The sequence below is a fragment of the Apodemus sylvaticus genome, chromosome 7, assembly GCF_947179515.1.
Source record: "Apodemus sylvaticus chromosome 7, mApoSyl1.1, whole genome shotgun sequence".
Taxonomy (NCBI): Eukaryota; Metazoa; Chordata; class Mammalia; order Rodentia; family Muridae; genus Apodemus; species Apodemus sylvaticus.
Window position 1 is genome coordinate 60,955,591 of NC_067478.1, and position 266,027 is coordinate 61,221,617.

Genomic DNA, 266,027 nt, shown 5'->3' on the forward strand with positions numbered 1-266,027 from the left:
AGAAAATCTAAATGAGTGTAACCACAGCAACAATTTTAGGAAACATCCTAAGAACCCCTTAAAATGTAGCCAAGAATATTAAAGAGTAATTCCATTTCTAAACACTCCACACACACACACACACACAAACACACTTCTATGAAGTTTTCGAGTGGAGAAAGCAGTAAGATAATGAGACACAGTGCATCCGACCTAAGGGCCATGTCATAGGTGAAGACACTGAAGAAAGGATAATGACTCCTAAGAAATGGTGATCTTTAGACGAGATCAAATAAAACTACAAAGTAAAAGTGGGAATGTCTAATGTTTCTGGTTCTACAAGGCTTTTAGGGGTTGTTCTTGACACAGGGTCTGACTCTGTAGCTCAGGCTAATCTCAAATTCACCAACACCACTCTCTGCCTCTGTTTCTCTGTTGTGCTCAAACTGCCTTTATCCCAGCACCTTCCTATTCAGTCACTCCGTTACTAGGAAGCCCAACAGTTTGGTTAATCAGCAGAGCATGTTCTGTGGCGGATTGACTCTATTCCATAACCTATGACAACAGCAACATGGGGAACCTTTTACTTCCTTAAAATTCTTTTCTGTTGCTAAGAAAATATTTACCGGAATGAGAACATAGCACCATTGTGTAGACTGCTTATCTATCATACACAAGGTCCTGGGTTCAAGCCCCAGCATTTCAAAAAATCTGGCATAGTGGTACAAGTCTCTATTACTAGCACCAGGAGGTGGAAGCAAGGAATCAGAAGTTTAAAGTTATTCTTACCTACATGGTGAATTTAGGGTCAGTCTGAGAAACATGAGTCCTACATAGTGGGGGCAGAGAGATTCTGCTAGCAACTGCATAGATAATCACAAATTATAGGAATCTGAATAGTCACGAAATTAACCATTTGATGTAGAAACTATAAAATGATAGACTCCTGTCCATTGCTTTACCCACAGAAGTTAAATCTTAAAACAAAGCATCCCATCACTATTTCTAAAACAACACATCATCAATCAATGGCCCTGAGACCCAAATCAAGATGTTTAGTGATGATAAAAAAAAAAAAAAAATACGACAGACTGGCTGTTCGGAGGCTGCCATGTCAATCAACACACCCATAAAAAACCCAGGCAAGGAAAAAATCAATATTTCCAAATAGGAAAAAAAAAACTTCCAATACTAAATCTGCAGAGAATTCCACTCGCCTTTTCTAAATTCTTCCTCGAAAGAGTTTTTCAAATTATCATGCTAAATTCAGAATCCAAGTTTAAATGCCAGCTTATGCTCTCTTAGGAAAATTTATTTTCATAGTAGTATTAGTTATATACATATATATTTCACAAGCTTAGCCCTTGCTATTTTAGTTGCTCACATATGATTTCGGCTTTTTTAAGGAGTGTGAGGAAGAACAGCAGTTGTATTTAGCTAACCCAACATTCAATAATAAATCAAAGCCAATCAAATATGCGCCAGTGAAACTTTTGCTTATAACGACGGTGCTGTGTGTGCATGATGCCAGACTAGCCTCACACTGTAAATGACAGGAAAGCCAAGTCCACTGTCAGCTTGAGACAGCAAGTGAGTGTCATCCCTGACCGGGGCACTCAGCACAGCACTGCCCTCCTTAGAGAAGGACGCATAGACAGATCAGCACCAGCACCCAGCTTTCTGTTAAAGCTGGAGCTCAGGACCATGAGGGAAGGAAGGGATACCCAAGAAGTATGAAGTCCTGAGCTGAAGGTGCCAGCTGTGATAATGGCCCAGTGATTATACAGACAGGATTTTGAAGCATGTTGACCTAAGATAGGGTTGATTTTTGAGATCACAGAGGAGGGAGGGAGCTTGAAAGGAAAGAAGCCCCAGAAATCTGTGTAACAATTCCTTCAATTCCTCCAAAGAACACTAATTTATATATCTTGGGCCTTTCGTGCAGCCAAGCCTGTCTCAGAAACAGGATCAAAATGAAGATTACAAGAATCAGCTGGTGGAAAGGGGGGAATGAGAACAGTTTGGAGACCCTGCAGAACACTCCCAGTCATTCCACTGAAATTCTAGCCCAGAACAACTAATGGTTCTCTAAGCAAAGTGTACTAATAAGGATCACAAGTATTAAACCATAAATGCACTGCTGAATGTCTTTAGAGAGAGACAGTGAAATCCAATCATCCAATATCCATTACACAATATAAATAATTAGACACACAAAGAGGCAAGAAGAAACCACTGATAAAGAAAGAGAAAAAAAAATCAGATCAAAGGAGACCAGAGAAGTTAAAATTAGCAGTGTTCAAAAACAGCTACAACAGTTGTAAGATGCTCTTTCAAAAGATAGACATAATAAATACACATATGAGAATCTTAATAAGCGAGTGAAAAATGGGTTTCTTTTCAATCCTAGTCATGATAGAACTGAAAATTCTAATAACTGAAAAGACAAATTTTACCAAGTAATGTTACAAATGCACTAGACACTGCAAAAGAAAATGTGCTTGAAGCCAAATGTACATGTAAATTAATGTGCAAACCTCCAGGAGCAAAGACAAAAAGAAACCACATACCGTGCATGACCACCAGATGGGCAAAAATAAAGATAAAGCAATTATCACAAGGATCAGAAGAAAACACATGACCAGGGAGAAGCAGGAAAAATGACTGGCAACTTCTCATCAGAGAGCTACCAGCCAGAAGACAACAGAATGCTGTCTTTAAAATGCTGAAACTGACTCTCTCCTTCTTTCTGTCTTTCTCTGCCTCTGTACCCCCTTCACTCCCTTCCCCATGCCCTAAATAAACTCTGTTCTATACCAAAAAATAAATAGATAAAATAAAATAAAAAGCTGAAACCATCCTTCAACAGAGGGTTAAACTGAAACACTTCCTCCAACAAGGCCACACCTACACCAACAAGGCCATGCCTCCTAATAGTGTCACTCCTATGAGCTTATGGGAGCCAATTGCATTCAAAGTACCATACTACATCAATTAGCAGTTGAGAAAATTCCTCACAAACACATCCATAGGCCAGTCTCATAGAGGCAATCCTTTAAAGAGATTCCCTCTTCCCAGGCCAGTCAAGTCAAACATTAACACTAACTATGTCACACAGAGATGCATTGACGTATGCAGACACACCACACATACATGAGGAAAAAAGACAAAAATGTTGCACCAAGTAAGACCTAATCTTAGATGGGTTTATTGACAACAAAGCTCTCAAAACAAAGAGTAAAGGTAAAAAGAGACATGTTGTGATGATAAACCTGTTAACGGAAGTTTAAGGGAAAGACCTAATGGTCCCAATTACTCAGAGATTCAACAGAACTTCAAGATTCATGAGGCGTGAGCTGAAGAGGAGAGAGATGACCCAAAAGTCAATAAGATGGAATCAACAGAACAAGTAGATAAAAGCCAGTAAGACCAGAATCTGCGAAGGTCATGGAAGTTAATCTAATTGATATTTCCAGAAGGCTGTTCCCACTCAGGAGCAGAGTGTACTTTCCTGGGGGATCAATCTACACAGAGCTCAATGAATCAACCATAGACTAATCTAGGAAACAGGGCTCTGAGAATACTGGAATCAGAGGAGAGCCACCAGCCACCACGGGCCTACATAGAGGAGAATAAGCAGTCAGATAGAAAAGCCCAAAATATTCAGACCTCGAGCACTTTTAAAAGCCAAAGAAGAAATCCTCAAGAAAGTCAGGAAATACTCAGAACTGAATGATAACAAAGTCACATCAGGTGAAAATGTGTGGGATCCAGAGGCGCCAGCATCGGCTCCGGGGGCTGAGTTTATAGCTTCAACTGCTTCTGTCTGCTGAGGGAAACACCATAAAGGCAATGATGTGAATTTCCTCCCTAAGAAGCTGAAGTAAGAAGAGAAAGGTGAATCCAATGTAAGCAAAGCATTGAATAAAGAGAACCAAAGTCTGTAAAGCAGAAAATAGGAAAGATGAACAAATGTAAGCAAATAGTTCTTTGGTTTAAAATGCCACAACCTCCCTGGCTACAGTCATCAAAACTACAAGAAGAGCAGCCATTGATGATGTGGGTTTGTGTTCTAGCTACCCAGGAGGCTGAGGCTTAAAAAGGACACCATCAAAAGGACAAATCGGCAACCAACAAATTGGGAAAAGATCTGTACAGAGTTAAACAGAATTCTCACCTGAAGAACTTTGGATGGCAGAGGAACATCTTAAAAAATGCTCAACTTCATTAGTCATCAGGGAAATGCAAATCAAAACAACCCTGAGATTTCACCTTACACCAGTCTGAATGGCTAAGATTAAAAACCCAGGAGACAGCAGGTGTTGGCGAGGATGTGGAGAAAGAAGAACACTCCTCCACTGCTGGTGGGATTGCAAATTGGTACAACCACTCTGGAAATCAGTCTGGCGGTTCCTCAGAAAACTGGGCACCTCACTTCCGAAAGATCCTGCTATACCACTCCTGGGCATATACCCAGAGGATTCCCCACTATGTAATAAGGATACATGCTCCACTATGTTCATAGCAGCCCTATTTATAATAGCCAGAATCTGGAAAGAACCCAGGTATCCCTCAACAGAAGAAGGGATGCAAAAAATGTGGTATATCTACACAATGGAGTACTATTCAGCCATTAGAAACAATGAATTCATGAAATTCTTAGACAAATGGATGGAGCTGGAGAACATCATACTAAGTGAGGTAACCCAGACTCAAAAGATCAATCATGGTATGCACTCACTAATAAGTGGATATTAGCCTGGAAAACTGAAATACCCAAAACATAATCCACACATCAAATGAGGTACAAGAAGAACGGAGGAGTGGCCCCTGGTTCTGGAAAGACTCAGTGTAGCAGTATAAGACAAAACCAGAACAGGGAAGTGGGAAGGGGTGGGTGGGAGAATAGGGGGAGGGAAAGGGGCTTATGTGACTTTCGGGGAGTGGGGGACCAGAAAAGGTGAAATCATTTGAAATGTAGATAAAAAAATATATCGAATGTAATAAAAAAAAAAAAAAGAAAACAACTTTTCAACAACAATAAACATATGCGTCACAAAACTTAAAAAAAAAAAAGAATTACAAGTTCAAGGTCAGCCTGGACAGTTCTCTTGTTTTGTTTTCTGATGTGGTAAAAACACCATGAGCAAAAGCAAATTGGAGAGGAAAGGGTTTGTTATAAAAGCTTATAGTTCATTGTGAAGGGAAGTCATGACAGCAACTCAAGGCAGGAACTAACACAGAAGCCATAGAAGAACAGCACTTAGTGGATTGCTTCCCATGGCTTCTTCAGCCTGGTATCTTATAGCACCCAAGGCCACCTGCCCAGGGATAGCACCAACTACAGTGAGCTAGGCCTTCTACATCCACCCTTAATCAAGACAATGCCCTAAACACTTGCTGACAAGGCACTTTTGGGTGAGCATTTTCTCAATTAAGATTTCCTCTTCCCAGGTATGTCTAGGTTTGTATTGAGTTGACAGGGATTTAGTGAGACGGTGTCTCAAAATAAAAAAGAAAGTGGATATAGATAGGGATATAGCTCAGTGGAGAAGCCCTTAGCTAGCATACACAAAGACCTAGGTTCAATACCCAACACTGCAAAAAAAACTAAAATATGTAGATAAATAAATCATAAAGTATATATGCACTAGCCTATCTATACTAAAAAGGCTTCACTAGAGATAACATCACAAAGTATCACAGAAAATATTACAAAAAAACTATACCAATAAAAAGGTAATAATTTAAATAAGATGCATAAATTTGTCGAAAGATGTCATTATCATAGCTAACACAAGAAGATAGAGACAAACTTGAACATCCACCCCTGGCAGAAGAAATTAAATTAATAATCAGAATTGTTTATCAGGGAAAATTTTAGTGCCAGATGACTTTTCGGGTTAATTTTGTCAAAAATCAAAAGAATACCAATCATATGCAAATCATTTCCACAAATAGAAGTCTCACAGTTTTCAAATTATTCAATGAGTTTACAGGATCTTACTGTCCAAATGTATGAGTTTTATAGGAAAATCACAGCCAAATATTTCTTGTAAAGAAAATAAATTCTTTAAAAATTTTTTTGAAGTATTCAAATATAGGAGCTAGAGATATGGATCAGAGGTTAAGATTCCTACTCTTGCGAAGGACAGGAGTTTGATTCTCAGTACTCACATCAGGTAGCTCACAGTTGCCCAGGAATGCAGATCCAGTGCCCTCTTCTGGCCTCCATGGGCCCTGCACTTACATGTGCACAGAAACACACAGACACACACACACATAAAATAATAATGAAAATAGTTGAAAGGAGAATCAAAGCCAGAATTACATGAGAAGATTAATATTTCATGACAAGAAGAGTTGCCTTCATATAAGGAATACAATGACACTTTGACATATTAAAAGAAAAGCACAATAAAATGACCTTATTTTTCATAATTATTCCCAGTAATTCTGTTATACAATGCAGGATTTCACAGATTTCCCTGCAAAGACATCCTTTTCTTAGATTTGTTCCTAAGTATCTCACTGCATCTGCTGTTGTTGAAACTGATACTGGTTTTAAATGTTTTCATTTTCTAATGGGGATTACTATTTAAAAACACAGCACCACATATTGACCTGACAACTTTCATTGCGACACAATTCATGTATTAAGTCTAATATTTGGCTTTGGGATCATAAGGCCTTCAGTGAAGATAACTGTCTACTGGAAGAAAGGATTTCATGACGTCATTTCCAGTTTTATACCTTTTAGCTTTTCTTTATCTTTTGTTCTAGAAATAAGCAATGGCGCTTGGCTGGAAGATCCCAAACTTACTGTTACAGATGAGGCTGAAACATAATTCGCCAGTTTCTGGCAAACAAAATGACATGGGAAAAGGCTAAAATGTGTTTCGTGTGGTTTACTATCTTTAACAGCAGTTTGACAATTTTTCAAAGAAAGCAAAGATTTCTCTCCCCGTCTTTAACCAATGGCTTGGGTTTATGTTTGCAATTATTTCTGATCCACAAATATGTATTTCAAAAAAATTTTAAACATTGTTTTACAGATTCCGGAGGCTTCAGTTTGGATTTTTATCCATTTCCCCCATTTTCTTCTCTCTACCTCTCTCTCTGTCTTCCCCAGCATAGGGCATCTCCTGGGCTAGCCTCAGTGTCACTGGCCCTTTCTCCTGCCATGTTTATTCTGCTACTGAGTCCATCCTGGAATTTTTTTTTCTTTTTACATCTTTCATTTCTTTGCTATGAATACTTTCAGGAAATCTCATTTCCTGAAGCACGGCTTCAGTAGCTGCTTAACTCTCTAACAGTTCCAGCCTCTGTCAGTTCTAACTGTCAATTATCCTTTTCCTCAAATGCTAGGCCTTCCCTGGGTCTTTTCCTGCTGAGTGTGTTTAGACTATATCTTGTCTTGTTCTCTTGGAAGTCCTACAAAGAAAAATGATACTTGCCTGCTCACTTTAGTGACCCAGCAGCTAGACTAGGCTCTGGCCTTGCAAGATTAAATTTATTTTCTGTCCACTGTCATGTGTCCAGACTTCAGTGTTGACTGTTCTGTTTGGTTCCTTACTTCTGCATGCCAGAATTCTGAGGCTAGGACCCCATCTATCTATCTACCCTGCAGCTAAGGTTTCAAAGCACTTGACATTGTGATGTTTAGGATTAGGTCTGTACCTGTGCACTTTGGAGGTGAACTTAAAAATTCATACTCAACTTTGAGGATTGCTCCTTTAATCTCCTCAATACTTTCAAACACTCTGGAGTTTCTCTTCTCAGCACTATTGCCAAAAACTGGGGACTTTCACTACGAATGCTTACCCCAAACATTGGGCCTATTAAATGGTGGGAAAAGAAGAAAGAAAAGGGTATCCAGTGGGATTCAACCCTCACAGGAAAATAGATCTCCTCCGAATGAACATTGCCAGCCTCAGACTTCTACAGCCCTGCCGCTCTTTGCCACTCTTGGTGCATCTTCCAGGAAGAGGCATGGGGGAAGGATGGAGATTTCCCCCTTTCTGGATTATATAGGCCATTTTCTGCTATGAGGACAACAAGTCATCTCTAAGTTAGACAGAGGTTTCAGCCAGTACAAGGATCTGATAGTCAAATCCCCAGAACCCACATAAAAAAGCCAGGCTGTGGCACTACTTGCAATCCCATCACTATGGAGGTAAAGACAGGAGGATCTCTGAGCTTCATCAGCCAGCCAGTCCAGCCTAATAAATTAACAAATCCCAGGTCATGGAGAGACTGTGTTTCAAAAAATCCACTGGATGCTTTGAGGCTGTATTGAGTTCCAACTATGTGACGCATAGGAAAAGAAACAAAGGCTCTTCCTCCCTGCAGTTGGAAGGAGATGAGAGCCTCCTCCTACCTTATTTCCAGCTCCCATGGACTCGGTCTAGCATTCCTCTTTGAGTTTACCAGAAGAGACAAGGCAGAGTGTGTTGACCCATATCCCAGAGTGCGAGCAGTTGAAACTCGATTTTTTTTTAATTCTCTTTATCAAACCGTTGAAAATCATGCTGAATGTGGAAACACACTGTATATCAAACTTCAATAAAAAGGAAACTATGAGAGTATGCATTAGAGCCACTGACAGGTTATTTTATTGTATTCTTTAAAAGATTTATTAATTTTATTTATGTGTGTGCACATGTGCATCTGTCTGGAGGTATGTGGACATGAGTGCAGTGCCTGTGAAGACCAGAAGGGGGCAAACTATACCCCAGAACTGGAGGAAGAGGAGTTTGTGTGCTATCTGATGTGGGTGTAGGGATCCAAACTCAGATCCTCTGGAAGAGTGGTACAGGCTCTTAACCACTGAGCCAATTCCTTTGCCCAAATTTTTATGCAGCTTTCAGGATAAAGTTCCTCCTACCTTTTATTTTAATGCAGGAACTCTCTGAGGGAGCAGGTAAGCTGTGTGAAACCTTAAAATCTGCAACTACTGACCTTTATTAATATTGCCAAACCTGAATGTTTTGTTTTGTTTTTAAATAAAACTAAAGCAGATGCTGAGCTTAGTGAAGGTTGCCGCCATCACCAGGGACCAGCAGGTTCAAACACCTGCATTCCTCAGACACTTCCCAGTCTGTGCTAGTTAAATATGCATAGTTACATTTTGAGCTGATAAAATATTTTTCTATTAAAGTATCTACCAATTTATCTATTAAGCCTGTTGATCCCTTCTGTGGTTTTGATGGCAGGGGGAGTACTTGTAAAGGGGGTGGCAATCAGGAAGCCAGGATCCTGGAAGGGGACACATTCTGTTGGAGTTGAGACTATTGACCTCCTACCAACCGTCCCCTCAACCCTATTCCATGAACACGAACACACACACACACACACACACACACACACACACACACACATGCACGCACACACACACAGGTCTACATTTTCATAAACATAGTAGGTTTTATCTGTCCCTGACCATCTTTAAAAAACACACTATCTGAACTGAACTCACATAGTTCTCTCAAGTTGAACTAAATCAGTCATTCCTTTCAGCCAGGGCCTTAGCTCAACAAACATGAAACTCGGGGGACTTGGGGTTCAGGGCAACAACAATGTTGTAAACAAACTGCCTGCAAGCCTAGGTGACGAGGTCCAGGAAAGATTAATCATGTGCTTCCCACTGCAAGTCCTGAGGTAGGAACCCTTCAATGGGGAGAAGACATATTAGGAGGGAAATGACAGTCAAGCCACATTACCAAAAAATGACACAAGACGCGGGTTTTGTACTTGACACAGACGAAGGTCACAGAATTAGATCTCCTTCATGCATCTCCATTCAGGTTGCTTCCTGTTCTTGTCTAAGTGCTGGGCCTTGTGCTCTGGAGGTGCTCTCCTGTGGATTTAGACTTGAAATATGCCCTGTAGCTCTCAGAAGGACAGGGTCAAATACCTGGGAGGTAAACGCAGGCTCTTTCTTCACGTGTCACACAGCCACGTCCCTCTGCAGGAAAATAAACTGGTTGGCTATCACTCTGTCCACCGGTGTGAAGTATGGATGCAGAGGAAGCATTTATCTTCTCACCGACCTCTATCCAGGGCAGAGCCGTTCTTCACATCAAAGTCACCTACTTACTTGCACACACTTCTTTGGAAAGCCAGCCTAATAGGGATGATATGTGCTCAGTCTGAAAGTGATCTTGGAGGATGCTCCAGTTAGCATTTCCTGGAGGCTCATGGACAAGAACACAGAAACCCTAACAGCATAAATGGAGTTTGCTCACAAGAAATCAAAGCTGACTATAGACCCCTTTATATGACACCTGTCAAACTGAAGTTTGGTATTAGCCAGGCTGACAGATCATAAATGCTGTTCATTTGGAGTGGAATTAAATTATGCACTGCATTCCCATTGTTCTCTGTTGAAGCAGCCTGTGGGTTAGATACTAATCAATCTGAAAGAACTTTGCACAAATGTACCAGTTGTGTCCCATAGCTTGTGGGTCACTGACCAAAAGACAATTTGCATCAAAGATCTCTGTGAGCCTGGACCAAGGGAATGGTTTGAAGACTGCTTGGCTGAACAGCATTGTTAAGTAGCAGAGATGGGGGGGGGGGGGGTAGGGGGAGAAGCTAAAAGCCTTGGAGTGGAAGAGATACCAAGGCTTTGAAATTCTCAAGGCTCTCTCACAACCCATTTTCAGAGAGTTCCTTCTTACCATGTGTTTCTGTCTAGTGGACATTTCTATTTGTTCAACAAGCATTTGGTTCAACTGTGTAAATGCGATGGGTCTAAGGGAACAGGAAAGACACAAGACCTCATTTAGCAAATGCTGCACATTTGAAATGCTGAAAGAGCTGTGTTCAAGGCAAGCATGGGGCATTCCTTGTATGTATGACTACACAGAAATATTACTCCCACATGGAGAGTGAAGGAAAGCCTACCACATTTAACCTGGGAGGATATTTACTTCATCAGGGGCAGCTTACCAGTGGCTACACCACTGAGGGCTTTGTTTTTAGTGTTTTCTAGTTCTATCCACTTGCCTACAACATTCATGATGTCCTTGTTTTTAATAGCTGAATAGTATTCCACTGTGTAAATGAACTGCATTTTCTTTCTCCATTCTTTTTTTGAGGGACATCTAGGTTGTTTCCAGTTTCCTGCTATTACAAATAAAACTATGAACATAGTGGAGCACATGTCCTTGTGGTATGGTGGAGCATTTTTTGGTATATGCTCAAGAGCAGTAGAGCTGGGTCTCCATGTAGAGTTATTTCCAGTTTTCTGAGAAAATGCCAGATTGATTTTCAGAGTGGTTGTATGAGTTTGCAATCCCACCAACAACGAAGGAGTATTCCCCTTTCTCCACATCCTCACCAGCATGTGCTGTCACTTGAGTTTTTGATCTTAGCCATTATGATTGGTGTAAGATGGAATCTCAGGGACATTTTGACTTGCATTTCCCTGATGACTTAGAATGTTGAGCATTTCCTTAAGTGTTTCTCCATCATTCAAGTTCCCTCTACTGAGAATTCTTTATTTAGCTCTGTACCCCATTTTTTAAATCCAGTTATTTGGTTTGTTGGAGTTTAACTTCTTGAGTTCTTTATAGATTTTGGATATTAGCCCTCTGTCAGATGTGGAGTTAAGATATTTTCCCAATCTATCAGCTGCTGTTGAGGTAACCCAAACTCAAAGGGACATGAATGGTATGTAGTTATTGATGAGTGGATATTAGCCATGAGGTACACAATACCCATGATACACTCCACAGACCCAAAGAAGTTAAACAAGAAGAAAGGCCCAAGCAAGGATGCTTGAATCACACTTAGAAGGGGAAACAAATTAGTCACTGGCAGAGGGAGGAAGAGAACTGGGTGGAACATGGGAAGGGAAGTAGAATGAAGAGATAGGATCAGGTGTGGGAAGAAATAGGAGAGAGGACTAGAGGGCCAGAATAATGAGTGGAAATCTGCAGCAGCTGGGGGAGAGGAGGGGAGAATCTCTAGGAAGTCCAGAGACCTGGGAGAAGGAAGGCTCCCAGGACTTGATGTGGATGACCTTAACCAAGATGCCAAACAGGGGGGACCTGGAAACTAAAAAGGCCACATCCTGTAGCCAGGCAGGACCTCCAGTGGAGGAATAAAGATACCAATCCACCCACAAAACTTTCCACCAAAATGTGTCCTGTTCAAAAAAAATGCAGGGATGGAGCAGATATTGAAGGAAAGGCTAACCAATTACTGGCCCGACTCTAAACCCATCCCATTTGGCAAACACCAATCCCTGACATTATTAATGATCCTCTGCTATGCCTGCAGACAGTAGCATAGCATAACTGTCCTCTGAAAGGTTATACCCAACCACTATGACTGAAACAGATGCAGATAACCCCAGCTAGACTTTGGATTCATGAAAAAGTTGAGGGAAGGATTGAAGGCCTTGAAGGAATAGGAAACCTGAAGACCAACAGAGTCAACTAACCTGGACCCTTGGGAATTTTCAGAGACTGAGCCACCAAGCAAAGAGCATACCCTGACACACAAGTGGCAAATATGCAGCTCAGTCCCCACATGGGTCCCCCAACAGCTGAAGGGAAGGCTCTCCCTAAAGCTGTAGCCTGACTGCAGTATCCAGTCCCCAGCAGGGCAGCCTTATCTGGCCTCAGTGGGAGAGGATGTGTCTAATCTGGCAAAGAGTTGAAGTGCCAGGGTAAGGGGTATACACAGGGGGCCTCACCCTCTCAGTGAAGGGGGAATGAGGAAAGGGACTCTGTGAGGGAGGGACCAGGAGGGGGCGAAGCATTTGGGATGTTAATTAATCAATTGATTAATTAATTTTTAAAAGTCCTTTTTTGTGTTATTTATGAATATATTTTCTTCAAGACTAGTTTGTCTCTTTCATTGTGCTAACAATAATTTCAAAATGAGGAATATTTAGTTTGATGAAGTCAAATTTATCAAAATGTTCCTTTGTAGTTAACCCCTTTTGTTCTCCTTCATCTGTGGAATGGAGTTAATAATACATGTGTATGTGTTAACAAAGGTACATGCAGGTAGAGTGTAACATGCAGAAAAAAGAACAAGAACGGCTGATAGGGGAGGGAGAAGAGCAGAAATGAGAACAGACAGAAGTTACGAAAGAGGCTGCAAGGCTAGTTATCTTTCTAGTTCCAATTCTATCATAGACATGTTCGGTGGTCTATGAAAATATATCTGATAGTGAATGTTTTCGAATCCAGTATGAAGCTCCACAGCTTCAGAATTTGTACAGAACTACACCAACTGTACAGAAGTTAATTGAGATGTATGAGATTCAGGTCTTGTTAATTTTGGTGTATGACCTTTTTACTTGTAATAATTTTGTAACTCACAACTATTAACAAATAATTAATGATTTCTTAAATCCCATCTTCAAAAAAAGTCATTTCCTTATTTCCAAAAGATTCCAACCATCTGTCCTATATTCTCTTCAAGAGATTATAGAGATTCAGGCTTCATAGTTTAGGTCTAGGCTCATTTATTCATCCACGCATGTCAACTGTTCTTGGGAAGGTAGTGTTGGGGGCAAGAATGATATTTTCTTCCTTTGAATCTATGTGCACAAGTAGGGAAATGCAGTAACCATCAAATGGGAGCTTGGAGCTCGGAGCATTGTGCTGAGACTTGGAACCAAAGCTTTGTAGAATTTAAACCCACTGGATTTGGTCAGACCCCAGTTAAAATACATCTTGCTGTCCAAGAGAGGGGCTAAGGATGCCAATGGATGGAAAGGCCAGAACTGTTTTGAGGCCAGCACGGTCAACTGAATTCTCAGCACTCAACACAGGTTTTAAGCATGAAAATCCTACTACCCACCTTGGGTGTGGGTGAAGTAAAAGGAAGCAAAGAAACAATTTGAAGGCAAAAACAACTATGATTTCCTGAATTATGGCAGTGGCAGAGTTGTCCCTAAATAATGCATTTTGCAACCAAATATAATTTTCACAGATTCAAACGTGGGGGACGCGGGATTTAAGCAATTTTAAGCCTCCACAAGAAGAGAAATTGCTAATCTCAGTCTAGAAAGCTTTCCTACAAACAAATCTTATGTCATCTGCCGGCCTCTAGTATTCACTATAAATATTTTGACTTGAGCTCTTGTTCTTTCTGATAGGCTAGAGCACAGGCATAAAGGTGTCGCAGGCCTTTCCAACTAAGAACAGCTAATGAACATGAGTGTGGATGTCCCCAGGTCTCTTACCTAGCTCGCATTGTTCAGAATCTGTGTTCCCTTGCTTCCCAGATTTGGTGAGAGAGAAAGTGTATATGTAGCCAAAGTTTGTTTTCCCAACATTTGCTCAGCAAGATAACGAGTGAACGAGTGCTCAGAACGAGCAGGGTAAACTCAGATTAAGCTGTTTAGCTACAGGCACTGTAGTGGGTAAAATTGGAAGAGGTCAATACAACACTGGCAAGAACTAAAGGAAGACCCTATGAGGGGTCTGCCCACCCCTGCCCATCCCTGCCCATCCCTGCCCTCCCCCTGTCCTACCCCACCACCCCTACCCTTCTTCCTGTGCTAACTGCCTCCAATCCTTGAATGTGGACTTTGGAGGTGGGGCTCCCAAACTTCTCCTAATCTTGGCTTGCAGAGCATTCAAGCAGTAAGTGACCACAGCAAGCAAACTGGGCAAATGACAAATCAGTAGCATGTATATTCTCTGGCTGGCTTTCTCCAAATAGGAACAATTCTAATTGGTACTGCATTTAGAATAATGTTCTATATCCCAGAATCCTCCTTGACAACCCTGTGCAGCTTGTAAACACTGTCATAGAAATATTTTAAGTGTATAAGATAAAATACATGAAACAAAACAAGCCAATCATATTAAAATGTAACTTACAAGTAATCATATATACATTTAGTTTTTATATTGGGATATATATATTTATATGCCTTATAATATAGCAATATATGGCCTAGAACAAGTTATATGTTTGCACAAGAGTCATGATCCCAGGGACCTGCTTCTTGAAGCTAGGCTCCACCTACCAAGTTTTCCAGAATCTTCCAAAATAGTGTCACTAGCTATGGACCAAATCTTTAATAAATAAGCCTTTGAGACGACAACTTCACATTGAAGTCATAATAGTCATTAGCCTGAACAAGAGGGCTAAACTCTGGACAGTTGGAACCAGTTGGATATTCAACTGACTTTTCTTTCCTTTTAATGATTGCAATTTGTTAAGTTCATGTTAAATGAGCTGACATTTCCACAATTCACCTCACAAGTTTCAAACACTCTCTCGGGAGCCATAAAAACCTTTTGAGGTGGTCCTAGTTAAATTCCTAACTGTACCAAGCTTGTACTGCAGCCCATATCTCTATCCTAAAAATCAATGTGCTCTCCCCTGCCCCCACACGTTTTCCATATAATTTATGTCAGAAAAAAAAAGTCTATGTGGGAATCCATAATTCAACTTCAGGGCCATCGAGGAAGAGATAAAATTGGCAAGACATTTGAAGAGTTTCCAGGTGTTTTCTGATTTATCATTTCAAAGAAATTGACAGAGAATTTGGTATCTCACCTCCATCTTGGAGGCAACTCTGCAGACAGATGAGTGTTTATGAAGATGTCCCCATGTCTCCTTCTGTGTCAGCAGCTAAGGCGAGAAGAGTTTGAATTTTTCAGCTGCATCTACAGTGGTAGTAACTTCAAGGCATGGCTAAAAATACCTTCAAGGTCAGAGACTCTTGGGTAAAATTCTTTCTTCAGAAAGTTTCAAGAGTGGGTTTTCTTTTGCTTGAGAAGTGACAGTCCCCTTTTCCCTGTTAGTGATGGTTCCTGGTCTTCCTCCAAAAGAACCTTTACTGGGTGTAGGAAGGCTTCTCTATCTTGACTCCAGTTCTTGGAAAAGCTGTTTTAATACCCTATAATTCAGAACCCTATTTTATATGTGTTTGCATGTGCATGTGTATGTGCCTGATGTATGTACAGATGTATATGTGTGTGCATCTCCACATGTATGTATGTATAGCATTATAGCATATATGTGCAGATATATACATGTTTATGCATATGTATACACCTGCCTTTGACTTTTAGTAGAAAAAGGGACTCTCGCTGGCCTGAAGCTCACAGAGTAGTCTAAGCTGATTAGCTAGTGAATGCCATGGTCTTCCCAACTCCATCTCTCCCAGTCTGTGATTGCAGGCACACACCATCACACCTCGAATCACATGGCTTTTAGGGAACAAGTCAGGTCCCATGATTGCCTTAAATATGGCAAACAGTTTACTGAATGAACCATCTCTCCAGCCCCAGAGATTTGCTTTTAATGAAGCTGAAACCTCTGTGGATGTTGACCAAGCATCTTCCAGGATTTTGGAAGAAGCTATGATGTCAATGCACATCTGTGCCAAAAGGAATGAGTGACATGGATACAAGGAGCTCCCATTTTCATTCTACTCCAAAGTAGATGCCTCATGGAGCATTTTAGAATGCCACCTGCAGGATCTTAAGCTTTTATTTCTAGGCAAAGTTTTGTTTGGGGAAAAAATGTTCCTACCATTTCCAAATACTGAAGGGCTTTGTAGTGTCCAAAAGGGACTCTCAAAATAAGAATTCTCTAAAGGCACCAGCGTGCACATAGGGAGCAAAAGCAGGGAACTGGCTATCATGAGAAGCATCTGCTTTCCTCCTCCGTATACTGAGCATGCCAACTCTTCATGACAGATTTCAGAAGGGTTTTCTTAAAAGTCAGCTATAGCAGATCAGTGCCCACAATCAAGCAAGAGTGCTGCTATCAGCTTCTTCCCTCTGTTCCAGTCCACAAACTAGCCCAGGCTGGGCTAAGACATATGGCTTCTACCACTATCTCTCCAGTAGCATGGTGCTTCCTTATTTGGCAAATGCAAACTTGGAAGTGTGCTATACAAAGCTAAGAATTTTCATGGAGCCATCTAGTTCTTCAAACTTTAGCAAACTCTGAGAACTGGCAACCAATTTTCACAAGTTTATCAACAAAGAATTGAAGACAAAGAGTACTTGAAAGTAATAGAAACGGGGTTGGAGAGATGGCTTCATGATTAAGACTGTGGACTGCTCTTCCAGAGGACCAGAGATCAGTCCTCAGCACACATGCTGGGTAACTCACAACTTGGCTGTAACTCCAGCTCCAAAGAATCTGATGCCCTCTTCTAGCCTCTGAAGATGCCTGCACACACACTCAGCTGACTACTAATAGATAACCATAGATACAAACAAAAGTAAAATAAATCTAAAACAATAGTAAATTGATTTTTAATGTAATACAAGTTCTTATAAAAGAACAAATAATTCTGGCTATATTGGTGTCATTTCCTCAAACAGGTAAACTGCATGCTACTTCTAGCAACATCTCTTAAAAACTGATGTGGTACCACAGTAGTGATGCATATGTATTGCCTCCATTTACAAACAGTGGGATGTGTTGCCAAATGTTGTATGGTGTCAGGTCATGTCAAGCCATGGGTATGCTTGCACCACTATGAATTGATGACTAAGCTAAGTATCACTTTGATATTTCTGAAAATGGAAATGTATTATTTCTCTCATACAAACTAGTAGACTCTGAAATCTGTCTTTAAAAAAACAAGATTAAGAACAAGCTAACTCATAAAAGGAGAAAAGGCATGGGCTTCTACTTGGTCTTGTGGGATGTAGATGTTGCCTGGTGAGAACCAATAGAGTATAAAAGAAAGACGGAAAACTAGAAAAGAAGTAATGGGACAAACTTCTCAGAATAGACACAAAATGTGAAGCTATTGCATCCATCTAAAGGGCCACCTGAAACATCCACAGTGGAGACAGTTATCTACCAGGTAGACAAGATGTCCAATTCTGTGGGTAGCAAGGCAGCCCCTTTCTTTAGTCACCTGGTACCTGTTCAACTGGTGTTATGCCTGCTCATGTACAAAGTGATTACATCTTCAGAGATAAATGATGAATACCTTGGTAACAATGTAGCAATATTCTCAATAGAAGGTATGTAGTTCATGGTTATCCTAATCTAACACTTGTGAAGGCTGATCTCAATATTGAACAGTTCACAATATTGAGTGGCACCAGTTGATTAAATTATACCTCTTTTCTGGTAGAATGGGTTTGTCCCATCATTTTGGGTCTAGACATATAAGATAGACATGTGTTTGTCATACCGATCTGAGTTGCTTGGACTAAGGATGCTATTTACAGATTTACCAAATATCTTATTCAATGTGGGGTCAAAGGTCATGTTGTCCCAAACCAGAGAACACATTTTACAACAGGAAAATGAGACATTGGGTACTGCTGAGAAACCCACTGGTCTTACCACACTCAGAAGTGTCTGGCTCTGTGTAGTTGTGATGCGGCCTCCTAACGGCTTAGTTTCAAGTCATCCAACAAAAACACCTGTGAGCTTAGGTCATCCCCAACAGGACTCAGAATCTACTTTAAATAGCAGACCCCAAGTGACTTCATCTTTCTCACAGTTAGGATTTCAAGAAACTAGTAAGAAATCTAAGGAACTACTAGAAAACAAATATCCTATCATTTCCCACAACTTACTTAAATAATTACTGCTTCTCATCCCCACAGCCTAGATTCAGTGGGTTTGGAAGTCATAGTTCCAGTGTGCCAATGAGTTGGAGGCTGAGACTGCTTACTCACCATTCTGACCTTACATAATTGAACTAAAAGGAATTGAAAAGGGTTCATGAGCATGGATGCCATATCCAGGAAGAATATGGATCACCAATGTCTTAGAAAAAATGAACTGGATTAGAAACCCAAATGTGATTGCTCTCTCTGTCTCCCCCCCACTCTGTGTGTGTGTGTCTGTGTGTGTGTGTGTCTGTGTCTGTGTGTGTGTGTGTGTGTGTGTGTGTGTGTGTGTGTGAGAGAGAGAGAGAGAGAGAGAGAGAGAGAGAGAGAGAGAGAGAGAGAGAGATGAAGGGACACAAGCTCTTGTGTGGATTTCAGTAGAAGCCAGATGTCTTCCTCAGTTGCTCAGTGTCTTATTTTTTGAGACAGGGTCTCTCATTGACTCTTGAGCTTGCCAATTTGACATAGGCAAAACGTGAAGACTCAGTGTGAATTGTGCTCCTAAGGATGATTGGCATCAAGAGGCTTGGGACTGCTTCCTGGAGTTATACTTGCTGCTTAGGGAACTGTACCTAAGTTTGATTCTGAGTCAGCTCTTCCTATACTTTCTAGAAGTCTGTAAGGAATCCTTCCTTAAAGCCCTTCTTGAAACATTTGAGACCAGAAGTATTCTGAGATTACAGGTTTCTTTTTGGATTTGGGATCTTTGTGAATATAAAATGAGATGTCTTATGGAAAGACCCAAGTCCAAACAGAAAGTGCACGTTTCATGCACACCTCATACATGTTAAAGGTACTTTTGTTAACTCATATAGGTTAAAGGTACTTTTGTTCAATGTTTTCAGTGTATCTGTCTTGGCTGTGACCATTACAGAACATCAAGGGTGAATTTTTCCAATTGTAGAATCACATTCAGAACTCAATCATTACAGATTTGGGAATATTTTGAGTTTCCTATTTTTGGGTTAGGTTTGTACAACCTGTGCATGACCAGCTGGGTTTGACTTCCCACAAGGTGGCCTTTTATGCATGACTGACCTTTTGGGTTTGGATTCTGGTAACTCATCTCTTTGGAATGTAGAGTGCTGACAGATCTCCCCTCGGCATTCTTTTGACAATGTTATCTCTACTATTTCAACTGGTGGCTTTGCTACATAAACACACACACACACACACACACCATCGACTCACCCTCACATGAGGATATCATCTATTTCTTTATGAAGCCTTGACTGACATGGAAATTGTCTAAGAGCATTGAATAGCAAATTGACACTTAGCAATTCACCACAGGACAGTGCAATGGACAGAGAAAAGCATTGATTTCACCAACCTCCCAGGACTTAGAGGCCTGAAAGAAAACACCACAGGTTCTAGAACCCATGAGTTCATGGGAGCACATGGCATGAATGCACAATTCCAAAGAAACTTGAATTTATTATCCTTACATATGCCATCTTCCTATGAATGGCAGAAAACAGAATCCAAATATGTCAAATCTGGTCCCTGGGAATATGTTACTTTTCCTTTCGGCGAACATTGCTTTACTGGAAACAAACCCACAGACTGAGTCTTATTCTGTAAGATGAAATACAATGCTAATCTCATTGGAAAGCACAGCATCCCTCTCAGGTTTGCAGAAACAACTATCAGACACCTACACAATGCACAAATGGCCACAGTCCACTCCACTCTACATCCCAGAAACCATTTTCCTCTTTTCTTCTTTCCTCCACTGAGCAGTGAAGCAGGCCCCTGGGAGTGCACTTGGCAGGATATGTGGACACTGGCTAAAGAGTGTGCTTGCTTTGTTTAGAAAAATCTGTGAAAAACTGTAGGCATGAAGAAGGCACGCATGGCAAGAGCAGGGACCTCTGATTCCAAGCCTTTCCTCTGAGTGGTAGCTTCTATGGCCCTGATTTTCCTGGCAGGCTGTTGACCGTCTCTGCTACCAGTTTGCTTCATGCTAAGCTAGCCTTTTCAAAGACTCTGGATTGATGGTTTTCAGTCATATTATTCTTCCCCCTGCCAAGACTTTCTGAATGTTTTATTGTCACCAGTATCTTTGGAGGCATGTGGATTGGTTAAGAGCTAATGCTATACATAGCTGGTCTGGGGAGATGGCTTAGCAGATAAAGCATTTGTCACACAAGCATAAGGAGTGGAGTTTGGATCCACAGGTCCACGTAAATGCCAGGCAGGGTATAGCCTCCCTGTAATCTCATCACTCAGTACATGGAGATGAGAAACTGGCTCCCATAGCAAGCTGCACAACTAGACCCGATGAATGGGTGAGCTTTGGGTTCAAGTGAGAGACCAAAGATCAATATATAAATGGAGAGTGATCAACAAAGACACTAGCCATCAACCTCTGACCCTCTGACGTGCACATACAAGTGCACACACACTCATACACACATACATGTATATATATATATACACACACATACATACACAAAGATACAGACACACACACACACACACACATACATACATACAGGTTTTGCTCACTGACTAATCTCCCTTGATAAAATAATGTTGGCATTTCTAAATAAATAGATGACCATCTGCATGCTATTACCTTAGGCAAATCTGTAGAACCCGGCCCCTCTTTATCAGACACATCACTAATTAGCAAACACATTATTTTTGAAATACTGGGGCACAGGATCTGCATGGATTCCACAGACACTGAAACCAAATCTATGTTCTCCAAAGTGTCTTCAGTCTCCTTTGTGGCACATTAACAGCCTGTCGCTCAACTGTCCAAGGACTTGATTTAATTATGCTGTGAGTCTCTCTTATCATTGAAAGTCTCCACACATGCCAAGTCCTCCACAATCATGGCTTTCTCTTCCTCTCAGCTGCCATGGGCTCATCCTTCCACAGGCTTTAGTGGCTAATAGACATTTGTATTAATTTCCATTTCTCCAGGTACTTAATAAACATTCTCTCGGGCACTCATCCTGGAAATGGAATCCATTTAGCTCAACCAAAAAGCTTAATTCCTTGCCCTTCCTACTTCCAAAATGTATCTTTCAATTGCCTCCAAACATCATAGCCTTTGAGGGAACATTTCCCAAACATCACAGACTCTGGCCTGGACCTAAGTGGTTTACGCTTATATAACTTCTTTTGGATGCCATCCTTTGATGTGCCTAATAAAAGTCATGTATGTGCATATTCTATGAAGAAACTCCTATTTTTTATCCAGAAAGAGTTAAGGAGTCTATATTATTCAGTCTATAGAAGAATGTGTAAGCTGTACAGAGAATTCCATGCAAGAGTCTGAGAAAATGCTTACATTGTGCTATTTACAAGCAAAACTATCCATGTAGTGTTGTCACAACCAAGGTAAAAAATGTATCTATACAATCTTCACTGACTGCCTGAGCAGAAAGGCAGCACCAGGTTCTGAGATATCCTGAGTTTAAGATCTCTGGGGGTGCAAACAGCCAGAGGTCTGACTGCACCCAGGACCTGGGCAGATAGAAGGTTTATCTGTGTGCCAGCCTGTCGTGGGGCCTGTGTCCTACGTGGGGATTAGCACAGGGAATGACTCCAAGCCGCCACCTTTGCTGCCTCCTGGAGCAGAAAGGCAGCACCAGGTACTGAGATATCCTGAGTTTAAGATTTCTGGGGGCGCAAACTGCCAGGGGTCTGCCTGCACCCAGGACCTGGGTAGATAGGCAGTTCCTCTGTGGGCCAGCTGGTCGTGGGTCCTGTGCCCTACAGAGTGCTCAGCATTTGGAGGGACTCCCCACCACTATCTTCGCTCCATGACAGAGCAGCTGGGGAACACCAGGTTCACTGAGACAACCCAAGTATAACACTGCTTGGGGCAAGACACAGCAAGGCTCCAATGGCACACTAGAAGAAGGCAGCACATCAGCAATCTATGCCATGGGAAACCCAGTCATCCAGTGTCACGGAAATAGCCTTACAGGCTCACAGGAGGTTGAAGCACCAGCCAGTGACAACAAGAACAACTAACACCAGTGAGAACTAGATGACTAAAGGCAAACATAGGAACATTACTAACAGAAACCAAGGCAATATGGCAGCATCTGAACCCAATTCTCCATTAACAGCAAGTCCTGGATACCTCAACACACCAGAAAAACAAGATTTGGATTTAAAATCACTGGTCATGATGCTGTTAGAGGAACACATGAAGGACATAAATAAATCTCTTAAAGAAATTCAGGAGAAAAATGATCAAAAGTTAAAAGCCTTACAAGGGAAACACAAAAATCATTGAAAGAAATTCAGGAGAATATTGCTTAAAAAATAGAAGCCAATAAGTAGGAAATGCATGAATCACTTAAAGAAATACAGAAGAACTTTGGTCAATAGGCAGAAGTCATGAAAGAGAAAACATGAAAATCTCTTAAAGATTTGCAGGAAAACAAAAACAAGCAAGTGAAGGAGCTGAGCAGAACCTTCCAGGATCTAAAAACAGAAGTAGAAACAACTAAGAAATCACAAAGGGAGACAACTTTGGAGATAGAAAACCTTGGGAAGAAATCAGGGGCCATAGATGCAAATATCAACAACAGAATACGAGAGATAGAAGAAAGAATCTCTGATGCCAAAGATACCATAGAAACCATTGACTCAACAAAGAAAATGCAATCATGGTATGCACTCACTAATAAGCAGATATTAACCTAGAAAACTGGAATACCAAAAAAATAATCTACACATCAAATGAGGTACAAGAAGAACAGAGGAGTGGCCCCTTATTCTGGAAAGACTCAGTGAAGCAGTATAGGGCAAAACCAGAACAGGGAAGTGGGAAGGGTTGGGTGGGAAAACGGGGAGGGAAGGGGGCTTATGTGACTTTCGGGGAGTGGGGTGGCCTGAAAAGTAGAAATCATTTGAAATGTAAATAAAAAATATATCAGAAAAAAAGAGAAAAAAAGAAAAAAATAAAAATAAAATAAAATAAAATAAAAATTTAATTGAAAAATTAAAAAAGAGAAATTGAAAGAAGAAAAATGAGGGGAACTTACATAACTATATTTTAATTAAAAATGTAAGTGCCATAAGGAAAATACTTTAAGAGTGATTGTGTGTCTATGGATCCCATTGGATAGTATGGGCATTTAATAATTCCTCTAGTCTATGAACATGAGATATCTTCCCATTTATTGGTGTTTTCTTCAGCTCACTTTATCAACATTTCACACCTTTAAAAGAGAAATCCACAAACACATTTGAATTCTGAACATCTACGTGCCAAACATGGCTGCATCCAATTCCATATGACCTATGATTAGATGTAAAACTACAGAACACCCCCAAAATAGTGGTAGTGGGTTATATCAAATTCCCACTCTCACCATTAAACAAGTCATCCAGACAAAACCTAAACAGAGAAGCACTGCAGTGAAATGACATCGACAGAACATTCCACCCAAACATGAAAGAATACATATCTTCTCAGCAGACCAAAGAACTTCCTCCCAAACTAATCACATATTAGGACACAAAGCAAGACTCAACACATATAGAAAATTTAAAATCTCAGTCTGTATTCTATCTAACCACAGTAGAATAAAGCTAGATATCCACAGCTACAGGGCTAGAGAAAATATACCAGTGATTCTCAACCTTCCTAACACTGCAACCCTTTAATACAGTTCCTGTTGTGGTGACCCCCAACCATGAAATTTCTTTGTTGCTACTTAATAACTGTAATTTTCTACTGTCACAAATTGTAATATAAGTATTATATTACAATATATGTGGGATGTGTGATCTGTGAGCCCCCCCTCCCAAGGGCTTGTGATCCACAGGTTAAGAGCAGCTGAAGTACACAAATCCATAGACATTAAATAACATACTCGTGATAAATGGGTCACTGAAGAAATCAAAAGGGAAATAAGTGTTCCAAGATTTAAATGAAAATTAAAATATAACATACCAAAATCCTATGGATGGAATGAAGGCAGTCTTAAGTGGAAAGTTTACAGCAGCAAATACCATAACTTACATTTGATGCTTAACTTCTTGAAGTTTTGCCCACTCAGAATGTTTTTTAGATTGGCTCCTATGCTCTTTCTTTCTTTTTTTTTTTATGACATTTCTTTTCATTTAGCCAAGCCTCTGAAAAGCTAGTTTCAGGCCTACTGCTAGCTACCAAGTGCTCTGATTTGAAGAAGAGAGCTGAGATTAATACATTATTTTCTGTTATGCAATTTCTGAACCTTATACAATACTTCATATACAGTAGGGGCACTAAGAATGACACAAATATTTTATATATTTCATAAAGATAGAGGGAAAGATTTTGAATACTCTTACTATAAAGAAAAGACAAATATTCAGGGAGACAGATGCATTTAACCTAATTTAAGCAGTATTCAATGTAAACATACAACACAAATAAATAAATAAATAACTCAAATGGATAAATACTCCTTTGAAAGTTAAAAACAGCCCCTTAACAAGGATTTAGAGTTTTTCTAATTTATGCTATATTTTATAGGATATTCTGGTCTTGAGGTATGTGTTACCAGAGTCTACCTGCTGGAAGGTAACTTGTTTCATCCTATATTTTATAGGATATTCTGGTCTTGAGGTATATATTCTTTTTAGTCTAGTGTTACAAGAGTCTTCCTGCTGGAAGGTAACAGTAAGCTGCTACTGTAGACGACTTACATATAGGAAGGTAACTACCTACTGTTGGAAGCCAGAAGTGTTGACATCATAAACCTAATTGTGACCAGCTAAAGGTTCTCAGTTTTGATTTCAATAGGACAAGATCAGGATGACTGTGCCCCTGACTCTTCTCCCAATGCAAGTCCTTCCACGGGAAAAGGGAGGGGACCTGAGACCTGGATTCACCTCTTTTCCCTTCAAATGCATAGAACTTCAAATCTCTGCCCATATGGCTCCTCTCAGACTTCCACACGACAAGGCCCATGCCATAAGGGTGTGGATCCCTAAGACCAAGGCTGACTAAGATGACCCAGAGTGAGATGGAGCTTGGGTTTGCAGAATGGAGCATTCGGACTCATATACTGAAGGCTCCTTACAGTGTAATTGAGAGGCAGTAGAAAGGGAAGGCAATGTTCTGGCTCTCTCCATATTACCAGTGTTAAGTGTTGTAGTTTTTTTTTTTTTAAATGTGTTTTCTTTTTTTTTTTTTATTTACATTTCAAATGATTTCCCCTTTTATGGTCCCCCACTCCCCGAAAGTCACATAAGCCCCCTTCCCTCCCCGTTTTCCCACCCAACCCTTCCCACTTCCCTGTTCTGGTTTTGCCCTATACTGCTTCACTGAGTCTTTCCAGAATAAGGGGCCACTCCTCTGTTCTTCTTGTACTTCATTTGATGTGTAGATTATTTTTTTTGGTATTCCAGTTTTCTAGGTTAATATCTGCTTATTAGTGAGTGCATACCATGATTGATCTTTTGAGACTGGGTTACCTCACTTAGTATGATGTTCTCCAGCTCCATCCATTTGCCTAGGAATTTCATGAATTCATTGTTTCTAATGGCTGAATAGTACTCCATTGTGTATATATACCACATTTTTTGCATCCACTCTTCTGTTGGGGGATACCTGGGTTCTTTCCAGCTTCTGGCAATTATAAATAGGGCTGCTATGAACATAGTGGAACATGTATCCTTATTACATGCTGGGGAATCTTCTGGGTATATGCCCAGGAATGGTATAGCAGGATCTTCTGGAGGAAACGCCAGACTGATTTCCAGAGTGGTTGTACCAATTTGCAACCCCACCAGCAGTGGAGGAGTGTTCCTCTTTCTCCACATCCTCGCCAACATCTGCTGTCTCCTGAATTTTTAATCTTAGCCATTCTGACTGTTGTAAGGTGAAATCTCAGGGTTGTTTTGATTTACATTTCCCTAATGACTAATGAAGTTGAGCATTTTTTAAGATGTTTCTCCACCATCTGAAGTTCTTCAGGTGAAAATTCTTTAACTCTGTACTCCATTTTTTAATAGGGTTGTTTGGTTTTCTGGAGTCTAACTTCTTGAGTTCTTTAGATATATTGGATATTAGCCCTCTATCTGATGTAGGGTTGGTGAAGATCTTTTCCCAATTTGTTGGTTGCCGATTTGCCCTTTTGATGGTGTCCTTTGCCTTACAGAAACTTTGTAATTTTATGAGGTCCCACTTGTCAATTCTTGATCTTAGAGCATAAGCAATTGGTGTTCTGTTCAGGAACTTTCCCCCTGTACCGATGTCCACAAGGGTCTTTCAATCTCAAATTTCTCCTTCATCTCTTGGGTCATATTGCCTTTACCCTCCCTGACTCAGGAAGTCAAGGACTTCTGGAAGGATCTCATTATATTTAGCAACAGAAGACATAGTCCTGGTAGCTATCATTTCACAAATACTTTAAAAGATCTATTTGTATTTTGTGAACCACTTCTTTCACATGGGTAGCATTCCACTGTTTGAACATACTGGAGTTTGTTCGTTCATGTAGTGACTGAGAGATATCTATCTTGCTCCCTTGGTTTGGATGGTTATAAATTAGGCAACCAGACACACTTCTCAGGTCAACATAATTTTTGTTCATGCTAAGACTACATTTTTAAACTCTAAAATTCTGTTGAAGAACTAACTGTAACATCAGGTTCTAGTTGTTTCACCAGCATCTGAGTTTCACTCTTGAATTCCAGCCATACTGAAGCCTGTAGTTTCTGTTTGCATTATAACAATAATGTCATTGAGGGTCTTTCCATTTACACATTTGCTTTCTGTGTATTTCACTTCTTATGATGGATTCAAGTGGCTCTTCTTCTTCTTCTTCTTCTTCTTCTTCTTCTTCTTCTTCTTCCTCCTCCTCCTCCTCCTCCTCCTCCTCCCCCTTTCTTATTCTTAGATTTAGTTATATTTTATTATCTTTATATAGGGGTTGGCTCCTGTGCTCATTCAATCTGAAATGACTGATCAACTGCTTTATAAAGTGATGACTTTGGGGATAATTTCCCCATCATTGTCCTGTGTTGATATAGCATCCTGCAGACTTTACTGTCTTTGCCAACATCAGTTTCACTCCAGACCTCTCCCTAATTCAATTGTTTCCACTGTGTTCATATGACTCACTCCACATCATTAACTGGATTGGTAAGCAACCCAAAAGCCTAATCAGTATTTCCTTCCAAAACAAACCTCTTTTTTGTAGGAAAGATGCTGCTCTGAATAGAATGTGAGATTTGGGTTACAATCAAGGAGCAGAGAACTTTATCGAATTAGTCGTTTATCTTACTGCTTTCATTTCACAGTCCATTAATCTTCATCTGAATTGTCTCCCAATTCCTTCATAAATAAGATTTTTTAAAAGGTGTTATTCAGGCAGGTCCAGATTAGGCACCTGTGACTTGTTTTATTGCTGTGTTCTAGAGATCTCAGTAAATTGCATTCCAAGTGGAATATTCCAGTCAACTTTCCTTTATGTGGGATCCTCAACTCACCACTGGCCATGTGCACTATCTACATGAAGGGTAGATGCAGAATCAAAATGGCATTTGTCCTTCCTTGTATCTGTATGACCTGTGACAAAGACATCAGGATGTCTCCTAGGACCTGGGGTGGGATCTGAGGTGAATGAGTCTTTTTTATTATTATTATTCGATATATTCTTTATTTACATTTCAAGTGATTTTCCCTTTCCTGGATCCCGCATCCCCAAAAGTCCCATAAGCCTTCTTCCCTCCCCCTGTTCCCCAATCCACCCCTTCCCAGATCCCTGTCCTGGTATTCCCCAAAAGGCTCAGTGCAGCAGTGATTGAGTCTTAAGTATTGATTTGTTTTGCTTTGAAGTCTTTTCCAACCCAAGAACAAAAGTGGAGGAACTGACTTAATCCCTTTGTATAGACAGATCCTACATCTGTGTAGCTTAGTCTTCTTGTGGGATTCCTAAAAGTGGGAGCAGGGGCTGTCCCTGACTCTCATAGGCTTTTGGGACCCTTTTCCTCATACTGGTTGCCTTAATATTAGAAGAGGCACCTAATATTACTGTAACTTGCTTTGCCATGTTTGGTTGATATCCGTTGGAGGCCTGTCCTCTGAAGAGAAAAAGAGGAGGAGTGGATGAGGATGGGGACTGGGAGGGCAGAGGAAGGAGAAACTGCAGTAAGGATGTATATACTATTAATAATAATAACATACATTAAATATATAAATAATATAAATATATAATAAAGTTATATAAATGTTTATATTTTAAATTTAGATTTAGAAAGAGAAACTCCACTCCATGTTCAGAGGTGACTCAGGAAAGGGTAACAGTCAGGACATCCAGACCAGAGCCTTGTGTGCACTTCCAATGCATGTGAGTGACACCCTGTGCAGACACTAGCCAGCCTCCAAGGCTAAAGTAAGGGTGGCCCCTGAACTCCCCTTTGTCTGCCCACTAATCTCAAAGGAGTAGGAAGTATAAAGGCAGCTGTAGAGAGAAGAAAGCACATCAAAAATGTCTTCAACCTAAATACTGCGATTTCAAGTCACTTTTCAGTGCTAAGAAAGAAAAAACTAAATAAAACAGTAGCCAAGCCTCTGAAGGCGGTGTTTACTCTTGCAGGAAAGAGGATGCGTCGGAGGGCTTCTGACAGGGCTGTCACAGTGCTCGGCAATTTAACTATTAATAATAGTAACAAAACACACACACACACACATAAATAAGGCTTTGAATTAATCTAGCATCTTTCATCTCCACGTATCAAAGAGCAACCCAATAACCACACATCTGTGAAACACGGAAGTGACATAGGTTGTCATCCATCAGAGGCAGATGAAAGAGCAGAAGAGCTATGAAGTCCTCCCTCTACCAAGCAGCCAGGATGAGTGGGGCCCTCAACAAGGGCCCCTTCTCCCCAGGGCGGTGGGAGTCCTTCCATTAAGGGCCACAGTATAGTAAGTCAGGAGGGAAGTCCTGAGTTACTCTCTCTAGAATTCTGGCAATCAAGCACATCTGGGAAAAGAGCATTGTATCTATCCAGGCCGGTGAATCAGAGTTCAGGGGAGGGAGGAAGAAGTGGGGCTTTTTCAGGAGTTTCTATTCGCTTGGCATTATGGGAGCCATGTTTCTGCTCAGTGGTTACCATGTGTCCCTAACCAGAGTGCTTATGTCTGTCTTTCAATTTCATAATCATCTCAGATTTTATGAGGGTTTTTTTTAACTTTCCTCCCTCCCCCAGTTCTCCAGATGCCCACTTCTAGCAGCCTGGTTAGACATATTCTTGCATCTCTCAATCTATCTTCCATGTCTGCTAACTTGTCTTTTCTCCTTTTCTTTGCTTTGTGCAAGCCTTAGGGTGAAGTCACCAGTGTTATATCCCAAAATTTATTGCTGCGTTTTAGATATTCCTAGTCCAGAGTTGATCTTGTCTCTGAAACAAGTTTTTATCCCAAATTATTTTTTCCATGTGTGGAAGCCAATTAGTTCACTTTCATTTGCATCTGCTCCTGATTTCTCTGGGACTGGTTTTGTTTTGGAATTTCTTGCCCTTTTGTGTATTATTCCTTCTTCCATATCTTTGTAAAACTCAGACATGCTCATTTTAAAGTTATCTTCATATTGTTCTATGTGGTGGTTTGAACAGGAAATGACCACCACCACAGGCTCACAGGATTAGAACATGTGGCCTTGTTGGGGTAGGTGTGACCTTGTTGGAGGAAGAGTGTCCCTGGAAGTAGACTTTGAAGTTTCAGGAACTGAAGCCAAGCCTTCTGTCTCTCTCTCTCTTTCTGCTGCCTGCAGATCCAGATATAAAACTGTCTGTTGCTTCTATAGCACCATGTCTGCCTGTGTGCTGCCATGCTTCCCATCACGCTGACAATGGACTAAACTTCTGAACTATAAGCCAACCATTGTTAAATGCTTTCCTTTATAAGAGTCTCTGTAGTCATGGTGTCTGTTCAAAGCAATAGAAACCCTAACTAAGACACTTTGGTATTCACATTTCAATGGGAGTAAATGCTACTGTGTGTAGCTCACTGGTTGTTCCCTGTAGTTGTGAGTCTCCACTCCTGGCCCTTGTGCTTTGGAAGTTTCTTTGGGAAATTTGAATTCACAAAGAGTATTTTCGGGCTCCCCATGTACCTTCTTTTCCACAGTCCTCTCTTTCAAGTTGCTTAGTTTCTTCCCTTAGAATCCATAGCCCAGGGTAGGGGCTGTCTTGTTCTGGGGGTCATGAGGTCATCATAGATTTAGTCATTGAATCAGCAGGAGCCAGTTGAGGCACTAGAGATGTGGCTTTAAATATTCCTTCCTTCCACACAAACATTCCTCTCTACAACACAAAGCAACAGTGGAAACCACCTCCAGGGCCAGCAAGATGGCTCAGTAAGCAAAAGGCATGCACACTACTTCCCAGAAATCATAAAGAAGCCCATGATCCATGATCCCACTGACTGTAAAGGGCAGGGCAGCTACTTTGCAGTGGTATCAATGACTGCAGACTCACAGCTGAGAAAGAGGAACATGGAAAGCTTCTGGGACAACCACTATCCACCCAACCCAACAGTTTAGAGAAAAGGTATGGAAGAGAACTCTTTAAAATCATGATAAGGATGTTGAAGTGTAGCTCTTCACAATTGATGGCTTCTGACAGGGGTGGATGAGGAAGTACTCAGTTTTCTTTAAGGGGCTTGCCACTAGAAGTTTGCTTCAGTGAGTATATGGGTAACACAACGTGGACTTTTCTCTTCCTCCTCCTCTTCCTCCTCCTCCTCCTCTTCTTCCTCTTTCTCTTATTCCTCCTCCTCTTCTTCCTCCTCTCTCTTGTTTTTACTCTTCCTTCCCTTTTCCCTTCCCCTCTCCTACATCTCCTCCTCCACTTTCTTCAAGAAATCACATGGGGGAATAGATCTGGAAGGACTGGAAAGTGAGTTGATCATGGATTATGGAATTCCCAAATAATCAATAAAAATTTTATGTAATAAAATAAATGTAAAAATGTGAAAAAGAAAGATTGAAAACTGCATTAACCTTAACCAAGCTTGTGCCCTCAATAGCAAACTATGTGGCCAAATATACCCTGGCACTAATCCCACAAAACCACTTCATTGTAAATTACTGATGCTGCCAAGCATGTTCCTGGTTTAGAGAAGAAGCTATGTTTCTTCTCCAAATATCAAGGCCTTGGGGAATGCCTTGGATCAGCCTAGGCTTCACCACGGCCATGTTACAGCTGATCATACTATTCTGGGAGCTTCTTCAACTCTGGGAAGCAGAGCCTAGTGATGAAGGTCGGTCACTGGGGACATAAGAGAACCTTGTGGGTAACATGTCCCTGATTCCTTCCTGTCTCCTCTCTCTGGTTCCCATCTAACATGGAGTAAAGAAGATCTCCCATGCCTCTTGTTCCTATCTTCATGGTGTTCTGCCCAAGCTGATGCAACCAAAGAGCCATGGACTGACACCTCTGGAACTGTGCTACTGAGTACATCTTTCTTCCCTTGTATTGTTCTCTCTGGAAGTTTAATTACAGCAAGTGAGAAAACACTGAAACTAATAGAAAAGAAACTGGGGAAGAGCATTGAGGACATGGGCACAGGGGAAATTTTCCTCAACAGAACACCAATAGCTTATGCTCTAAGATCAAGAATCAACAAATGGGACTTCATAAAATTACAAAGTTTCTGTAAGGCAAAGGACACTGTCAATTGAACAAAATGGCAACCAACAAATTGGGAGAAGATCTTCACCAACCTTACATCTAACAGAGGGCTAATATCCAATATATACAAAGAACTCAAGAAGTTAGACTCCAGAGAGCCAAATAACCCTATTAAAAAATGGGGTACAGAGCTAAACAAAGAATTTTCACCTGAAGAATTTCAAATCACTGAGAAGTCCCTTAAGAAATGTTCAACATCATTAGTCATTAGGGAAATGCAAATCAAAACAACCCTGAGATTTCACCTCACACCAGTCATAATGGCCAGGATAAAAAACTCAGCAGTCAGGAAATGTAGGAGAGGATGTGGAGAAAGAGGAACACTCTTCCACTGCTGGTGGGATTGCAAGCTGGTACAACCAGTCTGGAAATCAGTCTGGCAGTTCCTCAGAAAACTGGGCATGACACTTCCAGAGGACCCTGTTATACCACCCCTGGGCATATACCCAGAGGATTCTCTGGCATACAATAAGGACACATGCTCCACTATGTTCAAGGCAGCCTTATTTATAATAGCAAAAAGCTGGAAAGAACCCAGATGTCCCTCAATGGAGGAATGGATACAGAAAATGTGTTATATTTACACAATGGAATATTACTCAGCAATTAAAACCAATGAATCCATGAAATTCTTAGGCAAATGGTTGGAACTGAAAAATATCATCCTAAGTGAGGTAACCCAATCACAAAAGAACACACATGGAAGCAGTCACTGATAAGTGGATATTAGCCCAGAAGCTCTAAATACCCAAGATACAATACACCGTCCAATATAGCAATAAACCTACATAGCTTAGTGCCACTATCCAACATCAGCACCAGCAGTTCCCAATTGAGACTAGTCTGCCTGAAACTGCCTACCTTCACATCCCTATACCCTGCAGAAGAAAGCATCCCCTCCCTCCAGGTACCCAGTGCTTCCTCTTACCTTCATCCTTCCCCTCCACCATCACTGTAGCTCTCATATTTTCAGTCATCTAACACTTCCCACATACAAGACTCCTTTGCAACTATGTCTGGCCTTCTGTAGAGTCAGCACAATGTTCATTCTTGGTTAAGCAGCATCAATCTCAATGTCTCCCAATCATCAAGCCAACCACAGTGTCCCCCTCAGATTCTGAGCAAGAATAGAGAACTGTTTGCCTCATCTCTCCCTGGGTTTCAACCTGTGACTTCAGTTGACATTTTTATGACCATCCTTTCCTGAGAGCATCTTCCACACCCAGGGACTTTCCATGTGGCCAAGAGACATGACACCCTCTTCTCTCTTCCAGCCTTCATCCTAGTTTCACTTCTGGCCCCTATCAAACATTTAAGTCATTAACTGGCAAGTAGCAATTGGTAACAGATTTTAAAAAATAAGAATAAGAAGGAGGAGAAGGAGGAGGAGAAGAGGAAGAGGAAGAGGAAGAGGAAGAGGAAGAGGAAGAAGAAGAAGAAGAAGAAGAAGAAGAAGAAGAAGAAGAAGAAGAAGAAGAAGAAGAAGAAGAAGAACAACAACAACAACAACAACAACAACAACAACAACAACAAGCAGAAGCAGCAGCAGCAGCAACGGGGACAGCATGCAATGTGCACTTCTTTCCAAGGAAGTGATCAGAAGGTTGTGTGCTTATCAGAGATGTTTTGACAGAGGCATCAGCATCCAGAGTCGGTCAATGAGTTGATGGGGCTCAGCTGAGGCATTTTGTAGAAACCTATGATGCTACAATAATAAAAATATCCATCATGACTTACAGTGGCACAACATAAGGTAAGCAGTGAGTCTCTAGGTCCATAGTTTGTGTGTCTACCTATGAACACACGCTCACCTCATAAATGCCCCTCTAATACCCAGGCACAATACCTAGTACATATGCTTTCTGATCACACCATTGAGCCTCAGCTTGGCAAAGCAAGACACTGATCTATATCTCTTGCTAGACCTAAGCCTCTTCCTTATCAATGAAAATGCAAATGTTTTAGTGTGGGGAATTGCTTCTGGGCGTGTACCTCAGTTGGTAGAGTGTTTGCCTATTATTTTACCCAGGAAGTAAAAGCCCTGGGTTCAATTCCCAGCAATGCATAAGCCAGACATGGAGGCATACATCTATAATCCCAGTGCTGGGGATGTAGAAGAAATAGATCAGAAGTTCAAGGACATCCTCAGTTATGTAATGGGTTAGAGTGTATTCTTTGATACATGAAACTCTGTGTCTGAATACATGAAAAACAAGCAAAAAAGGTAGTCTAGTCTGAATCTTCATTGTCCCCAAAGGTCTTGTGTTGAATTGAAGGCTTGCTTCCCAGCCTGTGGTGCTTGAGAAATGCAATAAGACTTTTAAAAGGCAGGGTATCACAAAAAGTTTGGCCCTTGGGAGCATGCCTAGAGACTCGTTTCCTAGACTCTGGATCCCGTCAATTTGACAGTTGAGATGAACCATCATACCAGAAGAGACAGAAAGTTGCTTACACCTGCTCACTTGCCCCACTGCAGCCTTCTTCAGGGCTGCAGCTGTAGCTGACCATTGTTCTTCCCAGCCTGGCTTCCTCTCACCCTCACCATCTCTATGGGCAGAAACTATTCACTGATCCCTGGGACAGAGTGGTTAGAGTAGCAGAGGAGGGACCAAGAAAACCAAGAAACCAGGTTGGTCCTCCCTGCAGAGGTCAACCCCTTGCCCCATCGAGAGGGATGGAGGTCAAGTCAGTCAGATGCCAGGCATCTGGGTCTAGAGTACTACAGCTAGGACAAAAAGATCAGTCTTCCTCCCCCCAGAGATAAATGAGTCTCGGGCTGCAGGGCTTGGAAAATGCGACCATCCTCCTTGTTATCAATGTAAAAACTGAGCCAAGCTATTTGTGATCTAAATCAAAATAGAACTGTGTCTGGCAAACTCATTTTTCTCAGGTCCCAGCAGCTCCCCAAGATACATTGTCTACTGATGGGGCGGGGGGAAGACAGACAATGGCAACTGCCAGGAGCCATTGATCACTTGTTTCATGTGCAGAATGAACCCTTAATCACTGTCGCTTCCGCAAAAAAGGGGGGGAAATTGAGATGGATTCTCAAGTGCCAACGGCAGAGAACTTGGTAATTGCAGCTCTTTCCTTAAAACTTTGGAGCATGATAAGTTCACTGCAAATGTTCGTCTCTGCACGGCCCGTGTGCACCTCTGCTGGACTCTTCTCTAAGGAATGAGGTAAACTGTTCTGAAAGTCAGCGGAGGGTCTTCCCTCCTGAGATGGGGCAAAGGAAGCTTCTCTTATCATCTGCGACCTAGAATGGGGCATCTGAGCCTGGCATTGGATGACCTGTCACTTGAACCCTGTCCCTCTCCCTGCCACACACACCACATATCCATTGCCTTCCTTTTCTTATTTGTGAATTGCATAGATCATCTCCTCGTTCACCCGATCGATGCCTGTTCACTCTGCCCCACATCTTGAACTAGTTCTGCCATGGACAATGACATTTATTTATTCTTCCATTTAGTTTGTATACAACCATTGATGATTTAATCTGTGTTTGATGGACACTGAAGAGATGTAGCTTCCACCTACTTGAGGTTCTTGTCCTCAATGAAAGGTAATATTGCCCCCCCCATGGTTTTCAAGGAGCACATAAATTTTAGGGTTTTCATATCTAAAGCATAACCATACCATATATAAACAAATATGCAGCATATTTGCAAATTTCCTCAATATCTCTCAAAGGGATAGAGAAGAAAATGATGTCACTCAGAAAGACCCAGAGAGGAGGAATCACAAAAGAAGGGCCACTTGTCTATGATTGTTTAGTGCTGTGCCTTCCCTCTCCTACTTGCTGTGTGCTCTCAGCAAATATCTGTTCCCTTTGGCCCCCATGTGACCCTCATATAGCTAACCAGCAACAGGAGTCTTGAAGCTCCCATCCTTATTCTATCTCCAAAACTGTTTTATAGAGTGCTTTCAGGACCATATTGTAGTCTGTTCATAGCCTTTGAGTGGTTGAGGATACAGTATAGTCAGTAAAATACTTGCAGGATAAGCATGAGGACCTGAGTTCAAATCTAGAAATCACGAAACAAGCCAGGAGCACTGCCACATACCTGTAATCCCAGTGCTTGAAATATGGGAATAAATAGATCATTGGGGCTTAGTAGCCAGCCAGCCTCATAAAACTGCAAGCTTCAGAACCTCATGAGAGACTCCATCTCAAAATCTAGGTAGATGGTTCCTAAGAAACAGTAATTAAGGTTGAACTCTGGCCATCACATGCACTAGTATACATGTGCTTGGGAACCCACCAAACACACAGGTACACACACCTATACATATACACACAAATAAAAATAAAACAAACAAATAAAATAAAGCTTTAGATGGTAACAAATAGTCAGCATGTGAATGAGTGTGTAACAATATACATATGACTTTGTTCTTGAGTAGTTAGAAGTACCAACATTTGCTGAGACCCTCTGGGATCTGAGCATCATGGTGGCCTGTCACTTGGCCTACCACCGTGTATTCATACCAGCCCTAAAAACAGTGAGATACAGACAAAAACTATTTCCGGAGAAACAGGCATTAAGTGGCATTCTAGGCAATGGTGTGCCTGCTTCTCACCAAAGCCTATCACATTTTCAAGAATTTTTCAACCTATTAAGTCACATGAAATTGGTCATGCTGGGAATATTTCTACTATGAAAGCTGGCAAACATCACAAATCAGAGTTTTCGACCTTCCTCCCCCAAGAAGGTGTCTGCCAAGATGCCACTGGCTCTGTGACTGGCAAGTAGCAGCCAGCACAGGCTTTCCCATTGTGTCATGTTGCCTCCTACCAGCTGCCAGGAGTCAGAGAGAGATATCTACCCATGCATTGGAAGGCTCCCTCCCACATCTCTACAAATGCTCCCTTTTTTATAGCACAGTAGACTTCATGGTCCTTGAGTTAATTTGTATGGGGAGAGGCACAAAGGGGACACTTGAAAGCCACCCTCGGGAACACTTGGGGTCACAGAGGTAGAGACAGAGAAGAGGACTCATGAACCTGCCTCATTATTAACAGCTAAAGGTCTTCTGGGGAGTCTGACTGAAGCTTTACAAAGGATGCTGCAGACTCATCTTCCCCTTTCCCTATCAAGTACATTTCCTTACTGCCATGTTCATGCTCTGTCTCCAGATACGTACAGCCGATGCCCTTAGACAATTACCAGCATCCCTGTGTGTTGAAAGACACAATGCCTACCTGACCCAGATACAGCCTATGCCAAATCTAGGGAATCACACTAAAGTACACACACACACACACACACACACACACACACACACACACACACATACACACGGATCATCACAGACTAAGTTACCCTGGAAGAGCAAAGAACTCTCCTAAGTCTGTGACCCCCGTGTATGTCCCCAAATATTCCAGTTAGATTGTAAGTATGTGGAATTGCTTCTTCTGTGTGCTCTAAATGCCAAACCTCTTACTAGATGAAGTAGTTTAGGTCTGATACCTTTAGAATACAGATTTTTTTTTCAGGGTAGCATCCATGATAGCTGGCTTTAGACCATTCCATTCACAGTCAGCCACTTGCTGGGCACATACCTTTTAGGGTCCAGTCTTTAGTTTCCGACTGCTCAACAAACCAAGCAAGAAAGATGAAGAAAGCCCCAGGTCGACCATTTTTTCCCTTGCATTAAGTTCTGTGATAGGCTTCCTGATGTGAGCTCAAGGTTCAGCTGAGAAGCTGTCTGAAGAGACAAATGACAGAGATGTCAAGCCTGGTGTGTTGTGTTAGCCTGGGCCCGTGGACTGTGTCAGTATTTATCATAGGGTAAAGAAGGAGTTCAGTTTCTAGAAACAAGCATTATGAAGAGAATTAATATTGTAAACATAGAGAGAAAGATGCACAGGGTAGGAAAACTGTCTTTGTCGGAGACTAAGAGTCATTAAGTAAGATATGTTTTGGGCAAATGTGGACAAAATAGTTATAATGTTCAAGGGAGGTTTTGCTCCTTCTGGCTGCTTTGCTTACAGTCTCTATCTACAATCTCTCCTGAAATCACCTTAGGAAGTGAAGAACTAAAACTCCTCCCCTACAGTGTCCAAACAACCTAGATCTGTTTTCTTCAACAAGAAAAAATTCCCAAGACCAGCTGTCAGTGTAAAAAGCAGGGATCACCACCCAGTTACACCAAGAAACTAAGTCTGTGGCTCTAAGACTTTTCATATCAATATAGTCACAAGCCTGGGTCAAAAACAAAGTGTGTTGGCCCAACAACCCAAGGAGTTTCTTTAACCTTTGGTCTCAGTGTTCACACTAACCCTTTAACATCTCTCCCCATTAAGTGCATAAGTCAAGCACTTGTGTACACAGAAAGAGAAAGTCTGGGATGCAGAGTGTGGGGTGCAGAGTGTGGGGTGCAGAGTGTGGGGTGCAGAGTGTGGGGTGCAGAGTGTGGGGTGCAGAGTGCAGGGTGCAGAGTGTGGGTTGCAGAGTGCGGGGTGCAGAGTGTGGGGTGCAGAGTGCGGGGTGCAGAGAAAGTTCCACAGCCTGAAGGTATGGGTCCAACTTCTATACAGGGCCTTCATTACCCTGTGTGTGGCTTCCTTCCATCCTTCCTTCTCAGCCACCCACCTCGCACACCCCTGAAGCCAGGGGCATTTCTTTTCCAGTGACACTAGATGTGCTACAGAAAGGCAGGTCAAAGGATGCCTTTGTTGTTGTTTATCAACTTGACAGGCTCCAGAATCACCTAGGAGACACATCCCTGGCACGCCTGAGGGAGTTCTAGACTAGGCTGGATGAGGTGAGAAGATTCAGCCTCACTGGGTAGACTGAGCCACTTCATTGCCTGGGTTGCTAGACCGGATGAAAAAAAAAATGGAGAAAGCAAGCAGAGTACGGGGTCCACCTCTCTCTGCTGCCTGACTGTAGATACAACGTAACCAGCTCTTTCACTCCTGCCATAATTATCTAAACCCTGAGACTATGAGCTAAAGTAAACACTTTCTTCCTTAGGTGGCTTCTGTAGGAAATTCTGCCACAGCAGAAAGAGTAATGAATGTAGTGAAGTGGCTTCTGAACCTATAGACCTGTGCCTCTCAACCTTCCTCATGCTGTGACCTGTAATATAGTTCCTCATGTTCTCGTGACCTCAAACTATAAAACTGTTTTGTTGCTACTTCTTAACTGTAATTTTTGCTATTGTTATGAATGGTAATGTGTATATCTGATATGCAGGGTGTCTGGGGGCTATGACCCGCAAGTTAAGAAGCACTGCTATAGATGGTTTAAAAGCCCATAGCCACCAGTAAGCCTTGGATCAGAGATATAGACTAGTTCTTCGGACTGTCTATGTTGAGTGCTTTTTTCTTGGGTGAAATAGAAGCAACCCCCTGCCCTCACTGTTGTGGGACGCAGGGCAGCAGCCGTGACATTCCAGCGTGGCTGTGAGTGGGCTGGAGCCCAGTGCAAGATCCCCGGCCCCCACCCCCGGCCCCACTTCTACCTTCTTTCAACGTTTGTTTGAAGCATCAGTCTGTGAGTCCAGCAGCCTGTGTGACTCACATGCTGTCCTACCCTCCCACAGCTCCTTCTCATAAGGGGCTGGGCCCCAGCAGGAAGATCACAGCCAGCAGCTCTGTACAAAGACAGCAAGAGAGTTATAGCCAAGATGACATGAGGCAAACAGCTGGAGATGGTGTAGCCAGCCATCGCTTGGGGCCTAATTACCAGCAGTCAAAGCCCTGATGACATCTGAGGTCCCTATCAACCCCGAATGGCCTCAGATGCCATGCTAGCTAGAGTTTTCTATCTAGGTAGCAAATTAAACAAGGTGTGAGGTATTACAGTGGCCTCCGGAGGCCATCCCTAGCCCCAGCCCACTAAATCTCTGGCTCCTAAAGAAACTGCAGGTGTAAACCTGCAGCAGAAATGCCATGTCAGACAGGAAAGAGAGCACAGCAGCATCCCACAGAGCACCCAATCACACCTGCCGCTGTCACAGGTGACAAGAGAGAGTCCTGCTCACTCGGTATCCTACAGCTTAAACCCCGCAGAACTGGCGTCTGACCCCAAGGCCGGCCTGTTACTAGGCCCTGTTCCTTTCCCCCACTGCTCTTTGTCCTGACTGCAAAACAAGTATTCAGATTCTGCTGGCAGTGGAGGTCAAAGCCATGTAATACATCCCAGCAGCTCGTGTAAGCTTTGTGGTTACAGAGACCCTTATCCTTCATCCTCCACCTTCAGAAGCCCCACCATCAGCAACTTCCTAGCAAGAAATGTTCAACCAGAATGTTTAAGCCAGAATTTTCAATGGAATGATATTTCGGTGGCAATTTGAGAAGTAATTAGATTTGCGCCAGATGCCTAGGAATCCCAAGATGAGGTAGGTGCCATTATAAAGGAAGGAGAAAAGGTGTTGGGGGAGGAAGAGACATGTTCCTCAGTGGTACAGCCATTGGTACATTGTCCATGCCCTTGTAAATGACTCCTTACCCACAGTCCTGTAAGCAACCTTAATTAGACTCATTGGTGCAACAACAACAAAAAGATTCCAAAGTAGAGGGGCCACAGGGGAGAGAGAGGGGGTCCACACAGTGCATGTAGGAGGGAACTGGCGGGGGGGGGGGGGGCGGACAAATAGGATCAAAATATGTTATATAAAGATGTCGTTGTGTACTGGGCTGAGGCTAGAGATGGCCCCTGAAGGCTACTGTAAGACCTCACACCTTGTGTCGTTTGCTACCTAGATAGGAAACTCCAGCCAGCATGGCACCAGAGGGCATTTGGGGTTGGTAGGGACCTCATAAAATTATTATTGTGTATGACTGATATATGCTAATAAAAATGCTTTTCTAAAAAGGAAGAGTAGGAAAGGTATACCAGGAAGCTGATTATCTGAAAACCAGAAAGAGGGGTTCTCACTGAGCACCAACTGCACCAATCTCAGAATTGCAGGCTCCAAAATCCAAAAAAATAAATGCCTGCGCCACAGGTCATCTGTTCCTAAGGCACACAAGTCAGCATGGAGTGGTGTTCGGGCCTCCCCTGAGGAGCTGTACCTGCCCTTCCTCACTCAGTCCTGCTCATCCAGTAAATACCAGTTGGTACCAGGCACTGGGGAGATGATCAAAACAAGATGTTCCTCTCCTATAAAAAATAAATTCATAACTTAGGGGCGGCTTAGTGGATGAAGTACCCACTGCACAAGCATGAGGACCTGACCGGAATTCAGATCCCCAGCACCCACATAAAAAGCCAGGCATGCTGAAACACGCTGTGACTGTGATGCTGGGGGTCAGGGAGTCAAACATGCTTGTAATGCTGGGGATCGGCATGGGAACACATGCTTGTGACTGTGATGCTGGGGGCTGGGGGAGGCAGATCCTGGGAATTCTCTGGCTAGCTAGCCCAGCTGAAAAGGTAAACTCCAGTTTCAGGTAGAGAGTCTGTCTCAACAATAAGATGGAGAACAAGAGAGGAAGATGCTAGAAGTTGACCTCTGACGTCACAACACACACACACACATACATGCATACCTACACTCTTACATACACACAGTGGCACACACATGTACACATATGCACACACATGCTGGATCTCTTACATACACATACATACAGTAGCACACACAAGCTTACACAATGACACTCATATACACATATATACACATGCATGCACACTGGTACACAACATACATATATACACAAACATATACACAGATACATGTACACTGTCACACACAAGTACACTCACGTAGATACAGTCGCTTGCACTCTGGTGGACACACATAGGCATATGCATACACCAAACACAATGTAAAACCAAATTACACCAAAAAGCCTATACTTCAGTATAAGGAGCTGATCTATGAACAAGTGGATACCTATCGTATAATGTTTTCAAGGAGAGAGGGCAACCCAGGAGATCTTGTAGGACGCCAGTGTGGAGAGGCAGGCTGCTTCCAGAAGTTTCCAAGGAAGGATGCCTGAGTTGAACTTTGAAGTGAACACTGACAATTGGACAGTACATTCTAACAACAGAATGGCCTGGGATTGAAAGACAAAGTCCTGATGAGTGATTGAGTCTATCTTTTCACTCTGGTGATGTACAGTTTAAAGGAATAGGCCCTTCTTAACTGGCCACTAAACAAATGGATGACCCTTACAGGAAACCCCAAAGAGTTCTACCTAGCTGGGACATAAAGAGTGAGGGCAGCAGACATGACCAGAGCCAAGGTGGGGTGAAGGGGGACAAGCCCAACAACAAACAACCTTATGACACTCATTTGAAAAAAAAAAAAGCGAAACTTAAGCATGGTTGTGGAATTTCATATTCACTGCCTTCAGACTTCTGTGCCCTGTCCCTTTAAATTGCAAGGACAACGTATGTGTGAATTCAGCCTCCGTCGAATTCTGAACGAGACTTATGACCCAAACAGGCTAAGTAGGACAGGCACTGAAACATGCTGGAAGGTTATAAGCCAGTAAGGCCAGGGTAACATGTAGTGGCGTGGATCCTGTTGGCAGACGAGAACAGGGCCCTTGGCTATCTTTCTCTTGGATGAGACCCTAGGATATGTCAGTACGCTTGCTCCATGGACGCCTTCCAGAGACAAAGGACAGCTGGGAGTCAGTCGTCATCAGTCGGGGTGCACTGCCAGGGCAGGAGGCGGGAGGAGAGCTTGTCAGTTGTTGGTATAGAACGAAAGCAGCCTCAGAGCTGAGCATTACACGTCACCAATGAAACAGAGGAGATGGGAAGTGGTGCATGATGGGAGCATTTGGTGGTGTCCTGCCTGGATACGGCCCGTGTGAGGGGGATGCTGGGTGGCAGTGGTACCGGTGAACTGGTCCTTAGGGACAAGATCTGAGCTGGAGCTGGAGATACAAAAATTAGCATACAAAAGTGTTGGAACTCAACACAGGCAATAAGAAGGGTGAGTCACACAATAAAGGGAGACTCGTTACGCATGAGGAATTCTTGACCACTTAGCACCTCTCTCTTCTGGTAGACCAGGGCTTCTTCAAAGACAGGAACTATAGTTTATACTTATCAGAATCGCCCCCATAGTACAATCTGCATAGAATGATGAGGTGTTTATTCATGATTCATTCACTGGATATTTAGTATCTAGTGTATGGCCTTTGGACTAAATCAGTAATATATAAACAAATAAATTTTTAAAAAAGAAAAGACTTGGATCTCGTGGTCCCTTCCTATGGTGGCTAATATTGTCTCAGAGATCAGGGAAGTACCTTCCTACCTGTGTCTGTGAGGTGTTTCCAGAAAGGACTGAAGAGGGCTGACCCATCCTCAGGATGGGAGTCACTATCCCACAGGCTGGAGGCCCAGGAGGAACAAAGAAGGAAAAGGGGGCTGGGGAGAGGTAGATAGCCCAGGCATCCACAGTTGGTATCTGTCTCTGTCTCTCTGTCTCTCTGTCTCTCTCACCCTCCCTCCCTCCCTAGCTGCCTCGAGCAGCAGTAGGAATTCCCTAGAAGCCACAGCCACAGGTAAGGCTGCACTTACCCAGGCCTGGCTGACATCTGAGCACAGGATATACCCACAACAAGACAGGGCACAGGACACATTTGACATGACAAGAGTAAAGGCTCACGGGAGACTCAATTACCTCCCCTAGCGTCCCCAGCCTGGCATTTCTCCATGTCAAGCTGGCCACTCCCAATGCCTCTTCCTCAGACTCTGAGATCACCCATGCTTGTCCCTTCAACAATCCCCAGGGAAGAGCAGGCCAGACTCAAAATCCAGAAGAGGACATGGACCATTGCAGAATCATACCCAGCTGCCCCATCACCCTGACACACTCCACTCTGCCATGATTTGTTCCCCCTTGAGAGAAACTTTCTGCAAGGACCTTCAGGCATGTGGAGACCTACCAGGATAATAATCAAGAGAATTTCTTCTCACACTGACAAGATTTAAAAAAAAAAAAAATCTCAAATAATCCCTGTGGATTAGCTTTCATATGTAAAATATAAAAATAAATAAAAGAAATAGCTAGGTGACGAAGTGTGTGTGTGTGTGTGTGTGTGTGTGTGTGTGTGTGTGTGTGTGTAACACATATATGTATGTACATGCTAGTGGAGGCTAAAGATCAGCATCATCCTTCGTCATTCTCCACCTTAGTTCCTGAGACAGGATCTCACACTGAGCCTAGAGCTCGCTAATTCAGCTAGCCTGGGGAGCCCCGTCGCTGCTCCCCAGCACCAGGTTGACAGCTCTTCAGAATCATGCCTGGCTTTTTTCCATAGGTGCTGAGGACCTGGCCTTGGGTCCTGATGCCTGTGAGCAAACACTTTACCACGTTAGCCATATCCCCAGCTCCCGGAGTTTGCTCCTCACTGGGACGCCTCACTGAGCAATAAGGCAGTGGGGACAGGAGAAGATGCTGCCTAGCGTCAGCAGATGGAGACAATTGCATTAGGCCGGCATCAATCTTTAATGCTCATGTGTAAATTAGCCAGGGAAATTGGTTATTCACAAATCAAAGATCTGAGGCGGTCTAAGACAGGAGCGGTGAAAACGAAGGAGGGGGTGGTGGAGAAGGCTGAATTCAGGAGCCGGATAGAAAGACACCGGCTTCAGGTTCACAGAACCTGGGATAAAAATACCACAGAATAATCACACACACCAGCCACAGGGTAGTTACACATCTTCCACACATCCTTGACGTCATTCACACCCACAAGCCAGGATGAGAGAGATCAGAATCACCCCCCAGAGGCGGCACTGCCCACTCTGCAGCTCCACCAGCTGTTATTTGGGCAACTTAACCCTTCTGGGAAGATAATGGTTGTGCCAAGCTGCTAAGGGCTCCTCTGTGGATTGGATGAGTTTATCCCGGGGACTTCCTTAAATCGTGTTTGGCTCGGGGTCGGCACTCAACAACAAACATCAGCTGTTGTCTTTTTTTAAAAAAAGATTTAATGTTTTTAATTTAGGTGTATTTGTGTGTGCCTGTGGGAGTTTATAGGCGCCACATGTGGGCATAAAGGCAAGAATAGAGGTCAGAATTCCTGGAAATATAGTTACAGATGGTTGTGAGCCACTAGGTGAGTGCTAGGAACTGAACCTGGGTCCTCTACAAGAGCAGCAGTGATCTTAGTCACTGAGCCATCTCTCCAGTCCCATTGGTAATTTTTCTATTACATCCATTGATTGATTCACTGATTGACTGAGGTGTGTGTGTGTGTGTGTGTGTGTGTACATACAACTGTGAGAATCAGTTCTTTCCTTGTACCATGTGGGGTCCTGGGACTGAACTCAGGTTATCAGGCTTGGTGACAAGTGTCCCTGCCAGCTGAGCCCTCTCTTCAGCCCCTGCTATTATTTTCTATAAATAAGTACAAGACAGAGGAGAAAACACTCAGCTAAGGCCACCATCAACAAAATGGCAAAGCTTAGACCAGCGTGACATCATGGAACCCAGATAGAGGAATCATTCCAGGACACAGTGACAGGTGCAACCGTCCAGGGGCCACACTGTATGATCTGATCACTCCGGCAGGTGGAGCACAGGAGAGAAGCCACAGGACCTCAGCCTAACAGTCAAGAGGAGCTTCCCCAGAGATTTCTAACATAGGAAGCACTAGTTTTGGGCTCGGAGGCATCTCCTACTACCCCCCATCCACTATCCAGGAGACCCCAGGGTGCTGTGAAGCACTCTTCCATACACTTCCCTAGCCAATAGCCTGCCTTGCTGAAGGGAAGGCAGTATTGTCAGAGAAGAAAGCTTTTTTCCAAGACCAGGTGTTGTCACACCAAGCTGTGCTTCAGGGAGCATCTAGGCACCGGGGTCTAGGAGGCAGATGCTGGCATAATCTTAATTACAGGAAAGACTTTCTCAGAAATGGAAGTGTGTGACCTAAACAATGCCGTGAGCATGTCCTCCTGACCTGTGAAGGAAGTCACCGGGTAGAATATTTTGGGTAAGGGTAAGACATACCTCTTCTTATCACATCACCCCCATCTGTGGCTTAACAAGGTAGTATTTGGGAGGAATGGAGAGGGAAAAGGCATGCGCGCGCACAAACACACATACACACACACACACACACACTCACACAACTTGGGATCCTCGCCTGCATGGGAGACCAGGGTGAACTTTCTTCCCGACTGTGTTTTACATTTCAGATGAAGCACATTCTATTTCAGGTGCCACTGAAAATGCAGGAAAAGTACCAGAGACTCGAGTCCCAGGAATTCAACTGGCCTCAGTTCAGAGACAGTGAGTGGTCTCAGACCATCTTTTCTGCATATTCATAATTTCTCAATGTGAAGAGGTCCTTGCTACCCAACGGAAAAGAAAAGAAGGCAGAAAGAGGAAAAAAATAGAAAATTTCCTTGGGACATATCATCTCAAACAAAACCGGGAAGACAGCCACAGCAGCCCCCAGAGACCCTTGTCTGCCCCCGCGGCCTGTCCCCCAGTGCTTGACTCTGCTCTTTCTGACAGGCACTTCTTTGCCCAGGTCTGAATGGGGCGGACTGCAGATAGGTTTCACTACACTCACCAATCCAGGCTGCCTCCTGAGAAGGGAGTATTTAGCTCAGCACTAGGATGACTTAGGCAAGAATGGGCAGCAGATGTGCTGAGATTTATTAAGAGGAATAAAGGGCACAGAATCTTGAGCAGTGCCTCCTGAAGGAGCTGTGTCACCTGCTGGCCCCTGATCTGCTCCTGTGGGCCATGAGTTGCCATTGGCATGCTCCTGTGGAAACAGGAAGTAATCATAATGCTTTATGTTAATGCCATATTCAATTTATTTTGATAAATATATATGCTTTGGGAACAGCACCCCTTATTAGAATAGAGAACATTTGCATCACCATAGAATGTTCTAGCGTGTTCTCTTCCATGACCTTCCTGGAGGTGACTAGATAGCTCCCTGATATCTAGGTCAAGGAAGTATTGCCTGGTCTCGAGCTAATACCAGTAGGACAAGAGAGTAGATCTCTGGTTTCTTTTGCACTATGTCATCTTTCAATATGCCATAGGGTATATCCACAGCTCACTGATACTCTAGCCCAAATATCTGTCTCCCCCATACACACACACACACACACAGAATCCCTGACTAAAATCTGATCCCCAATAAAAAGATATTTGGGCATGGGCCTCTAAGGTAATTAGGTCATGGTGGCAGCTCTGCCATGAAAGGGATTAGTAGTACCTTCAACATACACATACATGCACATACATGCACATACATGCATATACACACATAAACACACATACATGTGCATAAACACAATCATACAGACACAAATATACACACATATACATGTACCCACATATAAATACATACATACACAAACACACATGAAAACAAATACACACATAAACATACTGGCATACACACATACAAGCACATATACATATCATCATCATACCTTCTACATGAGGACCCAGCAAGAGAAAGTAGCTGGCTATTCAGCAAAAGGCAAGCCCTCATTAGACACCAAATGATTTCTACCTATAGGCCTCATAGCCTACAGAATATAATTGTCTCTCCCTGGACAGAGAGCTCATGATTAGCAGTCAAATGAAAGATGCCCAGCTCAGTAATCCCACTGCTCACAGAAGCATCTACCTGTCAGTCCCTGAAGAAGCAATGCCTTTGGCTTCCCATGGACCAACTGGCCCACCATGTAGGTTTTGGGGTTCACAGGAATCTGACCTGAAAGATCCTAACTTCCAGGAAGTACTTGAGTTAACACTTGCGTTAACTTCCTGTCCCTGTTGTCATCTTTCCTCCGAGAGGTCCCTTCTAGTCTCCACACTGTGCATGGTTTTGACCAGTTAGCTTCAAGCATGATGGGCAGAGCTGCCTGCTCCACGGTGAGCAGTTTCATCAGCACTAATGTGAAGGAGGCAGTGGCCCAAGGTTTCTCAAGGCCTCAGAGTCTCTGCTAAATTATCCTTCCTCTCAAATTGCCTCCACACTTCAGGAATAAGCATAATCATAGTTCATTGGTGGAATACACACTTCCAAAGCAATTTTAAAATAATCGCACTGTATGCTAAACCTTGGGAAGGAGACAAAAAGAAAAGCCTGCAGCCAAGTCATTCTAGCCTGAGCAGCGACGACAGGATTTCATAATTAGGAAACGCAGTGTCATTTCTGAACGCTAAGACACCTTTGAAACACCTTACCGAACGGTAGGCTGAATATCTGATACCGGATTGATTTCAGATTTCAAGTCAACTGCAGCAAAATAATGAGCTGCCTCCATCCTGAGCTACCGAGCTTCGATATGGGGGTAGGAGGGTGGTGCTGCAGTGGGAGGGAGGAGGAGGAAAAAGGCATGGGAGGGACTAGCACAGAGGCCTCTGCAAATGAGGGGCTGCAGGCTGCAGGACCCTACCACATCCTGCATGAAGTCATTTGCCCCAGGGGATTGTTCTGGAACTCAGCTATTATTTGAAGTGCTCCGCAGAGCTGAGGCTCAGAGTGAAGGGGATGTCAGCCTGGACCCAAAGTAACTGCAGGGGTTTTTTTTGGCACAGGTAGAACAAGACACATAGTGTGACTTCATGTTCTGAGAAGTGTGGTAGCCTCCGCTGCCAACCCCTTCGACATCATCACTAAGCAGCAGCTAGCATGCACTAGTCCCTGAGCTCCCATATACAAAATAGAGCTCCTTAGACCTAGACAAGGGCAAGGAGCCCTTCTTTTTGACAGTTCCTGCTAAGCCAGCATCCCTCCACAGCATCCCTCCAAAGTATCCTCAAGACCTGGACCTCCAACCTTTGTGGCTGGAACAGATGTTGCTTTGCAAAGCCCCCCAAACATGAGGGCTGAATGTGGCTGGAATGTCAGGTGGGTATGGTGGCTCACCTGTAATCTCAGTCCCAGTAGGCAGAGACAGGGGACCCTCATACCAAGCTGACAAGCAAAACAAGCCATTTCAGAGAGCTCTGAGTTTTCCTGAGGGACCTGCCTAAATAAGGGGGAAGAGTATTGAGATTGTTCATAATACAAACCCTGACCTCCTCATGCAGGCACACATGTGTGTCCACACACCAGCAAACATGCACACACATAGACATGCACATTTGAAAAGGGAAAAGAAAATACTCTTTCCCATCATTCCAAGTTCCGTTAATGTCATGGTCAAATTCCTAAGGACTGTAGCCCGAGACGTGTGGGAAGTCTGCTCACCAAGCCCCCAATTACCAGGCACCTCACTCTGTGAGTCCTTGGGAAGACCCCTGGGCACAGCCCCAAAGACAGATGGGTATTGTCCTGCAAGCCATGCCCCATCCCCTCTGGAAGGATGGGATAACCAAAATATATTCAGCATCCCACTCCCTAGAGCTCACCACAGTGTCAAATCTCCAGTTACTCAAGGTTGCTGCTGGCCACCTTTCCCATTTTATCTCCCTCACCAAGACTCCTTCCACTGTTTTATGGAATTTCCAATCAAAATACACTTACCCAAGCCCTGGATCAGAGTTGGTGCCTCGAGAACGCACTAAGGGATGCTCCACTTATGTCCTCTCCCCCAAGAGTAGTCCTCATGCCTTCTCTCGTGCCCAATGTGATGATGCCAGACCTGTGCTTACCCTAGCCAGGTTAGTGCAGGGTCAGCCTTGCAAAGGTCTCTCCTGATACAAAAGCCTGAGGCAAGAGCCAGTGCTGTCAGCCCCTCTAACCGATATATTTCAATGCCATCATTCCTCTTGATCGGAGCACAACATTCACTTCGTAGTGTGGCCACACTTTCTTCTCCACCAGATCACCTCTCAGATTAGAATCCCCTTCTTAATATGAAGTGTCCGGGCCTTCAGATTTCATCTGGGAATGCTCATCATTTCTGAGTCTCCTACAGACTAAATGTTCATACTCTCTGTGTTTTCACACAAACAATGTGAGTGTTAAACAGGATGGGCTCTAAGGCCCACTGTAGCCTTAGACAGCTCAGCTCTGCCGTGATTCATTAAACATACCCAGTGGGTACAGGTTCATGAGCCACCACAAGCCTGTTATCAAGTCCATAGTTTCTCTATTAGACCTTCAAGGATGTCAGATGAGGTTCCACAGATGTCCCCATGGAAAGTCAAAATTCGCCATCTAAAAGGCTGAATGGAATTCATTTAAACTCTGGGCCTTGCCCAGTCTCCACTGCCCTTCCATGAAATCACCTCACTCAAGCTCCATCTAGAGGGAAATGCTTCTCCCATGCTTTGGTTCCGAAGCTCTAACGTGTGTATGTTGGAGGCAGGGCATCAAAGCCAAGGCCTTGTACATCCTGGGCAAGTTCTCTACCACTGAGCCACACCCCAGCCTCAAACTTGCAGAACTGAACATCAGGATGTCTCTGACAGCCTCCTTTCTGGTTCTAGCCTAAGAACTACAACCAAAGCGCTGTAAACAGATCAGAACAGCCATAAAAATGTAAGGGGCACTGAAGTTTGAATTTTGATGTGCCACCAAGTATAGTTTCTTTTTACAGGAGGCCAGCCTCCTTCCACTCTGGACTCTTACTCCTGAGGCTACTCGCAAGCACCAAGGGCCAGCTGCCCAAGATTTTCCCCATGTTAGGAACAAAAGTTCCCTATCTTGGGAATTCTTTTGGCTTTATGCAAACCATGACAGTCATTTGGAAGCTCTCTTTGGACAGCTGCTTGGTGTCTGGTTTTTGCTAAGCATGGTGGGGGTTGGGGGTAACAGAAGAACACAATGCAGACTTGAAGCATCGGGTCTTGAATATAAGGACAGGTAGCTGCAAATAGCCCACCATGCAAGATGTATTCACAGGGCAATGCTACAAGCCCCCCATTCAGGAAGAAACTTCAGAAGCTGCCCATACTCTGGGAGGCTCTCCAGCTGCAACCTCAAGCCCGGCCCTCCCTCCCCTCTCCCCCTCCTCAGCATGAGCATCAGGGGCTGGCTCGCATATCTCTGGCACCTGGAAGCTCTTTGTGGGCTGAGGCAGCCTCTGGCCAACTTGAAAAAAGGACAAAGTTCAGAAAGCTAAAACTACCAGATCAGTGACCAGACTGTTCTCTGCCAGCAACAAACAGAACCTCTCAGAGAGGACCACCATCTCAGAGGACACTGCCGTGGCTAATTGGGTCCAAGGGTTCTAGAAATTCTGCTGGCCTGGCCATGCCCTACCTCCCCCTTGGAAGCACAGCTTACTTCTTCTACCACTTCCTGAGATCGAAATCAGCTGGTTTTGGTGGAGAGGAGTCAAGGTATCATATAACTCAGGCTAGCCTCGAACTCTAATGAAGATGACCTTAGAATCCTAATCTTGCTGCTTCTACCTTCCAAATACTAGGATTCCAGGTGTGCACCACCTAGCCCTGTGTATGTGGTGCTAGAACTCAAACTCAGAGCTTCCTGCATGATACGACAGCACCCTACCAACTACGCCACATGCCCACCCTGGTCTAGCCTTCTCCAGTCCACACCTGCCCCTTGGAGTCTCGGCTCTGCAGACACACTCCTCACCTCCTTTCCTGTGTATTCATGCTGTGCCTCTGACTCGGGAGTGAGTCTCTACCCTGTCATCACTCTGGTCACCCATAGCAACCTTCAGCCTCAGCCATACAGGCTTCCTCTCCCACATGTCAATCAAGACTAAATCTCGTGAGAAAGGCGAATGTTGCATCATGGGTATTTTTTTTTAAGTCTCACAAGTGATACCCATGTTCATCAGCTCAGAACAAGCTCTTGGTCTGAGATGTTTTCCTCCTTGCTGTGGAAGTATAGTACTACCAGGGAAGGGAATAGCCCTGCCCCTTTGTTCCTCTGTCAGCTGGATGAGCACCTTATACACCATGTCTTCTCATTTATGAAATAGGGTTGATTACAGCATTTACATGACTGAGAAGAATTAATAGAGACAAAAAACATCCCCTATCATAAGACCAGCAAGCACCATGTTTCCTCCTAGTCGTTTACTATTTAGTATAAAACAGTGTGCAATGGTTGCCTGGCAGGTGGATTTTAACATGGAGGAAGAAGGTACAGTCTGCACGCTTTAGGGAAGGAGCATCCAAGCCACGGGAAAGGAAGGAAGGACAAGGCTCAGTTTTGCTGATGTCATAGGTCTGACCCAGAGGATGCTGGAAATGAATTGTGCATCACCTGTTGGATCACCTTTGGCTCTCTGGCTCCCTTGTTCTTGAAGACAATGGTGCACCTACGCCCTCTTTAACCAGAGTTAAACAAGGCCTTTCCTAAGAAGCATTATCAGCTGGTCTCCGTGGGCCGGGGCTCCTCATTCTTAATTCGTGAGGTCACTGGCATGGACAAACAGAGGAAACCAGAACTTGGCCTGGAGGGACCTGGAGGCACCAGGCCAGTTCTGAGCTCAGTTTAATTTTACCAGCCACAAATCTTTCTCAATGTCATCCAACGTGCTATGAGCACTGACAAATATTAAACAATAGCGAAACAAATCATGTTCTTCACCCTGCAGGGACTCCTCTGAGTACCCGCCAGAGCCTCCTAGATGATCTGGGAAGAAAACCTTGCCAGTCTCCTTGTCCTTGGCCTCCGGGAAGCCCACCCAGGAGTGGAAAGGTTGTGGGCTGCAATGAATATGAACCCACATTCTCTGGGCTCCACCGGCCTGCAGAAGCAGAACTCAGGGAGGAAGCAGCAGATGTGGAAGTAGCCCTGAGCTCCCACCACACAGGGCTCATCCCTTTGCTCACAGACTGTCCAAGCACACCCCAGCCCAGTGACCCAGCCTGCCTTGCACTATTCTGACTGAGCTTTCCCACCATTCAGGATTCATCTCATATGTCTAGTATGATCTGTTGCTGGTGCCGACCTGGAGAAGTGCGTCAAGAAACCCTGAGGGAGGGCAAAAAGATGGGTCAGTGGTTAAAGCAGTCGTCATCCAAGTGTGAGGCTGGAACTCAGATCCTCAGAGCCCACATAAATGTCAGGTGGGCGCGGAAGCCTGCTTGTAATTCCAGCCTTGGAGGGTGGAGACAGAGGAGCCCTACAGCATGCTGGCTACTGAGACTTGACAAATCAGTGAGCTCTGGGATTGATTGAGAGCCCTGCTTCAATGAATTAGGTGGAAGAGCTGTTGAGGATGATTGCTGACATATGTCCACACATATACAAACTTATTTTTTACATGCAAACATTTATATATCCACCCATTGGTAGAGTATCTGCTTAACAGACACAGGTCCTGGGTTCCATGTCCAACACCACAAATGTAAAAAGGAAAGTAGCATATAATTCCTTGCTAGGCACAGCAGCACACACTCATAATCCCAGCTACTTGGCACACTGAGGCAGGAGGATTACTGGAGTTCAGTAGTTCCGGGCCAGCATAGGCAACACTGTGAGACTCTAACAAAACACGACAGAAAGCAAACACTGAGTAACTTCCTTGGGTAAAAGCAAGCTCTCTGGAGGCCCATGCAGAGGTGACCTTCCAACCAGGCCATGCTGTGCCCAGCAAGGTTCAGTGTACACAGTTTTGCTACATTACTATTTTAAATACAAACAGTAAAAGCATTTAAAAGGAAGGACAGAGAACTTTGTTACAGGAGCACAGTGTCACTGTGGGGAGAAGATGTGAACAGCAGGAGCACAGGTACACATCCCGACCCAGGCTCCCAGCATGCCCTGCACACAGGTGAGGACTGCAGGCCTGGAAGGACCGCCATTTCAGCACTAGTTAAGTGTCACCTGCCCTCTGCTTCTCCGGGAGGCTCAAAGCTCCGTGGGTTAAATGGCCTTCCTCAACTATACTTTATCCACTCAGCTCAGCTCTCAGAATGTAGGACGTACCCAATAAAAGCTTGTTGATGAGGATGAGGATTGGTTGGACATTTGTGAGGATGCTGGGTATTGTACAACCTAGAGACCCAGAAAATCTGGTTTTTAGATGCAGGAATGAAGCCTCATCTCTGGTCAGTTTCCCCCACTTTCCTGTAAGCTCCTTAAAGATTCAGCCACATTCAGCTACTGCTGCCTTGCCCAGATGCTTTAGGTGTGTAGAAGCAGGAGGTCTCTAGCTGACAGTGCCTGGAGAGAGCTGTCCCTATCAGGAGCTCCCACAGAGAACACAGAGAATGGTCCACAGACATCACAGACCTGCCCAAGGATATGGTACAGAAGACAGGGATTTCCACCGTTCTGACTCTGCTCCAGTACCCAGAAATTTCTTTATTCAAAACTTACAAGCTCTGTAAAAACATTCTGTGGCTTAAGAGACAGGGATTTCATGCAAGGTATATCTGCCCTGACAGGGTGCTTGTCTGTTCAGCTCCACAGCCACCTCATGGAGATTAAGGAACCTGGGGGTAGGGTAAAGGGAAGAGAGTCCGGGAAAGTCAGGGATGCTGTGCAGAGCCTACTGTGGGATGACCAAGGAAGACATCAGCAGAGCTAGGACTCCACTGCCTCTATATCAGCCAGCCCAACCCCTCAAAGTGATTATCCTATCTGTGAAGAGGCTAGATGTGCCTAAACACAGCCAACTTCTCATCTGAGAGAAAGGGATTGAAGGCAGAGTTCCCTGGGGACTCGAGCAGGCACCATAGAGCAGACTAGGTCCCGTGGACAACCTGTCTTCACCATGGATGTACACTGGACACCCCGGCTGAAGCGACTGCCACTGACAGAATTCAGCCCGGGAGCCAACCATCATTGTCTTCACACCTTGCAGATTATGAGATCAAGGAAGACCCTGAGAAGTGGACTCACCCACGGAGGGCACCTGTCTCTGGGCATCAGGGGTAGAGCTGTCGAGTGCTCTCAGCAGATCCTCATGGAGGCTCCCTTTGTGTGTGAGGTTAATCTTCTCAATCTGACTGGATCTTGAATCAGCTAAGAGACACACTTCTAGACAGGTCCGTGAGGTCATTTCCAGGAAAGGATGGGCTGAGAGGAGACGACTCTTCCCTATAGGACATAGCAATTTCCAGTGGCAGCCTGGATAGAGAGGTTCAAGGAAAAGGCAGTATTCCTTACCTGCCTGCCTTCACGGCTAAATAGTGGGTGTGTCCATCATCCGTGGAGGAGGAGAAGGAGAGTAATGATGACTGTGGTAGTGATGGGAGTGTTATCCTTTGCTGACATCAGAACCCAATTTCCTTGTCCGTCTAACGTGGTCTAAAGACTAGCACCTCCCCAGGAATCCAGCCAGCCTATAGCATGAGATTGGAACTGCCTAGGTACCCAGCCTCAGGCACGAAAGGACCAGAGGGTTTCAACATCTTTTGTATGCAAAGGCCATTATTGGACCATTTACATGTTTATGTAAGGCAATCTAGTTAAACTCCTTTGCAGAGATAATCATTCAATCAGTTCTGTTCCTCTAGCGAGCATCAATACAGTGTGTATCTCCACCACAGTCTGCCTACAGGTCATGGTCCACCAGGCTGCAGAGATACTATCAATCCCTGGTGGGTCTTGGTTCCCAGTCCTAGAGGGCTTCTGCTGGGTGGGTGTCTTTTCTTGCTGCTGAGAGCTTGGGAGATCCAGCCTGGGGGATCTGCCAAAACACACAACTCCTCTACACACACCTTTACCAACCCAGTAAGGAGAAGCCAGTATGAAGCGGTTCCAAGAAGGCCTGACCAATGCTAATGCCAAGAGACAGGACCCGGGCAGGGCGCTCCTTCCTCCAAGCACAAGCATGCGCCCTGACCCGTGTCTTCATCACTAGACCCCAGACAGGACACAGGAGTCCAAGAACATTCCCACACAAGAGTTTAGGATGCTCATGCCTTAGCATCTGACAGAGGTGGGAAAGACTGTGTGTGCCTCGGTCGCTCATATTCCTCAGTGTTTCCAGGGGGGTGAAGACACACGTCGCCAGAAATGACACACACACAGCCCCAGTCAGGTGACCTTTCTGAGCCAGAGGCTATGCCACTTCTACCTTTGTCCGACATTCATGTGTCCAGAGCAAGGGATTCTCCTCAGGCTCAGCATCGTGGGGCCATGATGGCACATCTTCCTAGCCCCCTGGACAGGGAGGACTGTGTCTAGGTCACTGTCATTCCCAGTAGCACCTGGCCAATAGTGTACCACAGGGATTTGTAAGAACAGGCCCATCCAAGGCTTCCCTTATTTGACCAACGAATGACATTCGTAGTTGTTCATTTCCTGCTTCTCCCTGGAGGCACCGCGACAAGCCTTGACATTTCACTTCATCCTCACAGGATGTGTTGCTAGAGGCCGGACTACCATCCACATATACCCAATGAGGAAGGAAGCAAGGGCTTTACTTCACAGATGCAAAGGCCTAGGCGGATTCCTCCCAGACATGGTCACGTGGCCATCAGCTCCTCTCATTATACCTGGTCTCTGCCCATCTCTCTCCAAATGTGTGAGGCTTCAGTGTCTATGCTTAGTGAAGCACGGAGCAGACATTCAATAGTAGGTGTATCTGCCGCTTCCTCCTCCTCCTCCTCCTCCTCCTCCTCCTCCTCCTCCTTCTCTTCCTTCTCTCTCTCTCTCTCTCTCTCTCTCTCTCTCTCTCCTCTGTGTGTCTATGAGTGTATATGTGAATGCATGTGTACATGTGCACATGTGTAGCTATACATGCACACTCCACAAGGGCCAATCTACTCTCAAAAAGTCTTAAGAGAAAAGCCATTTGAGACAGCTATAGTAGCACATGCTTGATACTTTGGGGTCAGCCTGGTCTACAAAGCAAGTTTAAGGCCAGCCTTAGTACAAGAGTAAGACCCTGTTTCAAAAGAAGAAGAGAACCGGAGAGAATGTTCTCCTGCTGTTCCATGAGGGCCTGAATTCAGCACACAGCACCCACAGTTGTCAGGTGGCTCACAACCATCTGCAACTCCAGCTTCAGGGTAGCCAACACGTTCTCAGACCTGCAAGGGTACCCGCACTCACATACACATACCCCCAACATGCACACACACACACACACACACACACACACACACACACACACACACTTTAAAATAAGTATTTTACAAAGAAAAGAAAGGAGGAAAGAAAAAAGTCAGCTAAGATGGGAAGAGATAGTAGTTTTATAGTTGACAGGACAGAGCCTGCCCGGCATGCACTTATGGGCTGTGTGGTACATTTGATTTTAACCCCTCAACGATCCTCAGCACCGCCCCTGCTACTTCAGGATCCAGCATCCCTTTGCACGCCCCCCCACCTCCTCACACTAAAACTAAGTTCAGCGCCAAGTCTCTCTGCTCCCTTTGAACAGAGCTGAAGGTCCTCCCTGTCCCGAGACCAAATGTCAGCCAGAAACTTAAGTTGCTGCGCCATCATGTGGCTAACAAAAGGACTGCACGCTTGGTACAGGGCTAAAGAGGGGAGACAATGAGACATGGGCAACTCCTAAAAGGCTCCATTCTAGGTGTTAACTGGGCTAGGAACCCCCCGGATTTATACATGGAACAGACATTCAGAGGTGCCTGGCCCTTGATTTCTGGGTTCTTTGTTCTGTAAAACTGTCTGAATAGAAGCCATCCTCAAGTATGCCCGGCACATCCCTCCTCGAAGGGCACTCTCAACCCTCCCAAACCAGCGCTGTTCCAGTTTATGAAGAGCACCAGGAGGAAGGGGTGGGGCCTCCTGAGAGCCCCGCCTTGCAGCTTGAAGATCATAGGGTCAGGTTTTCTCTGAAGTCAGACCCAAGTTCCTACTGCAGTAAAGGACTGTGGGAAACAGTCATGAGCCACGCCTCTTGGTCAGATGACCCGAGATCAAGTCTCAAGCTTCAGCACTCCCTTACCCTGGGTCTCCTCACCCTCTCTGTGACATGGGAGGGGCCACTTCATAATCCCCGCCTGTGCTTTAAAGGCACCAGAAGCACAGGGCCTCACCTGTGCAGAAGCACAGCAGGGTCTTTAGGGTCAGCTTGAACTTGAACCGGACAGGGCACGTGTTGTGCCTATCAAATGTTTCAGTGACAGATGTGATTCACTGGGGCAGTCGTTCAAAGTCGGGGCCCTCAAACCCAGAGCAGGAGAAAACAAAAGGGGCATGCCTGAGTTTAGGGGAGCAGGACACCTCACAACCACCTTCGGGCTGGAGTAGGAGAGCCTGGTAGAGCCAGTGGCCAGCCGGATACAGTTCAACGCCAGGGTCCAGGGGCCATCAGCTCTGAGCTGATCAAAGCTCTACCTTCAAGTAGATATGTTATTTCAACCATAAAGATGTATGTTCTGGGCAACGTTGACATTTCCCCTTCAGGAAATGACCCAAAGCCCTAGCGCCCATCATAATTCATCCCCAAAGCACCTTTTCGAAAGGGAAAGAGACGATTATGGGAAGGCTGGTTCCAAAGGCTGGAAGTGGGTGGAGGACTGCTAGGGGTAGAAAAGTACAAACAGGAATGGGGCTGGGAGGGGGCGGAGACCAGAGGATGCAAAGGAGATCCAATCAAAACTGAGTATGTGTGAAGATGCCATAGGAGGCATGTTACTGTGTATCCTACGTTTACAAATAAAAACAAAAACCAGCGTTCTGAACTCAGATCCCTGCAAAGTATGGATGCCACAGTTCAGTTTTTTTTTTTTCAGGAAATCTTGAAAGGAAATCCTGAGAAAACCTGCACCCCCAGGCTGCCACCCAAATCCCCCTGAGATGCCAGGACCTGTCCCATAGGTCTGGGTATCAGAGCTTCCTCAGAGAGCACGTACAGTTGGTGGCGTGTGCCCTCTAGTGGAGAATCAGGGAAAGACAGTCCGGAGTGGGCAAAGAGAAACACCAAACAGGCCCTGTGGGGTTTCCTTCCAGGTTTCTTCTTCCCCTCCTCTACCCCCACCCCGCACTCCCCCTCCGCACCTCACCCCCGGGCTGCAGGGCCCCTGCACAAGGCTGCTTCCACGTTGCAGGCTCAAGGGCCTTGGACAATCCCGGCCAGGAAATGACCTTGGATGCGTAACAAATTGCAGAAACCTTGGAAATTTTTCTGAGCAGCAGCTCTTTCCAACCTCCAAGAAAAACAATACAGTTTGGTGCTTGGGAAGCCTTTCTCCCTTGATGTGTTCCACACGTGGTTCTCCTAGATCCTGGAATTTCCGAGGCTGGGCAGCAAAGTCAGGCAGAGCTTTTCCCAAAAGGGTGTCTGAGAACCAAAACAAACAGTGTCTTTTTAAAAGTGTCTGACTTCATTTGCAGAGAGCTAGGTCCTTTTAAAACATAAAATCCCTTTTTATTAGTCCCCCTTTTTAAAAAAATCCATTCTGCAATCCATGCAGTGGATTCCAGAAATCCCTCAAGAAGATGTGTGCGATCAGGACGGGGCCTAAACTTGCACATAGAAGGCGCAGGTTAAGACAGGATTATTAGCGCCTAAGAGATCGGTAAGGATCTGAGTTGGACTCAGCACCCATTAAAAGGCCAGCAGCATCAGTCGCTCGCCTGTAATCCCAGCTGTGGCAGAAGGCTCTCTCCGTCTAGCTGGTCAGTCAGTGTAGCGCAACCCATGAGCTCTGGGTTCACTAAGAGGCCCTGTCTCTAAAAAACTGAGAGCAGAGACGAAAGGAAGACACAACCACTTTGACCCCTGGACTCCACATGCACCATGCCTGGGCGCACGCGCGGGCACACACACAAATACACGGGAGGGGGTGGAATATTTTTAGGTGGCATGTGAGGGTTCTTATAAATTTGTTTTTTAACATGCCTGTTGCAAGTGACTGATCCGGCCTTTTGAATACTGACACAGCATAGTAACTGTAATTACAATATTTAAATATAGGCCTTTAACATGAATGCTGGTTCCAGTGTTAACAAATACAAAGAGTACTAGCACTTAGTTACTGGCACTTAGTTATTAGCACTTAGTTACTAGCACCTGCTTACTAGCTCCCCTCTACTTGGTTCATATGAACATTAAAGCCTGCAATAGACACTGTATACGCATAGTCTCATTTAACTTTAAGGACAAATCAGGCATTATTATTATTATTAGTGGGCAGAAATAGATGTTGGGTATCTTCTCCTGTTGCATCCACCTTATTTTTGAGAAAGGACCTCTCAGTGGATCTGCAGTTCCCCTGTTCTCTCCAATCAGCTGGCCAGTGAGCCCTCAGGGTCTACTTGTCTCTGCCCCTCCAGATGCCTCACCTGACAACTTCCACAAGGACTAGGGATTTGAACATGGGTCCTCGTGCTTCTGGGGCAAGCACTTTACCCACTAAGCCAGTCCCCACAACCCTACATTGTGGGATCTGGAAGATCAAACTCAAATTGTGAATAAAATAGTGGCAAGCATTCCCAAGAAGACACAACACAGTTCTACCAAAAAGCACAATGTTTGAAAAATACAAATAGATAAATAGATGGTTTGTAAGAAGCCAAAAAAGAAAAAAAAAAGATGGCGTGGGGACAGGCAGGTGGTGGTAGCTGGAGAGACGGCTCAGGGGTTAAGAGCACTAACTACTCTGCAGAGGACTCGGGTTCAGTTGTCAGCACCCACAAGGCAGCTCACAACTATCTGCCGCTGTAGTCCCAGGGAATCCAGTACCTTCTTCTGGCCTCTGCACATACCAGGTGCACAAGTGGTACACAGACAGACATGCAGACACAACACTCATACACATGAGATAAATAACTCTTCATAAGAAACAGACTGCATTCAGCAATGCATTTTCACTCACCAAAACACAGTAAATAATGTAAAAAAAATAACTTCAAATGATTAATTAATCCCATACTGCACCTAAGACTAAATGCCTTCGGTGCCAGGGCTTGGTGCTGGGTCGAAGAGAGAATTTAGTTAGCATTTATAAACTGTCAGTGAGGATAATTTTCAAGAAACACACGATTATTTTAACTCAAGAAGCCAACTCAGCATTTATAAATGGCAACTGAGTCCATCAGCACACCTGTCCATTTCTCTTTCTGCGTTAATAAGACTGTGCCTCATAGTTTAACTGTAAAGTGTGCAATTCAAGTGTGTGGATTCATAATTATGCACATATCAATAGGGTATACATGAGACTGCAGGAAGTCTAACTGAAGAGAAAGCTGTCCCTCAGCTTCCAAGAACAATCAGAATTACATTTAAGCACCCTGCCTGTGATCACCTCCTTATACCAGCTGTCCCAGGTGAACAGTGACCAGGCACTTCTGGCTGCAGATTTGATCACTAAAAAGATTTACCAGAAGTGCTGCTTAGTTCTATATCAACTTGACACAGCTTGAGTCGTTGGAGAGGAAGGAGCCTCCACTGAGCAAGCCCTGGGGAACAAGCCAGCAAGCCTCCTCCATGGCCTGTGCATCAGCGCCTGCCTCCAGGTCCCTGACCTGTCTGAGCTCCTGTCCTGACTTCCTTCAGTGATGAACAGTGATGTGGAAACATAAGCCAGGTTAACCCTTCCCTCACCGGGTTGGTTTGGTCATGGTATTTCATCACAGCAATGCTGACCCTAACGAGGACACCAAAAAACACATCTCTAAGATCAACGTAACTTGGACTTTCTAGCCATGGATCAGATGAGTGGATGCCTAGAAGGGTGATGAGACTCTTCCCAGCCTGCTTTGGTTCTCAGCAAGGCTGTGTAGACCGTGAGATGAGAGGTAAGGACAGGCCTGAGAGCCCCTAACCAGATCTGTCTGCACAGAGTAGGCTCCACAGGTCACCCACCCGATGGGATAACAGTGACCCTTCGCTAACCCCAGTGACAAGCCAACTGTCACATCCTTCACACCAGACTAGTAACATCACTCTGCCCACCCGCAGCCCACCACAGCCCAGGCTGTGTCAGTGGTCAACTCTGAGTCCTTCCCCTTCAGTGCCCAAGGCAAGGAAAGGAAGCACATCAGAAATGGGTCTGGGGGTGCTTTAATGTGGGGTTAAGATGAGTGGCATCCCATTAAGAATAAAGGAGAGGCAGACAGAAAGAAAAATTTTATTACTGACGGGTTCTAGGGGCCCCACATGTGCAAGTTGGAGAAAAGGAAGAAAAACCTAGGGAACCCCAATAGGTTAAAAGTGTCCCCCTGATAATAATTTCTGGTGGCCTTTAAGCAAGCGGATAGGGACAAGTTCTGAGAAACCTCACTGTGGTCAAGAAGAGGTTATCTGTAGAGCCTGTGGGGCTGCATGTGGCTGGCTGTAGAAACACACAATGGGAAAACAGTATATGGTGGGCCTCGGGATGGTATCCATGAAGGAGCGGGTCTGGAGTGGGACTGAGCTAGAGATGGTGTCCAGGGTGAGACAGCCTCGTTCAGAGCATGAAACTATAAGAACTTTCTGGTATAATTCAGAAGCTGACTTGACCCTGCTTAGCTTCCAAGAGCAGATAATATGGGAAGTATTTGGGTACTATGACTGCAGATGAGACTGTGAAAAATTCTCCATAGAGGAACAGAAGGGATAATCACAAGAGGGACCAAGCTCAGGAGGGGGACAGTTGTCTCAGCTTGTCACTCCTGCTCTGCCTCTTAGCTCCATGAAGACAACCACTCCCCGGGACATCATAAGGTACCTACCTCTCTATAGAGAGATGTTTCACACACGCCTCTGCAGAAGGATACAGTCAAGGTGAGCTCCCCAAGAACAAAAGCATGGGGTCTCATTTTCCTCCAGTTTATCTTTGTTTTCACAAAGATATTGAGGGAAGAGAAAATATTTCTAGAAGGAACCAGCCTCCTCCCCTCCCCCTGAACATGCTGTCTTAATTAATTGGACCAGCCCTTAGTCATGGTGACTTCAGCTCTTTGGTCCTACCTTAGAACAGGGATGTTTCCAATCAAACCCTTTCATTAGAGGCTAAATAGGGCAGGCTGTCTTGTGTGGATGCTAAATGACAGAGTTCAGAGAGGGCAGAATCCAAACTAGATTCCTGTCAGAACTCCATCCAGAAGAAAAGAATGTTCTTGCCCAGAAAACTTCATCAGCACCAATTGCCAGCGTGAGTCAGCCGGGCTTCTGCTCCATCAATGAAATGTACAACTTAGGGAGAGCTAATTAATAGTATCAAGTACCACTTCAATTACCTCTCAAGCATTCTCAATTACCTGAGAAGGAGCAATTGACAATCATTTGGTGTATGAGATATGAATCAACTTTATCTAATTCATTAAGGCGCCTCCCCACCCCCTGATCCCTGGCCAACCAAGCCTGGACAGCCTAGCTCAAGTGACTGAAAGAACCAACTTGTCTCAGAGCTCCCCCTCCCGGGGTACAGGGATACCTCAGTCAGTAAGGAAGCTGGAAGGGCTGAGTTAGACCCCGGGATATAAAAGCTAGTGCTGCCAGGAGGGAGAGACAGGAAGTTTTTGGAGCTCGCTGGCAAGACAATACTGGTTTATCGGCAAGCTTCAGGTTTAGTGAGACCCTGTCTCAAAACATAATGTGAAGAGTGACTGAGGAAAACACCCAACGCCAACCTCTGGCCTTGATCTCTGACCTTGATATGCACACCTATGCACACACTGCACACGTGTACACACACATTCAGGGTGGCATTGCCATAGACTGACTTTCTGTATTTTAAGCTACTTTACAAAAGAAAATGCCTGGATTGTGGCCTCCCCCTCCTTGGTTACCTCTTGGGCAGCTCCTCATCCCCCCACCCCTCCCCTATGGCTCCCAGGGGACTTAGCTCACTCTTCTCTGACACAAGAGACCTCATCTCTGAAGCCCTCTGTCTCTCAGAGCCTGCCCGAGGTCCCCTCTCAACCGCCAAAGCAGCTATCAGATGTCAAGTATTAAACCCTGACATTTCGTTGGGGGACTTTGAGTTGTCAGAAGTTACTAATGTCAAAGAAATCTCAAAAATGTCAACAATTTCTTGGGCAAATCGGTTTCTTCCAAAGCGGAGGGGGGGGGGGGAGAGGGGGGGAGGGAGGGAGAGAAAAGCCACGGTTTTGTCTTATTCCCTGAGTGGGACAGTCAGGCTGAATAAGGTCCTCCTGAGTTACCTTGTACTCCCTCCCCTCCCGCCAGTGCCTGACACCCTTCCTCCCACACTAAGTCAGGGAAAGTCTTAGTAGACGGATGGTGGATGCCTTCAAACTGCTCGTTTACAGAGCATCACTGAGTCTCCGGCTCCACCGAGTTCCATGCCCTGACGTGACGTATTCTCTTGGCCCTGACGTGGCTTCCTGCTGGCTCACAGCTTCCACACTGTACTCTTTGCTTCTCCCTTACTGTTCTTGCTGAACTGACACGGCTCCTCCCTCTCTGCCTGTCTCAGAGTTTCTATTGCTGTGTTGAAACGCCATGACCAAAAGCAACAGCTCACTTCATACTTTGATTTAACAGTTCATCACGGAAAGCCGAGCAGGGACCTGGAGGCAGGAGCTGATGCAGAGGCCATGGAGGGCGCTGCTTACTGGCTTGCTCCCCATGACTTGCTCAACCTTCTCTGTTATAGAACCCAGGACCACCAGCCCAGGACAGCACCACCCAGGATGAGCCTGGCTCTTAATCACTAATTAAGAAACTGCCTACAGCCTGATTTCATGGAGGCATTTTCTTACTTTGGGTTCCCCCCTTTCAAATGGTTCTAGCTAGTGTCAAATTGACATAAAACTAGCCAGAACCCTGCGCTACCTCAGAGGCTGCCCTGTCAGTCCTTCCCTAGCCTATAGACACAGGCAGGGTGAAGCCTACGGCTTAGTTCCAGCCTGGGGTTCTCCCCTTCACCTCCCAGGCAGACTCTCTCAAGGGCCCGCTGTTTCCTCTTCACCCTCAGTAACCTTCTTTTCCACATCAGCTTTCTGTCTCCAACACTGATCTGGAGGAGGAGAGTAGCCGAGCTCCTTTCTGGTCCATCCGTGAGGAAGGAGGGCGTGGTTCCAAAGGTCTCTTCTTGCCTTTTGACTGTTCCTGCCCAACTTGACCACAAAGAAAAAGTTCATTTATCCCTTGCCCTGTCTCTCCAACCTTCCTCTGTCCCTCTCCTTCCATTTAAATATTATATCTTTCATGAACGTAAAATATGATATGTAATGTCAAAAAACACACTCACCCTCTTAGGATAGTGGTTCGCAACCTTCGTAATGCTGTGACCCTTGAATACAGTTCCTTATGTTGCAGGATGACCCCACAACCATAAAATCATTTTTGTTGTTATTCCACAACTGTAATTTTGCTACTATTATGAATCATAATGTAAATAGCTATGTTTTCCCAATAGTTTTAGGAAATCCCAGTGGAAGGGGTGGAGACCCACAGGTTAAGAACCACCGCTCTAGCAACAGACGTGAACATTTTGCCATTTTTGTTAACTACCTTGCTCTTTTGATTTGATGAACAAATCTTTGCAGATATAACCAAAACCCATCCCCTCCCTGCTCTGTTCCCTCCCTCTTTCCTTTCTCAGAAATAATCACTTCCCTAAAGTAGGCATAGATGATTTTCATGCACGCCTCACGGACTGTGTGCCTTACATTTGCATGAACTATATTTAAACATGAACTATATTGGCAACTAAGACTTCTCTCTAAAAAAATTTTTAGATTGTCTGTTTCTGCAAAATCTGCTCTTATCCTTTAAGTCCTCTCCAAACTATCTCTTATACCTAATATAATGTAAATAACATGTAAATGTGCAACTTGAATGCAACTGTTTTAGAAACAATAGGAGTTGGCAAGATCCATAGATAGAAACCCTGAACCCTGGACTAGAGAGATGGCTCTGTGGCTCACAGTGCCGAACAAGCATGAGGACCTGAGTCTGGGTTCTAGTGCTCATGTAAAAAAACTGGGTATAACTCACATACCTCTAAGCCGAGCAGTTGGGGGTGGCTAGATAAGACAGGATGACAGCTAGGGTGCAATGGGGAGCCAGGCTAGCCCCAGAGTCATCATCTCGAGGTTTCATGAGAGACTGTGGCAGCTTGAGTAGGAACTGCGTCCCGTGCCCCTGTGGATTTGAGCACTTGGTGCCTACTTACAGGCACTGTTTAGAGAAGTAATGGAACCTTTAGGAGGTGGAGCCTTGCCAGAGGAAATAGGCCCGGAGAATTTATAGCCTCACCCCATTTAGAGTACGCTTCCTGTGTAAATGGACGTATGATCTCTCAGCCTCCCTCCCTGACCTCCCATGGCCACACCTCCCATATCATTAAGGACTCTGAAATACCAAGTCAAAATAAACTCTGTTTTCTTAAGTTGCCTTTGGTCATGATGTTTTTATCACAACAGAAAAGGAACTAATACAGAGACCCCGTCTAAAAGAAATAAGTTGGACAGTGATAGAGAAGAACACACAGTTCTCCTCTGGCTTCTATGTATACATGTCTGCTCACAGTGCGCACACACACACACACACACACACACAGAGAGAGAGAGAGAGAGAGAGAGAGAACCCTGGCTATGGGCAGTTGATATACAGAGGTGGCCCAAAGTCTATGCATTGCATGGGAAGATGGATCTATAGAGTCTGTTGTTTATAATAAACACTCTATTTTAGTTCTCTTGTGCATCTTTTTAGTCCACTACTGGTAGACAACTGTAAACACACTGTTGTCAATATCTGGAGTGTTGCAGCAAGCGTTATGATACTTACCATCACTCCCCTTGCCTGTATGCATTTCTGCATGCGTGCCTAGAGGGAACTGCTATCTGTGTGTGCCTGGCAGAGGTGACACTGGGAATCCCTCTTTGAGCAGTTTTACTTCCCAGCAGCCACTCCATCCATCCCATGACACATGACACTCAACCATCCACTTTAGCCAGACAGACACACGTGCGGTGGCAGGCATCTGGTTGCATCAAGTGGCTTGTCCTGGAATTGTTTTCAGATTTCTTCCTTATGAGTTGTCTGCCCACAGCCTTCGCTCATTTTCCTGGTGAGTTGTTTTCTTCATATTGAGTTAAGGGAATTCTTAATGTATTACAAACCACAGCTTTCTTTGCCAGTCATGTTGGTTGTCCATGGTTTGACAATGTTACACATGTCTATAACTTTCTGACTATCCTCACCTCCACCCTCTCTTATGTCTTCCCCATGCCTCTCAACCCGTTCCCATCATCCTTACCTGACCCTTTCAGGATCTATAACTTTTGATTTGGTTTTGTGACACATATTTAGCCTTTCATCTCTTAATAAGACATGTCGGGTATTCTTACCACTTGGTTATATTTTTTAAAGATTTATATTTATTATTATTTAGGTATATTTGTATGTCTGTATGTCTATATGTGTGAATGAAAGGCCGGAAGAGAGCATCAGATCCCAAGAAGCTGGAGTTGTGGGCACTTCATGAGTTACCTAATACAGTTGCTGAGAACTCAGCGAGGGTCCTTTTTAAGCCAGGTGAGTGCTCTTAACCACTGAGCCACCTTTCCAGCCCTGCCTTTTAGTTATTGTGAAGGAAGACATGGACACTGACAAACACAGTGTCATTTCTGAGGATAAATGAGAATATGCAAAGCACTTGGCCAAGTGCCTGACACATTTGCTTACTCTTCTTTTCACAAACTGTGTGCCTGCTTGTGGTCTCTGTTGGTTCCTCTTGTTTTGACCTCTTTGTTCCTCTCCATTTGCCCTACTTGCCTATTCCTAACGTGGATTTGGTAATTCCTGGCCTTTTGTTCTTTTAGGCACAGCCTGCCTAGAACACTTGGCTTTGAGAATCACAACCTTCTAGTGTGATGCTTCCAAGAACACCTCAGAGTTTAGAATTTAAGAAAATATAACTTTGCTTCTAGACTTCATCATTTTCTTGCCGTTTTGATTAGCTTATACAGCTTTGCTATACTCTATTACCAAATTATTCCCATTATATTTTATATTTCATATCTACTCTTGGTTTTATTACTCTTCTCCTGAAGGTCATTGTTTAGTCATCCCTCCCTCTCGTGTGTGTGTGTGTGTGTGTGTGTGTGTGTTTACATGCTTTGTGCCTACATGTACCCACAGAGGCCAGAAGCTGATACTTGATGTCTTCTCCCATCATTCTCCATGTTGTGTTTTGAACCAGGGTTTCTCCCTGAGCCTAGAGATCACTGGTTGGCTAAACTACCCAACTAATGAGCCCTGGGGTCCTCCTGTCTGTCTGTCAGTACTGAGACCACAGACTTCTAGCTGGCTTCTTATATGGGTTCTGGAGATCCTGGACTGAGGTCCTCGCTTTTTGAGCACTGATTACCTCCCCATTCCCTAGCAGTTTCTTAAGAAATTATCTGAGACTGAAAAACTTCCTCCTGAATGTTAATTTAACTGATTAAACACAGATAAACGATCAATATTCTCTTTGTCACGTCCCACTTTGTAATGTCTCCCAGGTGTGACTGTTAAGGATTCTGCTGTCAATCCTAATTATTGATCCTTTTTTTAGTAATCTTTCTGTTCTTTCTAACTGGCTTCTGAGGTTTTCTTTGTGTTTACAAATGTGTCTCATGCACCTTAAGACTGCAACACATGTGAACATGTGTTCAGCTCAAGTGGGATGTTAAGTCATTGACCAGATGATGGTTTTAGTGGCACGTGAGAACCCTATGCTACTCTATGAAAAGACCCTGTGATTAAGAAACCCAGAGAACATGAGGTTTTCTTATGGGCAGAGAACAGCTATAAGGTGAAGCCACGGCAGCCATGTCTTTCCATCTCATCATGAGAGAATTAGGTCAGATGAATGCATTCGAATGTACACATAAAGAGAGCAAAAACATTTAAGCCTTCATCCATACCCATTATAATCCGCTTTGTCTATGCTGCTTTCTCAAGCTTAAAATGTCTAGCCCTAGGCTACTGCTGTGCTTACAAAGAGGTAGCGCCACGCTCCAGAAATGTGCTGGGGTTGGCTGCTCAAAGTTAGTCACTTCTTGGTAAGTGAATCGCTCCTACCAGCTGGCTTCTTCATCAGGAAAGTGAAAGCACCTTACTGTGGCGTGCCAGATGACGGCTGTCAAGTTTGAAAGCTACGGCTTTCTGAGCAGCCGTGATCCTCACAGGTACTGAAGCTGAGGGTGTGCCTCTGCAGGAGGAGCGGGCTCCATCACACAGCCATGGCTGGCTCCAGGTTTAGCCATTCCTGTGTCAGTTACGCTAGGTGTCTTCATTATCTGCCTCTGAGGCCAGACCATTCCCACTTGAAAAGGCTAGCAACTGTTTCTCATGCCTTCTCTTCTTTTTCAGCTAAAGGCTGTGTGCTTTTTTTAAAAAGGGCTCGCTGGTAGTTTAGAGTATACGCCTAATGTCTGTGGGGCAGTTGTGAGGAAGAAGGAAGAAAGGCTTCCTTTAGAAACACACCTCACACTTTTAAAATAACCTAAAATTGGTCATTTTACCCACATTCAAACTCAAAAGTTAACAGAAAGGCACATTTAGTCCAAAAGTCTTATTTTTAAATGAAGAAATAAGCTAAAAGAATGAAAGATTTTTTTCTCAGGTTCTTTTTGTATATAACTGTACAAGTTTACAAACGTACAGTTTAGTTAAAAGTTATTACAAGGCTAACTCATGCTCTAGAGATAGCTCAGGAGTTACAAAGCATTTGCTGCTGCTGTAAGGGACCTGGGTTTGGTTCCCATCACCCACACCAAGCAGCTCACAACTGCCTGTAACTAGATTCCAGGAGATCTGATGCTCTGCCCTTTCTAGCATCTGCACATACATGGGACCCACAACATCATGAAGCCACACACATATAAAAGTCTAACAGAAAAAGATAATGTAGTAAATCTGTGTGTATAGGGAATATTTTTGGTTGTGAGCCTAACCCTTAGCAACTAAGCCATCTCTCCAGGCTGGATATAGAAAGTAAATTATGATTATAGCGACATTTTATTTTAAGTAAGTAATTTCTTTTAAGGCTGAGATACTTTTTACTGTTAGGAGAGTAATAGGAAATTTTAAATTGTCTGAGGCCCACTCCACCTCAGTTGGTTCCGATGGCATTGATGGAGATCCATGCGCCCATATCCTAAGAGGGCGAATGGGGTAGATCAGGTACATAAGATGACTTGATGTCATTCTGATTATGGATGGTTTAGGTAGAAGATGATGAAAACTTGGACGCATCCACTTATGGTTGAATGGATGGCAGCGCCCAAGGCTAACCTTCAGTTCTATTTAAGAGTATTTCGTACTCAAGCTTCCACACAGAGACAACCTCATTGTGTCTGAGGCTAAGTGCAATGGATGAAAAGCCACAAGAAGATAAGCCTGTGCTGAATACAAGGACTGCCCATGATTAGTTATTACTATAATTCAACATTTAGCTGGAGCATCTCAAAGAGAAAGCAGATTTATCTTGGTTCAGTGGATATAATCCATCCTGCTGAGGGAAGTCATGGCATCTGGCCTGGCTCCATGCATCATGGTAAGAGCACGAGGTGGGAGGCCCTCCCATACTGGAGAACAAGAAAGCAGAAAGCCTGGTCAGGCACTAGAGGTGGATAGAACCTTTAAGGCCTGACTCCCGTGACTCACTTCTGCTAGCTGAGCCACAGAATCCAAAGGTCCCACAACCTCCCCAAACAGTACCACCAGCTAGGGACAGAGTATTCAAACACAGACTCAAGCTATAACAGGTCCCCAAGTAGATGATTTTCTTCAAAAACCATTAAATCAAAATCATTTGACATATAAACATTGCTGGCAATTCTAAGAGAGTTGATTTCTAACTCCATGTTCATTGACTGAGCAGTAATTTCAGGTGACACAGGAAGTACAGTCTTATCCACTCAGCTAAGTAACACATAATCCACCTTTACAGCCTTTACACAGCAGCATTCTCAAGTGGCCCCCACCCACCCTACACTGCACTGACACATGCAAGAGGCTGCCTTTGCTCTTTTGAGGTCAGCTCGGTCAGCTCGGAGCAAGTGTCTCCTGGGTCTCTAAACTTTACCTACAGGAACCTTTGATATGAGCAAGCTGTAGTTTCCTGCTGCCAGTGACTACAGACACAATTCTAAATGTTCTATAGGCATCACTGCTATTCCAGAACCTCCCAGGAGTATGATTTCCTAAGGAAAAAAAAATCTGCTATTCATAATAGATTACTCAAATGACTGGAGTTCATTATTGGAAAAGCTAAGAACTCAGATATTAATTCACTAATTCATACCCCCCTTATTACTTTTTGAAAGTGAGAACTACTGTGAATTGAGTGAAGTAGGGAAGATTTGATCAGAAGTGTCAAAGTAGGCTAAGCTCCTCATAGAATTTCATGGGGAAGGGAGCCATGCCCTCTTCAACTATAGTTGCTTAATTTAAACCATCAATAACTGCATGCTTAACTAAGCTGCAGCACCCTCTGGTGAGGCTACTAAACCTTTACAGCCCCCATTCACATCACATCTTTCAGTGCCTGCTCATTCATTACTGCACCACTCTATGTCATGCCCTGCATCTAAAATACCATCTCTTCCTGGGCATGTTCCCAGCCACAGTGAGAAAGCACCTATCCTGGGTCTGGATATTGTTTCTGATAGCAGAACTATCTAATGGCTTGTGGTAGAACCTGGAGTGTTTCATTCTTAGTTCTAAAGAGCATTAGAGAGGTCAAGTTTTTTCATCCTCCCTATTATACCTCAAAGGCTACATATATTATTAACTATCACAGTAACATTAGAGTGCACGTTAAAATTCTCCAGGATCTGGGAAATAGGTTAAGTCAAGGACTGGCTGGCTTAGACTCTTGAGTATTTTCTATGGGAAATGCCTATGCAACTGTTAGACTTAAAACACAAAGAGAAGAAGTAAATAACATGGAACGGGGATAACAGCACATGGTTTAAAGGGAATACAGGACATCAATTCAGGCCATGTTGATTACACACTGACACTTAGTAACCCTCTCTAGCAAGGACAGAGGGTGGGGAGTGAGACAGAGTCATGAAGGATGCTGCTGGGCCTGATTTCAATTCCTCCCTCGCTGCAGCATCTCAGGTGCCTCATTGGGAGCCCACGTCTGCTCCGCCTGACAAGTCTTAATAACTAGAACGTTAGCTTCAAGGCTTTGCTCTCCTGTCCCACAGCTATCTAACTCTCCACTGTAGAGCGAAGCTAGCTGTAACCAATGAATGGGCATCACGGCGTGCCTATTAAACTTTACTTAGAAGAATCCGTTACCTAGAGTCTTCTTTGGCAACCACTGGCCAATAAAGATAATTTGCTAGCATGGGAGGAGATACTCACAGAAATGCAACGAAGCATGAAAAGGAAGCCTGAAAAGATGGCCGAGGGAGATGCTGGTGTCAGAAGGTACTCTCCACAAAAACTGCAAAACCCAAAGTCAAGGTTCACAATCTAATTTTGATTAAAAAAAAAAAAAATCACGGGATTCAAGCCACATTTAGAAAGTCAGAAGCAGCCTAGTCCGTCTCAGGAGAGGTCACCTGATCTTTCTTTGGGTTTATGAGAATTACTGCTGAGGAATTAAGTCCTCTCTGAATAGGCTCATTATTGTCTTAGTGAATGATACTGACCTAAGGGACCAGGATGTTCTATTTTCTCACCACCTGATTGTTTTCTTACTAGAAGTCAATTATTTAACCCCCCCCCCCCCACCTTCCAGCAGCTAATATTTAATACACAAGAAGGAAAGAACTACTTCATTCTTGGCTTGTGTTTCTTCCGGATGTCACGAATCCTTGTGCTCAAGGGGTAATTTGAGTGTACAACTGAGGGGTACTTTGTTCTACTAGACATCGATCTCAACAGCAAACTGCCCTGCCAGTGGAACTGTAAGACATGGTAGTGACATGGTCGGAATAGAAAAGAATCCTATTGCCTTTCACTGACAATCCTATTGTCTGTGTTGTTGTTGTTGTTGTTGTTGTCTTGGTTTTTGTCTAAATTTTGAGTTTAATAATCCAATGTTATTAATTAAATAATTAAAATATTAATAACCTGAAGTTAATAATTTTGAGTGTGTGTGGTTCATATTGTTAACCACATGAGCTCTGAAATCACCTGGGAGACAAACATCTGGATATGTCATGAAGAAGTTTCTAAATTGGAATGAGGTGAGATAACCCACGCTATCTTTGAGTGACACCATTCAATGAGCCGGAGTCTCCAACTTAATAAAAGGAGCAAGCAAGGTGATTATCAGCGCCCACCCCTGCTTCCTGACTACACATGCAGCATAATCAGCTGCCTGACACCCCCCCTCCTCCTTCCCTGCCAGAACAGACCGTACCCTCTAACTGTGAGCCAGATTAAGCCTTTATTCCTTATTAGCTTTTGTCAAGTATTTGGTCACAGCAATGAGAAAGGGTGACTGACACAGAACAGAACCCTCTACAACCTCTTCTGGGGCTCCTGGGCTGGATGTACTTCAGAATGCAGAATTCAGACTGGAGAGGCAACAAGGTTCCTATCCCATGGGGCCATACCCCAGAATCATCAAGAGTTCAGTTCTAGGCAAACATCTTCACAGGAAGAAAGAACACAAAGAACCTGAGGTCAGGTCAGGTCAGATTTTGCTGCCAGGTGACTTTGTTTTAAACCCTTGAACAGTCTTTTGGCTTTCAGGGCTTTTTGTATTGAGAAAGGGACTATACAGGTACGGTATATGAAGACAAAACATGGTGCAAGTTCTTTCTGAAGGTTCTTTCAGCCCCAAATGACCCATGATGAGGATTATTTAAGTGGCTCTGGTCTTTCCATGAAGGAGGTTTTGAAAATGAAGTCAGGAAGAAATTTAAATTCAGAGGCACAGTCACCATTAGGGGCGAGCTATATCCCTCTGTTCTGGTAGGCTCCACTCTCTTCCCAAGAGGAAGAGACTGTCCTGATTTCTTTCTGTTGCTGTATTAAAACATATGGACCATAAACCACTTAGGGGAAGAAAGAGTTGACATTTCTAGATTACAGTCCCATCATTGAGGCAAGTCAAGCAGGAACTTGAAGGAAGTCCTGCTTGCTACTTTACACAGTGTAACATCTAACCAAGGAACTTACTTCACAGTCATGGAAGTAGACGCCTCCGAGCCCTTGCTTTCTTTTTCTCCGCCCAGAATCAGACCTAGCAAGAAGCTAATGATCCTAACCTCCAGGGCCTCTCACTAGAAGGCCTTTCCCTCAGGGCCTTGGTAGGGTCCTCGGCGATGTCTTCTGAGATTAGGAAGTGTTTTGCAAACTCACTAAAGCAAGAAAATGAAACTTCATTTGAGTAAGGCAAGTGTCTACCTCAGTTGAAATGACTCCACCACACATCCTCTCTGAGCTGGCTGCTTCAGAGTTCTCGCTAGCCAAGATTTTCCCAAGGCAAGCCTTCTAGTTTTCTTTAACTTCCATCCAAACTGTTCTATCTCTCTACCATTAGTGTTTGCTGGGGGTCCTCAACCCTTCATCTACAGTTCCAAAATCTAAAATAAGATGTGTACAGTTCTTTTTTTTTTTTCTTTTCAACATTCCTTTAGCAGAAAAAAAAAATGATTTGCTCTGGGCTTGTTGTACGGGAAAACTTGACCCCAGCTGATATGAGATGTTGCATCTCCCCCTCTTCATATTTTACTACATAGGTAATTATGTCTCTGATTGAGGGATATTTCCAAGACCTGAAGGAGTTTTTAAGTAATAAATACCAAGAGACGGGATGTACTAACAGTGAGAGAGAACAAAAGATTATCTACTGACTGCTTTAATACGCTCTCCAGAAATAAGAAATGGCCAAGATCTTCCTTTGGAGACCCAGAGGATCCTCACTCCACCATAACAGATAACTTAAGACTAGAATTGTGTTCGGAGACAAAGATTGTTACAAGCTCTTTCTAGTAAAATCAAAATCGTTACAGTTCCTGATCCCCACTCCACAGTTCTCACAAACAACAGCAATTGGGGTGTCTGTTTTAAATGTGGGCTTCAGTTGGGAAACAATGAAGTATCAGAATAGACATTGACTCAGTGGGGTACAAAATGATCTCTGTGTGAAGACTAGAGTAGAGAGGAGGAAACTTGCTTGGCATCAGCTCCTCTGTCCACTCTCCTCCCAGAGACCATTCAGTACTTAGAACACTGAGCATGCAGTAGAGAGCCTGGCTTAGCAGTGTTGGGCACTTGTGGGGAGAACCACTCTCTTCCCAGAGTAAACACACATGGCCTAGAACCCCTCTTAGCAGTAGCCACAGGAATCATGGCCACAGCATTCAACCAGAAGGCCTCCTTCCTCGAGGACACAGGACTATGAAATGAGCTACCTTCTGTTTTTTAAGATTGTTTGTGGGGACAGTAAGTTGGCTCAGGAGGAAAGACTGACAAACTAGGTTCAATCCTGGGGATCAGCACCGCAGGAGAGAACCATGAAGCTACTCCTACAATTACCCTCTGACCAAGTCCCAGCCTTGACACTCCCAGCCTTGACATGCCCCAGCCAAACAACTAAATGCCATAATTTTTTTAAAAAAAGAATCTTTGTCTCCAGGATGAAGATGGTTCTTGTAGCTTAGCAGTAACTGCAATGCCTGACTGGAACTGATATCTGGAGCCTGTTTTAAGTCAGATCATTGCTTTTTAGTTCTGGCTGTGCCTTAGAAACAAACCTGGAGCTTTGTTAAGAAACAAAACAATAAAACAAAACACCAGATGTCCAGAGATCTCCCCAGATCAGTGAACTTAAAGTCCCAAAATACCACAAAAATAATAGTATTGTCTCATACATAATTTAAATTAGAACACCACTATCCCAGGAATTTCAGGTAAGAAGTCTATCCCCAATTAGATTTTCTTAGAAAGCCCAAGGGTATTCTTCCACTGTTTTGTTCACTTTGGGTTGATGTATCTGCCTTGCTACAGGCCCCAGGTGAGCCTCCTTTTCCCACCTGATAACTTAGTGCGGGAGGCTTTTCAGAATGGTACTGTGAGTGCCGGGGAGGAGAGGTGGGAGCCAGGAATCGAAAGACTAAAGGGGTTGCAAGAGATTGGGAGAAACATTCTGGATCTTCAAAACCATTGAAGAGAGTGCATGGCCAAGACTGCCACAGTGAAATCTGCACTCCCAGGACGCCTGCCTTAGCATCTGTGTCACTCTCCTCAGTGACAGAGAACTCAGGACAGGTAGGAGCTCAGTGCAATGTTGTGCTGCAGCTGGGCCACACAACTCCAGTGTGGGGGCGGGGCTCAGAGCCTTGGACAGGCTCTCCCTCACCAGCGCCGCGTAAGACTCTTTGCGATGTTTCACCTGGCTTCTGACCATCATGAGAGCAGATGGGGACAGGGGAATGTTGAAATGAAGAAGAGAATGTGACTTCAGTATTTAGAACAAAAACAGAGATCTCACACATACAAACAACGTAACAATGTTTTATTTCTCTCAGAAAGTTATAAGCAGTTCACTGCCCCTGAATGCATTTGTAAAAAAGAGCACACACCTACTTACACACTCCTGTATCAGAACATTGTATCAAAAATATCACAGGTGTCAACTGAGACAATGAGTTTATAGAGAGCTTATAGATTTGATTTTTCTTAGTCTAATGTTCTGTACACTTGTTTCTGGAATAAACCATCAGTGCAATATAATGTCTTAAATATTTACGATACCTTTGACAGCTGTGATTAACATGAAAAATGTAGTCAGATATTCAAATTCCTAATTAAGCCAGTTTTAAAGACATAGAGTGCTAGTCTACTTGCTAGAAGGCTTATCACTGCCTTCTAGCTCTAGAAAGTTCAATTAGGTTTAAAGCTATCAGTTTTATATGTAATGATTTTCTTAACAGGAACAAAGGTATTAAGCTAGGCACAGTGGCACATGCCTTTGATCCCAGCACTTGGGAGGCAGAGGTAGGCAGATCTCTGTAAGTTCAAGGCCAGTATGTTCTACATTGTGAGACCCTATTGGAAGGAAGGAAGGAAGGAAGGAAGGAAGGAAGGAAGGAAGGAAGGAAGGAAGGAAGGAAGGGAGGGAGGGAGGGAGGGAGGGAGGGAGGGAGGGAGGGAGGGAGGGAGGGAGGGAGGGAGGGAGGGAGGGAGGGAGGGAGGAGGGAGGAGGGAAATAAAGGAGGGAGGGAGGCAGAGAGAGAGAGAGAAAGAGAGAGAAAGAGAGAGAGAGAGAGAGAGAGAGAGAGAGAAAGGAGTTTGGGCATGGTAATGAAAGGAAGGATTGAATTAAAAATCTAACTACTACAAATCAGACAGATTTCTGCACTCTCCCTTAGAGAAACATGAAGCTAAGAAATCTTCCCCTGCAATCTTAAAAGCGTGACTGTCATTGAGTGTGGAAGGAGGACCCGCATCAACAAAGGCAGAGCAAGACAAGAGCATCCACACCTTCTTCATCTCATGCTGACCTCGTGCTTTAACTAAATGCCATGTTCAACACGCTGAACAAGGCTCAAGGTCCACCCGAGGAAATAAAATCCCTCAGAGTAACAGGCAGCCCGCGCCCCTCCACCTAACCTGCCAACAGGAGCCCTGACCTCCCAAGCCCCAGAGAGCTGAGGAAGGACGACCGCTTGCTGAGCTCTTGATGCACACAGGGAACACCTGTTTCCCAACTCTGCACAGACCTTTAGAAGAACTTACATAATAAAGCAAGTAGAGATTTCTCATCCTTCCTAACAGGTATCTAAAAGACATTTACAGGTATGCATTAGAATTAAATATGAATTTGTGGTGCCTGTTGCAGTCTTTTATATTCTAAAATAAATCTCTGGAAATATAAAAAATTGTATTATATATATATTCCTGAACGCTGAGGAGCTTATAGTGCAATTTCTCAGTTTTCATTTCTCAGAAATCTGTAATTGTGCTCATGAGTTCACCCTGAAAGTACACACTCTGACATCCAGTGTGCCTCACTACAGACATGTTCTGAGATTAGACAGGAAGGAGAAAAAAAAGCACCCGTGTAAAACTCATCCTATGAGAAGAAAAACATTTTCATAAAAAGAACACAGACAATGCACCATCTCTCCTGTAGGTGCATTTCTTCAGTCAATTGACTGGTTTACAAAAAGTGTTCTCTTAGTTCAATTATTGCACAAATTACCTTTAAACAAATGTCAGAATGTCCACTATTTGTCTGGCTAAAACCTTTTGAAGAACACTACTTGTTTTAAAATCTTCTTTCTTCAGTAAAGACTAATTAAAAACAAGCCCACCACTCTTTGCTTCACAATTTTAATATTAATGAACAAGTCTCTCCGAGCCGAAATGGTCTTTCTTTGAGGTCTGACCTACACATGTAGCAGTAGAGTCCTAATATATGCAGAATTGCAAAACCAAGACTCAAAATTAAGAGTCAAAAAAAAAAAAAAAAAGCAGAACTGAGGAATTGTTAGAAATGTTCTCTTCAGCTGGACCTCTGAAGCGACTGTTTCTCTCTCAGAAGCCTTGTAAAGTCCATGGTCAAGATGGAACCAGGGGCCTGAGGAGCTTCACTGAAGACTGCCTCATCAGCTTCTGCTGCTGCCTTGCTGACTGTGCAGTCTCAATGGCATCAAAGGCTCTCTGGAAGGCAAAGCAGGGTTATCAACTGCAAAGATGACCTCTGGCTCCCGCAAGGGTAGGGGAAGGCAGAGATGACAGAGTTTCCATGCAGCAAGGACCAGCCTACCGCCCACACATGGTGTGAACAATGTCCGTTCCAGGCTGTCCCATCCACCCGAGCATTAACTCAGAGTTATCAGTAGTAATAGAGAGTGTGTGAGAGATAATGGTGACTCAGTTACCCCAGCTTGTAAAGGTTTTCCAGTTAAAAACCATGAGGGGGTTGTTAAAATGAACTTTTTACCTTGGCTGTGACGGGATCCTTCAGGTAAATTTTCCGAAGATAGCCTAGATTGGCACTGTCTTTTTTATGAAACAGACCCTGCTCCTGTTTTTTTTTAAAGAAATAATGACAAAAAAGAAATTATTCTCTAAAAGAAAAAAAAATTCCATAATCTTTAATTGGATGCTTAAATGTCAACTTATTTTATAAGCACTACACCACTAGAATGCATACGTCCAAGTATGCTAAGAAATAAATCACCTTGCTACAAGGAGAGTGGCTGCATACTAGGGTCAGAATTTATAGACCTATTTGTGTAAAATAAAGGTTTCTGCAGGCAACAATAAATAGCCTATAGGATCACACTATGACAGCACATGGCAGCGGACAGATCAGTGGTGGACCAAAAGGCCCTCCCCTTCATCTGCTGATAGATACAATTCTTACCCAATGTAAAAATACACTGAGCCAATTCTCACTACTGATGTGAAGCTAAGATGCTGCAGCAGTTTGAATGAGATTGGCTCCCATAGGTCAATCTCATTCAAATGTTTGGATATTTGTTACCTCATTGGTGGAACTTTTTGGGAAGGATTTGGGGGTATGGCCTTGTTGGAGGAGGTGTGTAGCTGGGGACAGGCTTTGAGGATTCAAGACTCACACCACACCCAGTCTCTCTTTCTCTCTGCCTCCCACTTGCAGATCACAACACAAGTGTTCAGCTGTTCCAGCCACCATGCCTTTTCTCCAGAATCATGGCTCCAGTCCTCTGAAACTGAAAGCCCATTGAACTGTCTCTTTTACACATTGCCTTCTCATAGTGTTTTCTTATTGCAGCAAGGGAAAAGTAACTGAGAGACAGGTGGTAACCAGGGAACTGTAAAATATGCATGGACATTCCGCCCCACTGCAGGGCACTGCTTCCTGCCAGGGCGCTCTGTGCTGTGATGCTCTAGGTAAGGATCTGCACCAGAACACACCTGGGCAGACTGGCTCAAGAGCCTCTTGTCTACAGATGTCTATAATGAGAGAAGTAAAGGACAATCACTTTAAATCTATTTGAAATCTGTGGGAAATGTTGTTTGGAGAGTTTTAGTAAAGAGGATAATATCATTGATATTTAAGCAAAACAAAAATATTATACACAATGCCATATTTAGAATGCCAATTATATATGTTTTCTTAAGAGAGATAAAAATACATCTAGAGCAGTGTGTGTGTGTGTGTGTGTGTGTGTGTGTGTGTGTGTGTGAGACTAGTGGGGAAGCCTGAGAATCCAGCAAAGATGAGGTGTTAACTTCTGCTAACCCCATACTGTGTACTGGAAAGTCCATCCTTAGAAAAGATACAAGACACACACATGTAAATTGTATTCACATTCTGTGTGCACCAGATTATAAACGAGCTTTAATCGATTTTTAACAGTTTGTGTGTGTGATGTGTTGGCAGGTAGGTGTGAATGTGACAGTGTGTGTGTGGAGGCCAAGACAACTCTGCAGGCTCATTGCCCTCCGCAGGGCTCTGGGGATCAGACTCAGGGGCCATGCTTCAGCAAGTGCTTCAGCTGCTCAGCGTCCCACTGTCCTCAGACAGAGCATTTACTTCCCTGAAGCACTTAGTCTACTGAAAGCAAAGAGAATATCTGTAGAAACATTTAAGGTTATAGCGAAATGGGTGCACATAAGGAAAAAAAAAAAAAAAGCTCCTACTCACTAATGTTTAATTTTACCAAAAGGCAGAAGCAATTCTGGCAGATCAATTGATATTTCACTCTATGTCAGAAAAATAAGAGTTATACAAGATAAGTTGTTTGCTTACAGCTTAGCATGTGCCAGCACAGTGATGGCTCTGCGCCTGCCTCCACACGGTCTGCCTCTGTAACCATGAGGCAGCCTGAAAACACTGACTGGGTCCCTCTGGCTCTGAAGGTCTGATTCTTATCTCCTTACCTTAACTGAAATCTTCAGCAGATTTTCACTGACTTCAGGAGGACACACAAAATCTTCAAACAGACACTGCCAGTCCACAGACATATGGCCTAGGATTTCAACTTCCTTTATAAACAGTACTCGCCTATTTTGGAAAAGCAAACAAACACAGCCACAGATGAGCTCCATCTTTACTCTGTGTGTTGAGTAAATAACAAAACCAGCTCCCCCCCCCCCCCCAATAAGGTGCTGCGGGTCAGAAGCCAAGTGTAGAACTAAGACAGGTGGGAAGTGTTTACCAACTTCCTCGTCCCAGGGCTCAGGGAGGAGCAGGCAGAAAGAATATAGCAGAAGGAGGGTGGAGGATTCTGGGAAATGCTGTCTTCTGGACATGTCTTAGCTACTGCACTTAGGAAACCAAAGCCGCTATGGCTACCATTACAAGATGTGCACAAGATCAAGCTAGCCCAAATCCAAACAGTGTCCAGGCCCTGCTACTGAGGAACTCCTGGCACTGGATAGTTCTTTGGGGAAGAAGAATGGTTCTGTTTGAGTGTGGCTACTGGTAGGTTTCCTGTGCTCCAGTGGATAGCAGATAGTCACGTGTATATTATCAGCAAAATCAGACTTAGAGGATTATTTTAAAAAAGAAAGAGGAGGATGGGGACATAAAGTTAAGGAAGAGGCAGGTTGGGAGAAGAGACAGGGCAGTTGGAAGGGAGAAATGGGGGCATATACAATCATATGCCATTGTATATATGCATGAAACTCTCAAAAACAAACATTTTAAAATGCACAGTCAATAGGATAATAGGCAGGCACTTTACAGATTGGGAAAAAAGATCTTCACTAATCCCACATCTGATAGAGGCTAATATCCAAAATATACAAAGAACTCAAGAAGCTAATCTCCAAAAACCAAACAACCCAATCAAAAAACAAAGTATAGAGCTAAACAGAGAATTCACAACAAAGGAATATCAAATGGCAGAGAAGCACCTAAAGAAATGTTCAAAGTCCTTCGTCATCAGGGAAATGCAAATCAAAACGACCCTGAAATTCTGGAATGGCTAAGATCAAAAACTCAGGTGATAGCACATGTAGATGAGGATGTGGAGAAAAAGGTACACTACTCCATTGCTGATGGGATTGTAAACTGGTACAACCACTCTGGAAATCAACCTGGAAGCGCCTCAGAAAATTGTTAATAGATCTAAAGAGCCAGCTATACCACTCTTGGGCATATACCCAAAAGATTCCCCACCATACCTCAAGGACAAGTGCTCCACTATGTTCATAGCACCCTTATCTGTAATAGCCAGAGTCTAGAAACAACCCAGATCTCCCACAAAGAATGGATACAGAAAGTGTGGTTCATTTACACAATGGAATACTGTTCAGCTATTAAGAACGAGGACATTGCCGGGTGGTGGTAGCACACGCCTGTAATCCCAGCACTCTGGGCGGCAGAGGCAGGCGGATTTCTGAGTTTGAGGCCAGCTTGGTCTACAGAGTGAGTTCCAGGACAGCCAGGGCTATACAGAGAAACCCTGTTTTTAAAAAAAAAAAAAAAAAAGAACAAGGACATCATGAGTTTTTGAAGACAAATGGATGGAATTAGAAAATATCATCCTGAATAATGTAACTCAGACCCAAAAGAAGGACATGCATGGTATGTACTCACTAATAAGTGGATATTAGCCAAAAAAAAAAAAAAGTATAGAACACCTAGGATATAATCTACAGAACTCAAGAAGGTTAACCAGCAGAAGAGTCCAAGTGAGGAAGCTTCAATCCCACTTGGGAGGGAAAAGAAAGCAATCATGTGAGGCTGAGGGAAAGAGGGATCTGGGTGGGAGAGGGCAGGGTGAGGGGAAAAGGAGGACAGGATCAGGTATGGGGTGGAAACAGGAGAGAAGCCCTGAGGGCCAGCAGAATGAATGGAAACATGCAACCCTGGAGGGGGGGCTCTAAAAAGTACCAGAGACCCAGGAAGTGAAAGACTCTCAGGACTCAAAGAGAGGGACCTTAGATGAAATGCCCAACAGTGCAGAGAGGGAACTTGTAGAGTCCACCTCCAGTAGAAAGACAGGGCATCAAGTAGAGGTTGCCGTCCCACAGTCAAAAATTTTGACTCAGAATTGTTCCTATCTGCAGGGACAAAAATGGAGAAGAGACTGAAGGAAAGATGGTTCAGTGGCCAGTCCAGCTTGGGATCCATCTCAAGGGGAGGCTCCAAGGCCTGACACTATTACTGATGGTATATTGTACTTACAGACAGGAGCCTAGCATGGTAGTCCTCTGACAGGCCCATCAAGCAGGATGCAAATACTTACATCCAACCATTGGACTGAAGTCGAGGACCCCTGTGGTTGAATTCAGGGAAAGGCTAGAAGGCTAAAGCTGGGAAGGGTGACCCAGCAATCTGAACTAACCTGGACCCCTGAGAGCTCTCAGACACTGAGACACCAACCAGACAGCATACAAGAGCTGGTCCGAGGCCCCCAACAATTATATAGCAGAGGACTGCTGGGTCTGGCCTCAGTGGGAGGAGTCATGCCTAACCCTTGAGAGACTAGGGGCCTCAGAGAGTAGGCTGGCCTGGGGGAGGGCATCCTCTTGGAGACAGGAGGAAGGAGGAATGGGATGAGGAACTTTAAGAGGGGGGATCAGGAGGGGACAACAGCTCGACTGTAAAAAACTAAAAGTAATAATAAAAAAACTTTAGAAATTCACTCACAGAAAAGTATGCTCTTCATAAAAAAAAAAAAACTATAAATGTTAAATGGAATGCAATATAACTCTCTACCAAACAAAATAGACTTTAGAAATGCCCCTTCTGTCAATCTTGCAGAATTCAGGAATGCTGTTTTTGGTTTTGAACCAGCAAAACAACTGAGAAGGAAATCACATTTGAAACACAAGAGACACAGGATATCCCCTCATCTGGGAGGTAAGAAGCAGAGGCCCCTGTAGAGGAGCTGATTTGCTGGGAATCTTCCTAATTGCTCTTTCCTGTCAGTCACTTACGCCTTCCAGCCAAGATGGATCATACAGGAAATGTCACAAGCCCAAATGCCAGCAAAGACTCAGTTTGGACCTACTAATAAATAACAGATTTGAACATTTTAACGCTAATGTATATCACAGGAGAAATGTCTCGTTTTATTGAATAGCAAGAAAAAAAAAACAGCATAATCCTTAAAGGACACCAAGACTGATTTCCCAGTCATTGAGCCAGATTAATAATTGATGTAACTATACTTGATTTTAAATCTCCACCAAAGACAGCAAAACTAGAAATGTAGATCTGTGAATTCAAACAGCATGTAGGTGCCAGAGGAAAGAATAAAGGCGAGAACTCTGTTTGAGAGGCCCCGGTACCCGGAAGGGAGAAGGACCACACAGACAACGCATGCCACCACGAACTCAGCACACTGGAAACAGGGCAGGCCACTCTGATGACGTGGAGGGTGAGTTCAAGATGACCATGAAAAGAGGGTTTTCTCCTTAGAGAGGCAGAGACTGTTTAGACAACACAGACACTCCAACAGACTAAGTGTGCAAAGCGATGGTGTGGTGCTCAGAACTGACCTCAAGGCCTTGCAAATGCTAGGCAAGCACTCTCTTACTCAGCTATGACCCCACGCATCTTGAGGCAGGTCTCACAACTTTGCCCAGGCTGGCCCTCAATTCAATCTGTACCCTAGTCAGGTCTGGACCTTGCAGACCTCCTGACTTGCTTTCCCGGGCAGCAGGGATAACAGCCTGTGCCATCGACCCCAGCAGAAGGAAAGGCTTGCTGAGGAGTGTGGAGGAGGTCAGTGGCTGGAATACCAAGTGCATGAAAAATCACCTCAATGTCTCTAATGTTAGCACCCTCTTTAAATTAGAACTTTAACTTATGGGTAACCAGACACAATATGAAGGTTCTTTATTTTAGGCATACTTCTGGTGACAAGCAGAGAGTTGGGCCTCAGGGCCCTCAATAGAACATTAAGACCGGCAGTTGCTGCAATGCCTGAAGAGGAAACATTGGGAACCTCACTTTGACAGTGGCTGTAAGGAGAGAGAAGAATGAGCTAGACCTGGGTGTTCAGGAAGGCAGGCCTGAATAAACCTGAATAAACCCCTGGTCCTTGCAGAGCAGGAGCCAGCAGTGCCTTCCTTCTTGTGACACACTTCCAATACCCACACACAGCTCTAGCCAGTCTGTGAGGAGCATCCCCACACCCCTGACCCTAAGCCCAGTGCAGTATCAGATATCAAAGCTTGGTGCCAAAGGAAACTTATTGTTGTGAGCATTTTTAGGCTCTCTCTCCTCCTGAGCACTACAGTAACATGTTCTCCTACCACATGAAGTCTCTATTCTCTCTCCTGCTCCAAGCGTCACAGTTCAAATCTCGTCATCTCCTAGGTGACACACTCTGGTATGGAGTCTCCAAGACCTCCACTCCAGATTTTTCCAAGGCTGATTTTCATTTTGAAGTGTGTATGAGTACGGGCACGTGCACTTCAGTGCAGGCACCCGTAGATGTCAGAGGCATCAGGCCCAGGTGGGCGCTGAGAACTGAACCTGGGCCCTCACAAGAGCTGCAAGTGTTCCTATCTGCCAAGCCATCTCTACAGCCTGCGTTCACATCCCAAGTAACAGACCAATACGGTGACTGAACAGCCCTTCCTTCCAGCTAACGTCCTTAGAAGGGCTCACTTCAGTCTAGCTTCTGTACTCATTCACCTTTTCTCACCCAGCTATATTCAGACCAAGTAGTGAGGGCTGAGGCTGCAGCTCAGAGGGAGAGCGCTTGCTTAGCAACCATGACACCTTGGGTATGGTTTCCAAAACTCAGACAGATGGATACATTAGAGAGAGAGGGAGGGAGGGAAGGAGGGAGGGAGGGCGTAAAGGAAAAGAGAAGGAGCACTGGGAAGAGTGTGCCTACTCTACAGAATCTGCTTTAATCCTACAAAAATACAGTATTTTGAAAATCATTGTTCTACAGTAGTTATCTGGAGATAAGTTTATTTCTAGGATAAATCCCAGGATGTTAGGTTTGATATTTTAGCACAAATCCCTTTTCTCTGGAGAAGGTGTTTGTATTTCCAAAACTCAGCAGGAACTAGGATGGGCATACAGAATGACTCCATCCTGAAAAGGGATCTGTCAATATCCCATATAAAACCTTCAAGGGAAAGTGGCGTCACGCTCTTCTTTTGGAAGTGACTCCTTACAGTGACCTCACTGCAAGAGGAAGGCCATGCTCACTGCATCCTCAGCAGCTGCTGCCTCTCCAGAATGAGGGGCTTGGAGTGCAGGCTGTCAGAGAGCTGTCCAGAGCCGTGTGTCTCTGACTATATGGAAACAGTCATCTTGCCCCTGAAGTATATTGTCCCAATTCCTCTGTCACTGTGGCCTCTGAAAGTCCTCCCATGAGTATGAGCACAGCTGGGTCCATCTGGAAGGCAGGCAATACCTGTTTGTAATCATAAGGACAGCCCTCTTGTTCCCAGGAACAGCACAGTGGAACTGGTAGGCCTCGCCCTCCAACTTCTTGATATGGTTCTGAAAAAGAAGCAAGAGTTAAGACTTGAGAACGATATGTATTTAAATATAACTTGTATAGCAGCTGATGATAATCGGTGTTAGGAAAAGGTGCGTTAGAATCAAAATCAGATACTGCATATTGGCATCTGCAGCAAGAAAACAACCTATTTACAATATAGTCATGCATGCTCTTCACTGTTACCTTAAGGCACAGGTGTATGGAATGCTTACCAAGTGTGCGTCTGATGAAAAATATTTTGTTCTTAGTAACTTAAGAAACTCAAAGCTATCAACTAGAAACAATCACACATCTTCATTAAGAATATATAAATATGGTAACATAAAACCACCACATTAATATCTCAGTGGTCCTTAAAGGGTCCCTCCCTGACCCTTTCTGAAAATTCAGAAATAAGTGGTTCTGAAATTCTTTTCACAGGATGGTTCACATTTTTCTTCAGGTTCCTTTGAGAGAAGTATGTGACTCTTGAGGCCCAGGGGCTGGATGGCTCAGTGGATAAGAGCACTTCTCTTTCAGAGGATCCAGGCTCCATACTACAGCTCTCAATGTACTGAAACTCCATTTCCAAGTTATCTAATGTCCACTTCTGGCCTCCAAAGGCTCAGCCAAGCACCTGGTGCACAAACATATACCCAGGCACACACACACACACATATACAAAATACTTTCTAAAAAGCTAAGACCCAGCCATGTTTTTGGAGAGGGTTATATACCACATAATGATGAGCCTGCAAGGGCTCTGCTGTCTCTAAGTATTTGGTCATGCAGATTAAGCACAAGTAGAAAAGAAACACGTTTGTATGAAATCATATTTCTGGCTAAAATAGGCAATTATGGACACAAAGAATTTCTAGCATTTCAAAATATTTGCAGAGTTTATTCCTAATGCACAAATAACCCAAGTATAAATTATAGTCAATAAAATATTTATTTTTTCAAGTATCTTAAAACTATTGACTTAAATTAGTCAATACACATTAGAAACAAATACATTTTTATAACAAATACTAATAAATATCATTGATATCACTTCTAATGAGTGATTGAAGATCAAATACATGGGCATAAAATACAGAAGACAGATACACAGAGTGAACAAGAGTCTCCCACTGTATGACTGAGAACATACCCCAAAGCATCAGGATCATACAGTAGACATACACACTGCCAGGAAAGCACGCTTGGTGTTGCGATTGCAAAGCTTAAGTACATTTTTCATTTGTGGTGTTAACGATAGAACCCACAATTTAAAAATATGCTGTCATTCCTTGCCAATTACAAAAAGCCACAAACAAAGACTGCAAAAGCCATGAACGAAGAAGAGAATTCCCACAGAGCTGAAGCGGCATCTTCAGAAGGCATCTTGGAGGGGAGATGGGCACTTGTTTCACAGTCAACCCTGTGAATTCTCAACAATATTTTGCCATCAAACCCTCAGTTTTTTCAGAGAAAATAGGAAAATAGAATAGCATGCTATAATAATGTAGGGCCTTTAGCTGGCTCTAGGAATATACATGACGGCAGGGTTAGGTCAGAGAAGCAGGGAACAGAGCTGCCGGCTTCTCTCCTCACAGCTCCATTCTTTATCAAGCTGTGTTTCAACCACCAAGAGTCCTCATGTGCAATTTATCACCAGGATACACTGGAAAACATCTTTTCAGTGCTATTAAAAACCCACTAGACTCTGAAATTCAGAGCAAGATACAATCACTGAGGGTAACAGGAGACCAGACTGACCAATGCAAAACTCAACATCAGAAATTTAGTAACGTTTTGGTAAAGGAAAGGATCCTTTACCCATTCTTTTTCATCCCTTTCAAATTAATTCTAAGGAAACAGCACAAGGCATGAAAAGGCAAAATGCAAATGTACACTAGTATTAATCACAGAGTTAATAATATCACTGAGTACAGTACAGGAACCAATGTCGGAGAGAAGAACAGATTACACAATGCAAGATTACCTCAGTGAGTAGACAAGCAAGGGTTAAAGTGTTAGTAAAACATTTCCAAACGTGGAAAAACATAATTAGGTAGAAAAGCAAAGAAAAACACATTAAATCTTGTATGACCATTGAGAATCATCAGCAAAATAAATAAAGTCTGCCTATCTATCTACACATACAAATACATACATGTACCATTCAGCAGCATTATCCTAAGGTAATACTAGAGTGGACTGTGCTATACACATATGGCATGTAAGTGAGGATTTTCACAGAGGAATGCTCAGTATGTTTAAAAAAAGGTAAAGGGAGCTCAAAAAGACCCCCAACTAAGTTACTTAGAATAAGCCAGTATTACAGCAAGAGCGAGGAAGATATAATCTAATACTCTAGGACTCTGTGACATTGCAGGTCTAGTGACACTCACTCCGTTAAGGAATCAATCCAGCAGAGTCCAGCTAATCAGAAAGTGAGTGCTTCCTCCTCAACTCTCTGATCACAGTGAGATGGGGAGAGATGCATGAGGTAAGCTCAGGTACACTCGAAAACACTATCAAACCCCACGGCAATTACCTTCTATTTCTTCCAAAATTATTACAGTATATTACAATTTCAAGGGTTGTCTGACATCATAACAAAAACTAAAGAGTCATACTAGATGACTATAGCCTTAGCTAAAATAACTTTTTTGCTTAATACATACATTTATAAAAAGAGAAATCACAAGAATCACTAAGGAGCTAATAAAATAGAACATAATAAAAAGACCCCAGATTTTAGAGGATCACAAAAGTCTCAGTAAAATTGCAATATATTCAGGAAAATTACAACTTGTGGCTCTCACACAGGAGCTATAGATTGTGCTTGATTCTCACAGAAGCTGCACACAGGGGACACTGTGCTTATCCCCAGTTATCGAGGCACTAGAAGCTTCTTGGTTATTGTATTTTGTTTTGTATTCTGGCTACTATTAATATTTACATATTTGTCTATCCTTGGTCCCGTGAACACAAAAGTCTTGTTTGGAAGGAAACGTGGTGATGCCAGGGCTCAGCCTTGTGCATGCTGCTTGACCTGAGCTGTGTCCTGCCAAGGGTACAAATCACTTCCTTTGTCCATCCAGTGCTGTCTGGTCTTGGACGTCAGTTATTTTCTCTTTATAGTATTTTAAATGTGAAGTGACAGTGTTTGCTTTAGATGTAAAGTGTTCAATTAATTGCTTTTAATTAACTATGTGTTTAAAACCATAAATGTACTCCTTTAATCCCAGCACATGGGAGGCAAAAGCAGGAGGATATCTGTGAATTCAAGGTCAGCCTGGTCTATACAGAGAGTTCCAGGCCAACCAGGGCTACACAGTAGACCCTGCCCAAGAAAAAAAAAAAAAGAATATATAATCCAACTGAATGCTTGCATCTTAACAGCTTCATTATCTTCAAATATATATATTATGAATCAAGATTCTACTTTGCCTTCAATATTAGTTGATAGATAAGACACTGTTAAATCACAAAATTAAACATTTCCATTATTATTTTAAATAGAAATTAAAATATCATTTACTTTGGGAATTAGTGGGGTATAAATGATAATATATAGTTATTTTGTTCGTATCAAGAGAAATCTCTGGGGATTAAATCTATGAAGTGTCAGTGCCATATGCATGTGTATGTTTCTGCATATGTCTTGAATGGGTGCACACATGGATGTGTGCCATGGGCACACGTATGTTTGTGTATATGTCTCTGAAGGTGTACACACGGGGCTGTGTGGAGGATTGAGCCGGTTATCAGATGTCTGCCTCCACTTCTATCTTTTGTCTTGCTCTGACTGTGAGAAGGGTCTCTCACTAAATCTGGTGCTCACTCAAATAAGTGAGCTGCCTGTCAACAAGGGCCAGGTTCTGCCTGTTTCCTGACCCCTACTCCACCCAGCACTGGAGCACAGACATGTACCACCCACCATGTGTGGCTTTTCTATGGGTACTGGAGATTTGAATTTAGCTCTTTGTGCTTGCTAGTAAAATTTTACCAACTGTGCCATCTCCCAGACCTCTAAGAGTTTGTTTATAAAAGGAGAGATATCTATACATTCAGCTGCCAGAGAGGTAATTTTCCTAATTGCATGTTTTGTTACTAACTCTACTTACAGTAATTAAAACTAGCAATTATGAGGTAAGCGTAACCAATAATGGGGCTCAGTTTTCCAAAAGCATCCCTGATGAAGGCTACATGTGCAGACCACATAAAATTACTTCATTTATTTAGTCATAACTGATTTAGGGAAGAAAAAAATATACTGAAGGAACATTCTCCTACAATTCCTATGCCAACTCGTCTCAGGTCTAAGGACAAGCTCAGAGAAACGACATATTAGTTATGAAAACACTATGTCCTCAGTTAATAATCCCATAACTTGAACAAGTTTCGGGTGTTATGTGAATCATCAAGATTCAGAAACATAGGCATTCACTGCACAGAGCATCCTTCTCAACTTCATCTGAAGTGTACATGAACAACCTAATACACAAGGGATACACTTTCCAAAACTGTAGCAAAAGATGTGCTCTGGGCTCAATGTCCTTTGAACTCAGAACCTCGAACAAGCGAAGTTATTTCCTACACCATGGAATCTTTTACACCAATCTCTTAGCCCCGTGTAGAATTACATGAAGCCACAATTTTCAACTATGGGGCACCATTTTGAAAAGCTCAGATGGAAGGTAGAGTTTATAAAGAAATGCCATTAAAATTGACTCTCAGTCTAATTCACACACAGTTAAACAACAGTAGTTTGATTTGAGTTAAGGACGGAATCAGGCAGTACAGGAGACATTTACTCCTGTGTTCCCAGTTCTTGCTGTGTAGGCAGAAAAAGAAAGAAAAGAAAGTTAGAAGCATGCAAAAGGATAAAATGTAATCACATATAATAAAAACCAAAGGCTAAGAATGACTAAGTCATCTTTATCATAAAGTACGAAAATATTAGTGAGTCTCTGTTGAGGGAAAGCCAGTCCTAGGAGAATAGTAATTTAAGTATATACATATTGTTTAAGTATAATTATTTAAGTATAATGAAACTGTAGCCAAGATAAAATGCCAAAATACATTAATTTTTTAAAATGTTTAACAAGGTTATAAATGTATAATCTCTTTTTCTCTCCACTAGTTCTGTTAGCAGAATAATCTCAGATTCTCACAGTAAGAGGAGCCAGGTCCTGTGGCTGAGAGCAAAGGGCAGCAGTGGAATTCCAACATTAGGCACAAAGCAAGAAGCCAAAAGAAAGCATGGTAGGTAACTAAGCAATCTGGAGAGGGACGGTGAAACAGCCTGCAGCGGCTTCCAAAACAGGCTTTTGTGTGCAAAGAAAAGGCCTCGTGCCTTGCTCCTGTCCTGTCCAGAGATGAGTTATCAGTTAGCTCCTCTCAACAGCCAGGCCACCACGCAGAACTACGAATTCTACTCTATAAACCTGGAGACTCCTTCAGAGTTTCACGATTGGGTATTTTATCTCCCATGAGACTTCTGTCCTAGAATCTTTCCATTTCACAACCATGAAGAGCAGCATTTACCTCTAGTAGGTCGGAGCCCTCAGATTCCTGCCTGTCATATGGACGGATGATACCATCTTCATGGATCAGGCGAGGTGGGCGGAGGCTGGACACCTCCTCAGTTGACTCTGCTACCCTGAATAACATAACAGAAAATACTTGAGTATCTTTCAAAGTCAGACCAATTTATGTCAATCAAACTAACAGATAAGTAAAAACTATTAGTAATTTTTAAAACTCATTCAAAGTGAAGAAAAAAATATATTAAAGTCATGCCTAAACATCCACCCTTTTCTTGAAGAAAAGGTCGCAGACACCCTGTAGCCCTGCTGTCTATTGTGCCTGAATATAAAATGAAATTAAATGAAAAACAGGCTGTAAGACTCATTTCTTTTTTCACTCCTTTCCACAGTACTACTTGGCTTTATAAAGCCACCATGACTTGTAATTAGATCCAAGAGCCTTAAGAGAAAGCTAACACAGCACACCCGCCCCAGTGTATGGAAACCCTTACCTCTGAATGCCTTGGAAGGTGCTGCTAGCCATATCTATGATCCCGCCAGTTGGCCGAGCCACAGCACCCACAAGCCCTTTTCCAATTCCTTTAAAGAAGCCGGCAGCGCCCTCCTTCTTGGCACCTTTAGGAAACCAAAGCCATTAAATACAGAATGATACTTTAACATAAGCAAGTCTGAACTCAACACAAACCCAAGCCAACCCAGAAACCACAAGTATTTAGGTGTCTAGGGACGCTACATTTCGCCTTAACATGATAACATAGTTGTCCTCAAAGCACAGATTCCTGGGCCGAAGCCAGAGCGCTTCAGCAGATGGTTATGCCAAGGATGGGCAGAGATCTCCTAGCTACGGAGGCCTACACAGAGTTGAGAGGACTGATACAGCTTAGTCAGTGTACATGCCAGGAAGATTGGAGAACTTACCAGAGAGCACCCACTCATTCCATTACAACCACTAGGATATCCAAGCAGTATATTAAAAACAACTATTTTATTAAAAATTCTGTTCACAGACTATAAAATGTTCTACTATACAAATTAAATGCTTTGATCTATCACCACAATCGGTTTTAGAAAATCCCTGTTGTCTCAGAAAGCCACTCTGTACCTACAGTCTGTCACTATTTCCCCAGTGGCCATCTGAACCTATCGGACTCACTGCCTCTCCTCCCTGTTCCCTGCCTTCAGACTTAGCAATCACCCAGTATCCTTTCTTTCTTCCGGACACCATGCCCAAGCAGCTTTCACTGAACGGTCTATCAAACCTGGACTATGTTAACTCAGAATCATGCATGTTAAATTCATTTATACTGTGACATGTATAACTGCTTGGTTTCTGCTTATGGCTCAATAATATTCTACTGAGCAGATATGCCATAGTTTATTTATTCGTGCACTATGGATAGACAGGTCTTTTCATGTTTTTGCTACAATGAATAATGAAGCTAGGAACATTGGCATATAAGATTGAAAGTCTGACTTCAACACTTCGGGGTACCTTGCTGACACATACATTTCCATGTCTAGCTGTAGAGGGACAGGGAGAATGTTCTCCCATAAGTGGCTGTACTACTGTGTTCAGTAGTATGCTGGTACATACTGTCTACCAGCAGCTATGGAGACCCCAGTAGCCCCACACCCTCACTGACGTACTTCAATGATCCTAACTGATGTCAAGTGAGCTCTTCTTTCGATTGCCATGCACACTTCCCTGATGACTAAAATGTGCACTTGCATGTCTTCCTGAGGAATAGTCTATTCAGATCCTTTTCCTGTTTTAATCTGTGTTATCTTCTTGTTAGCTCTTACAAGATCTATTTCTATAGTCAGGCAATAAATCTCTTATCAAATATAGAACAAAACATTTATCTCATTTTGTTATTTTTTTTCTTTTTATAATAATTTTTCCAAGACCTGAGCTTTGTTTTAATTTTAGCAAACTGTCCTTTTCATTTCCTCATGGGATCCTCCAACACATAAAAACTTAAGTCTTGTTGAGTCCAACTTATCTGCCTTGTCTTTTGTCACCCGCGCCTTGGTGTCCTGCCTGGAATGGCTCTGCCAAACCACAGCACTAGCTCCCGCATCTGTGTCTAAGTTCTGACTTCTGCCCCACCCTCTGGCGCTTCATCCAGCCGGGGTTTATTTTACAGATGGTGTATGAAGGGCTGGACTACTGTTCTCCACATGCACGTGTCCCATCTGCTGGAGCCACTGCTAGATTCAGCTTGGCGCCCACCTCAGAGATCCAGTACTTGCCAGGGTTCATTGACCTACATGTCTACCTTCATGCCAGTATCATGCTACGTAAGCATAATCACTGTAGCTTTATACTTCAGTAAGCCTTAAAATTGGGACATGCAACATGTGTCAACAGTACTGGGACATGTAAGTTCTCCAACACTGCCTCTTAACATATATGTACATATATGTGTGTGTGTGTGTGTATGTATATGTATATATATGTATATGTATATATGTATATATGTATATATACCTAGCACATGTCAATTGCTACTAAGGGCCTCAGAGAATCTAATTTTCTTCTGGCCTTGATGAAAACATCATTCAAAATCTGAAGTCAGTCATTACTTAACCTTTCTGCTTTCTGAAGACAACACATTGATAATCACAACTGTAATATAAAGTTTAGTTGGTAATCCTCTCAATCAAACATGAAATATCAATAGCATCTGGCATGCATCCTTCTCCTATGTGCAGGAGAGAAGTGTTTTCTACTCACCTTCCACAGGCTTTGTTATTATTCCAGTCACCCCTCCAACAACTCCCTGAAAAAGAAATCCATCATCAAACCCAAGCAAACCCAAGGTGCTTAACACTAAACCAACCACTAGAGGGCTCCATAGACATACTAATTTTTTTCTGGTTTTTTTTTTTTTTTTTTTTTGGTTTGTTTTATAAGATTAAGAATTTAACAGTGAATAACATGCACATGTAAGTGAACATATTGCCTTTACAAACATTAAATCACAGGAAATCCACACTAGAAAGAGCTACAAAGCACATGTCCTTAGTCTAATAGCTCCAGTGTGCTCTCTAAGATAGAATCCTGAAGGTTCAAAAGGAGACTCACACGCAGGAAGCCCTTCCCTCCTCTGGCAAGACTGTCTCCAAAATCTTTAGGCTGTCGACCCATCTCCTCTCTTCTCTTCTGCTGATATTCTTTGTCCATTGTAATCGCTGCCAGGCCTTTCCCAACAGAACCGGTGATTCGAGATACAACTCCTGCTGCACCACCTACGGCATACCAAGAAGTCAGTCACCACTGTGCACAATACAGCATGCACCTGCTTTAAACAAGTACCTACAGTTCCTTCTCAAATGCAAATGAAAAAATCACTATGAATTTTTCTATCAAGAAGTAACACAATTTTTAAAGCACACTCATCCAACCTGTGAACATTAAGAGCCCAGGAGGTCACTGTTAAGTCACACCCAACAGAAATGAAGGAAATGTGCTTTAAAGGTTTATTAGGAAGGTGAACTCTCTCTTACTACATATAACCACTTGCTTTCCATAAACAATGCACTTTAGAGCAGTAATTACATATGCGGACACACATTGATCATACCAACCTACAGTGTGTCCAAAGAGACTTCTCACCCCAATCACTAATCCTTCAGCAAACTCTTCAGGACCTTGGACAGCACCCTGATTTAAAAAAAAAAAGTTCAGTATTAAACTTTAATAAGTGTAAGACTTTTAATCTAGCATTTTGAATATTCCACGAAGATAAAGAAAGTATAAAAATCCATAAAGACTAAGACCCTGCCATTTTCATGCTACCTCTTAAATACTCATAGATTTATACAACTATAGTTAAAAGCAGTTTCAACCCCTGTGCTGTTAGTGTTGTAGAATCTTCTAACAGCACGGGTGCCACTCACAGGCTATGATTACAGCATGCAGCTGGGTGTCACTCACCGGCTATGATCACAGCATGCAGCTGGCTCCCAGTACACTCTGCTGGCACACCAAAGCCAGCTGTGCTACTAGCCTGGGTCTACACTGTCTGACCCTCTCCTCCCTCTTATTCTCTCCACATGGTCCTTCCAAAACCCGAATGACTCTGGGCTCTGGACTCTTGAAACTAAGGTGGGCTGTGAGATAAGAATTCCATGGAGGCCAGTCAGTTCCTTAGAGCCCTTCCAGTCCTTTCCACAGCAGCAGAAACTGTCTGTAAGCTACCCAGCACTCAGACACGCATAACTACACAGAATACCAGAAAACTCGGGCACGCTTTACTGTCCAAGATAAGCATTAGATGTGCTTATTTGAATGTACAACAATCTTTCAATGCCATCTAAAGGACTTTAAATAAAAAGCTGATTTTTTTAATTATTATTTGAACAATAGTCCATTGCTGTATACAGTTAAAATACAAATACTTGTCATTAGAAAGCAGGACATTTGTTTCAGCCAGTACCTGGAAGGGCTCATAGAACAGTGCTTCAACTCCTTCTGACAGGCCCCTGATCAGTCCAAATGGGTTTCCAAGCACGTCTAAGCCCAATACAAGCACATACATCTGCTTCAAGAACTAAGGAAGAGAAGAGAGTAGATAAGTCCTTTCTGAATGCCAAAGGACATTTAGGAAGCAATGGGAAGAGGGGATGACAGGGAAAACAGTTAAGGGACAGTGTGTGCCATGACCACCAGCACCTCCACACCCAATACACCAACATGTGTGTCTTAAATCAACATCTGCCATTTAGCAGTCACGTGACCTCAGACAAGTCACCTGGTCTTTAGTGTTGGCCTTCCCAGCTACAGAGTGAAAGATTACACTGACCTGCATGAAGAGTGCGCATAGTAATAAATATAAAATTCAATGCTCATTGGTGTTCTTTATTTTTATACCATTATTAAATTATATAGGGAATCATTAGTAATTATGGCAAAATAAGGAAAATTTATATTTGTTTGAACCTATTGTTCACATGCGGCACAAGAACAATCTCCCAGAAGAAGGCAGAAAGACAAAAGCAGCCTTGCAGTTCCACCTGGCAACTGTACCTGAGTGGCCTGTGGCACCACACCACCTTGCCTATTACCCAATTCACACAGTACCTACTCTATGGGGAGAAGCTGGCTTAGAACCCCTCTTGCAATCCCCTAGCCTGCATTTTACATTTCCTGACGTGGTAAAGGTCTCACTAAAAATGGAAAGGGGCCTGGAGGAAAACACTTTTAATTGTATAATGGAAGACAAGCTAAAGAAATAGAAATTAGGGGCTGGAGAGATGGCTCAGTGGGTAAGAGCACCGACTGCTCTTCCAAAGGTTATGAGTTCAAATCCCAGCACCCACATGGTGGCTCACAACCATCCTTAAAGAGATCTGATGCCCTCTTCTGGTGTGTCTGAAGACAGCTACAGTGTACTTACATATAATAAATAAATCTTAAAAAAAAAAAAAAAGAAATAGAAATTATCTCCATGCACAAGACCTGACCATCAACCCAGTGAAAACCTAGCAGGGACAGGTAAGGGACCATGAAGTCCCATATGTCACTCAAAGCTTTAGCAGCCGATGGCTACTAGGGAGGGAAAGGAGTCAGTTTTCATCAGGGATGTGGCCACTGAGAGGTTACCCATGCTCTAGGGACAGTCCCACACCCACGCACACAGGTGGCACTGAGTGGACTCAGTGGGCTGAAAGAAAGGGAGGGGGAGAAGGAGAGAGAAGGGGAGGGAGAGGGAGAGAGGGAGAGGAAGTGAGAGAGGGAGAGGGAGAGTATAGGAGGGAGAGGGGGTGGGAAGAACTTGGAAGTAAGGAAATGGACATGGATTAATCAAACACTATATGCACATATAAAATGTTCAAGAGGGAAAAGTTAGAATTACTAAGAATATCTTGCTATCCTTTCTTGATATGAACATCTAGGCTGCACTGAAAAACATCAGCTCATCATAAAACTAGCCTAAAATTATATTTGAGCCTTCATATCATAATGAAATACAAGGTAGCTGATCTAAAACAAACCTCATTTTTAAAAGGGGACTGAAATGAGACACTTAGGAAACCACTAAGCACTGCTGAGTGTGGTAGGCATGCCTGTGAGCCCAGGGCAGCGCAGACCGAGAGAGGAAGACTGAGTTCAAGGGCAGCGTCAGCTGTCACGTCCAAGGCCAGGTGGATGGCAGGAGAGCATGGTTAACAGCCAACAGCAGCAAAGCCACCGAGGAGCCAGACTGACACGGTCACAAAGCCGTCTCCGCTCGTCTGCATTCCCCAGCACCCGTCTGTGGTGCTTTATGAAGTGTTCACAGGCTCTGTAGGAGGGCGTTACCTGTTCACTGTAGTGTCTGACGACGCTCCACATGAGCTGATCTCTCTTGTAAAACTGATAGCGAATCTCATAGTAAGCAAGTCTGCAGAGACAAGGGAAAGGTTATGGCTACTAGAATGATGCTCTGAGCACAAAGAAACCATCAGTAGCAGCTAATTCCAGTCACAATTACACCTGGCATCTAAATATTACAGTAATGGAATCATTCTAAAAGCCATAATTCTCATGTAAGATTTTTATACATAAATAAAGGAGAAAACGATTTTTAAAAGTCAGTCACAGTACTGGAGTTGTACCGCAGTGCTAGAGCACTGTATATCCTGGGACTATGCTCAGCAGTACACACACATGCATGCGTGCATGCTCACACACAACACACACACACACACACACACACACGCAAACATGTAAGCACATGCATGCACGCACGCACGCATGCACCCACAAATAAATATCACAATAAAAATGGCATGGTAAATTTTAAGTTTTGTCTCATTGCTCCCCCCTTTTGATTCTTTCTTTTCTATGCATCCACAAAACCTAAAACCTTCTGTATGTCACTTTTAAACCCGACATTATGAATTCCATATTCTTATAATGACTCCTCAAGCTTGACCAATAATTCCGTATATTCATAATGACTCACTGAAGCTTGCCTGTAAGCATTTGACTCCATGTGGAGTGTTCCTTTCCACAGCAGAGTCAGAGAGTAGTTCCTGCGTGCAGACGTGCCCAAGGTTGTTATAATACAGGGACTGCCAGGTGCAGAGCAGGCGCACCTCTTTGGTTGTATTTCAGGATCATTTTACAATGAAGTCCCTTCACTGAGTAATCAACAAAAAAATCCCTAAAGGCCATCTTCATGTGTATGTCTGCATATGTGTGTATACACACAGAAGTGTCCATTCATACACTAGCATTTTAAGGTAACCATTTCTTAAGGTCACCCATCTCTACTGTTAATTACCATGTTTTCAATGCTTCACTTTATCACTTTATTCACATGTATTTCTGCTAACAATGGTGGGCATCTCTAATACTGCCCGCCACCTCCACTGTCTTTCTGTGACCCCTCCACAGTCTGTGGCTGCTCTGTCCCTGACACTCACTCTCAGTGCTTGACACTGACACTAAGAACCATCCCCCCGCCCTGCTGCCATCCTGCTCCACAGGTTCCTCTTGAGAAAAGTGTTCTCTTTTCACTCAGAGAAATTAAACTGAAGCTCTCTCTCTCTCTCTCTCTCTCTCTCTCTCTCTCTCCCTCCCTCCCTCCCTCCCTCCCTCCCTCCCCCGACAATTTTAGCTAATCCCATCTCATATTTCTCTCTGGAATTTTGTCACTGCTTTCAAAAGAGAAAGACAACACTACTCAGAGATTTATTCTATAACAACTTCTACTTATGTGTTTGCTCGTGTGTGTGAATGTTATGGCAGGGTACTCCTGTATGTTTGGGCACACATGCATATATGTGCACACTAGCATGTAGAGCCCAGAGGTCAGTCTTGTATGCCAACCCAAGGTGTTTTCTGCCATTCTTTCTGAGATGGGCTCTCATACTGTTCTGGAAATGGCCAAGCAGACTGGACGCAGTGAGACACAGGGACCCACCTGCTACCGCCTCGCCAGCACTGAGACCACACATACACACCACCACACCTGGATTTTCTATGGGTTCTGGGAACTGAGTTCAGGCCTCCAGCACTTCGCCAGTTGACCTTTCTCCCCAGCCCTTAACCTTTCAAGTCTTTCAGTTTGGATTTTATACTTTTTCCCTCATTTTCTCTGAAACTTAGCACACATGTGAGATGGTAATAATCTAAAAGGAATTTTTCTCTCAGGTGACCACTTATTCCAATACCTTTGTGCACTCTTCAGTTCAGTAGAGCTATGGAGTGCAGGTGCGCTGGCATGCGCACAGCCTCCTCTCTGTGCAGCACGCGGCTCTCCTCTCTACACCTGGCTACAGATCACACTAGCTCTCGCTCCCCTGCTACACGGTCCTCACTAGAACTCAGTAGTAAAACATGGTCAATTCATAATATACACTTCAAAACAATTAGGTTTTTATGAAATATTCACGTGTAACCAAAGTTATAACTTGTCCGAAAGCCCTGAGTATAACTAGACACAGAGCACACTCAAGTCACAGGCAGGAAGACTCTAAGCTAAGGTTGCACTAATGGGGACAGTCAGTGCCCTGAAGTGCCTTGAGAGGGACTGGCTCCCAGCATGCACTCTAGCAAGGCTCTTACTTGAATATGAGGTCATCCACATCCGTCAGAGTGGCACCTATGCTTTTCAACAGCAGGTTCACAGAATGAATTGCAATCATTTCCTGTTTCTCTTTGTCTGACTCCTCACCTCCAGATCCCAAAGACAGACTCAAATGTAACTGAAAGGAAAATAGCATTCAATAGAGGAAAATCCTGGAACAAAGCTGTGTAGTTCCAGATCTTCTAGCACCACCAAAGGTGCCCTGGGGAAGCTTCTTGCAGCCAGCTCACATACTACACAATAGATTCATCACAGGTACATTTGATTTCCGTGAGTCTTTCCATAAAATACAAATTAATCTGATCTAAGATTAAAGTTCTACTCCCAAAGTGAATATACACCTCTGTGTACAGATGGAAAAGATTAGAATCCTTTACAAAATTGAATTGCCATCTGAGAGTAAAAAAACACCAATGGGCACACAAACACTGCACCAGGCAAAACAGTGGCTAAGCATCTACTTCTATCTAACTCAAACTAATTTATAAAAAAACAATCAACACTAACGAACTCTGCAAACTTGTGTTAAAAACATTAATCCCAATAACAACTGATCTATACTATAGAATGAAAATCTATTACATAAATTAATTTTAGACTTAGTTTTCTGGAAATGCCAGACATCTCCAAACTAATGGAATGGTTTGGAATAGCAATTCTGTTTTATACATCCTGTTAGCTGAACAGACAGGCGAATATAACCATGGTGCTGTGGTAGGTTCCCGAGAATGCAGAAGAGCATTAATATTGTAATTGTCAATCTGGACCATTACACAAGTACAGTGCACTCTAGCTGGCTGCATTTGTGTATTTACTAAGAAGCCATTCTTCCCTGTATGAGCTGAAAAGAACAACAAAAGAGGGACAGGAAATGGGTTCACAAAGTACGAAGTCAGGGAAGTGAAAGGTATTCAATTTTCCACCCTCTTAGTTACAATCACACACGAGAAGGAGGAAAAGCACCACATCAACAGCCTAATTCCCACATCTGCACTTTCTCGTGCTAGGGAGGGCACCCATCGCTGCTCTATTTAGACAGCAGCGTCTGCTCCAAAGTGCAACCCAAACATTAAACACTGGTGAGCACTCTACGCTTAATTAAGAAACTCCAATGTCAGCTTCTTCCTGAGCACAGGGGTTATTAATTCAACACTGGAGAACATGCTCTAGTGGTTCCTCTGTGGGAATTATGGCTGTACATATGTCACAGAGGACTGTCTTAATTGTCACCATTAGTCAAATGATACCCCACTAAACACCTGATGTAACAAATGAAGCTACACTGGCTTACAGACCCTTGGAAAGCTCAGAGGCAATCACACTCTACCTTCTAATAACAAACCTTAACAGGGGAAATGTGGAAATGTTCAAAGAAACTCAGGATTGACATATCAGTCATTGAAGACTCCATCAACTCTGTGTTGAGAGCATCAATATCTTGTTGGATTAACTTTGTCTGAAAAATATTAAATGGTTAATTTTTTTCCTTACTGCAAGAATTAGTTCAAAAATGGCTAATTTTTTCTTTATGTTTGGCTCAAGAAATAAAAATTGTTACCCGTTTTCTTTCAGCCTCAGGATCACTTGTAGGGGTAAACAGAGCAATAACAGCCCCGAGGAACCCCTGATCAACCTTTAAGGCCATTTCCTGGATGAGAACCATAAAATACCTGTGAGAGAGTAAACGTATGTATTTATATGTTTTAAGCTAGGAGTAGTGGTGCACATATTTAAGCCCAGTACTCAGAAGGCAAGGACAGGCATATCTCTGTTAATTGAGGACAGCCAAGGCTACATAGTGAGACCCTGTCTCAAAAATCAAAACACAAACAAACAAACAAACAAAAACCTCAAAAAACAACAAAAAAAGGTCATAACTGATTTTTTTCACCCAAAAGCTACAATTCTTACTCCTTTGTGTCTTAACATTATGCTAATAAGACTTTAGTCTCCTTAAGCTGAGACTTATTTATTACAGAGAAAACCACAACTAAAGTAATACTGCTGTATTAGCACTTATCACACTGAGAGACCCAAATGTCCACATTTATCATGTCACAGGAGATGATAAATTGGAAGACATAGCATATCTATTTGATCTTTAAGGTTCAAGATGCCTGCTCTAGAGAACACGGCTCGGGGATATGTGTACTTATATTCTAATGGGCATTAGAGATAATTAAAATAATTCTAATTGAAAAGTATATACAGACTACTTTAAAATATTTTTAAGTATTTAAAAGTTCACCAGCCCAATAGTAGATGGATATACTCATTGGGAAAAGAGATTTTGTACAGAAGTCACTCCCAAACAAACAAACAACAAATTAATTTTCAAAATTGACCCTTGTTTCAATTCCTGGAGCCGAACAGTAGACTCTACTCACTTGAACTGTAAGACTTTACTGTACTCATTGAACCTCGTAATTACACTCACATCGATGAAAGGCTTGGGTTCTAAAAGAAACACGGTAGAGAACAAAGTCAACCTTTGCAGCAGTCAGACTGAGCTTCTAAAGCTTTCATGAAGAGTGTGCTGATGTTTCTCTTTTCTTTTCTTTTTACCTGAATCCAAAGCAATAGATTTAGGAGGAGCCACGGGATGAAATACCACTGGGAACATTGTGCCTGGTAACTGATTATCAACCTGGAAGCACAGACCATTTGGTCAAGTTAGAATAAGTCCAACATAAGCCCTCGGCTGCAGAGACAATAGTTCAGCATCTGTATGCACGGGAGGTACCATTAACAGCTTTACTATGAAAAACATTATGTGTCCCAGTGAGGCACTTCATCCTTAAGAGTACATGGAAACCCTCAGAACCGCACTGACTGTGCAGCAGACTTTGTCTGCATGTCAGAATGTGACAGTCTGACTCTGTGGGCTCAAATAAAATGAAAGTAGTAAGTGAACATAAAATTAGAAAAAAGTATAAGAACAGAAAGTATCCTAAACAAAACATGGTAGAGGTGGAGGGAGAATGAATGGAGGTGGGGAGAAGAGAGGAGAGAGGGCGGGGAAGGGAGGATTAGCAAGCAATAACCCCCAAACTCGGCCCAGTAAAGCCCCGCTCTTTGCCATGAAGAATGAGATGAAAAATATTAATTAGGGCTCTCATGGTAAACTGAAAGGAACATTTAAGGACAATGTAATAGTGTAAGAAAACACCCTTGGCAGGCCAGTGGTCAGACTGACACTCATAATAGCATGTAGTGTTTTGGTCTGGGACAGCAAACACACACATACACATACACACACACACACAAATATTTATATGTACATATATATCTATATGCTAATCTAACACACACATATATTTTACAACTTTATTTTTGAGGATTGGACCAAGGCCCTTATGCACACACACTACACATACTCTTCTCAAGCTGCACCCCAGAAGATAATAATTTAACACAAATCACAGAATAAATTAGGCCTCACTTCCGTGTTTTCCGAAGAGGTCGCACAGACCTACTTAGTTACCTGGAGCCAGTATAGCCGGGCCCTTAGGCTTCTCTGGTGAGGAGACTGCTTAAACTCAACCTGTATCCCAGATAAGAAGTCCCGTTTAATAGGGCACCGGATAGGAAGACGCATTTCCATTGGAACTTTGTCAAAATTGACCTGTAAGAAACAAAAGCACTTTTGTGATGAGCTGGTGACACCCAGCAGCTATTTAATGGCATTTAAAACATCATAGTCATGACCTTGACTATGACATAGTCATTGAATGAGCACAACATGGTCATCTCCCTGTCTCACCAAGGACACAAGCTTTATTCTGTTTTGTTTGTTTTCCTTTGAGACTGGATCTCCCTCTATAGTCTAGGCTGTCCTCAACCTCTCAAACTCACAGAAACCGTCCTGCTTCAGTCTCCCAAGTTCAGACACTAAATGAACAAGCCACTGCAGAAGGGCTCTGTGGTCATCTGCACATTTGGCCTGGGCAGCAGAAGCACTGTCTTGCTAACACTTATTAAGAAACTAGAATTCTGAAATTATACTTAAAATGCTTTATAGAAAAAATTAACAATAATACAGAATTCCAGGACATTCATTTTATAGATTTTATTTACTTTATTTTTATGTTATTTGTGTGTTTTACCTGCATGTGTATGTGTGCCACTGCATGTGTATGTGTGCCACTGCATGTGCATGTGTGCCACTGAGAAGAGGGCACAGAATGCCCTGAAATTGGAGTTAATGGACATTGTTAGCTGCCACTGGGTGAAAGGAAACAAACTTCAGTCCTCTGCAAGAGCAGCCAGTGATCTTAATTGCTGAGTCATCTCTCCAGCCCAATTCCAGGTAATTCTTAGGCAAAATGGTTTAATAATGAAGCTAAACTTGTTTTTGTATGACAATGGCATCTACATTATCATCCAGCCCACAAACACTGATGGGTATAGGAAGGGCACATGACTAGGGGTCTGTGCAAACTCTGCCCTCAGTCAGCAAAAGCAAGAGCAGCCAAAAGCTCAGGCCTACATCAGCAGAGCCCAGAAATGCAGTGAAGCCTCTAGAGTCTTCTTGAAACAAAGAAGACTTGTTTTCATCCGTTTGGCCATGGAGAGTACACCTTTATTTGTAGATGCTTACCTACCACCAGCAATCACTCACACTGGATGAAATAATAGAGCAAAGTTTATGTGCAGTTTCTATCCATGAAATATGTAATCTCTAGATCTATATTTATCAATGTGAAGGTGTTACTCAAAATGTGAAAAAAATGTTTCAACAGTCATAATGTCTCCATAAGCTTACTGAAAACAAGTTCCATAGACCTGATCAGCAGGAAGAATAATCAATAAACACAGAAGAAAGACAAAGGTAGTTTTGTAACTACAATTTTATTATGTAAATTGGCAATCTCTCCAATAAATACAGATCTACTCACTTATAAGTTAGTTTCTGTACACAGGACATTAAAACTTTACTCACCTGGAGTACCACTATCTAGACCACAGTACCTATAAAACTGTAAAACCTCAAACCATACCTCAAAGTTACTCTCCAGCTTAATCCAGCCACGGTCTTGTGATGCAAGATGCTTCTGATAGGACTGCTCCAGCAGCATTATCTGCTTCTGACTAAATGGTTTCCATTTCTGTTTTGGCTTCATCTCCCAAACAACACCTGAGCTAAAATAATTCACAAAGAAATTAAGCTATAAGTGTGTATTTTCATAGAACTGTTGCCGAATTTTCTATTTATCTGGATGTCAATATCCTCTGAAAATCATATTGCAGGATATTCTTTTAAAACAGCAAATTTCATGTGCCTTTGAAGGAGCACGAAGAATAAAGCTAGGGAGAAAATAGCTTTCATAGCCGCGCACTGGCATCCATCACACAAATGACTGTTTTTGTACAAGATCGCAGAGATTGTACATTGATTATATCAAGGGAAGAAAAAAAACCTTCCATAAAATATTTAACTAATGAAATTTAAAATACAAAAAAACTAAAAACATGCCTATTTAAAAAAATTACTGTGAATAAGCTAACATTTTACAAAGTTATTGTTCCTGATTATCAAAATCAAGTATAAACTTTTCAAGTGGACTTTTAAAAATGAAGATTTGTGTTTATGGGACTGTGTGTGTGTGTGTGTGTGTGTGTGTGTGTGTACACGTGCACGCGTGCAGTGATCATGAACTTCAAAGGAGGGCATCAGGAGCATAAGTTAGAGTTTTGTCTGAGTCATCACCTAGCATGGGTGCTCATTGTTTTGTCTGAGTCGTCTCCTAGCATGGGTGCTCATGGTATTGTCTAAGTCGTCACCAGCATGGGTGCTCATGGTTTTGTCTGAGTTCTCTCCTAGCATGGGTGCTCATGGGGACTCTACCTCAGACTCTCGACAGGAGCAGCACATATCCTTAACCTCTGCTCCATCTCTCCAGCCCTATATTTGTGCTGATTTATAACAAGGATTTTATAACATCATTACAGACAGTTACTGCCAAGTACTGACATCAACCTATGAGTACATTGTATCTATTTTATTTTTATTTTATTTATTACCTGTGAGGGGTTTACAAAATTCTCAGCTTCTTGTATTGATACTTGCCTTTTAGCTCATCAGTACATTGCAAATAATCATATTAGAAGAAAGTTCTTCAATTGGACAGATAGATTTTGAAATGTAAACAGTTCCTTCATGCATACACACACACACACACACATAAAAAAATATACCAACTGGAGGCTTATAAAAGATGTCCTCTCCAAACATATGGACATTAGAGACCTTTGAACTTAAGACAGCAGGGGAAATACACACCAACAGTCTGACATGACTTGTGATTCAAGCATTACCTATCTTAAAACTGAGTTTGTGGCAACATAAATTTTGTGTATAAGCACTGTCATCTGGCTTTCAAATTCTCAGTTAAAGCTCATATAGAAACACTGTCAATTGCTTGAGCAATGGGTGGTTTCCAGTTCAGTTAAGAGTGTGAGAGCAGTGCACAAGGGTAACTGTTTCCTTCAGAAAGATTTTACTCAGGGCTCAGAATTTAAAGAGTTCAGTGAAAGGCTTCCATTGCTACGTCAGTCAACTGCCATGTGGTAGGACACAAGACAATGATCTTCTACTGCCATCAAGACATAGAAATGATGGGATTAAGCCATAGACTGAGTTAGACAACACACAACAGATTCAAGTATTCCAACCAAGCATCTGCTGACATACAATACAAAGGACAGAAGGTGTAAAATGCTTCATACTTTCAAATTTTTATGAACTTAACCAAATAAGATTCTGTTCACAGTCATGATGCATCTTAGACTTCAGTTCAGTCATGCAGAATTTATCTTTCCTATTTGAAAATATTCTACTGTCCATTTTAAGCTCTGCCGTGACTTCCCAGATGCACAGTGATTGAGTATAAGGGAACACCAGCTGACTCCTCAGAGCCAGGAAGCATCTGCATCACGGGAGCACCAGCTGACTCACTCAGAGCTGGAGAGCCATCTGTGTCACTAGCCTTTGGTAGCTGACTGATGTTGTTATGAATGTCCTCAACTCCATGTACAACTGTCCTTACGGAAATGCTAATGGTCTGAAGCAATTTATCATCTCTGCACACATTTCTTTAGCTGCCACAGTCAGACAGGCCCATGACTGACTACAAGAGGCTTTCCTTGCTAGACTTAGCAAATGAGTCCCTTAGAAGAAGCTGACTTTGGCTATAGCCTCATTCATGTAAATCTTTGTGAAAATATGTGTTGTGGTGAGATGTTCTATCGTACAGATTTCTAACTTTTCCAGCCCCTGTTCACCCGCATACATGCTTAGTTTGGAAGTGTCAGTATCTTCCATATTCTTCTGGCATAGCAATAATGGCATTATGTAATAAGTTAATGTTTTATCAAAAATAATGTCTTCTGCTATGCCCTAAAAGAAAGACATTCAAAGCCCATTCTTCCTGTTTTCCCATGATGGATTCCCAGTAGTAAGAATAAATAAATAAGCAATACAGCAAGAAAATATTCACTGTGGTTTGAGTGCACAGAGCAGCAGTGAGAAAGCACCTACACATGTGTGACAATAAGTAGTGGTCCCAGCCACTCCTCGGCTGCACGCTGTGAACCTCATATAACTTCACTTCTCAGAAACCATTTTCAATATTGAACACTTTGGTTTGAAATCAAAAGCTATACATAAACAGGCAGTGAGTGGTTTCACTGTGACTTAACATTCACACTTTACTGAGGTATGTCAAAGAAAATTATTTGTAAAATAAGTATGAATCTATAATACTTTAGTATACTTAGCTCACTGATACTAGCCAATGATAATGTTACCTATGTGTTACATAAGTCCAGCAGCTCTTCCTGATAAAAACCAAGAAACCTGGGAAAACTTCCTCATGTTTAGGGGCATATAAACAGATTGTTCCATTGTGGGAAACTGTCCTCAAAATTACCAAACTCACTGTGATTAGCAGACAAGAGAAGCATACAAGTGTTTTCTCAGTAGAAACAGAACCAGAGGAAATAACTAGTTGCAAAAGTTCTAAATAAAATAAGCATAACTAATAATAAATGACATAATAACTAACCACAAAAACTTAGAATTCAAAGCAAACCACTGCTCAGGTGTGGAGGGATTGGCTGGCCTCCCTTCTCACACACTAGCAGGCACAGTGAATCTCAACTGACAAACTTCCAGTGAGACGCCTCTCTGAAGGAAGAGAGTGTGCAGGGCTCTAATCTCACAGTACCTACAGTTACTGGTGCCCACACATTCCCTTCCCCTTACTCTCCAGGCTGCCTGTCGGGGTATCAGAGAACTGAGCCGCTGTTCATTTGGGAAACTTTCCCGTTTCCTAAGAGATCAGTAACAAGGAACCCAGGTGCTGCACACAGGCCTGACTCCACTCAATGTTGTCCCTGCAATGTTATCTTTGATGCTGGAACATGAACTCTCCTAGGAGTGTGCTCCCCAACATGCTATTGTCTGTAAACATTTAGCCTTCAATGAGCCATCTCAGTGTCCTTGAACCCCACATCCCAAACCTTTCAAATACATATTACAGTGTGTGTGTGTGTGTGTGTGTATGTGTGTGTGTGTGTATCTTGCTTCCCTTATGAACATATTTTTTTCTAATTTATTTCTAATGGCTTTTCCCAAGGTATAGTAGTTTCTCTAAATTCCACTGCATAAATGAAATATTTCTACTGCAGCTGCAGATACTATTTTCAGTTTTTCTCAATGTTTTTATAACTCATTTTTCAAACAAAAAGGGAAGGAGGAAAGGAAGTAGGGTAGGAAGAAAGGATGGAGGGATGGAGGGAGGGAAGGGCTAACAGAAGACTGACTTTCTTCCCAGCCAACTGACAATGAATACCGTGAAGTCGCAGAAGGTGCCTGAGTGCTCTGACTCTGAACCTATCACCTGACAGTCCAAACAGCTGCTTTGTAAATATGTCATATTGAGAGCATGGATCTGTATACACTCACTAAGCGAGTATTGTAAACTTGGGACTTTTTAAAGATTTCTGCATCTTTATCTCCCTTTGTGTATACCTGGTGATTCCAATATATGAGACTTCCTGCTTGCTTTCATTGTTAACCAGAGAGAGCCCTAGACTGTGGAGCGACAAGGCTATTTCGTGATCAGCCTGTTCCATTTCTTCGGCTTGGAGTGCTTTGGAAACCAAAGCCACGTCATCTGTGAAAAGCAGAACCCTCTGGCGCCCATCAAGGAAGGACACCCAGTGTATCTGGATGTTCGCATCATATGGAAACTGACCACACTCATCCTGGAGAAAGAAAAACATTGAGTTAAACATGTATGGAATTTTCATACTTAACACTGGATATAATAACTGGGGAAAATAAGAAAAGCTTAAAAAGAATGACTGTAAGTAAGTAAACTCCAGCCATCCAACTAACATAAAGCCAATACTTACATAAAAAAACAGTGACACCAGATCTGGGGATCTGGCTCAATGGATAAAGCAATCCTGCAAGCAGGATCTAGATTTTGGAGCTCTAGAACCCATTTACAAGCTAGGAGGTGGTGCGGCTACCTATAATTCCAGCACTTTGGAGGCTGAGGCAGAGGATTCTGGGGCAACTGGCTAGTTAGACGAGCCACCCTCTCTTGATAAAGTAGGAAATGACTGAGGAAGACACCAGAAGTCAATTTTAGAGTACTACATGCATAATAAGTACATGCACTCACAGACTCATTCATGTATGTGCCAACACACATGTAAACACACACACACACACACACTATTTTTTTCCTTATCATGGACGGAATGGTGCCATAGCTTGAGTTCCTGGCTAGTGTTGACAGGGCCTGAGCAGGACATGAGCATGCTTTAGTAGCACCAGTGTGGTAAAATGATTACCTGTCTCCAAACAGGAGAGCAGTTCCTGCTGAGAGAAGAGGTCATCATGAGAAGCTGTGTGCGTGTGTGCGTGCGTGCGTGTGTGTGTGTGTGTGTGTGTGTGTGTGTGTGTGTGTGTGTGTGTGTCTGTGTCTGTGTCTGTGTCTTTATGTGTGTGTCTGTGTGTGTGTCAAGGGTACCTAAGTGGTAGTGGAAATCCTAGATATTTTAGATGCTGGAACCAGGGGACATCTGTGAGAAAAGCTTCAGGTGTGGAGGTGGGGGTGCTTCAGAGAAAGGGGCTGTGTCTGTGGCAGGCAGCAGAGCTGGCAGGGCAGGGCAACCCAGCCCTCTGGACCTCAGGTGATTTCTCCCCAAGCCCTAGATGCTGGGCATGGAGCTGCAGGATTTCACTGTCTCCCTACTGGGTCCTCTCGCTTGTGTATGATCATTCCATGTTTTGTCCTCATCCCTTTTTTGGACTAGAAATGTTTACTCTATGCCACTGTATGTTGGAAATATGTAACTTCTTCATGATTGTCCAGGGCTCACGGTTCTAAATAGTGCTGGGGCTGTTAAAGACTAGAGGTCTTGTGAAGGTTGACTGAATGCATTGCCCTATTAGATGGTCACAGGACTGGGTCAAGGGATGGAAGGCTAGTATGTAAAAGTAAAGGGTTGGCTGTGTGGTTGACCAGGGATTAGCCTGTGATTAATTGTTTATACTGATTGACAACTTGTCTAGAATCATCTTGGAGACAAATCTGTGGACATGTCTATGAGGGATTTTCTAAACAAAATAATGTGGACAACACCCTTCCAGTAGTCCTAGCCTGAATCAAAAGAAAAAAGCAAGTGGAGCACCAGCACTGATCTGAGCACCAGCACTGATCTCCCTGCCCCACTAGTTCAGATGCAGTGTGGCCTGCTGCTCCACCTTCCCTGCCTTGACAGATGGTATCTCCAGGAACTACAGAGGCTCAAACCCTTTCCTCCTTAAAGATGCCTCACATTGTACTTTATCGTAGTAACCAGAGAAACAACTAATAGAAGCTGTTTGCAATATAAAGCACTAAAGTAACTTTCTTAACACATTACAATTCACTTTGGTTCCATGAAAGCAGCACTTCCATATCAAACAGTACCTTTAAGAGATCATGCTCCCCAAAGTTAGCCGCATAGTTCCAAGTGAGTCTCCTGGTGCCCGTGGGATCTGCCCAGGCAAAGAGTCGAGTTTGTCCTGGCAGCAATACTAGTTCCTCCTGTGACCCACTGAGACAGTTAACAGAGGGAAGATCAGCATGTTTTGGCCTTTAGACACCACAAAGGCCTTATTAACTTGCTTAGTTAATAGCATACAACTCAGCCCCCAAACAAGTACACTAACTTGTTATGTTCCGTAACTAGCAGTTCTGAAGGCTGGGCAGACAGAATACAGCAGTGCATTACCACTTCCAGAGATGCATTTACAGGAATGGGTCCACTTGCCATTACCAAGTTACTAAGGGAGGGATAATGTCTTAATACATAATTTCACAGACCTTTGTCTTCATTCTGAAATTTATAAAGACCCAAAGCCCAAAATTTTTTCTTAGGTTTGCTGTCAAGCCAATTGGCAAAAAGACCCATTTGAATTGATTGGGATCTTTAAAAGCATCTATTTGTCCCAGTCCATATGGTACATGTAAGTTCTGCTGTAGAAATATAAATGTGTTTGGTGAATACTATGTCAAAACTTGCCGGCATATTAAGAATAAACACCACATGCCCTTGCCACCATTATAAAGTCTGAAGACATCTGGGGTGTGAAACTGCAACATTTCCCAAAAGGGACCAGAGATCATTGAAAGCAAAGTGGAGATCTAGTGCCACCTTGTCTCATACCTCTGTTTATACGTGAGGACGTCCCACTGTGTGTGGTTCATTATCAAAGCAGGTGCAGATCCCTCATGATAGTCAGAGAAGGTTATGACCGTTGAGTGTTCAGCAGTGTTTATATCCACCAAGATACCTCCATTCTGTTAAAAGAGAAAAAAGTGTGTTCAGCTTACTGGCTGAGTATCTCAATTACATGGAACCATTCCACATTCAATCAGCTATACAAACACATCCCTTACTCTCTGAAGTTCTCACTGGCTCTGGTTCTTACAAACATATGTTGGCATTAAATGCCCACAAAAGCCCTACGAAGAATTTCCAGATCTCTACAACATGGCTTACAGAAATAAGGTCTAACAACTTCTAAAAGACAAAGACACAGTGTTTTACAACATGAAGACTTACCAGATCTTCTAAGCTCAATAAAGTGCCATTGTCTTGTCGATTGTAAAGGAATGGCTTGGAAGAGCCTTCGAAGCCCACCACTCTCACACAAAGCTTGCCAGACAAATTTTCAGGCCAAAATGGAATGCACTGAAAAATAAGCATGACACCAGTTTGAAAACTGTGCTGACACTGGCTCCTTGAGCACAATGGGTAATCAAGTTAAAATTATTTAAATGTCCTCTACAAGTCATAGTAAAAACACTGACAAGTGGGTGTGGTGGCACACCCAGAAGCTGAAACAGGAGTTCCTAAGTTTAAGGCCAGCCCAGGTTACACAGCAAGAACCCATTAAAAACAAAAGAAAACACTACTGATATAACCATGCTACCAAAGTGCATTCATCAGAATAAAAATCTATTAATCTATATGTGCTTGTAGCAATTAGATTATAAGAAGCTCAAGAGCTCATTGATTAAGAATGCCTCCATATCCTGCATACTTAAAATTCCCACTCTTCATTGCATCTGCTTCAGTGCCTTGCCGAGTTCATGTATCAATTTTGGTCATATGGGAAGAACTTGGAAATGACTGCTAGCCATGTAGACTGAGCTAATAGTAAATATTACCAATTATTTTCTAATAGGGTGAAATAAAGATCGTTCAGAGCTGCCGTCACAGTTAGCGCCTATCTGTGAGATGCACATCTGCAGGTCCATGTTTCTCTGTACATTTTAGGAATCAGCCACATCTTAGGGAAATTCACCTCTGAAGAAGCAACGTAGTGCCATTTGTTGGTTGGTATGGAACCATCTGGAGCAATCTCTCCAACTTCCAGTTCTAGAGAGGACTTGTTTGCAACCGTGCAGAAGGGAGTCAGAGTGACAATGCGAGAGAGGTTAAAGCTGCTCATTTTGATGCTGACCCCGACCTGAGGGAAGGAAGGAAACTAGATCACTCTCCTGCTCTGTATTCAGTGTCCACAGTAAAGACACATTAACGTAGGGATCCTTGAATAAAGTGACTAATAAAAGTTGTATTCTACCACTGTCTCTTATAGAAAGATCTGGCTTCTCACATCGGCTTTATCAGAAATCAAGTACAGACCACAGACCACACTCTCAAAAACAACGGGCAAGGACAGATTTACTGTCTAGGTTTTTTTACATATTAATAATCTAAATGTTAATTGCTTTATAGTTAATAGGCTCAAAATTTATTGCTTTGTCTGTTACCAATAAAATGAGACTTCTGAAGCAATAGAAAATGGGTCATGTGGTATCAGATTATTCAAATTTTCAAAGTAGTCAAGCTTAAGATTTAAGACATAACTGACAGGATATATGGAATGAAGATTTTAGTGTATCTTGAATATTACTAAAGTTGCCCAATCCAATGAATTCAACCCCATTAAAATCTTGACAAATTCTAGTTCTGCTTTGATACAGTAATAATCATTGAAATTTACAGTCTTCGAAAGAATATTTTGCTTTAAGACTTCTGTGCACTATAGGAGCTGGCTTGTTTACTGAAGTGTAGGAAAGCAAAGGAAGCCAAAGGTCATAAAGCAGACCCTCTTACCAGGTATTCCATATTGGTGGCAGGGCACTTCACACACCCATAACTCCCCACGGTGTCCAGTGAGAAACCATTAGACCAGGCACTGGTTGAAATTTTTAACTGTACCTACACCAGAGAATACATGATATCATGTGAGAAACCTAAAAGATGAAACTTCATAGAAGAATTGCTAGACTTCTGGAAATTTCTCCAGTATCTTGAAACAGAAAAATGCAGTCACAACCTTAATCATGGGTGTGAGGAACCAAAGAAGAAAAGCATAACCCACCCTGACCATCCATTCACCTTAGCAATAAATGGAATTCATCTTTAATTACTTAATTAAAATTAGTGTATTTAATTAATTAATTAATTCACTTAATTAAAATAAGTGAATTTGGGTATTCCAGTTTTCTAGGTTAATATCCACTTATTAGTGAGTGCATACCATGATTGATCTTTTGAGACTGGGTTACCTCAATGCTAGATTTATGACAGATAAAAAGCTTTCAAGTGTTTTATCAAATAAAAGAAAACTTTCACATCATTTAGCAGGTGCTAAAGGAAAGACACTGTGAAAGACTAGAAAACAGAACACGGCTGCCATCTTGAGTGAGCAGGGAACTCAACACAGATAAAAAAAAAGCACGCCCTAATAATTATGACACTAATTATGCACTAAGAAGTGCAAAGTGCAGCCAGTGAGAAGACAGTGGTGTTCCAGTTCTGGGATTTAGGTGGAGTCGCGCAGAAGAGACTGACCTGTGCCCCTGCAGTCAGCTCACCCCCACCCATCCACTAAGATCATAAGAAACACAAGGACCTTTCACATGTTTGGTAAGAGTCACCCCAAGATACTTTATACTGTTTGTGGCTATTGTGAAGGGGGTCATTTCCCTAATTTCTTTCTCAGCCTGCTTATCCTTTGAGTATAGGAAGGCCACTGATTTGCTTGAGTTGATTTTATAACCTGCCACTTTGCTGTAGTTGTTTATCAGCTGTAGGAGCTCTCTAGTGGAGTTTTTTGGGTCACTTAGGTAGACTATCATGTCGTCTGCAAATAATGATAGTTTAACTTCTTCCTTTCCAATTTGTATCCCTTTGACCTCCTTATGTTGTCGAATTGCCTGAGGTAGTACCTCAAGTACAATATTGAAAAGATAAGGAGAAAGGGGGCAGCCTTGTCTGGTTCCTGATGTCAGTGGGATTGCTTCAAGTTTCTCTCCATTTAGTTTGATGCTGGCTACCGGTTTGCTGTATATTGCTTTTACTATGTTTAGGTATGGGCCTTGAATTCCTGTTCTCTCCAAGACTTTAAGCATGAAAGGATGCTGAATTTTGTCAAATGCTTTTTCAGCATCCAATGAAATGACCATGTGGTGTTGTTTTTTGAGTTTGTTTATGTAGTGGATTGTATTGATGGATTTCCGTATATTGAACCCACCCTGCATTCCCGGGATAAAGCCTACTTGATCATGGTGGATGATCGTTTTGATGTGTTCTTGGATTCAGTTGGCATGAATTTTATTGAGTATTTTTGCATCGATGTTCATAAGGGAAATTGGTCTGAAGTTCTCTTTCTTTGTTGGATCTTTGTGTGGCTTTGGTATCAGCTTAATTGTGGCTTCATAGAAGAAATTGGGTAGTGTTCCTTCTGTTTCTATTTTGTGGAATTGTTTGAAGAGTATTGGTGTTAACTCTTCTTTGAAGGTCTGATAGAATTCTGCACTGAAACCATCTGGTCCTGTGCTTTTTTTTGGTTGGAAGACTTTCTATGACTCCTTCTATTTCTTTAGGCATTGTGGGACTATTTAGATGGTCTAGTTGGTCCTGATTTAATTTTGGTATTTGGTATCTGTCAAGGAAATTGTCCATTTCCTCCAAATTCTCCAGTTGTGTTGAGTACAGGCTCTTGTAGTAGGATCTGATGATTTTTTGGATTTCCTCAGTTTCCGTTGTTATATCTCCCTTTTCATTTCTAAGTTTGTTAATTTGGATACCTTCTCTGTGCCCTTTGGTCGGTCTGGCTAAGGGTTTATCTATCTTGTTGATTTTCTCAAAGAACCAGCTCCTGGTTTTGTTGATTTTTTGTATGGTTCTCTTTGTTTCTACCTGATTGATTTCGGCCCTGAGTTTGATGATTTCCTGCCTTCTACTCCTCCTGGGTGAACTTCAAGACTCTGAAGAAGGAAATGGAAGAAGACCTCAAAAAATGGGAAAACCTCCCATGCTCATGGATCGGTAGAATCAATATAGTTAAAATGGCCATTTTGCCAAAAGCAATATACAGATTCAATGCAATACCCATCAAAATCCCAACTCAATTCTTCACAGAGTTAGAAACAGCAATTATCAAATTCATCTGGAACAACAAAAAACCCAGGATAGCTAAAACTATTCTCAGCAACAAAAGAAAATCTGGGGGAATCAGTATCCCTGACCTCAAGCAATACTACAGAGCAATAGTGTTAAAAACTGCATGGTATTGGTACAGTGACAGGCAGGAGGATCAATGGAACAGGATTGAAGATCCAGAAATGAACCCACACACCTATGGCCACTTGATCCTCGACAAAGAGGCTGAAAACATCCAATGGAAAAAAGATAGCCTTTTCAACAAATGGTGCTGGTTCAACTGGAGGTCAGCATGCAGAAGAATGCGAATTGATCCATCCTTGTCTCCTTGTACTAAGCTCAAATCCAAATGGATCAAGAACCTCCACATAAAGCCAGACACTCTGAAGCTAATAGAAAAGAAACTGGGGAAGACCCTTGAGGACATCGGTACAGGGAGAAAGTTTCTGAACAGAACACCAATAGCGTATGCTCTAAGAGCAAGAATTGACAAATGGGACCTCATAAAATTACAAAGTTTCTGTAAGGCAAAGGACACCATAAAGAGGACAAATCGGCAACCAACAAATTGGGAAAAGATCTTCACCAATCCTACATCAGATAGAGGGCTAATATCCAATATATATAAAGAACTCAAGAAGTTAGACTCCAGAAAACCGAACAACCCTGTTAAAAAATGGGGTACAGAGTTAAACAAGGAATTCTCACCTGAAGAAATTCGAATGGCGGAGAAGCATCTTAAAAAATGCTCAACTTCATTAATCATTAGGGAAATGCAAATCAAAACAACCCTAAGATTTCATCTTACACCAGTCAGAATGGCTAAGATTAAAAATTCAGGAGACAGCAGTTGTTGGAGAGGGTGTGGAGAAAGAGGAACACTCCTCCACTGCTGGTGGGGTTGCAAATTGGTACAACCACTCTGGAAATCAGTCTGGCGGTTCCTCCGAAAACTGGGCACCTCACTTCCAGAAGATCCTGCTATACCACTCCTGGGCATATACCCAGAGGATTCCCCACCATGTAATAAGGATACATGCTCTACTATGTTCATAGCAGCCCTATTTATAATTGCCAGATGCTGGAAAGAACCCAGGTATCCCTCAACAGAAGAGTGGATGCAAAAAATGTGGTATATCTACACAATGGAGTACTATTCAGCCATTAGAAACAATGAATTCGTGAAATTCTTAGGCAAATGGATGGAGCTAGAGAACATCATATTAAGTGAGGTAACCCAGACTCAAAAGGCGAATCATGGTATGCAGTCACTAATAAGTGGTTATTAACCTAGAAAACTGGAATACCCAAAACATAATCCACACATCAAATGAGGTACAAGAAGAAAGGAGGTGTGGCCCCTGGTTCTGGAAAGACTCAGTGAAACAGTATTGGGCAAAACCAGAATGGGGAAGTGGGAAGGAGTGGGTGGGAGGACAGGGGAAGAGAAGGGGACTTACGGGACTTTCGGGGAGTCGGGGGCTAGAAAAGGGGAAATCATTTGAAATGTAAATAAATTATATTGAATAAAAAAAAAAGAAAGAAAGAAACACAAGGACAACCAAAGCTCACACACAGAGGCAAACTCAAATGCCATGTTTTGATCTGAACTCTAAAGAGTTACTCCCACTCAGCAGCTGCATCTGAAACTGTTACAGACATATTCTCAGACTCTGTCCAGAATCACTAAAGTGAACCTAAGGGCAGGATTCAGCAAACAACTGTAAAGCCATCTAGGTGACAACAATGGACATTGAGATTTGAGACCCATGACTCTAAGCAATAGGACTGGGACATGTAGAGTCACTGTAAACAGAAATTTTTCAATGCATTAGTGATGAGCAGTGTCTAAGAATGAACAACAGATAGGTCAGGGAAAATGGGTGGTGCTGGGGTATTAGTAATCAGGTAGAGGGCATACAGAAAGTCAAAGGGTGAACACTGGCCATGCTTAAACACAGGGCTTCTTCCCTAAAGGCTGGCTTAGGAGGCCCAGGAGGCCCATCTCAACTGCTAAGTGTTTATTTTCACATGCCACACCAGTGCAGGAGCACGCGGCAGGACTTTAATAACAACAGTTATCTTATAGCCCTGAAGAACGGGGAGCCCTGCTTCAGCTGATTGCTGCTGCAAGTTCCTAATGTCTAGGTAGAATCTGCAGTATTTAGAGTCTCCTTGGACTTAATTTATACCCAGAGAGATGCACACATAGCCAAGCATGCTTTTAAATTCCCAAGTCTCTACATTTAGTAGCTTTCCTATTTTTACTTGCTAAAGCATACCTTGTTTTTACTAAAAATGTTCTTCTTCTTGAAAGAGAATAAAATGATGTCCCTGAAATCGGCTGGGTGTTTAACATGTATCTCCTCGGAGCGATACTGGAGAACCCGAGAAGTTTTGTTGATTAGCCAATAGGGACTAAAGACAGACAGCTCCATTCGGCAGCCAATTCGCCTGACGTGAACTGACAGGTCAACTGTCATCACTTCCGCGGTGTCTGAGGAAAAGCAGACGAGGAAGAACTCGGGAAGTGTGTCACAAATGCGGAAGTGTCCATTCCAGTTCTTGCCCAGGTATTTCACCAGCACTAGCTCTATGATCTCTCCACTGATTCGCGAGTGCAGAACGTCAGCAGAGCTGCCTTCTGCCAGCTCGTGAGTTTCTGCAGTTCCCTAAAAACAACCACACAAAAACACGTTTACTGAACACATCTCTTTACTAACAAAATCTGTATTTTACACAGTGCTAAATATCCTACCAAGGAAGACTGACCACCAAGTCTAAGCATGCTTAGATGTTAGAAATTCTCAGCAATCACTAGGGACTCCAAAGGAAACCCTCTCTCACAGCCACAGTGGGAGTGTCTTCTTGCCATCCTGTAGGCAAACCATCCTAAGTTTTGAGAACTTGTGTCTATGTCAAGAATCCAAGACTGGATCTTAGACCCCAACTATTCCCATTAGAGCTGGGTTATAAAATGAGCCCCTTGAACCATCGGACATCATCTTTACCCTCTCTATTCTGACATCATGGCTCACGGCTGCTATAATCACAGAACCAGAGAAGCCATGCCAAGCAAGATGGATCTGCTAGGGCTGGAGAGATGGCTCAGCATTACTGGCCTTGCAGAGAACCTGACAGGAGAAACCACTGCCACCTCAGCTCCCAGCACCCACATCCAGCGGCTTACAACCACCTGCAACTCCCAACTCCAGGAAAAGACTGCTTGGACACTGCCCTCAGGCATGTACACATACACACTTAAAAGCAAAAACTAAGTCTTTTAAAACTATGAATGCTAACGAAGAAACCGGGCTTCCTTATTGTGGCTTTCTTGTACACGGATGCTATTTATAACTTCATTTATAACTTCTGTCTCTATAACTCAGGGTTTGACCATTGTTTGATAAAGAAAAGGAATCATTTAGGTTCCAAACACTTCCCAAGGCTGTTGCCTTTTAAAACATCACAGAGTATGCAAATTTAATCATATTTATAATGTACACATCTAATTATATTTATAATATCCCATGTGCTCATATGTCAAATAGTGGATTTTATTTTCAGCATAAACTTTAAAGCAAACATCAGGATATGTCCCTATTTGCATTTTTCCCTCCTTTAGGTAACAAGACAACATAATAAAAAGCTGGTTTAGGCTTTTAATTTAACAGCAAAGAATTGGGGAAAGTGTAACTGCTGAAGTGTAACTCCTGGCTTTCCCACTGTCTAGCAGGAGGACCTTGGATCAGACACTGATCCGTTAGTGTCTGGATAAAAGGGGAGAAAAGGACTGTATGCACTACCAAGGCCACCGTGAGGACTGAAGCATGCTAATACAGAAAGCACACAGTATAAGGCCTAATGCTGATGCTATGCCAGGATAGCTATAGTAAACACATCTTAAAAACATGAAACACCAATTAAAGCTAACATCACCAAACAGAATGAGAATTTGCTCTGTATAACAGTAGTAATGATAATAAAAATACGAGACCCATACCTCAAGTAAATATCTTAATGAATACGGGAGAAGGTTCCGCAAGGTGAGAGGAGGGTACAGATGAATAATGTAGGCCGGATCCCAGTCTTCCCCGTGGGCACCGATGTAGCTCAGCTCATCGGGCAGGGCGACTGTGTTGACGATGAGTGGTAGGAAGCTGACTTCTACTGCAGGACACTGCAGCATGCACCTGACCTCCGTGCTGCGGTGAAGCTCTTCCTTCCAGGAAATGTACGTGGTAGACTGAGTATACTGCTGCTCTAAGCCGCCAGCTGGCTGAACATACAACTGGCATCTACAGATGGGAGGTAAGGAAGAGAACCTCAGACTCTTCATGATGACTCTATAAGGTGGGTAACAATATTCTTACAAATGTAGAAACCACTGCTAAGAAAGTTTACAACATGCCCAAAGTGACAAAGCTGCCATCAGAGAAAGGACAACTTGAAATAGTCTCATTTTGACTATAAAGACAAGCTAATAAAATATATAACTTTAGAAAATTGCAAAGTAGCAAATATCAGATGAATAGTTTATATTGTAAACTCAATGATAACATGTATTTCTAATAAAAGAATAAATTCTTATGTGTTCTAAAAATGGCTGTTGTATAGCAGGATCTTCTGGAAGTGACGTGCCCAGTTTTCTGAGGAACCGCCAGACTGATTTCCAGAGTGGTTGTACCAATTTGCAACCTCACCAGCAGTGGAGGAGTGTTCCTCTTTCTCCACATCCTCGCCAACACCTGCTGTCTCCTGAGTTTTTAATCTCAGCCATTCTGACTGAAGTACGGTGAAATCTCAGGGTAAAGACCCTGCTATACCACTCCTGGGCATATACCCAGAGTATTCCCCAGCATGTAATAAGGATATATGCTCCACTATGTTCATAGCAGCCCTATTTATAATAGCCAGAAGCTGGAAAGAACCCAGGTATCCCTCAACAGAAGAATGGATGCAAAAAATGTGGTATATATACACAATGGAGTACTACTCAGCCATTAGAAACAATGAATTCATGAAATTCTTAGGCAAATGGATGGAGCTAGAGAACATCATACTAAGGAGGTAACCCATTCTCAAAAGATCAATCATGGTATGCACTCACTAATAAGTGGATATTAGACTGGAAAACTGGAATATCCAAAACATAATCCACACATCAAATGAAGTACAAGAAGAACAGAGGAGTGGCCACTGGTTCTGGAAAGACTCAGTGTAGCAATATAAGGCAAAACCAGAACAGGGAAGTGGGAAGGGGTGGGTGGGAGAATAGGGGGAGGGAAGGGGGCTTATGTGACTTTTGGGGAGTGGGGGACCAGAAAAGGGGAAATCATTTGAAATGTAAATAAAAAATATATCGAATGAAATAAAAAAATAAAAATAAAATTAAAAAAAGAAAAAAAAGAAAGAAATCATTAGAATAATCAAAAAAAAAATGGCTGTTGTATGGCTAGGCGATAAACATGTAGGGCTATTTTCCCTAAAACAGAGACACAGCTCATAAAATTAGAGATACATGATTTTATTTTATTTTCTAAGATTTTATTTATGTGACTAACAACCCACATTAATTGTACAAATTAACAGGTTTCACTATGGCATTTCCATACACCCTATGCTAACTGTACACTCAGCCTTCTGGACTCCACCCCCAGCACCCTTCAAGACCCTGAAAGTCCTAGCTTCCTCAGCAGCACTGCCCACCCATTCCAGCTCTGCTGACCACCATCCCATTTGGAAGCTAAGTGCATGCGGACTACGTACCTATAGGAATCCAAAGGGACATGGAACTCTTCCTCAGGGCTAGCTATTCCAATGCGCTCCAACAGCTTAACATTCTTGACAAATTTGTAGATGATAAATGCTATCGAGAAGTGGTTTTTTATCTGTTGGAATAGATATATAACTTTTTAAATTACATATTAAATAGAAAGCATTAGCAGCATACACATTTCTTAAGATCTAAAAAGTTCAACTTAATATTGGAAAATATTCCCACTGGCTAACAACAATATTTAGGTATCTAAATATTATATATAAACACTACACTTAATGTTTAAGTGGCAGTTCCAAATCAGCACTGCCACGTCATCTATATATTATATGTGTATGTAGTTAGTCTACGCCACCATTAAAGGTGTACCACTCCCACTCGCATGTTTTCTCCTCTACAACCTCCCATCAACACATCATGTGACAAAGAAACAAGGAAAGCCATGGAAATCTTTTCCTGATTGCACTGGGGCCTATACTAGAACTAAGAACAACTTAAAATGTAACAGGGTCCAAAATGATGATGAGTTCCAATCTGTACGCATGAGTTGGGCGGGGAGAAGTGTTCTTTACATTGACACATACTGAAGCCTGTACTTAATGCTGGAAAAGACTAAAAAGTTTAGTATAATCAGAAGAGCAGAAAGAAGAATGTTTATTAAATGATTAAACTGTCTTTCTTTTCCTTTTTTTTACATCAGAGTAAGGCATTCCAAACACCTCACACATACTGGAAAAATACAGCCTCAGGTGATGGTATACTAAGAGATCAGGAGGCTATCTTGTTTGACAATCAACCATAATTATAGTGTCTCATTTTGAAATGCCTAAAGGAACAAATAATGTTTAGATGTTTAAGTGTTTCAAATCTCTAAAAAAAAAAATACTAAGTGCTTATACATTTGTGGCCAGTAAAACTATACTTAAACAAATAAACAAACAAACACTGCTTTTCAAGTCTTTTAAGTTAAACCACACTAACAGAGCGGGGTAGAAGTAGAATATACTTTACTTTGCCAATTATTTCTGAAAGATCAGAGGTGCTCGAGCAAATTTTCTACACCTCCCAATCTCAACCTAAGAGGACACATTACCTGACAGCATTACCTGCAGAGGCGAGCGGAGAGTGACGACCTTGTTGCCTTCTGTTGCGTCAATCTGCACCAACACGGAATCCGACCGGCTGGCACTGGGATTCCGCACATTATACAATCTCCGGCCAGGCCTGGCAACAGGAACACTAGCCACTTCTGTATAACCATATGGTACTGAAGAAGAAGAGAATTAAAAATAGTTACTTTTTAATAACCAACCCTGGGCCTGGAGAGATGGGTCAGCAGTTAAGGGCACATGTTGTTCTTACTGAGGTCCAGGGTTTGATTCCCAGCACCCACATGGCACCTCACAACCATCTGTAACACCAGGGACTCTGAGGTCCTCTTCTGGCCTCTAAGGGCACCGGGCATGCATATGGTATACAGGCATACATGTATGCAAAATATAATAAAATAAATAACTTAAACAAAATAGTAACACCTCCCCATAATGACAAGGGTATGCTTTCTCATCATTAGAAATATAAATGTTTTTCTAAGACTCTGAGACAAATAAAAAAAAGAAAAACAATTACTAATATAAAACTTTTGCTACAAGCACTGAGAAGGTAAGTGTGCTAATACAAATAGAAAAAAATCATCCTGAGAGAGGTAACATAGACCCAAAAAGACAAACATGGTGTGTACTCAAGTGTAAGTGGATATAAGTCATTAAGTACTGGAGAACCATGCTATAAGACATAGACCCAAAGAAGCTCAGTAACAGAGAGGGCCCTAGGGGCTTGAATCTCATGGAGAAGGGGGAATAGAACAGACATTGGATATGGATAGAAGGAGAGGACTGGTTAGGGGAGGGTTAGGAATGGGAACAGGAGGGATGAGGTGGGTGGAGAAGGAAAGGAGAGAGTACTGGGGTACGGAAGGGGTGTATCTCTGGAATAAGCTAGAAACTTAGGACAATGGAAACTCCCAGGAATCTGTAAGAATAACCCTAGCTAAGACTCCAAGCAATAAGGGATGTGCAGCCTGAACCATCCATCTCCTGTAACCAGGCAAGACTTCCAATGGAGAGATTAGGATACCAACTCAGCCACAAAACCAAAGACCCACAATCTGTCCTGGCTACAAGATGGGCAGGGGTAAAAGATGGAGCAGAATTTGAGGGAAGGGCCAACCAATGACTAGTCCAGCTTGAGACCCATGCCATGGGAGATAGCCAAGCCCTGACAATATTAACAAGAGTCTGCTACACTTGCAGACAGGAACCCAGCAACTGATGGAAACTGATGCAAAGACTCACAGGCAAACATTAGGCAGAGCTTAGGGATTTCTAAGGAAGGGGGGCGGGGGGAGGATTGTAGGAGCCAGAGGGGTCAAGGACACAACAAAACCTAGAGAATCAAGTAACATCTACAAAATAGGGGCTCACAGAGCGTGCAATGCCAACCAGAGAGCACGAATAGGACAGACCTAGGCCTCTGCATAGTGCAACAGTTGTGCAGCTTGGTCTTCATGTGGGACCCCTAACAGAAGCGGAAGCTGTATCTGACAACATGTTAGGGGTCCCTTGCCCCTAACATGGCTGTCCTAGCCTCAATAGAAGATGTGTATTGTCTTACTGCAACTTGATATGCCAAGGCTGGCTGATATCCATGGGAGGCCTCCCCGTTTCTGAGGAGAAGAGAGGAAGGGTGGATGGGGGAGGAGGTAAGGTGAGAGGGAGCGACTAGGTGCAAAGGAGGAAGGGAAAGTTGCAACCAAGATGTAAAGTAAATAAAAACGAATAAAAATATTGAGCAAACCAATTAAAATAAAGTAAAATAAAATTCAACTTTTTAATTAATCTTTCAACTAGATAATAATTTCCTTGTCTTTGTAATGGTATCATTACCATGAATATTTTAGGTTTCTGAGTAGGACCACTTTTCTCCCTCAACTGAATGTTCATCCTTTTTGAAACATAATGCTTATTACTAAGGGCATAGAAATTAATAATCAACTTCTATAAGGTGTTTATTAATTAAAGTCTATCTTATGTTTAGAAGAAACCCAGAGGTAAACCCTGGAAACCCTGACAAATGTCTCCCAGAATATCTTTGGTAAAACAGTATAGGCTGATTTATCAAAAATGTCCTGGCCCATCCCTGGGAAGCTCTGAAAACACAGCAAGCACAGCATACCTACCAAAGGTCAGTGTAAAGAGCGTGCTCTCCTGCCGGCTCAGGACTGACAGCTTTCCTTGACGCGAAGGCTCCAGGCTGGCATAGTCCAGCTCCAAATACTGACCAGCACCCACATCATAAATGTCGGTCTTCTCAGGGGAACCTGCCACCCTGAGGCTTCGATTAGGCTGCACCTTCGTCGGAACACCCAGGGCGTTTCTGACTGTGAAAGGAGCCCTGTCTTTCAGAGAATAGTCAAAAGTAGAAGCCGCTCCCTCAGAGAAACCCTGCAAAGGAGCGCAGACCAGGAAAACCTCAGCAAGGTATCTCTAGCATTTTACCAAAGCTACGTGTTTTTTGAAATTTGTTTTGATGACAAAACAAACAAACAAACAAACAATCCATGCATGTTTCTTTCCTAAATCTAACATGAAATGTTCCAGAATAGAATCACACATACTTTTGCTAAATTGTTGAAAACATTAAGACAACTTTTGGATATTGTGATATTCATCGTAGCTCCTGAAGAAATATGAACTGCGGTTTGTGGCTCAGGAATAAAATCATCTCCTGGCATCAGACTTTTATCCTGGATTGGGCTCTTCTTTACCTAGGAAGATGAACAGCATACAGAACTGATCAGCCAACTAATCAATGGTGGCTTTTAAAAGCTCAACATGAAGGGAGACAGCTGAACCGGGAATACAGTTCCTCAAGGTTTTATTTTCAACCCTATGAGCATCTCTCTGATTCAGCAAAGACTGGAAGCCTTCTCTCTGCACATAGGCCGTGGAAAGGAAATGCTAGCACACTGCTGAAAGCCTGACGAGTCAACCCCACCATCTGACTCCTTGCCAGAGCAAGCTAGCTCCTACAACAGTTCTGTTCTAAATAGCAATGAAGGTGACTCCAAACTCTCAACTGACCCTGGCTATAGGAGTCACCTGGAGATAAGAGGATTCTTCCAATTACTTCTCGGTAAATAATATGGTAAGCTTTTGAATCAAACTTATTGCAAATAACATTTGCATTTTCATTCCAATCGCATTTCAAAATCTTTGTTAAATATTCTTTTTCAGTCTCATTATGTCAGAGAGAGGTAGACCAGATATAATCTCTACTTTAATCAGAAGGAACTGGGATACGAGGTTAGTGAGTTATCATCTTTAAAAGAGAATTTGCTGCAGCAGTTTCTGTGTGTGACCCCTCCATCAGTGACCACTGTGACGTGAGCAGTACCACCATCTCACAGTCCTGTGTCCCCAGAGGAAAAAATACATACTTCCACATCAAAGACTGGGAAATGTCAAATTCAGAGAGTTCATCATATTAATTGTCAATTTTTTAGAAGTTATCCCCCCAAAAATCACTGAATAATTCAAAAGTTTCCATCCATGAGTTTTACCTACCAATATGTAGTATATTAGAAATGAAAACTGAAAAAAGTAAATATTTAAGAATTTTAAATTACATGTTAACACTTAAATGAAAGACAATCTTGGAAACGTGAATATGAATAGAGGTTTGGACAAGTGTCTGTCCTGAAGGCCTGCATAAGCAGATGGATTCTCACTTCCGCTACACAGTCAGCCTACTGAACTTCTGTATTCAGTCTCTCAAAATCTCAATTGTACATTCATGAGAAAATAGAAATAAAGAGCTATGTGTGATGTCTCACTGTTACTATGAAAGGAGTTATGGCCTCAAGAACTTTAAGGAGTTTCCTGGACCCTAGACCAAATGTTGAAAATCACTGAACTTAAAAACTACTATAGTCGGACCACTCGGCATCGCACTGCACAACAGCACTGGCTTCCTTACGTTAAGCTTTAAGCTCCATGGTGTTTTCCCCTCCACTCTTTCAATCAGTGGCTCCCAGACGGCATGGGTTTCATTATAATAGTGAACCTGAAAAGGTGAAGAACTTCAATTGCTTAGTTGTTCAACATTAATCATATAATTATACAATCAGTGGGAAAGGTATATTAAACTACTGTTTTATATCCAAAGACATTTGAAAACCCCACCTAAAGAAGCACACACAAAACACAATATAGATCCCCTCGCCCCACTGCTTTACTGTCAGGTATTACTTAGAAAGAGAGTTTTAAGAATAGCAATCATAGGTAATTCGATACCATCACATTAACATTAGACTATGTACTTGCTACAGCTGTGCATCTTACTTCTGCAATGGTAGTTTCCAGCTGTGCTCTGGAGGTGCCAATGTGGCCATACCTCTAGTGTCATGTCAGCAGCAGCAGCCATTAGAGAAGTCCAGTTTTTAATATTTCCAGAGAACTTGGACTCTGCCAATAACAGGGGCACGGTGCGATGCCCAAGGCCACATTCTAAGGTGACTTGAACTGACTCCACAGCAACCACACAATTTTCCTCTATTGATGGATGTTCAAAGTCTCTGAAATTTTCTGTTACTTCTGTTGCCATGTCAACCCCGAGAAACCAAGAGTTATAATCAGTAATAGATTTGACAGCCCAGAGATCATCCGTCTCCTTAGCAGTGTCTTTCCATTCATCTTCTTTGGTCTTTGGAGACATAGCAGCCATGATTGTCATCACAGTATTAAGGATTATAGGTGAGATCTTTAAAAATGAAAGCAGAAAAATATTTAGAATAAATTCCTTCCCAAATGAGAATTTAAAAAATGACTTAAAAGTTAATAATTAAGTAACTTAAATTTAAATATACTAAATATTCCTGTACAAAGGAAAATAAGAAAAGAGGAATTCAACTAATTGCATGAGGATTTCTGCGTGGGTTGTCTGGAATTAAGTAGTTGATGTTGTATAAACAGTCAAAACTCAATGGAGAACTGATAGTTCAGAATTAGATAATATTATCACACACACACACACACACACACACACACAGTGATGTTTTCACTGTATTCCTAGTTAACTTTCCCAATCAAGCAGGAGGCTGAGATGGAAGACCATTTTATTTACACCCCAAGTGCTAGGAAATTACACCTGCTCATCTCTGGAGAATGCCCACAGGCCCACTCTCCTATCTCTGCCACAGTGCTATACAAATACCAACCTTTAATCCACCTGATACCCTCAGCCCACCCTCCAAAATGCCACCAGCACAACTACTTTAAAGCCAAACCTAGGTAAGTCATTGCTGAGTTAAAATTCCTCATAACTTTACAGCATTCACCACATAAATTCAAATTCTCCTTGGCTGGTTGCAAAAAAGCTGATTGTGAGGTAGTGCCTGTTTAACTGGCTCGCCAGAGTTTGAGACACAGCAGGGTAGGTAGAAAGATTCTTTATTAGTCATTTCTCATAATATATACTTCCCTAAAACACTAAACAGAATTAAGACATTACCAAAGTGAGACTCCAGCACACTGCACCCAAGGCCTTTCTTTATTTTCCCTTGCCTTATGAACATCACCTATTCTTAGTTAACAAATGTTCAGTCTTATACTCTACCACACCATCTCCTGGGTCAGAGGCTCACACTCGAAGTTCTTCTTGAGTTCAGCTTCTTCAGACTTTGCCTTTGCATGTACCTCTGGTTGAATATGGATAGGCTTTTCCTCTTCTTCATCAATCATCTACCTTCTATCAAGTCTGGAAACTTACTTCAGGAAGCCCTGCTTGCAGATAGCTTTTCCTATTTACTTGCTTGTATGCAAGGCCCTTGCTTTTCTCCCAGAAGCCCCTTGTGCATGCCGCCTGCATGAAAGCTATGATCACTGATCTCCGTGTGTCATTAACTCTCTCCTTGCTAGAACTGTTGATACTCAATGCCCTACACAGGACATATTTACACATAGTAAAGGTAAAAGTGTATGGCAGAGTATAGTAGCACACAGCTCTAATTCCAGCACTAGGGAGACAGAGGCAGAGGGATCTCTATGAGTTAAAGGCCAGCTGGGCCTCCAAAATAAGAAGTTAACATGTTTATTTAATACATACATACATACATATATACATATATACACACATATACACATATACACATATAGACACACATACATATATACAGATATGAACTATTATCCCAGCAGTTAACCTAGTGTCTTAGAGAAAATTCATATGAATTCAAAGAGGCTTTGCTCCACTTAGCACCCCATGTATTTAAACTGGAAATTTCATTAATTAGCAAAACACAATTTAAGACAATTTAATAAAATACAGCATTTTTGAAATTCTGGAAGATGTACCACTATTTACACAATACTACAGATGAAACCCATTTAGCTTCAATTCCACCATTATCTGTCTCTGACCTATAAAGCAAAGCTCCTATCATTACTGGCACAAACCCCTTCCTGTTTTTCATACTCTGGAAAGAAAGAAAACCAGAATTCTCCTGTATTTTCCACTCATAAATGGGCAGAAAGTCAAGCTTAAAGAGCTGACAGGCCAGGCTGGGAACTGCTCACTGTGTGAAGGGCTCTCTGGAGAAGCCATGAGGACCTGAGCACAGATCTCAAGCAGCCGTGTAAAAGGCCAAGTGTGCAGGCTATGTGAGCTTGCTGAACAGTCAGTGCAGCCTACCAATGAGCTACAGGATAAATAAGGGACCTCATCTCAAAAAATAAGGAGAGAAGGAAACCCATAGCCAACTTCTGCCTTGCCAGGCACACAGCACACAGACTAACACATAAGGAAGTGGGCAAACAGAATCTGAATGCTACTAGAAGAACTGGAGTTCTTTCTTCTTTCAGTACTTTACATTAGGGTTTAAAACACAATAAATCCTCATCATTCATCTCACATATGTACCTGCTGTTTGCATATCTGCAAGCAAAAGAGAATATTTGACAAAAGTTATTGAACTGAATCAAATTAAACAGCAAATAAAAACCAAACAAACAACTACAAATAAAGTAATCTCATCTTCATCTCACTACACTTTTCTTTTCCCATCCGTCTCTGTTCTCCCCTCCTACACAACCCCCAACATACGCATGCAATATAAAAAAGAAACTCTCATAATTTGTACTGATAAGAGGTATTATTACAGGCAGGTAGGATATCTCAGTGGATAAAAATCTTGCCATGTAAGCCTATCAACCTGAGTTCAATCCCAGTTAGAGGAAAAACTGACTCCAGAAAGTTGTCCTATGAACTCTATGTGGTGGCATGGCATACATATTCACACACACACACACACACACACACACAAGCACATGCACACATACACAGTAATAAATAATTTTTATTAAATTACTTCAAAAAGTGTTCTTTATAAAACAACATAAATAAGCAAGCATATTAAAGAAAAGATGTTTCCAAAAAAGTGACCAGCAACAATACACAAGGTGTGAGACACCAAAAGATACTGTTGCAAAGCACTGAAAATATACAATACTGCATAAAAGTAAACATGAACCTTCAATCAAAGAATATGTATGAGAGGCACCAACCTTAATTATGAATTCTTTAACCACAATGTTTATGTTTTGTTTCCCTGAAGCCCATGTGCACTTTTCCATAAATAAAGAGCAGGGTTGTAATACCTAGAAAGAGAAAAATGAAAGTCACATTTCCCCGGGAACAGATCCCTTACCTACTGTACACTTACAAGAACTAGCCTGGCTTTACTGCAGCAAAGGCACACCAGCCGAGGCTCTCAGTGAAGCTCTTCCACACCACAATTCTATACCACTGGGGCATTCAAGGACTTTAAGTAGACCTGGAAAAAGTCTTCACTCCAGACCCAAAAGAAGGAATAGGGGTGCAGGTTTACTATCCCAAAACCTTTCCTTCTTCCAAGAAGATCTTCTATATCAGTGTTTTCAACCTCCCCAATGCGGTGACACCACCCACCCCCATGTTGTGGTAACTCCCAACCATAAAATTATTCGTATTGTTACTTTATGAATGTAATTTTGCTACTATTAGGAGTCATAATGTAAATATCTGATATACAGGATATCGGATATATGGCCTCTAAAGGGGTTGTAACCCACAGGTCAGGAGCCATTGTTTTAAATGATGCCCTGCATAAAATGTACCTTTGGGATAACTATAAACAGGAGCAAAGACCTAGGGTACACCTAGTATACAATGTTTCATGAAGACTAGCAGGGTTGTGAATAGCACACAGAGATGCTCCTTCTAAGAACAATCTCAACTTTAGTCTTGATGAGCAGTGAACTATGAAACCTGGAATACCACATACATCATAGAAGATATAAAGTAAAATGCCTCTTAATAAACGAGGCCATGACAACGGCAGAGCTATGTTGGTTTTGAATTAGAACCTGCCTTCAGTGAAGTGATTACTATCAGCTTTCTGTGACATATAAAAGAGAAATTGATTATCAAGCACAAAAGCCTAGGCTTCTTTTTGCATAGAACATATGTTGAAAATTATTCAAGCAACATAAGATTCTCGTATCATAAACTCACAAGATATGGCACTAAAAATAACTAGTATAGCTGAAGTAACTAAAATCACAAACTTCAATAATAATGCAAAGCATGGTTTAAATTAACTTTTATCAACAAATACAACCATCTCTTTGGGTCACATGACGCCAATTAAATTTCTTTCATAGCTAGTTTACTTTTTCATTCACTTATTGGTTTTACTACAAAAATAAACAAACAAGAAAAACACAAATAAAAAGCTAGAAACGTTCATCTGGAGAGGCCCTACTGTCAGTAGAGGCCATGACTGAGGAACATCATGGAACCTTAAGTGTCAATCATAACACTGTCTCCCTGGCAGAGCCTTTGACGATCCCACCATCACAATAAGTCATCGCCAGCATCCACAGTCTTTCTCACCGTGGTGATGCTCTGCCCTCTCCTTTCTCTGAGGAAAGGGCAGGCAAGCACTTTCAGGTCTCTCACAGAAGCTTCCATCATCTGCTCGAGTTTGGACGTTGAGAGGGAGAGGTTGCACTGGAATGAGGCTGTGAGAGCAGGAGCATCGGCCTTAGTCAGGTTGGCAACAAACACCACTTCTGGGTCTGTGATCATGGCCTTCAGAGTCATATTTGGCCTCACAGAGTCATCTGAAGAAACAGCAGGGCAGAAAACATTTAATGTAAATTTTCACAATGGGCCTTGTATCTATTGCTGATTCTATAAAAAAAAAAATAAAATACAATTAGAAACCAAGCCAAAGTCAGTCACTCCTAACTGGATCTTTTAGAAATGATATGGTTTGGGAAGTTTCTTGGCATGCAACTCAGGTATGTGCACATATAAATAAACACATGGTGTTAAGTAATGCTGTGGGGCAAGGAGCAGAATTCAAGAAAGAGTTGCTAGGAAAAAAGAGCCTCTGATGAAGGAAAGTCAGCTGTCACCAGTTTACTTCAGCTACACCCACCAGGCCACCCTCCGTGCCACATGATCCACAGTACAAACTTAGAGAAGTCAGCATGACGTTATCAGGTATGACCACCATTCAAAACATCACAGCACACGGGAAAAGAACACTCCGATCTTGCAAATGCATGTTCAGTTTGCAAGTTTGCCAGATTTTACATAACAAAACAAAACAAAATACCTGACCTTAAAGCAATTTAAAATTCAACCTAGAAAATCATCAATCTACTTCATAAAGGTGGAATATAAAAACTACCAACTTGAAAATGGCTTCCACCATTCTCCTTCTACAGGCTTCCTCAGAGTCGAAAGGGTCGGTCATCCTTTGTCCTCCTCTGCCCCAGACTCCTACATTCTAGCTTGACTTCTAACCATCAATGCACTAGAATTCTTCAAATAATCTTGTTTGGATAAATGACTCCCTTTTATAAACAGTATTCTGCCTCTGACTGGTTACTCCCTCTGTTTCTAGACGAAGAACACCGAATGGAGCCAGAGTATCTTCTGCCCCATCACAGAGCACGTTGCCTTACCTCATTTAAAAACGCTTGCTGGAAATTTACAGAGAATACTCTTAAATCTAAAAGCCTAATTTTACTTCCTCAAATTCTCCATCTCTTTGTTCCCCTGTTTCTAAATTTTGTTAAGATATAGATATCTTTAGGACAGACAGGTAAGTTCTCCTAACCTTTCTCCATCTTGACTCTTCCTGCGGCAGCCTGTCTTGATGGAATCTGTATTTCTTTTGCAATGTTTTCTGGACTCTGAGGCATAGCTTTGATGAAGAAATCAGCCACAGTCATCAGAAACTCCACACTGGCACACACATACAGCTTGTCAAGGACAGCATCGATCTGGCTTCCATTTTTATCTTGGCTATAACTCACATCAATCATAGAACTGTTGTTGTTTTGGTCACTCTTTCTGTCAATCATCCTGAAAAACAAACATGCCATTCGTTATCTGACCCCCTCTTCTCTGAACAAAATAATAAAGAAATGAAAATGTTCCCTTGCATCTTAATCATCTTCCTTTCACCTTTTAGTTGCTAGGCTGAATAGAAATACATCAGTGTTAATTAGAACATAATCACCCAATTAGCAACCAAGACATGGCTGCCTAATCTTCAAAGAAAGATTCACATGATTAAGCATTATGGAATATTCTGTAATTATAATGCTATTCCAGGAAAGCTGAGGACTACTGAAAATGATCTTAAGCAATCAGCAATGCATGAATGCAGTCCCTCAAAATATAACAAGACCTCTCATATTAAATTAAACCTTCCCCAAAAGAATATATCTATAGAAAATGATTACTGTATAGAATTTATTCCCATAGTGCTCAATGCAGCCCAACCAACAAGTGTTACAATGACGGTTCCTTCATATCCTCACAAGTCCTAGAGAGATTAGCTTACCTACCAAATAAAATGATTTTATCAATCAGTGATAAATACCTAAAGAGCTATGAACAGCTACCCTGGCCATGATATTTATAACCAGAAAACCTGGTTATGAGACAGCATACTTTCCTTATGTGTTCAACTCTCTGAAAAACATAGGGTTCAGCAGAATCCAGGAAACAGTCAAGGTTCCCAAGTTTAAATAGCAATATAGGTTTTCACACAAAAAAGTACAAATTATGACACATAACTTGAGAAATTAAATTTCATGCCAGACTGATAGTTTTCATTTTTCAAAATGAGTTGATAAATATGGTGATACTACAGAGTATATTACTGATGAAAAATTAAAGAAATTCTGCAGAATTGTTTTGAAAGACAAAGTAAATAAGAAAACAAAGGGATGTGCAATTTTAAGGATCCTAAAAACAATAATGATAATTCTGCCTACTGGCAAAAATCTGGAAAAATATGTTTTCCATGAGCATTTAACCACAAAAACTCCTTTGGTTCTTGTGATGGTTTATATATGCTTGTCCCAGAAAGTGACACTATTAGGTGTGGCCTTGTTGGAGGAAGTGTGTCACTGTGAGGATGGGCTTGGAGATCTTCCTCCTAGATGCCTGAGCATGCCCAGTCTGTTCCTGGCTTCCTTTGGATAATGATGTAGAACCCTCAGCTCTTCCTGCACCATGCCTGCCTGGATGCTGCCATGCTTCTGCCCTGATGACAATGGACTGAACCTCTGAACCTGTAAGCCAGTCCCAACAAAATGTTGTCTTTTATAAACTTGCATTGGTCATAGTGTCCATTCACAGCAGTAAAACCCTGATTAAGACAGTTCTCATTGCTAAGCTGGTATTTTGTTTTATTAATAAATTCCCCTTTCACTTAAAGTTTGAGGCAGGGGAATCAGAGAGGCCTATGTGTCTTCTCACAACTCAATTGTGAGAATATGACCAAAGGCTAGACTCTTCTAAGGAACCCACTCTGCACAGTGGCAGCCTGACATCCACCTGAACTCTGATCTGACAAACCTGGATGTTGCTCTCTCGATTCCTTCTCGGAGATCATCAAGAGTACACGTCTTAAGTTTAAGGCTGACATTCATAGACCCATCCTTGAACATCTTCCCAGCCGAAGCCATCAGGTGTAGTGTGAGCTCACCCAGACGGAAACTGTCATTATGAAATGAAAGCCCGGACTCCTGTGGTACATTTATCAGGCAAAGGAATACAAGATCTTTAAATATTACATGAGTTCATTTAAGCACATTCCTTAACTCAAAGCTTGAAAACAAATTAATTCACAAAGTTCCTAAGTGCAGAATCACATATATGACACTGAGTACACAAACCCAGGAGTACATGGGTGCACTCAGGCACCTGTCTGCACCCTGGGCACTACTCAACATGTACACTGACTCCAGACAGTGCAGTGAATGTAAGACACTGTGAATGACAGTACTACTGGCAAACAGAATAATTTTAACTTATAAATACAGACACACAAACTTGCATAACTATTTATAATATCTTATAATAAATATTTTTATTTTATAAGTTAGTTATGTCATATTTTAATGCCTATAACATGTCATATAAATACATATAATCTATATTTATTATAGATTTTATATCCATGTTCATGTGCATTGCATGTGCTACTTTGTGTTTTATATTTTCTAGAAAATATACACTATTCATATATTTCTACAGTTGAGCTTTGTCATAATATCTGTCATTTATGCATTGAGCTGCCTAAATCTCTAGCTCATGGTGTTCATTGCAAGCCTCAGCAAATGGCTTTACTGACAGTGAAAGTTACACGCACTCTTCATTTCACTTAAGGCCAGCTGCCTGTTGATCCCGCCTTAAGATGCTGCTGCTGTTTTCGGCTTCTTCCTTTAACCTTCCTCATTCAGACACTGCATGCTTTTTTTTATTTTTATTTTTGCATTAAATTAAGCACGTGGCCTATTGGTCATATGCAAAGCTTGCGTTAGTGATGGACAGAATGCATTTGTGGCTGTTTCTGGAAAGGGAGAAAGCCTCCGCACCTTTCCTCAGCCTGGCAGGATTAGAAACACAGCAGCCTGCAGACCCAGGCATACTTTCCAGTCAAACAGTGGTTTGTAGATGCACTGAATTTTATTAATAATTAGAACGAAAAATGTCACCATTCAAAAGCTGAATCCTCTGAAGAGCAAAGGATTTACCTCAGAAATGTCCTCCTTACCTGGCAGCTCTCACTGTTGTTGTAAAGGATGATGGAAAGAGAGTCAAAGTGGAAATCAAACTGAAGAGTGACAGTCCGGTCCCCGGGGGGCTTTGGGTCACTCAGCTCTTGTTCTGAAGGTTCAAACATGAGTAAGAAAATCACAGAGCTCTTACGTAGGCACACTATTTTAAACATTTTAAAGCTGGGATGATAAATTATTATTCCAAATTTACACCATATTTAAATAATTCACCAGACAATAAAAATGGCAATGACTTGTCACTATATATTTAGTAAAGGGCAAAGTTTCAGGGGCACACTACAGGATAAAAAAAAAATGATCTTATAAGTAATATCAAGACAACTGTCTGAAACATCCCTTCAAAGTAAGGGTAGTTCCTGCAATGACCACAGCACGTTGTCCTAACTGGTTCAGTCACACTCAGGACATTATCAAACTGAGTGTACGGTGAAGCCGTACAAGTCAAGCCCTGCCTAGAAGGAGAGGCTGGCCCAGGTCTTCTGTGGGCCTAGGACACTCTCCACAACCTTCACTGCATCTCAGAAGAGAAGATCAGCACACCAGCAGAGCTGGAGCACAACACCGTGGGAACCGTTGGAATACCAACAGGAAGGGGCTCTAGAGGGAACTTCATTTCCCTTCCTATCTTTAGACAGGATACACAGAACAGATCCTGCTTCAGTGCTCTGATGTAGCAACTCTACAATCCTTTTGGAGACTTGGGGTCATTCTTTATGAAAGAAAGTCTCCTCAAGTTACTAGAAAAGCAAAGCTTTGCAGGCTGGAAAAAAAACCTGGGGCTTTGGCTCTGTGGTTTCAGAAAAGAATTTGTTTCAACCTTCACTGTATTTGTAGTTTGCATCTGAACACATTTATATTTTCTCAGGTGTGTTGTTAACCAGAAAGTGAGAACCAGAACTACAAATTTGATCATAGCTAAATCCAACAAGACCATTAATCATCCACGTCTGTTCATCTCCACAGTGTCTAACTTTAACAACAGCCTACTTATCTAGCATCTGTGCACACCCAATACAACCCTAACTCAAAGAAGTCTTGTCCCATCTACTTAAACCAGAAACCTCTTTCACACACTCTTAGAATCCCAAAACAAGCCTCGCCTACATTATAGAAGCAATGCTGATACCATAATAGTAATCACTGATGGCAGCTTCAACAGTTAACTCAATACCCCGAGTCTCATGAAGCACACAGAACAGTCTAGAGGCATCCATGAGCACAAAGGGTCCTGCTTTAGTTGTGGAAATATCACCTATTGACTATCTCTTAAAATCATCTGCTAGCCATATCGATGGCTTTAAATAATGTAAAATGTAAGGCTTGGCACAGTAGAGCACACCTATAATTCCAGCACCCAGGGGCTCAGTCAGCAGAACCATCACAGGTTTGAGGGCAGACTGGCTACACAGTAAGTCTTCTTCAAAAACAACAGGAAAGAAAAAATAACTGAAATTATATTCCATGTACCACTTTAAATGGCTGAATTTAAAGGGCCACAGAGCTCTTAAGACATGTAACTTTAATAATCCAAAACTGTCCTGTACACTCACTACATCCTTCTCCAGTAAGGCCAGGCATAAAGCTGCTACTGTAAGAGAATACCTTCCTTCCTCATGATAACATAAGATCCTTTTCTCTCTGAATTATTCTGACATCCTACTACACTGCCTGCCTGCTTTGAGTTTTCTCTCAATGTAAACCACCTCAGTGCCCAGGGAATTTAGTATATTTATCTTCTATAAGCCAATCACAAATAATCACTATGCAAGCAAGAACAACTGACCTCCCCTCACCACAGACAATGCATACATCCCCTGGGTGCTTCAATAGGCAGCCCCAACTCCAGCAGATCTTCCCTAGTAACCATGAAGAACAAGTAGGTCCTTTCACAGCACCGTGTGCTGGAGAACTAACACAGCAATGAATCATTTCGATAGTTTTTCAGTGACAACACAGAAATCTGCATCAGCCTTTACCTTTAAAATAGTCAGGCCCACTCCGAGCATCTCTCTTCATTCTTGCAGCCTCGTGGGCATACTGGGTAGGGCTTGGTTGTGAGGAAGCTTCCCCAAGGTTTTCCAGCAGAATTTTCATTAAAACTGTCAAGTCATCTTGACTGAGAGCAACCTGAAAACCATCAAAATTTGTTTATGTATGTAAGATAAAACATAGTATTATGTATTTATAGCCTTTATAGATGAATGAATGATTCATCTATTTTAGAGAGAGAGAGAGAACATGTGTGCTGAGACTACAGCATCAGTAGCCTCCTGTGTAGCCAGATCCTCTGGAAGTCAATGCCCTTCCTGCCTGACCCGGGGCCACACCACCATTTCCTAGGCCTCACTCCAGGCTCCGTCCTGCCCCTCTCTCACTTCACCCAGTACCAGTGCCTATGCGATGGTTTGCTTCCCATCAAGCTCAATTCAGAGAGGTGTTCAGTTTCTGATCTCTACCAGATCTGAGATGTTCCCTTGCTCTGCAGCTCGGTTCCCAGCATGACACAACTGGATATACATAAAATATCTGTTTATCTTATCAAGCAATAGTACCTCTTATAATCAGATCCAACTACTGAGCACTTTCTAAAGCACTCATGCATATGAGGAAGGCAGCATCTCCCTTTTACCCCTACAAAAGGGTGAGATAAAAGAAAGACCAAGAACCTCAAGTCAGATCTGTATCAGCTCCATGCCTTTAAGCTCTGTGCGAACCAGGTTTCTCAGCTTCTTTTGATTGCTACTGCAAGCCTTTTTATCTGTAGGACATGAATAACAACACCTTTCCAGTGGAGAGATGAGCAGCACAAAGCAGCCAGACTGAATGAGACTGCCAAAGGCCATGGAGATCCAGTAATTCCAGCTCTGCTTTGAAGCTTCCCACCCTTCTCCTTGGACAACCCTCTGCCAGGAGCTATTCTCACATAGATCTGAAAACCCCCTCCTCTCAGCCGTTTCTAGCCTGCTTTCTGTAGGCTGCTTTTAGAAGGAAAATTACTAGCTTAAAGATTAGCCACATAAGCTAGATGGTCAGTACATACAGAGCTCACCCGAGTGGGCTCCAACAAACGAAGCTCACCTAGGCTACCATAGCAACTCCTTTCCACTTCACCTCCTCATGATCAATTTTCTGTGCCAAGTTCCTATAGCAATTGCCAATTTTCCCCTGAGATTCTGAGAGACAATTCTGAGAACCTGTTCCTGAGAAATGATGTAAGCCCCTTAAGATTGTTCCCCAAATACAATGACTTTCCTCCTTCACCTCTCCCTACACCTTGCTTGCTTCCCTTTAAATTGCCCTGTGTAAAAAATAAAATTTGACAGCTTGATCAGAATACTGTCTTGCTGTCCATCTCTCATGTCTCTTGTCTCTCACCTTCTCCTAGGTGTTCCGGGGACCCTGTTGACTGTCGTGTGGGTCAGGACAACCCTCCCTCCCCACAGGACACATAGCAGTTCGTACAAAACATACACATGTATACTCTTCAAGCTCTGTCTAGCTTCCTGTTTATATGATGGGAGAACAGGAAACACCAAGTAATAGCCAAGAACCTTTTGCTTACCCCAAGCCCAGTCCTCTAATAACAAGTGTGACATCTTGTTTAAAACTTCCTTGGGTGTCCATTCCTACTTGTGATGTTACCCAAGGTGACAGACCTGCCTGTAGACTAGCCAACATGAGAAACTGTATCACCTACTACCCATCTACACATCTGGAGGACAATGCTGAGAGGTGACCCCAAGGTTTCTAAGAACTGTCCAAGTGATCCACTGGAAACACACTGCTGGGGACATCTACTGATAGCCTTCCTAGTTTAACACTTGACCTCAGAAACCCAGTTAGACACAAACTACACCTCTGAAAATACTTCTGCCTCCCAAATAAATGCACATGCCTGCTCAAGTAACTATTTCAAACTATAACACTATGCAAGCTGTTGTGCCTCACTACATGCAAATCATGCATCAAGAAAACATGCCTAAATCTAGAAAGAATATTTTTCTTTTGAATATAGTATCTGAGCATCACTTTTAATTCTCTGACAATTTAACTACATTAAGAAATTTAAACTAATTTTCTAAATTAAGAAAGATATTTTCAGTAGATCCCCACTGGCCAGATCCTGGTTTTACCGAATGCCTAACTAAAGTAGAATAAGGGACAGTGTGGGACAAGGACAAGCTCACCCCAGGCACCATGCTCCAGCAAGGCAAGCCTCCCCAGCACTTTCCACACTCTACAGACTCACCTGCATAGGCTTAAGCTTCCCTTTTATCTCCATGCCTGGAATCTGTGTGTACCACGCTGCCGACAAATTTCGCTGTATTGACAAAAGCATGTTCACTGGTTTTAAGATTTCAATGTCATGCTGAGGCAAGTCAGCCTGTAGAACAGTTCTGAAAGAAAAATGAGTATATATATATATATATACTTTTAAACTTACTTAAAATGAGAACTGCCATGTTCTAAATGCTTTTATAACACTTTCATAAACACTTAAAAACTGTGATGAGAATTATTTTAGAACATGTTTCTAGATCAGAGTTATATGCAGAGCTACTGGAAACAATAAACTCAGATAAACTTTGAATCAGGTCTGAATAATGTGTCACCAAGACAATGTTGTATAAGTGAAGGCCATTCCTTGCCAAAACTGAATCATAAGAAACTCACCGTACATTTATCCCTTGATGTAGCATTGTTATTTCTCCAAACTCAAGGAGAAAAACATTCCAACTCTGCAAGTTACTGACCATATAACACGAGCCATTTCTAGTCTGTCTGTCAATAACCCTTCACATAACTGAGTAAGTACTGCTTTTCCATAGCATCACAGCTTTCCCATTGTGATTCAGGGACTCTGGGATGCTTCACTGAAAACTAAATGTAACAAGGTTCAGGAGTGAGCATCTTAAACTGTACTACAAATGAGAAATGTCTCCCACAAAAAAAAAATAAATAGCTATGTGGAACTTAGGAAAACAAAAACAAGTGTTACCAAGCACACAGGAGCTTACCGTTTGACATAGGCTCTCATTATGTTGACTAAACTCATCTTAACCCTGTGAGCTCATGGCCCGCTCACCTCAGCATCCTGAATTAGTGGGAATAGAGTCATGAGGAGCGTCCCCATTCCTCATTAGGAAATTTTAATTTCAGAAGTATTTTTTTAAAAATGCGAAGAATAACCATAGTGTAAAATTAGGATAAAACACGGCCCTACAAAGCACACCACTATTAGCTGCTGACCAGAAAGCAGTAGTCAAAGTCTCCTGGTTGGAATAAACAAAGAACGAGAGTTAGAAATCATCCCAGTAATTACTGCAAGTGAAAAAACCGTATGGCAATGCATGGAACTCAACAAACGGCTCAGAACACACATGGACACACCTGGACAGCTTCAGCTGAGTCAGCTGAATGCTCATCTTGTCGGCCACTGGGGGAAGGGCGAGCTGCTCCACAGAAACTAAGCTAAACTTGTTCTCAACTCTGATCAGGCCCAGATCTGCAATAACGACATTAGGTGACACAGAAGACTGGGGAATAGTGATGACAGGTGCTTTCAAATCAATGTCCATCAGAAGTCGGAAGCTCTTCTGGGCCAGGTCCTTCACACTGGATGCAGCTCTCTCTGCGGCCTGGGCTGTGGCTGTGCTCAAGGCTTCCTTGGCAGCTTGGAAATTGTTGAGGAAGCTCTGTTAGGAGAGAATGCCAGGTGAACACAGTCCCCCAAAGAAATGAAAGGGAAGCTCAATGGAGAGGGCACAAGAGCAAAACGTGATTATAACTTCAACATCATTTTCCTCAGAATAACTAGGCACCTTAAATCGGAATTTAAATGAAAAGGATGTTGAACAGCACTCTATACCAAAGTAGACTCTAATCTGTACTTTGAGGTTGTAAGAATGAAATTTATTCTCAGCAACACATGCCTTAGCAGCTCATTCATGAATGTTCCACAGATGCAAATATGGCCGTCTATCACCCAGCAAACATTAACAGGAATCAAAAGTTATTTGTGGTTAAGACACACTTCACCTCCATTTCAACTGAAAATAAAGTATTTTCCAAATGAAGAATCTAAAACCACTATTCATGGATTCATTAATCATAGAGTGACTTCATCTCTCTCACAACCCCAAAATATACACATTCTAAAAACACAAACATGATGACTTAGGTATAAATGTATGGCCAGTAAGCTCATGAATTGGCAGGTTTAAACTCTTCAGACCAAGATTTGTAAGGATCCAATAAAAATAAAAATTCCATGGTCTTGTTTATCACAAATATAGTCAAACTCTAAGTTTTAATATTTGTTGTTTCAATTATATGATGACTTTTGGGCATTCTACCAAATAACTAATATTGAAAAGCCCTAAATTATAATATTAAATCATACAAATAATAAGATACATAAAAATAATAGCTAAGTATGGTGATGCACACCTTTAGTTCTCAGCACTTGGGAGGGAGAGGCAGGAGGATTAGGAATTCAAAGTCACCCTAGGCTATACAGTGAACTTGAAGTCTGTCTGGGCTATGAGATCCTATGTATTGAAAAGCAAGTACTAACAAACAAGCAGTACATACATGTGTATGTGCATGTGTACATACATAAATAAAAATAAAAACAAAAAGTACTTTACAAGTACTATAAAAATGTTAGAGAATGATAGATTTTACGTTCTAAACAATGATTAAAGCTTCCATTTGGTGACTAGCAACTTGACTCAACTGATAAAGGTGTTGACTGCCCAAGCCTGGCAACATGAATTTGATTCCTAGAACCCACAAATGGTAGAAGGAGAGAAAAGACTCCACAACATTGTCCTCTAGCCGGCAAATAGGATGCTGGGGCACACACACACACACACATCACATCATACGTGTATACATGTACACATAAGTCATTTTAAGAATTAACTTTCATTTGCTTTACCAGCATTTAAAAGGTTTACTTAATTAGAATATTCTGTTCATAGTTCTGGTGTTTACACAGCCCTTCATTATGTCTGAAGCTTAAATGTGCACCAAGGAACCTGTACTGAGGACTGGATTTGTAGTCTCTGACACCACTGACGGCACTGTGCCCGTTAGAAAGGAGGGCCTGGGGGAAGGAAGCATAGGCACTGGGACCTGGCCCATCTCTCCTCTCTGTTCCTCAGCATCCAGGAGGTCACCAGCCTTGCCCAGCACACAACTATCTAGGTTCAGGTGCATAGCCACAATACTTATACTTCACTAAGAAATAAAAACAAGTAGAAATGAACTTACCAAGAGAGACATGAAGAACTTATGAACATAGACAATCTGAATACAGCCCACTTTAAGACTAAGTCTGCCATCCACTTTAGACATATCGCCATAATTCTCTCCTTCTGTGGCATCTGGATACAGACTCATCTGGAACCGGAAGACTTCATCTCCCAAAATAGAGACCGCCTGACATTACAAGACAATTGGTTATTATGTCCGAGCTATAGAACTCTGCTCTCTGGACCCTAGGACACTTCCTGACCACAAGAGCCTGACAGGTGAAAAAGCCACATGGAATTCAACATCAGCCCATGCTCCCCACCTCATTAGTAAAGTACCAACCCACCACTGAGCTTCCCAGGAATAACTTTTCCAAATCACCACACATGACCTCCCATCTCTGTCCACAGCCCTAATAAGCCCACCAACATGTCAGACAAATAACAAGTGTATGGTGGCATCTGGTCCCCAAAAGCTACACTTCAACACAGAAATTAGTTTTGTGATTACCTTTTTGTGAATGGACAGTGAATCGACATTCATAACTATGATATTCTTAAGTCTGGCAAATACATCAGTCTGCTTTGGCTTCACAGAAATAGAGGCATCCATTCCTACAAAAAGACACCATTTACAGATATTTCCTTTCTGTAAGCAAGCTCAAAAGCACTAACATACAACTGAAATACGAGATAAATAAAAATAGTGTGGAACATGTTAACACAGTAACCTCCCATGTTCCTGGTATCTAAAAAAGGGGGAACCACTTTTAAATCAGCATACTCCTCATTCATAACAGTTGAGGAAATCTGAACATAAAACTAAAATGTTTTAAATAAATTAGTGGCATATTCTCTGCAAACATTATGCTATACATTGGTTTGACCAGAGATACTCACTTGGGGAGACTTAGTATTTTCCAATGCACTTCACAAACGTGTTTTTAAAACTGAAATAAATGAGCATCACCTTAGGGCTAAGAATTACTTCTTTTTTTTTTGAGGGGGGGGGTGCGGTTTCGAGACAAGGTTTCTCTGTGTAGCCATGGCTGTCCTGGAACTCACTCTGTAGACCAGGCTGTCCTGGAACTCAGAAATCCACCTGCCTCTGCTTCCCAAGTGCTGGGATTACAGGCATGCGCTATCAGACCTGGCTTTAAGAATTATTTCTATAATAATTTATATCTATGGTCTAATCTTTTAAAGACAGAAGTTTGCCATGCTCATTATATCAAAGACAGACATAAGGATTTGAAAAACACTCCTCCTCACAACAGACTGCTACAGCTAAGTAGTGTTTGCTGAATACAGCTGATGTTTCAATCTTCTGAAACTGCTTATAACATCCAATGTATTTGTTCACACACAAATAAATGCATGTCATCCTCACAACAATGTTTACAAGGAGAAGTATGAAACAAAAAGTTAAATTAAGTTGCTCGACATTAGCCTGTGGTTAGCTTCAAGGTCTGAGCCAGGACAGTCTTCCAAGAACTTACTGTATAACCTGAGGCTGAAGTCTCAACACAAAGGAAGTTTAAAATGTTTTTTACAAATTAATTTTGCTAAGCTATATATATGCTCAAAATGCTAGGGAAAACAAGGATAATGACTTTTATTTTTATTTTAGTTGAGAGTTACTATGATACTCTTTAAAGTTTAAAGTTCTCTTATTCTGTAAAGGAAACCATAACAAAAACCATAAGCCTCAGATGTATTCTGAAATTTTTTAAATGGATGATGAATATCTCACGTCAGGAATAAATCATAACAAGTTTCAAGGTACATTTGTTCAAGGCTTGCACATATTTTCAATACAAATTAATCCAGCCAATTTTCCAATATACTATGTAAAAAGAATTACTTACCATGTATTTTAATTTCTGCTATGTGACTCTTCTGATCACAAATGAAGATGTTAAAGGCATTTAATTCAGCTGTGACCTTCAAATCAAACATGTCCCCCTCATTAGAGCTGGGTACTGAAAAGCAGTGGAAACCAGAGGTCAGTGCTGCATGACGCACAAAGGTGATAAAACACAGTATAGCTCACCAGTAAAAATCATGTAATATACCAAAGGAACCACTGAAGTCTCTGTTAAGACAATATAAATAAAGAGGGATTTTGCCACTCAGATAAAACTAGCAAGTTATCTGTCAGTTACGATAAAGACAACCACAACACCTTGATGGTATCATTCACTAGGTGAACATGCTCCTAACACTTTCTCCTAGGGAAAAAAGGAAACCCTCTAAATTAGAGTCTAGAATTTGGTTAGTACAAAAATTTTAATTGGTCATATCAAATACTAGATCAAAGAATAATTCATGAAAATTGAGATAAAGAATCAATAAAATTCATTGTTATTGAAGAATTATTTATGTTCTTTACATGTACTTTAATGAAAAAATAAAACCCAGTTTCTTTAGATTATATATCATGTGTCCGTAAGTAATTCTACAACAGAGTCACCAAGAAAAGTGCATAGTGTGTTAAAGTTTGAAAAAAAGAATCACCAAAAAAAAATGTTTTTGTGTAGGTCCTTATTTATTTAGAATATGCTTTCCCATGACTTACATGCAGGAAACAGAACTTTCCTATAAAGTCAGTTGTGCAGTAAAATCAGAGAACAGTTCCGCTGGGCTAAGGCTGCTTGGACATTGAATATAGCCTCAACACTGGCCTTGCATTCACTGAATGGGGCATGCATATGCTATAAAGAGATGACATTTCTAAGAAAACTCTTAAAACTCTTAGCTTGTTAAGCACATTATGATAAAGAAGTCAGCTGTGGGGGCCACATTTAGGAAGCTCTCCCATTCAGGAGGCTGAGGCCGGAAGATCAAGAGTTTGAGGCAGCCTGGTCTACACAGCAAGACACTGCCAAAACAACAAAGAAGGTAAAATTCTGCTTCTCATAACATTATCTTTCTATGGTTTTAAACGTTCAGATCCTTTTATTAGACTGAATAGTACTAAACATTTTATACTTAGGATAGTAATATAGATATTACTGGGAATAATCAGAAATTTACATAATTTAAAAAATTAAATATTTGAATTAAAAAATCAAGCACATGTTCTTCATTCATTACTTTATATCCAACATTTCAGAATACAAGCAATGTGCATGGTGAACATAGACAAAGTTTTATGTGTGACTAAGAGACAAGATCAGCAGTCAAGCTGGTACCCAAAAAGGACTCAGCTGCTGTGCACAGCAGCACTGACTGAAGAGGGCCTCTGTGGCTGAGCATGACCATCACCATTTAACTTCTAACCTTCTCACTGTCACTAGACAGAAGGCTGAAAGATGTGTCAAGCTAAGAACCTACAAATTCTATTTCATATAAGAGCCAGAGTGGAATCCACTGGAAGTGCATGATTACTATTAACATTTATTTCCAATTCTTCAATAAACCAGCATGCAATCCCGTAAGATAGAAGCTGCTTTCTTCTGAAGCTACCCTCATCTGCTAAACACTGTGCTCATCAAGGTGTTGACATTCATCCTGGCTGCAAATACGGTTACTCTATAGGAGCACAGAGGAGAGATTGATACCGGCTTTGATGGCAAGACTTCTGGATTCCCCCACAAGTGGCTTTCGCTCAGATTCCTTCTCAGAGGAAGAAGAGTCAGAGGATGGAACAGCAGATGACATAAAATCCATGAGGGAAAGTAGAGCTTCCAAATGAAGCACCAAGTCCAAGGATGAAAATGAAACCTAAGACAATCAACACCAGAAACAAGAATTTCAGGGATGTTCACACCATTGTAGGACCCATTATGCCAAGGGATATGCCACTGGGGAACAGTCACAACAATGGAGAGATGGTGGTCATGCCACTGGGGGACACTAACACCACTTGGGGAATACTCACACCACTGGGGAAATGGTAATGTCACTGGGGGACACTAACACCCCTGGGGGGATGGTGGCCATGCCACTGGGGAACAGTCATACCACTCAGGATGGTGGTCATGCCACTGGGAGACAGTCACTACTAGGGAAACAGTGAACATGGCACTGTGGGGGAGAATCATACCACTGGAGAGATGGTGGTCATGTCAATGGGGTCAAAGTCACACCATTGGGTTGAGTTTCAGTGTATGTAACTAGCACAAGAATAGTTCAACCCTTTCTAAACAATTAAGAATAAATTACTAGTATCATTTTAATCCTTTTTATTACTATTATATTGTCAATCTTTACCAAGCAACATACCAATGATCTGCCCATTCCTAGTAGACATTAATTCTAACCTCAACCAAGCTTGATGAGTCTTAAATGAAGACATAGGAGTATTCCTACACTGACTACATATGCCCAAATGTACTGCATGTGTCTATACTAGACTGTGCACTATACTCGTCCCTAAACTTACTCTAACCCTAAAGTCCATAAAGAATTCAAATGTTCAGTCCTGCCAGCAACATCAGGCTAAAATAACTGTTACACTAAAGTAAACACTAATTTTGCACCTATTACTACTGCCCCCAATTCTAATTTTAGATCTTACATCTTACAACTGAAAATGGCATCAAGCACCATTGAATCTCACAAATCTCATTTTATGATGAATTAAAAAAGCCTTACCTTCAGCTTCTGTTTGGTGTTATCATGAATGGTCTTAAAGTCTGGTCCATCACTGTCTGCCTATAAGCAATTGATAATTAAACCACTGAGTTAAAAACAATAAAATTTCACATATTGAAAACAATTTAAGTATGCTATTAAGAACCAACAAAGATGTTCCTTATAGGTGAATAAGAATATGCCCCCAAAACTGACCACATAAATATACTCTACATACTGTAGATGCAAAATCTCAGGTTCCTTATTCTACTGCAAAGGAGATGTCAGTGCATCTAAGTAGGTAGGCCCATCCACACGTGGAAACTCTGCCACCTAATTTACAACACAGCTTGCTTCAGGACATGGCTCAGCTTTGACCATTCACTCCTATTTATTCAACTCCCCCAGGGAAGCTCATTAGGTTAATGGAGTATAAAAGATTTTGATATGCTTCTATAATTCATCATCAACCAACTTGGACTGAAACACTTAGGGAAGAATTCAAATATTAAGTATGAAATGAAAATAAGTAATTTCATATATTCAAATATTAATCCCAGAAATGAAATTAGGTTTTGTAATGCTTAGCTTTAACTGTAAACTTCATAAAACCTAGAGTCATCTGGAAAGCAAGTTTCAATGTAGATTGTCTACACGGTGCTAGCCTGTGTACAAGTCTATAAAGTTTCTTCAGTTAACTGATATGGGAAGACCCAGCCTACCAGAGGCCACAGCATCCCCTAGGCAAGGGGTCTTTGACTGTATAATAGTAGAGAAAGAAAGAGCACTGGACACAAACAAGCAGGAGACACATGCGCTCATATCTATCTCTCTCTGCTCCTGACTGTGGATGTGCAATGTCGCTGGGTGTTTGAAGTTCCTGTCCTCAACGACAGACTGACTTATAAGGTGATAATATCCCTTTCTCTACTAAACTGACTTTCTGTCAGGATATTTATCACAGCAACAGAAGAAACTAGAACAGACACCTTGATGAACAGCATTTTCAGGAGGGTTCCATCAGACACATCAGAGGTGTTGACAATGTGCAGAGGCTCACCTTTAGAATCTAGAAGGGAAAAGACAAGTCCAAAATTATCATCCCTTCAGTGCCTCAAACACCTTGTAAAACAGGCTCAGCCAGTTACACAAAGAAATGTAGAATGTCCATTAGAGAACTGTACATAAAGCAGGCAAATGTATTATACTATCTAAAAATCATACCATGGTAAGTCTAACTTTGAAAAACTGGAAAGAAAAATCAAAGACCACAAAATTAACAAATCTAAACAGCTCTAGTCAATAACATCTCTTATATATAGTACTACAAGTATTATCCTCAAGTGAACAAACATCAACAGAAGAAATAGCAGCTATAAAATACAAGAAGGGGTTGTTCTCAACACATGTTTATCTTCTCAAAAATGCCCCCACAGAGTCCTTTAGAAGCTTAAACAAACAAGAACTGTAAAACTCAGATAGCCTTAGACTCAGACAGTGAATTGCCCATTAAACTACAGCTTCATAGTCACTTGGGAGGAAGAGAGACCAGCAGTTGAGGCTACATGTCTCCTTCTATATATTTATGTTTCGTTTAACATTTACTTTGTACAAGCACACATTAATGTAATTTAAAACAGACCTTAGCATTCATGTGATTTGCAACGAAATCAATGTAAAGTTAGGCTTCTTAATGAATTAGGTTTTCAAAGGGGGTCTTTGGGTCCTGGGATTTGACTTCTTAATGTCACTACAATCATTTAGGTGAGATTTATTACAACATCACCAACACACTGGATATGTCAGGAATAGGCATAGTACATAGAAGAATGCAGAAAACGAGCCCTGTGTTTATATTGGTTTGAAGCCCAGCACTGTCTTTCCACAGAGGGCCTGCACACTCACCAGGGAAGCTAAAACACCGCATAGTAATTTTTCGGAGGTATGCTTCAGCAGTCATGTCATGAGCTTTTACTTTAGCCTCCATCCCAAGATGCAGGATCTTCAGTTCATGTAAGGGGCTTCCTTTCTTTTCTGCTTTCTTCATCAAAGTAACCACAACCTAAAAGAATAAGCATGGATTGTCACAAACTGCTTCACTACTATACAGAGCCAATAGGAACTTAGTAGCTACATGAAGGGAAATAAAGAAATTCACAGCCGAGCGGTGGTGGCGCACGACTGTAATCCCAGCACTCTGGGAGGCAGAGGCAGACGGATTTCTGAGTTTGAGGCCAGCCTGGTCTACAGAGTGAGTTCCAGGACAGCCAGGGCTATACAAAGAAACCCTGTCTTGAAAAAACCAAATCCAAAAAAAAAAGAAAGAAAGAAAGAAAGAAAGAAAGGAAGGAAGGAAGGAAGGAAGGAAGGAAGGAAGGAAGGAAGGAAGGAAGGAAGGAAGAAAGGAAGAAATGCGCACAAGAAAAAGATATTCTGAGTCTGAAAAATATCTGTTGTTATTTACATTACATGCATTTGAGATATCACCACTGTTTTCTACTGACTTTCAAAGGCTAAGAACCATAAAAATGAAATAAAATAAAATAAAATAAATAAAATAAAAACAAAACAAAATAAAATGGTGCATGGTAGAGTGGCCAGAAGGGAGGCAGGTAGTGGTCCAATCTTAGAAATCCTAATTGATGTGCAGCTTCTGTCTGAAACTCTGTTGAAAGCAGCTTCTGGTTTTTACACTAATCTCTATGCAGGCCTTCTTAACCTTGGGTGATATCCTAAGCATAACATGTCACATGAGCCCTCCTGTCTCTACCTACCAGTTGGCAGTCCCCTGTATACAGTAACATCATAACACAAAATACCCATCTAACAAGCACAAATTCCTCCCCTCCAGCTCAACCAGGTCTGAAAGGATGGAACTGTCACAGCATGTATAAGTGCTAGGAAAAGAACGTATGCATTTCTATGTCCACCCCTTTCTACCTATGCCCATCCATTCTATCTAACTGGCCCCTTAATTCATTAAAATTTCTCAAACGATTTCTTTACTTTACAAGCTCCACTCAAATGTCACTTCCTCTTAGAAAACTTTCCTAACCCTCTCTGCCTGCTCAGATGCCCGGCCACTACCATCCATACCCAGGCTCTGCAAGTACCCTGTCCTGAACATATTTTTAATGGAAACACACCACTATATTAGAACCTATATATTTTCTACTGTATCCTTGGCTCTGGCACACACACTACACAGCTATTGAAGAGATAAAGAAGGAAATCCATACTGAAGTAAGATGGCATTTTTAAATGTACATGATCTGTTCTTTAATCTATAAAGTTTCTAATGCTTATTCATAAAAGATTCCTCTATCTCTCTTCTTACATGAAAATCCAAAGCAAGCTACATTCTAACATCCTATAATGACTAAAAAGCAAGTTACATGAAATGCTTCCATTTTTATCTTAAAAAAATAATTTAAAAAACTCCTGGATTCCTAAAATATAACTGGTTCTTAATAAATTCTCAAATTTGAAAACACATTAACAGTCTAAGATTTTTTTCATATATATTAATTACATTCAAATTTAGCCTACTAGAACTACCTATAATCTGTTCAGCTCACTTTATAAAATATGATAAAAATTACGCACCTCTTTAATTTCAAAGTTTAACAGTACATTAATGATGTCTACGGGTCTGGTCTCTTCCACTCTGGTTGCTGGCACACCTTGGGTGGTGTGTACATCCTGCGGTGTAGAGACTTCTCGGCATGCTGTAGTTTCGCCTAAAGATGTTAAACAGAAGCATGTGCTTTTATTCTTTTGTTTCTTTCACAGATACTTGCTGCAAACATGTACCAGCACCTGAAGATCCACAAATCCACATCACCTCTCAGCCTTAGAACACTCGTGGCTTAGTACAAGAGACAGACAGAGTGAAAGACAGATGGAAGAACCAAACTGAACCCACTCACAAGAATCAGGCAAAAATGTTAATGGGCTGAACATCAAATGCACAGAGAGAAGACAAAGAGGCAAAGGCATACTAATACAGATGAATCACCCACATGGAGCAGGAGGAGTCCTCCACAGGAAGGACAGCCCACATTTTTAAATGTGAGAATGAAAGCCATACAGGCAAAAGAGATGGCACACAGCGGGGTCTGCAAACAGAGCAGACCACAGAATGGCTAAGGCATGAGGTGGTGACCAGGGATAAGTCGAAGAAAAGAAGGGAAAGAAAAGCTGATGCTGTTCTGAAACACATACCATGGAAACACATATCATGCGTGCAATAAAAGTGTTTTCTAACCTATAACACACAAATATTAAAGCTAGCATTTGTTATATTTGGTACCTATTCCAGACACTTTGTGATAAGCTATGCATTGACTGCCTTGCTGGAGTCTTAAACCACCCTTCTGGGGAAAGAACTTCATTGTCCCAAATTCACAGATGAGCACATTAAATTTTTAGACAAATCTGGAGCCTTGGCTAGTGTCACATGCAAGGGCTAATCCAAGTTCATGAGTCTGACTTGACAGCCTTCACTATCACCTATACAACTGTCACTACAGTGTTGCAAATAACATCATCCTGACCACCAGTTTACCAGAGCACTGCAGTATAACGCATACCAGAGACTCACATGGGAAATCCACACTGCTCACTAATGCCCTTAGGAAGGCAATACATCTACCATCTTACTCCAGAACGACATCAAAAAAAAATTGTTAACAGATTTGGACAGTCACAAAAGAGGATTCCCAAGTAGTCAAAAGGCATATATAAAATAGTTTGTTACTTTGTTTTTAGTAATGAGGACCAAATGAAAACCACAGTACCGGGCTGTGGAGATGTCTCAGTGGCTAAACCACTTGGCATGCAAGCAGGGGACAAAAAATTGGATTCCTGAGAACCAAGTAAGAGCTGAGTGTCATGGAGGCGCACCTGTGATTCCGGCCTCACAGGCAGTGACAGGGGTCCCTGGAGAGCAGACCAGTGCAGAAGCCACCTGAATGAATCTTGTGACTCACAGAAACAGAGCCAAACAAAGGGCAAACTCACGGCTCCACTCATAAAAAGTTCATGAAACAAGATGAAGGAAGCACTGAGTAACGGTCAAAGGAGCCGTTAGCCCTGAGAGGGGCAGGGGCAGGGGCAGGGGCAGGGGCAGGCAGGGGCAGGGGCAGGCAGGGCCAGGCTGGGCCTGCAGAAGGACCCAGGGAGAAGGGTGCTGAGGAACGTGTTCTGTCTTGCTCAGAGAGTATGCAGCTGACTCTGAGGTGAACACTTAGAGGCATATGCTTAGATGGGATACAAGAAGAAAGTGATAATGTACAGTGAAGTCATTTTCGCTCAACCAATAGGCAAAAGTTTCAGAATACTGATAAAACTGTAAGAAAGATACAGAAAACAACATGACAGAACAGAGAACAAGTTCCTCTAAATCCATAAAATTTTAAATTAATCAGAACATATTATATCCATGTATGAAATTCTCAAGTTTTAAATTTTAAGTTAATTTATTAAAACCTTGTATTTACTTAGCTTTTGGTTAGATACGAGTTACATTAATAAAGATTATATACCTTCTCACTGGTGAGACAGGACAGGTATGTATGCAAAGTGCATATCAAGGGGCATTTCAATGCAACATGGGTAAGAGTGGAAAACTTAACCTGAATATCTTATCTGTAAAAGCTTGCTAAAAATGATGATTCTTCAACAGAATTTAATGCCAGGAAATCATTAAAGCACCAAGGGAGGGCACCACAATACAAACATGGGTGTGAAATACAACTCCAACTGTTAGTTTAGGAAGGTATCAGCAAAGTGCTGTGAGCACACACACACACACACACAGGTGCCACCACTTATTTGAAAAGAATAAGGGTCCATCCTATGTGCATGATATACTCGTTATGTGTACATAGACATGTATATGTTATTCATAATACATACATATGTACATATATATATTGGCTTTAACATATTAATAACTTTTAAGTAAGAAATGCCCATAATTAATATTTTAAACTTTCTCCTATTTTTATTTTAATATACCATATTTGCTATCTTTGAAGAGTGATGTTAATAATTTAAATTCTTATACTTTACCCCTATCTTATTTACATATCAGATAGAATACAATGCCACAGGCTAGCATTCTTCAAAATTTTTTACTATAAAAATTAAGACATTTACAGAGATCCAGCCCTGGCTAATGGCTGCCCTTTCTAATGACCTCCAGTGCAAGCGTCTAGGAAACATGCTGAATGTTAATGGTCTGCCTAGCTACAAAGAGACTGAAGCTTGTGCTTCAGTCATGCTTGCATTCAGCAACATATTGTTATTTTTCTTGGCAAAACAAATCACAATTTGTAAATATGTATTTGTTCACTATACAAACATTATATGTTTATTGTGTCTCAAGCTGGAGATGTAACTCGATATTACAGTGTACACCACAGCACCAGCAAGACCCTGATTCAATCCCTACTGTGGCAAAACAAACAAAGAACCACTTTAAAACCTGAAAACAAGATTCAGCATGTACTGAACTATAGAGAAACATGTGCACATGTATCACCACCATCAAGATTCAGCATGTACTGAACTACAGAGGCACGTGCGCATGCATCACCATCAGGATTCAGCATGTATTGAACTAGAGGCACGTGCGCATGCGTCACCACCATCAAGCTTCAGCGTGTACTGAACTACAGAGGTGCAAGAGCATGCGTCACCACAATCAGGATTCACCACCATCAGGATTCAGCGTGTACTGAACTACAGAGGCACGTGCGCATGTGTCACCACCATTGGACTCTCACCTATCTCTTGTATTCTAGATTTCCCTTTATCCAAGTCTTCAGTGGCCTCACCAAGATTTTCTGCCAGTATTCTAAACAGAAGATTAAGATCCTCTTGATTTAAACTAACCTGTGAAATGAGCAAAACAAAAAAAAAGTTATTTTAAAATGAAAGAATTACAATATAGAAAACAGATTCTTGTTAATAGAATAATCTTAACAGTAACTGAGACTGGACCACATAGGTACCTGAGGATTTTACTATTTGCTTCACTTTCACTTCTACAATTTAAATAAAATGTTAAAACATATAAATAATAATATTTGCAAATCAATTTTAGCCCTATTGGCTGGTTTTTACTTAAAGTTAATTATACTTAAAGAAATCTAAGCCAGTTTTTAAATAACAAATCTGGGAAACTATCACTCTTTAAAGAATACAATGGTTATCTTAGACATATTTCAATCTCCTTAAAAACAAGTGTGTAAATAATATACATTATGAGAGACACTGTAACAATGAGTAATTCCTGCACAATGGGGTGTGTAGCAGATTTAAAAGTTAATACTTAACTGAAGATTAAATTCTACTGGAAACTTTGTTGGACAAAGTCTCACTAAAATGTTTCTTTCACTATTCAGTAAATAATCTGCACTTTCCTTGTGCATAAGAGAAAGCTTTCAGGGATGAAATGTCAACAGTAAAGTTATTTTCATGCATGTACTTACATTCATTGAATCAAGACGCCCTTTAATTTCTACAACAGGCACCTTATGGTACCAATTTGCAGCTAGATTCCGATTTACAAAAAACTCCAAGTTAATTGGGTACAACAGCTGAATATCAGGATGGGATGCACCTGGCTGGATTGATGTCCTAGTAAAAAGGAGAGAAGAAGATACAGACTGTCACAGAGAGCAATGAGCTATAATATCAAGTAAAGTGCCGGGCACTATCTGATGCTCTAGATACCAATTTATAACATGTGGCTTGGGGGGTTTCAAAGCTGAGGTAACAATTAACCTATAATCCACTAGCAGAGGCAGATTACATGGTGTGATTGAGCAATTATGAAAATATTTTGTTTTGTTTTATTTCAAGATAAGAGTTTGTGTAGCCTTAGCTGCACTGGAACTCCCTTTATAGACTAGACTGGCCTCAAAATCAGAGATCTGCCTGCCTCTACCTCCTGAGTGATAGATTTAAGGGCATACACTACCATGCATGTTCCCCTGAGAAGACTTTTAAAAAAAATGACTTTTTTCTTAAAATTGTAGAAAGGAGAACTGAGCTAAAAGTTGTGGGGGTTTTTTGTTTGTTTGTTTTAAATTCATAATGCTGCTGATACACAAGAAATAATCAAATCTAGTCTCTCTCACTTACTCTTTTCTTTTTTTCTTTTCTTTTTTTTTTTTTGAGTGTCTCACTGTGTAGGTATCCTGTATAGACCAGGCTATCCCCAAACTCACAGAGATCTGCCTATTGCTATCTCCCAAGTGCTGGAATTAGAATGCATCACTACACCTGGCTAAGATTTCTATTCTTAAACGATTATCAACCAGTTTTGAACAGTAATATATACATATTTTAAAACATGTGAGGAAAAAAATTGAATTGGCAGCTCTACATGAAGGACGTATATACACATGCACTCCAGCAGACCAGAAATTAGAGTTCCTTGCAACTTTTGATATCAGAAAATTGTTCTGTTAAAGAAACAAGTAAAGTGCTAGGTTCTATCTGATGCTCTATGAAAGTACCATGAGAAATCAGTACACACTTCATAGCACAGCTCTGAACAAACATACCTAGAGAGTTTCAGTTTCGTAAGCTGCACCTCCATCTTGTCGATCACTGGAGGATTTACGGCATCTTCCCCAGACACCAGACTGAACTGATTGTGAACTCTAATTAGGCCAAGATCTACCACGACAGCGTTGGTGGAGAGGGAGGACTGAGGAATGACAATGACTGGTGCTTTCAAATCAATATCGACAGAAAGACGGAAGCTCCTCTGGGCAAGGTCCTTCACACTCGTGGCTGCCTTTTCTGCAGCCTGGGCAGTGGCTGCGCTCAGCGCCTCTTTGGCCACCTGGAAATTGTTCAGGAAGCTCTGTGGACAATAAAGGAGACATTCAGAAGCAGGGACATATTTGAATAAGCCTACCTTCTGCTAACACACATGTAATTTCCACCAAGGGCCTTTAGAGTTGAGCCCTATTCTAGTAACCAGAAGGAACTGAGGAAGGCCATCCTCAGTCACGTGCTGCCAGCTTTGAGCAGTGATTCGTCACTGCGCAGGTGTGGGGTAAACTCAGACAGTTAGCTTCTCTGTGTTCTAGAAAACTTATTTCAAACACAGACAAAACTCATTCAATGACTTATATTTGAAGAGTTAAGAGAGGGCTTTTGGCTACTACTTTCATACATAAACACCAGGCATAACCAAAACATCCACCACCTAAAGCCCAAAGGTTACAACATATGTAATCACAGCCCTTACAGCTTCTTGGAGAAATGTGGACATATAAACAGTGACTTTACCAGCAGTGACATAAGGAATTTATGAAGATAGACAATCTGGATACAGCCGACGTGCAGTGCCACCATGCCATCCACAGTGGACATGTCAGTGTAGGAGTCCCCTTCAGTAGCATCCGGATACAAATCCAGGTTAAAGCGAAAAACTTCATTTCCAACTATGGATACAGCCTGAAAAACAGAAACGTGAATATCCTCTGCCCAGAAAAGCATTCGCAAAACAAAGCCCCAGTCAGAAAAGGCCTGAAGTTATAATCTTCATAGAAATACATTTAATTTTTAAAATAAGATATTTTAAAATAAAGTCTCTACACAATAATCAAAAACTAGCAACTATCCATTCAGTGTTACATACTTTCTTATGAACTGTTTTAGGATCGACATCTGTGACAATAATGTTTTCCAGCCTGGCAAAAAGTGACTGCTTCTTTGACTGAAGAGAAAGGGAAGAATCGAGGCCTAAAAAACAAAATTATTATAATGTTTATAAATATAACAAATATTTCATTTCATTATAATTTGTGGATATACAGAATGTCTAAATGCACATTAATAAATTTCCTGTTAAATATTTTTAATTTTCTAAAAAACAAACTTAAATTTTGGTTAAAATCTAACTAAGCCCTACCCCTTACTAAGGAACAGTTGATAGCAGTTTGGTGAGAAAGAATCATTGCTCTTTGGGGGTGCAACCACTGGTGGGTCACCCATGCTCCCAAATGTGGCCTCTCATCCATGCACACTCGAGCAGCACTAATGGGTGCGTTAATACGTAGGTAACAACGTATAAGGGGACATACAGTTGAGAGAGGACATGCTAGGGAGATGGTGGTAGCTGTGATCATCTTGCCTAGTATACAAGTATGAAATTCTCAAAGAATAAAAGAAATAGGAAAATACATTAAATATCATTTTCCTGGGCTGAAGAGATGGCTCAGTGGTCAAGAGCACTGACTGTTCTTCTGAAGGTCCTGAGTTCAAATCCCAGGAACCACGTGGCGGCTCACAACCATCCCTAATGAGATCTGATGCCCTCTTCTGGGGGGTCTGAAGACAGCTACAGTGTACTTACATATAATAAATAAATAAATCTTTAAAAAAATATATCATTTTCCTATGACACTGAAAAGATGCCTATTATCTTGAGTATATAATAAAGTGTTAAAAAACAAAAACAATAAAATAAAATATAATTACATAAGTTTTTAGTTCCCTGGGAGGAAATCTAGTGCGAAGGAATCAATTCAGGATAAGTAAGCATAAAGTACATTTTCATGCGTTTATAGATATTAAGTCATTTACATGAAGACTGTGGTGACTAGTTTTATGTCAACTTGACGTGAGCTAGAGTCACTTGGAAAGAGGGACTCTCACCTGAGAAAATATGTCCATAAGACTAACCTGTAGGTAAGTCTATAATGCACTCACTGCCTTAATCAGTGATTGGTGTGTTAGGATCCAGCCCATGTGGTGCCACCCTAGAACAGTGGTCCTGGGTTGTAGAAGAAAGCAGGCTGAGCAAGCCATGAGGGGCAAGCCAGTACACAGTACTCTTTATGGTTTCCGCTTCAGTTCCTGCTTCCCAGTTCCTGTCCTTTCTTCGATGATGGACTGATGTGGAAGTGTGAACTGAAATCAACCCTCTCCTCCCCAGGTTTTGGACCTGGTGTTCACCACAGCAGAAAACACCCAGCCTGAGAAAAAGGCTACAAAAGTTTTGTGAACAAAGTTTACACAGCTAAGTGTGTTACCAGTTTGGGAAGGAAAGAAGAAAATGACTAGCCAGAATCTGGACATCATCTAGTCACAAGCGTGCAGTTCAGCCACACACTGCCAACTGTTTGCAGCTCCAAGCTCTCTCTGCGTATTTTCTCTAACACTGCAGAAAGAGAATGGAGGGAAGGGGAGAGAATGCTTAGTGTTAAACAGCTGGTAAACACCGTGACACTTTACCTTGTATCTTGATTTCAGCAATATTGTTCTTCTCATCACAGACAGTGACACAGAAAGCATTCAGTTTGGCAAACAGCCTGAAGCCAATCACATCACTATCTTTGGAGGGCACCATCACTAAAAAATAAAGCAACGATTCTAGTAAGCTAGAAGTAAGCAGAACTTTTTTTTCACATATTTTATATAATATATAACATATGAGATAAATACTCATAAAATATGAAGTACATGTTCTACAAACCACATACATATAAAAACAAAAAGTCTAAAGTAAACAGCATAAAACTCAAAGAAGTAATGAGCCTAAAGTCACACAGTTTTAAGCACTACAATCAGAATATGAACTAAGTTCTTTTAGATTCAAATTCTAGCGATTCTCAGCAATGATATGCAATCTTTGGGGTGCTTGAGAAATGGATCAGCACCCACGTGGTGACTCACAACTATCTGTCACTTCAGTTCCAGAAGATCCAATGCCCTATTCTGGACTCCACGGGCACTGCACACATGTGGGGTATATACATACATGTAGACAGAACACCCAACCCATAGAAAATAAGATTGTTTTAAAGATGCAAACAGTTCCTGCCTTCATATCTCGGATCTCTTTCCTTAAAGGCAGTCCTGGGAGCCCTTCCAGAGCCACCAGGATGGGAAAACGGACGAGCACACACACGGGCTTTCCGCTAGTAAACCTCCAACTCTCTCTCTCTCTCTCTGTGTGTGTGTGTGTGTGTGTGTGTTGCTTTATTTTTTTGAATCAAGGACTTTCTATGTCACTTACCCAAACTGGCCTGGAAATCATGATCCTCCTGTCTCAGCCTCCTAAGTACGGAAACTACAAGAAACTATGTTTCTCTACCCATCCAGTACCCATGCTTTATGTACCAGGAGATTCAATTGAGGAAAACCCTAGAAGCAGAGGTAATAGTATTCCAGTGACTGGAGAGTCATCTGTTTGTTTATTGTGTTTGCTTTGAAAGAAAATGGAATACTATGGCTCTGACTTTCACCAACAGATAAATCCATTAACAGCTTCATGATCTAATGGCATCATTGGGAGGTTATACACTGGTGTGCCTTTTCAGGGTACACTTGTCTTCAGACCTTCTCTGTCTGTCTGCCTCCTATCCACCTCAATCTCTACCACATGCTTCACTGTACTCTGCCTGGCAACACACAGGCTCAGAAGCAACAGAACCAGTGCCCATGGGCTGACACCTCTGAAACTGTAAGCAAAACAAAGCTTTACTCCTTCAAAATGTTCTTCTTGGGTGTCTGCCGTGGAGAATACTGATTATTCTCATACCTTTCTGCAGCGGAGAGTTCTTTTGTTTCTCAGTTGTGGTCTGCACCTCCTTGACCACACCTGTGTTCTGACTGTCTGATGGGATGACAGTTGCCAAGTAGTTAAGGGAAGACAGAAGAGCTTGTGTTTGTAGCAACAGATTCAAAGATGAAAAGGCCACCTGAAAGTGTTTTACAAAGAAAATTAATTCTTTCCCAGTTACCATCTGTGGTCTCAGCAAAGGCTGCCTCCAAAGACAGGAAAGGGAGAGAGAGGAAAGAACATGAGTCCCTGATGTAGGAATATAGAGACAGCGAATGACACCTACACACATGGGACACAGGAGAGCATCCCGGTGACTAAATACTCCATTCCCAAACAAAATGGTCATGGAGCCAATAACTGCCTCCCCAGGCCATCTGCACAGTCAACATGTAACTGGCTTCCTGGATCCTGGCTATTGTGATGATAGAAAATGCCAAGTTTTCGTATGAAGCTACAGAACCACCATGTGCTACCACATCTAGAAGAGATTCCAAACATGGCATTCATGACATTTAAGCTTAAGGAGCAGAAATGAAAATACAGTCTCAAGTACGAAGTAAACAGGTTATTTTCAAATAAGATGCACTGCTTCAAATAAAAATTTCTTACCTTAACAGTTTGTTCAGTTTTTTCAAAAGTAGTTTGAAAACTAGGCCCATTTCTATCAACCTGAAAAAATAAAAGTTCCAAAGAAGGAAGTAAGAGGAAAGTAAATTTTTATAATCTGTGTGTGTGTGTGTGTGTGTGTGTGTGTGTGTGTGTGTGCGCGCGCGCTGCGCGCGCAGCGCGCGCACGCGCACGCGTGCTCATATGCACACACATGAGAGGAGAGAGATAGAGGAAGAGAAAGGGGGAGTTAGAAAGGGAGGGAGAACACCTACTATGGTGGTTCATACAACAATTGCCCCTAAAGGCTCATATATTTGAATGCTCGGTCCCCAGTTGGTGTAAGTTTTTGGAAAGGATTAGAAGGTGTGGCTCAGCAAAGAAAATGTGTCACTGACAGTAGGCTTTGAGCTTTCAAATATCATACCATTCTCAGCTCTATGCTTTCTATTTGCAGATAAGAATGTAAGCTACCAGTTAATGCTCCTACACCATGCCTGCCTTCCTACTGCCTGGCTCTCGGCCATGAGGGTCATGGACTCTAACCCTTGAGAACTGTGAGCCCCTAATTAAGTGTTTGCTTTATAAGTTGCCTGAGCTGTGATGTCTGATGGAAGCACAGGTAACTAAGACAACCATATACCATGCTGTCTTATTTTAAAGATATATGCTCTATTTTTAATAACAGTGTAAGGTGTTCTTATTAAGCAGGGAGGAGCATGCATTCCCTAAGGGAATTAAAAAGATAAAGTGGAGACAAGAACATGTAAGGGTCACCTCACCATCATCTGAGGCTTTACCACTCTACAAAGCTCAGTTCAATCTCTGGTGAGAGAAACATCAGTTCTTCACAAATTGAATCTCTAGAGACAACTCTGTTGTAGTGGAGGTCTTTGTTCTAAGTCAAAAAAAAGTATCTGTCACCAGGCGGTGGTGACACACACCTATAATCTCAGCACTCTGGGAGGCAGAGGCAGGTGGATTTCTGAGTTTGAGGCCAGCCTGGTTTCCAGAGTGAGTTCCAGGACAGCCAGGCTACACAGAGAAACCCTGTTTCGGGGGGGGGGGGGGGGGGGGAAATCCAAAAAACCAAAAAAAAAAAAAAAAAAATTATCTGTCATCATAAGACTCCCTATGTCCCTGGGGAACAAAGAGGAAATGAGAACTCTGAAGACTGCCTCCCTTAAGCAGCTCTCTACCCTGGCTACTTTGACAGCCTCTCCACAGTCATTCTGCTTTTTGCTTTTCCTTAGAAAACAAGTCACTGTGTTTTCAATCAGCTGAGATTACATTTTAATTTTTGTCTGCTTGCACATCTCTCTCTTCTAACTTACAATCTCTTTGAGAACAGGAAAAAGCAACTTCAACCCAAGTGTCCAACAGCACAGACATTCAATGACCCTCGCAGACAGAACAAAGAGTTAGGGAATCACTAGAATGAAGTGAACACCATCAATTTCTTCCGTCCTCTTCACTGGGGTACACATTTTTCAGTCCATCCCCAGTCCTGGCAGATCTCGTCTCAATTCAATCTAACTCCACTTTCCCTTTTTAATGTAGAAACTAATTGCCACCTGTTTTTACACGAAGTATAATGGTACAAATATGCCCCAGAGACAGAGAGCGCCTGTCTCGCCCTGGGTTCCACTTCTGGGTTAGCAACCCCGCAGCTCTGTAATATCCCTGTTCTCAACTAAAGCAGAAGGCTAAAAGCAGGAACTCTGCTGAGACCTGTTCCTTACACACAGCCATTCTCTCTCCAGGGCTGCAGTGTGGGGCCCAGACAGCTGTGTCACCCTCCTATAGCCCTTACCTTAATGTACTCGACTTTTAAAAGATCTAATCCAGGTCTGTCTGAAGAGCTAATCAAGTGAACTGGCTTCTTTCTGGATCCTAAAAGAGAGAAATGAAAATAAGTTGCTTTTATGAAATTTTAGAGTATTCTACATGTCTTTGGCTAGTGGTACTTTAAAAAAAAATCCATGTACATTTTCATGGCTATGAAGTAACAAGCGGTCCTGGTGAGGGCATACGGTAGCTGAATTCCTAACCTTAGATTCCCAACTTACTTAAACCCTTCACCTTTCACTTGCTTTCATACAATGCTCAAGATCTTAAGATATTTTTAAGGATGCCTGTGTATTTATAGGCAGCAGAATGAACTATGGGTATAAGAATCTGGAAATGTGAATTCTAATTCATCCCTGATCTTAACCCACAGCTATTTAACTTTCTCAGCTATTAAACTGGAGACTTTAGTGGATTCTTAAACTGTTGTTACTAAACTCAAATAATTTAAATAATGCCTTTGCTTAGACCTGAGGTTGCAGTAAAGAATACACAAACCTTAAAAAAAAAAATAGAGGATGACAGTTCAAATTTTCTTTTTAGTAGGCTGTGGTGATATATAACTGTAATCCCAGCCCTTGGGAGATAGAAGAGGACCCTTGCGACATAGACCCCCTGGACTGTATGGTGAGTCTGAAGCCAGCATGGGCTACAGAGTGAGACTTGGTTTCAAAGCCAAAACAAACATCTCCTTTGATCTCAAAACTATATCTTGTGTGTAGACACACAGAGGAACTGCCTCCCAAATCTGGGTAGAAAAGGCTAGCTCATCAACCACTGGATCACGCCACACTTCTCTTTTCAGAGTCTGTAAATCCTGCTTCTAGGACAGCTAGAAAGCCACCCACCACTCATCTTTCCCTTTATAACTTTCTTTTTAAAATTTATGTATGTGAGTGTTTTATTTTCATGTATGTATGTGCACTACATATGTACCTGGTGCACTATGAATTCAGAAGAAGAGTTAGACGAAGAGTTACAGACAGTTGTGAGGTGCCATGTGGATGATGGGAATCAAACCCAGGCACTCTCAATGGCTGAGCTATCTCTCCAGACCTCTCTCTAGTCTTAACTGACACAAAGCAAAAACAGCCTAGAAAATTTATTGTTTACAAATGTTACTCATGTCTGTAATGTAAATTCTATTATAATCTATTATTTAGGAAAATTATCAACACTTAATTTGAGTTTACTTTGGTTTCAACTATTTTCTAAAAATCATAAAATATCTTAGTATTTGAATTTGAATTGTCACTCATTCATGCTTCAAATATCTGAGGTCATAAGAAACACACTGAAGTGATGAACTATAGAAATTTATGAGAGCGTGGCCTTGCAACTTCCAAACTTATTTCTATCACAATGCCTCTGTGTTGTATGCACCACAGTGGTTCTCAACCTGTGGGCCACAACCCCCTTCACTGGAGTCATGCAAGAACATCAAAAACAACAGGTATTATATTACAATTCCTAACCATAGCAAACTACAGTTATGAAGTAGCAACAAAATCATTTTATGTTTGGGGACCATAACATGAGGAACAATATTAAAGGGTCACAGCATCAAGACAGCTCTAACAGAATGGGCTCCAGTGTCCTACATCCAGATCCAAATTTTAAAATCCATCATGAACAAGACAGAGGGTATAAGCAAGTTATTTTGGGTTCTTTAGCCTTTCTCTGCCTATTAACTGGAAATGATACTCCCTGACGTAAGTGGATTTTCTGTGGACATGTACCATAAAGACTGAGGATGCCAAACCCCAGAACCAGGTTTCCAATGTCTCAGTCAGGGCTCTGTCCCCTGGTTGTTTGAATGATCAACCTGCATATTAGTTACATGTGAACTGAAGACTTGAAGACAGTAACAGGGATTCCTAATGGCCATTGTTGTAGAATGGAATTAGTATTCATAAAGTGTTTACTGTACTGTGCATACTATACCCATCATAATGCAATGCAAATGCTTCATTATAAATGAGGCTATTCCAGACACACAAGGATACTATTTTTACTAACTGTTGTTTCTATTCTCATGGCTATTACCTTTAATGTCATGGTAATCCAAGCTGATTTTCCTCAAATAGGACACTGCAGTCAGGTCAAATGTCCTCATTGTTGCTTCTGTCCCTAACTGAGTGACATTAAATACTAAAATTGTCTCTTCTTCTTTCTGTTGTTTAGTGAGCTCCAAAATCACCTAAAAGAATCCACAGAGCAGGGAAAAGTTGTAGTAAATGAATGTCATTCTTAAAATGACAGAAGCGAAGTCCTTTCCCACACAGACACAGGCACCACTAGAGTGAAGATTCTAATCACATCCTCATACCAAACACAAAGACTGGGGTTACCCTCAAACTCTAGGATCAGGACTGAAAGCCCATGAAAATATGGAGAGGGTTCTTAGCATTTTTTAATTAAAAAGAAAAGCTGTAAATGAAGATTATATTCAATAAAAAAGTTTTAAAAAAAAGAAAAGCTAATAGATTCTTCTGATAGTAGCAAAAAATGAGTGTTCATTCCTACAGCATTTAAATTAATTTTGGAAATGACAGTCAAAAATATTCAACCAATAAAAAATTAAATAAAAACATGTGTGGCAATTTTTAAAAAACATAAGTAATGATGTTATGAGAATATCTTGTGTATTGTATGGATGTATCACCTGTCAATTAGAAAGCCTATGGCTTAGGCATGAGATAAAGGTGGGACATCCGGAGGCAGAAGAGAATTCTGGGATAGAGACCTGCAGGAAATCTGTCTGGGAAGAGGTGGAGAGACTGATGCATCTACCTGAGCACATGCAACCAGCCGTGTGAAGGAACGTAGGTAAAAATAGCGGGAGTATCTCAGCTATGATCTAGTCAGCGTACAGCCTAGCTATATGGACAACAAGGTATTTGTAAATATATTTTGAGTCTGAGTCTTATTTCTGGGAGCATGAGGCTGAAACAACTGGGCCTAACTTCTACAAATGCACGGCTGCAGCTGAAGAAAAGAGCAACCATCTTGAAGCATTTGGAGATGGGGTCAAGGGCTCTCCTGATACTGTGGGTCAAACTGTGAAAAACAAGTCAAAAGCCAAGGATAGGAAATAGGCCAAAAAAATACCAGCAAGACTAAGATTTATCAGATCTGATGTGATGATTTAGGAAAGGTTGTCATTCTAGAATATCAAAGTCAACCATGAACATCTCTGTATTATTTTGCGCTTTATCATCAAAGTAATAAAATTATTTTAGAAAATTTAGAACATAGAAAGACAAAGGCAGAGATGAAAAGCTGCAATCCTACCATTGGTGATAGGCACTGTCATTTACACAGCAAATGCACACATGGAGCTCAAAGGAATCATGTGCCTGGGACAGAAATCTCCTGTTACCCCCAAAATATGCCGTGACCTTCTCATCTGGCTTTCTTTTCCTGTGTATCTCCTCTTCAGAAACAGTCCTCAGGACTGTGAGCAGCATGTCCCCCAGTCAACCCCACCCCTTTTTTGGGTTTTCTTTTGTTTTGTTTGCTATTTTGAAACAGGGTCTTGTTAAGTTGACTAGGATGCCCTGTGTCTCCAGCAGAGACTAAAGTTGTAATCCTCTCCTCAGCTTTCTTGATAACTAGAAGTTCAGGCCTATACTACCATGCTTGGCTTTCTACATGACTTTCTTCTTTACACTGGAATTTAGAAGCTCTAATGTCGAAATCAATAAAAGGTTTTCAGCTACCAATTAAAACTAACCCTTCCATTATACAGAAGCCCTGACTAAGCCATCTATCCTTTTTTAAAGAAAAAAAAATTTAGAAGTTTACAGTAGCCATGCATGACAATAACTAACTCTACTTAGCTCAAGGGGAAGCTACACTGCATGTGACACACAGACCTATAATCTCAGCACTCAGGAGGGTAGGGTAGCAGGAATGTCCACAATCAGATAGAGCCAAAGTTACAAAATGAAATAGGGAGTTCAAGGCCAGCCTGGAATCTACAGCCTAACTCTAACTTTTAAAAAAATGAAAGGATCTTCTCAATTTTTGTCCATGCAGTTCTTGTAGACAAGAACAATTCTGGGTCATAGTTTTTGACTGCAGGATGAAAAGGAGGTCCAGTGATGGCCCAAACTGGGATCCAGCTCAGGGAGAGAGCCAGGGCCCGGACACTGTTACTGATGCTGTGGTATGCTTGCAGATAGGAGCCTTGCATGGCTGCCCACTAAGAAGCCCAACGAACACCTAAAAGAGGCAGATACAGATACTAGCACCCAACCAATGGACAGAAGCAAGGAGTCCCTGAGTTTGAACTGGGGGAAAGCTGGAAGAAGCTGAAGAGGAGGGCGGCCCAATGAGAAGACCAGCAGGCTCAACTGACCTGGATGCCTGAGATCTCTCAGACACTGAGCCACCAACCAGGCAGCATACAGCAGCTGATATGTGGTCCCCAGCTCATATACAGCAGAGGACTACCGGGTCTGGACTCAATCAGAGAAGAAGCACCTAACTCTTGAGAGACTTGGGGCCCCAAGGAGTGGTTAGGCCTGGTGGGGTAGGGAGTAGGGGGTGGGGTGGGGACAACCTCTTGGAGACAGGGGAGGAGGGAGGAGGTATGGGATATGGAAGAGTCAGAGGACAACCCAGAAGGAGGATAAAGTCTGGAGTGTAAAAAAAGATTAAAGAAGCAATAAAAAAAGGAGCAGTGGAGGGTAATACATTCATACATAAAAACAGAAATGTTATGCAGAAACACAAATCCTAATTAAGAGACCTGAGTTTTTCTAGAATAGATTACATGTACTGATTCCCCCTTAAACCATTTTTTAAAATAATTTTCATGGTTTTGAAACTGGGTGTGAATTTGTGTACACTCATAGATGTCAGCTGGTTAAAAAAACTAGAAGACACATTTTTAATGCACTTGAAGCTGAAGCCAGCTCCCAATGCAGAAGACTGACAAGAACGTGCTCATGAAAGAGAAACACATACCTCTCTAATCTCAAACTTTAGCAGGAGACTAACCAGCTCCTCATTTGGAACCTCAGAAGCTTTTTTCAGCTCTGAGGCTTTTACAGTTCTAGCAGCCTGCGCGTCTCCATCCTCAGCATCAAAGTACTCCTCATCAGACTCTAAAGGACAGAGATACTCGTTAATACAGGCAGCATCCACTGAGAACCCACACGGACACTGAGCATAGATCTAACACAGTAAACTCCATCCACGCATAGAACTTTCATATGCAGACAAAATACTTTCAATTTTTTTTCAAGTCCCAAAGACACTTGAACTGGCATGTACTAAAACTTAAACCAAACTTATTTTTCACTTTAGTTCATTCATTCAATATCCAATAAAACACTTACTGGGCATCATCTATCATCAAGATGTGACTACCACAATGGACACAAAAGTGGCCAGGCCTTAACCTTATTAGATTCACCTTGTATCTACCAGCCAACATTCTATATTCTAATCTGAAATTATAAGGCATTACTTAGCCCTGGTTAGAGAAAAGTATTACAGAGAAATACAATACCTTAATTGAATATTTAGAAAACACTGTCAAGTCCCATTACCCACCCTTAAGACAAACAAACAAACAAACAAACAATTCTTCATTTATTCAACCATGAGCCATGAGCATCAAGGAATAATACTCCCTGAGGTCAGTGTCAGCAGCACAGCTAGAACAGTGTTCTCCAGACTCCTTACACCACAAACACCCTCACTACATAACAACGTATAGGTTAGTGTCAGAGAAACAGAGAAACAGCACGTTCCAATCTTCACCTGATTCCATTCCATCCAGCAACAGTGAAGTCCCAAGAAGACTTTTTGTCCCGCCTGAGCGAACAGGAATGGAGGCTACCTAGCGAAAAATGCAAATATTTTTAATACGTGCTGATTAGAAGGATTAAATAACACTGGTGACATCTCTATATACCAAAAACAGAGAAGGTAAGATAAAGGAAGAGGGAAAGAAAGGTATCTGTACAAACATCACAGCCAAATCTTCAAGAAGCTAAAACAACCAAATAACAGCCATCTGAACCTACATAATATTAAATTACTCCCCATATTTATAAAGATATAATCACGCACAAATCAAGGAGTGAGCCTATGTCTTCGTGAATCACTACTTGTAGGTAACAATATAAAGGCACACATTTATCATAGGGCCCTTGAAAATGGCATCGTTATCAGCTAACTTTCTCAAACTTCTTTTCTAAGTAAGTATAAATCCAATATTTACTCTAAGCTATAAAGATTATTCGATTAAAGTGACCTAGAACCTTTAAAACTCACCCAAAAAGGACAATCTCATGAAATTTTATTTGCAATTTTATTTTAAGGCATTGTATTTCTAGTTCTATATAAGGTATATTTTACAAATTGTTGAGGCCTGCCCCACCCCCCAGCATAGCTGTAGCCATTTTGTTCCATGCCCACCACCCATTTCATATTGTTGCTGTAATATTCCTACCAGTCACTGACACAGAAAAGTAACTTGACTCAGCAAGGTCATGCTGACCACAGATTGTGTTACGTTATGTATGAGGTTTGTTAATTTTAAGAAATTCCACAAAGCTTTATGTAGAACCCATCAAATTAAAGATCAATATGAACTGCTATGACTAAAATAGCTTGAGTCAGAGCAGCCCACCTAGTAGCACTTCTGCAACTGCATATGAGCTCATTGTGGTTTTTGCAGTTTTAGCCTTTATAAGCTGACAGGGGAAGATGTTTAAGATTGTAGACTCAGCTCCCAAATTCGGAGCTATGGTCCTGATCAATCAGTCTTAGGGTGTGAGTTCAATAAACCATCTTTGTTGCCTGAGATCAGTGTTTGTGTGGTTTGTGGGAGACTCCTAAACCCCAACACAAATGTGAACATCTTCCTTTCATTTCTGTTGCTTTCTGGTTTTGTTTGTTTAGAGACAGCATCTCACTATGTAGCCCTACCTAGGCTGCAACTTGCTGTATAGACCAGGCTGGAAATCAGAGATCTGCTTGTCTCTGCACTATCACACCAGGCCCCATCCTTGAGGTTAGAAAGCCTGTCCTCAAACAATCACTACTACTCAGAAAGGGTGGTTTCTAGAAATCAACTTGGCATTTCCTCCACAGTCACATACTCACCTGTCTCTCTGGAGACTGTGTGGATGACTTCTGTGGCAAGGGTATACTGTTAATCAAACACAGCGAGTCTTTTATCTTCTGGTCGGAAATTCTCACATGCATCAAAGGCAGTCCTCCTGATACTTTAAATCTAAGAATACAATTTGACAGTGAGGTCTCAGGGAGGGGAAGGGAATGGGCAGGAGACTACAGGGTGAGGTCAAGGGTTTGCCAGCCATGTTTCAATCTCATTACATTTAGCACTCTTAGAGAAAGTAAAGTTCTCTGTGAACCAATTTTCCAAACCTTCTAAAACATATTTTTCTTAAGCAAACCATTAATTCTCAACTTGTGGCTCATGACCTCTTTGGGGGGTCTAGGGACCCTTTCACAGGGTTTGCCTAGACCATCAGTAAGCACTCATATTTGTATTACAATTCATAATGGTAGGAAAATTACAGTTACAAAGTAGCAACAAAATAAATTTATGGTTGGGAGTCAGTACAACCTAAGGAACTATATTGAAGGATCACAGCATTAGGGAGATTGAGAACCACTGCAGTAAACGTTTTTTAAATGAACTTTTTTAAAAACAGGGTTTCGCTATGTAGCCCCAGCTGGCCTGGAACTTGCTATGAATTCAGGCTGGCCTCACCTCTCACACACTCTACCCCCTGACTGCTGTGAGTAGGGGAGTGTACCACCACACACAGCCCAAAGTTCATTAATGCATTATGAAAGCCCTATTGAACACAATTCTCTACTATTAGAAACCAAAACTACAACATGTATTTTACTTCCTAGCATCAAAGATTTCTTTCTATTAATATCAGAGTGTCTTTACCGCCTTGTCTGCTGAGGGACCAGTCTGCTTCCACCACTCATTGCCTTCTGGCAGCTGTTTACCTGTCTTGCTGATACAACATGGCAGCCTCCTGGCCACCTACTGTCTTTCTCATCAGAGTCTTGAGCACAGCTGCTCAAAAGCTTGTCCAGCTTACTCTGCCGCTGCCTGGCTAAGCTGGGACTAGCTCAAACTGGCAAATACCTAATTCCTAAATAGGTTCTTGGCATTCAGTACAATAGTATTTAAGTAAAATTCTTAGCACTAATTATCTCTATTAGAAAAAAAGAAAAGTATCTAATAAATGACCTTGTAAGAAGCTAGGATGAAATGCAGGTAAAACTCAGAATGTGCAGAAAAATTATAATAAACTTAGAAGAGAAAACATGAAGATTAAATAATAAAAACAAGTGAGAAATAACTGAACCCAAAAGCTGGCTGATCAGGAAAAAGAGAAACTAGGCACTACTGCTTGTATGGAGATGGAGACAGCAAACATCTACAGGCTGTCCTTGGTGCAGGCAGGGAAGATGAGAGCTCTTTACAGCTCAGCTGCCAAGCTGGTCAAATCCAAACACACAATGCTCACCTAGAACACCTCCAACATAGTTCACATTCATTCACAGAAACGTCTGGAATTTTTAAATACTCTCTAGAAGAAAATTGTAGTCCTAGAACACGTTAAGCCTGCAAGGATCTACTGACACAGCATTCAAGCAACCACATGGTGTATCTTAAACATACTGAAAGAAGCCAAACAAAAAAGGCTAAAGCTCAATGATTTCACTCATTTGGAATTCTAGAAAATTCTACCAAATAAATCTTCAGGATGAAGGAACTAGTCAATATTTTCCAAGGAAAGAAGTAGGAAGAAGAAAGAGAGAACGTGGAGCTCTAGGATGCCTCTGCAGGTGGTGGGCGTATTATCTCAGCTGCAGTGATGAGCTCATGGAGACACAGACACGTGTTATCTCAGCTGCAGTGATGAATTCATGGAGACACAGACAACACACTAAATGAATACACAGTGTCAGTTAAACCTCAATAAAGCTTTTAGGAAGACAGCGTAACTATTTCATGAGAATATACTAACCTCACAATCTAGCTTCTATTTCTTTATTCCTTTAAGACATTTCTCAAGATTGTATGTAGTTTCATAACCAAAAAAGCTAACATCCTTTCAATTTTTTTTCACTGATAGTGAACCTTGGCATTCACACATTTAGAATCTCAGATAGCCAATAATTATTCAATGTAAAAATCTAAATACAAATTCTGAAATAAGAAAGACAACATGTCTTAGTCAGGGTTACTATTGCTGTAATGAACACTATGAGCAAAAGCAACTTGGAGGAAAAGGGGTTTATTTGGCTTAGACTTCCACATCATAGTTCATCACTGAAGTCAGCACAAAAACTCAAGCAGGAGCTTTTGGCAGGAGTGAATGCAGAATCCATGGAGGAGGCTGCTTATTGGCTTACTCATCATGGTCACTCAGCCTGCTTTCTTACAGAACCCAGGACTACTAGCCCAGGGGAACTGGACCCTCCCACATCAATCACTAATTAAGAAAATAAGGGCTTACTAACAGCACAGTCTCACGGAGCCATTCTCTCAATTGATAACTAAGCTTGTATCAACATGACATAAAACTAGCCAGCACAACAGACTATACAACCATTTTCTTTAAAATGTATTTGTATTATAAGATAGAAAAGTCACTGTTTTTCTCTCTCCCACATATAACCACCTCTATTTCCTTAAACTTCAGAAGGTGATACAGGTGCAGCATCTTTGTTGATTTCTAATACAAAAGGCAATCATACTTACTTGGCCATTCTAACATCCTTCTCCACCATTGCCTTGGCCAACTCAACATGAATATCCATTGGCTGCAGTATATGCATGGTTGATGGATGCTGGAATCTACACTTTTTCCAATTTTCCTCTTTAAAAATGAAAATTTTGATATTAACTTTTCAAAAATAATCAGATATTCTGTACAAAACCACTTTACATTGCTAGAAAATACTTAACAAATTAAGTGAACAAATTTTTACTTCTTTACGCATACAAGTTAAATAATTTGTACTTTAATACAGATTGGTAGAAGATAAAAAATAATAATAAAACACTCCTGTAATAACCACTACTGTTCCAAAAGGAAAATCCAAAGACGGATTTTTCATATGGCTAATACAGTCAAATGCATATCTTTCTCCATGACAGGACTGAAGAATTCATTTTTCAAAAAATTATTGGTAAGGGACTGCAATAGAAAGGGCAGTTCTTGTGGCCTGTGTAAACACTCTCCTGTAAGAAGTTCTGAGGCTCTTTACAGACAGTAGCAGACACGCCATCTTAACATTAACAAATCTCACTATGCAGAAGAGAGCACAGCCTCAGTGGGCAGAGATTCTGTCCTCAGGTGACCGTCCACAGAAAGACATGCTCAGAGATATGTAGTCAACATTTACTTCTAGTACTAAAGGAATATGGAGGACTAAAAAGCTGTACTTATGTAACAGAAAACTTTGAGAATATAAACTATTTAAGTCTTAAGAGCATAACTTCAGGATGAAAAACTGTAATGAAAACACTGTACAAACCGGGTGGTGGTGGCGTACGCCTTTAATCCCAGCACTTGGGAGGCAGAGGCAGGCAGATTTCTGAGTTCAAGGCCAGCCTGGTCTACAGAGTGAGTTCCAGGACAGCCAGGGCTACACAGAGAAACCCTGTCTCGAAAAAAAGCCAAAAAAAAAAAAAATGCTGGTGAAAACACTGTACACTGTACAGCGGAGAGGAGATCTTAGTCAAATCTAAGAATATATACAAATATAGCAGGATATCCAGGGGATAGAACCCAACTCTACAACAAATCCAGCTGTGTAGCTTGGCACCTGCAGGGCATGTGGGCTTTGAGGGCAACCCATCATCTGAGATCATGTGTGGCATTAATCACTTATGGCATCAAATCAGCAGTTAAAATGTTTTAAATTTGGGAACATTTCACATTTAGGATTTTTGAATCAAAGAAGCTTATTGTAGTATTTTTAGATGTAGTATTTTTAAATATAAGTCTCTCAGACATCTATAAAAGTAGTTATAATAATGTAAAATTAAAGATTGGACTAAAACACTAAATATTTTCAAATAAAGGCAGCATGGAGAACATGGAAACATCCCAAAGCATTAGGAGTGAAGAGCCAGAACCAAGTGCAACTTCTGCTGTGTTCTGACATCTCATAGTCATGCTCTAGACACATGCTAGCTTAGGTTCAAAGAATAACAGTCCCATGTTGACCTCTGTTGTAACTGTGGCATTCTGCATTGGGCCACTCCTAGTGGGTTTCCTTAAGCGATCAGCAGGACAAGTGTAGAAGGCAGTGTCTGGGACTGACGCCCATGCGCAAACAGACCGACGCATGCACATACTCGACCAAGGCTACTGGAGATAATCTGCCCCCCTGAGAGCTGAGCAGTGGCTGACCTGCTTTTGCAAAGAGCAACTGCACACTCTTTATTTCCACATCAAACTTGTCATATGCCTTGTCTATTATTTCTTCAAGGGATGAATTAGTCGTCCTCTGTGAACCTTGGTCTTTACTGTTGAGCTAAAATGGAGTGAAAGAAAAAGTTGAATTTCTTTATATAACAGAAAAGTATACACATATATCAACATACTTTAGTCACATTTCAAAACTTTTAACTAAACAGAGGAGGCTGCCTAATTTCCTGGTGATTTGTAAGCAGTTCTTTAGGAATTCATTACAAGTATGTTACGCTTGAGTAATAATGCATGTAAAGTCACTGAGTCAATTACACAGCTGTATACTTCAAATGGCCTGTCCAGAAGGCAAGCTCCTTCCCAGCCTGACTCCTAAGAGGGTCTGCCGACTGTGGCTCAGCTCTCTGACTTGAATTCTTCGCCTTCTCTATACTGCCTTGAAACGGGCTATCAGGACTCAGCTCCACCCTCTACTTCCTTTTCCCAGATGGAATAAAGGTTCCATTTAGTTTCACTCCTACCTTTTGCCAAATGCTTAGACTGGTTACTTAGAGAAATCAAATATACATACATACTAATAGATAGATGATAGATAGATAGATAGATAGATAGATAGATAGATAGAGACAGAGATATATAATTTTCTGTCAAAATCTATAGCCCAGAAAATGACACTGTAAAATTAAACTCTATAAACCATGAAAACCAAGATGGCTTCGATCCAGGAAACAGAAAAACCATCCATCCAGTTTTCAGTGCCAAATTATTGCCATTACTGGAGTTTCTAAAGAATTTTCTTTGTCTGGGTAGCCATATAATACATATGCAATAAGTCTAGAGTTAGTTTAAGTAAACTGAAGAAAAATAAGACACTATCAGATACACAGTTACTAAGCTTATCAAAGAAAGAAAGAAATGCACATATACCTACCTGAAAAGTACCAAAATCTAAAATAAGAAGATTGGACTTTTCATGGTGAAAACCTGTCTGTGGAATTATTAGATAAGAAGGCTTCAGATTTATCCTTAAATCAAGAACTTTCCGAGTCTCAATGATATGCGTAAGTCCTAAAAGAAGTCCAGGAAAACAATGATGCCATCAAGCTGTTCATGGTGATACTACTAACAAAAAGACTAAGATTTTACTTGAAAGATATCAAGTAGTGTCAGTCCTGTCAAAAGCTACATTCTCAATAGATACATTAATATATAATTAGTAATAAAATAATAATAATACATGATTAATTATAATATTATATATGTATATATATATATTACAGTAAATCCTATATAACTAGTATTAAGTCTAGGCGTAGAACAGTTTGCAACCTGATTGTCAGGCAACCTGATGAAATAGTCTGCTGGGCTCTTTAAGCTTTGAAGAGTAGAGGTGGGGGGTCATGTTCCACCTCAAGGTGATTCTAAAGCTCAGGTTCTTGGCTGTAATGCAAGAAAAGCATCTCCACCCTCCGTTATCTCTTCTTCTCTAGCAAGCCTATTCGACTCTGAGTTAGTCATGTCCAATGTATAATACAGGCCAAATTTAAAAAGAAGAAATAAAAAACCTAAACTACTTTAAACACAATGTTTCCATTAAGATGCCATGTTTCCAGTTTAGTTGGTGTTGATAGATCCACTAAAGATTTCACCTGTAGCTGTTCTCTCTTTAATCTCTTCCAGTTTCATCAATGTTGCCGATGTAATTTGCTCAAGATCCAAACCCTTATTTGACTGAAAGAATTCAACAACAGCATTGATAGTTTTCTGTAAAAGAATTTTAAGACACGGCAGGTTATATGTTAAACCTATGTTATAAAGAATTCTCCTCATTTATAAACAGCTATGGCTTTGGAGAATGGAAACCAGAGCTATTATGTTTCTACTTCCCTCCAGGAGTGAGAGACTGCCACAAGCGAAGACCCAGCCTAGTGAGCTGACTGGAGAGAGGAGAATCTGTACACATCACAGCAGTGGCAGGAGGTCTAAGTGGCTTGTGGAAGTAGCGACTCTCATGACCTCTAGTTTCAGCCTCCATTTAGAGAGGAAAGCCCACCCCTCAACACTGAACTTGGATTAAGTCGTACTTTGACATTTAGAAAAGAAATGGAAGAAAGCTATTCATTGTTACCTACATATAAGACAATTATAAAAATATGAGAGATGTTATGTGAAAAGTTCTGAGAAAAAATTCTGGAGACCAGTTGTACAGGAACTTAGTACAGATGTGACTATGCTAAACAAACCGAACCACATTCCTAAAATGTGTAAGATGGTAAATCTTGTCATGGTTATTGCACTACAATGTAAAAAGGTTTTTAACTTCATTGTATTATTTTGGGTGAGTGCTTGTGCATACGTGAACACACATGTCACAGCACATGTATGGGTCTCTGTGGAGTCAATCCTCTCCTACTGACTTTACTTGGGTTCCAACAACTGAACTCAGATTATCAGGCTTGCATAGCAAGTACCTTTACCCTGGACTATCCTTTCAACCCTAAAAAAAATAAATAAATAAAAACCTTTTTAAAATTATTTTTGTGTATGTATATGGTGTATGCATGTGTAATATATAATCATATGTGTATGTGGCTGCGTGTACCCATGTTCATGTACAGAGGAGAATATGCTGTCCTATTCTGTCACTCTCTCCACCTTATTCCCTTCAGGCAGGGCTTCTAATGAACACGGAGCTAGGCTGGAAGTCAACAAGTCCCACCAACCCTGCCCACCTCCCACAGTGCTGGGACACAGGCAACCCTGCCCACCTGCCACAGTGCTGGGACACAGCCGACTGGCCATACCAGTCTTTTACTTGAATGCTGAGGATAGAGACTCGTGTTTGTACAGCAAACTGAGTTTCCTCATGCACTTACATAGTAATCCATCCCTCAACCCTAGAGACAGCTTCAAAAGTCGCTCTCTGCCTACACTTACAGCATCATAGATGACCTCCACAGGCTGAGACTGAACGATCAGAGTCTGGTCAGCAGGACTGTTCTCAGGGTTGGTTTCAAACTCAATTTTGAGCAAGGATGATGTCGTGTCACCAATGGAAGCCACCAGTGAAGGCACAATGTCTTGTTGTCGCAAGCCTGTGACGTACCAGTGTTCTAATTTTGCTTCTATCCTATCCAATGAGGAAAGAACAAGTATGTAACAGATAAAATTATAGTTATTCCTTTGAAAATTCCCCTGACAACCAGCCCCATGCCCAAAGTTAGAGTTCATCTTCTTAGAATGCCCTTCATGTACCTACAAAGCCTGTTTTTGTTGCTGTGAGTCAGTGTCTCATTAGTTATTTATCATCCACAGGAAAAGTCTATATTAGTCAACCCCAGGACATGGCACAGGTTCCGATCACAATGTTTAAATATAGATAATGCTGCCACCGTGTTTCTATGCCACTCCTGCATCTTCCAGCTGCCTCTTGCTTCTCTTGGAACCCTTCCAGCTATCTATACCTCCTACTGTTTCAGTTACCCTTCCCCACAACTGAGCCATGCAGTATGCCTGTCATATTCCACACCATGTGCTACAGTAAGCTGTCTAATGTGTGAAAGTCTTCAATTAGTTCTTCTGCATACCCTATTATCAGATACAACTTAAATGTCCTGAAAACAGAAATGTACTGTACCCTGAACCACTGCCATGGGGCAGACACTCTAAATAAAACACTATCTGACAAACACTTGCAGAAAGGAAAGAGGACAGAAAAGTGAATTACACAATTCACAATAAAACAAAACAAAAGAAATGAAAAAAAGAAAAGCTGTTTTTCTTCGGTATTCTTTCATGCTGTGTAAGATTATATATTTGGGGCCTAAAACCATAAATGAAAACAAGTTCTTAAAACTTACTTCAATGCTTGTGCTCCTGGTCGCTGGGATACTTGAGTACCCAAGCCAATTATCTGGATTCTCAAGATTTCTGGAACATTCCTGTTTTCTCTTATTACAATAGAGGTGCTCACCAACTTCAGAGTCAGTATATGGGCCACATACTAAACGGGAATAAAAACAGTTAACATGCAAATGGCAGCTCGCTTTAATGTTTTCTCTTTAATATGGTAACTTATCAAACAACTCAACAAAGCTTGTGGGTTCCAGTACCTACATACTCTCCATGAATGAACAAAACTAGAAAACTCAATGAAAAGCTATCAGACAGACAGCACACTTACAAATGATCCAAGTTTGTCTGCTTAGTTTTAAAGAAAGAGTGACAGAAAGTGACAGAAGCAGAGAGTGTCCATTGAGAAGCCTTCACTTAAGCAAACTAAGCACCTCAGACCAATCCTCTAGCTGAAGAAAAGAAAAACGATGTACAAGAAATGTCTGCCGGATGGATGTAGAAATTTACATTTGAATTACATACACACATACGTGTGCACGCGCGCGCACACACACACATGCACACGCACAAGCACGTGCATACACACACATTGCCATTACACACAAATATGTGTGCCCATGTGATACCCCAAAGTGAAAATGCAGTTGGAACAGACAACCACTGGGGAAATTCTAGAATTTGGGGATGTATTTTCCCTTAAAAGGATGTGACCTTTTAAGAGCATGAAGGTAGCCTATGAAATAAAGCTCCCAAGAAAATACTAGAAATCAAGTCCTAAAGGAAGGCAGGGCACTGATGAAACACCCTCTGATCTGATTGAGACCCTGGAACAAATAGCTAAAGAGAATTACAGGAAGCTCTCCAGATGAAGAGTCAAGAGGCAGAAATGCAGGGAGCTGGAAGGGAAACAGAAGACACCAAAGGCACAGCTTACATTCCAAAGGAGGATCTAGAGAGAGTGGGGCAGAAATGATTCATACTGACAAGACTTATGACATTCCAACTATGTAAACAAAAGCAAGTATAAATTTATACCAAGGTATATACCGAAAACCTAAAGAAAAGAATTAAAACCTTTCTCCACCGTATGGCCCAATGTCGTACATGAGCAACACTAATTGGAGTTAGTGAGTTGTTAGAGTCAGGGAGGATAGTGAGTAGAGAAAAAAAAATAATAATGTTGGGAAGGGGATATGTTGGGATATGGGGGACATGGAAGGGGAAACAGGTAGATCTAGTCACATTTCATTGTATTCATGTACGAATTTCTCAAGAATAAAGGAAAACCAGAAAATCATACTATAAAAATGTTAGTAAATAAAAATGCCCTTCATTGATTAAAACAGCATACACAGGATCTGAGTGAACATACACATCACTATGATGGAGTATGGCTGCCAAAAAAAGAAAGAATTGAACAACCTAGAATTCTAAACACAAGGTGGGGGAGTATCCTTAAGATACGCAGGAAAATATTACAAGCAGCTCTTCATTAGAGGGAAGAAATCAACAGACATCATTCAAGAGAAGGGAAATATGGGCAAAGGTCAGAGGGGAGAGAGAGAGAGAGAGAGAGAGAGAGAGAGAGAGAGAGAGAGAGAGAGAGAGAGAGATGAGCACATGCAATGTGACTCGCTGGCACTCCCCATCTCCCCCAAATCATCTCCTGCATCAACAACACTACAGCAACACATGTTCCTAAGAGCACAAACTGACTCTAAGAGCTATACACAAATGCAAAAAGGCAGGACGTGGGCTATAGGTAAATCCATAGACAGCAATAGAGGGGACAGACCTTGCCCGACTTAAAATGGACACTTAGAAATGAGCCAGGATGGCCAATAAGCTGTGGAAAGATGCTCAATATTATTGGAGAATACAAATTTAAATTTCAGTGGGGTAGCACGCCATCATCTTAGAATGGCTAAAAATAAACATAATGAACAGCCATCACAGTGAGTGATATTTAGGGAATCTGTTTCTTTTAAGTTATGCATACATCCACCTACCCTGCCATGCAACAATCTCACTCCTAGATACTGACTCAGTGGAAATGAAAACACAAGTTCAGAAAAGAAGAAAGAGAAATAGAAATAGAAATAAAGACAACCCAAGTGCTTTTTAACAAAAGCATAAATAAGTTCAGGTATTTTCAAAAGATAGAATCCTGCACAGCAATGAAAATGAGCAAAATATATTAAATACAACAGTAGAGATGACTCCAACAGCAAAGCCAGATAAAAGAAAAATGTGCTTTGTGCCTCCATTTATGGAAAGACAAAAAATATGCACAACAAAATCGTGGTGTCTGTAGTGAAACACAATCGGAAATGAACAAGTGCTTGTGGAGCACAGGTTATCTCTGGGTAGAAAGGAGGGGAGGCGTGGGAGAGTTTAGGATGGTAGCTGTACTCTAAACCTTGACACTGGAAGTCACTGCAGCCAGTGACTTTACAGCCTATCAAATAAGCAGGCAGTTTTTTGATTTGTTTACTCTTGCTATAAGTTAAATGTCACAATAAAAGTGTTTTGAAGATTGAGCCACACACTCAACAAGAACCTACACCAGGCTCTCTTTCACTCCGTCAATCAAGCAGTCTTACCATTGAGGAATTTTGACTGGTAAGCCCCAGAACATCATATGGCAATGAAACTGAGGACAACACATTTTCAGTAGCTTCTTAGAACATCACTGATTTAACCCAACTCAAGACAAGCTAGGGAGTGGGACAAAATGCTTGTGAAGGCATCTGACACTGACCTGCTTGGGCAAAGCAAAGTTGTAGGTGTTCTCACTGTACCCAATGGCAGTGAAGAGCTTGTCTTTTTCCTCTGGTGTCATAAGGTCATCAATGGCTATGAAACAAGACAGTCGTTTAGGAAATGAATGGATTCAGTTTTACAAATAATTCTTATTAAAGTCTACAGACAGAAATGCTAAAGCAAAACTGGTCACCTAACTCCCTCTAACACACCACGTTGGCTTAATTAAAACAACCAGCCTGTATTTGCCTGTTTGTGTTAAGAAGCTGCAAAAAACACTCACTGTTAAGGAAATTCATTTCTCAGATATACATATTTTTGAATTCCCTAAAATTTTCAAAAATAAACTTGTCATTAAAATCCATCTAAAGCTTAACATTAAGGAACGCTGAGTGCTGAAACCTCTAAGCATAAACTTTCTCACAAGCCACTTTTCAATAAATTTGAAGTTTTTCTCCAGGTAGATACACAAAGCAATTATGTGGCCCGCCATACATAGGGTCCCCGTGTGTCTCTGCTGGCTGTGCAGGACAGAACCTGCGTGGCTTTCTCTGTCAGGCGGTGCCTCCCACAGAGACTTACTCTCAGGGACTGATGATTCTTCATCTCTCTTCTTAGATTCCTTCTTTCCCCAAAACCCGCTAAACCAGCCACGTTTCTCTCCTGCCTCTGCAGACTTTTTCCTTAATTTCTGCCCAGAATGAATGACCTAAGAAATGAAAACTGAGGATTAATTCAGAAGAAACACTATGCTCACTGTTAAGCATATACATGTTCGTTTGGTTTAATGACTAATAAGACAGGAGAGGAGGCCAATAATTTCTTTCTGAAATGATACTCACAGGATGGACTGGATAGTGTGGTCTACAGATAAGCTGCTTCTTATACCTACTAACAGAATTTAAAGAAGGCACACTGTCTAACTATAACCGAGACCACGAGTGAATTTCTCTGTGTACTGTAATGTGCAGGTATTTAAGGAGACACTGGAAGCATGGGTTTGTAAAATGTAAACAATTCTTAAAATGAAGATGCTTCTGCATCTGAAATGTATTATTCTAAAAGGCACACTTCAGAATTTACACCCATTACTGGTTTGCTAACTAGTTCGTGGTGGGATGGAGAGATAGTGACAGAAACAGCCTCAAACCCCATCTCACCGCTTGCTTCAGATGCAGCCTAAGATGCTTCCTACTTCTCCTCCCATCCTACTTTTTCAGAAACCAGAAAACAAGTATGGGAAAAGAAGAGTAACTGATTTAGACTCTACCATCATTCTCTGGTCTTCAACAATCTTTAAATTCACTTTTAAGAGAATTTTCAATGGGTAGTAAATCACTAACGTATTTACGTATCCCATAATAAAAAGTAAAACAATCCAAAAGAGAAGTTAAAGGGAAAAAGTAAGATCTAAAATGAAAGAGGATGGCTAATGACCAAATATAAGGCTAAGCACAGAGATGATGACCAGTGTTTGTCCTAAGTCACCCGTGAGTGCAAGCATTCAAGAGTGAAGAGTGAAGAAGAAGAAAAAATAGACAGGAAAAGACATTAAGATATATTAAATGTGGTATTTTCATTCTAGCATTAACATACGTGTGTGTGTGTGTGTGTGTATACTCTGTTTATAATATATAGATTTTCTATAGATGTTTACATATATGTATTTGTGTATAGGCAGTGAATGAAAGAGAGACAGACATCAGGCATCCAAAAAGAAAGGAAGAAATATTATCTGAAAGTATCCCACATGCATAAGCATACATCTCATGAGTCCTGCCACTCAGGCGTGTCTATCACAGGTAACCATAGGGGGTCGGGGTCCTCTCTGCCTAGAAGCCCTTTCCTGCCTGAATCTGGAGCTATGTTAATAAAGCTTCCCTCCTTCAACTCGGCAACACCATGGTCACCTCTGAGTTGTTTCCCACCTCTCTGAGCAGGGCAGCAGAAGACTCATGGTCTCTTCCCTGATTCCTTAAGCGACTTTATCTAGTCTCACACTCCTAACCCATCCTGAATGTGCAGCAGTCTTCTCTCCTGAATTCTGAATTCACACTGCTATATCTAATATGAACTCTGGATCTATTCACCCTGCACCCTGGCTGGTCCACCCAGTCTTCCCCATCTTGTTTGATGACAGATCTATACATTCAACTGTTGATACCAAAATAATCCAAAGTTCTTTAACTCTCTAGCCTGTATCAGGTAATATGGATTCTGCCTTCAAAACATCTAGACTCATCTAGGCACATTCTATCTGCTCCACTGAGACTAAGCTCCTCCCCTGTTGAGGTTTGGGCTTTTGCTATGTATTCTAATGCTAAATGCTGGCCCCAAGGCTTGGCTGCCACCATACCTTGCTCCTTAGTTTAAAACTACTGGTTGAATAAAATGGTGACAGCCTATAGCTGGGCAGATGGGTAGGTGGGGTTATGGTTCCCAGGTTTGGTGTCTGAGGTAGAACCATGAAGGGGAAGTAGAAGATGAGGAGAGGAGAAGACACCATGGGGTAAGGGATTATAAGTACAGCCTCGTGGGCTGGACAGCTGGGCTGAGTGACCCATGCAGAGCATGGCAAGTTCTATCTCAAGGTTGCCAGAGGGAACCCGAGTGAGATTAAATACCTACTGCACTCCCCTGCCACCACCCCTCACTTGTTAGCTCAGTAGCAACTGGCCTCCCTATTGGTATCCTCCTGCTTTCTCCTAGAGCTGTTTGCAAAGCAGCAAGAGTGAGTTCTAAAGCATCCCCAACATAACACCCCGTTTCTCTCTTTTTTTTCTACATTCTTTGTTTACATTCCAAATGATTTCCCCTTTCCCAGTTCCCCCATCCCCATAAGTCCCCTAAGCCTTCTTCCTTCCACCCATTCCCCAATCAACCCCTCCCACTTCTCTGTCCTGTTATTCCCCTAAAATGCTGCATCAAGTCTTTTCAGGACCAGGGCCCTCTCCTTCCTTCTTCTTGGGTATCATTTGATATGTGTTTCTCAAATTCAATATTAATGACTTGCCAATTCAAGCCAAACCCACTGCTACTTATAAGATCCCACACAGACTGGTGACCTCCCAGTTCCCAGAAGCACCACTTTTACTCCACCCTGCCATTTCCTGTAAATCACAGTGGCTGCTACCCTGGGGCCAAAAGCCTTCACCTGGTACAGTCTATTCTTTCTCCTGAGTCAGCTCTGCCCTTGGACATCTTTCTGGTGTCTTTCTCAACCTTCTTTCTGGGTGAAGCATTCTCTGCCCTCCTGGCTAAACTGCATCCCAGTGATCCTCACTGCCTAGCTACAGCACCCTCGATACCCCCGCTATTTACGTTTAATTGTGTATTTATTATCCTTCTCTCCCTTTGGAAGATTTCTTTATTTTGCTCACTTGCATATGTTAATACAAATGATAAAGAGAACGATGAAAAAATCACTTACATGGTCATTCCTAAGGGCCAGGTCCATAACAAAGTATTTTAAATAAATTACCACATATTCCCCCACAATAAGCACAAGATGCAAGTGACATTGTATAAAGGAGAAAACCAAAGCACAAAGTGTCAAGTTTCAAAACCAAAAGCCTGAAAAACTAGGACCATCTGACCCTCAAGTCTACATACTTAACTATAATCTAAAAGGATAGAAATTCATTAAGTTTTTGCTAGATACATGAATGAGTACATGTGCTTTAGTTTCATTTTAAAGTGAGTGTAGACTGGAAAGATGGCTGAGTGATGCAGCAATGGGCTCAATCCCTAGCATCAGAGAACAGGGTGTGGTGTGCCCATGAGATCTCTAGAGAAAATTAAAAGGACATGCAGCCAGCTACAGACAGCAGCTAAGCATCTGCGGGAGCATGCAAGGTAATGGAGCTTTTGCTTTCTTCTGCAGGTCTGCATTTTCTAATGTTTCTAGAAGCTCTATTTAATTTGCGATTCACTTTTAATCACTGAGAAAGAATAGATACAACAAGGTACACAAAGTCCTGGTAGACAGGCAGGCAGGAGACAAGAACCATTAGAGACAAATTGGTCCTGATTTTGGAAAATAAGAAAGAGAAAGACAGCAGGAGGGAAGAGGATAGACAATAATTTAAGTGATAAGCAGCTAAAAAGCTGCGGTGAGTCCACTCACTCGGTCCTAAGGAATAGCGCCCGCCTGATGCCAAATGTTAACTGGCAGTGCTGGGTTGCTAGGACGGCAGGGAACTTAGATCTACATTTACAAAGTTTTGATTACACACTTTTAAAGCTCTTCCTTCTCATGTTAACGGCCTTTTTTTCCAGTTAGTTTTCCCTAAAGACAAAATCAAGCAATAAGAACCCATCTCTATTCTCATTTGGGTAAATCTTAGCAACTTCCCACAAGACTTCGGATTTCTTCATCCAGGTTTAAAGAAGTAGTATTAACTCAATGAATAAGGAATAAAGTCAGTTAGGCAAAACGATTACCTCAACTTGTGCTTGTTGTCTCACTAAAATTATGTTAAAAACATCTAGACTCTTCTCCAAGTCCTGCAAAACAAGAGAAAGAAAAGGCTTATATAAAAACTATTACCCCATGACGGACACTCTCATCCAGGCTAAGGAAAGCAGGAGCTAAAGCATGCTTTTAGTTATTTTAATTTCTATAGTAAGGAAAGTAAGTCTTATAAAAAGTTAAATCCTTATTCAACAGTATGAAAATAAAGCTTTTTCTGTGAGAAATTATAGATAACTGTACATAAAAATAGGAATGCTTTCAAAGGGAACTGTGCTGGGGCTGAAGAGCTGGCTCAGACGCCAAGACCACCGGCTGCTTTAACAAGGACCCAAGCTCCGTTGCCAGCACCCAGCATCTGTAACAGGAGATCTGGGGTCCTCTCTGACCTCCACAGGCACCAGGCACACACAGTGCTCAGGCAGACATGCATGGAGGACACTCACACACATAAAATAAAATAGAATAAAATAAAATAGAATAAAATAAAATAGAATAAAATAAAATAAAATAAAATAAATACATCTTTTAAAAGATTTTTTTTTTAAGGAGGGGATGTGTAGTGCTAAGGAAGTGCTGGAAAACAGCACTGCATTCCCTGCAAAGCCTGGAGTTCAGTCCCCAGCACCTACACCTGGCAGCTCCTGCCCACCTGTAAGTCCAGCTCGACAGCTATGGGAATTTTTATAAACAAACAAGATCTAACAAATGAACTATTGACCATTTTCTAAACAATATTAGGAAAACTAGACATATTTACCCGAATAGCCTGTAATAGTTTTGCTGTATGTGACATTATGCTATGGAAAATGGATTGTTGGCTAATAAAAAGAAATGAAAAAGTAAGGAAAGACACTCTATTTTCTCATGTATGAGTGGTCATTGTCAAATTATATCCCAATTCAAACCAGATACATAAGAATGCTAAAGGAACTACATGTAGTGGCGCACACCTTTAGCCCCAGCACTTGGGGGGCAGAGGCAGGCCTCTGTGAGTTCAAGGCCAGTCTGGTGTGCATAGTGAGTTCCAGGACAGCCAGAGCTACAGAGTAAGAGACAGAATATTAAAGAGTGATTAGAAGTTAACAGTACTAACATATGCAAAATATACCTGAATTTGTTTCTGTATTTCTTCTGAGACTTTGGTTTGTGTTAACTTGGTTTTGTAGGCCATTTTGTAACTCTTGAGTAACTGCCTGTGGTTTTTTATGTTACTCCATGACCACGGCTGAGTGTATCTTCTTATATGGACTTCAAGAACAGAATCAATAGCATATTTCCACCTGAAGTCAAATTTTGTTAATGTACGTGTGAATATAAAGATGCAAGAAAACAGTTTAGACTCTCAAAGATTCCACACTGTTCATTTTGTTGTCGTTGTTCTTTACTATCTTCTAGTAACTCCAACAGCAGCACTGCAAGCCCCCAATACAACTCTATGGCTTCAACAGAGTAAGCAGAGGAACACGCCGAGGAAGATATGCAGAAGCAAAACCACAAAGGCACAAAATGGCACATGTGGAAAACAGTCCAGTCGCATGCTTAATAGCAACTTCTTGTTAAACAGCAGACCATCCAGCACAATGGCTGCATGACAGTTATATTATCTCATTTTAGTTCCCACTGCATGACACCCAGACGATCATGAAATTCATTTCACACATACCTCTACTGCTAAGTGAAACATGGCTATAAACTGTGTTCTTATAACCTTGAGTCCATGCAGAAAACTGACAAGACTTTTAAAAACATGTTTCAAGTCTTGAATGCTAAGATAAACTTTAGGAGTCCACAGCAGAATATCAAATGAGGCATTAGTGGGGGAGAGGGCAGGGGAACCAGCACAGACAGAAAAGAGCTCTCTTTTTTTTTTTTTTTATTGTTTCTGAAGTATCTGGACAATAAGACCTTGAAGGTTTCTTAACTCTGAAGGCCCTGAATATATGATTGTTCATCTCCCAGAAACAAAAGAACAGGAGTACAGCAATGACCCCACACTCACGTGCTGGATGAGCAGCGTAAGAACCTGAGGTTGCATCCCTGAGAACTCAGGGAAACGTTGGGTTCATCGGTGCACAGCTGCAGCCCAGTGCTGGGACGATGGGAGAGGGCCAAGTTCAAGAATAGACTTTGTCTCAGAAAGTAGGGATGAGAGAAGTAATCAGGGAAGATATCCTACATTCATCTCCATTCTCCACACGTACTCACACAGGCAAGCGCATCTCATATTCCACACAACAGAGGGGGGGACTCTAACTTACCATTGCCGACAGTTGGTGTGAAGTGGTAAGCAAGGTTTGTACTTCCTGTACGGCGCATTTCTAACCATATAATCCAGAGACTCCAAAAAGTCAATCATACTTAAATACTATTGAGACAAGAACAAAATTAGGTTTGTTACAAGTGAACATATAAATAAAATTTAAATTTGATTCTCTTTTTCTAGAAAACTCCAAAATATCTCTGATAATTCAATAATATACTAAATATACCTGATTAAATATAACATTGCCAATTGGAAATTACAGCACAATCCTTTAAGTTCTTTTCTAAAAGAGAACTGTACTATTTAAACTGTCATATAACCAGTAATACACATCCTTTTTTCAGATATTCTAAAATGGAAAAAATAGGTGTCTTAGAAATAATAAAATGGTACGTCTCCCAGTGTTGGTGGCATTTATGTTTCTGAGCCTGCCTGCTTTTCCTCTGCACCTTCATTTCTGCCACAGCCACAGGAGCTAATTCCCAAACTGCTCAGAAGACTGATGCATAGGTAAGCCAGCTGAAGCTATTTAAGCACTCGCTTTACTACCAACACAGCCTTGTGCTGTAGGCCTGACAAACATTTCAAATAAAGAGAAACACACAAGGAGAGGGGGATGATCACAGGCTCAGCTAGAGAAAGGGCTAGCTTCCTCTGAATCTCCCTTAATGCAATTCTACCTTAAGGTTACGGGACAAATGTGTCTAACCTAAACTTCAATAATAAACTCTATCACAAATTTCAAAGACATAAGAGAGAAAGGATACAAAATACTAGTTATGCCTTATATTCATAATGTTAAAAATAAAAATTGTAGAAACATTAAGTAAAATAGATTACTAAGGTTTGTTTAAGCTAGGCATGGTGGTACATATCTATAGACCTAGCACTCAGAAAGCTGAGACAGGAGGGTTGCAGCAAGTTCAAACCCATCCTGAGCAATAGAGTGAGTTCCAAACCAAGCAAGACTAAACAGAAGAGTAGCTACTCTCCCCTTTGGTAATGTAGCTACTAGAAAATCTAAAATGGCAAAGGCCTTTTACACTCTTTATTAGACAACTCTAAACTAAAAGCCGAGTTCTTATCCTCTCAGCTCAGGTCTCCAGCTCTGCTATCCAAAGCCTCTGAATATGACCACACTTAGAAAACAAATAGAGGAAAAACAGTTGCTCTAAAAATTAAAGGAATAGTACTTGAGTGTCTGCTATTAAAAACTGAGGTGAGGTCTAGAGAGATGGCTCAGCGGTTAAGAGTACTTCCAGATTGCTCTTCCAGAGGTCCTGGGTTCAATTCCCAGCAAACACATGGTGGCTCACAACCATCTGTAATGAGATCTGATGTCCTCTTCTGGTGTGTTGGAAGAGAGCAATGGTGTACTCACATATATAAAATAGATAAATAAATATTTTAAAAAGAAAACAAAAACAACAACATCAAAAATAGAGCTCTAAATGTTTAAAACAAAACTGAGGAGAAATGGCTCAGTGGCTAGGAGCAGAGCTGCTGGTACAAAGGACCTGGGTGTAATTCCAGCTCCATGTGGCAGCTCATAACCCCCATTAACTTCAGTTCCTGGGAGCTCACACCCTCACCTCATCTTCTTAGACTCCTGCAAGCATGAGTGCCCGTGTATTCACAGAGGCCCACACACTATATATAAGTACAAATAAATAAAATGGTTAAAAACTGAAAAAGTATCTGGTAAGATGGCTCAGGGGCTAAAGGTTTGTACCAAGTCTGACAGTCAGAGTTCAATCCCAAAAGCCTACAAGGTGAGGGAGATAACTGAATCCTTCAGGTTGTCCTCTGAACCCCCCCCACACACACACACAGACAAACACACACATGCATGTACACATACTCCCTCACACATACACACACACACACACACACATACACACACACACACACACACACACACACTGCTAAAAGATGAGAAGAAAAATGGGAGAAGAAAAGCATACTGAAATTCTCCTACAATTATGACTTCAAAGGGAATAACATCATTCAGTATAGGTTTAATAAGATAAAAGTATAGTTTAAGAAAAAAATCAGATAATTGGAAACTATTTGTAAAATAAAAGTAAAAAGTCTGAGATCCCTTTTTTTTTTTTAATCTTTCCATTTTTTTTCATCAAATGTCAACGGAATGAAAAAAGGCACTACCACACCATAGAGAATGACTCCTGACACGCATAAGAGCAGTCAGGACTCAGGGCTGATTAAAGCAGAGCCACCCACAGGAGCCTTACCTGAGGCTTCGTCAGCTCAATGGAAATATTCTGTACTTCCACATTCCCATCAAGTTTGGGTGTTTTGAGCTCTGATTCTGCACCAGGATTCATGTAGAGTTTTGCAGAGGCTGATATTGGTTGGAAAACTGGTATCAAGTGGGAAGATGTAAGATAGTTAACTCTGAGCAACTATGAGCAACTTGAGTAACTCTTAACTATGAGCAACTATGAATTATGAGAATATTATACATTGAATGTAAAAAAGTAAATGATGCTATGAGTATGTAATGAAATCACTATCAAGAAATATGCAAGGCTTAGACCTCACAGAAATGGTGACAGCATGCACACAACCTGAACAGGTCCAAGCCACATGGGGTCCCAGCACTGAGAGGGGTTTCTCTATGATTTAATAGTTTATTGTTCACTCAAAATATTAAAACAAGGGGAGAGATAAAAATCTAATTGTTTTCTTAATAAGAGACAAAATTTAGAAACATAAATAAATTACCTAAGAAACAAATAGCCAGTATACTGTTTTCAAGTTCATCATATTCGAACAACTACAAAAATACTATAAAGACTTTAAGGTAGAGTGACAGTAAAATCTAAAAGTCTACTAGGGTTGGTGATAGTGATACATTTTTAACTATAAGTAGTATCAAGTCCATATAAATGTATTCATTACCTTATGAGAAGTATAACTTGCACTAAATTGTATAATATTTTGACTGACTTATGTGATTCATAAATGCCTAAGAATTAAGATGAATATTTTCTAGACTATTTTTATTAATGAAACTAAAATTTTTTACAAACTTTAAATTTTTGCCATTATTCAAGTGGATGAACATAACAGAAAGCACCAGCACCTACACCAATGAGCTACAAAGGACAGGAGGAAATCCTTAGAGAACCATGAATATGGGAAGAAATGGACATGGAAGCTAAGGAAGACTATGAAGAGGTTTACTGGATGAAACAAGCGAATAGCTTCTCAGGATGAAATTGAACCAGGAAAGCAGATGCAGTAAATAGAGAAGCCGACAACGCTGTCAGAGAAATAAAGGAGAGACCACCCAAAACATACAAATTTCACTTTAAAAAATAGCCAGTGTGATTGGCTTACCCTGCTAGAGGTGACATGAATACCACAATCCCAGAGATTCCAAAAGCGGGGAGGGAAAGAAGAAAAGAAAAAGGGAGGAGAGGAGGGTAAAGGGAGAGAGGAGCCCAAGCCACAAAACAAAGAACACTGTGACAAGACAGAATAACGGGGAGGTCAGAGGGAGGCTGGCTGCAGGGGTGAGCCCCAGCTCCTCTGCCTCCCCCATCATTCTCCAGGACTGTGTGGCCACGGTCAAGTCCTAAGGAGCTACCACGCAAATGTGCATGTATGGCCAAATGCCATGAAATGAACACATTCTATTGGCTAATGTAACTTCCTTTAGAAAAGTGTGGAAACATTGACCTCCATGTATGTCTCTTGTGTAAATGCACTCTCTCTGGTACTCACTGTATTGATGGTCTGGGGGGATGTTTGCACTTGTAAGAATTTCACATTTCAGTTGATCCTAAAGAGATTTAAGTGAAAAATGAAAGAGAAAGACAGTTAGCCACAGGTACCAAAAATTAAAAAAAAAAAATTGTTCTCACATCTGTACCTTCATTGTTCTCTTACTAATAACTACCATGGGAAAAATATACAGTATAAACATATAGGTATTTTTCTTTATAATAAACACACAATGACCTAAATGACCTATTCTAAGAGAATAATATTACACTCCTCTCTATGAAAACCACCCAGAGACAGATAACTACAGCATCCTAGACAAAGGCTGAGTCTCTGTTAGAGTGTTGCTCTGCCTCCCTCTTCTTTTTTTTATGGGGGGCGGGGGGATAGGATTTGTTTTTTTCGAGACAGGGTTTCTCTGTATAGTCCTGGCTGTCCTGGAACTCACTCTGTAGACCAGGCTGGCCTTGAACTCAGAAATCCGCCTGCCTCTGCCTCCCAGAGTGCTGGGATTACAGGCGTGTGCCACCCCTGCCCAGCTCTGCCTCCCTCTTCTAACTGAAGAAATAAGACACTGGCTCAGGACACTGAATCGCCGGACCACCCGTCGACCAGGCAGGAAGTCATCATCATGGCTGTCTGAAGACTTGTAAGACACATGTGCTCCAGGTCTCATGGGTGGTATCCTCACAATACTCCTAATTCTTCTCATAGGAAAAAGCATAATAAGAGCAACACCAAAATATATATGAACAACCACTGAGGGCGCTGTAACAGGCTCCCTGTCAAGTGAAAGACTTCAAAAAGATCTTCAGAATCAGAGGGCTATTCTGAAGAGACAGAATGAAGTACAAACGTTTTTTTCTTTTGATTTAGTGATATGCCAGTTAAACAAGTGACTGACAGTCTGTCCTCGTTAAGGACCTCCCCTTTTAAACACACTTAGGACATGCACTTCGCACACATGTCAAGGTAAAAATTGAAATTACCAAGATGTGCTCCCTCGATCCACGGTAAGACATGCAGCATCCAACGTTCCAATAGGCACTTAGACTGTCAAGCTTCACGAGCTATGTAGGAGAAACCAAAGTGGTCAAGCAAAGCACCCTAAAATCGTGCAACAGCATTCAACAACACCCCTCATGCTCACTGAAATTCTGAACTTTTAAAGGAAAGAAAATAGGCAAAAATGAAGGAGAGTGTATACATAGGATTTTTTAAGTTTAGCACTTGTTATTTTTTTTTTAATGTTGTTTGATCTTACATTTTAGCCAATCAGGATTCTGGGTGATCTACATATGACTACTCTCGAATTTAAAAGAGCAAATGCTATGTTTTAAATTGGCTGTCTTAATCAATCTGTTAAATAGCCTATTTCTAAATTTTAAACTAATACTTCCTGCCTTTGACAGACTACTTTGACAGAGTACTTCATGTAGACTGAATGGACCGATGAGAGAGACATTCTTTTAAATGTGTTTCTGGGAACGCGTTTTTAGGAGATTCACATTCATTCGATTATCAAATAGTAAAATATAGCATCTAACAGATTGCTAGATATGAAAATACGAGCTCCCTGCAGCAGTCATGAGTGGCTGCCCTGAAGAGGACTGTGGGAAAGGCCTTACGGGCAATAACGTTGGCGAGCTGCAGACTGGATGACATAACTGCTGGGGAGCAGCCATGCTTCTGAACCATGCCACACCCCGACAAGTCCTGCCGTTAAACCCAGAGTGCACACCTGCTCGGTTACGCATGGTGTGCCTCACCACAAACTAGCCTTCCTGCATCGGAGACCCCAACTGGCTCATCTTACATGAACTGCCATCTGGGAGGTTGCTTGTCTCTAGACCTTCACTTGACAGATGAACCTAAACTTCAGTGCAGGTAAGTGATCACAGAAACGCAAACAGTAGAAGTTGAATTCAAACAAGATCTTGGACTTTTCCACCCTGACTCATCTTTATTAACAAACTACAAAGACAACATAAGTCCTTAAAATCCGAGGCATTTTAGGCTCATGTAGTCACCCATATCAAACACATTTTCCCTAATGAGCTAACTTTGCCAAAAAACACGTCAACCCTGTTAAAATACCTCTGACACTCGACACGTTTTATTTGTGCTTTGTGAAAGCGATTGTTAAATTCTCAATTTGTATGAAGTTCCTGAGTCTGTCAAAGGCAACAAGTATTAGTTAAAAATTCAGAAAGAGGTTATTTAACAAATTGATTAAGACAGCCAATTTAAAATATAGACTCTCAAACTCAAGAGTGGTCGTATGTAGATCACTCAGAATCCTGATTGGCTAAAATTTGGAATCAATCACAATTGAGTCCATTAATACATTAAATTTCTAAAGACATCATAATTTTTAACCTTGAAATATTAAAAATAAGTAGATTACCATACTAAGAGGTACTATCAGGATGCCCACAATTGTGTATGAAATATTCTGTGGCATGACACTTGCTAGTTTTATCATAAATACAAAGGTAGCCAAGATTCCTCTGAATACCAGCATCTTCTATGGCCAGAGGCAGTTACTAAGAGTCAGATCATTTACAATAAATCAAACATGCCTATATTTACTCTCACACCTTCCCAACGTTCCTGAGGGTGTAGATGTTACTTCTGATCTAGCCTTAAAATGTACGTAACACTTTTGCAGAGTGTGCGTTGAAATGACTAAATGATCACATTTGGGGGCAGGGTGAAATGAGACACCTCCCCAAGCTGGTCCCTGGCTGGATGCTTGCTGACCTGCTACTCCCTCCTACTTTCTGGCTGAACAGATGTGTCAGTTCTCAAAGATCTTATCTACAGGAGCACAAAAATCGATCCCCACCAAGAAACTCTAGAACCCTGTATGTGAAAAATAGAATACCTTGTATATGATTTTTTCTGCTTCATTTAAAATGCATGGAGTCCAGTGTTCATTAGTTGTCTAAAAAGAAAAAAGAAAAGAAGTCCAACTCTTACAAAGCAATATAAACACTCCAGTATTTGTAAATAATAATCAAATAATTTAGAAAGTGGCCAGCCAGATGGCTCAATGGGTAAAATCATTTGCCACCAAACCTAACAACTTGAATTCAACCCCAGGACCCACATGATAGAAGGGAAAACAGACTCCTACAAGTTGCTCTGATTTTTACATGTGTGCTATAGCGAAGAGATGCCCACTCCCCTCTCTCAAACACACATACACTCACACACATACACACACACACACTCACTCACACACATTTACAAAATCTCTCAAACACACATACATACACACACACACTCACACACATCTACAAAATAAATGTTTTTTTTTTAAGTTTAAAACTTACCTAGGTATGTCAGGTAAGGTTAGCTGTTTCTTTATATATTTATATAACAAAAAGAAGCAATGAAATTTAAACTTTAAAGAACTCTATTTCAACCAGGTTCCTCCACTGAGAAATTATTGTTGGGTTACTACACATCTGAAGTCATGGACGTGAATAAAAACAGGGAGCTGGTATGTACACGTGAAGAAGATATGCGTTCTCAAAAACTAAAAGTTGCTGTAAGGTGGGATGGAAACACGATGAGTATAGAAGTCAGCACAGTCCTGTGTGCAGCATGGCTGACAGGGCCAAGTACTAACATCCATGGCTGCCAGACTGGAGAGTCAGAAGGAACTGAGTGGGAGGCAGACATGGAAAGCAGACAGTTCTCAGCAAGCCTGGCCGAGGAGAGGGTGGAGAAGAAGAGGTGGTTAGAGAGTCGGGCGGGAGATGGAAACTAAACAGAGCCTTTTTCAGCTTTGTTGTGATGAAGATACAAGAATGTTTAAGACTGGCATGATAGCACACACTTTTAATACCAGCACTCAGGAGACAGAGGCCAGAGGATCTCCATGAGTTCAAGGCCAGCCAAAGCTACATAATAAGACTGTCTCAAAAAAAAAAGTGTTTAACTGCTTATAGGAAGATGTAGGGAAAGAGAAAAGCAAGATGATCTATAGAGGGGATAACAGAAAGCAGGAATGTGGAGACAATGAGATCTGTAGACATGGGATCTAATATGGAAGTAAGGCTGTCACTGAGAAGAGGAGAGGAAAAACGGCGTGTGTACAAAGAGGCAGCAAGCCTCCTGACAGCCTCTTCTCAGTGAGGGCCAGCAGCTGAAGCAGGCCAATGAGTTTAGACAGACTCAGTCTCACAAAACACAAAGGACGCTCTGAATCAGCTGGTAAGTGTCTTAGCTAGAAGCCCAGCTCAGTCCCTGGATAACAAGAGGTCATGAATCTCACACAGGAAGACAGGGAGAGGGAAGGAGGGCACTAATAAACCCTAAGAAGAAAGTAAAATCAAACAAGAAAGGCAAGACACTCCCTCACACGAGTTCTAAAACCTGAGCAAAATTACCAGGCTGTCAAAGGGACTGGCTACAGGGGCAGATAAAACAGCAGGTGCTCTGAGCAAAGACTGGGGAAGGGCCACAGCACAGCAAAGCCACTCACGCAGTAAAACACTCTAAAACCACTCACTCAGTATGCCTCACACACCAGGTGGAGTGGTCTGCTATTTCTTTGTTTGTTTTTTGTTTGTTTGTTTGTTTGCTTGTTTTTACTTCTTAGACACTCAAAGTTAAGTATGATGCTGTTTATGAAGTCTACTATTAGGCTCAGTTTTCTGGATCAATGGTCCCTCCTAACCTTAAGAACTCAGACTCTGGTTGCTACTGTATATTCTGCTTGATCGAAAGCTACTTCATGTCCCCTAGCATGTTTCTTACCACTTAGTTACTTAGAAGAGGAAAAAAAAATCCATTCTGCCTATACATACCCTACATTTCTTAAGAGATTAAAGAAAATAATCTGTATTATGAAGTATCTAATCGAAATGAATAACAAACGCATCCCAGTCACTCACACACACACACACACACACACACACACACACACACACACACGCACACGCACACGCACACGCACACTCACACGCACACACACACTCACACTTTGCCTAATCTCTGGAGATCCTACAAAATATTACAAAGTATAAGCTCAGAACACTACACAGCCATCTGTTCCTTCCCTACATGGGCAAGATACAGTATTTATTTCTTCTAAATGCTTTAACATGTGTAATGTGGAAACATTTTAAAAATCAAAATTACTAAATATAAAAATATTACTGAAAATGGTGAGCCTGGAGAAAATGTGCAGCAAGAGAATTCTTCAGAAATATAAAAGCTATTTAAAGCAACATTGTGCCCTAGGCGATTCAGTTGCTTTCAGAATATTAATACTTTACAGATTCCAAAGAAGTTTTTAAATAAGCCAACATTACCAAGAGACTAAATTCTCTCAGGGTGACACCAAACGAAAGCGGCCTTTCTGGATCCGTGACCTATCAAAGAAGAAAGGGACCATTAAATATAAGAGGGCGGAGCCTTGCCTTGTCCGGCCTCAGTGGGAGAGGATGTGCCTAGTCCTGCAGTGACCTGATGAGCCAGCGTGGGTTGGTACCTAGAGGGTGGTGCCCCCCTTCTGAGAGAAGGGGAAGAGGGCATGGGGGGAGGGGCTGTGTGTGGTAGGACTTTAATCTGGATATAAAGTGAATAAATAAATTAATGTGGAAAAAAAGATGGTGAAGCCTTTAAAACAGACAACATTCCCCATAAACGGTCCGTCCAAAACATGTGTGCATATGAACAATACCAAATGGATTCAGAGGCTGGGTTTTGTTTTGTTTTGTCTTGTTTTGTTTTGTAACTAAAAATAATGATTTAAAAAGAAGAGGTCATGAATTTGAGACAAAGTTGTAGAAATACAGAAGGAGCTGGAGGGTGTGGCAGGGAGGGTTGGAAATTATATAAATACAGGATTTGTGTATGCAATTCTCAAAAGAATAAAATTTAAATTTAAAATAAAATGTAAATTTAATAATAAAAATAATAATTAGGCAGCAGGTAAACACATGTCCAAGAGGAAGTCACAGGCCAGGGACCTGCAAAGACAGGAGTGGGGGCCTGACATGCTTGTGTGTCCACAGAAGCATCATGGCAGCTCCCATGCCACTGATGTGGGTGGCATTTCCCAGGACTGCTTTCCTACAACTAAGAAGCTCCAGAACTATGGCCGGCAGACTCTTGCTTAGTTACAAAGAAATGGACCTTGAGTGTATCACGGTGTTCTCCACAGACTATGACTTCAGCACTAAATAATTGCCCCAGCACTTGAGATTTCCATCTTTGGAAACCTGAACCATCTTCAGAATTTTACTTCCCTTGACACTTCAAAGGTGTCTGGTAAGGAAAAGCTCTAGGTCTTGTGTTTTGCTGAGGTTGTTTTGTTTTTCTTGGCACAGGATCTCACTTTGTAATCCAGCCTGGCCTTGAACTTTCAATCCTCCTCTTGCAGCCATGTTTTAGAATCTTAATACTTACTTTACCAAGTCTATTTACTGCAAATCTACCAAGGATGAACTGCTTTTCTATTTCTGAACTCTGATACATGATATTTATAAATGGTGTCTAGCCTGTGTCACAATGTGCATGATGTTGTTGTCTGTGACCATTGAAAGATGTTCGAAAGCCATAGACAACCATTTGCTTGTGATGGAAGCATGAACTATGAGACAAGAAATTGTGAATGTTGTTCTATGTCATCGGAATGGAACGCCACAGTCTTGTCAGACAGACCGGTATCAAACAGGAAACGTGTATATGCTCTGGGGTAGCTGGAAAGCACTAACAGCTTCAGATACTTTATTTGCAATTAATACATATAAATATTTAACTTATATAAATATATAATGGAGTCAGCCATGGTGGAACACACCTATAATCCTCATACTCAGATATATAGATATATAGATATATATACAGATATATATATATATATGAGATCATGCAGTATTTGTCTCTGTGTAACTAGTGTATTTCACTTTATCACAATCACCAGCTCTGGCCATGTTGCCGTGAATGACAGAACTGCCTTTTTTTTCAAGTCTAACAGTATTTCACTGTGGAAATGTACAGTATATTTGTTAGCCATTCATCTGCCCACTGCATTTCAGCTGCTTCTGTAACTAGGGTCTTATAAACAAACCTGCAGATGTCTCTTCAAGATGCTTCATTCAATGTATTCAGCTTTATACCCAGAAATCAGTTGTTGGGTCTTCTGGTACTCTTAATCTTAGGTTTTTGAGGAAAGCACTCCGGCTTTCAAAACCAGTTCTAATCATTTGCATTTGCAGCCACAGTATAGAAATGTGCCATTTCTCTACACAGCTTTAACAATAACTCATTTCCATAATGCACTAGGTACATTTTTCTCCTGACTTGCTATAGCAGGAGAATCTGAGTTAGTAAAATTTACTTTAATACCTCCAGAAAGCCAAGAGATAAAATGAGCAATGGTGTGGTTTAAATGCATCTCATTGAATATTGTCACACAAAGAACCCAGGAAGGGGAAATAAAATCCTGTCTATCAGCAGTCTTCTAATCTAGTCAAACTTAAGGCAAATGAACATGGGAATCCAAGTTGACTTCCCTCACAAAACCAGCTTCTAACCGCAGTGTGGTTGCTCCTGAGCTGTTCAGGCCCACTGCAGGGGCTGCAGTGAAGCTGAAACTTCACTGACCAGAGGCCCTGCCCACTGACTGCCGTTACCAACAGTAACTCCTTCACCTTTCACAACTAATTGTTTTGACAATATCAATGAAATTCATTTCTTAAGGTTACATCAGAATATATACAACAAAATCCAAATAAACACAGAGAGAAGAGTCAGCTCGTGCAGCGGTTTCACACTATTCTTGTGTCTGTACAGCCTGGCTGACACTCTCTACTGGAGAGGGCGAACCACTAGCATATTGACAGGAGTGGCTATCTTAAATTTAAATTAGGCTCAGTTAATCTACAGATGGAATATCATAAAACACATTTAATGCTAACAAAATACTGAAATTACTTACATCATCTTCATATTTAATGTGAATGTCTGTAATTTTCACTTGAACATTTTTTATTACTTGAGTTGCCAGTTTTTCCAGAAATGTATCCTTTTTTGCTTCTTTGGGCTTATCTATGAAAAAGAGAAAAAAACAGAAGCTCAAGACTTGCAATTCTCCCCCCTCATGACCGATGGCCGAAGAGCACTAAAGGCACTATGCAACGGGAACTGCAACGTATTCTAGGGTCCTTTCTTAGATTTAGTTTAGAATCTGATAAACAGTTCCAGCTTAAAGTTTGGTTTTATATTTAAACTGCACACTAATGCTCATTTTACCTTCCTAGACAGAAATCAAGGTGTATAAACAGCACAGGTAGAGAACTGCTTGTACCTACCTTTGGAGCGATCAAGACCTTTAAAACGTTTCTTAAAATGTTTTTTGTGCTTTTTACGCTTACGTCCTTCTCAGTGGAAGCATTTTAGTGAGAAAAGGATAAAAGTCAAGTTAGCAGACAAGAGGACAGAAAAGGAAAATACGAGAATTCTTCCTGACATCAAAGCTCAGTGAGACTTACCTCTGTCTACACTGACTGGCCTACTTCAACATAAACACAAACTCACATGCTTTCTTTACTGTATTAACATTCTGCAGTAAAGAACAACCTTTAATCTAGAGAATAATTTGGCAAGTCCAATTACATAAAATATGGATAAAATGTATCCATTCCCAATGGTGTTTCAATATTTATAACTACACATTGCAGTGTCACTTTAAGTTCAATGTTACCAAATACTGGAAATGTAATGATGATGATACAAAGCCTTTGGGGAAAGGTTTTGAGCAATGTGCAGCAGGGGCAGGAATACAAATGGAATGACTGGGTTGAGGGCCATGGCCTCTCTAGATGATGATCTTCACAAACAAAACTGCTTGAGCATGAGGTAAAGCTCCTGGAAGTAGAAGGGTCTAAAACGCATACTCAACAGTACATTCAGCTAGCAGAGGTTCCCCTAAGTTGTATCTCCTTATCTGGCAATTTCACATTAGCCAACACCTTTCTTACCCAACCTTCTGTGTTCTGCTCAACTGCCAGCCAGGCATTAGCCATGGCCTGACCTCCTTCAGAGGCAGTCCTGCGTAGTCTCCTGACTCTGCTCCCCATCCTCACCTTCTGCTAAAAGGACCATCTCTGCACTGGGACTACATCTAACTCACTAGTAAGCCTGTCAGTTCCAAATCATGTAAAGGCTCTCTGCAGCCTAACAAATAAAATCAAATGTGTGTGCATGACACAGGCCTGGTCTTTGCCACACATGCCAGCCACCCATGTGTGGCAAACTGCAAAACTGTCATTTGTAATTTCCAAAACACACTGACGCCAATGCTGTTGCCTCCCTACATACCACTCTGCAATCAGGCTGCTGTCCTCAAAGTTTTAGGTGTTGCTGTCTCATGTCCAACACTCCTGCTGTATGACTCACCCCCTGTACGAAGTGTTCCACAGATCTCTGCAGCCTCAGGGCCTGTACCTTACCCAAAACCCTAATAAATAACAAGGGTGCTGTATCTGAAGTGTTTGCCTGATTTGTTTTGCCAGTGGGCAAGAGGCTTCCATCCAACAAGAGGCTTCCAAGGACAGAGATTCATATCTAAGCAAAACCATAATATATGCCTGCTCAAATGAATTAAAACATCTACACATAAACATTATAACAAAATACCAAAATATGATCAGAATATATGTGTATATAGCTGAAAGTTCTATTTTATTTTGTTGATATTTGCAAATTGCTCTACCATAATATTAAGACAAAAGCTAGAATTACAATAATAAACTAATTTTTCAGAAGTCCTTTATACACATAACTGAAGCTGAATGGCACTGCCACTAGCATTTCCTAACACGGTGATAGTTCCTGATTCCACTCCATAAATCAAACATACGAAAGACTGAGTTCTCAGAGAAACCCCACGTGGGGAAGGTAAGAGAGGCACTGCGCTGGGCTAGAGCCTCCAGGCCTGACCATTATGTCTCTAGTTCACAAGTGCTCTAGCCCCTGTTCTATCCTTAATGTTAACATGGGAGGCACCACGTCAGACCTCCTAAAACCATTTTAAGTCTACAAAAATGCTACAGAGTTTTGAGAGAAAGTCCCTATTTAACCTAATGAAGAATAAATTTCTGATTCTCCAATACTCAAAAACAGTTCTCAAAACTTTGGTCTTGGAACCCTTTAAACTCACATTTAAAGCATGAGCAATTTGCAGAGATTATTAGTAATATAGGATATTATTATTCATATTTATGATGTTAAAATAAAAACACAAACTATTTTTAATTCATTCAAAATAATATTAAACCATGACTTGATTACTTTTAGTTATGCATTACATATATGTATAATATATATACATATATATGTCTACATATATTCACAGTGGTAGGAATCACATGATTTTACATTTCTACAAATGTAATATCTGACTTTAGTGGAAGCCTTTGATATCTGGCTTAATGGCAGATGATGAGATTCACATATCTGCTTCGGTCTTCAATCTGCTGACATATGTTGTTCTGATTGAAGTACATGATGAAAATAGGATTTTAAAGCAGGTATGCAACTAGAAAAAGGGAGAGAGTTTGCATGGTCTTGTGTAATTATGAGGAATGCACTTAAGCTTAGTAAGTAGTTTCTTAATTAGGTTTGTAAATCAAGATCTATCATCTAATTATAGTCAGCCAATTAAAGACAGTTAGCCACCGTGCATGTGACATGGGCCTCTCAGACAGCCTTGACTCGCCAATCATTGGGCATATGGAAATCATGCTGTAGTGAGCGAGGCAGAGCCTCCTCATGTTCAGGCCTGTCGGCATGTAACACAAGAGACCAATTTGCTGCAATCACCTCAGTCTCATGGGAAAGTCTGGCCATACCCAGTGGTTATCAAGCTCGAGGTGGCAAATAAGGGGTTCTTAAAATTCTAATGTTTCCTTCAGAGCACCAAGTGTTACTACTCAAATATGCCAACTTTTTGTTTTGTGTAGTAGCTACACACTCAAACTTGAATGATGACAATCTGTCAATCTTTAAATTAAAAATGGCCTTTGTCCATAAAAAGCAACTTCACACAATTCACCCATGTGCATGAATAAAATCATCCCTGAGGACTAGCTACCTCCACATCCAGAAATGCTGCACACATGCTTTCTTCTGTGGGCCACAAGATTGTAGAGACCTGCTCAACAGTTAGTGTCCAGCTAAATTAAAATCCTATTTTGTCAAGAAAACCCTTTAAGAAATACTGATACACTTCATTTGCTTTTGCTTTTGTAATGAGTGCACAGTAGCAAAGAACACAGTGGCCAGTGGCCCAGTGAGCTGTCCCTCCTTGAATTAGGTCATGGCAGCCACTGAGTTACAAGCCATTGCTTACACAAGCATACAAATTTCAACTCAGTAAAAAGTTAAATGCTCTAATATCACTATAAAAATAGTTCTAATAGCTCTGCCTTCCTGAGAATTGATCCTCTAATGTTTTAAAAAAAAAAGTGACACGAAGTAAGGGAAGAATATGCATTCAGAAACTGAAGGGGGAAACTGTCATGAAGTCCACGCATGAGCTCCCAGCTAAGGGAAGGACAATGCCAACATCAAAGGAATCTTCTTACTGCTCTGTGAGTCTCACTTTACCAGATTACTTTAAAATCTAAAAGAAGAAAGGTTATGAGTCAGCTAAGGCTTCCCTCAATGTGCCTTCTGCTGTCTTTTACAAGGCCGGTGATTGTGTAAGGTGTTAGGATAGGTCACCAGCATTCACTGTAACTTCCAGGCAGATTGTTCCTAGAAGGGCCCAAAAACACCAGCAGCAGTGACAGCAGAGAGCTGGTTCATTGCAGCCTGTAAAACTGCACAATGGGTCCTGAGATTCTCCATGCTATCCTCATACGGAACAAAGTAACGAATTAGCAGTCATCCATTGTTACAAGGTGGTAGATTTGTAAAGTAACAAATTAGCAGTTAGCCATTGGTACAACAGTGGTAGATTTGTAAAGTAACAAATTAATAGTCAGCCATGGTTATTATCTTATGTAGATTTGTAAATGAAAAATTGTTCTTTTTTTTAATTAGGGTTTTTTTTTTTTTTTTGAATTTGGCTTTTTCAAGACAGGGTTTCTCTGTATAGCCCTGGCTGTCCTGGAATTCACTCTGTAGACCAGACTGGCCTCAAACTCAGAAATCTACCTGCCTCTGCCTCCCAGAGTGCTGGGATTACAGGCATGTGCCACCACTGCCCAGCAAAAAATTGTTCGTAAGATAATTTCACTTAATGCTACAAAACTGCCATGCAAATTCTCCCACTGTCAAAATAAATATATATATTAAAGAAGTTTTATCTGCAGAGGAATTCTACCATAGCACTCAATATTTGAAATCTGAGATTCAAACTCACTATTTAGTCAAAGCAAATCTAAATTGTGCTAAAATTAACATAAATTCCTGAAGTGTTATAAAGACATAACATTTCATTTAAAATATTGAAACTGTTGCTAAATATCTGGTAAACAGTGTAGTTACATAAGATTCCCATTATAAATCCTACAGCAAACAGCCTTCACTTTGCTTTTGTGAAGCTTCAGGTTTCAGCACACTATACAGGACAACAGACTGGAAAAGACTGCACAAGCAGTAAGACAAAAGAAGAAACACAGGGGTCCTCCTTGAGGCTCTGGATGAAGTACTAATATATATATATAATATATATATATATATATATACATATACATATACATATATAACATACTTATTCTATCTTACTGCTTCTTGCAAATTTAAAAATCTCTGCTGTAAGCAAGAGAAAGCACTCAGTGGAAAACACTATTACTGTACTGAAAACTATGGTCAAAGGGAGGGCTGTACAAGTTTCCCTGTCACTTGCAATGCTAAGAATTCTATAAAGGTAATGAACTGTGCTTGCTCACTCACAAACAGCAAGCTCCCAGAACAGCGTTTTCCAGAAGACACTCAAAAACTCGGTGAATGAGTGAATGGGGAGGGAGGGAAAAGGAAAAGATGGCAAGGGTATGAGCGTGAATTACATTTCCATATTTCCCAAAGGATGCGCACTATCCAGTGGACTCCACTAAAAACTCAGGCATTAAAAAAAAAAAAAAAAAAAAAAAAAACATTAATTTCATGAAGTTAGGTAAAATTAACCATGCATACCCACCAGGCTTGACGTCCTTGTAAAGCAAGTTTTCCAAGCCATACATGAACTCCCCTGAGTGTGCACCTACATCCCACGGCAGCAGGAACCAAAACGCAAAGCATTATAAGACACCTTTAGTTTTGCATGGGAAATGCACCCAAACTTAACTTCAAAACTCAGAACCACATTGCAGAACATGTGAAGAGCCAGGGATGTAAAACCATGCTTGCCCCTCAGGAAACATTCCCAGTGACACCACGTCTACTCTTTCAACATATAAACCTTCATTTTATATTCAAACTAAAATTCTCCATCATGAAAGTTGAAACAATGAAATTGGGCAAGGCAGGTAAACAGCATTGACAGCTTGGGTCTCACTGTCATCTTGCATTTTCAAACACAACACAAATCTGCCATCTGGATTCTCCTCCTGCCTGAGATGTGGCCCACTTTTATTACATTCCTATGATATTTGCCACTAACTTTAAAGTCAAATGAGAACGTCTCCTTTTACTTCACTGTATAAAGTGTTCCTTGCAGATAAGTTGCCTGCAGCCTTTACATACTCAGGTTAAGGCTCGCTAGATAGCTCCCTCTCCCACTTCCCTCCCAAAGGAAGCACAGCCAGACTGCAACTTCAGACTTTTAAAAAAAGGCTTGTGAACTCCCCTCCTGGACAGGCTGGAGGCTAAAGTTCACCTTTGCACTGAGTAATGTGGTCATTGACCTCTCCACCCTGTCATTCAAATCTCTTTAAAGTGAGCTCAACTAGTTTCCTAACTGTACATGCAACTACTCTCTCTCAAACCCCTTAACTTTCAGCTGTTCCCCACATGTGCTCTGGGCTTTTCTACCCTGTCTACCCTGCCTCCCCAACCTGAGAGCTTTTTCTCTCTTCCATGTTCACAGAATCCACTGAACTGCACAACTTAACAGTGTCAAGCCATTCTGAAGTCTCCTAACACTCTACCTGGGCCTTTTGGATGGGACATAACACTTTCTCCTGTTTGTCATCAAACAAAACTCCTTACTTGTCCAATTCAAACTGCTTAACATCAGAGTTCCATTTTCAGCAACATGTCAGAGCATAGTGCCTCAAAATTACCCAGAAGCTAGCAGACACAGCATGCAACATCCTAATTCTGAACCTCCTTAATACTGTGTTTTGAGTTTTTATTGTTGTTTGATTGGTAGGTCTGGGAGGTTGGAAGTTTCTTAGGGAGAGTTTGTGTGTGTGTGTGTGTGTGTGTGTGTGTGTGTGTGTCTGTCTGTCTGTCTGTCTGCCTGCCTGTCTCTGTCTGCCTGTCTGCCTGTCTGCCTGCCTTCCTGCCTCTGTGTGTGTGTGTGTGTGTGTGTGTGTGTCTGTATATGTGTGTGTGTGTGTGTGTGTGTGTGTGTGTGTGTGTGTGTGTGTATGTGTTTAGTTTTTTGAAACAGTTCTACAGTCAACCTCACCTGTCTCATCCTCCTATGTACTAGGACTACAGGTATGAACTACTATTTCCAGAATCTAGTATGTGATATTCTACCCCCCCCAAAAGAAATCTACCTATCAGCCTAGAGCGAATGTTCAGTCACACTGAGAGCTATTAGATGGGTCCAGCAAACACAGGAGGAAACAAAAGAACAGGCACGGAAGCCATGGAGGAGCTAATTCAGTAGAGGGATAACGGGGCAGGCTCAGCAAGACTACGTGTGCACACCCAAACTACGCAAGCACTGACAGTGAAGCTCAGGAGTAGAGGTCCTGCCTAGTGAGGAAGACAGGCTCATTTATGCATCACTAAAAACATAAACCAGAGGAAAACAGGCAATTCAGAAGGAAAACTCGAAGAAAACAAATAATAATAGAGAGAACCAGAACAGGAACTAAAGCAGCTGGAAAACACCAGAAACCCCCAAGTCATATGTGTTACACTTAGTGAATTCCATAGCAGATTAAACAAAGAATGAAGGGAATGCCTGCAAGTCAAGACAAACAAGACTTCTAGAAGGAAGTATAATCACAGTCTGTCATTAGACCTTTATACTGAACAATTACCTTGTCATAGTACGTAACTGGCCTAAAATTATGACCCATTCAGACTGCGAAAATGCAAAGGGCATGTCTCTGTGGCCTTTAGATTCGTGTCAACAGAAGACAGGGGTTACGGTGAAAAGAAACAGCAATGGCAGATTCAGTGAACCAGAAAACTACACACTGAGACTCCTAAAACATAAGAACAGGGTAAGAAAGACAGCAGAGTGTGCACAAGGACTGCCATCAATCACTCTAAGTGTTATGGGGGACATTGGATTGTTAAATGTCTGTACATATCACCTTTCAAAATTAACATTTTAAATGTGGAAGCTAACATAGGAGAAGCTGTATATGATGGCTTCCCAAGTACAGAAAGCCACTCCAGAGAAATAAAAGGGAAAAAAATTTATTTTTATAGCTAAGCAAATTCTACAAAATTGAAATAAAAAACTTCTTGTTTTGTTCCAAACAACAGTAACAGCATTTTAAGGAAGTTACATGTTTTAGAGTAAAGTGACACAAGGGTTTTATCTTCCCTTGTATCTGTCTGCCCATGCAGGCCTGAGTATCTCCTCTCTGAGGCTCTATAGAAGCAATGGTACCCCAGGCTTTAAAATCAAGAAAACTGGGAGAGCAAGTCTGAAGAAAGTGTGATAATTATGTAATAAGTATTAATTAATATGATGAGACGGGAAGCAGTTAAGCAATGGTTTTCAACCTATGGGTCACATTCCCATCAGGTGTCAAATAACAAATATCCACTATATCAGATATTTACACCACAGTTTATAACTGTAGCAATATTACAATTATGAAGTAACAATGAAATAATTCTATAGTTAGAAGTCACCACATCATAGGGTTGCAGCATTAGGAAGGTTAAAAATCACTGAATTAAAGGATATGTTTATCATTCAGATAAAAAGTTCACAAGAAGATGGTGCATAGCCCACAGAAACTAGGAAAGGATATTTATAATGTGGTCAAAATGATAAAACAGTTTCCTTCAGTTATAGGAAAATAATCTCTCAACATTTCCTCAATTTCTAAATTAATCCGTTACATTCAGAACCCAGTATGTGAAACTGAATTTCACCTTCTGAATTTTAAATACATCTAACAAATCCTAAAATTTATCACCCAAGAAGCTGCCATGTTCGCATTTCCTACTGCACAGACCTAAGAGATCAAATGCAGGACTAGATCCACAGGCCTTCACCCTCCATAGAGAAAGCAGGAGAATCCACCCGGCTCAAACACATCAGCGTGGAGCCAAGTTATCATCACTATGCCAATTAAACCATCAACTACTAAAACAGACCAGATCATCCCTTTCTTATAGAGCACTGAAAATACTTAATTACTTTTTAAGCTATTACAAACAGCTAGAAAAACAGTGAGTTGGAGATTTCACAAAGGTAAAATATTAATTACATATGTAACTAACTATAAATGAGTAATTATGTATCATTATACCTAAATATGCCACTATGCCTAGATAGCAGAAAATCTGATCGTGTTTTATTAAAGTGTGAAAGAGAAAAGGGAAAAACTATTATGGCTTTCACATGTTTTCTTCCATTATGTAGCCTCAGTATTAGGACTGGCATTAGTAACTTCTAGTAAAGAATCAACACTTCTACATAAGAAAAACATACTTGGGACAATGAAGGATTATGGTCAGTGACCTGGAAACGCCAAGAGCAGATACTGTTTCTAAGACTGTTGTTTTGAGAAGAGTCTCCAATGTTGCCCACACTACTGGGCCACAGGGTCTCCCACATCAACCCCCAGAGCAGCCAGAGCTAAACAACCACACTCAGCTTAAGAAGTAATTTTAAAATAGACTCCTCATTGGTTCATGTTTCCAGACCCATAGAAAGAGTCCCCGTCTCATGTGTAACTGAAATTCAAGTCATTCCTAAATTAATATCTGCTTTGTCTTGTTCTGTTTTACTTGTAGAAAAAAGACATATACATAGCATGAAAGAATAAAATTCAAAAATATTCACCTAATGAAATAAGAAACTGTCTGCCTTTGTCATTGGAATTTGTATATACCCCACAAATGACTCAAAAATGATGCAAAATACTGATAAATTGTATCCTGTCAGAAACAGGATATGGTTTGGTTTTAAAGAGATAAACTGACTAGAATCTGGAAGAGTCCTTCAATCATGACACTACAGACTAATAATGCTTTTCATTTCATTCCATCCTGTCCCTAGAAATCAAAGTCAAAATCAAAATGTAGCATAATTATCAAATTTATCTGACAAAAAGAAAAAAGAGAAATTATTGAGGGTGTTGAAATGTTGAATCCTGAAGAAAATCTTGTTTTGAAAATCCTTTCTCTCATGAAGAGCTGGGAACAGGGTCACAGCAGCAGAGCCTTGCACATAGCAGCATACCTCCTACTGTGACACCTCAGCCCTTTCAGCTTACAAATACACAGGGGTTTGTAGTGAACGCACACAAAATACTTATACCTCAATGTCCTTCAGAACACAGTCGCCTTCAGGAACTTAGAATAAAATAGACAACAGACAAAAAGTCAATTGATCCTCAATATTGGTCACTGAAATATTTATACACAGCATTTTAAAATCTGAAAGGGAGGTTCATGATTTGGAACTGGGCTTGAGGAAGCCTATGGAAGCTAGATGGTGATGACACACAACTTTAATCCCAGCACTCAGGGCGCAGAGGCAGGTGGATGGATCTCTGTGAGTTCCAGGCCAGCCTGGTCTACAGAATGAGTTCCAGGACAGCCAGGGCTACATGCAGAAACTCTGACTCAATTAATAAATAAATAAATAAACAAACAATCTACAAAATGATATTAAATACGCCTAAAATATAGGTATGCCTAGGTATTTATAATAAGCTTAATTAATAAAAATAAACTTACCTTTCTCTGCTGCTTTTTGAAGCGCTTCTTCAATTCTGCAAAGTTCTTTCTGTTTAATATCCTGCAAGGATTTTTCTTCTTTCTCAGCATCATACTTAATACCTGAAAGGATACAGTTAATTCTCACAAAAAATCAATAAACTCAGCAAACAAATGGAAAACGTTAACCTTATTACAATTATATGTTAACATTATTTTTATAAGATAGAAAAACACTTCTGCAAAAATTAATCTACAGCCGGGCGGTGGGTGGTGCATGCCTGTAATCCCAGCACTCTGGGAGGCAGAGGCAGGCAGATTTCTGAGTTCAAGGCCAGCCTGGTCTACAGAGTGAGTTCCAGGACAGCCAGGGCTACACAGAGAAACCCTGTCTCAGAAAAAAAAATTAATCTACAAAAACTTTACACATAAATGATACCTATTTGTTTATTAACCTCAAAATGGAAAAAAGAAAGAAACTAGAAGGAAGTAGCTAAAACCAGGAAAGAAGGAAATGGCTGGGTAGATAACTAAAAGGGAGAAGCAGAAGACAGAAAATATGTCAGAATACTGGCTGCTACTGCCTGGGTGCTAAGAGCTTTACTATCTATAAGAATGACTTAAGGGAGCTAGAGACATGGCGCAGTGGCTTAGAGCCTTTGCTGCTCTTACAGGAGACCAACATTCAGATCCCAGCATCCACTTCCGGCTACTCTCATTCCAGTCCCAGATCTGACACCCTCTTCCTGCCTTTGAGGGAACCTGTATACATGTGGTGAGCATAAACTCACACAGGCACTCACAAATGCATGTAAATAAATAAATCTTTAAAATAAATATGTAAAAGCTGGGTGTGGTGGCACATGCCTTTGATTCTAGCACTCGAGAGGCAGGGGCAGGTGGGTCTCCAAGTTCAAGGCCAGCCTGGTCTACAAAGTGAGTTCCAGGATAGCCAGGACTGTACAGAGAAACCCTGCCTCAAAAAACAGGAAAGAAAAAAAAAAAAAAGAGAAGGAATGAGGGCAGTTGAGCAGGCCTCTTCTGGGCCTCTACACTGACATCATCTGGAGTCAATGGAGATTGATAAAAATGTTTTCACAAAGTATTTTTGGAATAGTTAATAATTATAACATCATTTTTATCTGTAATCTCATATCTCATGATACAAACTAAGAAAATATAAATGTTAAATCTATAATGAGATTTTGAAAGAAATATATATATGAAGATGCCGTGATGAAAGCAATATTTATATGATGAACTAAAAAACTAATTTTTAATACATAAAAAGGGAAATAATCATAATACTTTATAATAGCAAAAAAAATTAATATTTGCTACCTTTCAAGCTTTTCACTATCACCATGAAAACCATAGACATGAGACATAAAAAAGTCAAGCTATCACTATGTATGGAATGTGGTACCTGCTAAGTGCGAACCCTGTGCTGTGGACAGTGATGCAGAGATGAATATAAACACTGTGTCTGCATTACGGTTGAGAACTGGGGGATTATTCTTCCCAAAACATTCAAAATTTTCTCATATTGTCCATTTTAGCTGAAAACACTAATAACTAAACATATTAAGCTTCAGTATTTCAAAATATTATTACTAAAATATTGTGATTCCTAAAAAAGAAACTACCTGTTACACCTGTGTGAAAGAACACTTGCTTAAAATCAGAAGCAACAAAATGTGGGAACATTTTCTAGTCTTGAAATATGTAAATTAATATATTGGTACAGATTTTAATTTTCTTACTTCAGTTCATTCTTCAATAGTATATCTGTCAAGTCCATCTCAACTTTTAAAAAAAACTTCAGATACAAAGTAATATCTATCTACCTTCATTATTCATGGGAGAATAAGCTTAAAAATAGACTGAATTTTCAGCAACAACTAAAAAGCATTCTATACACAGACCTTTCATGATATATACATGTATATATGTAAACGCATGCATATTCACTACATTGTATACATAGTTTCTTGCACACATTCTAGCTTCCTCATTATATTAGAATACTTCACAGGAAACAATTTCACTTCATTGCAATGTTACTGAATGATTATGATGTAAAACAACATACTTGCTCCAGGGACCACAAGCAGGTATAATCCTTCTAGGGTGGCAACAACTGCTTCTCCATAAAGGTTTTTCCAAGGAATCTTCAAAGTTAATTTATCTAAAGAAACATAATTTCCATCTTAAATCCTTACTTGACTGCTAAAGAAGATACAAATAAATTTCTCACTTCCCATGAAAAGTACAAAACCTAACAGGCATTTAGTATGTTTGTCACTCAGGAAAAAAGGGCAGGGGAGGGCAATCAATATTCAAAATGTATATTTGATACTTTCCAAACTTTATGGTAATTACCTCATTAGATATCTCAAAACCCTAAGGTAAGTCAAACAGTAACCACTGCAATATGGAAGAGGAAAAGGCAGCTCAGCTTCACTAATCATCGCTGCCCAGCAAGGTCATCAACAAGGATGCTGGAGCCAGAGCTCAGCGCTGGACACACCTGAAGACTGCACACGCTCTTCCAGCCCCACCAACTAAATCAGCACAGCCACTGTAAAGACTGCCTGTGCAAAGGAACCAACGCAACAGAGAAGTCCCTGCTCTTTATGAATGTGGGCAGCAGGTCAGACAGCTATGAGTGGAAGAGGACGGATCTAAAGGCAAGACATGCTGTTTCACAATCAGTCCTATCATCTTTTATGTAGCTAATGCTGTAAAACTCAGATTTAACTTCCAAATATGTACTTACAAATCACTTAGAGGCAGAACATACTTTCTCTCTTAGAAGCAATGGTATTAAGCAGAGCATAGTGGTGCCCACCTGTAATCCCAGGAGTTGGGAGTAGGAAGCAATAGGATCAGGAGTTCAAAGCCAGCCACACTACACAGCAAGTCGAAGGTTGGCCTAGTGACACTCAGAAACAAGCCTGAAAAAACACCCACTTGCAACAGAAGGACTATGGGCCTAAAATTTGTAACTCACTGTGTTATATGAGGAGAAGGCTACGCATGGCAGAAGAGAAAAAAAATACAAATCCTGAAACAGGCAAACCCATTCCAGGGCCGTTTCTTATCTCTAGCTCTCCCCAGTCTCTAGAGCTCCTCTTTCCAAGGCCACAGACAGCTAATGTACCAGGCAGCTGTTGTGACTGCTACACGTCTGTCCTCACCTTTCCCACCCCAGAAGTTTTCCATGCTCCAAAAATAAAATCTCTTCTTCCATTATCATTTTTACTTATACATTTTGTGTGTGTGGTTGTTTGGGCCACACATATGTCTGTGGAAGCCAGAAGAGGGTGTTGGATCCCCTGTAACTGGGGTTAAGATGCAAGCTGTCACATGGGTGCAGGGGACTGAGCCCAGTTCTTCTGCAAGAGCATCTGCTGCTCTTAACTGAGGAACCTTCTCTCTAGTCCCCTTCCTTATAATTTTGATAAATAATAGCATTAGGTCAGTGTTGCTAGCAAAACTTAGTAGAAAAGAATCTGATTTGACTCCCTCCTGGATATGAACAACTAAGTCATGTGACCAGCATCACTGGCATATTTAAAGAAAGGTGTTTAACATTCAGACAACTAGGTACAACAAACTGAAAGGAAATAAAATGCTATACAAGGGAGAATATACTGGTCAACAGAATAGCTATATAACCACGTCAGTTTTATGTGTACATGTAGTCCAGGGATAAAATTTCAAATTATTTCTGCATTAAAAACTTCATATCTCAGGGGCCAGAGAGATGGTCAGTGGTTAGGCTAAGCACACTTAATGCTCTTTCACAGCGTCCAGGCTCAGTTCCCAGCATCCACATCAGGTGGATGGCAAATACCTGTAACTCCAACCCTAAGGGCATCTGCACTCCGTGGCATCCCTCGCCACACACACACACACACACACACACACACACACATGCACACATAATTTAAATTAATAAAACTTTTTAAATTTTAATTTCTATTCAGTTTTCAAAGCTGTTAGGTTTCTTATATGGCTTCTAGACCAGAGGAGCCTATTAGTAACATCAGTACACTTTTGGATCACTTCTAATTTTTGTGGATTTATAGTGAGTACCACCTATATTTATAAAGGATAATACCTACATATAACTTGATGAACTCCTAACAAGGCAATTGCCTTCTTAGTGAGCATAAGGTCAAAACCACAGGCAATACTCCTTTAACAGGGAGCACTCAGCGGAGTAAGAGGAGCACTCAGCAGAGTAGGGGGAGCACTCAGTCATTGCTGGTGGCACTGCAAACTTGTACGGTCACTATGGAAGTTAGTGTGGCTGTTTCTCAGGAAGATGGGAATTGATCTACCGCATGATCCAGCTATACCACTCTCGGGCATATACCCAAAGGATTTCTTCATTGACACTTGCTAAACCATGTTCATTGCTGACATGTTCACAATAGTCAGAAATTGGAAACAACCTAAATATCCTTCAATAGAAGAACAGATAAGGAAATGCGGTACATTACAAAATAAGAGTGTTACTCAGCCACTAAAAAAAGAAGGAAAACAAAACATAACCATGAAGTTCCCAGGTAATTCAATGAAACCAGAAAAAGAAAATCATCCTGGGTGAGGTATCCCAGACCTAGAAAGACAAATATGACATGCATTAGCTGTTAAGTTCATTGATAGCCAAGCTTCAATCTGAGGAAGCACATAGGTTAGGTATAGGTTAGGTATAGACTAAGGAACTAGGGGGACAAATAGATCTCATTAGGAGAGGGAAATAGAATAGTTAGTTATGGATGGATGCAGAAGACTGGTGTGGAAGGGTCAAGTAGGAGGGGGAGGGGAGAGGGAGATAAGGGATGCATGGAGAGATGGCTAAAATAAAGGGCCACTAAAAGTCATTAAGGAAACCTAACACAGTAGCAGCTTCCACATATACAGTATATAAGAAATATATAAGCCTATCTAAATGAAACTGTCAAATAACAGAGGAGACAAACCTTAACTGGCCATCGCTTGTTACCAAATGGAGTTTCCAGTACCAAGATCGGATTATATTTAATTCAGTTGTTGGACAAAGTGGTCACTGGGGAATCCCTAAACAACCCAGGCTATTGCCCAAACTACCAGTTATTCTGAACAAACTGATGACAAGTCCCCATTACTAAATACAACACCTACACAACTCATCAAGTATTGAGAAGTCGGGTTGATCACTACATAGAGCCTTCACCCCTATATTTTAGAGTCTTTGGTACAGGAAGGTACTCTGCATACTCTCAAAGGAGAAACACAAATACAAACCTATTCACAAACCCTTTATCTACAATACTATCCTGTCTGTAAGATATGCTAGGGCAATAGTGGCACAAAGCTTGTAGGAGTAACCAACCAACATCTTATTTGACTTAGGGCACACTCCATGAGATGGAAACCACACCCAAGATTCGAGAGAGCAAGTACCTGAGACTAGATAGCCCAGGGACCTAGGGGAAAACCAAATACTACTATTCTAAATGATGATGATGATGATCATGATGATCATGATGATGATAAATGTAGCAATAAAATGAATCCTAATGACATTCTGATATACTCATAGATCAGTGCCTTGCTCAGCCCTCAGAAAAGCTTCCTCCTGCAGTAGATGGGAATAAATACAGAGGTCCACATCTGCACATTATGCAGAGAGTAAGAAACCTTAGAATGCTCAGCCCTAAATGTGATGCCTTCATCAAATCCATTCCCTCAGGGCTCAAATAACCCTGAGGAAGAGGTATCCAGAAAGAGTGTCAGAGCCAGTCGGGATGGAAGGCATCAAGAAAACAAAACCTATAAACCAACATGATCAAAGCTCATATGAACTTACAGAGCCTGAGGCAGCATGCACAGGGGCTGCACGGGGCTGACCATGTCCTCTGCATATAGATTATAGACTACAGTTCAGTGATTTCATGGGGTTCCTAAGCATGCCAATGAGAGGGTCTCTGATTCCTGTGCCTTCTTTTGGGTTCTCTTTCTTGTTTGTTTTGCCCAATTAAGACACATTAAGTTCTTTATATATTATTATATTATATCATTATATTAATATATTATTATCCTTTAGAAGTTTGTTTATTTTCTCATGAGAGACAGAAAGAGAATAGATTCAGATGGAAGGGGAGGTGGAGAAGAACTGGTGGTTTAGAGGATGGGGAAATGGTAATAAGGATCTACTATATAAGAAAAAAATCTATTTTCAATAAAAGGGGGAGAAAGATGCTAAAACAGTAAAGGTTTGCCCTAAAACTCAGCAGAATAGTGATAATGAAGGTAAGTTATGTAATTGAGCAGTAGGTTGTAGAAGAGGTGTGGATAAGTCATTAAATTCTAAAGTGACAGTGACACATCTGGAACTGTATTTTAGACAGATCATTGATTAGATGGATAGATAGATAGATAGAAAGATAGATAGATAGATGATAGATGATAGATAGATAGATAGATAGATAGATAGATAGATAGATAGATAGATAGTAGATAGATAGGTAGGTAGGTGACAGACAGACATAATAAATAGACAACAGATAACTGATAGATATAACAAAAAAAATCAGGTCACATGAATTATTTGGGAAAGATTTGCAGATAAAATTTCCTATTGATAATTTCTCCAGCAGACGCATATGCTGAGCTATGAATAATGGATAAGAGTTTGGCTGCAAAGAAGAAGACTTCGTACTTACCAACGCACGTGGTCCACACCACAATGCGGCATAATACATCAAGTGAGATGAGCGAGCAAACGGGAGGGACATGCGCTTCACTGAAGTCTACTTAGCAAAGTTTTAAGGTTGTAAAGCTTTCACAGATATAAAGAGACTGTACAGGAACCTGGGTTATAACTCTGGAAATGGAGGTGTTTTATGTAGTAAGGCCAAAGCTGGATGTCACAACTACAGTTCAAATGTCATTCTACTTTAGAGAGTAATTCTCTACCTCCTTGGTTTTTAAAGGTAGATGGGTATTATATATGATGTTCACTAAGCTTAGAACTCTGAAATTAATATAAGCCAAAAACTCCCCACATTTCTGGTGAAGCTAAGAAGACTTTTGGGTTAAACAGTACAGGCAAAATAAACTCTATAGACCACTAAGCAACTCAACACAGAGTGAAGTACTCACCAATTTGGCCAGCCTTGACTTTGAAAGGAACATCCAATTCACTCTTCAGAAGAAAGACAAAAATTAGAGGACATCTTTACACAGCCCCCAAATCCCTTGAGCACATCAATGATAGAGCTGAGTAACTCACTGATATGGCTGCTTCACTAAATAGTTTTGCATAAAGAAGTTACAGAGAATCAAAATTATAAACAGGAAAAACAGAAGACGGTTCATAAGGAAAATAATTACATAAACTGGTTATTTTAGTAAATGAAACAGATGGACACTGTTTACCTGAAATACAAGAAAAAAAGAACAAAGTCCATCCATGCCCGTAAGTCAACTAACTGAAAACAATCACTGAATAATTTTCAGATAATATTTAGCAAATGAGCAAACGAAACCCCCTGAAAAGGAAGGCTCTAGCATACTATTTACCAAACTAGCATTTCTCTGCAATAAATTATACATACCAACAAATAATAATAAATTTGCCTTATCTGGACTCCTGGGTACTAAACCGTAACTCTCATTCATAACGATTTCAAATCTTCAGAATTATTAAACTTTAACAGGTGAGTACTAACTTTCCATTGGGTATTATCTAACATGTAGACTTTCTGTCAGGGATTGTGTAACATAGGGATACTGTGAATATTTAAACACTAAACTACAATACTGTAGGTTACAATTGACTAAGAACCCCATTCGTGTGATCATACAATTCTACAAACATTCTAGGTGCAGAGGAGTGGAACACAACACCTTTGACAAAGGAATTGGTGTAAGTGAGGACTGTGTTCCCCAGGGGTCAGGAAACGTATATTGAAATAAAGCCACATGGTACATGCTGTCTGGCCTGGGCTCACTTTTTATTCTCTTGGAATAATTTCAACAAGAAATAAAGTTCCCATTTCCAAGTAAAAGTTCAGGCTAGGGACACAGTACAGTGTAATAGCATCAGCCTGACACACAGAAGACTCAAGGCTCCATCCACAGAACCACCAATCAGTCAATCAATCAATCAACCAATCAATAAAACCTCACTAATTTGGTTAAACTGTGAAAGGGGGCTAGTTCTCATTAATGAAGTCTGTAAATTATGAAGTAACTTATTACACTTAATTCTAACTAGAACTCAAATGATGCTGACAGTTCAATCTGTCTTCTGGGGATTAACATGAAAACCATCCTCACTGCTTTTACACTTATTTTCTTATAAAATCTTCTCACACCCAACTCTATCCTCTAGCAACAGAATCATTAAGTTCTAAATTTTTAAATAAAATGTTGAAAATGTTGGCATACCATATAAAGACAGATAGTTAGGTATTCTGAATATTTCCAGTGTGCCAGAGAAAGCGATTTCTCATCTTGGCCCAGGCTACAAAGCTAATGTGAGCTCTGCTACTGAACCACTGCAAGCATAGTAAGAAACAGTAACTGAGAAATAAGAAAATCTAGCACCTGCCTGTACTCTCAGAATTCTCAGCATTTGAGAAATGGAAGCCAGAGGATCAGGAACTAAAAGTGAGCCTTAACTACATAGTGAATTTGAAGCTAAAGTTGTCTACATGAGAATTTGTCCAAACGGGGAGGGGGGAGGAGCATATATCCACATATGCACACATGCCCACACAAGCGCATGTGGGAAATCTAAAGTGTGATGAATAAACCTTCTTACTTAAGAGACATCGCAGGCCTCAGCTTTGCATGCCAGGTTAAAATGGAACCTCATTGGGTTAGGAGGGTGAGTACTGCTCTGCTTTTAGCTCAATGGCAAATGATGGAAATTCCTCACTAAAGCTGAAGTGTCAGCCCCTCCTTATACCTACTATTCCCTCAGTACTCTAGGGCTAGCGTGCCACTGCGCTGCTCCAGTGATACCTAGACCATCGGTTAGCACCAAGGCCTAGTTTGCCTGGATAATTGTATAAGGATAATTTTAAAGAAAAATATGTCTGTAAGAGAAACAGAGACAGCAAAGCTATACAATCAAATTAGGTTATAGAATGAATTCCATTTTGAAAAAAAATTGATCATTGAGGAACAAAGTGTAAATCTTTAATCTCATGATTTCCAATGACAAACAGTCAAATAAAGAATCCTATTTGAAGTGACTCAGTCACTTTATCTGGTACCTGGTACAGATGTCTAGTAACCAAACGTTTCTAAGAGCTTGCCAAATTAGCTGAGTTATTAAACATACTTTAAAAAATAATAACCCTTACCAGAGCATTTTCTTTTATCTGCAGATTATCTAAAGCCACATTACCTGTAAAAAAAAGAGAGAGAGAGAGAGAAGGGGGAGACAATAAACATAACATTAATATGGTCATTAGTATAATGTGTTATATCTATCAAACACTACGGATGCAATGCTAGGAACACAGATGGAAGAATGTGGGAACTCAAGGTGCAGCAGGAAGCAGGGGCCAGAACACACCTGCATTATGGAACAAAGCAACGAGGGGCATGGAAAGATGTCTGCAGACTACTGTTTTCTAAAAGGCTACACACTGTCCAGACTTCTAAACTAACTTTTTAAAACTATATATGCATACTACCAACAAACAGAAACCAAACATAAGCCATAACAGCATAATGCCTCTTCTACAAACAGTATGATGTGTTCCCTGTGTATATGCAATTTTTTCCTAAAGCACACTGTTGAATGTTACAAGAACGTCATAGAAGCGATAAGAAATCCCCAGGAATGGGCAGAAAATATTACAGCTTTGTACTTAGAAAGAAGGAAAGAATACGACTGTTAGGCAGCCTCAACAGTGCAGCTGGGAAGATCCTATAATCTGAAAAAGCAGGTATGGTGGTATATGCCTGTGACCACAGCACTCGGGAGGCTAAGTCTGAGAGACATTAGTGTGAGGCCAGGATGGGTTAGACAATGAATTCCAAGTCACTCTGATAAAGAAATAAACCTCTACAAAAAGATCATATACACATGCATACATATCTACCTAAAATAAAGTAGTAGCTTCAGTGCCAAACAGGGACCATCACAGTAAAGACGAATTTTACAGCCAGAATAGAAAGAATGGCACCATACCAAACATAAAAATCATCAGGTAATCCTAGAAGACTGACATGCTTTCAGTATTTGATTACCTCCCTCCGTCCTTCCCTCCCTCTCTCCCTCTCTCCCTCCCTCCCTTCCTCCTCCCTCCTCTGTCTGTGTGTGTGTGTGTGTGTGTGTGTTGCCTCTCTCTCTCTCTCTTCTCTCTCTCTCTCTCTCTCTCTCTCTCTCTCTCTCTCTCTCTCTCTCTCTCTCTCTGCACCACACGCAGTGTCTCTGGAGGCCATAAGAGGGCGCCAAATCTACTAGAACTGGAGTTACAGACAGTTGTGAGCTGCCATGTGGATGCTAGGAATTGAACTTTTTCAAGAGCAGCCACAGTGCTCTTAACATCCATATGGTGCTAGCCTACAGAATTATTCTTAAGAATCATAATCTCTAAAGTTACAGAAGTACAGAGATAGTGCTGCATTTAACTATATACTGATGTCTTACACAGATTACAAGTGAGGCCCCTATTCACGGCAACAGAAGGAATCTGCATAGAACACATATTTTCAGTCATTCAGAGCAGTTTAACAAGCTCTGTGGGTCAGCACAGACCCCAAACCTTCTCATGAGCTCTGATTGTTCCACCCAGAGACTCTCAATGAGTGGGGCATTGTCACTCAGATCATCCACACTAAAAATGACATTTTCACAATCATTATGACAGTAACGTGTGTATCAGACAAATGTAACCATACACACACACACACACACACACACATATATATATAAACTTGTACATCTTTATAAAGATGGGGCTGTTTCAACTGTAGTAAATGTGGTTCTACAATGAAGTAACAAGTATTTGTTGATCACTGACAATAAACAAAGTTTAAACAACCTGACAGAATATTGAAAGTGATGATCACTGTTGATGAGACAAATATGACTATTATTACCTGTTTTCATTATTTTCCAGTTTTTATAATTATCAGGTATTACTTTTAAGTGAAATCATGACACAAAATAAGGGGAAATAAAGAAATAAAAAACAAAACAATGATAAATGTTAAAGTTAATTTGGGTTAGCATTGGGATATGAATCCTTCCCATACCTAGCACCTACTTTACTTTCAGACACATAAAACTAACAAAGAATAGCTAGGTCTGTTCATACTTCCTGGATAGATGACATAAAGGGTAGCCATAGCAATATCATTCTGTAGCTATTTACACTAAGGGAGGGGCCACTAGTCCAGTAAAAAGAGAGGCAGGGAACTTAGCAGCTTGCAGATTAGCAGCGGCCCAGGGAATGGGGGAAGGTGCATCCATCCCTCCGCCAGTAAGTAGCCTGTGCCCTGGCTAAGTGAGGCACCAGCCAACTCGCCAACACGATGCATGCTGTTCTGCCAGGCACAGGTGCATCCGTCCCATTCCATGGCCTAAGAATGCAGAAACTTCCATTTAAATCATTTGTAAGACTGAGACACACCCACCTAACAATCAACCATTTCACACTGAACTGAGTACTGGAAAAAGTATCCTAAAAAAGATGGAGTTTTCCTTCCATAAACAGGCATTCCAAACACACAGAAGTAACCTTCCTATTGAGCTAGCTCGCCAGAGATAAGAACACACAGAGGCCAAAGTGGGGGGAAAAAAATCAAAGAATCGATAATCATGCCTTATCTTAAACATAAAGAAAAGAAAGGAGGTGAGGAGGATGGACGACTAGAGGCTGACAAGCTACACTCTGCAGTCAGGAAAACACTAAGGCCAGATATGCTGAACCTCAAACACTAAGGTCAGGTGGCGCTGAACCTCAAGTCCACAGACACCCAGGCAGGTGAGGAGCTCTGTGAAGCTGCCGCTGGTGAAGACTGGCAGGACTGAAGGATGTGGGTGAGGAGTGGGGTATGGAGGCCAGCTTTGAAGGAGACCTCACTCGCAGCTCATGAGAAATCTGCAAGCATCTTACTTTGAGCTCACGTGCAGAAGGTTACACAGGGAGCTTCAGAGACAACGCTGAAGGGTATCTCAACATGGTAAACCTGAATCGAAATGCATGAAACAATCTTTTCTGGTGAGTTAGAAATGAAAGTTAGAACTGAAAGCAAGATAGAAATGAAAGCAAGCCCATTAAATTAGCAAGTAACACCATCTTTTAAAAAAATAAACAGTTGCTAAATTAGAAGAAACAACCACGTTAATGTAATGAATGAAAAGCAAAGGGGCTAGAGAGATGGCACGGTGGTTAAGAACACTTGCTGCTCTTGCAGAAGACCCAAGTTCAGTTCCCAGCACCCACTCTGGGCAGCTCATGGTCACCTATAATTCTAGCCCCAGTGGGATCCAATGCCCACTTCTGGCCTCCTGGCCTCTGCGGGTATCAGGTACACAAACAGTGCACATACATACATGCAAACACTCAATTTGGTTTTGTTTGTTTGTTTTTTAATCAGTTGGAACTGTCATAACATAGAACAGGCTTGCCTAAGTTCTAAATCCAAGAATAGCTTGCATACACAGATTCATCTGCAAAACTTAACACAGGAAGCACGGCTGCTCCGGGCCTGGTGGTACTGGCCTGTTCTCCCAGCACTCACTCTCGAGGCAGAGGCTGGAGGATCAGGACACCTAAGCTAGCCAGTGCTACACCTGGAGCTGGCTCAGGCTACATCAGGCCAGCTGGACTGATGACTATGAAACAGAGAGGGCGAAGGAGGCAGCACAATGACTAAACGGAGTGCTCGCCCAGCACACATGACGTTCCGCTTCTATCTCGAGCAAGCACAGATCTAGTGTGGCAGCACACAGCTGTAATCCCAACCCTGAGCAAAGGCAGGGGCATCCACAGCTACACAGAGTTTCAATTCTGTCTCAAGAAGAAAAAAGAAAAAGAGTATTGATATTAAATAATTTCAACCAGAAATAATCTCTCCATGGTTTCCCTGAGGCTTGAGCTGTATCTCCCCTACAGTATCTTAAGTTTACATAAATCCCCCAGCACAATTATGATCTCCTTATCCATGTCCCTCATCACTCGTACTCAGTAAACACTTGCTTAATTGCCTTAGGATGCACATAGCTTGGGGCAGAAACAACTACTATGAAGCCATCAATTACTCTTTCAATTAGTATGTTCAGATATGTTACACAGCCTCACAGCAGGAGACTGGTAGCACACACCTATCAAGAGAAATTGAAAGTATCTGGAGGTTAAAGGAATGGCCTATGAAGATCATGGCAACCTACATATGGAAGGGGCCACCACTCAGTCTTCTGACACTCATGCCATGTTCAGCACACCATGCTTTCTAGATAGTGGTGCAGAACAGGTAAAGGGTTCGATCCCACCAAATAAATCTGCTTCCTTTACCATGCAATAACCAGACTCTGCACTGAGAGGCCTGTTGGTGCCACTCTGTTTTTTAAGATTATATAAAAATCCAAAAATGAGTGGGAAGTGTAGAGTTGGAGGATTATATCAGGAGCACCAGAAGGGACAGTTCCTCAGGGACATGGGAGGTGGCACTGCAGATGGCCATGCTAGACCTTTTCTCTAAAACCAGTTCCTAAGCTACATCCCAGAACCACTTCGGGAGCACAGACAGAGCTCACTCCCACCCATCTCTGTACTATCACTTGAAAAAGCTGGCGTTTAAGCAGAATGGGTGATTTCTCCAAGGTTACATGGTAACTGTGCCACTGTATCTCCTGACTCCTTGGTCAGTTCTTAATATAAAACATACAGATTAATCCAAACTATGATACAACAAAAAAAATGACCAACAAATAAAAACACCAGACCCTAATCAAGCCATGAGGCCTAAAACAGTGGCTAACACCTATGTAGTCTGTGAGCAAGGTTCCTCTGATATAGCTATAGCGAAAGAACCCAGCATCTTCTTCCCTGGTAGCAAATGTCTATGAGCTCTTCTCACTCAGGGAAATCAGCTCAACTACTAAGCAGTCTGCAAAAGCACGAACCAATTTATTTTAATGACTCATGTTTTCACAGACACCAAAGAAAATATTGTAGCAATTCCTTCCAAATGAATTGAACTATCTGACTCCAAACCAAACCAATGCAGATTGTTTCAGTCGGAGGACTGCTGGGCAGCAAAGAGGAAGTAACCGACTCTTACTTTCCCAGTTTCCTGTTGAAACAAGAAGTCTTGGCAGAAAAAAGCAGAAAGCTGCACAGAAGTCACCAAGACTTTCTCCTTTCAAACACCACCCAGAGCCTAAAACCCAAGGCACGGCTTCCTGGCAAAAGGTTTCAAGGCACCAACTTCTGGCTCTATCTCTAGAAAAGGGGTGGATTTTTAACTAATGATGAGCTATGTACATGCATGGATAGGTGTATCCAGTCTAGCTTCTCAAGCTCTGCTTTGATATACTGTCCCACCCTGTTGGGGATGTTCTAATTAATGCTTTGCCTTAATTCAGCACAGAAGAGCCGCACTTCCAGACGCTGAGGGCCCCTGCCATGGTGAGGGAGCAAAGAGGCCTGCCTGGAGGATTCTGGGAAAGTGGCCCTCGGAGCCATTACCCCAACTGGGTCTGGGGTAGCAGAGAGGAAATATAGATTTTAAGAGATGTTAACACAGGAATACTGGAGGGGAGTGTGCAATAGCAGCAGGGAGGTTTAGAAGTGCCCAACCATTGAGCAAATTAGGCATATCGACAGTATCTGGCATGTATATGTCTTTCATTCTCGAATCTAGAGAGCTCTGGCGGGTGGCTAAGGGTTCAATCACCTGCTTTAAAAAACAAATCCTTCTGGGGAAGGGGACTTGATGGCTCAGTGGTTAAGAGCACTTGCTACTCTCACAGGGGACCCAAGCTCAATTCCCAGCACCCACATGGTGCCTCACAACCATTCCTAACTCCAAAAAAAATCAGATATCTTCTTCTGGCCTCCACAGGCACTGCAAGAACATGGTGCACACACATACCTGCGAGCAAAAACACTTACATGAAACAAAATAAAATTATTTTTTAAAAAATACTCCCTGGATGAGTTTAGAAGTACTTAGACACTACAGTGTTTTATGTCATGTGGCTAAAGAAAGTAAACACAAACACATGATGTTTTTTCTGTCATCCCAGTCTGCCCCACCTGCTGGGCATCTACAGATGTGGCTTCTTGACCCTGTCATATTCTGTGACTGGCTCTTCACCATCATCAACACAGAAGAAAGGAAGAAGGCCGGAGCTGTGCCTGGACCAGCAAGCTCACACTGGCTGCAGGCAGCGAGCACAGCACCGCTCAGGCTGCTCCAGCCTTGCTCAAACCACAGGTGCTTAAAGCCTCGCTCATTTGCAGAGAAGAAACAGATGGCTTCCCGGCAGTGACCTGCCAAAAGTCCTACATCTAGAGGAAGATAACTTCCTGTCCAGTTTCCTCATTCCATCTCTCCTTCTTCATGCTGCTTTGTGCCAGCAAGATGAGCTTGCCATCACAAATCTAAAGTCTAAAATTTTTGGGTGCTGACAGACCCAATCTTGCACGGTACACTGCTTTGAAATGCAGCAGGCCATAAATAGTTGTAAAACTATGTGCACTGTATGTATACTAAATAAAACTGAATTTTATGCTAACTTGGTTGTTATCCCCAAGAAATCACATCACACACTTATCAATATTCTAAAACAAAATCCAGAATCTACAGCAATTCTTGTCCTCAGCATTTGGAATAGGAACTCCACCCACAACAGTGGGCTGACAGCGAAGGGCCTCCAGGGTGAAGGACAGGACCTGAAACTGCACCCCAGACCCTGGCTTAGGGGCTGTGAACTCTGTGTGCACTACACCCTGGTTCCTGTTCCTGGTACATCCCTGTCATCCCACACACCATGTCTAAGGTTCAGTCCACTGGATTAAGGGAAGTGAGAGCCACAGAGTCCTCAATGGAAGCTGTTCCTGTTCCTCCACAGTAAAAAGCTTTGAAAAATCAAATTGGCAGATTCTACATTGCAACACCACTTAACCCAAATTGCAAAAGATCTGACATTTCGACACACTGTTTTAGAGACATGTTACGCTTAAAACAATTAAATCTTGGATACCTCTCAAACAGCTAGGGGCTGTGTAATTCATCTGCTGGTACCAGTTATGGGGATCAAAAGCCTAGGTAAACATTTTCATCTGGCAGCACCTGCCCACCAGGCACATGTCTGAGCCTTTGAAGGCTGTCCTACACACTGCTACAGAAAACGTGAGCGTGGTCAAGAATAAATTAATTGCAAAAAGTTTCCTTTCTTTTAAGAATTTGGAGGGAGAGTAAAAGATATTCACACACATGCATGTTGTTAGCAGATGCATGGTGTTAGAGGAAAGATGCTTCAGAAAATGCAACAGCAGGCTGACTGCCCACCGTTACCATCTCTCATTAACAACTACAAAGGGCTTTCCTTGGACTTCCATCACAGACCCTTCTGTTGTATTTCTCTTTACAGATTTGGAAACTGAGGCTTTGCTGGACGGTGGTGGCACATGCCTGTAATCCCAGCACTCTGGGAGGCAGAGTTCGAGGCCAGCCTGGTCTACAGAGTGAGTTCCAGGACAGCCAGGGCTACACAGAGAAACCCTGTCTCGGAAAAAAAAAAAAAAAAAAAAAAAGGAAACTGAGGCTTAGAGAATTAAAACATTTTTCCAGGATCCTGTAAGTAGTGAACCTGTTTCTACAGCAGCAAGTTTTTAAAATGTATTTTGCCTAAACCATTTTCAAAAACACTTAAGAACTATGTGGCATTAAATAATCTTTTAAGAATAAATTCCAACCAGGAGGTGGTAATATGTGCCTTTTATTCCAGCACTCAGAAGGCATATGCAGAGGCAGGAGGATCTCCATGAGTCTGAGGTCAGCCTGGTCTAGAGTTCCAGGACAGACAGGCAGCGCTACACAGAGAAACCCTGTTTCAATAAGCAGAAGAGGAGGAGGAAGAAGAGGAGGAAAAAGAAATTTCAAAAGATAGTCACAAAGTTTAAGAGACCTTTATGTCATCTCTGAACATTATTATTATCATTATCATTATTATTATTATTGCCTTTACTTCTTCAGTTAAAAGTTTAAGACTTATTACATTTTATCTATGGGGTGTGCCACTGTGCCTACACATGAGGTCTGAGGACAGCTCATAGGAGTCAGTTCTCTCGTACTGCATGCATCGCAGGGACTGAACTCTGACAGTCAGGCTTGGCAGTAAGCACGCTCACCCACTGAGTCAGCCTTGCTCAATCTTCAACTCAAAAGCCACTTCCAGAACCTATAACCTGAATCTAGACTTTCTAACAACCCACTCCTTCTTCTTCATACTACAGTTTTCTTCTTTATTGTGGCTTTCTTTGTTCCATGTGGATGTCTCCTAGGCCCAACACAATGTTTTTCAGATTATAGGAACACTATATTTTGACTCTAAGAACTCCCCAGGCACATGCAAAGATCATGCATGTTTGTGGACATGCTACATGTCAGTCATTTAAGATACCTGTTCATCTTGTTAGAAATCTGTAATGTACTCTCTCTAGATCCTCTTTGACACCCCAGTAGAAGCTGCTAACCCACTGGGTCTCATCACATTCAGGAGACAATCTCCAGGTTCTCCTTTGGCCAGTTCCTCAGCTGCTGTGGAGAGCTGGACAGCACTTCTCTACTGACTGTCCATCTCACACTGATGATGTTTTCAGCAGTATCCCTAGGATCCACCCACCACACGCCAGGAGCGCACATCCTCAGCATTCTAAGCACAGCCAAAGAGCATTTAAAGTACTGCCAAACTGCCAAACACTGAAATCAACTGCTTGGGGCTAGTCTAACACTCTAGTTAAGAGTAAGTTAACTTACTCTCCAAGGAAAAACAGAAAACAAAAAACTGCATATGTAAAACTTCTACACTAAGAATTCCCCTGTTCTAAAGTTTTGAACATGCAAAGGTTAAAAAAAGTTTCTTTAAAAAAAAAAAAAAAAAAGCACTGACATATCAATTTTACCCACTAACATACATGTGGTTTTCAAATAGGATTACATAGCACTTTCATGTTATCTTGAAAAGCTTTGTCAGCACCATGGATGTCTTATCAATGATTTCATTAATAATTAAATTAATCATTTAATTAAATGATTCCATTTGTTTATAGACTTCATAAGGTTAAGGCCAGTTTCTCCAGCACTATTGTCTTGAGTAATAGTCAACTCAGACTCGTCTTTCTATTTTAAGGAGGACTGGATTAGAAGACCACGTGTTAAGCAATAACTACAAAGCACATGACATCCAGAAACCATTAGTTAAACTTTACAGGGCTGAGCTGTGAGCTGACAAAACGCACAGGCTGACTGATCCCGGGACAGCTGGTGAAACAAACTGATGTATCTGCTGCTCAAGCACACTGCACAGTTAATGTGAACTACTGGCAGAATATGTTATTCTAAAAAAAAAAATCAAAAGTAAAAACATAAAACAAAATGGAGCTGAGGGTATATATAGCTCATGGCAAAATGTCACTGGGCACCATCAAGGTCTGGACTTGGAGCCCCAGAGTCACCACAAAGCAAGTTAAAGCAGTAAACAGGATAAAGAAGTCTCATTCCTAGATTTCACTGGAGACGGTGATACAGGAGGTGTGACACAGCTCTGTCACACTTAGATTCAGTGTGAATAAGCTTGAAGTCCTCAGATTCTACCCACTGTCAAACACTTTACAAACTGAATGACCTCAGATGCTGATACATCCGACTCCTGACATTCAAAGTAAGTACAATTTGGAAGTGAAGAAATCTTCAACTGCACCTACACATTTTATTTCTTTCTTAAAAGACCTAAACTCAGGACAAGGCAACCAGTAAAACCCGAGGAGAGGTTAATGGGACTGTCGCCTTGTCAGGTGTGATTCAAACACCGCAGACCACACAATCACTTTCTCTGTGGAAGCTGAAATAAAAAGTGACGGCCCTTACTGTCAATGACTTGGCCAACACACTCACAGGGCTACAGCTACAGGTGTTTTCACTCAGAGTTCACACTGACCTGAGGCACATTTTTCAAAAATGTTTTACAAAAAATATCTAACATTACTGCAAGAATTCTGAAGAAACACTCACCCTCTCTCTTTGCCCAGAAGGATCTAGACACTTAACTCCTTTTAAAAAAAATATTTGCATTATGTAGCAGGGATGGGTGCACACAAAATGTGTATTTATGGAATAATCACCAAAGAAAAGTGTGCAGCAACCTATTTTAAAACAAAACATGTGTTCCAACATAATTCAGGAGACAAGTCATAATTCAATGACAGCACTGTCCAATAAAAATAGGGTGCCTCTCCCTCATCATTAATTTTAGGAGCCCAGATTTTTGATAGATATAATGTGGAAATCCTTTGTAATTGCTAATGGTAGGTAACAGTGATAACCAAGCCCAGCAGAGCAGATGGGAACAGCCTATGCATTTTAGCTTCATGATTATGTTTCTTGTGACCTCATCATAAATTGACCTTGTTGCTGATGACAGTTCTGAATTTTAATAATGTATTTAACTCAATCTAGTCAAATACCATGTCAACATGTAGCCAACATAAAATGTATTGAGATGCTGTTTTATTCTTTTGTCCTCCATTAGGAGAAATACTCATCTTCAAAACACGGTGTACTTCATACTCGGTGCATGCAACCACATTTCAAGCACCAAACAGCTAGCTTCTCCATTGGTAAATGCCAACCAGACAGAGCAAGCCTATACTTAAATCGCTGACAATTAAAAGAGGCTCCATTTAAGTTGGATGTTGTTTTGTTTTTTCATTTCCTCCTAGAGCTGACAAAATTTCCAAGCCTTATGGTAACTTAGTAAATGAATACAAGTACTCCCCATATCCCCAAACACCCAATCTGTGTTGGTATTCTACGGTACTGAGGAGACTTGAAGCAGAAGTTCTGTCACTGAGCTACACTCCCAAATCCAAGTTACTGAAGAATGCAGAAGTAGGCTACTTATCACAAGACTTTTCTACTTCTAATTTTCAGGATAATAACCTTGACAGGTCTTCCGGGATTTGCACCCTAGCAGACAACCCTAATTGATGATGCCTCTGGCCAGTGGCTTGAATGTCTATTTCAAAACAAAAACAAAAAATAAACTGCAGAGCCCTCTATATAACCTGGAAGTGACCAAAGGAAGGAATCCCTGAGTTATAAGTCCTTGGGGACAAGGCAAGCCTTCTTACTGTCATTCTTGCCCATCCCACCTTCCAGAGCCTGGAACCAGGAAGCCTGATCCCGGGGCCATGAGATGCAAGGGGAGATATGCTGGCATTGCACAGAGCATGAGCCGCGCTCTGACGTCCGCTGCTGGGGTAAATAATAACATTTTTTTTCTTTCTTGTTTTATTCTGAGGCGTTAGTGGGGACTGTTAAGCAGCGCGCTGCCCCTGTGTGGCTACGTCAGCAGCAGGGGCATGCCCAGCGAGGTCCCCGGGGTCCCCAGGCTCCCACACGCGTAGTCCCCTCTCCCACGCCGGCAGGCCGTGGCGTCGCGCTTACCGCCCCAGATCCCCAGCTTTAGCTGGGACTTGTTCAGGTTCTCCACGTAGTCCCCTAGGAAGCGGTTCAGCAAGTCAGCGACCACCGACTCCAGCACCATGGCGGGGACCAGGAGGCGGGAGAGGGAGGAGCCGGAACGCAGCGCGCAGGGGAGGGCCTGGCCCGCGCAGAGACTGACAGCCGCGGCCCGCCCCGCGCCGCGCGTGCGCGACGCCGCCACTGCGCAGGCGTGACTTCACCACCCCTACCTCCGCGATTACAGGGGGCCTACGAAAGAGAGAGTGAGGCCTGGGGCAAGGCGCCATGAGTCTTCTGCACAAAGCTCTGTTTGAGTCCTGAGTATCTCATAATCCCGGCATAGTAATGCGCTTCTCTTAACCCCAGCACTAGGGAAACAAAGGAGAGTCAGAATTTCAAGGTCGTCTTTGGCTGCAGTCAGTTCATGGCCAGACTAGGCTATATAAGGTCCTGTATTCGAATTTAAAAAAAAAAAAAAATAGTACAATAGACGGGTGAGATGGCCCTGCCCAGAGGTGCACGCTGCTCGCTGCTAAGTTTGATGATTTGAGTTCAATTACTGAAACTCAGTGGTGGAAGGAGAGAACAGACACCTTCAAGTTCTGACCGCCACACTCATTATACCTTGCATGCACACGAACACGCAGAGAGAAAACCAAAGATGCATAGTAAGACCCTGTCTCAAAAATAAACAAGCTGGGCGGTGGTGGCACACGCCAGTAATGCCAGCACTTGGGAGGCAGAGGCAGGCGGATTTCTGAGTTCAAGGCCAGCCTAATCTACAGAGTGAGTTCCAGGATAGCCAGGGCTATACAGAGAAACCCTGTCCGGGGGGGAAAAAGAAAATAATAATAAGTAAATAAATACAAATGCAACTTAAAAATAAATGCTAGGCATGGTGACACATGTCGTTAGTCCCAGGCAGATCTCTGTGAGTACAAAGCCAGCTGAGCCTACATTAAGGAATTCCCAGACCCGCCAGAGCTATACAATGTAACACTGTCTCAAATAAATAAATACATAATAAGGAATATAAAAAAAGAAGAAGAAGAAGAAGAAGAAGAAGAAGAAGAAGAAGAAGAAGAAGAAGAAGAAGAAGAAGAAGAAGAAGAAAGAACAGTGCTAGCCAGTAACTAACAAAGACCTACCTCAGTCCTCAGGCTTCCATTCTTGCCAAATAAAATAAATCCTTAACCATTTTTTTCCTTGTTCTTTCGGACTAAACCTAGACCCTCTCACCTTCCCTGTGTATAACCAATGAACAGCAAATCTGCGAGTTCTAAATTGATTGTGTTTCCCTAAGTCTTCTGTCTCCCTTGCAACTGCTCACTGGTGCCTGCTAACTGCCCCACTAGCCCCACCCCCCAGCCCTTTTCTTTTCGTGGATCTATCCTTCAAACTGACACCAGAGCTCACTTTTCCAGAGCACAGAGAAATCTGCTAGTCACCTACTATTTGGGGTCCACTTAAATCTAATATAAATCCAAAACAACTCAAATACCCGGTCAATACGAATGACAGAAATTTATTGACATCAAGCCGCTACTGACCCATCAGGGCTGTACAGCACTCTCAGGAGCTGAACCGCAACCCCGAAGAGATGTTGCACAGCCTATTTAAAGATGAAACCTAAGAGAGGGGGAGCTGGGTGGGATAATGTCGCCTTGTCCTATCATATTTTGACATAAGGGTTGAGCAAGGGACTTTCCACCAATCAGGATAGGAGTTGGGCCTGAGACCATGAACTTAGTCTGACCCTGTCAGCAAGATGCAGAAGTTGTCCCTGAGGTGTCTGGACTCAGAGAACCGTATCCTCACAATAGAAGCTGTTCAGCTATTGGGAAGTCCTAAGCTCCCCTAGAGCCTGGGACCTTGAATTTAGTTTCTCCCCATGATTAAGTGGAGCCCGAAAACGAAATGATAGTGCTTAGAATATATTTCTGTTCTTTGTTCCCAACATACTAAAAAGTAATAACCTAATATTTACAATACACTCTTCAATCTTATCCAACAACCCCAACATTTAGAAAGTCCTCTTCGATCTGTCCCCAAGTTCTTTCTAATCATACCCCTCAGGAAGGTTAATCTCTATTGTCAATTTGATAAGATATGGAACCACCCGGAAAATAGGCCTTTAGGCAAGCCAGTCCCTAAATTCTTTCTAATCATACTCTTTGGGATAGTTAATCTCAATTGTCAGTTTGATAAGATAAGAAACCACCTGGGAGATAGGCCCCTGGGCGTGCCAGTAGGGGATTAGCTTGATTTGGATAACTAAGATAAAAAGCCTGCCCACCTTGAGTGGCACCATGCCTGAGGGTGGGATCCTGAACTGTATATAAAAATAGAGTTGAGCATAAGACTCTCTCTCTCTCTCTCTCTCTCTCTCTCTCTCTCTCTCTCTCTCTCTCACACACACACACACACACACACACACACACTCACACACACACACACCTCCACCCCTACCCCACCCCCTTCCTCTTTATCAGGATGTGACTAGCTGCTTCAAGCTCTTAGTGCCTTGACTTCCACAGCAGGAGGAATTACTGTACCTTGAATGGAGAGCCAAGACAAACCTAAAGTTGCTTTTGCTGGGTATTTTACCACAGCAATCGAGCAAGTCACTAAACACCTCCCTCTCTCTCCCTCTCCCTGCCTGTGCTCCTACTGACTAGTAGTTTCACTGAGGGAGTTTAAAGAACAATGTGTGTGGCTGTTGATTTGAGGTAAGCAATAAACACAGCGCAAAGGGTTTGGAAGACAGTGAGACTCGAACGCAGGAGCATGGTGTGGTTAAGCCTATGGTAGAGGCGGAAGCACAGCCTAGGGGGGCATGAGCCCCACTGACCCTCCAGGAGCCATGTCCTACACTTCAACCGCACATTACAGGTTTGAAAGGATAACAGATGTGCATGCTCTCCCAGGCTTAATTCTGCTTTATGAGTAGTCTTTTTAACCAGTATATCTGTCATTAGTTGTCATCTTGCTGTGTGTCTCACTAACAGTTTGTGGGGTAATTAATTTTAATAGAAATGTATAAGAAAAGATGTAGTGAATATTTAACCTCAGGAATGCTAAACGACGCCCTCCAAATCTCAGAGGAGTAACTAATTTCCTTCTTTAAATGCCGCCACCCTTTCCTCTGTCAATCATTATACAAGGTAATCACCACTGGACTATCAGCTGTTCGTAGGTCTCTTTCAAAGGCTACTAACAGAATAAAAAACCTAGAGTGGAAAATCCAAACATTTTAATACAAATAATATTATTCTCTACTAATGAGAGTTTTGAAATTTTGCCATTTTCCATCTTGAGCCTATTTGGAGATCCTGATGACTGACTGTATACCTCCAGTAATATACCAAACCTTCCACACTTCTTTAAAAACTAAAAATATACATTCCACTTTATTTTTAAAGAATTCCTGAGCCAGGCAGTGGTGGTGCACACTTTTAGTCCCAGCACTTGGGAGGCAGAGGCAGGTGGACTTCTATGAATTTGAGGACAGTCGGGTCTACAGAATGAGTTGCAGGACATCCAGGACTACACAGAGAAACCCTTGGGGGTGGACTTCTGATCTAAACTGGACAGGGGAAAATCCCATATGGCCTCAGCATTACGAAAGAACAACAGGCAACTGAAAAAGCTGGAGAGCAGGGGAGCTGACCCTCCCTGAGGAGAGCACGCCATTGGTGATCCAGTGCTGACCAGTCCTGAAAACATACGTATACCTTACATTATAAAGAGTGAACAGGTTATATTCAGGAATAGACAGACAGACATCATATAAAAATACATAAATGCATGCGATAACAATTGATGAAAAAGAAGCCATGAGTTTGAAGGAGATCTCTGAAGGAGAACAGAGATAGTGCATAGGAGAGTTTAGAGAGAGGAAAGGGGAGGGAGAAATGTTGTTATTATAATCCCAAAAATAAATGAATAACAAGAAAAATGTAAGAACCTCATATGCGTACTGAATCTACATCATTTCTATCCCATCCTACCCTCCTCATCCCATAATTAATGTCAAAACACCACCAGGGGCTAGACTCAGTGATTAAGAGAAATGGTTGTTCTTGTATGGGTCCCAAATTCAATGTCCAGTGCCCACACAGCTGCTGACAGCCACCTGTAATTCCAGTTCCAGGGGATCCAATGATCTCTTCTGACCTCTGTGGGCACGCGGTCCTCAACCTTCCTAATGCTGCGACCCTTTAATACAGTTCCTCACGTTGTGGTAACCCCTAACCTTAACATTATTTCATTGCTACTTCAGAACTGTAATTTTGCTACTGCTATGAATTGTGATGTAAATACCTGATACACAGTATATCTGACATTCAACCCCCCAAGGGGTTGAACCCCCATGCTGAGAACTGCTGACCTAAGTACAGTGAAAACCAGAGAGAACTGAGGGGTTCACCCAGTGTTCCACACGTTGATAACCATAAAGCTAAAGCCCACCGGTCCTGCACGCCATACTTCCCAGGGCTGAAGGAGATGTGTGAATCAGTGCATCAGCAGGTAATCTCTCTTGCTTTCTAGACCCCCAACCTCTTGTGTAGTATTTTTGTAAATCTGTTCATTACTTTTTTTTATTGACACCCAAAAATTTGTTCATTTTACTAGCTATGACACACTGTGATTTAGGGTTTATCTAAATATCAAGGAACTTTTTGATGAGTATAATTAACATAGCCAGCACTTTAAGCCTGTATTTGCCTGAAGGGTGAATGCATTGAAAATCTTTTCTAGCTATTTTCAGTTATATATAACACAACACTGTTAACTATCTTTGCCCGACTGTGCCACAGAACACTAGCACACATGTTCAACTTCAACCTCTCCCATTCTTTCCTCACTAACTCTGTTTTTAAATGTTCCTTTTCTATTTACTCTGAGGATACATCCAGCCACAATGGTTGTTGTTTTCACAGCTCCATCTCCAGATAGCCCCAGGGCTACAGGTATGAGCTCAGAATGATCTCTGCCTTCTGAGGAGATTCGTGTGTTCTGGACACCTGGCTGGACCAGATTACAGCAACCTCCCAAGTACTGGATGGCTCATGCTTCCGTGTTAAGTAAAACATGAGACTTCTGTGGTCACAGAGAACTGGCCGAGGGAGGCACGTCTCTGTTGTTTTCAAGAAACCTTATACAGGAAATGTCTCCGAGGTGTTACTAAAGAAGGTGGACTGTTAATAAAAATAAAACAAGCCTACTTTGCTTGGCTGAGCAGAGGGATGTTTTTCAAGACTTTCAGTGTGAATCAGCTGATTCCTGGCTAAACAAGCCTGCGTGGTAACAATAACAACGACTGTTGGCAGCACTTGCTGGCTGCCCAGAGAATCCACAAGAATGTCTTCACTCCAACAGCAGTCCGTGCAATATAGATGACCACTTCCACCTACAAGCTGGGTTCAGCAGGAGTGTAACCCTGAGTCACAATTTCTCAGACTGAGTTCCCATAGTCCTTGTCGGATTTTGTTTTGTTTTGCTTTTTAAATGTTATCTGCAGTGTTTATCTGCTTTTATGTCACGACAGTCTTGAAATCTGTTGGTATGTACCATGTATCATCTTTATAACAACAGCCTCATTGTTTTCTTACATTTAAATTTTTTTCAAACAATTTTTAAAAAAAAATCACAAAGGAGATACAAAACTGACTTAAAATTCAACCAACCTAAAAACCTGGTGATACTATTTTGGGGGAAATTATCCCAAATATTTTCTGTGTATGTATATACACAGAGAGAAATGACTACAAGAGCATGGAGAGTGCCTGTAACAAGCACACACAGCTCTTGTCTATAAGCTGCATAGGCAGGCATACATCCAGGATCACATGGAATCGGCGGCGGTGGCACTTTTCCTCAGGAAAAGAAAAATTGAGTTTGAACATATATGTGTACATGCCCTTAAGGTACAGCTTAACAATTACTCTATCACAAAGTGAACCTTGGGCCAAGAATTTGAGCCAGGAATAGAGAAGTTATAAGATGAAGGAGAATCTAGTCACAGACCCAGGGACCCGCTCCAATTCTATCAGACTAAATATTAAAAGAGTCCAAAGTCCCTTGATGCTGGAGAGATGCTTCCATAGCTAAAAGCACTGGATTCTCTTGTGAAGGACCAAAGTTTGGTTCCCAGCACCCCATGTGGGGCAGCTCACAACTGTGATTTCACCTCCAGGGAATTCGTCGCCCTCTTATGGCCTCTGGCTGCATCTGCATGCACTTGCATGAGTGTGTGTGTGTGTGTGTGTGTGTGTGTGTGCCCTCATGTGCATACACATACTAAAAATAAAATAGTTTTACATTTTTCTTTTTCACTACCTCCCTGGCTAGATTCAAGTATTTCAACTTTTACCATTTCCTCCTTCTAAGAGTTGAAGAGAAGCTGACTGGGCCTGGGACAGCCTGGATTCATGGATCTATTGTGATGGTTAAAACCCAGGAAGCAGTCTGTGCATTCTGCTTTAAACACATGAATGATCTAAGGAGTGTCTGGTGTACTGACAGTGGATATTATAACAGCTAATATTATGCACATCCAGTCCTTTGCCACACTGTTCATTCGTGTTACATATTTCATCCGAGGGCAAACATACACTGTGTGTTATTGTGGTCTTCACATTGGCTATCAAGGCTCAGAAACACTCAGTAGCCTGCTCAGAGTAAGATACTACTTTTCTGTTATGAATTCAAAGCCAATTTTCTTCATTCCTGTCACTGTTCCCACTCTCACCGTAAGTAACAATACTGATACTCACTGCTTCTGTCTAGCATTTGCTATGTTCCATACACATTGCTTAACACTACATATTAATCCCCTAGTAACTCAATGACTATTCATTAATGGGCATTTCTTTCATTTTCTTTCCTTTCCTTAGTGACAATGGGTAAGTTATTTAACATCGGAAATGCTGGGGGAGGAGGGTTGTTTATTAAAAAATGGATAATCCAAATTTCCTAAGGTTCCTGTGACAACTTTAGAGATTAAGTGTTATAGCACATTGTCTGTATGTCCTGTAGGCCAAAAACACACAGGACATGCTCCAAACAGAAACCCCTCCCCCAACCCTTTGCCTAAAGTTAACTTAATGCATTCAACACTGCTTGGAGAGGCCATTCATTTGCAAGGCAGCAAAATACCCTATGTCCATACTCCAATTCAAATATCTCCAGATCTCTTTCAACTCAAGCTGCAAGCAACTCTCTTAAAGGAGAAACACCAGTTTTCAAAAGAAAGGATGGAGGTCTCAGATGGGCACAGTTTGCAGAAGTCAGATATGGTTAGTGTGTGTGTCCACAAGGATAATGCCAATAGCTGGATGTATGGAGTATAATTCCCTAATTAAAAATTAGCATTCTGCTTAAGAAGGTTGTGGTTTTTTAAATATATATCTTAAGTGTATACTAGATGATTTCTTTACATAGGAATACACCCCTGTAACCCCACCCAAGACAAATATGTAACGTTTCCGGAACCCCATAGCCCCTACCACCACCCCAGAGTGATTTAAAATCAACAGAGAAATGGCCTCTAAAATCAGAACAGAATGCAGAAAGTAAAACTTTCCATGCTGACAGCAAGAAGGTGGGAGATGGGAACGGCCATTTGGGTAAGACAAACCCGATTTCTGGCTTCTTTCCGATGGTGCGTGCGGAGTGCTTCTGTGCACTCACGTTCATTTTGTTTGTCCCACAAGGACTGCAACATGGTCCACACTTAATCCTGTTTTCCATGTGAGGAAACAAAGTCGTTCGGGGTTTTGGAGAACAGCTCCAACCGCAGCAGAACTAGCTGCAGGATCAGCTCAGCAAATCCATCCACGTGGCAGAGGGACCTGGGAGGGTGGGGCTTCAGGTTACCAAGCAGCATCAAAGCAGCCGGTATAAAAGCCCGGGCCAGCTATCCTGGAACACCAGGGATCAACTCTGCCGCGCGCGCTTTGAATTTCTCCTCCGCGGGTTTGAAAATCGTCTGACTCTGAACACCAGGTATATGAATGGAAACCCAGTTCCCTCCTGAGTGTGAGACCCGGGTAGTCTGAAGCTCTCTGGGAGGAGTCACCATTTCTGGTGTGTGTGTGTGTGTGTTCTCACGGAGGGTTAGAGTGTACTAGACATTTAAGGTTTCAGGAAATGCATGCACAAATGTTCAAAGCAAAGCTCCTCTTGGCACTAGGGGCAGAGGCGCAAGTCAGAAGACTGGAAAAGAGGTAGGACGAAAAAGACTGCAGCAAGCTGCAAATCTACCAGGCATCTGACTAGAAACAGGATGGGCCATATACGATTGTTTTGCAATCTGTAAAACCAGTTTGTAATTGGGGCAAGGGATGAAGTCGGAGAAAGGAGACAAATTTCTGCTTTCCTCCAGACTGCCTCTGACAAGTATGCGTTTACGTGTTTCAGGCAGTCTCGAACAGAGATCACCCCGTTCGGACGCTAGCGGCCAGATGTGGTGTCTGGAGCGGCTCTTGCGAGACAGAGATGGGTTTCTCCCGGGGCGCGCCCACCGCTCCAAAGCTCGCTCGTCCACTGCGTGCGCAAACGTGCTCACACCAGACCGCATCCCAGAGTTCTGCATCCCGCCGAGGCTGGAGCCTAGCACTGCCTGGGCTGCGCTGCGCGATGCCTGGGCTGCGGACGCGGTGACCGACGACGGCGCGGGCCGCACCGACTGGGACCCGCGCTCTCAGGCTGCGCTCTCCCTCCCGCACCTGCCCCGCGCGCGCACCGTTTACGGCTTCTGCGCGCTGCTCGAGAGCCCGCACACGCGCCGGAAGGAGTCGCTCCTCCTCGGCCACCCTGGTGTCCCGGTCCGCCGGCCCGGGCTTCGCCACCGCACGCACACCTACGCGAGCCCGCGCCAAGTCCCGGACGCTCCGCGCCCTGCGCCTGGCGACCCAGACACTGCCCAGGTCTCGACGCCCACTCCTGCTCCTGGCAGACGCCGCCTCCTGCGCTCCCCCGGAAGGCTGCTGAGCCGCGCGCTGCGGGCCCCTCGACGTCAGGCCAGCGCGCGCCCCGCGTCCCGAGGCGACGAGAACGAGCGCGCCGCCTCCTGCGCGCCCCCGGCCCCCACCAGCCGGGATCCCGAGCGCCTGCAAGCGGAGGCCAACGTGGCTCTTGGCCGCGGGGGTTGCACGCTGCGCCTGGCAGCCGAGTACTGTCCGCGCAGCGCCTGCCTCCGCCTCCGCCTGCTGCGCGCTGAGGGCCCGGCCGCCGCGCTCGAGCCCCGCGCCCTGGGCTGCCGCCTCAGCCTGGTGCTGCGGCCGTCGGGCCAGCAGCGCGCCAGTGTGGTCCGCCGCAGCCGCAAGGCCGCCCTGGACCAGGACTGCTGCTTCGACGGGCTCCCGGAGGAGCAGCTGCGCCGCCTGGCCGTGCGCATCAAGGCCGAGAGCAAGGGCCGCGGGCTGGAGCGCGGACGACCACTGGGCCAGGGCGAGCTGCTGCTGGGCTCTCTGCTACTGCTCTGAGCGGGGCTCCCCTGGCGCCCTGGAGACCTAAGGTCGCATGGCCATGAGATGCACAGAGACTCTTGGCCCAGGGACACTTGTAGCCTCTTGTTCCTGGAACACTTGCAGCTTCTTGGCCCCTAGACACTTGCAGGTCTTGGTCCTGGCACACTCTCAAGCCTCTTGGCTCTTGGACAGTGACTGACAACCATTTGTACAAAATAAACATGTGTTCATTTTTCTAATCAGGGCTTTGTTTCAGTCCAATTCTGGCAGAGATGATCCTGGATTATCACCGTAACATATGTAACTTCTTTTCGTGTGGGCAGACACCTTGAAATTTCTGTTGAGCAATGGGGTAGTGTTGAGCAGTGTTCCCACTGTAGACAGTAATTGTATTTTATATGTTCACACATTCCAACTGGAAAATAGTTAATGTCGATGTTAGACCAGCCTTGTTTGAAAAGTTCGTTCATTCTATGACATCCTTTGAGACTGATACTGTCAGTTACTTGCGATGTGTTAAGATGTTTCATAAGAAAGGCCAGGGTCTTGTAAGATTGACCAATGGTAAAGATTGAGTCGATGGTAAAGGTGCTTGCCACCAAGCCTCTTCACCATAATTGGAATCTGTGAGAATTGTGGGACCTTCATGATGGAAGGAGAGGAAAAATTCCTGCAAGCTTTCCTCTGGGGTGACCTCACCCTAACCCCAATAGTAGGCACGACTATTCCCATCTTGCAGATGAGAATACTGAGGCACAAAATAAAGAAAAGTTGGGGTTTGAATGTAGGACATCAGTATTAAAATGCTTGTCTGGGAACTGGGGCATAGCTCAGTTAGTATAGTGCTCATACAACGTCATGGGTTCCATCCCCAGAACTGTTTGAACCTTAGGTCCTATCAACACATACCTGTAATCACAATACTGGGAGGTGGAAGCAGATGTGTCAGAAGTTCGAGGCCACCATGCTCAGCTATGCAGGGAGTTAAAAGCTAGGATAAGCTAAATGAACCCCTGCCTGAAATTTAAAAAAAAAAAAAAATCCTCCAAAAGTGTCTGAAAAAATGGCTCTGAGTTTGAAATCATACTGCTCATTTTCATCAGGGAAAGCAGACTGGTGGAAATAGTGACGTATAAACAAATACTAATGACACCAGTCTGAGACTGAGGGAAATGCCAACCCACCTCAGACCCATAGGGTCCAGAACACCACTTCACTGACGCGTGCTGAGCTAGTCTGCCAGTGCAGCAGTCCAGAGGGAGAGCACTCAGAACGGTGTTCTACCTCTGGCTTCTAATAAGCTCTCCGGTGTCTTAAGGACGATTTCCCTTCTTCCCTCATACTCACTTCTGTTCTTGGGCAGATAAGCAGAAGACATATCCTAAGCAAGAGCAAAGGATGATAAAGTATACAAGACAGCATAAACCGTGGCCACGTTGACTGGACAAATGGCTTCTGTTGGCACTGCATTTGGCAGTGTTAACAATGCGCACTCCCGAAGGATGCTATTAAGAAAAGAGTTTCCGTTTCTGGTATATCTCAAACTGAATACTGTGGTGAGGATTTACAACAGCGACCATTGGAAAATATCACCTCTGTCTAAATCACCTGCTTCTAGCAGCTTGCTGTTGCTAACCACACGAGCGATGGCTGAACAGTCGTTCTTGCCTGGCTCCTGCCCTTTTCCGTATGTACTATATCAAGCCCTTCGTGATTTTAGAGGTCTCCTAAAGTGAAAATAGAAAGTGGAAATGACTTAGCTGTGTGACAGGTTGTACTGGTGGTTGAGATATAGCCAGTCCTTATTCTAGTCCTTATTCTAAGCAGTCTCTGTCCCCACTAGATTACACACATGCCATTATATTAGGTAAATTTCCCCAAGAAGGTGAGTTAATATATTTTAAAGTCTTAGATTCTCCAAGAAATTGGAGAATCTAATTCTCCATGGTGGGTATTTCTAACCAGAATCCTCATCAGTAAAGGCTACAGTTGCCCGTCTAAGACTATAGTGGGAAGGATTCCTAAAAGACTGAAATAAAATGAAAAAAAGCAAACATCAGAACCAAGGAATTATCCAGCTTGAAAAGTCCTTTAGGTATCATTTTGTGCAACTATGTAATGTCTCAAGAGTGAGTCAAAATGGTAAATATTGGATTACTTTAAATCTCATAATTTGTATGAGCTAAAACCTTGTCTTTTAACCTAGTGAACTCCCACACCATGATTACAAATAGAAACATCTGCATAGATTTATTTCACATAATTGAGCTAATTTGAATTACATTTAACAAATCATATTTGTAATATATACTTGCCATATCACCAGTCTTTTCTGGGAGCAATGTTAAATTTGGTTGTGCTTGCTGCCCTCTAGTGGATTGATCAGGGTTTGTTCGTGGATCTCACCTTGGTAGACCATCTCAGGCAATCAAAGTTCTGTTTTCTTTTTCTTTCTTACTTTTTCATATTTTTTTAAAATATGGTCTCTCTTATAGTCCAGTCTGGCAATCTCAAATGAGCTATGTAGCCAAAGACGACTTGGAACTTCTTGTAGCTTGTATGTGTGCCTAGCTCCTAGCTCACAGTCTCCGAGCTCCACCTCCCAGCTGCTGGAATTATGGGCATTTGTCACCACATCTGGCTCAAAAACAGATGTTGTTGAAGTTGTTTATTAGTTTCAGGTTGCAGTAGAAATCCCCAACTAAAAATAACTAGTGAGAGAAAAGGTGTGAAAACACCTCTATAATAAAAGGGGAGGGCTTGATGGTGTGCCTTTGTAATCTCAACCTCAGATGGAAGAATCTGGAAGATTCCCACAAATTCAAATGGAGGCTGGATTACATAACAAGATCCTGTACCAAAACCAAGAGAGGGAAAGAGGTCAAGCCTGGAATATATATATATATATATATATATATATATATATATATATATATATAAAGATCCTGTATCAAATGGAGAGAGATTAGTTTCTTGATCTATACAGATGTTGAAATCTTCAGATGCTCAAAGTCCCTTATATAAATGATATATTGTTTCATTATTTGCATACAGCTTATGCACAGCCTCTAAATAATTTGTAGGTTGACTATTACAGCTAGCATGGTATGAATGCCGTATTTAAGTAGATTTTATATGTGTTGTATAGGGAATTATGAGAAGAAAAATTTGCACATACTAATACAGAAGCAATTAAAACAGTATTTCAATCAATCGTTGGTGACCTGTATTAGCCAAGTATTAGAATAAAGGGGTGTGCGCATGGTGACAGTGGCTTGTCAGTTTTGGAAACCTTCTGTAACCATGCTCTGAGGCTGGAGAGGTGGCTCAGGGGTTACGAGTACTTGCTGCTCTTGCAGAAGATCCAGGTTCAGTTCTCAGGACCCACACCAAGTGGCTCATAACCACCAACTCTCAGGGGTCCAATGTCCTCTTCTGAGCTCTCTGGGCACCTTTGTACAAGTGGTGCCCATACGGACATGCAGGTACACAGGCACATACAAGCTACAAGATTCACTCTCCCCAACAGTGGTTGTAAAGCTAGAAGCTCACAAAGAATTTATTTGCCATTTAAAAAAAAACATAAAATGAAAACAAGAAAGGAAAGAAAAATCATCATGTCATTTACCCACCGTGATAATTCATACTGATTGTCAGCTTGACCTGAGCAAGACTCACCTACAGGACCAAGCTGTGGCCGTGTCTCTGTGGCAGTAGCCAGATTGAGCTCATTAAGGCTCATAAGGCCACCTGCACTGTGACTGCGATCCGAATGAAAAGGAGAAAAGGAGCTTAGCACAGGATTCCTCTCCCTCCACTGCCCGACTGAAGGCCCAGTGAGCACCTGCTTCAACCCCTGCACCGGTGACTCCCCACCATGATGGAAATACATGGCAGATGCAGCTAGAAGCCCAAGCCAGCCCTCCTTTCCTTCGGTTATTTTGTCCAAGCATTCAGTAACAACAACGAGAGAAATGACTAATACACCCACTGATGTCCCCAAAAGCCAGTTTGAGCAGTGTGTGGCCCTCTTTCAAACTGATGTCATAGTTGTTATAGGTCCATAATAAAATTCATAGCTAATGAGACCTGCTATATCTATGCCAAAAATTATAAAAGCTGGGTTTATAAGCACAGTGAGATATTTCAGATTAATTCCCTGTTTGTTTAATGCTGATTTTACAAGTCTGGGGGCAGAAGATCCCCTTTATAGACCAGGATTCACCTGGGAATACTTCCAATTAGTGACAAGACATTAGCAGACTCCCTGCTAGATGACCTAGCAGATGTGCAGACATTGCAAAATGGCATTATCTTCTACACCTTTCATACTGAAGGCGTGCACAATCAGGTTCTCAAAAACAACCATGTTTCAGTAAGTTTACTGTCTTCCATTTGCCTCCATTGGTTGGTAATCTTGGTAGATGGTGACTGCACAGGCCCCATGGACTCCCAGTCACATATGCCTGAACAGACATTAGATTCCTTTAAGTCTCCTATACCTCTCTTGCTTTAACAACATAGAGATGACATAGAGACCAGTTTCTTTCTTGTATTTCCAGTGGCTTTGCCCAAGTCTAGTGTTCTCATCTAAGCCCCCAGGGATCACTGGGAATTGCTAGGATGTGTGTAAAAGGAAAACTGGACACACGTCATCATTTAGGCAGGTTACAGTCACATTGAAATTTGTGTCTGGGGAGCAGAACGCACTGTCTTTGTAAAATAACCAAGCAGTGGTTTTTAAATTTTTACTCAGAAAGAGAAAGCCACTTAAACTGGCGTATTACTTTATTGCCTGGAAGGTTTTCATAGAGTATCTTCAGACATTTAACAGCAGAGGCAGGATTGCATTTATCAGGTGCAATCATAGGCCCCTCGAGCCCAGCAAGAAATGAGAACTCTTTTTTCCATCCCACCCTCTAATTTTTTCCCTAAATTTATTTTTTAGATAAATATTCATGGATGTCTGTATGCACACCCCCTGTATGCAGTTGCCCACAGAGTTCAGAAGAGGGCGCCAGAGCCCCTGAAGCTAGAGTTACATGTGGTTGCAAGCTGCTTCACATGGGTTCTGGGAACCAAACCTGGGTCAGGTGCATGATGGGTTAGGAACCCAGGGCTCCTTACAACTTCTTGATGCTCCATAATGATCCTTGTCCTCCTCCTCTGCTCACTGCCTACCTCTCACCCCAAGAAAACGCTCATCTGCTTCTGATTGCTGTAAGTGACTATGCAGGTGTGGGCCTTTACGTGACTAGAAAAGCAGTGTTCTTTTGGGAGGGTGTGGCTCCTCTTTCATAGTTTACTATATGAGATGGCTCCATGCCATTTCCCACATTGATGGTCTGTTGCTTTATACTGTTGAAGATGACCATGGAGGAGAACATTCTTCATGCATGCACCTGTTTGAACTGTTTTCTGTTCCTTATGTTTGCCTTTTCTTTTCCTTCTTTTCTCTCTCTTCCTCGAGCCTCCAGTTTTAGCTGAGAACTTCATATGACTATTTTTCTCTTCTCCCTTAGGACAGCAACTATGTTTCCTCTTATAATTTCTCTAGGAGTTAGCCTAGTCTGTGTGTATATGTAGTATGAATTATAATTAAGCCAGGCAGTGGTGGTGCACGCCTGTAATCCCAGCACTCTGGGAGGCAGAGGCAGGCAGATTTCTGAGTTCAAGGCCAGCCTGGTCTACAGAGTGAGTTCCAGGACATTCAGGGCTACACAGAGAAACCCTGTCTAGAAAAAAACAAATCCAAAAAAAAAAGAATTATAATTAAATATAAACCCACTTCTTTTCTGAAACAAAGTCTCATGAACTCATGTAGCTCAGACTGGCTTCAAACTTACTATACAGCCAAGAATGACCTTGAACTCCTCGATTCTCCCATCTCTGTCTCCCATGTGCTAGGATACTGCTGTGTGTCCCGACCGCTGAGTCAAGCCACTTTCTAGTAACCTTACACGGCTCCATTCTGTCAACCTAGAATACCAGAGGAGATGGTGACAAAAGGATAACATTTACTTGGGGATAGCAGAGCAACACACGTGCCATAGTAAACCATGGGCAAATGCAAAGAGGCTGAAGCAAGAGGAAGTTTTTAAAGGTGAAATGGGAAATATCACATGAGGTGTTTCAAAACAATAATACTTGGCTACAAGGATCAATAGCAAACATGGCAGCAGGTCAAGTTTGAACGGATAGTTTCTGGGAAATGTCTTCCCACAAAGCCTGGTGACCCACATGTAAGGCCACCGTCCTTAGTCTTCTGTGAATTCACTATTGTTATGTCTTCACAGAAGGTCTGGTGACCCTCCTATAAGGTCATGTCTGGACCTGTCAGTCTTCTGTGAGCTTATTGTTGTTATCAATGAGAGCTGCACACATTTCCTCCTTCACAGTCTTCCTGCCTCCTTTCTTTCCTTTATACCATCATTTTTAGAGCTGCACAAGTCTGTGTCTGTATCATGCTGACGACCTTGGCAATGGGCCACTGCAGGAGAAGTGAAGCCCCAGCATTTTCCTCTTAGCCCTTAGACTGATGCCTTCAGTCCTTCCATACGTCTGATCGTTGGTTTCTGCCATTCCTTTTAGCAAGCACACTATTTTCCCAGAGATATCTCACTCACACCTCCTCTTCCTGTTTCTCATAGCGTGTCAGTCACTAGCATGTCAGTCACTAGCATGTGGCAATCACACACAAGACACCTTCTGAAGCTGCCACTCGAATCTTGGATCTTCTGCCCTGGGTCTTTCCTTCATCATTTTCTTTCTTTCTCTCACATCTTGGCATAAAACTTCTGATCATTCCTCAGTCATGCTGTTTGTCAAGGAAGTCATTTCTGTTGCAGTGTTTTAAATTCCTAATGTTTCCTTTAGATATTTTAGACATTTACATGTTTCCACTGCCTCTCTCCTTCTTGAGTGTTCTTTCCTTTGCCCATTACAAAACTTAACACCCAAAACAGAATTATTTAAAACCCCAAATCCAATCATGAAAATTTTACAACATATCCCAATCTGGATCTTCTGTTTTCATTGTTTCTTTAGACTATTCCCCTCTTGTCTTTAGTGTGCCTTGTAATTTTGATTGAAAGATGAACATACTGTACTATAGACATAGGAACTGAGCCACTAGGCCTTTTGTGTGTATATGAGAGGTTATATAGCATGCTTACTGTTTGTGGTAGCTGTAGGACTGGGGCTTCTGTTCACCTCAGTGCCCTCGTTTATAATCTCTTCTGCTGTTGTTGGTTTGCCCTGACAGCATCTCCTTAGAGCTGCTACCTTGCAGCTCTCTTAGCCTTTCACTGTTACACTGAGACCTGCTGATGCAGTGGCACATGTCGACCAGGGGAAGTTGCAGGCAATCCACAGTCAGCTAGCTCTAGGTCTCTCAGAGACAGCAATATGGCTCACTAGGTTAAAAAAAAAAAGCCTGGCATATGCACAAAAAGCAGAAGCACCCCAGTTGTGTTTATGAGATCCCTTTGTCAGGAAGCCGACAATCCTGCCCTCTCTTCCTGTAGCACCAGCAGCTGGTGGAGCCGAAATATGAGCAGTCTGTTGACATCAGAGCTACAGCACCCAGGTGGAGCCAGTTTCTAACAGCCACTGGTCAGAGGCAATGCTCCAACCACAAATCCAGACTGGGTGTTTGGCCTGGCCTCTCCACAGCCATGCTGTGACATGTCGGCTGTCAGTAACACTTTGTTTTTTGTCTCTGGAACACAAGGTGACAACAAAACATTTTCCAAAGAAGATCTTAAATTTAAAATAAGAAGAAAGTGAGTTTATATTTGTGTGTGTCTAGCTCTCAGCTATCATTTAGCATCTGTGTCTTCTGGCCAGCTAGCCTTTCTAAATGCCACTTCTTCACGAGTCAAGAAAAATACTACTACTACCCACATGTGATTCATTCTCTCTCTCTCTCTCTCTCTCTCTCTCTCTCTCTCTCTCTCTCTCTCTCTCTCCCTCTCTCTCCTCCTTTCTCTGTCCTTCTTTCTTTCTTTCTTTCTTCCTTCCTTCCTTTCTTTCTTTTTCTTTCTCTTTCTTTTCTTTCTTTCTTTTTCTTTCTCTTTCTTTCTTTCTTTCTTTCTTTTTCTTTTTCTTTCTTTCTTTCTTTCTTTCTTCCTTCCTTCCTTCCTTTCTTTCTTTCTTTCTTTCTTTCTTTCTTTCTCTCTCTCTTTCTTTCTTTCTTTCTTTGAGACGGTGTCTCATAAGAGAGGCACAGATGGCCCAGAACTTGCTATAGGGACCAGGCTAGCCTTAAACTCACAGAGAGCTTCCTGCTTCTGCCTCCTGAGTTCTGGAATTAAAGATGTACATCACCATGCCTGGCCCTATATGTGACAAAGGTTGAAAGGAAATGATGTTATTTTAAGTTCTGAGTTAGTAGCTGGTTCCTAAAGCCACTTGATAAAGATTCTGCATTTGTTTCCTTTTTCACAAGAAACTACACTTTCTTGTCAAACATGTAGAGTGTTAGGCCAACATTAAATCCTATAGCTGAAAGAGCTGTTAGGAAAGTTGAACTTAGGAAAGTCAGTTGGGAGAGGAGATGGAGGTACCAAACAATATTAATATAAAGATTCTTTTTCTGTTGGGGACAAGGTCTCCTGAAGCCCAGGCTGACCCCTCCCCCACTTGCTCCCTAGTTGAGGTGTGCCTTTAACTTCTGATCTTCCTACCCCAACATCACAAGTGGCTATGGGCTTCTGCCACAGCCAGTTTCCAAGGATTCCTCAAGCCTGGAAATTGAAAAAGGGTTGGCCACATCAGATCCCAGCCATTAAATAAGTACACTGAGCCTTAGATTCCCTTTTGCCACAGTCACAGGAGGAAGGACATCATGAGCAGACCATGATGCCCAGCAAAGGCAGTGACCTATGCCCATGTAACCACAAGTCCTCCTCTAGACCTAGGGGAAGTGGGTGGGGTGGACTCTTGTCCACAGAGGAAGGGGATTAAAAGGTAGCCTTACAAAATGAACTAAGTCTGAGAGCTAACTAAACTGTGCTGCAGAAACATCACAAAAGTCCATGGGAGTTCCTTTCCAGAAGGTTCCCTCAGTGATCACTTTGTTGGTGAGAATTTAACCTCCTGCCTTCTCAGCACACATAATTAGAATGTCCGTTGTCTTTTAACAACTAAAAGACAACAGTCAAATTCCCAGTTACTCACTCAAGGTTGATCACCGTTAGACACCCCTGTTCATCCGTCTTTGGAAAATAATTGGCTGCATGATTAATGACATCAGTTGAAAGAATAAGCTGTCCTGGAAAATAAGTCAATCAAAGCTTTTGTACTAAAAATGCAATGACTGGGTTTGAGTCAAGATTTTATTGTTTTTTATTTTATTTAATTCACTCTTGTGAGTTCTAAATGAGGACCCGAGAGTTTCATTGCTGGACAAAGGCCCTGAAATTTGGTACCTATTTATTGTCCTAAAACATTTCAAACATTAATTCAAGACAAAAGTCCACAACAGATGACAGAGCTCAAATGTACGTGTCAACTTAAAAACAACTTGCTCCGCATCTCCACAGTGTAGATAAGAGAGGGTGGAAAGCAGTGGATTCCTCAGCTTTGAACTGCTAATTAATGGCGCTTCCTGACTCCCAAAGCATGCCTTCTCATGACAGCACAAGCTACATTGTTACAATGTTGTTTTAGACTATAAATGGTTTCATTGGTAAAGTGCTTGCTATGCAACCTGAAGACCTGGGTTCGTATCCCCAGCGCCCATATAAAAAGTCAATGTGTCTTTGTAATTTCATCCCTGGGGAGGCAGAGACAAGAGGATCTGGAGGCTTACTGGCCCACTAGTTTAGCCACTCTGTGAGTTACAGGTCCAGTGGCTGACCTTGTCTAATAAGGTAAAGAGCCCATAGAAGAAGACGACACGGCTGCCATGACGCATATGTCTTATACATCACATATGTGTATGTCACACACATTTTAAAATAAAATAAATAAATAAAACTTGTACTGTTACAGGGTATTTAAACACTGACTGAACATCGCCAAAATTTAAATACTCTGCTTTCAACTAAGACCGAAAATATTTGTCTTTGCCTACTGCCCCTCAGCCTTTGCTCCTAAGTGAGAATATACGCATATGTTTATGTGGTTCTGATAAGAATGTACACTGTTATGATTATAGTTTAATAACTGCTCCTGCTGCCATTAAGTCTTCATTAGCATAGTCTTTGAAGAAGATATCTAATAATTAATATAATATTTCTCTATTGTTGAACTTTCCCACTCCTCCTACTTCATTTTTATTTTCTTCTTTAAAATTTTTTGGAGTCTGCCAGCCTCGTGTTGGCCCACAGCAGGCACTCATAAGCACGCTTCTCCAGGCTGACTGTATTTTCTTTGACAAAGTAATGAAGAAAGACAGGCTTGCTTGCCGGGGAGGGGGAAATCCTAAGTTTACTAAGCATGTGACTACGGAACTGCGTCCGTGGAAAGCACAGTACTCACTGTGTCCCTGCAGCAAGACAGAGTGGAAAGGAATGAGAATGGTGCACTTGGCGTGCTGGCATCCACCGTTGCCATGTACTGATGGCTACGAGAGTCTCCTTCTGAGAGGATCCGATGGCCTGGGACTCAGAGAGAGGGAAACTTTCATCTCCAGTCCCATGCCACACCTAGAGTGCATGCCACACCTAGATGACACTTTCAAACAGCAAAAATGTTATCTCCATTGGGACTATTAAGAGGGGGGGGAGAAAAAGAGAGAAAAGGAAAGAAGGAAGGGGAGAGAGGGAACGAGGGAGGGAGGGAGGGAGGGAAAGAGAGCGAGGGAGGGAGAGAGAGAGGAGGGAGGGAGAGAGAAAGAAGACAACCCTTGCCTTTCCTGGCATGCTAACTGCCCACGTAAAGTGCCTGGGACAGAAGCTAGGAGCAATGAGTTCACTGCATCCAAGTCAGTCTTGACTTACTGATATCGTGCACATACTTCCGCAGACTTGTGCTTTCAAAATTAAAGCTTTGTCATGAATGTGAGCAGTGTATTAACATACAAGTTAACATACACATTAATTAACATACTAAGCAAGGAAGGTGTTGTGCAATTAGAATTCCATGTGTGCAATTGTTCTAGACTATGATAAACATGAAGGGAGGAGTTGGGTATGGCCTGGGAAGATTTTGAATACTGTTTGTGAATTTCATTATAAATAAGTAAGGATTTGGGGCTGGAGGGATGCTCAGGGCCTAAGAACACCAGAAGAGCCAGGTTTAGGACCCAGCGCCCACCATTTTATAACGCCTCTTTGGCCTCTGCAGGCACCAGCATACCTGTGATGCGCAGGCTTACATGCAGACAACACACATAAAATAAAAAGAAACAAATCTAAATAAATAAAAAATGTTAATAAAAAAGAATGGCTGCTACTAAAAGCAGGACAGCTAACAGGTGCTGGTGAAGACATGGAGATTTAACCCTGACACTGTGGGAATATAAAACCTAACCCTGACACTGTTAGGAAGAAGAACAGTAGGAAGGGGCCTCAAGGATTAACAATAGACCCAGTCTATAATGCGGAAATCCTGCTGCCAGGCATGTAAGGGAATGCATGGTATCAGTATTTCAGAGAGCACTTACGCTCCCCAGTTCATGGGATCACCATTCATGATTACCAGGAAGTGGAACCACAGACTGATAAACAGATTTTTAAAATGTAGTATACATGCACCACAGAATATTATTTGGCCATGAGAAGCAGGGAATCATAATTTGCAACTAAATGAACAGAAATGGGAGAGATTCTGTGAAATAAACCAGACCCAGAATGACATAATCTCACTCACTGCAGACTGTTTTTATGATCAATGGCTCTTTTTCTTTTCTTTTTTAATTTATTTATGTATTCACAGCCCAGTATAAGCCACCCCTCTTTTCCCAGCACCCCCTCATGCAAGTCCTCTCCCATTCCACCTTCCTGTTCTCTCTTGAGAAGGGGAACTCCCCCTCTGGGTGCCCCCCTCCCACTAAAAACCCCACTCCCCTACCCCCTGCACATCAAGTCGCTGAGGGACTAGGTGTATCCTCTTCCCTGAGAGGAGACAAAGCTGTCCATTTAGGGGCACAGGACCTTCAGGCAGGCAGGCAGGCAGGCAGGTTGGCAACAGGCTCAGGGACAGCCCCTGTTTCATGCAACACATGTGCAGGGGTCTAAGTCCAGCCAGTGCTTGCTCTTTGGTTAGTAATTCAGTCTCTGGGAGCCCCAAAGGTTCAGGTTAGCTGACTCTGTTGGTCTTCCTGTGGAGTCCCTGTCCTCTTCTGGTCCCATGATTCATCTCCCAACTCTTCTCTAAGAGTCCCCAAGCTTCATCTAATGTTTGATGTGTGAAATCTCTGCATCTCTTTTATTGACTTCTGGGTGGAGCCTCTCAGAAGACAGTTATGCTAGGTTCCTGTCACCATGTCCTTTTGTGTAATTGTTTTTAATGGTGGAACAATGTCCCACTGTGTAAATGTAACACATTTTCTTTATCCATTCTTCAGTTGAGGGACATCTAGGCTGTTTCCAGTTTCCGGCTATTACAAATAATAGATGGGAATAATAATAGAAGAAGCTCTCATGTCCTCTGAGACAGGGTGGCTGCAGACAGGGATGATGTGCTGTGTTTTGTCTTAGAGGAATAAGAGAAATGGTACATGCCTGAGGAGACAGATGTGTATCCCCCAACTTGACCATTGCAGTGTCTGCATGTGCCATAACTTATGGTATCATAAACATGTACCAGTTTATGTGCCTGTTAAACATGTCAAAGTACAAACACACAAATTAAAAGATAGTATATTTGTCATGCACACAGCATTGCCGCATCATCTCTGTCAGGCACATCAGGCACCCAGCATATTTAATGATACTGAAACAATAACCATGGAGGTAAAAAGGATTAGGAAGCCAACCACTGTGCAATGCCAGCATCCAAGAAGTAGAACAAAGAAGATGGCAAGTCCAAGGATAGCCTGGGCTAAGTGAGACCTTGTCAAAAAGAAAGGAAGTAGAAAGGAAGAAAGGAAAGAGAGAACTAGAGAAGGAAAAGAGAAGGAAGGAAGTGAAAGGAAAAGAACAGGAAGGAAGGAAGAAAGGAAGGAGGGAAGGAAGGAAGGGGAACTAGGGAGGGAGGGAGGGATGGAGGGAGGGAGAGAGGGAGGGAGGGAAGGAAGGAAAAGGAAAGAAGAAACCAAATGGGATGGAAAAAGAGGGGAAGGAAATAGGAGACACAGGATATAGTTCCGAATTATAATTCATGGGCATGACAGCTTGCTCTTGAGCCTTAATTTTCTCTACAGCCCTCAAGCAACACAATCATCTACGTGTCATAGAGTCAGGTTAGGAGAAACATACTTGAAATCAGTAGGGTTACAAAGAGGAAAATGGAGGGGCAAGGGGGCAAGAAGCCAGGGGGGGGGAGAAGAAGAGATATACATAATTCAGACCCCTCCAAAAATTACAGGGCTTGGGAGGTGGCTCAGCTGGAAGAGTGTTTGCCTTGCAAGCATGGGGTCCTGGGTTTAAGTCCCAGACTGCTAGAAGGCCCAGGCCAGAGAGAGGCCATGTCTAAAAAGGGTAAAGTGGATGGAGAATGAGAATGAAGGCGAGGTTGAATGAGTATGAATTATAAGTCGAGGTTGCCTCCTGGCTTTCCTGCTCATACATGTATGTACAGCAGCATGCATACAAACACGCATACACACAAACACACAAAGAATACACTGAAAGCAAAAGAGATTACAAAATAAAGTGAAAGTGAGTATTTATGCTGCACTATTAAAAGAAGACAAGACCGATAAGAACAAAGGAAATGTATAAGGACATAGAATGAACACAACTAGTGTTTGGGGATCATAACCAGGAAACTTCATTTTTAGACTCTGTGATATAATGTTACACACTTAATAAAAGGGATCTACTCCCAGAAAACAAAACAAAACAAAACAGTTCAGCTTCTATACATGATCAAAGCAGAGCCATCCACATAGAATTACCTTAAAAACAAGAAGTTGCTGTCATGAAATTATTTGAGAGATCCCTAGGGGCTTCATTGTCAACATATTATCAGAGCAAAGGAGCAGAGCTGTCTATAGTGACATTACATGCACATGAAAATGTCAGGCTAACACCTATAGATAAGAACTCAAATGTATCCAGGTCTTTTGCCAGTGAAAACACACTTTTTTTTGTGAAGAACTAATGCTTAGCCTTATTGCCTTAAACAAGGTAGGGAGAGATGAATCAGTCGAAAGAAGCCCTGGCGGTCTCAAACCCTTCAAACACCCCCAAATTAGTTACTCTTCTCTGTGCTATAACAACATGCCCTACAGATGCAACTAAAAGAGGAGCCACTTATTTTAGCTCACAGTTTAGAGGGTTCAGTCCACCATGTCATGGTAACATAGTGACTGGAGCTTCCCTGCCAGAGGTGATAGGCACGTGTTTACATCTTAGCTGACCAGAACCGAAACCCTGGGACGTTCACACATCAAGATCCATCTTTAGCAGCTTATACCTGTCAATTAGACACCAAGTCACAAAGGTTCCATGGTCTCCCAAAAATAGCATTATCAGTTGTGGCTGAGTGTGAAGATGCATTATAGGGGGCATACCACATATAAGGAATCCATATTGCAAACACAATTCCTGAACATTTTAATACATTTTAAAGTGTTTAGTTACTTATAAGTTATCACTTTCATATATATGAAAATTTTGATATAAACACATACACATATATATACACACACACATATGGATGACTCTGAGTTTATGTGTTGGAGGTTGGCCTTGACTTCTGATCTTCCTGTCTCTACCTCCTGAGGACTGGGACTACAAGAGTGCATCAGCACACCTGGCTTATGGGAGGTGTGGGAACTATAACCCAGTGTCTTAGTTAGAGTTTCTATTACTGTGATAAACACTAGGACCAAAAGCAACTTGGAGAGGAAAGGGTTTATTTCATATTACAGCTTCTAGTAAGTACATCATCCAGGGAAATCAGGACAGAAACTCAAAGCAGGATCCTGGAGGCAGGACCTGGTTGATGCAAAGCCCGTGGGAGAATGCTGCTGGCTGGCATGCTCGCCCGCGCTTGCTCAGTCTGCGTTCTTCCTGTACCCAGGGGCACAAGCCCAGGGGTGGCGCTTCCCACAGTGGGCTGCACTTTCTCTAATCAATCATCAATAGAGAAAATGCACCAGGGGCTTGCTCACAGGCCAGTCTGGTACAGGTGTTTCTCAATTGAGGTTCCCCCTTCCCCCAAAGACACCAGCTTGTGTCAAGTTTACATAAAACTAGCCAGAAACCCAGGGCTTCAGGCATGCTAGGTGACCAGTCTATGAACTGAGCTGCATTTCCTAGATCGTTTGTTCTGAGTTTGCATTGTTGTGAGAAGGCACTGCTCAGATTATCTATCCAATTACTTCACCTTCACGGACACAGGATGAAACCCCAGTGATTGACATAAATCAGATACTCACAAAAGAACTTCACCTTGGGGGGCACTCAGGAGCCACGGTCTCTCTTGTGCCTCTGTCTGAGTGAGTACTTAAAGAAAGAGCTTAGAGTCAAAGACATTTTCCACAAGGAATGGTTTTCCTATGGTCTGGATAAGAAGCAACTGCTCTTGTATTTTTCCATTGGCCAACACCTTCCTTCAGGGGCATGTAAACCATTCCATCAGTATGGACCTTTACTTCTAAAAGTCTGCAAATCAGGGTGGGCTTCCCTCTAACACACACTTCCAAGTATTGACCAGTCAGTGGCTGGCTCAGAAAATAGCCTTGTTTCTGCCTGTTTATCTGTGTCTCAAAGTTCTCCAGTCTCTGAACTCCGCACTTCCTAGTAGTCTTTCCTAACACCATCAAGTCTCTTCTGCCTAGGGACCATGCACCCTGTCAGCACCTTTCCTTCCTACTGTAATTGTGACCTCAGCTTTGGTTTTCTCTGTTTTGAAATCTGATGCTGAGTCCTGCTCTCATCCCTGTTTAGCAAGATTCGCCCATGAAGACAGAGGATATGCTATTAGGATGCCCCCAGGGTTGGAAGAGCTATGAAGGTTAGTGGGGAACGAAGGAACTCAGAGATGAACTCATCCAGTTGAGCCAACAACACATAAGCCAGTGCTTGCAGGAAGGGTGTGCTTAACTCATAAGCAGCCTTCTCCCAGACCCCAGAAAACAGCCTGGAGCAAGATGCAATTGGATACAAACAATAAAGAACTTAAAGATAGATCACAAGGTAAACCCAGATACAATCAGCAACAGACAGATAATTCAGCAGAGTGAAGGGACAGAAGTTCACAGCCAAGGGAGGCCTGTCTCAGCAGACAGATCATCTGAGGTAGGTCAGGTCAAACCTGACAGGTCTGGGGATACAGTATCCTGGACAGGGACCACAGTGTCAGACAGTGAGCGTCTCTGCTCCAAGTACACATCCTGGAAGGAGTGTTTGTGTTCTGCCTGTGGGTCAAATTACAGGTTTCTAAACTCCAAAACCTTTATGGGATCAGTAACAGTTGCACCATTGTGGATACTTGCTACCTTTTTATTTAAAGTGTGTGGGGTGGTGCAGGACAGATCTGTCAGCCTGTCTATGGCTGTCCAGATGTTTCTTCTCTTAGGACACAATGAAGGGAAGAGAAGGGGGTAAAGCACCTGCCAGGGAGGAAAACAGGGACCAGATGGCGGTGTTTACCACCCCTTTCACCTTTGCATATGTGAGGAATGCTTGCGAAATTTCTAGGAACCGAGAAGCAGATTTAAAAAAAAAAAACTGTATGAAAGTTAATTACTAGTACCAACAGCATCAATGTGCCTAATCATACCTGAGCTGGAAATAGAAATCCGAGCTTATCACGCCCTTCAAAGCCTGTCAGAGGTAGTAATCCGAGCCTAGAAGAGATGGGGAGGGCTGTCTTTGGGGAGTCCAGTTCCTGTCACCACTTCTCCACATGGAAATGAGTAACTGTAAAACTGAGAATCTCTAAGGCAGGTGTGAAGACGGAGGCAGGAAATAATGGTAAGTGTTCTGAAGGCGTCTAGCAGCATAAGTCAGGAGACACGGGCCGTTGTGAGGCTCTACTCAAGCCAGGTATGGGTCTCATCTAAGTGTGGGCTCCCCCTCTGCAGAGATGAAGGATCTGGCCACAGCAGGAGTTTCCCAAAGCATTTTCTCAGTATGGAGTCCTCTCTGCAAATAGAATCTTATACAGAGCTCTAAGTCAAAGGTAACTGTCAGGACACAGTATCTCTGGTACAGAAAGGGGCCTGGATGATGATCCACTCACTCGTTCCTCAACTCCAGGACTCCTTTTTGAAATATGTATTCTGTTCATTTCTTTCTTCTATGTGGACTTGTAGGTGCGTACATGTATGAGGTCACGTGTGCAGAGACCAGAGGTCAGTCTTATCGGCCACTCCTCAAGAGTTATCCACCTACTTTATTTTGTTTCTTTAGAGAATTTTTATTTTTACGTGTATGCATGGTTTACCTACATACATGCATGTGCACCACATGTGTGCTCGGTGCCTGTGGAGCCAGAAGAGGGCATTGGATCCCCTAGAAGTGGAGTTCCGAGCGGTTGTGACCCACCATGTGGTTGCCTGGTACCAAACCCAGGTCCTCTGGAAGAGCAGCCGATATTTTTAACTGCTGTGCCATTTCTCTAGCATCTGTATGCACGTATACATAGTATACATAGTATACGTGTATACAAAAGCCTTAGCATTTTTGAGACAGAGACTCCTGTTTTTATTGGGTGCTCGCCAGATAGGCTGGGCTAGCTGGCCGGTGAGGCCTAGAGAGAATGTAACAGGCATGATCTGCCTCTGACTCGCAGCGCTGAGCCGTGGTGCCAGTTTTTGTTTTTGTTTTTGTTTTTGTTTTTACATTGATACTGGTGTTCAAATTTGGGTCCTCATGAGTAACAGCTATTACGCTATGGGCTGAACTTGATCTCTGAGCCCTACCTGGCCTTGTTTCTGGTTTGGGCCAGGCTGTGTTCTCACTGTCCCTAAGAAACATGAGTGAGCCAAACAGACACATGTCTCAGCTCTCATGGGGTTCATAAGCTGGCAAGGGGAGGCAGGATGAGTAAACATAGTAAGTCAACAAAGTGTGCCATGTGCTAACTGTGGGGGGTTGGTCTGGTGCTGCCATGTGTACAAGTGCTAGCTTCTGAACCTCAAGATCTGGTTGCCCTCACCGAACACATTCTCACCTATACCAAAGGATGTTGTGTGAAGCCGGCTCCCCTATGACCTCTGATTGGCGGTAGCTGGGCAGAAGAGAAGTAGGTGGAGCTTCATTACCCAGGTGGATCTTCATTATCCAGGCTTGGGGATCGCAGGGAGGGACCACAAAGCAGAGAGAGAGAGAGAGAGAGAGAGAGAGAGAGAGAGAGAGAGAGAGAGAGAGAGAGAGAGGAAGAAGAGGAGGGGAAGGGAGAGGGGAGGGAAAGGGAGAGGGGAGGGGAGGAGGGAAGGGGAGGACAGGGTGGAAGAGAAGAGAGGAGAGGGGAGCAGAGGGGAGCGGAGGGGAGCGGAGGGGAGTGGAGGGGAGGGGAGGGGAGGGGAGGGGAGGGGAGGGGAGGGGAGGGGAGGAGAGGAGAGGAGAGGAGAGGAGAGGAGAGGAGAGGAGAGGAGAGGAGAGGAGAGAGGAGAAGTCCCCATGGGTTAGTCGGGGTTGTAAGCATGCAGACTGGGCTGATGAAGCAGGAGAAACACAAATGGAACAGACACAAGTATTTATGGAGATTTTGGCAGGGGAAGCAGACAAGATAGCTCAGAGGGCTGGTACCTGCCCAGCTGTGGTGCTTTAAAGCTCGTTATAAATCTAAAGGTCTCCGTGTCTTTTATTTGGAAACTAAATTGTGGGAAGTAGGGTAGAAACCCCTATTAGATATTTAAAGACAACATGGGGATATACCAAACCTCTATAACAACAACAACAACAACTACTACTGCTGCTGCTGCTGCTACAATTAACATGTGATATCTATACCAGAGGACAAAAAGAGAGGCTGGAGAAGAGGAGTTCCCAAAAGCACAAGGGGCGAGAGGACATGGTGAAAACACTGTCTCAAAAACTAAAATGGAGAATGATTACACAAGATGCAGAATAACCACCTCAGGCCACTTCACCCTAATGCATGTGTTCCCCCACAAACACACATGCACACACACATATACACAGATCCCTCTACACACAGTCCCTGTGCTATATGCACTGTCCCATTCCTGACAAGGAAAATAGGTTGCATTGATTTGAATCCATGCTGAACTCCACCTAGAAACCGTTGCAAGAGAGATGATGCTTCTGGCACAGACAGGCACAGAGTGTTCATCTCCCTGACTCACCCATCTCCACAGCCTCTATTTCTGGAATTATCACAGTTTAATCCAGTATGACAAGCAGAATTGATCTCCTATCCCTGAAATGGTCAATTAGTGAAGACTTTTCAGCAGTGTCTGAAGGTAGAGAAGCCACACCCAGGATCGATGTCAACTACAAAAGAACTGTGATCAGTTAGTACTGTCTACCTGAGGCACCACATGAGAAATCACTGTCACACCTCCAATTCTTATTTGGAGCCTTTCATTTATTCATTTCTACTATACCTTTTCCTTTTCCTTTTCTTCCCTCTATTCAGAAAGCACCAATTAAAACACAGGCACCAATACTGAAGCTTTGTGCACCCATCCCAATGCTTATGCGTTTTGAGGGCCAATTTCCATTCATGAAATGTGACTCTGAGCCCTGAAATGGCTAGAGCAGGACCCATCATTCAGAGTACAGCCCCTGTTACTGTTTCTAGATGGCAGATCATGTGATCACAGAAAAGTTGAAACATCGACTCTTCAAAGTTTCAACTCAAGGTGACTGACCACTGTCTTTTGGCACCTTAGTTTTAGAGAAGCTACTTTTTGAGACTTTATTTTTTGCCAAGTGATCTATGTGTATCACCCCCCTTCTGTCAATTCAAGAGAGTAGGTAGGATTCCTCTCCATTTCCAGAGGTGGCTCTAGGAGTTTTTTATTACTATAAAGTCATAGACAAAAGATCTTTGTCCATTTCTGGACAAAAGCTTTCCTTAAAAAAAAAAAAATGGGTGTGTGGACTGAAGAATTGGCTTGGCAGTTAAGAGCACTGCCTGCTCTTCCAGAGGACAGGATTAGAGTCCCAGGACTCACGGCAGCTCAGTTGTCTGTAGCTCCAGTTCCAGACGATCTGATGCCCCCTCCTGGCCTCTATCAGCACCAGCTATGCAGGTGGTGCACAGACACATCCAGACAAACATTCAAACACACTAAATAAACATAAACCAAAAGTTTAAAAAGTTGGGAACTGGAAAGAGCTCTGCTGGTAAAATGCTTCCCCTAAAAGCATGGGGACCTGGATTGAAACCTCCAAACTCATGTTAAAAAAAAAAAAAGCTACACACTGTAGCAAGCATTTGTAATCCTAACACTGGGAGGTAGAGGAAGACAGATCCCCAGGGCTTGCTGGCCGGCCAGCCTAGTCTAATGGGAGCGGTTCAGGTCAGGGAGAGATGCTATCTCAAACAGCAGCAAGGTGGATGGAGGGTAGGACCTGAGGAAGGTGAACAGGTATGTGCATATACATACGCACCTGCACACGCACGTGTGCACCCCCACACATGAACTTATGAGTATACAGAGTTTTGGAGTCAGCTTTGTGCACTCCTGCATCACCTCTTACAGAGAGGATTTAGCTGTGAAGTCACCAAGGGACTGGCAAGCCTGGTGAGGTTTGTGACTTCACCAAGTAAAACCCCTGAAGGTTTAGCCTGACTCACTATATAGCCTAAGGCCCTCCCTCGCCCAGCCATTTGTTCCATCTCTTCCATAAAATGGAAATGTCACCTGGATGTGACGTTGCTTCTTTCTGCCAGTGGTATTTTGAAAGCAGTGAGTGTTTTCTCAGAGCTCTCACATTTCCCTTGGCCTCCTGCTTCCCTGCTGTTCCTCCCCCCAGCCACTCCTCCCCTCCCCCTGGTGCCTTGGGCCAAAGCTCTGGCTGGGAAGGGCAAGCCTGGTGTCAGGTTTCCAAAGGTCTGGCCAGGAGGGAACTTCCCAGAAGTGTGTGCACCTCTACTCCACAGACACCAGAAAGTTGTTTTTCCTTAACTGTCTTTCTGAATGTAGAAGGCAAAGAGCCTTGTCTGAAAATGTGGCTTCTTAACACCCTCAATTCAAACCCACAAGTGGCAGTGGAGGCCTACACTTCAAAGTTTCTGGTCTAGGGGACTGGGGAGATGACTCAGAGGCTAAGAGCACTGGCTGCTCTCCCAAAGGTCATGAGTTCAAATCCCAGCAACCACACTGCCACTCTTATAAAGGCAAACATTTCATTAGGGTTGGCTTACAGTTTTGGAGATTTAGTCCATTATCGATCGTCACGACAGAAAGCTTGGTGGTGCACAGGCACACAAAAACTTATTCAGAGCACCATAGCACCAAAGTCCAGCTTGGTGGTTGGTAAATGTTATTGGGGTTCCTTAGGGGAACAGAAATGACTCAGAGACTGCTACATCACCAAGACCCACCGGAGCACGACTAATAGCTCACAAGAGCTGGCAAACCTGAAGCACTGTTGCACATCCTGTAGGCAGCTCAACAGGTCAGAGAGTATTCTTTCCAAGTGACTCTGGTCTAAAACCCTTCCAGGCAGCATGGCTGGTTTCTGCTTCTTCCAGGCAGACTGTCTGGTCTCAAAGCCTTCTTTTCCACTTGGCTTGTCTGAGTCTCCTCTACAGCTTAACCCCACTCTTCTGAGAGGAACTCAGCTTTTAGTGCTTACTCTGGGGTAGGAGGAGGGGTAAGGGTAGGGGTAGGGTGGGGTGAATCTGGTCAGTTTCAAGGACTTCCTGAAGCTATTTTGAATTGTTTGCCTCCCTGTTTAAGGAGCTTCCCTATAGGATAGAATGTTTCAGTCTCAGAAGAAACTGCTACATAATAATTGGAGCTGCTTCTGTCTCCTACTAGAAGCTCAAAATCACTGGGAAAAGAGGCTGGAGAGATGGTGCCCCAGCTAGGGGCTCATACTGCTCTTTGAGAGAGTCTTACTTAGCTCTGTTTCCAGCATCCACATCAAGGAATTCACAAGAGGCTATAACTCTAGCTCTTGGGGATCTGATGCCCTCTTCTAGCATCTGTGTGCACCTGTGCACACATGCACACACATGCACACACATGTACTTACCAGTTGCTTCCACAGATACACACATATATGAAATTTAAAATACATACACACCACACACACACACACACACACACACACACACATATATGAAAAACCTGACTGAAACTCCTGGGTAATTCTCTGCCTTTCACTGACTTGGGACACATTTCTTGACCTTGCTATTTCTCAGTTTCCTCCACTACAGGTTGGGGTTTAAATTCGGCCTATAGAAAAACTTTAGAATGGTCATGAGATAAAATATGACCGTAGAGTGCACGTAAGTCCCAGGAATAGCTTAACACATGTGAAAGCTCAGTGAGCGCCCCTGGTTAGCATAGACATGGGTTACAAACAGGCACAGGGTGGCTAGCTGCCGTCAGGGTGCACAAAGGATATTGTCCACCAGGGCGATATGTCAGATCCTTAAAAGATGCTTGGTTGTGCCTATAATCCCAGACACAAGAGAGGCTGAAGCAAGAGAATTGCAAGTTCAAAATCAACTTGGGCAGCCTAGCAAGACCCTGTCTCAAAAGGTTAAAAAACAGGGGTGGGGATATAGCTCAGTGGTAGACTTTTCCCCGGTGTGGGCAAGGTCCTGGATCAGTCCCCAGTACTGCTATCATAAAGCTTCTTCCGTGGAGTGAAGGAAATCATGAGTGGGGCCAAGCTGACAACATGTGCAGGTTTGTGTTTGTCTGTGTGTTTGCTATATTCATATGTGTGGGGGCACATATACTTATGTACATATGTACATACTTGTACATGGAGACTAGGGGCCAGCATCAGTTGTCTTCCTCAGGGGCTTTCCATATCATCATCATCATCGTTATTACTATTACTATTTTGCTACTGGGTGTCTCATAGACCCAGAGCTCTCTGATGTTAGAATGGTTGGCCTGCCAGCTCCAGGGACCTACCTGTCACTACCACCCTAGTGCCGTGATGCACGTCCCTAAACCCAACTTTTAAAAATGGGTGCTAGTAATCTGAACTTAGATCATCTCTCTGGCCCCTCATTTATAGCATTTTGTCCAACTAATGTCCTCAGAAGAATCAATTCAGTCCCTAACAGAACCTCTGACTGCCCAAACTTAGCTGTGTGACCTTCCTAGGCTAAGCCCAGAGTGATGAAGGAAAAGGAAGATTTCTGCTGGATGTCCAATAAAGTCTCAGGGAGATGGGAACGCTGTCCCAGAAGGCAGGTCAGGGACGGTAGCAGGGCAAAAAACAACAGATGTTCCTGCAACACCCACTTACGTTTTATAAAACCAAGCTGACTCTGGCACACATGAGAACATGATTGGATTCATAACCAAAGCGCAGTCTTTGTGATTAAAAAAAAAATAGTATGTGAACCACGGCAGAAATTTAAAAACAAAGGAAGCAATAAGGAAAAACCAATCTGCCAAAATAAATCGCATTGTCAGCGTTGGGACTTGCCCCTTTCATCTGCTTAAAGTTCTAAATTAATGCATTGTGTCAGGGTTACTCAGAGAAACTTTGTCTTAAGAACACAAAACAAATCCTCTCCTATAGGGGTCCTTCAACAGAATTTATTGTGTAGTTTGGGATGAGAGCACTGTTCTGGGGTGAATGCAGTAACAGAACCTGTCAGAAATAAAGCTTGTGAAGAATGTGGTTTAGGGCTAGAGACATGGCTCGTTGGTTAAGAGTCCTGGTTGCTCTTACAGAGGACCTGGTCTCCATTCCCAGTGGCCTCAGGGCAGCACATAACCATCTGTAACTCCAGAAGAGAAAACCCACACTCTCTTCTTGCCTCTGTGGCTACTACATGAATGTGGTGCACAGATACATGTGGAGACAAAAGGCCCAGTTGAGGAGGCCTCCACATCCTCTTGACTATAATTCACTGTCAGAGCCTTTGTCTTTGCTGACTATGACAAAAAACTTAAATGCCTCTGCCTAAGAGACTGGCCAAGATCAAGTTTCTCCTAGAAAGTCTGCAGACTGGATGTAGGTCTCTGAGTGTTGGAATAACCCAGGGGAGCTCTGCACTGGCCCCAGGTCTCAGAGCATTTGTCAGAGCAGAGGGACTCTGAACTATATAGCAAATGTAGGGATCTGTGTCCACATTAATTTTTAATTAATGCTTTCTATTTAATCCAAAAACACTCAGCCAATTAGGAATTAAGAAGGAATGCTTTAGAATACAAGGTGTGTAACAGGATAATTTACTGCTTCTAGCCTTTGGAATAGATCTAGAAACTGTAAGCTAAGTGAAACTTTCCACTCCCAAAGTTGATTTTGGTTGGGATATTTGTCACTGCATAATCTAACATAAACTAACCTAGCATCTAAATAGCTGAGTTCCCTCAAACCTGATTCTTGACAGGACTTGAGACTTAATCGCACCAGAGGCTGAAAAGGCCACAGTCATTTCTTTATCTTTCCTGTCACTATGGCAGGGCCTTGGGCTTGGGCCTCAGATATGGCCTCCAGGAAGCAGAGCCAGGTTCAGACAGCATCATGTCAGCACTTATAGTGGCTGCATCATCTGAATCTTTATAGACTGAGCAAGCAATGTTGGTGGTGGCACACGGTTGTCACATGTTCTGACTGTGTAGAGTCCCTTTATCCCCCCGCCCCCATTTTTGAGGCTCAACCCTTTAATTTTATTGAGATCCCAGGAGACAATAAATCTATTTTCTTCTTAAATGACTAGAATCCATTTCTATTTCTTGCACTCAAGACTCTTGACTAACACAGTGGCTTAGCCCACCAATCTTCCCAGGGCTGTGCATATCATGTGCGTCTCTTTCTGGTGGAGACAACTTTATTAGCTCAGCGCAATCATGAGAGCAGTGTGGACGAGCTCTTCAGGGAAAATCAGATGACTGCATTTATGTCAAAGGACTAATTAAAGTCATTAATTATATCTTATTATGAGTTCACAGCCTTCCCTGAGAAGGATGAGTCTTATATGCATTGTCAGCTGAAAAATGAGAGCAACTACCCAGGAAATCATAGAGGGAAAAAACATGCTTAGTAGAGGTTCTCAAACATGGCTTTTTCCCTACCTGGTTTTGGGATAAAATTTGGAGGCAAGAAGTTTGGAACCAACAAAACTTGGAGCCAACAAAATCTAGACTCTAAAACTGTTAGGTTGCATAGATGGCAAGTGACTTACCCATGTAAGCCCATCTTTTTGAAATGTGTAAGTCGATGGCACTGAGTAGATGGTTGGGGGTGGGGGTTGGGAATGCTTGCCACAAAAGCCTGAGAAACTGAGTTCGGATCCCGAGCACCCACAGAAAATACGGGCTTGGCTGCACAGCCGGGAAGCTCGGCTTTGGGGAGATAGAGATAACAGGGTCACTGCAGCTCACAGGCCAGTCATTTTAGCCAGTCGTCAAGCTCCAGGTTCGGTGGGAGATCCTATCTCAAAAAAATAAGACAGAGGGTCAGGCAGTGGTGGTGCACACCTTTAATCTCAGCCCTCAGGAGGCAGAGGCAGGCAGACCTCTGAGTTTAAGTCCAGCATGGTTTACTGAGGGAGTCTAGAATGGCCAGGCTACACAGAAAAATCCTGTATCAAAAAAAAATGTATAAATGGATGGATGGATAGACAGACAGACAGAGCAGAGAATGATGAAGAGTGGCGACCTAACATTGAGCTCTGGCTTCTATGTGTACATATGCATACTCCCCACATCACAAGGTGCACACACACACACACACACACACACACCATCTAGCTTCCACAGACG

General features: G+C 42.0%; 2 protein-coding genes and 1 long non-coding RNA gene across 4 annotated transcripts; 1 reads left to right on the top strand and 2 right to left on the bottom strand.

Annotated features, from left to right (window-relative positions):
• Positions 1-57,351: 57,351 nt before the first annotated feature.
• LOC127688866 (uncharacterized) lies at positions 57,352-66,089 on the bottom strand. Of its 2 annotated transcripts, none has more exons than XR_007978774.1 (3): positions 65,877-66,089; positions 64,852-64,989; positions 57,352-59,260 (listed from the first exon to the last, which is right to left on the bottom strand). It is a non-coding gene; the product is annotated as an uncharacterized LOC127688866 (long non-coding RNA). The 2 variants fall into 2 exon arrangements; XR_007978775.1 differs by having other exon boundaries at positions 64,799-64,989.
• An 11,846-nt stretch (positions 66,090-77,935) lies between these two features.
• Positions 77,936-230,746, bottom strand: Vps13c (vacuolar protein sorting 13 homolog C). The gene is made up of 83 exons (XM_052187918.1): positions 230,586-230,746; positions 219,254-219,297; positions 217,041-217,083; positions 211,975-212,070; positions 209,904-210,005; positions 199,786-199,895; positions 197,153-197,212; positions 194,713-194,772; positions 192,815-192,895; positions 191,826-191,883; positions 190,328-190,455; positions 188,071-188,177; positions 186,921-187,092; positions 185,782-185,844; positions 181,921-182,047; positions 181,337-181,431; positions 178,581-178,723; positions 177,658-177,850; positions 176,370-176,484; positions 175,652-175,788; positions 174,703-174,826; positions 173,043-173,160; positions 170,390-170,519; positions 169,040-169,118; positions 168,239-168,378; positions 165,311-165,464; positions 163,230-163,309; positions 161,420-161,479; positions 160,787-160,946; positions 159,478-159,594; positions 157,880-157,983; positions 157,528-157,695; positions 156,792-157,096; positions 155,712-155,859; positions 155,004-155,112; positions 151,819-151,952; positions 150,118-150,274; positions 149,202-149,281; positions 148,234-148,293; positions 147,198-147,360; positions 145,503-145,616; positions 144,146-144,249; positions 143,654-143,821; positions 141,767-142,071; positions 140,625-140,772; positions 138,352-138,502; positions 136,351-136,463; positions 135,150-135,319; positions 133,396-133,643; positions 132,159-132,388; positions 130,790-130,882; positions 127,623-127,988; positions 127,206-127,292; positions 125,845-125,994; positions 125,407-125,671; positions 123,275-123,435; positions 122,159-122,280; positions 120,393-120,687; positions 118,672-119,061; positions 114,056-114,160; positions 113,241-113,405; positions 112,496-112,624; positions 112,097-112,230; positions 111,358-111,484; positions 109,401-109,636; positions 105,367-105,508; positions 103,851-103,991; positions 102,932-103,013; positions 102,754-102,823; positions 101,925-102,036; positions 101,709-101,822; positions 100,345-100,484; positions 98,092-98,173; positions 96,227-96,340; positions 95,376-95,451; positions 94,873-95,036; positions 94,522-94,567; positions 92,276-92,399; positions 91,783-91,897; positions 86,173-86,261; positions 80,720-80,843; positions 78,792-78,875; positions 77,936-78,508 (listed from the first exon to the last, which is right to left on the bottom strand). Exons 1-83 carry the CDS (start codon positions 230,683-230,685, stop codon positions 78,407-78,409), a joined length of 11,121 nt encoding a protein of 3,706 aa, XP_052043878.1. The 5' UTR covers positions 230,686-230,746; the 3' UTR covers positions 77,936-78,406.
• A 7,692-nt stretch (positions 230,747-238,438) lies between these two features.
• C2cd4a (C2 calcium dependent domain containing 4A) lies at positions 238,439-240,276 on the top strand. The gene is made up of 2 exons (XM_052189432.1): positions 238,439-238,613; positions 239,028-240,276. The coding sequence occupies exon 2, from the start codon at positions 239,072-239,074 to the stop codon at positions 240,092-240,094; it is 1,023 nt and encodes a 340-aa protein (XP_052045392.1). The 5' UTR covers positions 238,439-238,613; positions 239,028-239,071; the 3' UTR covers positions 240,095-240,276.
• Positions 240,277-266,027: the final 25,751 nt, after the last annotated feature.

What these genes read in the sequence shown, in the direction of transcription:
- C2cd4a (XM_052189432.1), top strand. Translation starts at nt 239,072, where the DNA reads ATGTGGTGTCTGGAGCGGCTCTTGCGAGACAGAGATGGGTTTCTCCCG.
- Vps13c (XM_052187918.1), bottom strand. Translation starts at nt 230,685, where the DNA reads ATGGTGCTGGAGTCGGTGGTCGCTGACTTGCTGAACCGCTTCCTAGGG. An exon ending in TAAACTTTGAAATTAAAGAG is followed by an intron (nt 150,275 to 151,818) that starts GTGCGTAATTTT and finishes TTATTCTTTTAG; the next exon opens with GTTGTGGTTACTTTGATGAA. An exon ending in CATTAAGATATTTACTTGAG is followed by an intron (nt 119,062 to 120,392) that starts GTATGGGTCTCG and finishes GGTTGTTTTTAG; the next exon opens with GGAACTGCAGAAACTCACGA.